At 27.9% G+C, this 229,237-nt stretch overlaps 8 protein-coding genes, 5 long non-coding RNA genes and 2 pseudogenes across 17 annotated transcripts; 6 read left to right on the plus strand and 9 right to left on the minus strand.

The window, feature by feature from the left end:
* Positions 1 to 4,722: 4,722 nt before the first annotated feature.
* LOC107169947 (uncharacterized) lies at positions 4,723 to 8,073 on the plus strand. The gene is made up of 12 exons (XM_089229134.1): positions 4,723 to 4,968; positions 5,046 to 5,132; positions 5,193 to 5,394; positions 5,494 to 5,597; positions 5,656 to 5,830; positions 6,748 to 6,959; positions 7,031 to 7,129; positions 7,190 to 7,290; positions 7,369 to 7,423; positions 7,485 to 7,580; positions 7,647 to 7,798; positions 7,860 to 8,073. The coding sequence occupies exons 1-12, from the start codon at positions 4,843 to 4,845 to the stop codon at positions 7,993 to 7,995; spliced, it is 1,545 nt and encodes a 514-aa protein (XP_089085260.1). The 5' UTR covers positions 4,723 to 4,842; the 3' UTR covers positions 7,996 to 8,073.
* Positions 8,074 to 23,593: 15,520 nt separating this feature from the next.
* LOC107167406 (uncharacterized) lies at positions 23,594 to 30,895 on the plus strand (annotated as a pseudogene). The gene is made up of 6 exons (XR_016191849.1): positions 23,594 to 28,105; positions 29,248 to 29,526; positions 29,587 to 29,763; positions 29,825 to 29,929; positions 29,995 to 30,489; positions 30,553 to 30,895. The product of XR_016191849.1 is annotated as an uncharacterized LOC107167406 (transcript).
* Positions 30,829 to 36,268, minus strand: LOC149054911 (uncharacterized). Of its 2 annotated transcripts, XR_016191848.1 has the most exons (6): positions 35,030 to 36,268; positions 32,012 to 34,941; positions 31,873 to 31,953; positions 31,721 to 31,807; positions 31,510 to 31,663; positions 30,829 to 31,403 (listed from the first exon to the last, which is right to left on the minus strand). XR_016191848.1 is itself a non-coding variant. In XM_089228071.1 (5 exons), exons 2-5 carry the CDS (start codon positions 32,735 to 32,737, stop codon positions 31,574 to 31,576), a joined length of 984 nt encoding a protein of 327 aa, XP_089084197.1. In that variant the 5' UTR covers positions 32,738 to 34,941; positions 35,030 to 36,088; the 3' UTR covers positions 30,829 to 31,573. The 2 variants fall into 2 exon arrangements, 1 of the variants encoding a protein (XP_089084197.1); XM_089228071.1 differs by having other exon boundaries at positions 30,829 to 31,663; positions 35,030 to 36,088.
* Positions 36,269 to 41,688: 5,420 nt separating this feature from the next.
* On the minus strand, positions 41,689 to 42,385 carry LOC149054912 (uncharacterized). Its single transcript, XR_016192010.1, has 3 exons — positions 42,228 to 42,385; positions 42,037 to 42,158; positions 41,689 to 41,961 (listed from the first exon to the last, which is right to left on the minus strand). It is a non-coding gene; the product is annotated as an uncharacterized LOC149054912 (long non-coding RNA).
* A 33,259-nt stretch (positions 42,386 to 75,644) lies between these two features.
* On the plus strand, positions 75,645 to 80,861 carry LOC149054913 (uncharacterized). The gene is made up of 7 exons (XM_089229161.1): positions 75,645 to 75,737; positions 78,808 to 79,046; positions 79,110 to 79,334; positions 79,432 to 79,848; positions 79,937 to 80,265; positions 80,429 to 80,588; positions 80,654 to 80,861. Coding segments are annotated over exons 1-7 (1,479 nt in total). The 5' UTR covers positions 75,645 to 75,735; the 3' UTR covers positions 80,761 to 80,861.
* An 11,535-nt stretch (positions 80,862 to 92,396) lies between these two features.
* On the minus strand, positions 92,397 to 94,606 carry LOC149054914 (zinc finger MYM-type protein 1-like). Its single transcript, XM_089229471.1, has 5 exons — positions 93,682 to 94,606; positions 93,286 to 93,474; positions 92,899 to 93,169; positions 92,614 to 92,812; positions 92,397 to 92,526 (listed from the first exon to the last, which is right to left on the minus strand). Exons 1-5 carry the CDS (start codon positions 93,934 to 93,936, stop codon positions 92,397 to 92,399), a joined length of 1,044 nt encoding a protein of 347 aa, XP_089085597.1. The 5' UTR covers positions 93,937 to 94,606.
* Positions 94,607 to 106,240: 11,634 nt separating this feature from the next.
* LOC149054915 (uncharacterized) lies at positions 106,241 to 184,582 on the minus strand. The gene is made up of 3 exons (XR_016192223.1): positions 184,002 to 184,582; positions 106,916 to 107,039; positions 106,241 to 106,840 (listed from the first exon to the last, which is right to left on the minus strand). It is a non-coding gene; the product is annotated as an uncharacterized LOC149054915 (long non-coding RNA).
* On the plus strand, positions 109,124 to 114,771 carry LOC149054916 (uncharacterized). The gene is made up of 4 exons (XR_016192224.1): positions 109,124 to 109,263; positions 110,124 to 110,221; positions 111,660 to 111,775; positions 114,651 to 114,771. It is a non-coding gene; the product is annotated as an uncharacterized LOC149054916 (long non-coding RNA).
* Positions 176,273 to 178,358, minus strand: LOC107171938 (uncharacterized; annotated as a pseudogene).
* On the plus strand, positions 179,041 to 180,188 carry LOC149054917 (peroxynitrite isomerase THAP4-like). The gene is made up of 3 exons (XM_089229586.1): positions 179,041 to 179,193; positions 179,561 to 179,591; positions 179,660 to 180,188. Exons 1-2 carry the CDS (start codon positions 179,041 to 179,043, stop codon positions 179,573 to 179,575), a joined length of 168 nt encoding a protein of 55 aa, XP_089085712.1. The 3' UTR covers positions 179,576 to 179,591; positions 179,660 to 180,188.
* LOC107171937 (uncharacterized) lies at positions 180,615 to 183,987 on the minus strand. The gene is made up of 6 exons (XM_089229922.1): positions 182,690 to 183,987; positions 182,238 to 182,324; positions 181,571 to 181,612; positions 181,395 to 181,472; positions 181,219 to 181,296; positions 180,615 to 181,055 (listed from the first exon to the last, which is right to left on the minus strand). The coding sequence occupies exons 1-6, from the start codon at positions 182,877 to 182,879 to the stop codon at positions 180,883 to 180,885; spliced, it is 648 nt and encodes a 215-aa protein (XP_089086048.1). The 5' UTR covers positions 182,880 to 183,987; the 3' UTR covers positions 180,615 to 180,882.
* Positions 184,583 to 189,886: 5,304 nt separating the features above from the next.
* LOC149054918 (uncharacterized) lies at positions 189,887 to 190,619 on the minus strand. The gene is made up of 3 exons (XR_016191884.1): positions 190,417 to 190,619; positions 190,225 to 190,347; positions 189,887 to 190,142 (listed from the first exon to the last, which is right to left on the minus strand). It is a non-coding gene; the product is annotated as an uncharacterized LOC149054918 (long non-coding RNA).
* A 1,002-nt stretch (positions 190,620 to 191,621) lies between these two features.
* On the plus strand, positions 191,622 to 211,294 carry LOC149054919 (uncharacterized). Its single transcript, XR_016192222.1, has 4 exons — positions 191,622 to 191,895; positions 194,041 to 194,156; positions 207,896 to 210,734; positions 210,822 to 211,294. It is a non-coding gene; the product is annotated as an uncharacterized LOC149054919 (long non-coding RNA).
* A 198-nt stretch (positions 211,295 to 211,492) lies between these two features.
* On the minus strand, positions 211,493 to 220,102 carry LOC107163572 (heterogeneous nuclear ribonucleoprotein A1, A2/B1 homolog). Of its 2 annotated transcripts, XR_001506025.2 has the most exons (11): positions 219,850 to 220,102; positions 219,572 to 219,705; positions 219,379 to 219,499; positions 219,058 to 219,265; positions 218,805 to 218,987; positions 218,063 to 218,287; positions 217,902 to 218,003; positions 217,739 to 217,820; positions 215,374 to 215,454; positions 212,978 to 213,068; positions 211,493 to 211,595 (listed from the first exon to the last, which is right to left on the minus strand). XR_001506025.2 is itself a non-coding variant. In XM_015511037.2 (9 exons), the coding sequence occupies exons 1-8, from the start codon at positions 219,859 to 219,861 to the stop codon at positions 217,759 to 217,761; spliced, it is 1,047 nt and encodes a 348-aa protein (XP_015366523.2). In that variant the 5' UTR covers positions 219,862 to 220,102; the 3' UTR covers positions 217,389 to 217,625; positions 217,739 to 217,758. The 2 variants fall into 2 exon arrangements, 1 of the variants encoding a protein (XP_015366523.2); XM_015511037.2 differs by lacking the exons at positions 211,493 to 211,595; positions 212,978 to 213,068; positions 215,374 to 215,454 and adding an exon at positions 217,389 to 217,625.
* Positions 220,103 to 221,170: 1,068 nt separating this feature from the next.
* LOC107163568 (zinc finger HIT domain-containing protein 2) lies at positions 221,171 to 226,016 on the minus strand. 2 transcript variants are annotated; one of them, XM_015511031.2, is made up of 7 exons: positions 225,705 to 226,016; positions 225,417 to 225,631; positions 223,566 to 223,749; positions 223,401 to 223,497; positions 222,283 to 222,492; positions 222,028 to 222,199; positions 221,171 to 221,957 (listed from the first exon to the last, which is right to left on the minus strand). In XM_015511031.2, the coding sequence occupies exons 2-7, from the start codon at positions 225,460 to 225,462 to the stop codon at positions 221,815 to 221,817; spliced, it is 852 nt and encodes a 283-aa protein (XP_015366517.2). In that variant the 5' UTR covers positions 225,463 to 225,631; positions 225,705 to 226,016; the 3' UTR covers positions 221,171 to 221,814. The 2 variants fall into 2 exon arrangements, with proteins under 2 accessions (XP_015366517.2, XP_015366516.2); XM_015511030.2 differs by having other exon boundaries at positions 225,698 to 226,015.
* Between the last annotated feature and the right edge of the window lie 3,221 nt (positions 226,017 to 229,237).

Here is a 229,237-nt window from a genome sequence, read left to right on the forward strand (position 1 = left end):
AGCTATTGTAACAATAATATATCAGGAGCCTTGTATTAAATTTTTAAGCTTTTTGATCCAACGAAAAAAAATTTATTGATATTTAGAGAAAAAAAAACTAAACAATTTTTAAACAGAATATGTTTACGGACTTTAAAATTTTGACTTTAAAACTAGTCAAAATATTTTAAAAATTGTATTAAGTATATGAATTGATAAAATAAGCATATGATATAAATTTCAAGTATCTACAGCTATTCGTTTTTGAATTACACCAAAATAATAAAAATCGCTGTATGAGATTGTTATTAGTATTATTACCTATTTTTCATACACACATTTTGAATTTTAAATATCCAAATGAAATTTAAGCCAAAATTTTGATTTTGGTATTTTTAAATGTATGTAAGAACTATAAATATGAGAGACCTTGTATGAAGTATTCTGCAGTCCTTGTAGACATTAAAATTGAAAACTGGATGTATTTTTAACTATAGGTAATAATAATTGGCCCATTATTGTGATTGCGAAGATTTTCATATATTTTTAATCGTTTTATTGAACTTAAAACTAATAAAATGAAAATTGTTATTCTGAAGAAGAAAATATTTGGCAATATTAGTTTATTATTAAAAGAATATGAATTATACTCAATATTCGATTGTTACATAATACAGACGAGAGACGGCGGCAAATTTGATTTCAATTCAAATATATTGTTCGGTCGAACGAGTGTGTTTCGTATACCGATCGTTTCCAGCCATAAATACCATATATTGTAATATCAGCCTCGGAAATCTGCGGAAAAAATTTAAAAAAAAAAAGCTGCAGATTGATAAATACTATAGTTCATAATGTAATATGCCCGGTTCACTTAATTTTCCACCGAATCAAGATTGGTGGCGCTTTTCGGTTACTGAGTTACTCTGATGTGGTAAAAAAAATATCTATATATTTATACTAAATGGGCTGGATCTGTGTAATCTCCCTGAAATGTATAATATGGAAAATATTTTTGTGTGAGGTACAAATTGGTGGATAACGACTGAGTAATATCCTTGTGATATTAATCTTTGCCAAATTTAAATAAAATACTCGGTTGATATCTAGAGCAGAGGTTCTCCAGCTTTTCATATCCACGTACCTACCGGCTACCACTTAAACAGTTTGAAAATATTTATGTAAGTACCTACCACTTGACCAAAATTTATCGATACCTATTCGATTTAAATTGTATTATAGACTATATTAGTCTATAGATTAATATGTACAGTTTTAACGTATGTTACATCATTACTTACGTGTATTTTATTAACATCATAATATGCACAATAGGCATATTATGCGCTGACTATAATTATAGTAATAATATTATGATGTTTATATTAAGCCCCTGCTCTGGTTTAGGTATTAGGTGCCACTTATATATTTTATTACTATAAGGCTCCGGCCAATATAGATATGTAAGAGAAAGACAGTTCCCCGTGATTACCATCACGCGCACCTGAACTCCGTATACAATCCCACATTTTTGGTAACTTTGTTCGTAAACCGTAAGTAATAATAAATTTGTTTGTATTAATAATAATTTAGAGTCTAAATTTTAGACCAATCGTTATTTACTTATAATATTAAGATTCTAATACCATTCATGCTCCATTGCTCCCCAGCTACGGTGAAAATATATTCAAAAGAACTAATTTCTTCCCTGAATTTAGGTCGCCACACACTGCAGCGGTAGCGGTGGCGGTGGCGGTTACGGCAAAATGAAGCCGGACTCAATTTTACCGGCACCGCCAAGACAAAAGAATTTTACCGCCACCGCTGCAGTGTGTGGCGACCTTATCTTATATTTAACGGGTCATACCCGACCACAGTGACGGGGCGAACTAAAAATGTTCCAGAGGCAAGTTAGAAATATCCCAAATATTAATACATACTATTGTCTTAATTTAATATAACTAATTATATTTCAAATCGTTATTGACTACCTATTGAGTATATAATATTACATCTACTATAGGGGACTCACTGGTTACCACCCACCCCTTTATTTTAAAAAAATCTCAGAGGCAATTGCCTCTGAAGTTCCAGTACACCACGCCACTGAGTATGTATAGTATACAGATTAATAGATTATCATTATCTTAAATATCGCTACGATTTTAAATGATCTCCAAGTAGTCAATATATTTAAAACTTGTTAATATCAAATAAATTAAATGGCGAATAACATCTAATGTGAATAAAGATTAATTAATTTTTTTTTTTTTTATAAAGAGAATTGTTTCGCGTACCTCAGTTTGAGAAACGCTGATCTCAAATCTTCATCTTCTTTTTTTTTCCTTGAGCATATTGAAATTTACAATAGTTGCCAATATATTTAATTTTCTTAAAAAAGTGTGTAAAATAATCCTGCAGTGGATAATTGAAAAAAACATTTTTAATGCCATTATAGATAAAAAATACTAAATATATTTATATAAGTAGGTATGAGCAAGCAAAAGAGCGCTTCTTGGCACTGTGGCAAACAGTAAGATGCTGTACGCCTCGCCGACCTAGGCCGTCCGCGGGACAAAAACGGCTAAGAATCGCGCAGAATTGGCAAGAGCGCAGAGGGCCGTCGCACTCCGCATAACACGTGCCTACAGGACAGTCTCGGCCGACGCTTCGTCAGTATTGGCCTCAATGCTACCTGCAGACCTGCTAGCAACAGAAAGGGCTAGAGTTCGGGTTCGCCTGGACGACCAGACTGACGTCGTCCCGAACACCGTTAAAAACCAAGAGAGAATAATCAGCATTGCAGCTTGGCAAGCTCGGTGGGATCGGTCTGATAAAGACAGATGGACATACCGGCTCCTCCCTGACGTTGGGCGCTGGTTAACAAAGCCACCGCTAACCCTGACTTTCCGATTGACGCAGGTGCTTTCGGAGCACGGTTGCTTCCGGAGCTACCTGAAGAGGTTTAGTCGGGCGGACGACAGTTATTGCGTATACTGCGTCAACCCCGACGACACTGCTGAGCACACGGTTTTTACCTGCCCGACATGGATTGACGACCGCGTTCGAATGACTGAGATTATGAGGCGACCTCCGAACGCGGGTGACGTTGAGGAAATCCTGTGTGGTCCCCTGTCACATGACTTGCCAGAAGACGACCAAGCCCGAAGGAGAATTATCAAACAGTTCGAAACTATAATCGCCTGGAGTTCATCCGCATGGTGGAGAGGATAAAGGTGATTCTGTCGACCAAGGAAAAAGATAAACGCGAGGAAGAGGCCTTGCGAAGGGCACAGGGGAACGTGTGACCGCCCTGATGGAGAACGAAACATCCAGAGTGGTGGACTCCGGTCGGCTCGCCAATCGGATGACAGGCACGTGAATTCAAGGGCGGCGGACTCCGGTCGGCCCGAGAAGGACAGGAAGAAGTCAAGTAAAATTTGTAATGCATAAAATTCAGGTTGACCTTTGTTAATGTAAAATTTAATTGTTAAAGCAAAACTTTGAAATGCTTGAACGAGGTAAGTCGGGGAACTGTCCCGTCTGCCTCCCACGTATGTATTAATATTTGATACTGTCAATAAACGATGGCGGCGCCGCGGAAGCAATGCGAAAGCAGATCCCGCGGCGTCGTCGGTTAAAACGGGGGGGGGGAAGTAGGTATGAGCATAAATAATTTATGCAGCTGCGTGCCCAGGCAGGAAGTTAGGGGTTATAGGTATCCTCTCCATTGACCAATAAATCCCTTTATTTGTTTCTTTGGTACTACCCCCAAATTGCATTTAAATATATTATTATTACTCATGACCTCCTCCCTCCATTGAAATGTCCTGGGCACGTCACTGTTGTTTTAATTGTTGTTTTTGTGGAGTGAGAAGGTACTAAGTAAAATACTGAATAGCATTGTATGAATAAGCCCTCCTTGAGATTACCTAGCCGTAAGCACAAATCTGCACAATATATCATCTCAATACCCTAAACAGTTATACCTCAATACCTTATAACTTAAGTTTAAAGTGTAAGGTTTATGCATAAATAAAAAATGCAATTCAAATGTTTTTCCATGCATTAATTATTATTAATATATTAAATTTTTCATTGTCAATTATTATACATTATTTTCTAAGTTTCTAACCTAAATTGTTATTACAATATTTTTATACTGTACTACTGCAGCGTCATGGCATGCATCGTGCGGGATCCATGTACTTGCTAGCATCATTATTATATTATAATTAATTCCTTTTTTCTTTTACATGTACAATATCGTATGTTTGTGTGTCGCGAGGGATAAGAGATAAAACACAAGCCTACATAAATTGTTTATTTGATCATGTCTTAACACTTTACAAAAATCTCACAAATGACGTAAAAATAACTAAAAAAAGTACAGATATATACCTTGAAGACTGAAGTTAAATAATAAGTCAATTCACTCTAATAGTCTAATATTAAATCCAACCCTTCAAAAATTGGTTCTACTGAACATAAAATTACTATGTATAGTATCTATGTTTTTAAAAATAAGATATCACAATTATATCAATCATTTCGAGTAAAATTTACAAATGAGACAATTAAACCAATATTAAAAATAATAATACCTAAACGAGTCTATTATTATTTAATATATTTATACTAAAGTCTATAGTTTATTTTGTTTGTTAGTCGTTACCTAGGAACAGCAATGTTTATTTATTGACTATAATATTATAGATTATATTATAATATATTTTATTTTGTTATTGTTACATCATATTTACTTATTGTACATTGTGTATAGATAAATTTTCAATAAACTTCAAATAAAAAAAAGATTATAGATAATTATATTTATATATCTATCATTGCATTTGAAATATTATGGAGAGTATAAAAACATGTTTTGTGGAGAATGTGAAGTCTGTTGGAGGCAAGCTCAAAAAACCAATGAATCAAATATATGAATCAAATGTTCATACAATTTCTAGTAAGACTTTGGACAAAAAGGCAAGTTACATCATAGTAAAAGAAAGTACAAACATTTATATTGTTAAAAATTAAATTATAAACTGTTTATTATCTAGAATGAGATGACCGTCCAATCATATTCTGAGTCTATAGACATGATGAGCATTGAAGACACAAATAAGCATTTTTTACATAAAATAAAAGTAAGATAATGTAGTTATAAATATTTTAAACATATTTCTTTCATAGACATATTTAATTAGAGCTTAGAAGAAGAAAACGATCGTTTGTCATCAATAATTAAAAGAAAAAATATAATAAACAAGCAAGATAGTTTAAAATCTAATTGTAATACCACGCTGGAATTAGCAAACAAAAAAATATCACAGCTAACAGACAGGGTACATGAACTTATGACAGAATTACAATTAATCAAATCGTCAACATCTGAAGTCGATTTTGCAAGTATGCTCTGTTTGTGAATAACACATCATAATATTATGTTATCGCATTATAGTATTCATCATCAATTTGTTTAATTAACATTCTATTAAATTTTTACAGAAATAAAACAATTGAATGATAAGTGTAATTCATCGAATAACAAGATTTGCAATTACCGTAACCAAATAATACAATTGAAAAATGAATTGAAAATTGCTCAAAATGTAAGAATGGTTTATAATTCATTTGTAATAATTAGTATTAATTATTCACAATATATAGGCATTAGCTAATGAAATCGGCGATCCAGCAGTGATGCAAAAAGTTATGAAGAGTACAGGATCTTCAAATTACATTGGACGAGGACAAAAAATATTGGTATTGCAGCAAAAGGTGAATGAGCTACAAGCGAAACAGAGTGAAAATAATTTGACAAAAAAACTGCATAATTCAACTGGTACTATAGTAGTCATAATTAATATAATATACCTAAATATATATACGTATACACTATACATCCATTTAATGTTGTCTATAGGAAAATATTACTGGATTAGTATTGATAGTTTTGTTTATAGTTGTATATTCTGTTTGATCACCAATTATATTTATAACAATTTTTAATTATAATACAGTGAAACCTCTTTTAACGGACACCTCCAAATAATGGACGGAATTTCGGGAATGGTGAAATGTGTACTCACTGTATTTTCCCTCTTAATAGCGGACAACATTTAAGCGACTGAGAGTGTCCGGTATTTAGATTTTTCACTGTAATTGTTTATACCTATAGTAAGAGTATCGAATATACATACAGAAGTTTGCTAAATAAGAAATTAACTAAACCAACTTAATTTTTTTGGCGTATATTTTTTTTAAGGCTAGATTTATTTAAAAATATACATATAATTTCAATTGTTTTCTACGGAATCTCGCAGTGATATTATAGATACATTGTGCCGGTCTATGTCAATACCAATAAATTTAATGTATTTGGTAGGTAAATGATACAGAAATAAATTCAACACCTTGATTGTATATGAACCATGAATAACATAATTTGAACAAAATGGTTCAATAATACGTTACATTTTATATAAATCTGTTCTAACCAGCAGTGTAGTTTGTTCCTTGACAGTTAGACAAGGCTGTAAATATCTGAATGCACCTTACCTTAATATTATATTTATTGTCATACAGTTGACAGGCTATTGTCGAGATTCGTGAATATGTCATTTTTGTATTATGTGTATCTTTTGTATTTTATTAAATATTAATATAACCTTATGTTTTTACGCGTTAGTTGAGTCTATTTAATTAAATATATATGTATCATTTTCCTACAAACATAACATAACCAATATAATTCTTTAGTAAACACAAGAAAAATGGAGAAAGCAAGTACAGAAATTAATGACCGTAAATTAAAAGATTCTCAATCAAAGGTAGAAGAGTTGACTAAATCAGTGGAAATTTGGAAAGGACGAAGTAAAGCATTGGATGTAGAAATTACTGCTTTAAGAGTTCATGTGCAAAATTTATTGTTGAAGTCTGAATCTGATCACCAGCTTATTGATAAATTAAAAGTATTGTCAATGTGTTATTTTACTGACATAATAATTAGATAATTATAATAATGTTTTTAATTTATTTGTAGACTGAGTTAAGTGACACTAACATACAAAAACTTAAAAATAAAGTATCTGTTACAAAATTAGAAAAATCTATAATATCCCTTCAGTCAAAATATGAAAAAGTATGTTTAAGTATACATTAATAGTTAACATGATTTATAAAATTTTAAAAATGATTACAGGCGTCAAAAATAATTGAACAACAAACATCCGATTTGAAGGAAAGAGATATGAGAATATCTGATTTAGAATTTAAAATACATACCACTAATGAAAAAATTCAGTAAGTAATAATAGTAGTAGATATATTTGAATGATGATGCATAAAGTACCAAATTCTAATACGACTAATACTTTACAGAGATGGTAATATGTGTTCAATTGATTTTTCGGATCCTAAGGATATTTTTATAAAGGTAATTAACTAATAAAATTAATAATATCATCAAAGGGTTATAATATAGTTTTATTAAATAGAAATTGAATGGACTTGAAAATCGACAACTCGTGGACCTATTAAGCATAGCTCACAATAAAATTTGTGAGCATGTTCTAATCGCTGTTGATTTTAAAGTAAGTACATTATAATTATTCATTATTAATTATTTTATGATATTAACTGAAAAATTTATTTAAAAGAATAAATACTTAATGGAAACACGAGTGTCACAGAACTTGAAATCAAAGATGGAATACTTCAATTCAACATTTAAAAAAATATCAAAAAATGACTCACGTCAATTAAAAAAAGAATTAAATCTAAATGAAAAACTAATAGAATTACAAAATAAGTAAATAATAAATTTAATACGTTAATCGAGATCATAATAAATAATATTTTATAACATTCAGATTAGGACTGGTTGAAGAAGAACGGACCGCCTTTAAAGAAAGATTGGATACGATTATAATGTTGAATAAAGAAAATGTTCGGACGTTTACCCGATCATTAAACGATATAAAACAGCAGTTAATACATGAAAAGTAATTTACTGAACTGAATCTTTAATATAGAGCCATTTTATCCACCACATATTTCAAAATGTACGTTTTAAAGGGCATGATAAAAATAATCCTAATTAAAATTATTAATTTATATTAATTTTTATTACGTTTTTATTTTTAGTTGAAAGAAACAGATAATAAGTCTATATCTATGATATATATTTTAATTAAATAAAAGTTGTAAGTTGTGAAGAGATTTTAAATCTAGAAGTCATAAGAGAAAATGTATTATAACCATGTTTGTGTTCAGTATTTAATTTTGCACTAAGAAACATGGTTTCGAAATCTTTTTTTTGAGCTCCTCAACTTTTTTCAATTTGAGCACTTGTTTTAACTGCATTCTTATGTTATTTAAAGATCGGGTAAACATATTTAAATTTTCTTCATTTTTGTAAATTATCATTTTTGAATGGTAAATAGCCCCCCCCCCCCCCCAAATACATTTTTTATGTAGACATTTTCCACTGATTATTTTTTTTAATCTACCTACAACTTAATAATATTTTATTTATCATCAAATATGAAATATATTGGTTAGTGTATAGACAGTTGTCAGCACTGTGTATAAACTGTTTTTTTATACTAGGGTATTAACGTACCCGGGTATTCGGGTAAACGTATGTGTACTCGCTATACACAAATCAATATATTAAACTTTATGCAGTAGATTTAAAAAAAAAATCAGGGGAAAATGTCTGCCTAAAAATGATCCGGGGGGTTTAACCATTTAAAAATGATAATTTACAAAAATAAAGAAAATGTACATACGTTTACCTGATCATTAAATAATATAAAAAAGCAGTTAATACATAGAGCTCAAATTTGGAAAAATTAAGTAGAGGAGCTCGAAAAAACGATTTAAAAACCGGGGTTTTATCGATTCCGCCGTTTTAATATCAATTCCGCCGGCTATCGACTCCGCCGAGCTTTTTTATTTATTGATTCCGCCGGCTATCGATTCCGCCGAACTTTTTTATTTATTGATTCCGCCGGCTATCGATTCCGCCGACTATGTATTTTTAAATCAATTTTTTTAAAGTTTAAATATAAATATTTCAAAAAATAATTCAAACATTTTTGTAAGTAAAATGTATTAAAATAGTAAAATAATGATATAAAATTTATTTAGTTAACGCCAAAAAAGCAAAAATAATATAATTTAGTACAAATAAAATAAATAGGTAATAGTAAATAATAATCAAATGTTCTACAATTTATTTTAAAAACGCCAAAAATGCAAAAATAATATAATTTAGTACAAATAAAATAAATAGGTAATAGTACGCTTTGTTATAAAATTTAAAACTTTTATATGATATTAATTGATTTTTTCTTTCACTAATAACGATTTCAAAATTCATTTTTAACACGAGGTGTCGAGGTATCTGGTATATGTATAATGCAACACGCGAACAAGACTACAACTGTCACTAAATGTTGATCATTTGGACACAAAACATATTGTACAATATTTACTTTTATTTCTAATAATACCGATGTACCTACGTGTAATGAAATATGTCTCTTTTCGATACAATTTTATAGATTATATTGATTAAGATAAAACCGACACGATAATATGCGATAGCTATACGTATATTATTATAGAATATGTTAGGGGAGATTAAGACGTTTAGTATAGTTGGAGAATTCAAAATTCAAGTTATATATTTAGGTAATGCTCTAAGACTACGAGTGTTTTTACTAGTGAATTGAAAATTAATTGTATATTAATTTAAGCCTTTTATATTTTGTTTTCATTAAAATAAATAATTTACAAATATTAACCGGCGGAATCAAAAAAAAGAAAACTTTGGCGGAGTCGATAGCCGGCGGAATCAATAGATTTTTCACAGGTAAAAAGGTCATTTCGGCGCAATCGATATACGCCCTAAAAACCGTGTTCCAAGTGCACAATTTAATACTGAACACAAACATTATGGTTATAATAAATTTTCTCTTATGACTTCTAGATTTAAAATCTCTTGACAACTTACGACTTTTATTTAATCAAAATATATATCATAGATATAGACTTATCATCTGCTTCTTTTAACTAAAATTAAAAACGAAATGAAAATTAATATATCACTTATCATTTTTAATTAGTAATTTTTATGTGGAGGATAAAATCACTATATAAAATGCTGCATCTGAGTTCCATCCCAAGAACCTTTTTTGCACCAATTCTACCCCAGTTGAAAAAGGGTAGTATTATTAATTTGTATAATAATTTTTGTTATAAAATACATTTATAAAAATATAAGTAGGTATAAACATTTTCATAAGTTATTCGTAATAATATAATAGGTATAATATATTATGTTATAATAATAAAAAAATGTTAGTATAATATACTATATACTAAATATAATAAATAATTTGTATAAATATGGTCATCTTAAAATGCATTCAAAAAATTTAAGTATAAGTCGAACTTATTTTTAATAAGTAAAATTTTACCCTTTTCACTGTACATATTTTATTGTACACTATTCATTTTTAATATACAGGGTGATTCAAAATTTATTTTACAGCCATTTTATCATATAAATATTCAAAATACTGAAAAATGTATGATACAAAAGTGTATTTATTTAAAAACATCTATTATGATTTCACAATTTAATAAATGTTTACAAAATTTTAGGGGGGTTTTGAGTGGTCAACTTTAAAAATTCAAATGGAAGCTTATACTTTTTTTGCAATCATAATGTAAAGGATATTTTTAAATACATTTTAGAGAATGAATAACATTAATTAATGCAAAACTCTATGCTTGAGAGCTATTCAAAATTTTTAGAAATTGCATTTTCAATTTTTAACCACACGACGCGCGCCGACATGTAGCTAAGCTTATGGTTCGCTTATCAGTTATCACGTGATAATGTTTCCGTCACAATGCTTCCGCGCACCAGTAGGTACAAGAGATTATAATATACCTGTTGTATGTTATCCGCAATTCTAATAATACATTTTAATGTTTGTAGTGTGTTTACCGTTAAACCTTCATAATGATACTAACACTATCATAGTCTTATACCACGAACATAAAATAATTTTATACCCGGTTTATACCATTTTCTATATCACTATCACATTCAAACCCATAGATAAGAGGTATATTAATTAATCTATTTACTATAATAAGTAATAATAACATCATTCATCATCATCATGCACAAACGCTGAAATGCACAACTGCCGAATTATTCAAGCTCAAGAGACAAGACAAATTTGTCAGAAATTCAATTTTGGAAGTTTGGAGTTAGATGTTGCTTGATTTGAATGTATGTAATGCGTGTTAAATTGTTTTTATTGTGCTAAAATTATTACTGTGCGTCTAAATTTATGTCATATATTATTAAGGTTAAAATTAGGGCTCGGATTTGTATGTAAGTAGGGAATAAGAAATTATCTGAATGACAGGTGTTGAACACGTTTCAAAAGGTTCTAAAATATATGCAATTACTAATTATTTGCCAAAGTTTATACTACATTTTTGCAAAATCTTTTTTATACTAATTTATAAATATGTACCTAATTGATTTTCATGTGATTACATTAATATAAACATGGCTGTTGAATTTTTAGTGAATATTCGTAATAGGTAGATACTTCACTTCAACATAGTATTATACATATAGCCCATTGCATTATTATAATAAATATAGTACCATAATTGTTATCATTGTACTTATTATTGATAGTATTATTGTTCTTAAACCTTAACAATTTTGTATTTTTGAATTCAGAAACTTGTAATACTTCTACATATAATTTACTATTTAAATTTTATATACATATGTATAGTTATATAATTTAGGGATATTAAATAGGTACCTACATAAAATCAATTATCCGAGTGACCGAGTCATAGTTTTGATAATTTATTGATAACATATGGAAATATATTTAATTATTTTTTGTTTCTTATTATTTTATAACATATTATATTTATAAGAATATTAGGTATATACATAGCCAATCAGTTATTTAAACATAATTTTCATGTTTTTGTGCATTTTATTTTCAATTCACCAAGATACACATTTGTATTATCATTCCAAAAATACTTGTATTTTATTCATATTTTTCAATAATTTATCAATGGATTAAGTAAGGAATTTCTATGAGTAATATTATATTTCTTTCTATATAGTATACACACATGCATGTATTGTATACAATTTGTTAATACATCATTCATTACTTATTCATACAATTTTTAAACTTGGTTAATTTGATGTGGTAAATGGTAGTAATGTGATACATTTTATGATATATTATTATAAATTAATTAACATTGAACCTCTACCATGGCATAGTGTTCTGCAAGTTCAAAATGATTAATTATAATATAATAATTGATGCACAAATTAGCATTAACAACCTTCAAGTTAATAAGTCCAAGTAGGTACCTTATTGGCTGCTAGAAAAATTGAGACTTAAAATTAACATTAGTGTTTGCTTAAGTATACAATACATAATGTTGTGTAGAAAAATGTATAGTAATTTATTTAAAAAATGCAATGACTTTAAGTTGTGAAAAAATTTATATTTTAAGATTATTTAATTATAATTATATTATAATTTTGGTTACTTATCAAGAATTTTTTGTAGTGCCATCAATAATTGAAACAATTCAACACATTTTGTTACTTAAAATGTCTTTATATACCTTCATTTAATGTTAGAATACCCACCGATATAAATACTAATTACTAAGCCTATCTAGTGAATTTCACTTTGGATTGAAAAAACATTCAAAATGTAATATTATTCTTAAATTTCAATTTTAACTACCTAACTAATTCCTTTTAGAAAATACAAAACTAAGTGTAATCTTATTGTCTAACTAATATTTAAGTATTTTCAGTAATATTAGCAAGCATTAATTTTTAATTTTTTAACTGTCAAAACTACATATTCTATTATAAATTAAAATATTTCCTAGTGTTCACAATAGTTATCAACTTAGCAATATTAGATGTAAAATATCAGGTGTATAAATTAATTTTTATTGAAATATTTTTTTTTTTTTAAACAAAGATCCGAAACATTATTATGGCTGGGTTTACTGATGAGTACCCCACGTCAACCCTGCCACTTCTGCATAAATATTTAGTATTTGGGGATAAACGGTGACAAACAAGTTATAATTAATTTTATTCTGATACGGGTTCGCAGAAGCATTGTGACGGAAACATTATCACATGATAACTGATAAGCGAACCATTAGCTTAGCTACCTGTCGGCGCACGTCGTGTGGTTAAAAATTGAAAATGCAATTTCTAAAAATTTTGAATAGCTCTCAAGCATAGAGTTTTGCATTAATTAATGTTGTTCATTCACTAAAATGTATTTAAAAATATCCTTTACATTATGATTGCAAAAAAAGTATAGGCTTTCATTTGAATTTTTAAAGTTGACCACTCAAAACCCCCCTAAAACTTTGTAAACATTTATTAAATTGTGAAATCATAATAGATGTTTTTAAATAAATAAACTTTTGTATCATACATTTTTCAGTATTTTGAATATTTATATAATAAAATGGCTGTAAAATAAATTTTGAATCACCCTGTATATTGAAAATGAATAGAGTACAATAAAATATCTACAGTGAAAAGGGTAAAATTTTACTTATTAAAAATAATAAGTTCGCCTTATACTTAAATTTTTTGAATGCATTTTATGACGACCATATTTATACAAATTATTAATTATATTTAGTATATAGTATAATATACTAACATTTTTTTATTATTATGACATAAAGATATAAAAAACCCGGGACGGAACTAGTGTATTTTAAATCACACTTATACAATACTATATTAAATCGTTTATTAGATACTAGATTTAAAAATAAAAATGATAATACGAGAAACGAGGGCTAGGGTTTCAGCCAGTTTTACCCCCTGCATAGGCCCCTGGAAACCCGTAGGTTTCTACCATGCCCATGTGGGAGGCGGCAGCTTCTTTTCCAGACAGTGTAAACCAGAGGGCTTTTGGTGCACTGCACTACCAATGTTAGGGGGATGGGTGGTCTTGGTTGAGCATATGCTGACCGCAATGTTTAATTAAATAAAAAAAAAAAATCAACATTTGATAAATGATAATCGTGGCTGAAACGCCTGAAACTGTTGAAAGCGTCAAGTTAAGAATATAAAAACTATAAATTTATAAAAAAATGTTTATTTGTTATTTCTATGAGGGGGGGGGGTGTCTATATATTATCTTGCACCAATTAGCATAATACATTCAAACGTAATTCAATGTATGGTATAAATAATTTTATGAGGGGTAGTGGCAGAGAGAGAGGATTAGGTTAGGTGGGGGGGGGGTAGGGGAATAGTTAGGTAGAATAGTTATGTTAACAATTCTGAATATGTAGGAAAGGATCTTAAATTGCAAAGGTCACTCGACCCTTTGAGTGATACTACCAGGTTAGGTAAGGTTTACAACCTTCGACTATGGGATAGAATAAAAAGAGAAGGTTGGTTAGGCCGATGAAGAGGATGTCAGTGGAATTTTTTTTCTCCGACTCATGCGCAATATATCAATATTTTTGTTCACAATAATCTTAATAATTTCTAAAATTAGAGAAAAATTAATGGTTAGATTTTTATCTAGGGCATATCATAGGCTTATTAAAATTTAATTATTAATTGAGTTATGAGTATTTTAAAGTATTCATATCTCTCAAATATAGCCTTTAAGATGCTCTAGGTATTAATAATAAGTATCTTAAAATTTTAAAAGAGGCCATTTCACTCTAGTTTTAGAAATTATTATGATCATAGTGAACGTAATATTTGGTATGTTGTGTGTGGGTCAGAGAGAAAAAAAAGAAATTCACTGACATCCTCTTAAGTGTTATCAAGTTAAAAAAGCTCTTGATTGTTGATTGTTTATATTATTATAAGTCTTGTAAAAAGTATGACTGTCATTACATATTTTGTTAAAATATCACATCCATCAAATGAATATTGTCTTTAAAATAACAAATTTTGTTTTTATATACAAATTTACAATTTCATTAAACATAATATTATAGTTAATAGTCTTATTATGAAAAGTATTGTAATGCTCAATAAAAAAAAGTATTAAAGTTGTTGCTTGATAAGTAAAAAAATGTATATATTATAATTTCTCATTCTCAAAATATTCACTTTAGGACTTCAATTTCAAAATATAATATTTGTATACTTTTGTTTAACATTACAAGATTGTACTATGATAGCGATTAAAAAAATAAACTTGAAAGTAGACGCATGATTGGAAGTAAAAGTTATAATTAATAACTGTAGAGCCAGGACTTTTATGTACTTACTAAAAATTCATTAAATATACGCAGTTAAATATGCCTTAAAAAAAATTACATTCTTTTATATTTATTACACTATAAAAATTACTTAATTAAATATTTTATGCATTTATCATATGTTTATATATATATACCGTGTGTCCCACAAAACAGGTTAGGTACACTTTATCACTCATTACCCTTAAATTATACCCTGTAATCAATCATAAATTCCTATATGACTTAAAATTCTTTTAACTGATATATTTTAGTGGTATCCATACAACTTGGTTTTGTTGTTTTTGTGATTGGCGTAGACTTCTACTTTTTGTTTCCCATGAGTATTTTTTTTAAAATTTTTTTGTTTAATTTGTGCCCTTTTTTTTGCTATTTGTGGAATTTCGTTCCTTATTTCGTTTAGTTCCTTATTCCTTTAATAATTTTTATATGTTGTAAGGCATGCTTTTTCTGGTATTAGTATAATATCTATTGGAAAATAAGGTTCAAAATCATGCATTAGGAAAAAAAATTCTATAATTGGTATAATATGGTGTGCATTGTTGATAATATGATGTTATTTATTAGGACAAATTTTCGTGATTTCCTTAATATATATTTATTTATATTTTTTTTAAATAGATCATTGGAATTTGATGGATTTATGTCGTACATTCGTACATAATTAAGTGATTTGTCGATTCAAATGTTTTTATCGTTTGTATTTATGTTATTGTATTATAGCCCGTCTGATACTCTGTTTTCTTTACCATTTTTATGTGATACATCAAAGGTGAAAACTTATAGTTCAATATTATTTTTGAAAATGAAACATTTGTTTGATATTATTGAAAAATTCATTTTGCCCATGATTATGAACACTTATGTTAAGTAAGCTTTGTTGTTTGTTTCAGTTATTTGATCATTGTCGTTATCTCTGGACATTTTTGACAGAGACATTATGTGTTAATCATTGGATTATATTTTATTTATGATTAGTCGTCGTTTGGTCTATAACTTTAATTTTATTTGAATCTAAGCATCTCTATATTTAATTAATTTAAAAAAAATGTTTTAATCTTCTTTGGATTATATTTTATTTATTATTAGTCATCATTTGGACTATAATATTGTTATAATATATTTTTATTTTATTTGAATCTAAACGTCTCTGTGTTTAATTATTTTATATACAATGTATTAATCTTCTTTGAATTATATTATATTTATTATTAGTCATTGGATTATAATTTTAAATTGATTTGAATCTAAAAATCTCTGTGTTTAATTAATCTAAAAAAAAATTTTAATCTTCTTTGGATTATATTTTATTTATTATTAGTCATCATTTGGACTATAATATAGTTATAATATATTTTTATTTTATTTGAATCTAAACGTCTCTGTGTTTAATTCTTTTATATACCTACAATGTATTAATCTTCTTTGGATTAAATTTTATTTATTATTAGTCATTGGATTATAATTTTAAATTGATTTGAATCCTAACAAATCAGTGTTTAAATCTTTTATAAAATGGATTTTATTTTATTTTTTATTAGTCATCGTTTGGACTATAATTTTAATTTTATTTGAATCTAAACATCTCTGTGTTTAATTCTTTTGTAAAAAATGTGTTAATCTTTGGATTATATTTTATTTATTATTATTCAACGCTTGGGCTATAATTTATATATCGGTGATGTTATTATAATTTCTTGCCTGGTTGATGTCACTTGATTTGAATGAAGATGGAATTTAGGATGGAAATAATATGAATTAAATTTATTTTAATATTTTCACGAATGTTTTGAAATGAACAAGTCAAATTAATTACTGCTATATAATTATAGTATCAAAATAAGAAGGTGTATGTGTTAGTTTTGGCTAGTATGAGCAGACTGTTCTGAATATCGAAATGGGGGTTTTACTTATAGAACCTTTGATGCCTTGTTGTTCCATATTAAATTGTTGTTGTTTATTTTATATATAGATGAATAAATAGATTCAATAGATTTGTTTATGACATTAATTACTTTTATACATGCATATATATATATATATATATAGTTTAATAGTTATTACCTATTAATAGTTTTGTACATTTTGAATAATATAATATACAGTTATTTTTTGTGTTTCCTTGGTAATGCCATATTTAAGATTATTATGATGATATTGAATCATGATGCTGTGTGGGCGTAAGCGTAATGATATCTACATCATTACATTCACTCCAGTTTTATTGATATTATGTCCTCATAATATCATGTTATTAATTTGATTTATTTCTATGAATAATTATTGGTTGTAAACCTAATTTTGAATAATAATAAAAAAAATAATGTTATAAAGTGAATAAATTGGTTAAATATTTTTATTTAAATCTTATAAAAATTATAGTTATAATTGTTTAGTATAACAATGTTGATTACAAATTTTGTTTTATTATTAAATAGTTTTTTGGTTAATATAAGTATAATTGATTAAATAATTTTTTGTAAATGATTTATATTTTATGTATACTTCTTAGTTTTTTGGTTTGGTCTCCAGTAAATTTGGTTTTTTTTTATAGTGTATAATGGCAGTATTTATTTTGTAAAGTATTGAAAATTAAATAATTTTTTTTGTAGTCCGACATACTAGATTGGTATGAGCCCTTTTCCTTGTATGCGAATTTCATGATATCAAAAAAATGATATTTAATATAGGGATTTCCATTTAAAAAGAATGAAGAAATACATGACTTAAAATAATTTTAAGTGATATAGGAATTTATGATTGATTTGTCTAGTTTAATGTCCAACAAACATAATTTAAAGATATTTAAAGGTTAATGAGCAATAAAGTGTACCCTGTTATTTGAGACACATGATATATTGTATAAACTAAAAAAAAAAAAAAATTAAAAAGCTAATAAAAATTTCATTTTTCTTTAATATTTAATATAATTATATTTTGATCCATAAAAATATTTACCTAAGTGCTTGATTCTCGATAAACTATCATAAGATGCACTAAAAAAATTTAGAATTTTATCACATAAGTTTTTAAATATGCTGTGTACTACTAGAAACCTAGAAATAAGCATACAATAAAGCTTACAAAAAAGAAAAAATATATAAATTAATGCATAAAAAGTCTTTGCTCTAGAAAACATAAAATGTTTTAAAATAAAAATTTGTAATAGTAATTTGTCCAGATAAAAGAAAAACAACTTTTGAAGGTGATTAAGAGTTAAAAGAATTTCATTATGAAATTGAAAGCAACTTATATTACTAGTTTTTTAAAATTAATCCAAATCTCTAATACTGGAAAGAAGAAATAGGATCTGGTGATAGTTAATTTTTCTGAGACATACAATCATTATTAAATTATTATTTTAGTTGAGTGTTGGAATCTATACTAGTGTTAATCGTACCTATACTTTTTCGACTAGTCTAATGGAATTTTTAAAATTAATATTTTAGAAATAAAAAAAAAATGTTTGTTGTTCACGAATGTATTTATTACCTAGGTAGGTATTCAATATTTTAAGTGACATACGTGTTGTTGTTATTATTAGCTATAAAAACAAAAAAAATTTTTAGTATTCCTTATGGGTCCCACGCGACACCATGATTTTGCACAGTGAGACCATCGTTCTGTTAAATTAAAAAATCGTACTTTTTAATGCTAAAAATAAAAAACAAAATGTTACTGTATATAAACAAAATATATTTTATTGAAAAATTTAATGAAAAATTTAGTGAACATAACAAATGTGTGCTTTAATATTTTGAACAGATTATGTCGAAAAGATGAAGTATAATATATAATACAATGCAAATTGAAAAAAAACAATAACTAATAATTTTAACAAAAACAAAAAAAAGGCATCAGAGAAGACGTGGCGATTTGAGTGGTACGTAATGGCGATTGAGTGATAATCGCAGAAGATGCTAGTAAGGCTACTGGTCACCTCTACAACGTTATTCGGTCGGTCCTGAGGGGCGTTCGAGAATCGTTGGCGCGTTTGCCCGGGCCGCGAAGACGACCATGGCAGCGGATGGAGCCCGACCACGACGGTTGCGAGACGAACAACGATTGACGACAAGTGGCTAGTGCGCGATGTTGTGCGCTTGACGATACTGCAGATGTTTAATACGATGATCGTTGTGCCGGTGACGACGGTTACCTAAGCTCCCGGAGCGAGCGACGAAGACTATAAAATATGATGGGTACTGTGGAATGGGCGGTGACCTAACCGAGGCGTCGTGACTAGGCCGACAGTGTCAGACCACTAGGCGAAAAGGGGAGAGAATCAGTAGTGAGACTCTCCGTGATTTTCGCCATGGCCACATCCGTCGGCGCCGTGCAGTCTGCCGCTGCCAATGGTCCCGCCGTGGAGTCGCGCACCGCCGTAACTCTGAAACGTTTAGTTTCTTCGAGTCCATCAGCGCTATACTGACATCCGTGTTCCTATCTACCCTACATAAATTATAATCATCTACTACCCGAGCACTTTGAGCTCTACGGAAATCCGTCGTCACCGTCGCAACGAGTCGTATTCGTGCATTGCAGTCGTTATTGGTATCGACGGGGCGGCGTCGATATGGCTAGCCTCACCGTCGTCTTGTCGTCGTCGTCGATCGCAACCGAAGCAGCTAGGCGTCCACCGCGCCGTCAGAGGGTCTCGCGTGTCGGCGATCCCGAGCACCCGACGTCTGCGATCCCGTTGCGCCACAGCTGGTGGCCGAATAACACGTATTGGCGACTTACCGCCGATCACCCTGTAGTGCTCTGTCACGTACCTTCCTCGTCCTCACATCGCCACGCCTTTGTCTGCTGCCCTCAACCAGGGGGGGAACTTTCGTACGGTTTCACTTCGGGAAAAAACTCAATAAAAAACAACGAATTCCGCGTACGGCTCTTGTTACGCCTCTCCACACCGCGCTAATGATTCTCATCAAGATGCCCGGGCGTGGAGGTGCGCGTATCGCTGGAGTGTTTCCCGGGTCCAGCCAGACGAACAAGCCCCAAAAAGTGAATGTGACCTCCTTTCCCCTGGTCGGCGTGACGTCCAACGCATCGTCATTTTGCTTAATATGTTCTTCTACGGCCGCGACCTGCTTGGTTGACGACGTCGCAATCACGTCGTCTGCAATAATGTTTATCTCAGCCGGTCCAATGTTGGAGGATTCATCCGGTTGAGCGATTGTGGCAGTCGACGCGTCGTCGCCTGTGAACTGCTTTGCATAACTCAGTAGACCCGCCAAATCGTCATAAGTTATTTCCTCGTTGTAGTTATCGAATCTGTGTAGCTTGGTTTCCATTTCATCGTATTCGGTGTTGCTATTTGTTTTGTCGATAACTTTTCTTATGGTGGTCTTTCAATGTGGTCGGATTTCTCGATATTATAAGATGCAGCCATTTTGCAGGTGTATTATGCGCGTGTAGGTAGACAGAAAAAAATAAAATGAACCATTTCCGGATTTCGTCGTAGACCAAAGCCGATAATTTCAAACAAACCGTTGTTTATTAGTGGCCAGCTAGTACGCAATAATATTATTATAATTGGCCAGCATCAGTTGGATTTTGAGACCGTTTATTTTTTCAAACATAATTATTATTATTATCTATTAATATACCAACTACACTTGTGTAAAGATATACTATTGTATATTTGTATTATAACAATTTTATTATACCCATAACCCGTTATAACAGTTTTCGTTTGGAACGCCAAAGTTGTTCAATGTTCTTAATTATCTAATAATTATTACTGGAATTAAGAAAAACAGTTGAGTATTATTTCAAATTATTAATTATGATCAATGATCAAAAAGTACGAGTATATCCATTGTCAAAACAATAAAAATACATTTAAAACTAAATTAAAAACATATGCATCCTATTATTTTTTTAGATTCTGAGCGGAGCGATGAATGTATTGATTTTACCATGATGTGTATTTTTTTTTTTTTTTTTTTTTTTGTGTCTGTCATCACAGACACAGGGGCAGTAAAAATGCTTCGAGTTTTGACTTCAGTACCTCTTTCGATCAGAAAGTGAATCTAGTTGGTACTTTGGGGGGTCAAAAGTAAAAAATTCTTAATACTTTTCTAAATAATTGAGAAAAACGGGAAATTTTACGCACACTCATTTTTCGACAAAATCGATTTTGGTTTTTGATGTAACTTTAAAACAAAAGACCATAGATACATGAAATTTTCACCTAATGTTTATATAAGTATATTCTATCCACCATGCAATTTTCAAAAAATTTCGACTTAAGTTGAACTATTCATAGGCATTTCAAATTTTCGATCATTATTAGTTTTTTTAAAATTAATATCGATAAAAATTTATTTGTTAGGCAGAAAAGCTTGAAAATTTAATACAAGGCTCTTAACATAGTGTTACAATAGCAGTTGAAAAATAAAAGAAATTCATAGTCACAATTTTTTTATAAGCATTCAAAGTTTGAATTTTGACAAAATACGTAAAAATCACGAAAATTCACAAATTATTTTAAGCTAGAAATTCATAAAAAATTTTCTTTTTAAATCTAAGATTTTAAAATTTAATACAAGATTCCTTACTAGTTTTTCAATGTTTATCACAAATAAAAATTCCACCGGAAATTCAAATTAAATTTTTATGAGGATTTGAAATTTAAATTTTTACAACATTGGATTTTCACTTTTAGCGATTTCCTTATTTTGGTGTAACTCTAAAACAAATTACCGCAAATACTTGAAATTTTGACTGAATGTTTATATAGGCGTTTTATATATTTGATAAAATTTTCAAAATATTTAGATTTGTTTTGAGCTGTTTACTGACATTTTAATTTTTCAACTTTTTTAGTTTTTTTTTCTATAAATATCGATAAAAATTTATTTGTTCGGTAGACAAGCTTGAAAATTTAATACAAGGCTTCTAACACATTGTAACAATAGAAGTTAAAAAATATTAAAAATTCGTAGGCACGATTTTTTTTTATAAGCATTTAAAGTTCAAATTTTGACTAAATAAGTAAAAATTACGGCAATATTCAAATTATCTTAGATAGAAATTCATAAAAGTTTTCCTTTTTAATTCTAAGATTTGAAAATTTAATACAAGGCTCCTAACATATTTTTACAATAGCAGTTGCAAAATAAAAGGAATACATAGTCACAATTTTTTTTTTAAGCATTCAAAGTTTGAGTTTTGACAACATATTATGTAAAAATCATAAGCGAAAAATAAGCGAGACAGGTATGTTTACCTGGAAACCGTTATCACTCGAGATTTTAGAACTTAGGGGCATATATTGCCGTTGGTGATCGAATTGAAAGTAATTTTAACTTTTTTTGAGCCGACTGTTTTAATATTGGTAATGCCAGTGAAGTTGGTAGAAAAGAATTTTGCTATTTTAAACGGATGCAAATTCCCTAAATTTTTGTTTTGATCGGTGCATTCAGTAGGAAGCAGTTGCACAGAAGTCCTAAAAATCTAGTAGGGAGAAAAATATTTCAAGAGGCTCAACATCTTAATAATAACAGCTATTTCTAAGAGGTTAACAATCAATAGAACAACTTGATAAGTAAACACTTATATCGGAAATCAACTAAGGATCTTTTTATTCAAAGTGTCCCAGTTAACCATCCGTTTGTCACGCGTTACCCAAATAGCATTTATTTTTCTACGATCATTTAGATTGATACTTATTAAACCCAGTGTCGTAGTCAGCCTTCCAGAGGGGTATTGGGTGTATAGTACTGTATACACTTTTTCCCTTCCCAAATCCTAACCCTGGCTACGGCACTGCCTTCCCCGCGGACATGCAGATGGTTAATTAAGTCATAAGGAGGTTTGTTTAGGTTAGGTACCTATAGAGAATGGTAAGTTGAGCTCGAGTGATGATAGATGACTATCATCACTGGTCGTCACCTTTGCAAAGATCTTTTCCTACTAACTAACAAGGTATTCAGAATTGCAAACATAACAATGAAAAATATTTAAAAATTAACGAGGAAAATATTAACACTAAAATATAATATTATACTTATATATTAGTGAATTAAACATACTTTTTTTTTAGCTTTTATAATAAATTCTTAATACTCAAAATATTATATATACCTGATTAATATTGTCATAATTTGGATCACGGGTTTAAAGCCATACGAGTAATAATGTTATACCAGTATTTCAAATGAACTAATATCAATCACAATAAATATTAAGTCCTCTGATCATAATTTGTTCATTATACAATAAAAAAACTAGTTTATTTTTGTGTTCACAATTTTAAAACTTTATAGCTACTTGCAACTAAAAAATATGATTTTATCATGACATAGCTAACCATCATTAATTTTTCTTGAGAATACATAGTTAAGTCTTAATTGTGTATTCTAAGACCATAATTTTTTCCAAATTTGTTTTTTGATCCTTAAAATTAATTTGCCTGCGGGCGCCAATACCCCCTTTCCATTTTTATTTTCAAAATATAGCTGTATTTTATTTTTGTGTACACAATTTTTAGAATTTATTAGACACCTGCCACTAAAAAACATAATTATATCATGATTTAATTATCCTTCATATTTTATTTCATTAATTTTTCTTGAGAATACATAGTGCAGTCTTCATTGTGTATTCTATGATTATAATTTTTCCAAATTGCTTTTTTGATCCTTAAAATTCATTTGCCTGCGGGCGCCAATACCCCCTTTCCAATTTTATATTCAAAATATAGCTCTAGATTATTTTTGTGTACACAAATCTCAAACTTTATAACCACTTGAGCCTAAAAAATATAATTTTATCATGAATTAGTTATCCTTCATTTGTTTTTCTTGAGAATACATAATGCAGTCATCGTTATGTATTTTAAGACCATAATTTTCTCCAAATTTCTTTTTCGTGTCTTAAAAATCAATTGCCTGCGTGCGCCAATACCCCCTTTCCATTTTTATTTTCGAAATATAGCTGTAGTTTATTTTTGTGTACACAATTTTTAAACATTATTAGCCACTTGTCTAAAAAAAAAAAAAATTATATCATGATTGACTTGTCCCCCATATTTTATTATTTCATAAATTTTTCTTGAGAATACATAGTGCTGTTATAATTGTGTATTCAAAGATTATAATTTTTTTCAAATTTCTTTTTGATCCTTAAAAATCATTTGCCTGCGGGCGCCAATACCCCCTTTCCATTTTTATTTTCAAAATATAGCTCTAGATTATTTTTGTGAACACAAATCTCAAACTTTATAACCACTTGAGACTAAAAAATATAATTTTATCATGAGTTAGTCATCCTTCATTTGTTTTTCTTGAGAATACATAGTGCAGTTATCATTTTGAATTCAAAGATTATAATTTTTTCAAATTTCTTTTTTGATCCATAAAAATCATTTGCCTGCGGGCGCTAATACCCCCTTTCCATTTTTATTTTCGAAATATAGCTGTAGTTTATTTTTGTGTACACAATTTTTAAACATTATTAGCCACTAGTCTAAAAAAAAAACATAATTATATCATGATTTACTTGTCCCCCATATTTTAGTATTTCATACATTTTTCTTGAGAATGCATAGTGCTGTTATAATTGTGTATTCAAAGATTATAATTTTTTCAAATTTCTTTTTTGATCCTTAAAAATCATTTGCCTGCGGGCGCCAATACCCCCTTTCCATTTTTATTTTCAAAATATAGCTCTAGTTTATTTTTGTGAACACAAATCTCAAACTTTATAACCACTTGAGACTAAAAAATATAATTTTATCATGAGTTAGTCATCCTTCATTTGTTTTTCTTGAGAATACATAGTGCAGTTATCATTTTGTATTCAAAGATTATAATTTTTTCAAATTTCTTTTTTGATCCTTAAAAATCATTTGCCTGCGGCGCCAATACCCCCTTTCCATTTTTATTTTCAAAATATAGCTCTAGATTATTTTTGTGAACACAAATCTCAAACTTTATAACCACTTGAGACTAAAAAATATAATTTTATCATGAGTTAGTCATCCTTCATTTGTTTTTCTTGAGAATACATAATGCAGTCATCGTTATGTATTTTAAGACCATAATTTTCTCCAAATTTCTTTTTCGTGTCTTAAAAATCAATTGCCTGCGTGCGCCAATACCCCCTTTCCATTTTTATTTTCGAAATATAGCTGTAGTTTATTTTTATGTACACAATTTTTAAACATTATTAGCCACTTGTCTAAAAAAAAAAAAAATTATATCATGATTTACTTGTCCCCCATATTTTATTATTTCATAAATTTTTCTTGAGAATACATAGTGCTGTTATAATTGTGTATTCAAAGATTATAATTTTTTTCAAATTTCTTTTTTGATCCTTAAAAATCATTTGCCTGCGGGCGCCAATACCCCCTTTCCATTTTTATTTTCAAAATATAGCTCTAGTTTATTTTTGTGTACACAAATTTCAAACTTTATAACCACTTGAGCCTAAAAAATATAATTTTATCATGAATTAGTTATCCTTCATTTGTTTTTCTTGAGAATACATAATGCAGTCATCGTTATGTATTTTAAGACCATAATTTTCTCCAAATTTCTTTTTCGTGTCTTAAAAATCAATTGCCTGCGTGCGCCAATACCCCCTTTCCATTTTTATTTTCGAAATATAGCTGTAGTTTATTTTTGTGGACACAATTTTTAAACTTTATTAACCACTTGCCACATAAAATACATAATTATATCATGATTTAGTTATCCTTCATATTTTATTTCTTTTCTTTTTCTTGAGAATGCATAGTGCAGTTATCATTGTGTATTCCAAGACAATAATTTTACCCAAATTTCTTTTTTGATTCTTAAAAATCATTTGCCTGCGGGCGCCAATACCCTATTTCCATTTTTATTTTAGAAATATAGCTATAGTTTATTTTTGTGGACACAATTTTTAAACTTTATTAACCACTTGCCACTAAAAAAACATAATTTTATCATGAGTTTGTTTTCCTTCATTTATTTTTCTTGAGAATACATATACTACATTTTGTATTTTAAGACTACAATTTTATCCAAAAATATTTTTTGATCCTTAAAAATCATTTGCCTACGGGTGCTAATACTCCCTTTTAATTTTAATTTTCAAAATACAGCTCTAATTTATTTTTTTGTACACAGTTTTTTATCTTTATTAGCCACTTCCCGCTAAAAAACATAATTTTATTATGATTTAATTTTCCTGCTTTTATTCTCCTTGAGTTTATATACTACAGTCTCTAGTGTTTATTCATATATAATAACTTATCCTAATTTTTTTTTTTTTTGGTTCTTGAAAAACACCATGCGCTACACACCCCTTCCCATTTTTTTTTTTTCATTTATCAACTCTAGTTTATTTTTGTGTGCTCAAATTTATGTTTAAAAAAACTTTCGCCCTATACTTATAAGTAATCATCAAATTATAATTGTATTGCTATTAATATTTTTATTTACTTATTTTCTTCGAGATTACATATTGTAGTCTCCAGTGTGTATTATTATATTATAGCTTAACCAAATTTTGTTTTTGCTACTTGAAAAACACTCAACTGCATGCACCACACCATCCTTCTCATTTTTTTTTCATATTTCAACTCTAAATTATTTTGTACACAAATTTAAACTTTTATAACCATTTGCCCTATAAGTAATCATTAAATAATGATTTTATTACTATAAATATGTTTAGTTAGTTATGCTCCTTGAGATTACATACTGCAATCTCCAGTGACCCAGTGTGCATTCTTATATTATAACTTATCCAAATTTTTTTTTTTTTGCTACTTGAAAAACACTTGCCTGCGGGCTCCTCTATCCCCATTCCCATTTTTTTTTCACAATTAAACTAATTTATTTTTTCGTACACAAATTTAAATTTTTACAACCTTTTGCCCTTTAAGTAATCATTAAATCATAATCTTATTACTATAAATATTTTTATTGATATATTTACCTGGAGATTACATACTTTTAGTCTCCAGTGTGTGTACCTATTCTTATATTATATATTTTCTAAATATTTCATTCCTTTATAGTTAATTTCATTTTATTTTCCTCGAGATTTTTTACTGCATACTACAAGTTGTATTCTTATTTCATAGTTACATCAAATTTAGGTTTAATTTTTTTTTTCGCTTCTTGTAATGCGTTTGCCTGCGGGCGCCAATCTACCTACCCCTTGCGAGTAACACGAGTTTGTTGTTCGTTATGTTTCGCTTGACGATGATGACTTAGGACAACTGACAATCAAATCCATGAGTTTTGTGTGACTTGTCGTAGGTGAAAAAACGTATAATTCCAAATGGGTAAAGATAATTGCATTTGCGATAACGTCGTAATATCGGGATAAATGCGAATTGGTTATACGTTACTTTTCGCGGTACGATGGCGGTGTCGGACCGCTGACAATCTAAACCAGAGATGGCGAACCTATGACACGCGCACACTATTTTAGTGACACACTCAACTGTGTAAAAAGTTTGTCATCAAAAACCACTGGTCATAGGACGTAGACTAAAATATATTGAGATTACAAAAATGAAATATTAAGTTTATGGTATTATACCTAAACGCATTGAATTGAATATCTACACTGCTCAACAACTATCAATTTTATTACTTTTCGATAAAAAATCGTATTCGATAAGAACTTGATTAGCTATATATATATTTTACATAACGGATATAACGTGTAGCTGTCCCACAACTAGCGTTAGTCATTACTCATTCGTCGAGTCGAATGTGTTTCATGTGTTAAATTTGTGCAGTTTTCATTATTGGTGAGTGTTATTTTTATAGTAATTCAAAGGTTATATTTGTAGAATTAATGATGTCAAAAAGTAAAAGTGGGAGATCATTTCACGAACAATGGACCTTAGATTATGGGGTAGTTCAAAAAAATAATAAAGCGTTGTTTTTTATGTAATGAAACAGTAGTTAGTCGCAGTTTTAATGTAAATAGACTTTTTGAAACAATTCATACGGACATATTTTCTTTATCAACTGAAGAAAAGTTGAAATTAATTTCGCAAAGATTGAAACGTTTTAAAAATCAATCAAATAATTTCAAAGCTGCGTTTAAACCAAATAATAATTTAACAGCTGCTAATTTTTCTGTATCCCACTCAGTGATGTAAAAATACCGTATTATATTTTTCATTTGTATAATACGTGTATTATACAGTATTAAAAAAAAAAATTGTTTGATGTTTACATTATGGTTAAATATAGTTATTCAAGTATAGTAAAATCAGAACTATTGAAGTTTATTGATGAATAATGTTCCATTTTAAATATTAAATTCAATAATGGTAGTTATGAGTTAGGTAATTATAAATAAATAAAAATATATTGTTTCTAAGTTTAGAATATTAGATTTTAATATTTTTAGTAATTAGAATTAGTATTTAATTAATTAATTTGTGAGTGTTTACAGTAATTACACAACTATTTAGACCCCTCAACACTATAGTGTTAATAAATAAGAACTTTTAACAAAAAAAGAAACACACTTTATTATAATTATTATAAAAACAGAACATAAATGAATAACTTTATTTTAAATTACCTATACAAAATTAACTATTATAATAAATAAATTATATCTTTATACCTAAGGTAGTTAAAAATATTAAAATTCAACTAATTAATAGGTAACTGCCTTTTCATCATAATTAGGTATCTTTATTAGCATTCAGTTATCTAGAATTTATTCTACTAAAGTAAACAATATTAGTTATTACCTGTTCTTGTATATTAATGAGGCGATCGACATATCCATCCAAAGTTCTAGTATTTGATTCTCTTGAAATCTTACTTGAAAAAGTTGTTAGTTTAGTTGCATTTGAATCATTCTTAAAAATATTTGTGTTTGATGAAGATGTAGTAATAGTTTTTTCGATTTGTCTTGATGTAAGTACAGATGTACGTTCGAAAAGAAAAAGAATTATATAGTACATTATAGGAGCCTGCAGCAAGCGATTAAGAATGGATTGATAGTTGAAAAAGTAAATATTTATATTTTATAATATTTTTTAACAGACTTTTAACACTTTTTCTTATATAGGTACATATAGGGTTATACAGTTTAGCCAGTCAGACTGGTTAGCGAAATATATTAATTTGAATACAGAGATGAGGAAAAGAGCGAAAAACGACTTTGAGAAAGACTTCTTCAAACTCATGAACAACGCTGTATTTGGTATTTTACTTTATTTTTTTATACTATTTAAACATTTTTACTAACATTTTTATTTTTCAGTTAAAACAATGCAGTCAAAACGCAAGGAAATGAAAATGGAGTTAGTATTGTGTGAGAGACGACTGTAGAAGTTGATAAATAAAAATACATTCCAGCATTGTACTAATTACAACGAGAATCTGAACGCTGTTGCTCTAGAAAATAAGATTATCAAATTCCATAAACCTATATATATTGGTAAATACATTTTTAAATTACACTTTTATCATACATTTATTAACACACTTATTATTTACAGGGTTCGCTGTTCTGGACATATCCAAAACCAAAATGTATGACTATCATTACAACATTATGAAGAAACATTATAAAGATAAAATTAAGCTAATGTACACTGACACAGGTATACAAATATACTTAACTAATCTCATATACCTATATAATATATTAATATATCATTTTTTCTAGATTCACTAGTGTATCATATCAATACCGATGATTTCTACAAAGACTTGGCGGGTAAAAGTAGCTTGTTGGACCAGATGGAACCGCCAACCTTCCTCAGGACCATCCGTGCTATGTGGCGGAAAGGAAAAAGTCACCGGGATACTTTTCCGATGAAGTCGATGGAAATGCTATTACCGAGTTTTGTGCGCTTAGGGCAAAGTCATACGCCTTTAATGTGTATACTGGACCGGAGGACAGAGTTGGACGTGAAAACATCAAGGCGAAGGGTATAAGAGGTCATGTGGTTAAAAACCACATGACTCTTGAGGATCACAGGAAGTGCCTGTTTGGGGAAATTGGGTTCGAGTTATACAAGGAGAACGTATCAATAAGGTCATTCAATCACCAGCTCGTAACTTTAAAAACAAAGAAATTAACCTACAATAACTTTGACGACAAGAGAGTTATTCTAGAGGACCAAATTCGTACATTAGCTCATGGACATTATAGTTTAGAGTAAGTTATTACAAATATATAATATTTAAATTATTTTACGAACATTTTTTCTTATTTTTACAGAGAAGATGATTGGCCGGAATTAGATGAAGAAGGACAGAACTGGAACGAGGAAGAGAAAGGTTTAATGAGGCACCTTCTACACAATCTACACTGCATAACATAATTTATAAACTGTATAGAGTTTTGTTTTATTGTACATATTACCATGTTATATATTATAAATATTATACTTGATATAGATTATTGTATATATTTTGTAAATACCATGTATATATTTGTATTATTCTATATATTATGATAAATGCTAGGTTACCTAGGTAAAATAAAAAAAATCAATGTTAAAATATTATTATTATTATGTTTATTATAGACAAATACATTTTTTTTAAGAATTGTTTATAAACCATTTTCTTATAGCAAATATTTTATAAAATGTACATTGTTTAGGATTAAATCTCATATGAAAAATACAACAAGGTAGAGTTTCATCATCACATATTTGATCCAAACGAGGACAGCCCAGGTCTTCAATGTTGATGAGTGCGACGTGCGGTATATACTCCATAAGAACTTGTTTTTTTTGATTACCTTTGACGTATATGCAACTGAACTTTAATGAATTCAATATTCTTCCGACTTCTTCATATTCGATATCACCGTATTCTATAGCTAGTTGATGATAATTACGTTCTAGCCACTTGTTGGTTTTACGACTTTTGTTATCCTCCATGGATTTTGAATGTTTAAAAATCCAATGTTGAGTCGCCCATGTTTCTGTGTCTACAATAGACATTTCTTTAATCATGTATTTATTGTTGACGCTAAGAACGCATTGCATGTCCAAGATGGCTGAAGACATTATGGCTTATCTTTATAATAAGTTTCTATAGTGTTAAGACGGCTCAGTATAGCTGGTATTATTTTTTCAATATCATGAAAAAAAAACTTGTTTTTAAATATCACGCTTGTTTTTATTTTACACAAAATTATTTTAAAAATATTATTCAATCAGTTTACGTTTTACACTCCGTTTATTTATTTTTTTCGTGGGCTCGCCACCTGTAAAGTTGATAATAGATGTTCAGTGATTGAAAAACGTCGGACCGTCGTTCTCATCAATTGCTTGGCTCATGAGTGATGTTAATGGCAGACTGCTAACCCCGTCGTCAGGCTAGAAAATAAAATAATATATAATGTATTCATAATAATTATATGACGTGTATGTTACCTTCAATTTCTTAGTTGGTGCCCATGTCGCCTGTGTGAGGTTGATTTGTCTTAAAAAATCATCTATACCATGATCCTCGTCAGCTGCCTATAAAATTAAAATTGTTAATACTTAAATTATTTCAATATATTAATATATAAGTTGTAAATTACCCGTGACTGTGAAGGATCATCCTCATTATAGCACGGAGACATACTCGAGTATCTTGGTGGTGATAAGGGTGAAATGAATAACTAAAAATAATAAAATACATTAAATATTTTTACGAGTGAATAAAATATAAAGACTTACATCTGATGAGTTTCCACCGCTCCAACGTTGCGCGCAATGTTTGGCTAATTGACTAATGGCATTTATTTTGATCTGGCTTTTGAAATTCATATCTACTTCTTTAGGAGTGTATCCAATAATTTTATCACCCCTTAAATTTTTGATAAAAATGAACATTTCTTCATTTGATTTCGGTGGTGATTTGACATTGGTAAATTCCTGGTCTAAATAATTACCAATAGTATCAAACTGCTTTAAGACGACTGGTCGTATGATGGTTGACTTTCGAACGACTGTTTCGATAATACTCCATTCTAAATATTGCAATTTCATTAAATCTGAACGATTTAGCAATACTCGGCATCCGGCTTGTGTTTTCGATTCGATGACCAGTACATTTTCACCTTGGTAAACCATACTCGATAGTGAAATACTATCTGTTTCCCAAAACAGATTTCGTTTATATTTTTGAGGTAGTTCGAGTATAAAAGATAAAATATTCCCCATGAGTGAAAATATTCGTCTTAGAAAGTCGGCTGGCATATTAATAAACTGCGATGGTGTTATTATTTGGACTATGGTATTGAATTCGTCAGTAGGATCAAGTCCTACATTTAAAAACTTACGGCCGGTGAAGTCGAGTATAAAATTGCTGCAGTCAATCATATCCGCGGGTGGTGCTGGAGGTAAATATGTAAAATTTTTCTTCTTCCAAATATCAGCCATATTTGCGACTGGTCCAGCCATACTTATTTTAAACACTGAAAACGAGACGAAGGCACGAATACTCTGGTGGATGCAGAGTGACTGAATTCATTTTATGGTATGAAACGTGAACATTGAATATTATTGGGGGGGGGGACATCTGCATGTCCTTGCAGGGGTATTGCATGTTACTACATGTCCGTTAACGTATACAATTGTCTGATTATAGAAGGGGTAGCATGCTCACTATGATTCTTTGAAAAAAAGCCGCCTCTAAGAAAGCGGTCACACACCACAAAACAATAAATTATCAATGACAATAATACGCCCTATGAAAACGGTATAACGGTAAAAGAGTGTTATATAAAAGGAAGGGTATCTGCCACCAAAGCACGAGTCATTGTCACGATAATCCTTTGAAAAAGCCGCCTCCATTTTTCGAGTGATATTTTATATTATATTGGATACTATACATAATATTTTTGATTAAAATAACGTAGGAAGGTTATTCACTATTTATCAGATGAGGGAAAATAAGAGTATGTGGCCAGTGGGCTAAAGCGTAAATGATATAAGTATCCCGATCAGTTATTTTGTACTTTTGTAGTCTTTTCCCGTCATATATCAATATATGCATGGATATATATGATAAGTGATAACGGTAATAATGATAAGTGATAACTGATAACAAAATGATAAGTGATAACGGTAATATCACGGACTAAGATAGTATGGACTGGTATCGACTACCTTATCAGTGGCCCTCAAATGTTTCTAAAGCCGCCGTAAGGTACAACTAGGGGTAAAAGCGCCATCTACACGTGTGTTATAAAAACACAATAATTTTAATTAGACAACACAATGAATCAAATTTTCAAAATAATAAATATTAATAATATTATACTGCACAAATAATATTATAATTTATAATGTACTCAATACTGACTGACTACGCAAAATTGAAATGTTTACAATTTTTTAAGTAATAACTTCTAATAAATAATAAAAATGTATTTATTGTTATTAATTAAATAAAAAATACACTTGAAAAAATAAAAATAATTAATATCAAATTAAGTAGGAACAAGTTTGGCTAATTTTTTTTTTTTGCATTACCCTTTGGTGTATTCTTATTTGTTATTAACGAATATTGTCTCATTCGCATGATTATGAAGTTGGATATTATAGTTGTTATTATTATTCTATGTTGTTATTAGAAGTATTAATTACTGATGGATCAAATATTGATGGAATTGCACCTTTTTTCAGCTTAATTTGTGTCCTTTGACCCAATACCTGAAGGTATACAATCAAAATATTTTAATACCTAGTAGGAATATATTATATGTTATAGAGATATAAATAACCTATCTGGTGTTCTTACTTTTTCTATTTTTTCTTTATCTTCAGATAAACATTTAGGTACAGGCTAATTTGTAATAAAATCGTCATTGAAAAATGTTCAGCACATACATAAGTAACCTGACGCAAATAATTTCCATTCACTTTAGAAATAATTTTGTTCCAAGCATCAAAGTCAGAATCGTATACTTTAAATAATGGAACATTGGATGTTTTGTTAAAACTAGTGCACTTAACAACAGAACAACGTCGAGGCATTTTAAAAACTGTATCAACATTTATTAAAAGAGCAACTACGGACAATATTAAAATTTAATATTCATAATGTCGGTGAATTTCGGTGACCAAAATTTGTTCAAAATGACAAAATATAAACATCTAAAATCTAAATATACAATATTAGTAACTTTATTTGACACTAGGAGCGCTTTTACCCCTAGTTGTACCTTTCGGCGGCCACTTAGGACGGGGGAGTGGCGGTGTCGAAACATTTGAGGACCGTTCCTCTACTACTCCCCAACCATGTCGATACCAGTCCATACTATCTTAGTCCGTGGGTAATATATATCTCGCGCCGCCCGGGGGTTCAGGGTTCAGGGTGCGTGTGGTGGTGGTGGTGAAGGGGTTAAATATACGTCACACACGTACGCTACCGGAGGGCTAGGGTGAGGGTGAGGTTTCAGAACATACCTTTTCATACTACTTATAATATATCGCAGACGGCTCGGCGAGGGTGATTCCGTTGACCTCGTGACTGCTGCAACGTACGTGCTTCACGCACTAGACATACGCACGCTCCACGACTTAGTACGGACGCGCACGAAAGTGCGGGCACGTGTAAATACGTGCGGCGGGTGGCGATGAGAATCACACCCGCACACAAACTATTATAATAACAGATCGACGATCGACGCAATTTTAATATAATAATAAAATATATAATATCGTAGACATGCGGCACAATATACAGACTTGATTGGTCGATCGTCCCACAACGACAACGTGGTACAACAAATTTGAGACGACACCCACGGTCACAGCAAAGTATACCGGGCGACGGTGGTGAACAGACAGGATGGCCTGAAGATGGCCGGACCGCTGGAGAACCGGTGGTCAGCGATGCCGGTCGCCAAAAGTTCGAGCAAGCGCAGCACTTCGGCGTCGGACAGCCAGCGGGGGGTGGCCAGATAGGTGTCAAACGGTCACACTGCGCTAGTCACGGGCGCGAAAAACGGCTCAGGTTCAAACAGTGAGTAACACGAATTTGTTGTTCGTTACTTTTCGCGTGAAGATGACGACGTTGGACCGCCGACAATCCAAACCATGTTTTAACGCCGTTTTGTTGTGAGTAACACGAAATTGTTGTTCATAACTTTAAGCGTGTAAACTCGTAAAAGTACCTACGTCGTGCGCTTTGAGATTAATTATGTCATCGGTCTGACGTCGTCATGGTTATCACGAAAAGTAACTTATAACGAGTTCGAGTAACTCGTTATGGTACTATCACAGATTATATAATACTGATAATTTATATAATCTGTGGTACTATGTGCGCTTTGAGATTAATTATGTGGTTGGTCTGACGTCGTCGTCGTCATAAGAAAAGTAACATATATCAAACTCTAAGAGCGCTTTCAGTCGAGACACTTTGTAGCCGGCTACTTATGTCTGAAAAGAATCGCGCGACTAAGATAACATTGCTATAAATATACTCGTACACACGAGACACAGACACGGACTGTGTGTCGCGCCACCGAATCGGCTTGTTTTGTCCCCGTCAGCCACCAGACACTGATTGTAGTGGCCGGCTACAAAGTGTCTCGTCTGAAAGCGCTCTAATAACTCACAATAGAACGGCGTGCGCATTGAAATTAATATTGTCGGCGGTCCGACGTCGTCGTCGTTACGAGAAATGTAACTTATATTAACTTCGAGTTACTCGTAATAAGTTGATGTGTGCGCTGAGTTTAATTATGCCGTCGGTCCGACGTAGTCATGGTTTACTCGAAAATTAACGTATAACAATATTTTGAGTTACTCGTAATATTACGGCGTGCGCATTGTGAGTGATATTATCGGCGTGCCGATGCGACGTCGTCATCGTTACGAGAAAAGTAACGTATAACAAACTCGAATAACTCGCAATAGAACGGCGTGCGTGTTGAGACTTGAGATTAATAATGTCGGCGGTCTGACGTCGTCATGGTTATCACGAAAAGTAACTTATAACGAGTTCAAGTAACTCGTTATGGTAGTATGTGTGAGATTCATTATGTCGGCGGTCCAATGTCGTCGTCGTCACGAGAAAAGTAACGTATAACAAATTCGAGTAACTCGCAATAGAACGGCGTGCGCATTGAAATTAATATTGTCGGCGGTCCGACGTCGTCGTCGTTACGAGAAGTGTAACTTGTAATAATTTCGAGTTACTCGTAATAAGTTGATGTGTGCGCTGAGTTTAATTATGTTGGCGGTCTGAAAAAAGTAATGTATAAGTATAATAAGTTCTTGTAACTCGCAATAGAACGGCGTGCGTGTTGAGATTAATAATGTCGGCGGTCCAACTTCGTTGTCGTCACGAGAAAAGTAACGTATGTTGTATAATGCATAATATACAAAACATATTATAATTAAATCTATAAACCAGGTTAAGTAAACAATCATAATATGTAACAGAAAATATTAACAATAACAATTAGTATAATTTTAAGCATAGGTATTCAGTAAGTATAATGTAACTAGGTCAAACTTAATATCTATATTACCGATAGTGTTTCGATTGTAAAATGTATATTTAAAGAATATGTGAAGACAGAAAATGGGTCAGTTGGTGAGAGTTGTGTGACTCGATTACCACTGACCATCAGTGTCAGAGACAGGTGGCGATCGTGTGACTCGCCACTGGACGTCAAAGTGTTTAATAAAAGTGCTTATAATTAATTTGTTCGTTTATTTGTGTACGTCGGTGATCGGCGTATATGACAAAGTGGCGCCCAACTCGTGGCTCGTGATTCTACGACCTGTGTGTGTGTGTACAGTATACACGGATTTTTTTTCCGAGAATTTTTGCGCGACTTGGTACCTCAACCTTGGCACTGCTTGTGTGTGTGTTATTTTTGATTCAAGATTTTTGTACCTATATGTGTGTACACGGATTTTTGAATTTACGTGAATTTATGCGTGATTTGGTTCCTCAACCTTTCCACAGCTTGTGGAATCTATATATACCTAGACGATATTTTTGACTCAACCATTATGTGTGTGTTCACTAAATTTTGCTTTTTTCGTGCATATATTCATGTTTCGGTACCTCAAGACTCAAGTATTTATTTTTTTTTACGTGTATTTATTTGGGTATATTGTCCCTTAGCACAATTTTCGCGAATACGAATTTTTATGTAAAGTGTAAATTCGATATTTTGACTTGATATGTACCTATTATATATTTATGCGATATTTTGACTTAGCGTGTATGTGCATTCATACAGCATTATTGCGTATTTTTGAGATTAGGTACCTACATTAATGTTCACATGTGTGAGTGACATAACTTTAAAGGTTCGTATTTAATATTTTTTTTTTTTTTTTTTTAATACCTATTTGATTAATAATAATTAATTATATATTCCTCATGCAAAATATAAATCTAGAGTTGCTAAAGTTATTTTTGTAGCTTAGTCGTAGAAAAAAAAATTCAAATTTAATAGTTTAAATATTTTAATTTTCATCAGCCATTAGATAGAAAAAAAAATTATAATGTCGTAATATAAATGAGGAACAATTTTTATTTTACAATAGAAACAAAAAATCTTAGAAAAAAATTCTGCGCATGAGAGATATTTTGATTTTGAGCTCAAATTTATTGCATTGCATTTTAATAATATCTTATTATATTCATTTAACAAATAATAAAAAATATTACTCAAAAATTGTCTTAATATATTATGAATAAAAATAAAAAAAGTGTGAATAAAAATAATATCTTCTATTTATTTTATCTTTTTAATGCATAATATACCTTATTATCTTTAATTCAATGATGTATTAGTATTAACTATGTTTTTTTTTCTGTCTATAATAATTATTAGGTTTTTAGAAATGTATAAGTTATATTTAGCTCATCAATTTACCAAAATATATTATCTAATGGAACTTTTAACATACCTATATCATAAATAATTACATAATAACACATACGTAACAATCAATATTGTAAGATTATAGCTCAATAATTTTATTATTGATCTAATATTTAATAATCAAAACTGCATTTTTCTCTAAAATGCTACATTTGTTTTTTTCCTTTCCTGTGTTAATTGTTTTATTATTGATGTTTATATTTTTGTAATTTTTAAATAAAACAAAAATGTTATTATCATACCTTTAGGTATGTTATTGGCTTATTGCAACATATTTCTCATTTCAATATGAAACTATCAGTTCAACAAATTGTTAAATTTTTGCCGTGTAAGCAAATTGCTATAATTACATATTTATAAGTAGGTAGGTATTATTATGTCATATAACTTTTAAATGACACCTTTATTTTACATCTTTAACAACATTTTATTATTTGTATACAAGAATAATGTAAAATTTAACTTCTATTGAAAATTTATATACCTATATTTTTTTTATTTTATCATTTGTAATTACTAATTATGTTGACACATATTTACTTTTACCTGATTGTTGACTTGGGTTTTATACTTTTATTTATCAATTACGTGTAGAATTGAATAGGTTTGCATATTTTTTTACCATGACATTGATAATTGTAATATGATTAAATGCATGTGACGAAGTAATAAACCAAGCGATTCAAACAAAAATCATCGTCCATCGCCGAAACACCAATACACAACAATGTTCGACCAATCTAAGGACTAGAACGAAGACTACTACATATATATTCAACGACCACTTCTTTGGTAGAAGACCATCAACTTCTATTTAATTGTATGTACAAAACCCATATGATGTAAATTTCATTCGCAACTGAAATAATTATTTAAAAATATGAGGACATATTTTATGTTACAAAGGGGTGTGTTATTGTATAATGCATAATATACAAAACATATTATAATTAAATCTATAAACCAGCTAGGTTAAGTAAACAATCATATGTAACAGGAAATTTTAACAATAACAATTAGTATAATTTTGAACATAGTCAGTAAGTATAATCTAACTAGGTCAAACTTAATATCGATATTACCGATAGTGTTTCGATTGTAAAATTTATATTTAAGGAATATGTGAAGACAGAAAAGGGGTCAGTTGACGAGAGTCGTGTGACTCGATTACCACTGATCACCAGTGTCAGAGCCAGGTGGCGATCGTGTGACTCGCCACTGGACGTCAAAGTGTTTAATAAAAGTGCTTATAATTAATTTGTTCGTTTATTTATGTATGTCGGTGATCGGCGTATACGACACGTATAACAAACTCGAGTAACTCGCAATAGAACGGCGTGTGCGTTGAGAATAATTATGTCTTTGGTATTATATCGTCGTCGTCAAGTGAAAAGTAACATATAAATTTCGAGTTACTCGTAATTAGTTGATGAGTGCGCCGAGTTTAATTATGGCGGCAGTCCGATGTCGTCATGTTTTTTTCGAGAAGAAACATAAAACAAGTTAGAGTTACTCGTAATAGTACATTAGTACGGCGTGCGCGCAGAGTTTAATTATATCGGCGGTTCGACGTCTTCTATGTCACGAGAAAAGTAACGTCTAACAAATTCAAGTAACTCGTCGCGTGACGATGACGACGAAGCCAAGAAGCATTGCTGACATAATTAATAACATTGCGCACGCCATATTATTGGGTGTAACGCGAATATATTATACGTTACTTTTCGTGTGACGATGATTACGTCGGACCGCTGGCAATCGAAATAATGTGTTTTGCATGCGACTTGTCGAAAGGGGAAAGACGTATCATTCGAGCCGATACAAATAAATTACCAATGCGATGACGCCGTAATATTATGAGTAACACTAACTTTTAATACGTTACTTTTCGCGGGACGTTAACGACGTCAGACCGCTTATATTAAGTTATGCATTATTTCGGTATAGTTATCTCATTTCATTATTGCCCGATGCCCTGCAATGAACAGATTGTATACAATGGCATCGTTGATATAAAAGTAGTATTATAATATATAGCTAGGAGGTATCTATGGATTTCTCTTATTGATTTAGTACAATATAATCCATGGCGATTGTCAAAGTCGTCGCGGAAGACGCAGTCGATTAAAGATTCTAACATTTCATTATTTCAGTTAGATAGCAAAGTAGACATGAACGAAAAACATCCTGTTTTCCGTTTAATCTTTTTTTTTTCATAAATCACATTATTTTTAGACTTCAATTCAGCAGTATCTGATGCGTTTCCATTTCAGCGTCGGAGTGCATACACGTCGCGGACTCTAACAAAGCCCAACATTATTGATATTTAAGGTAAATTTGTTTTAATACCAATTCTTTTGCGGCTTAATATTATAAAAGAATTGAGGTACACGTTCGTACACTTTTACAATGGTGATGTTTGCAAAGAGTTCTTCACCTATGCATTTGAAACTAAAAAAACTACAATAGGTACTTTAAACATACTTTATATTGTGAATTTTTCAAATATAATAAAATATTCCCTTGAACCCAAAACGTCAGACTTATTATGGTCTTTTACAATTTTTTAAGTAAATGCAAGACTGTCATATTTTGATATGTGGCTGTATTGCATACAGAAATTGATTTTCAGACATGCCAAAATATGACAGTATTGAATTTAAGCTATGTTTATTTTTATGTCATATATCCAATAATGTCAGTATTGAACTTTAAATTATTAATGAATAATAAAATATTATTAACTGTTAGTTTTTTTGAAATTTGATTAAAATTGTTGTGTAATAATTTATAATTGTACAGGTAATATACATGTATAAAGATTAAAATTAATCATTTAATAATTGTAGGTATTTAATCAATATCTTTAAAAATAATTTACTACAAACACAAAATTAAAATTAAATAATCTTTGTCCTTAAATCAATAAGCTTCTTTTTATGTATCAAAGTAACAAATAATATGACAAATTAAAAAAAATATTCTAAACTGATAATGACTATAAAATTATAAAATGCTTTTGAACAACAAGAGTAGGTACAAGACTATAGCATTATGTACAAATTTGAATAATTTATTATTATTTTAATAATATAGGTAATACTTGTTTGAAATACAATGTAAAAAAAATAGTTTACTCATTATAATTATCATGGCCTTATGTTTAATAATATTATGCTACCTATGGCTTTGAAAATAAATAAATAATAAGTCTAATTTATTATATAAATTAATCACCATCTCCATAGTTTTTTATAGTTCATTTTTATAGTTTCATAGTTAGTTATAAGTATTATCAATTTCAGATATTTTTAAGTTTTTATAAAAATTATAATAAGTATCTGGAATAAGTTTTGCTTTGCGCGATAAAATTAAATCTTTTTTATTTGTAAGATTCCAGGCTGTTCAATAAATGCAAATTTCATATGTAATGTATGTTTGATAATTTTATTTTTGAATTTCTATTTTTCTTTAAAACTATAATTTCTTGATAATTTGCTTGCTCATAAGTTGTTTAAATTTGTGTAAAAACAATTTATCAGGAAATTCTTTTTTAAATTTAATTAATTTAATATCTCTCTATAAAACCATTTGACCGATATTATTTTTATTAAAGTTGTTACAAAAATCTTTATTATGGCACCTTGCTCTAGTTAAAATGTCATCAAATTCTGATTTTAGACCTTTCTTATGATGTTCCTGAGCTTTTATTTTCCTTCCAGTCCTTGTCTTTAATACTATCATCAAAATCTTCGTTATCTATATCTGTAAACAGAATACAAACTGTGTTATAACATAAAGTTCATATAAACACGAGATCAAGATAAAATTATTATTTACTATTAGAGTCAGTTATTTTATCACACTAAGTTTCCATTGGCACCTACTAGCTCAATGAAATTTTGTGAACTTTCATTTGATTTGTTTGAATGTGTTATGTGTGGTTTTCAATGGTAAATCGTCTGAAAAAATATTATAATAATATAGCTTGTAAAAAATTGCAACTGTGTAGCTGCTAAGTACCTACTTACTGTTCTCATATTCTTGTACTTATCACTGACGGTGTAGTATTTAACCATCCAATATTACTTTATTTGTAATATTAAATCCTGCATTTATAATAGCTATTAATATTTTCATAGAACAATAACACAATTAAATTACAATTTATGGTTGATAAGGTTTTGTACATTAGAAATTATCAGAAAATGATTAATAGAATGAATTACATTCGGTATTTATTATGGTATATAATATTATACAAAATATATACAATAAGCCAACAACTGGCATAGATTAATATATTATTATCTATTTATACATTATATTTATAAATCATATTGCTTAAAAGTTAAACCATTTAAAATTAAATTAAATTTTTACAGATTTATAGGTAAACAATTTTATAATTATTTTATATATTTCTTTTTTTTATTGAGCATAATCACATCGACAACAAAGGCCATTAGTTACACTTATTTACAATAATGATATAATATAATATAGTACTGATACAATGTTAAGTTATTTAATTAGTATAAAACATTTTTTTTTTATATAGAGATTGAAGAATTTTGTTTTTCTTAAAAAACTAATTATCTCTAGGTTTTTTTCATGAATAGGTTATTTTATATTTTACGTAGGTACCTAATTCAATAATTTATTAAAATTGCATTTATTATTTATTTTCTAAAAAAAACACAATATATAAAAAAATCATAAATAATAAATTGGAATAATATTTTTAAATTATCGAAGTAAAATAAATAAACATTAATACAAGTAATTATAATTAATCTTTACGTTATTAAAATAAAAATGAACCGGTACCTAGGTATCCGAATTCTAGTAGTTAACTTGTTGTGGTCAGTGAACTAGTGAAGAAATAATAAGATCTTGAAAAAAATATTTAAAACATAAATTAACACATTATAACTAGGAAGGGAAGATAAAAATTAAACATTAATCGGATTATTTTAGATATATAATACCTGTAATGCATAAAAGAAGCATGAATGCATGATCGTAATCAATAATCAAACAAAAATAGGCTAAGAAAAATAATATATTATATTATAATTTAAATTTAAAATTACAAATATTTTTTGATTATTGTTATATCACTTTTAATTATTTAAATGAACATTATTCATAAACGTGAACCTCCTTGGTAATAGAAGTTTTATTGAAATATTACCTAAATGGTAATTTGTTCCAAATCCAACGTTAGAAGTCAGGAATTTAGAATAAAATATATTTTATTTTGATAAATTATGTATATTATAGATATTTATAGTTATTTATAACCTTTATTCTTTATCTCATATCTAATATCATAGGTACTTATTAAGTTATTACATTGTAGGTACACCTATAAAGCCTTATGACCTAAATAAATAGATTAATATGGATAAATCGTTATCATTACGCGATTTCATAAAAATTTAAAACTCAAACGCTCAAAAAAATTTTCCTATAATGACTCATCAAATTTTCTCTATAGCTATTTGAAACAAAACTTATGAAAAACTTAGTGTTAAATTTTATAACCTTAGATATAAATACAAACAATATCATGAATTTTGAACTACAAAATAATTTGCAAATATTCATGGTTTTGACGAATTTTTGTTAATATTTGAAATTTAAATGCTAATAAAAATTAAATTTGAATTTCCGGAAGAATACAATTTTAATTTTAATTTCCATTAGACATTTTTTTTTTGGTGATAAAGATTGACAAATTTGTATGGAATCTTGTATTAAATTTTCAAATCTAAGATTTAAAAAAAATTTTTTATGAATTTCTAGCTTTAAACAATTTGCGAATTTTTTTGATTTTTACGTATTTTGTCCAAATTCAAAATTTGAATGTTTAGAAAAAAAAATTGTGACAATGAATTTATTTTATTTTTCAACTGATATTGTAACAATATGTTAAGAGCCTTATATTAAATTTTCAAGCTTTTTTACCCAAAAATAAATTTTTATCGATATTAATTTAAAAAAAACTAATGATCGAAAATTGCATATACCTATGAATAGTTCAACTTAAGTAAAACATTTTTGAAAATTTTATGTTATTTTATTTTATTTTTTAATCACTATAAGAATAACATATGAAAAAATAAAATTTCAAGTATTTTGATAGGGCTAAAAAAATTTTCACAAAAATTGAAAATTTCAGTTGTCTATAAATAACTCAATTGAAAATTTAACTGTATTTACAGTGATTAGTTTTTGAATTACAACCATATAAAAAATCGATTTGGTCGAAAACTGGTTTTGCGTAGAAATTCCCGTTTTTCCATCTTTTTTTTTGTTGTTTTTCTTGATTTTTTTGAAAACTGTTGGAAAATGCTTACTATTGACCTATAATGCACCAAGGATATTCACTTTTACATTGGAAACCACCCCCAAAGTTTGAAATTGAAGCATTATTTCGACTAGTTAGGTATGTTGTACAGACGCAAAAAAAAACACACACACATCATTGTAAAATCAATACATTCATCACTTCGTTCAGAATCTAAAATGAATAGGTCAGAAAATATTATTGAATATTTTATTGAAATTTCAGAGATGGTATTCGTCAGTGAAAATTTGCCAACTAAGTATCATATTCGTTGTGAAGCCTGTGTGAAATGTATTAACAATGTTACGAAGATGAAGTTTTATAATAGATTCAGATATTGGGTAAGTAATTTTCTATTTTTCAGTAGGTTTATTTTAATTTTATTAATTTATTAATTGATCAGGGGATAGATTACTTGCAATTTTTAAATTATTCGTTTTGTAACCACTGGTATAACACTATTCAAGTTATCAATAAAATCGTGATAAAAATTAGGATATTGGTCAGGTATAATATTTAAAAATTTTTTTTTTTAATAATTTCCTCAATAATATTTAAATATTTTTACAAATTATCAGGTACGATGACCTGTAGGTACTATAGGGACTGGGAGTGTGAGAGTGGGGGCAGGGAAGGATTAAGAGATGGGAGAGAGAGATAGTGAGAAGTAGCGTAGAGAGATGGTAGAGAAGCAGAAGAAAAATCGAGAGAGAAAAAGGGTGAGAAAGAAAAGGAGGGATAGTAAGAGAGATTAGATAGTGTGAGAGGGAGTGAGAGAGGTAGAGAGGATGAAGGATAAGGAGATATAGTGAATGTGAGAGTGCAAGTGGGAGAAAAACGGGTATAGGGGGAATTTAAGACGAGTGAGTGTGAGAGAGATAGGTGAGGGGGATGGTTTGAAAGTGATAGGGTGAGAGAGAGGTAGTGTCAAAGGGAGATGATAAGGTTAGGTGGGGGAACAGAACAAAAAGGGAGAGAGAATTGTGAGAGGTTGTGAGAGACAGTGCGATAGGTGAAGGGGAGGGTGTGATTGGGATAGGAAGAAAGAGGGGTAGTGGCAGAGAGAGAGAGTTAGGTTAGGTGGGGGTAGGGGAATAGTTAGGTAGAATAGTTATGTTAACAATTCTGAATATGTAGGAAAGGATCTTAAATTGCAAAGGTCACTCGACCCTTTGAGTGATACTACCAGGTTAGGTAAGGTTTACAACCTTCGACTATGGGATAGAATAAAAAGAGAAGGTTGGTTAGGCCGATGAAGAGGATGTCAGTGGAATTTTCAGAGAAAAAAAAGAAATGCACTGACATCCTCTTAAGTGTTATCAAGTCAAAAAAGCTATTGATTGTTAATTGTTTACATTATTATAAGTCTTGTAAAAAGTATGACTTTGTCATTACATATTTTGTTAAAATATAACATCAATCAAATGCATATTTTCTTTAAAATAACAAATTTTGTCCTGTGTTTAGTATGATGATGTTTCATTGAATGTTTTTGATTTTAGTTTTATCGAGGCATTTTGTTGTTGTTGCGATTGAATGTTGAAATGTTACGTCTTTTTAAAATTTATTACTTTTAGTGTTTTTTTATTAAAATTCATTTTCATGCTGTATATGCGAGATAAATTGAGTAAGATTTGTGAAGATGCCTTTTAATATTTGTATAATATATTAGCTTACATTCATTTATTTTTATAAATTAAAAATTTTTATTTTTATTTTTATTTTACTAACCTAACATTGATTTGTAATTAGATATTTTAGTATTATTTTTAGGTACCTATAGTCTTGTAGAAATCTGTAAATTATGACATTTTAATTGGTTATTATGTTAAATTTGTATTTTTGTTGTATGGTTAACTTGTAATAATATGATTTTATTCTTCTAACATGAATGATGTTTTCAGTTAGTTTATTATCAAAGATTAATTTTACTTTATAATTTAATTCTGATGTTTATTTATTATTTTTAAATTATTTTAAATTGGCCTCTGTATTTTTGTGCTAATTTAGGCGTTTTGCCTATTTGTGAAAATGGAAATTTTATTAATTCTTGGTCACCTGGATTAAAGCTTACTATTCCGTGACTTTTGTCTAAATAATTTTTTTGTTTAATTTGTGCCATTTTTTTTTTACTATTTGTGGAATTTCGATCCTTATTTCGTTTAGTTCCTTTAATAATTTTTATATGTTGTAAGGCATGCTTTTTCTGGTATTAGTATAATATTTATTGGAAAATAAGGTTCAAAAACATGCATTAGGAAAAAAAATGCTATAATTGGTATATTATTGTGTGCATTGTTGATAATATAATATGTTATTTATCACGACAAATTGTCGTGATTTCCTTAATATATTTTTATTTATATTTCATTAGAGTTTATTAATCGCTTTTGTTGTAAATCCAAAATTGATCTTTGGAATTTTATGGATTTATGTCATATATTCTTACCTAATTAATATCGTTTGTATTTATGTTATTGTATTATAGCCCGTCTCATACTCTGTTTTCTTTACCATTTTTATGTGATATATCAAAGTTGATATCTTATAGTTCGATATTATTTTTGAAAAAGAAACATTTGTTTGATATTATTGAAAAATTCATTTTTCCCATGATTATGAATACTTATGTTAAGTAAACTTTTGTTGTTTGTTTCAGTTATTTGATCATTGTTGTTATCTCTGGACATTTATTATTTTTTCTTTTGTATTTAAATCAGAATTATTTGTTAAAAGTGGGCTATGAATTATATTCCCGATAATCTGATATGGATTATGTTTTATTTATTATTAGTCATCATTTGAACTATATATTTTTATTTTATTTGAATCTAAACATCTCTGTGTTTAATTCTTTTATAAAAAATATTTTAATCTTCTTTGGATTATATTTTATTTGTCATAGTATGGACTATATATTTTAATTTTCTTTGAATCTAAACATCTCTGTGTTTAATTCTTTTATAAAAAATGTTTTAATCTTCTTTGGATTATATTTAATTATTTTATTTGTCATAGTTTGGACTATATATTTTAATTTTCTTTGAATCTTAACAACGTGTGTTTAATTATTTTATAAAAAATGTATTAATCTTCTTTGGATTATATTTTATTTACTATTAGTCATCGTTTGGACTATAATGTAGTTATAATATATTCTTATTTTATTTGAATTTACACATCTCTGTGTTTAATTCATTTATAAAATATGTTTTAATCTTCTCTGGATTATATTTTATTTATCATTAGTCATCATTTGGACTATAATATAGTTATAATATTTTTTTATTTTATTTGAATCTATACATATTCTCTGTGTTTAATTTTTTTATAAGAAGTGTTTTAATCTTCTTTGGATTATATTTTATGTATTATTAGTCGTCATATGGACTATAAATTTAATATTATTTGAATCTAAACATCTCTGTGTTGAATTCTTTTATAAAAAATGTATAATTAATCTTCTTTGGGTTATATTTTATTTATCATTAGTCATCATTTGGACTATAATATAGTTATAATATTTTTTTATTTTATTTGAATCTAAACGTTTCTGTGTTTAATTCTTTTATATACAATGCATTAATCTTCTTTAGATTATATTTTATATATTATTAGTCGTCATATGGTCTATAAATTTAATTTAATTGGAATCTAAACGTCTCTGTGTTTAATTCATTTATTAAAAATGTATAATCAATCTTCTTTGGATTATATTTTATTTATCATTAGTCATCATTTGGACTATAATATAGTTATAATATTTTTTATTTTATTTGAATCTAAACGTTTCTGTGTTTAATTCTTTTATATACAATGTATTAATCTTCTTTGGATTATATTTTATGTATTATTAGTCGTCATATGGTCTATAGTATAGTCTAATGTATAATCAATCTTCTTTGGATTATATTTTATTTATTATTATTCAACGCTTTGACTATAATTTTAATTTTATTTGTTATTATATTAATATATTTATTTGATCTTTATTTATTATTAGTCATCATTTGGACTATAATATATTTTTTCTTTATTTGAATCTAAACATCTCTGTGTTTTATTCATTTATAAAATATGTGTTAATCTTTTTTTGGATTTTATTTTATTTATTATTAGTCATCAATTGGACTATAATATAGTTATAATATTTTTTTATTTTATTTGAATCTAAACATCTCTGTGTTTAATTCTTTTATAAAAAAATGTATAATTAATCTCCTTTGGATTATATTTTATTTATTATTAGTCATCATTTGGACTATAATATAGTTATATTATTTTTTTATTTTATTTGAATTTCAACATCTCTGTGTTTAATTCTTTTATAAAAAAATGTATAATTAATCTCCTTTGGATTATATTTTATTTATTATTAGTCGTCGTTTAGACAATAACTTTAATTTAATTTGAATCTAAACATCTTTGTGTTCAATTCTTTTATAAAAAATGTATTAACCTTCTTTGGATTATATTTTATTTATTATTAGTCATTGGATTATAATTTCAAATTTATTTGAATCCTAACAACCCTGTGTTTAATTCTTCGTTTAAAATATTCTTTTTAAAAATAATCTGATCAGGGTTATTTTAGTGAAATGTATATGTTTATTTAAATCTTTTATGAATAAGAGTTACTTTTTTTGGACGCCACTTTGTGATGAATTAAATCCTTACATTTTAATAATATGTTAATTGGTATGCTATAGTTTGCTATTTTAATTGATAATAATCAAAAGTATTTTGAATGTCGGCTTTCTTTATCCTACCTTTTATTATTAATTAAAGCATATATTTATTATGATTGAATAGGAACGTGAGTATAGATATATAAAATTTAGTAATTTTATGTTACACCTGAGTCTGTGTTTCTTTATTAATTTGTCATTAATGATAATTTTGTTGTTGAAGTTGTATGAATATATATATTATATATGTTAATTTAATTTCTTGCCTGTTCATAAGTGAATAAATTGGTTAAATATTTTTATTTAAATCATATAAAAATTATAGTTATAATTGTTTAGTATAACAATGTTGATTACAAATTTTGTTTTTTGATTAAATAATTTTTTGTTGACCGTTTAAATGGTGATTTTTTTTATTATTTAAACTTCTTAGTTTTTTGGTTTGGTCTCCAGTAAATTTGGTTTTTTTATACTGTATAATGGCAGTATTTATTTTGTAAATTATTGAAGATTAAATTTTTTATTTTTTGTAGCCCGACATACTAGGTTGGTATGATCAGATGAGCCCTTCCTTCTATGAGAATTTCTTGATTTCCAAAAATGATATTTACAATAGGGATTTTCATTTAAAAAGAATTATTAGGATTGATTTATCTAGTTTGATGTCCAACAAACAGAATTGAAAGATATTTACAGGTTAATGAGCAATAAAGTGTACCCTGTTATTAGAGACACATGATAATATATTGTATATAGGTATTAAAAAAAAAAATCAAACATTTCATTTTTCTTTCATATTTAATATAATTATATTTTTATCCATACAAATATTTACCTAAGTGCTTGATTTTCGGTAAATAATCAAAAGATGCACTAAAAACATTTAGAATTTTATCACATAAGTTTTTAAATATGCTGTGTACTACTAGAAACCTAGAAATTAGCATACAATAAAGCTTACAAAAAAGAAAAAATATATAAAATGCATAAAAAGTCTTTGCTCTAGAAAACATAAAATGTTTTAAAATAAAAATTTGTAATAGTTATTTGTCCAGATAAAAGAAAAACAACTTTTGATGGTGATTAAGAGTTAAAAGAATTTTATTATGAAATTGAAAGCAACTTATATTACTAGTTTTTTAAAAGTAATCCAAATCTCTAATACTGGAAAGAAGAAATAAGATCTGGTGATAGTTAATTTTTCTGTGACATACAATCATTATTAAATTATTATTTTAGTTGAGTGTTGGAATCTATACTAGTGTTAATCGTACCTATACTTTTTCGACTAGTCTAATAGAATTTTTAAATTTAATATTTTAGAAATAAAAAAAAAAATTTTTGTTGTTCACGAATGTATTTATTACCTAGGTATTCAATATTTTAAGTGACATACGTGTTGTTGTTATTATTAGCTATAAAAAAAAAAATATTCTTGAACTTGATGAAAAATAGACGAACAATTACTAATTATCTTATATAATAGATATGGTTTCTATATGTTAAAAAAATAAATTTTGGACCTAAAGGACAACACATCGACTGTCGTTGCTAGCTCTTGGATGGGCAACCACCTGGGTTCTTAGCGACGAATTCTTGTCTTATTTACATGTGTTTAAACCAAACAGTAAAATCAGGTTATGCAGTTGATATCTTGAAAACAAAAAAATTGCCTCTGGCCTGGTATGTGCATTGTACAATAATCGTATACTGTATTTTGGGGTATGGTGTGGCGCGGTGGTTTGCCGTGGTCAAACATCGCCTGGCGTCACTAGCTTCTGGATGGGTGACCACCTGGGTTCTTAGTGACGAATCCTTACCCCACAAATTCACGTGTTTCTAAACAAACACACGCAATATGGATATATAATTGCCGAAGGATTTGTTTAAAAAAAAAACGTATATTATGTAATCATAAAAATAATAAGAAAACAATTGTACATTGTTTAAGTCTATATGAGATATTATACTTCATTCTATTACATTTTAATAATAATGATTAACAATAAGTATGTAATTTGAGATATTTTAGATGATTAAATTTTCTTCTGGACAATTGATCTTTGTCACAAAAAATGTACAAACACACTGATGTAAAGATTACCAATCACACAGCAAAATGTTATGTTGAAATAATAATATTTTATTGTAGAAAAGATTGTGTAAAAAATTTTTTAGATCGTTTCATTTAAAAAATATTCAAAATCGTAATATTTCAATTTCTGGTGTCTAGGGTCCTTTTTATTAGGCACCAAATAAAAATAAAAATAAAATTACCATTATGGTATCACCTGACGTTTTTGGGCCCAGAAAAGCATGATAACTATAATTTTAGTGTGTTGGAAGGGGAAATAATTTAGATATTACACCATTATTGTAATAATATTACAAAAGTTGTTTTGCTTTAATGAGGATGTCGCACTCTCATTCACACATAAATCTTTAATAATTATTAGTTATTATTTGTACAATTTACATCCAAACATACTTGCGAGTTTAGATGACAATTTTTGATTAGGACTTGATAGAATGTACTAAGGATGTGTTAACAACAGTTCCCCTCCCGTATACTCATTTATGAACTCATCGCGGCCAGACACTCGTGGTCATATAAATATGTGCTTAAAGTTATGTACACCAAAAAAAATGGGAATGGCTCTATCCATAATATATTATCTAAAAAGCAGTTGCACCGAAGTCCTAAAAATCTAGTAGGGAGAAAAATATTTCAAGAGGCTCAACATCTTAATAATAAGGGCTATTTCTAAGAGGTTAACAATCAATAGAACAACTTGATAAGTAAACACTTATATCGGAAATCAACTAAGGATCTTTTTATTCAAAGTGTCCCAGTTAACCATCCGTTTGTCACGCGTTACCCAAATAGCATTTATTTTTCTACGATCATTTAGATTGATACTTATTAAACCCAGTGTCGTAGTCAGCCTTCCGAGGGGTATTGGGTGTATAGTACTGTATACACTTTTTCCCTCCCGAAATCCTAACCCTGGCTACGGCACTGCCTTCCCCGCGGACATGCAGATGGTTAATTAAGTCATTAGGAGGTTTGTTTAGGTTAGGTACCTATAGAGAATGGTAAGTTGAGCTCGAGTGATGATAGATGACTATCATCACTGGTCGTCACCTTTGCAAAGATTTTTTCCTACTAACTAACAAGGTATTCAGAATTGTCAACATAACAATGAAAAATATTTAAAAATTAACGAGGAAAATATTAATACTAAAATATAATATTATACTTATATGTTATATATTAGTGAATTAAACATACTTTTTTTTTAGCTTTTATAATAAATTCTTCATACTCAAAATATTATATATACCTGATTAATATAGTCATAATTTGGATCACGGTTTTAAAGCCATACGAGTATTAGTGTTATACCAGTATTTCATATGAACTAATGTCAATCACAATAAATAATGCGTCCTCTGATCATAGTTTGTTCATCTAGTTTATTTTCGTGGACACAATTTTTAAACATTATAAAACACTTGCCACAAAATAAACATAATTATATCATGATTTAGTTATTAATCATTTATAGCTATTTTATACTTTTTAACCACTTGCAACCAAAAAATATAATTTTATCATGATTTATTTATCCTTCTTTTATTTTTCTTGAAAATACATAATGCAGTCTTCATTATGTATTTTAAGACCATAATTTTCTCCAAATTTCTTTTTTGATCCATAAAAATCATTTGCCTGCGGGCGCTAAATACCACCTTCGATTTTTATTTTCAAAATATAGCTCTAGTTTATTTTTGTGGACACAATTTTTAAACATTATAAGCCACATCCCACTAAAATACATAATCATCCTTCATTTATTTTTCTTGAGAATACATAGTGCAGTCTTCATTGTGTATTCAAAGACTATTTTTTTCCAAATTTCTTTTTTGATCCTTGAAAATCATTTGCCTACGGGCGCAAATACCCCACTTCCTTTTTTATTTTCAAAATATAGCTCTAGTTTATTTTTGTGGACACAATATTTAAACTTTTTTAGCAACTTGCCACTAAAAATATTATTATATCATGATTTAATTATCCTTCATATTATATTTCATTAATTTTGCTAGAGAATACATAGTGCAGTCTTCATTGTGTATTCAAAGACTATAACTGTTTACAAATTTCTTTTTTGATCCTTGAAAATCATTTGCCTGCGGGCGCCAATACCCCCCTTCCAATTTTATTTTCAAAATATAGCTCTAGATTATTTTTGTGGACACAATTTTTAAACATTATAAGCCACATCCCACTAAAATACATAATTATCCTTCATTTATTTTTCTTGAGAATACATGGTGCAGTCTTCATTGTGTATTCTAAGACCATAATTTTATCCAAATTTCTTTTTTGATTCTTTAAAATCATTTGCCTACGGGCGCCAATACCCCCCTTCCATTTTTATTTTCAAAATATAGCTCTAGTTTATTTTTGTGGACACAATATTTAAACTTTTTTAGCAACTTGCCACTAAAAATATTATTATATCATGATTTAATTATCCTTCATATTATATTTCATTAATTTTGCTAGAGAATACATAGTGCAGTCTTCATTGTGTATTCAAAGACTATAACTGTTTACAAATTTCTTTTTTGATCCTTGAAAAACATTTGCCTGCGGGCGCCAATACCCCCCTTTCAATTTTATTTTCAAAATATAGCTCTAGATTATTTTTGTGGACACAATATTTAAACTTTTTTAGCAACTTGCCACTAAAAATATTATTATATCATGATTTAATTATCCTTCATATTTTATTTCATTAATTTTGTTAGAGAATACATAGTGCAGTCTTCATTGTGTATTCAAAGATTATAACTGTTTACAAATTTCTTTTTTGATCCTTGAAAATCATTTGCCTGCGGGCGCAAATACCCCCCTTCCAATTTTATTTTCAAAATATAGCTCTAGATTATTTTTGTGGACACAATTTTTAAACTTTATTAGCTATATCCCACTAAAAAACATTATAATCCTTCATTTATTTTTCTTGAGAATACATAGTGCAGTCTTCATTGTGTATTCTAAGACCATAATTTTATCCAAATTTCTTTTTTGATTCTTTAAAATCATTTGCCTACGGGCGACAATACCCCCCTTCCATTTTTATTTTCAAAATATAGCTCTAGTTTATTTTTGTGGACACAATATTTAAACTTTTTTAGCAACTTGCCACTAAAAATATTATTATATCATGATTTAATTATCCTTCATATTATATTTCATTAATTTTGCTAGAGAATACATAGTGCAGTCTTCATTGTGTATTCAAAGACTATAACTGTTTACAAATTTCTTTTTTGATCCTTGAAAATCATTTGCCTGCGGGCGCCAATACCCCCCTTCCAATTTTATTTTCAAAATATAGCTCTAGATTATTTTTGTGGACACAATTTTTAAACATTATAAGCCACATCCCACTAAAATACATAATTATCCTTCATTTATTTTTCTTGAGAATACATGGTGCAGTCTTCATTGTGTATTCTAAGACCATAATTTTATCCAAATTTCTTTTTTGATTCTTTAAAATCATTTGCCTACGGGCGCCAATACCCCCCTTCCATTTTTATTTTCAAAATATAGCTCTAGTTTATTTTTGTGGACACAATATTTAAACTTTTTTAGCAACTTGCCACTAAAAATATTATTATATCATGATTTAATTATCCTTCATATTATATTTCATTAATTTTGCTAGAGAATACATAGTGCAGTCTTCATTGTGTATTCAAAGACTATAACTGTTTACAAATTTCTTTTTTGATCCTTGAAAAACATTTGCCTGCGGGCGCCAATACCCCCCTTTCAATTTTATTTTCAAAATATAGCTCTAGATTATTTTTGTGGACACAATATTTAAACTTTTTTAGCAACTTGCCACTAAAAATATTATTATATCATGATTTAATTATCCTTCATATTTTATTTCATTAATTTTGTTAGAGAATACATAGTGCAGTCTTCATTGTGTATTCAAAGATTATAACTGTTTACAAATTTCTTTTTTGATCCTTGAAAATCATTTGCCTGCGGGCGCAAATACCCCCCTTCCAATTTTATTTTCAAAATATAGCTCTAGATTATTTTTGTGGACACAATTTTTAAACTTTATTAGCTATATCCCACTAAAAAACATTATAATCCTTCATTTATTTTTCTTGAGAATACATAGTGCAGTCTTCATTGTGTATTCTAAGACCATAATTTTATCCAAATTTCTTTTTTGATTCTTTAAAATCATTTGCCTACGGGCGACAATACCCCCCTTCCATTTTTATTTTCAAAATATAGCTCTAGTTTATTTTTGTGGACACAATATTTAAACTTTTTTAGCAACTTGCCACTAAAAATATTATTATATCATGATTTAATTATCCTTCATATTATATTTCATTAATTTTGCTAGAGAATACATAGTGCAGTCTTCATTGTGTATTCAAAGACTATAACTGTTTACAAATTTCTTTTTTGATCCTTGAAAATAATTTGCCTGCGGGCGCCAATACCCCCCTTTCAATTTTATTTTCAAAATATAGCTCTAGATTATTTTTGTGGACACAATATTTAAACTTTTTTAGCAACTTGCCACTAAATATATTATTATATCATGATTTAATTATCCTTCATATTATATTTCATTAATTTTGCTAGAGAATACATAGTGCAGTCTTCATTGTGTATTCAAAGACTATAACTGTTTACAAATTTCTTTTTTGATCCTTGAAAATCATTTGCCTGCGAGCGCCAATACCCCCCTTCCAATTTTATTTTCAAAATATAGCTCTAGATTATTTTTGTGGACACAATTTTTAAACTTTATTAGCCACTTACCACTAAAAATATAATTATATCATGATTTAATTATCTTTCATATTTTATTTCATTAATATTGCTTGAAAATACATAGTGCAGTCTTCATTGTGTATTCAAAGACTATAATTGTTTACAAATTTCTTTTTTGATCCTTGAAAATCATTTGCCTGTGGGCGCCAATACCCTCTTCCATTTTTATTTTCAAAATATAGCTCTAGTTTATTTTTGTGGACACAATTTTTAAACATTATTAGCCACATCCCACTAAAAAACATAATCATCCTTCATTTATTTTTCTTGAGAATGCATAGTGCAGTTTTCATTGTGTATTCAAAGACTATAATTGTTTACAAATTTCTTGTTTGATCCTTAAAAATCATTTGCCTGTGGGCGCCAATACCCCCTTCCATTCTTATTTTAAAAATATAGCTCTAGTTTATTTTTGTGGACACAATATTTAAACTTTTTTAGCAACTTGCCACTAAAAATATTATTATATCATGATTTAATTATCCTTCATATTATATTTCATTAATTTTGCTAGAGAATACATAGTGCAGTCTTCATTGTGTATTCAAAGACTATAACTGTTTACAAATTTCTTTTTTGATCCTTGAAAATCATTTGCCTGCGGGCGCCAATACCCCCCTTCCAATTTTATTTTCAAAATATAGCTCTAGATTATTTTTGTGGACACAATTTTTAAACATTATAAGCCACATCCCACTAAAATACATAATTATCCTTCATTTATTTTTCTTGAGAATACATGGTGCAGTCTTCATTGTGTATTCTAAGACCATAATTTTATCCAAATTTCTTTTTTGATTCTTTAAAATCATTTGCCTACGGGCGCCAATACCCCCCTTCCATTTTTATTTTCAAAATATAGCTCTAGTTTATTTTTGTGGACACAATATTTAAACTTTTTTAGCAACTTGCCACTAAAAATATTATTATATCATGATTTAATTATCCTTCATATTATATTTCATTAATTTTGCTAGAGAATACATAGTGCAGTCTTCATTGTGTATTCAAAGACTATAACTGTTTACAAATTTCTTTTTTGATCCTTGAAAAACATTTGCCTGCGGGCGCCAATACCCCCCTTTCAATTTTATTTTCAAAATATAGCTCTAGATTATTTTTGTGGACACAATATTTAAACTTTTTTAGCAACTTGCCACTAAAAATATTATTATATCATGATTTAATTATCCTTCATATTTTATTTCATTAATTTTGTTAGAGAATACATAGTGCAGTCTTCATTGTGTATTCAAAGATTATAACTGTTTACAAATTTCTTTTTTGATCCTTGAAAATCATTTGCCTGCGGGCGCAAATACCCCCCTTCCAATTTTATTTTCAAAATATAGCTCTAGATTATTTTTGTGGACACAATTTTTAAACTTTATTAGCTATATCCCACTAAAAAACATTATAATCCTTCATTTATTTTTCTTGAGAATACATAGTGCAGTCTTCATTGTGTATTCTAAGACCATAATTTTATCCAAATTTCTTTTTTGATTCTTTAAAATCATTTGCCTACGGGCGACAATACCCCCCTTCCATTTTTATTTTCAAAATATAGCTCTAGTTTATTTTTGTGGACACAATATTTAAACTTTTTTAGCAACTTGCCACTAAAAATATTATTATATCATGATTTAATTATCCTTCATATTATATTTCATTAATTTTGCTAGAGAATACATAGTGCAGTCTTCATTGTGTATTCAAAGACTATAACTGTTTACAAATTTCTTTTTTGATCCTTGAAAATAATTTGCCTGCGGGCGCCAATACCCCCCTTTCAATTTTATTTTCAAAATATAGCTCTAGATTATTTTTGTGGACACAATATTTAAACTTTTTTAGCAACTTGCCACTAAATATATTATTATATCATGATTTAATTATCCTTCATATTATATTTCATTAATTTTGCTAGAGAATACATAGTGCAGTCTTCATTGTGTATTCAAAGACTATAACTGTTTACAAATTTCTTTTTTGATCCTTGAAAATCATTTGCCTGCGAGCGCCAATACCCCCCTTCCAATTTTATTTTCAAAATATAGCTCTAGATTATTTTTGTGGACACAATTTTTAAACTTTATTAGCCACTTACCACTAAAAATATAATTATATCATGATTTAATTATCTTTCATATTTTATTTCATTAATATTGCTTGAAAATACATAGTGCAGTCTTCATTGTGTATTCAAAGACTATAATTGTTTACAAATTTCTTTTTTGATCCTTGAAAATCATTTGCCTGTGGGCGCCAATACCCTCTTCCATTTTTATTTTCAAAATATAGCTCTAGTTTATTTTTGTGGACACAATTTTTAAACATTATTAGCCACATCCCACTAAAAAACATAATCATCCTTCATTTATTTTTCTTGAGAATGCATAGTGCAGTTTTCATTGTGTATTCAAAGACTATAATTGTTTACAAATTTCTTGTTTGATCCTTAAAAATCATTTGCCTGTGGGCGCCAATACCCCCTTCCATTCTTATTTTAAAAATATAGCTCTAGTTTATTTTTGTGGACACAATTTTTAAACATTATTAGCCATATCCCACTAAAAAACATAATCATCCTTCATTTATTTTACTTGAGAATACATAGTGCAGTCTTCATTGTGTATTCTAAGACCATAATTTTATCCAAATTTCTTTTTTGATTCTTAAAAATTATTTTCCTGCGGGCGCCAATACCCTCCTTCCATTCTTAATTTCAAAATATAGCTCTAGTTTTTTTTTGTGGACACAATTTTTAAACATTATTAGCCACATCCCACTAAAAAACATAATCATCCTTTATTTATTTTTCTTGAGAATACATAGTGCAGTCTTCATTGTGTATTCTAAGACTATAACTGTTTACAAATTTCTTTTTTGATCCTTGAAAATCATTTGCCTGCGGGCGCAAATACCCCCCTTCCAATTTTATTTTCAAAATATAGCTCTAGATTATTTTTGTGGACACAATTTTTAAACTTTATTAGCTATATCCCACTAAAAAACATTATAATCCTTCATTTATTTTTCTTGAGAATACATAGTGCAGTCTTCATTGTGTATTCTAAGACCATAATTTTATCCAAATTTCTTTTTTGATTCTTTAAAATCATTTGCCTACGGGCGCCAATACCCCCCTTCCATTTTTATTTTCAAAATATAGCTCTAGTTTATTTTTGTGGACACAATATTTAAACTTTTTTAGCAACTTGCCACTAAAAATATTATTATATCATGATTTAATTATCCTTCATATTATATTTCATTAATTTTGCTAGAGAATACATAGTGCAGTCTTCATTGTGTATTCAAAGACTATAACTGTTTACAAATTTCTTTTTTGATCCTTGAAAATCATTTGCCTGCGGGCGCCAATACCCCCCTTTCAATTTTATTTTCAAAATATAGCTCTAGATTATTTTTGTGGACACAATATTTAAACTTTTTTAGCAACTTGCCACTAAAAATATTATTATATCATGATTTAATTATCCTTCATATTATATTTCATTAATTTTGCTAGAGAATACATAGTGCAGTCTTCATTGTGTATTCAAAGACTATAACTGTTTACAAATTTCTTTTTTGATCCTTGAAAATCATTTGCCTGCGGGCGCCAATACCCCCCTTCCAATTTTATTTTAAAAATATAGCTCTAGATTATTTTTGTGGACACAATTTTTAAACTTTTTTAGCAACTTGCCACTAAAAATATTATTATATCATGATTTAATTATCCTTCATATTATATTTCATTATTTTTGCTAGAGAATACATAGTGCAGTCTTCATTGTGTATTCAAAGACTATAATTGTTTACAAATTTCTTTTTTGATCCTTGAAAATCATTTGCCTGTGGGCGCCAATACCCTCTTCCATTCTTATTTTCAAAATATAGCTCTAGTTTATTTTTGTGGACACAATATTTAAACATTATTAGCCACATCCCACTAAAAAACATAATCATCCTTCATTTATTTTTCTTGAGAATGCATAGTGCAGTTTTCATTGTGTATTCAAAGACTATAATTGTTTACAAATTTCTTTTTTGATCCTTAAAAATCATTTGCCTGTGGGCGCCAATACCCCCATCCATTCTTATTTTAAAAATATAGCTCTAGTTTATTTTTGTGGACACAATTTTTAAACATTATTAGCCACATCCCACTAAAAAACATAATCATCCTTTATTTATTTTTCTTGAGAATACATAGTGCAGTCTTCATTGTGTATTCTAAGACTATAACTATTTACAAATTTCTTTTTTGATCCTTGAAAATCATTTGTCTGCGGGCGCCAATACCCCCTTCGATTTTTATTTTCAAAATATAGCTCTAGTTTATTTTTGTGGACACAATTTTTAAACATTATAAGCCACATCCCACTAAAATACATAATTATCCTTCATTTATTTTTCTTGAGAATACATGGTGCAGTCTTCATTGTGTATTCTAAGACCATAATTTTATCCAAATTTCTTTTTTGATTCTTTAAAATCATTTGCCTACGGGCGCCAATACCCCCCTTCCATTTTTATTTTCAAAATATAGCTCTAGTTTATTTTTGTGGACACAATATTTAAACTTTTTTAGCAACTTGCCACTAAAAATATTATTATATCATGATTTAATTATCCTTCATATTATATTTCATTAATTTTGCTAGAGAATACATAGTGCAGTCTTCATTGTGTATTCAAAGACTATAACTGTTTACAAATTTCTTTTTTGATCCTTGAAAATCATTTGCCTGCGGGCGCCAATACCCCCCTTCCAATTTTATTTTCAAAATATAGCTCTAGATTATTTTTGTGGACACAATTTTTAAACTTTTTTAGCAACTTGCCACTAAAAATATTATTATATCATGATTTAATTATCCTTCATATTATATTTCATTATTTTTGCTAGAGAATACATAGTGCAGTCTTCATTGTGTATTCAAAGACTATAATTGTTTACAAATTTCTTTTTTGATCCTTGAAAATCATTTGCCTGTGGGCGCCAATACCCTCTTCCATTCTTATTTTCAAAATATAGCTCTAGTTTATTTTTGTGGACACAATATTTAAACATTATTAGCCACATCCCACTAAAAAACATAATCATCCTTCATTTATTTTTCTTGAGAATGCATAGTGCAGTTTTCATTGTGTATTCAAAGACTATAATTGTTTACAAATTTCTTTTTTGATCCTTAAAAATCATTTGCCTGTGGGCGCCAATACCCCCTTCCATTCTTATTTTAAAAATATAGCTCTAGTTTATTTTTGTGGACACAATTTTTAAACATTATTAGCCACATCCCACTAAAAAACATAATCATCCTTTATTTATTTTTCTTGAGAATACATAGTGCAGTCTTCATTGTGTATTCTAAGACTATAACTATTTACAAATTTCTTTTTTGATCCTTGAAAATCATTTGCCTGCGGGCGCCAATACCCCCTTCGATTTTTATTTTCAAAATATAGCTCTAGTTTATTTTTGTGGACAATTTTTAAACATTATAAGCCACATCCCACTAAAATACATAATTATCCTTCATTTATTTTTCTTGAGAATACATGGTGCAGTCTTCATTGTGTATTCTAAGACCATAATTTTATCCAAATTTCTTTTTAGATTCTTTAAAATCATTAGCCTACGGGTGCCAATACCCCCCTTCCATTTTTATTTTCAAAATATAGCTCTAGTTTATTTTTGTGGACACAATATTTAAACTTTTTTAGCAACTTGCCACTAAAAATATTATTATATCATGATTTAATTATCCTTCATATTATATTTCATTAATTTTGCTAGAGAATACATAGTGCAGTCTTCATTGTGTATTCAAACAATATAACTGTTTACAAATTTCTTTTTTGATCCTTGAAAATCATTTGCCTGCGGGCGCCAATACCCCCTTCGATTTTTATTTTCAAAATATAGCTCTAGTTTATTTTTGTGGACACAATTTTTAAACATTTTAAGCCACATCCCACTAAAATACATAATTATCCTTCATTTATTTTTCTTGAGAATACATGGTGCAGTCTTCATTGTGTATTCTAAGACCATAATTTTATCCAAATTTCTTTTTTGATTCTTTAAAATCATTTTCCTACGGGCGCCAATACCCCCCTTCCAATTTTATTTTCAAAATATAGCTCTAGATTATTTTTGTGGAGACAATTTTTAAACTTTATTAGCCACTTACCACTAAAAATATAATTATATCATGATTTAATTATCTTTCATATTTTATTTCATTAATATTGCTTGAAAATACATAGTGCAGTCTTCATTGTGTATTCAAAGACTATAATTGTTTACAAATTTCTTTTTTGATCCTTAAAAATCATTTGCCTGTGGGCGCCAATACCCCCTTCCATTATTATTTTAAAAATATAGCTCTAGTTTATTTTTGTGGACACAATTTTTAAACATTATTAGCCATATCCCACTAAAAAACATAATCATCCTTCATTTATTTTACTTGAGAATACATAGTGCAGTCTTCATTGTGTATTCTAAGACCATAATTTTATCCAAATTTCTTTTTTGATTCTTAAAAATTATTTTCCTGCGGGCGCCAATACCCTCCTTCCATTCTTAATTTCAAAATATAGCTCTAGTTTTTTTTTGTGGACACAATTTTTAAACATTATTAGCCACATCCCACTAAAAAACATAATCATCCTTTATTTATTTTTCTTGAGAATACATAGTGCAGTCTTCATTGTGTATTCTAAGACTATAACTGTTTACAAATTTCTTTTTTGATCCTTGAAAATCATTTGCCTGCGGGCGCAAATACCCCCCTTCCAATTTTATTTTCAAAATATAGCTCTAGATTATTTTTGTGGACACAATTTTTAAACTTTATTAGCTATATCCCACTAAAAAACATTATAATCCTTCATTTATTTTTCTTGAGAATACATAGTGCAGTCTTCATTGTGTATTCTAAGACCATAATTTTATCCAAATTTCTTTTTTGATTCTTTAAAATCATTTGCCTACGGGCGCCAATACCCTCCTTCCATTTTTATTTTCAAAATATAGCTCTAGTTTATTTTTGTGGACACAATATTTAAACTTTTTTAGCAACTTGCCACTAAAAATATTATTATATCATGATTTAATTATCCTTCATATTATATTTCATTAATTTTGCTAGAGAATACATAGTGTAGTCTTCATTGTGTATTCAAAGACTATAACTGTTTACAAATTTCTTTTTTGATCCTTGAAAATCATTTGCCTGCGGGCTTCAATACCCCCCTTTCAATTTTATTTTCAAAATATAGCTCTAGATTATTTTTGTGGACACAATATTTAAACTTTTTTAGCAACTTGCCACTAAAAATATTATTATATCATGATTTAATTATCCTTCATATTATATTTCATTAATTTTGCTAGAGAATACATAGTGCAGTCTTCATTGTGTATTCAAAGACTATAACTGTTTACAAATTTCTTTTTTGATCCTTGAAAATCATTTGCCTGCGGGCGCCAATACCCCCCTTCCAATTTTATTTTCAAAATATAGCTCTAGATTATTTTTGTGGACACAATTTTTAAACTTTTTTAGCAACTTGCCACTAAAAATATTATTATATCATGATTTAATTATCCTTCATATTATATTTCATTATTTTTGCTAGAGAATACATAGTGCAGTCTTCATTGTGTATTCAAAGACTATAATTGTTTACAAATTTCTTTTTTGATCCTTGAAAATCATTTGCCTGTGGGCGCCAATACCCTCTTCCATTCTTATTTTCAAAATATAGCTCTAGTTTATTTTTGTGGACACAATATTTAAACATTATTAGCCACATCCCACTAAAAAACATAATCATCCTTCATTTATTTTTCTTGAGAATGCATAGTGCAGTTTTCATTGTGTATTCAAAGACTATAATTGTTTACAAATTTCTTTTTTGATCCTTGAAAATCATTTGTCTGCGGGCGCCAATACCCCCTTCGATTTTTATTTTCAAAATATAGCTCTAGTTTATTTTTGTGGACACAATTTTTAAACATTATAAGCCACATCCCACTAAAATACATAATTATCCTTCATTTATTTTTCTTGAGAATACATGGTGCAGTCTTCATTGTGTATTCTAAGACCATAATTTTATCCAAATTTCTTTTTAGATTCTTTAAAATCATTAGTCTACGGGCGCCAATACCCCCCTTCCATTTTTATTTTCAAAATATAGCTCTAGTTCATTTTTGTGGACACAATATTTAAACTTTTTTAGCAACTTGCCACTAAAAATATTATTATATCATGATTTAATTATCCTTCATATTATATTTCATTAATTTTGCTAGAGAATACATAGTGCAGTCTTCATTGTGTATTCAAACAATATAACTGTTTACAAATTTCTTTTTTGATCCTTGAAAATCATTTGCCTGCGGGCGCCAATACCCCCTTCGATTTTTATTTTCAAAATATAGCTCTAGTTTATTTTTGTGGACACAATTTTTAAACATTTTAAGCCACATCCCACTAAAATACATAATTATCCTTCATTTATTTTTCTTGAGAATACATGGTGCAGTCTTCATTGTGTATTCTAAGACCATAATTTTATCCAAATTTCTTTTTTGATTCTTTAAAATCATTTTCCTACGGGCGCCAATACCCCCCTTCCATTTTTATTTTCAAAATATAGCTCTAGTTTATTTTTGTGGACACAATATTTAAACTTTTTTAGCAACTTGCCACTAAAAATATTATTATATCATGATTTAATTATCCTTCATATTATATTTCATTAATTTTGCTAGAGAATACATAGTGCAGTCTTCATTGTGTATTCAAAGACTATAACTGTTTACAAATTTCTTTTTTGATCCTTGAAAATCATTTGCCTGCGGGCGCCAATACCCCCTTTCAATTTTATTTTCAAAATATAGCTCTAGATTATTTTTGTGGACACAATTTTTAAACTTTATTAGCTATATCCCACTAAAAAACATTATAATCCTTCATTTATTTTTCTTGAGAATACATAGTGCAGTCTTCATTGTGTATTCTAAGACCATAATTTTATCCAAATTTCTTTTTTGATTCTTTAAAATCATTTGCCTACGGGCGCCAATACCCCCCTTCGATTTTTATTTTCAAAATATAGCTCTAGTTTATTTTTGTGGACACAATTTTTAAACATTATTAGCCACATCCCACTAAAAAACATAATCATCCTTCATTTATTTTTCTTGAGAATGCATAGTGCAGTTTTCATTGTGTATTCAAAGACTATAATTGTTTACAAATTTCTTTTTTGATCCTTGAAAATCATTTGTCTGCGGGCGCCAATACCCCCTTCGATTTTTATTTTCAAAATATAGCTCTAGTTTATTTTTGTGGACACAATTTTTAAACATTATAAGCCACATCCCACTAAAATACATAATTATCCTTCATTTATTTTTCTTGAGAATACATGGTGCAGTCTTCATTGTGTATTCTAAGACCATAATTTTATCCAAATTTCTTTTTAGATTCTTTAAAATCATTAGTCTACGGGCGCCAATACCCCCCTTCCATTTTTATTTTCAAAATATAGCTCTAGTTCATTTTTGTGGACACAATATTTAAACTTTTTTAGCAACTTGCCACTAAAAATATTATTATATCATGATTTAATTATCCTTCATATTATATTTCATTAATTTTGCTAGAGAATACATAGTGCAGTCTTCATTGTGTATTCAAACAATATAACTGTTTACAAATTTCTTTTTTGATCCTTGAAAATCATTTGCCTGCGGGCGCCAATACCCCCTTCGATTTTTATTTTCAAAATATAGCTCTAGTTTATTTTTGTGGACACAATTTTTAAACATTTTAAGCCACATCCCACTAAAATACATAATTATCCTTCATTTATTTTTCTTGAGAATACATGGTGCAGTCTTCATTGTGTATTCTAAGACCATAATTTTATCCAAATTTCTTTTTTGATTCTTTAAAATCATTTTCCTACGGGCGCCAATACCCCCCTTCCATTTTTATTTTCAAAATATAGCTCTAGTTTATTTTTGTGGACACAATATTTAAACTTTTTTAGCAACTTGCCACTAAAAATATTATTATATCATGATTTAATTATCCTTCATATTATATTTCATTAATTTTGCTAGAGAATACATAGTGCAGTCTTCATTGTGTATTCAAAGACTATAACTGTTTACAAATTTCTTTTTTGATCCTTGAAAATCATTTGCCTGCGGGCGCCAATACCCCCTTTCAATTTTATTTTCAAAATATAGCTCTAGATTATTTTTGTGGACACAATTTTTAAACTTTATTAGCTATATCCCACTAAAAAACATTATAATCCTTCATTTATTTTTCTTGAGAATACATAGTGCAGTCTTCATTGTGTATTCTAAGACCATAATTTTATCCAAATTTCTTTTTTGATTCTTTAAAATCATTTGCCTACGGGCGCCAATACCCCCCTTCGATTTTTATTTTCAAAATATAGCTCTAGTTTATTTTTGTGGACACAATTTTTAAACATTATTAGCCACATCCCACTAAAAAACATAATCATCCTTCATTTATTTTTCTTGAGAATGCATAGTGCAGTTTTCATTGTGTATTCAAAGACTATAATTGTTTACAAATTTCTTTTTTGATCCTTGAAAATCATTTGTCTGCGGGCGCCAATACCCCCTTCGATTTTTATTTTCAAAATATAGCTCTAGTTTATTTTTGTGGACACAATTTTTAAACATTATAAGCCACATCCCACTAAAATACATAATTATCCTTCATTTATTTTTCTTGAGAATACATGGTGCAGTCTTCATTGTGTATTCTAAGACCATAATTTTATCCAAATTTCTTTTTAGATTCTTTAAAATCATTAGTCTACGGGCGCCAATACCCCCCTTCCATTTTTATTTTCAAAATATAGCTCTAGTTCATTTTTGTGGACACAATATTTAAACTTTTTTAGCAACTTGCCACTAAAAATATTATTATATCATGATTTAATTATCCTTCATATTATATTTCATTAATTTTGCTAGAGAATACATAGTGCAGTCTTCATTGTGTATTCAAACAATATAACTGTTTACAAATTTCTTTTTTGATCCTTGAAAATCATTTGCCTGCGGGCGCCAATACCCCCTTCGATTTTTATTTTCAAAATATAGCTCTAGTTTATTTTTGTGGACACAATTTTTAAACATTTTAAGCCACATCCCACTAAAATACATAATTATCCTTCATTTATTTTTCTTGAGAATACATGGTGCAGTCTTCATTGTGTATTCTAAGACCATAATTTTATCCAAATTTCTTTTTTGATTCTTTAAAATCATTTTCCTACGGGCGCCAATACCCCCCTTCCATTTTTATTTTCAAAATATAGCTCTAGTTTATTTTTGTGGACACAATATTTAAACTTTTTTAGCAACTTGCCACTAAAAATATTATTATATCATGATTTAATTATCCTTCATATTATATTTCATTAATTTTGCTAGAGAATACAAAGTGCAGTCTTCATTGTGTATTCAAAGACTATAACTGTTTACAAATTTCTTTTTTGATCCTTGAAAATCATTTGCCTGCGGGCGCCAATACCCCCTTTCAATTTTATTTTCAAAATATAGCTCTAGATTATTTTTGTGGACACAATTTTTAAACTTTATTAGCTATATCCCACTAAAAAACATTATAATCCTTCATTTATTTTTCTTGAGAATACATAGTGCAGTCTTCATTGTGTATTCTAAGACCATAATTTTATCCAAATTTCTTTTTTGATTCTTTAAAATCATTTGCCTACGGGCGCCAATACCCCCCTTCGATTTTTATTTTCAAAATATAGCTCTAGTTTATTTTTGTGGACACAATTTTTAAACATTATTAGCCACATCCCACTAAAAAACATAATCATCCTTCATTTATTTTTCTTGAGAATGCATAGTGCAGTTTTCATTGTGTATTCAAAGACTATAATTGTTTACAAATTTCTTTTTTGATCCTTAAAAATCATTTGCCTGCGGGCGCTACAACCCCCTTTCCATCTTTATTTTCGAAATATAGCTGTAATTTATTTTTGTGTAAACAATTAATAAACTTTATTACCCACATGCCGCAAAAAAAAGATAATTATATCATGATTTAATTATTCTTCATATTTTATTTCATAAATTTTTCTTCAGAATACATAGTGCAGTATTCATTGTGTATTCAAAGACTATAATTGTTTACAAATTTCTTTTTTGGTCCTTGAAAATCATTTGCCTGTGGGCGCCAATACCCCCTTCCATTCTTATTTTCAAAATATAGCTCTAGTTTATTTTTGTGGACACAATTTTTAAACATTATTAGCCACATCCCACTAAAAAACATAATCATCCTTCATTTATTTTACTTGAGAATACATAGTGCAGTCTTCATTGTGTATTCTAAGACCATAATTTTATCCAAATTTCTTTTTTGATTCTTAAAAACCATTTTCCTGTGGGCGCCAATACCCTCCTTCCATTCTTATTTTCAAAATATAGCTCTAGTTTTTTTTTGTGGACACAATTTTTAAACATTATTAGCCACATCCCACTAAAAAACATAATCATCCTTTATTTATTTTTCTTGAGAATACATAGTGCAGTCTTCATTGTGTATTCTAAGACTATAACTGTTTACAAATTTCTTTCTTGATCCTTGAAAATCATTTGCCTGCGGGCGCCAATATCCCCCTTCCAATTTTATTTTCAAAATATAGCTCTAGATTATTTTTGTGGACACAATATTTAAACTTTTTTAGCAACTTGCCACTTGAAATATTATTATATCATGATTTAATTATCCTTCATATTATATTTCATTAATTTCGCTAAAGAATACATAGTGCAGTCTTCATTGTGTATTCAAACACTATAATTGTTTATAAATTTCTTTTTTGATCCTTAAAAATCATTTGCCTGCGGGCGCTACAACCCCCTTTCCATCTTTATTTTCGAAATATAGCTCTAGTTTAATATTTGTGGACAAAATTTTTAAACTTTATTAGCAACTTGCTACTAAAAATATTATTATATCATGATTTAATTATCCTTCATATTTTATTTCATTAATTTTGTTAGAGAATACATAGTGCAGTCTTCATTGTGTATTCAAAGACTATAACTGTTTACAAATTTCTTCTTTGATTCTTAAAAATCATTTGCCTGCGGGCGCCAATACCCCCTTCGATTTTTATTTTCAAAATATAGCTCTAGTTTATTTTTGTGGACACAATTTTTAAACATTATAAGCCACATCCCACTAAAATACATAATTATCCTTCATTTAATTTTCTTGAGAATACATAGTGCAGTCTTCATTGTGTATTCAAAGACTATAATTGTTTACAAATTTCTTTTTTGATTCTTAAAAATCATTTGCCTTCGGGCGCCAATACCCCCTTCGATTTTTATTTCAAAATATAGCTCTAGTTTATTTTTGTGGACACAATTTTTAAACATTATAAGCCACATCCCACTAAAATACATAATTATCCTTCATTTATTTTTCTTGAGAATACATAGTGCAGTCTTCATTGTGTATTCAAAGACTATAATTGTTTACAAATTTCTTTTTTGATCCTTGAAAATCATTTGCCTGCGGGCCCCAATACCCCCCTTCCAATTTTATTTTCAAAATATAGCTCTAGTTTATTTTTGTGGACACAATTTTTAAACATTATTACCCACATGCCGCAAAAAAAACATAATTATATCATGATTTAATTATTCATCATATTTTATTTCATAAATTTTTCTTCAGAATACATAGTGCAGTATTCATTGTGTATTCAAAGACTATAATTGTTTACAAATTTCTTTTTTGGTCCTTGAAAATCATTTGCCTGTGGGCGCCAATACCTCCTTCCATTCTTATTTTCAAAATATAGCTCTAGTTTATTTTTGTGGACACAATTTTTAAACATTATTAGCCACATCCCACTAAAAAACATAATCATCCTTCATTTATTTTTCTTGAGAATACATTGTGCAGTCTTCATTGTGTATTCAAAGACTATAACTGTTTACAAATTTCTTTTTTGATCCTTGAAAATCATTTGCCTGCGGGCGCCAATACCCCCTTCGATTTTTATTTTCAAAATATAGATCTAGTTTATTTTTGTGGACACAATTTTTAAACATTATGAGCCACATCCCACTAAAATACATAATTATCCTTCATTTATTTTTCTTGAGAATACATAGTGCAGTCTTCATTGTGTATTCAAAGACTATAATTGTTTACAAATTTCTTTTTTGATCCTTGAAAATCATTTGCCTGCGGGCCCCAATACCCCCCTTCCAATTTTATTTTCAAAATATAGCTCTAGATTATTTTTGTGGACACAATTTTTAAACTTTAGTAGCCATATCCCACTAAAAAACATTATTATTATTCATTTATTTTTCTTGAGAATACATAGTGCAGTTTTCATTGTGTATTCAAAGACTATTTTTTTCCAAATTTCTTTTTGATCCTTAAAAATCATTTGCCTGCGGGCGCCACAAACCCCTTTCCATTTTTATTTTCAAAATATATCTCTAGTTTATTTTTGTGGACACAATTTTTAAACTTTATTAGCCACTTGCCACTAAAAATATAATTATATCATGATTTAATTATCCTTCATATTTTATTTCATAAATTTTTCTTCAGAATACATAGTGCAGTCTTCATTGTGTATTCAAAGACTATAATTGTTTACAAATTTCTTTTTTGATCCTTGAAAATCATTTGCCTGCGGGCGCCCATTCCCCCCTTCCATTTTTATTTTCAAAATATAGCTCAAATTTATTTTTGTGTAAACAATTTATAAACTTTATTACCCACATGCCGCAAAAAAAACATAATTATATCATGATTTAATTATTCATCATATTTTATTTCATACATTTTTCTTCAGAATACATAGTGCAGTCTTCATTGTGTATTCTAAGACCATAATTTTATCCAAATTTCTTTTTTGATCCTTGAAAATCATTTGCCTGCGGGCGCCAATACCCCCCTTCCATTTTTATTTTCAAAATATAGCTCTAGTTTATTTTTGTGGACACAATTTTTAAACTTTATTAGCAACTTGCTACTAAAAATATTATTATATCATGATTTAATTATCCTTCATATTTTATTTCATTAATTTTGCTAGAGAATACATAGTGCAGTCTTCATTGTGTATTCAAAGACTATAATTTTTTCCAAATTTCTTTTTTGATCCTTAAAAATCATATGCCTGTGGTTGCCAATACCCCCCTTCCATTTTTATTTTCAAAATATAGCTATAGTTTATTTTTGTGGCCACAATTTTTAAATATTATTAGCCACATCCCACTAAAAAACATTATTATCCTTCATTTATTTTTCTTGAGAATACATAGTGCAGTTTTCATTGTGTATTCAAAGACTATTTTTTTCCAAATTTCTTTTTTGATCCTTGAAAATCATTTGCCTGCGGGCGCCACAAACCCTTTTCCATTTTTATTTTCAAAATATAGCTCTAATTTATTTTTGTGTAAACAATTTATAAACTTTATTACCCACATTCCGCTAAAAAATATAATTTTATCTTGAGTTAGGTATCCTTTATTTATTATTCTTGAGATTACATATTGAAGTCTTCATTTTGTATTTTAAGACCATAATTTTTTCCAAATTTCTCATATAGTTTATTAGATTCCTTTTTATTGTAAATACATACTGCAGTCTTCCGTGTGTATTATTATGTTATAATTTTTATAATTTTAGATTCTTTTAGAAACATACTTAAAATTAAGAAAAATCGGGAAATTTTAAGCAAAATCAGTTTTCGACATAATCAATTTTGGTTTTTGATGTTACTTGAAAACAATTGACTATAGATATATACAATTTTCACCATATGTATACTTTAGTATATTCTATCCACTATGCAATTTTCAAAAATGTCTACTTAAGTTGAACTACTTATAGGTATTTTCAATTTTCAATCATTATTATGTTTTTAAATTAATATCGATAAAAATATATTTATTGGGTAGAAATGTTTGAAAATTTAACACAAGGCTCTTAACATTTGTAACAATGGCAGCTGAAAAATTAATGAAATCATAGTTTTTTTTTAAAAGCATTAAAAGTTCATTTTTTAACTCAACATCGTAAAAATTACGGCAATGTTCAAATTATCTTAGATAGAAATTCATAGAAGTTTTTCTTTTTAGATTTAAGATTTGAAAATTAAATACAAGGCTCCTAATATAGTTTTACTATAGCAGTTTAAAAATAAATGAAATTTATAATCACAATTTATTTATATGCATTTAAAGTTTGAATTTTGGCTACAAACGTAAAAATCATGATATTTGTACGAATTGATGTAAGCCATAGGCGAATAAAAGTATCGTTTGAACCGGGTCAAACTAATTACCACTGTGATGAAGCCCTACAATTGAAAGATTTTTTTTTAAATTTATTTATTTGACGAAACATTATATTTACAATCTGTATGTATAGTGATACAATAAGTAAATGTGATGGTGATTGATTGGCAGGAAGGGGAAGTCACCCAGTGACGGCACACCGTGGAAAGTGAATTAAGGAGAGAGTAGGTCCCTACACCAGTTCCTTTTCAGACGCCTAGGTGGATTACCTGGAATTTGATTGGATGAATGTTTGATGATTATAGGATTAGAGTGAGTACTGAATGTTTTATGTGTTTTTTTGTAGGTGATATTGGCATGGCTGTTTAAGATTGGAATGCAGATGTCTTTATGAAGTGACTCATTGGTAATATACCAAGGAGCACCTGATATTAGACGTAGACTAATAGACTGAAATGCCTGAATTGTTCTAGTATTTGAGGGTTTGGCTGATCCCCAAAGTTGTATGCCATAGTACCACATGGGTCTTAAAAGAGTCATGTACCTATATTGTTCTTTTGGTTTTTAATGAGAGCTTTGAGCCTAGTAAGTGTCTAAGAAGGTGGAGTGTTGTATTGAGAGCTTTACGCTTGTTTTTTAAGTGGGGACCCCATGTAAGGCATTTGTCAAGAATTAAACCTAAATAATTAGTTTTCGTGGAAGATGGAATTTGAGCATTAACAATAAAAGTTGAGGGACATTCTAAAGAACGAAGTGTGAAGGTAATCTGAGGGGATTTATATGAATTAACTTGGATTTTCCAGTCGTGAAACCCGGTGTTTAGCACAGTTAGTTGGTTTTGGATTTTTTGGGCAGCTTGGACGGGAATGTTGTCAATAGCAAGAATAGCAGTGGCATCCGCAAACGTACCAAGAAGTGTGTTTTCGTTTAGAGGTAGGTCACTGGTAAAGACGTTGAATAGGAAGGGAGCTAAGTCACTACCTTGGGGAACACCAGCAGTTGCTATTTGAGAGTTGGATAAGGCGCCGTTGATTTTTGTAACAAAAGTTCGTTGGTTTAGATAAGATTCTATTAGTCAAACACAATTGAAAGATATGCGAATTTTTTGTACATTACTTTTCGCGTGATCAAGACAGCGTCCGACCACTGACATAATCAATCACACCTCACATGCCGAACTACTGCGAGTAACACAAAATTTTTGTGCATTACTTTTTGCGTTACGATGACGACGTCGGACCGCTGACAATCCAAACCATGCGATTGACGTCGTACTATTGCCAGTAATGCAAATTTGTTATAAGTTATTACTTTATGTGTGACGATGGCGACTTCGGGAGGTACTAATGGGAGTAAATATAAACGCGAATTTTTTGTACATTACTTTTCGCGTGATCATGACGACGTCCTACCACTTACATGATCATTAATCACAGTGCGCACGCCGAACTAGTGCGTGTAACGCGAATTTGTTATACGTTACTGCAGTTCGCGTGTCCATAACAACGTCCGACCGCTGACATAATCAATCACACCTCGTACGCCAAACTATTAAGAGTAACGCGAAATTGTTGTACCTACATTAATTTTCGAGTAATCATGACGACGTCGGACAATTTACATAATTAAACCTACCGTACACGCCGAACTATTGTGAGTAATGCGAGTTTGTTGAACGTTACTTTTCACGTGACAATAACGACGTCGGACCTCTGACATAATTAAACTCAAAGTGCACGCCGAAAGATTGCGAGTAACGCGAATTTGTTGAATATCTGTGGATTTATCTAACTGATTTAATGTAATAATCTATAACGATTGCCAAAGTCGATTAAAGATTCTAACATTTCAATTAGATAGCAAAACAATAATGAACGAAAAACATCCTGGTTTTTGTAAACTTTTAGTTTTTCATAGATCACATAATATCAAGACTTTAATACAGTAGTATCTGATGCGTTTCCGTGTCACACGTAGCAGTCTCCAACAAAGCCCGAAATAATTGATATTTAAGGTAAGTTTGTTTTCATACCTACCCGAGTAACAATTTTAAGGTTTAGTGTCGGTTCTGGAGTACCGTGCATGTAACACAGTGCACACACTGTCCTAGAGTGCAGGATAAATTGTTTATGGTGCACATTCGGTGCTCAAGGGATTTTATATACGGTTAAAAAAAAAACCGTGTCTACTATGCGCAGCCGTGCAAACCATGTACTGCGCACCAAGGGTACAACCATGCATAACTCTACGGTGCAGTTAATGTGTATTGGTGTCTGTTTGAAACCATTCTTATTTTGCGTACATGCCATTATGATGCTACGGTGCACAAAAATCTCTGTACATCAAAAGTGTGACGGTGTGTAAAATTACCGTGTTGTCACCGTTCAGCAGTGTCTATAAATATTGTTAATGTATATCGTCGGTGATAATGCAAATACTCCGCAACTCCAAAAATACCAAAAATGAGTTATATACATCAATCTTTTCAGAAAAAAATAACCTGTATTTTGTTGTAAGGTATAAATACTAAATATCGTGTAAAAACTTTAATTTCCAAAGAGGTTATAAACTGTGAAGTAAGAGCACGTAAATCCGTTATCATTTTTTTTGATGAAAATACTCCACTGTATATCCGTTATATTAAATATGTGTATCAAACACAGACAACACGGTATAGGAAAAAAAAAGAAATAAGAAATCAAAGCGATCTTTAATAACTATAGAATTCATTGGTTAATTAATTAATTAATTAAATTCTGTATAATATACCCTAATATAATTGCCCTAAATATATTTTTGTGTCTCCTGAAAAGTTGACTTTTTGGTGTTATAAATGTATCCGTATTTATAGCGTTATACAATAATCATATAGTATAATAATATAATTTTTTTCAATAAATATCATAGCTGTTATCACTTATAATCTTTAATAGTTTAAACTATGCGAGTATGCGACTTGTCTAGTTGTCTATAATTATTGAGACGTGAAAAGTCATGTTGTACCAAGATACTCAATAAGATAATCATCACGGCGTACCTAGCTCTCGATCGTCGATATATAGTGAGTGCTATACACATATGTTTTCACAATTAATACTCATTGATGAAGTATAAAGATTAATTAATCTAAATTATATTATTACAGTCTATACCATCAAAATAATCAAGATCACGTACGAGTTTTCTGGCTATAGTACCTATCATGTAAGTTCCTTATATTTATATTTATAATAGAATACTAAATAGGTAAAATATATATATCTTATTAAGATATTATAATAATATATTTCACCCATTCTGTGCTTATATTTTATTGCTCCAAATATAAATTTGTGGTGTCACTTTATAATTTATATAATAAGTACCTATAACAGATTGTATATTTATCAAATAGTATGAGAATAGAAATTAATAACCATAAATGTATGACATATAGTTAAATTGTGTGTATATAGTTATTATATGATTATTATGTTATGTTGAGTTTTATTAGAGGTATAGTATATTATATTCATTAAATTATATTATTATAATTATTGCAATTCAAATTGTTTGATATATTGTTTTAAAATATTAAGTACCTATATTATTAAGTAAGATTAGGTAAATTGAATTATATCAGTTAAGTAACCTAAACATATACTGCAACTGCTACACAACTGCTTATGTATATTACCTATGTTAAATATTTAGGTATATAAGGTACTTAAATGGCTAAATGTATCAAATATAAATTGTACAAATTATAATATAAAATTACTAATGTACATTTTTGTATCGTTCATTGTTTTAAATAGTATTAAAACTATCAAGTTGTAACTATAAAATGTCATACTTGAAGAAACAAAGCAAGTCCTGCCGTTATCTACAGCGTAAACGAGCAGCAACTCAAGCAGTAGCTTTGTTGATGTCCTCGAGTGAAGATGAAGATAATGTGACTATTCAGACTCAGACTCCGCCATTAATAGAAGAACATCAATGCAATAATACTAATAATAGTTCTTTACCGGAAAACATCAACAGAGAAAACCTACTCTTCTCTGATGATTTTGAGACTAACAATATTTTTGATGATTATTCACAGAATACTGATAGTAGTGGTGAATCTTTAAGTTCATCTATTGATCCTGTTAAGGATATTCCAAGTCTTAGATTAGTATTAGCACAGTGGGCTTTACGATGTAACGTTCAACATAGTACTTTAAACGATTTATTACAGAGTGTTTCTATTTTTCCTGAATTTCAAGGATTACCTAAAACTGCACGGACATTATTAAATACGCCCACTATGGTTTCCATCAAACATATTAAAGGTGGTATTTACCATCATTTTAATATCAAAAATGAATTGGAGGATTTAATAAGGACTTATGATAATCTGCCTTCTTTATTATATTTGATGGTTGGAATCGATGGATTGCCTATTACAAATAATCCTGTAAATCAATTATGGCCAATTTTAGGTTATTTTAGTAATATTGGATATAAACGGCCACAAGTGTTTATTATTGGTGCTTACTGTGGAAAGACAAAGCCTTTAGATTCAAATGAATTCCTTACAGATTTTGTCAATGAATTAAAAGATCTGTCTGTGAATGGTTTTGTTTATAATGGAAAGTGTGTGAAAATTATTTTGAAAGGACTTATCTGTGATGCGCCTGCAAAATCATTTGTACTCAACATAAAAGGCCACAATGGCAAACATTCATGCCTTAGATGTTTAAATGTAGGTCACTGGATAAATAACAGAGTTTTTTTTCCTGAATTAGAATCTACTTTAAGAACTCATGATGACTTTATAACATATTCTGACCAACTTTTTCATACTGGTGTAACCATACTATCAGAAATTCCAAGTTTTGATGTAGTTCTATCCACTCCATTTGACTACATGCATTCTGTATGTATTGGGTTGATGAAAAAATTATTATTGTTTTGGACTGGAATTCACAAACATCATCAGTCACTACCATCAAATTTAATTTCAGTGTTGGATGAAAAATTAACTTCATTGAGTTCATATATACCACAAGAATTCCAAAGGAAACCAAATTCAAATAGTCGTAGACATCCTTTGCGTGATGCAAACAGATGGAAAGCCACAGAGTTAAGGGAATGTCTTTTATACACAGGAATAGTGATTTTTCGCGAAATTCTTAGTAAAGAAGTATATGAACATTTTTTAGAATTATCTTTTGCTATAAGAATATTATTAGCTTCCAATATAAACGAAACTTATGTAATTTATGCTGAAAAGTTGCTTAAACATTTTGTTAGCACATTCGCTTGTTTATATGGTGAAATGTATATGTCCCATAATGTTCATTCGGTTCTCCACTTAGTTGGAGATGTAAAAAAATATGGATCATTGAACAATTTTTCCGCTTTTCCTTTCGAGAGTTTTATGCAACCATTAAAAAAAAAAATTAGGTCTGGTATGAAACCTTTGCAGCAATTGGCTAACCGTTTTGCTGAAAACCGTATTAATCATATACATTTTAAAAATAAATCATCACAATCAAATGGTCCGATAAATGCTTATTGTAAATTAAAGGAAAGATCTTTTACCACAAATTCCTGTTTACCACAATATACTGGATGGAAAACCAACAAGTTTACAATAAAGATTAACAATTCTGATAATTGTGTGAAAATTAAAAATGGTTCTTTAGTACTTCTAGAAAATATTGCAACATCAAAAACAGATAATAATAAAATATTAGTTATAGGACGATGCTATGAAAAGATACAAGATTTTCTTACCACACCATGTTCATCACAATTGTTGGATATTCACGAGGTGCACCAATTGGGTAGTTTACAATCATGGTCATTAGAAGATGTTGTAAATAAATTAGTTAGATTACCTTTAAATGGTGATAAATTTGTTCTTATTCCATTTGCCCATGATACTTAGTAGAAACTAGAAATGTTGATACTTTTTTTTTTTTTTGTAATTAAGGGAATTTTAGTTTATAAATTAAATATTATTATATTATTACCTAGACATTATTTATAATATCTTTTGGTGTTGTATGCCATTTATAGTATCTAACCACTCACAATATTTTTACTAAAACCATTTAAATAGTTTTTGTTATTGTTATTTTCAAATAAAACAAATGCTTTAACGATAAAAAAGTCTGTTAAACTGGTAAAATTGGTTTATATTTTAAATCCATATTAAATTATATAAATTAAAATTGAAAATTTATATCTTTAATCTTTATAAAAGTACATGCATATAGATTCATTAATCATTATATTTGTATAGGGCTTGGTCTGTTGTTGAATTTCTTGAGTCAAATGAAATTCAGCATGTGCCAAGCAGTTGGATACATATCAACAAAATGCATTTAAATTATGGTACTTGTTGGTTTCCTAATACTAAAAGTAGTAAAATAAATCCAAAATTTACCTCTACCCAAATTTCAAAAATGATTATAAACTGCATGGATCCAAATGAATGTGATGGTGTGTACTATGAAATAAAAATAATTGCTGGTCCTTTTGGTAAGTGATAAATTATTTTTGTAACATTTTTTTTTTGTATCTGGAAAATCAAAATGTTTACAGATAATGAAATGCAAGCCAGAAGAGTTCTTAAAGCTTTATCTGGCCCTGATGATAATGATGATAGTGATAAAGAAAGTGAAAAAAGTCCAAATACAAATTCAAATTTTATCAAGAAACTAAAAATGAGTGTCGATCAAGTGTCAACAAATGTTAAAGTTCCACATAAATTGCCTAGTCCACCATTAATTAAAATGAAAAAAATGAATCATGAAATTTCTGAAATTGGTACCTATATATAGTATGATTATTTATTGGTATTTATAAATTAACATTATTACAATTTTTACTATTCATATTTTGTTTTACTGTGTTATTTTAAAAGCGTTTACATCTACACCAGTTAGCATTGAAACTACTACGATTTTATCTGACAATGATCTTAAAGCCAATAAAACCACTCATACAGAATCTGATGAAATCTGCAGTGATGAAAAGACAAATAATGAGAATGATATTGTCATCTTATCATCATTTTTAAATTCTACTGATGGAAATTATGAATTTTCTATTGATGATGACGATGAAGAATTAAAAAACATCATGAACATGTCTATACCTGCATCATCCACATCTAAAAAGAGAAATTTATTTGATATTACACCTTCACCTAGAATCCAAACAGAAGAATCACCTAATGACAGTGATATGTCGTATGATGATAAAATAGAAGATTGTGATACAAATGAGAGTAACTTAACAAAAAAAGTGTGTGATCGTTTTACATATCAGTCAACTAAAGGTAATGAATAAAACCAAAATTATACTTGTAATCATTACTCTAATAATATTTACATTTATTATGGTATGTTATTTTAATTTTATATTAGATTGTTGTTGCTCAAAATTAGAAGAAGTACTTAAGTGTTTTGAAAGGCAGGAGGATAAACAAAAAAAAAGAGATGAAAAGATTTTGACTCATCTGCTCATGATTAATGGAGTAAACGCTAGGTTGAGTTCTGCTCTTCAAAATAATTGCAAAAAGTTGGACGCAATATTAGCAGCAGACAGTAGAGTACGAGCGTTGGCAATGCCTACACCAAAATTGCCATCACCATTCATGGATCTCCTTCCAATAAACACTATTGAAAATCTTGAAACAGTAGAATCATTAATATGTCAAAGTTCACCTGATATGTTAACTTCTAGAGAAGAATTGGTAACAATGATCTTTATGTTTTTTAAATCAATATTGTATATAAATTTAAATAATTAATATCTGTATTATATAGTATTGTATATAGTATTATAATATAAATTAAATAAAAAATATGTAGGTATAGTTAGGTACTTATATTTATTTTATGATTTACATTTATTAGAAATCATTCATTCTTTTGAAAGTTGGAAAATTGTCACTTAGTGGAAGTATACGTGGTGCCATAGATATTTTGTTTCTACCAAATGTTCTATCGCAATATAGCTACAAAGGTAAAACCAAAAAAAATTTCATGAAACTGAATCTCTTTTCATTGATTTATGGTAAATATATTATTCTACATTATAAAATAAAATTTTAAATTAATTAATTATTTTACTTGTTGCAGAGACATTGTCTGGATTTATTTTAACTTCGGACGATGAAGCAACTTTTCATAAAGTGTGTGACAATTATCTCCGCCATTCGTTGAAACGTGTTGAAAAAATAATATAGCCCAGTTTCTATTTGTTACATATAGGTACATAGGTAATATATTATGTTATATATTAAAATGCTAATATTGTTATAATAATGTACCTATTGTTTTTATTACAAGTTGGTTTTTCTATTTTTATTTAAAAATATTTTCTATATACAATGAAATATATCTAGTTTATAATATTATGTTATTTTTATTAAATATAATAATATACCTATGTTTAATGTAAATATTTACATTTTTTATTACAAGTTGGTTTTCTATTTTTATTCAAAAATATTTTCTATGTATGATGAAATATTTCAAGTTTATAATATTATGTATGTTTTTTTTATTAACTTTAATAATATACCTATGTTTAATGTTAATATTTACATTTTTTATTACAAGTTGGTTTTCTATTTTTATTCAAAAATATTTTCTATATACAATGAAATATATCTAGTTTATAATATTATGTTATTTTTATTAAATATAATAATATACCTAGGTTTAATGTAAATATTTACATTTTTTATTACAAGTTGGTTTTCTATTTTTATTCAAAAATATTTTCTATGTATGATGAAATATTTCAAGTTTACAATATTAGGTATGTTCTTTTTATTAAATATAATAATATATGTTTAATGTTTATACTATTTTTTCTTACATAATATAATAACATGTTCTATATCAAAATTTAAATATTGTTATAATAATGTACCTACCTATTTTTCTTATTACAAGTTTTCTATTTTTATTCAAAAATATTTTCCAGATATACCTAGGTGTGGTATATGAGTTTTAAGGAATTTATATTTAAATTTCCTTTTATAGTTATATATAATATATATTATGTATAAACTGTACAATGTTATTTAAATAACAACAATCAAAAATATTTAAATACTATAAAATCGCCTAAGAATTCTATCTAAGATAGTGGCCCGATAGGTAAGAATTAGGATTTAAAGCATAGGATGACAGGGTGTTTCAGGTTCGAAACCGTCACACTCCCTAAAAGAGTTTGCGTTTTTTTTTTGTTTTTTTATCACTGTATGTGCACGGTATTTTTCAACACTTGTACACGGCTACGACACTGTACTTTTATTCACTCTAGCACGGTTGTAACACCGACTCTAGTCTAACAAATGAACAATAGTTATAGTTGCACACTAAAACGGTTCTTGAACCGACTATTGAGTTTTACCAGCACGGTGCTTCCCATGTAATAAATTGGTATTAATTTTGATCAAAAACACAGTGCTGTGAACCGTTATAGCATGGTAACAAAAACCTAAAAATTGATGTAGGGCACCCAATGTACACCAACATTGTTACTCGGGTATTCTTTTGCGGCTTATTAAATTGTAAAAAAATTATGTACACGTTCATACACTTTTACAATGGTGATTTTTGCAGCGTTATTCACCTATGCATTTGATACTAAAAACTTAAATACTCGCAAAGATTATGACTTTTTTAAATATTTTTTTTTATTTTAAAAACACATAATCTGTAAATTAAGTTTACAATAACGATGTCAAACCACTGATAATCAAAACTATACGGTTTGTGTGAATTTTCGCAGGCAAAAAGAGTGTCGGTTGAACAGAATGAAACTAATTATCACTGTGATGAAGCCGTACTATTGCAAGTAACGCGAATATTTTGTACATTCCTTTTCGCGTGATCATGCGACGTCCTACGGCATACACAATGAATCACCCCTCCACGCCGAACTATTGAGAGTAACGCGAAATTGATTTACATCACTTTTTGCATGACGATGACGACATCGGACAACTGACATAATAAAACACACCGCGCACGCCGAACTATCGTGAGTAACCCTAATTTGTTATATGTTTCATTTCGCGAGACAATGATGACGACGAACAGCTCACAATCCAAACCATGCTATTGACGCCGAACTATTGCGAGTAACGTGAATTTTTTGTACGTTACTCAAAAAAGAGTGATGTCAAACTAATTTCCACTGTGATGACGCCGAACAATTGCGAAAATTGCTAATTTAGTGTACAAGTATTTAATCATTAGAAATAATAAAGAAGGGGGGATTGAAGCCCGCAGGCAAATATTTTTCAAGAATAAAAAAAAAAAAGTGGGTAAGTGGATGTTGCTCTGCTGTACATTAGGGAGTGGGGTGGACCTCTGACAAGGGTAGGTTAAATTTGAATGCAATGATAGGTATAATTGTATATACGAAAAACGATTCTGAAAGGAGATGATATGTCAGTCTAGGATATATTATACTTAAATATTGTCATATGTTCTATTTTGAAACAAATATTTTATTTTTTAATTAGGACTCATTTTGCATAAAGCATGGTTAATCAATTTTTCCAAAAACATTGCATGTAGTTATCATAATTCGTAACACCTTATATTATCCATAGATATTCATATACCTGGTTTGAGAATAAATCGTTAACATTACCCGATTTCATAAAAATTTAAAACTCAAACGCTCAAAACATTTTTCCTATAATGACGCTTCAAATTTTCTCTATAGCTATTTGAAACAAAACTTATGGAAAACTTAGTAGTGTATCCATGCCACAATAAACTCATGCATATGAATTTACAATTTTAAAAAGAGCTGAAAACATTTCTTTCAAAATGTTGTAGGGTACTAGGTAGATAGGTAGGTAGCTAAATACCTACATACCTAACTAAATGTTTTCAAAAAGATTAAAGATTAAAAAAATAGTTATTGACTTTAACACGATTTAATATATTATACAAGTGAATATACTATATTGATACCTACCTACTGAATTTGTAATGATTTAAATGTATTTATCATCATCATCCTTATTAGTTATTAGTTATTACCTAATGTTTTGTTAATAGCCAATGGGCCCCTAAAGATATTTATTTTTTTGGCTTGTGCTCTCCATCGCTACTTGGGGGGAACTTTCCCTTCCGGTAATCCTACCCCCAAGATATGAGTGTTGAACACTTTAATTAGTATTTTAGAAGTAGAAAATCTATATTCTATATATTAGAGAAATAGCATTCGTAAAGCATATTAGCATAATCTTTATAATGACTAATTTAATATTCATATTGATAATACATAACACATTTACACTAATCAGTAGGTAATGAGGTTTATCAAAATATACTAGTATAGCTATATAAACTATTGGATATTTGATTATGAATAGGTACATAACTAAAACTAAATAATTTAAAATAAACTAATTAATAATTTATTGTTGTATGGAAAAGTATAGATAAAAACATCCATTATTGAGTCCAGGAATACCTATAATATAAGACTGAGTGAGCACCTTCCGACTTTCAAACTTCAATCCTTTTCATCACTTCTAAAATGTTTTTAATTATTAAACCTACCTTTTTTACGATTATACCTTTATAATTTTATATCATCTGAAAATATGTAAGTATAATAATATATTTATCAAAATAAGTATAGGTACCTATTATAGGTAGGTATGTATTGTAATTATTATTTAAATCTATGTATATTGTACACGTGTGAAAATGAGATCTTTGATAACTACCAAAGATGTTAGGAACCACTCCGCATTTGATAGTCGTGCGGTTTTTTTTTTAATAGATATAGTACCTTAGAGAGCCTATATAGAGTAGGTACCTATAAACCAAAATAAATAACCGGTGAGGCCTGATGCGTATCTTATCATACCGACTATATCTTTATGTAGCCAATACCATAATGTAGAAAACATACGACTTATAATTTATATTTTAAGTCTATGGTTGAAAAGGATGTTTTAGTACATAAAAGTGCTACTGCTACTGCTCTGACGAGTATAGTGGTGGCGAATCATATAATAAATTTATATCACATCAGTAAATCATCCAAGGATCATTAAAGATTTACCCAATGGACTGAACAAAGCATAATAGAAAAATTTGATAAATGAAATAACTTTTGTGCTAATTAATATTTTTTTTCTATAATTTGTTGATGCTGCGCCTGCACTTATCATAGAACTTTTTTTAAATTTATAATTCTGAAAATATGTTATTAAACTATACCTATACGTGTAAAAAATTTAAAAATATTGATCAGAACATAAGTTATTTCGTTTGTCAGATCTTCTGTTGCATTGTATGACGTATTGACATATGTTGTTAAGACTATACAATCAGAACTTGTGGCGATTACGCTCTTATAGTATAGTGAACCGATTTTTTTATCATGGGCCTACGTGAATTATAAATACATGACAATTCAATTCACATAGTGTATTAAACCACGTGTGGTTATTTTAATAGTAATATTTCAGAAGTATAATTCATATACCATCAAATATATTACTATTTATATGTTTATACTTTGTTACTTTATATTACACCTAATTTTTTTTTTTAAAAAGCACCAGTGAACTCAATTAGAAATCACTTCGTTCGGAATCTAAAACAGTGACCAAATATTATTAGGTATATACCATACCTATACAAAAGAATACATTATAATATCAATTTCTATGATATTATAGATTGTTAAAAACAATAATTAAATAATAAGATGGATTTGTATTATAATAGTTTATAATATTATATTTTCTGATATAATGCAATGCATTTTACATTATCCCTAATTAGATAGGTACCTACATGGTAAGTTGTGTAACTGTTGATATTAAAATTAAAATTGTGAACAATGTATTAACATCATTAATAGCAGGCATCGAACAAATAGGTACCGAGTACTAGTATACCTATAGTAGTAATTTAATACCTTTTTATAGATTTTGGTATTAATCATTCATAATGTAATATGTAAGTAAGTAGTTATATAGGTACCTATATAAAAGGTATGTTAAATATTCAAAATTACATTTATGTTACTTATACAATATGTAAAACTCAAATCACAATTAGTAACACCCTGACTACATTTGTACATTTATTGTAGTATTATCTAATAAGTTTACTCTGACATTCAAAATATGTGATTTAAGGTTTTTTATACATTGATAAACAGAAGTACTTATTTATTATATTTTGTGGTATTTATTTCCATGGTTTTATGTCATTCTTTGAGTAGGTACCCACACTTATTTTTATATAAATTGCATATAGTTTACTATTATAACTTTGAATCATGTTTGGTGAAACATTTAGGGGTTGGTAAGTACACTGGATGTCAAATTTGAGAGCAAAGAAAAATTAAAATCCTCCCAAGTGATTAAAATCTATTTATCAGTGATTGTCACTAGTTAAGTATTTTTTTGGTGTTGATAGCATACTAAACAATTTATTGTTTAAAATAATAATATTTAAAACATTAATATGTCAGCAACATGGACATATAATTTATACTATTTAGGTATATATACATTATACATATATGATTTGCACTTTGCAGTTAGGCATAAAAGTTACAGACAAGAAATACTAACAGTATAGCTTTGCATTAATTATACATATTTAACCTTTTTATTCTTTATTATTATAGAAAATAATAATTTTGGGTGGCATATTTTATTAAACTGGCAGTTACATTTAAAATTCTCCATTTGCATATATATAAATGCTCAAGTTAACAAAAAACAAAAATTAAATTGCTGTTTCTTATACTTTCATGTGTTAATTTTTTCAAGGAAAAAACAATTTTTTTTTTAAAATTAATTATCAATACAAATTATCTATACAATGTTTATGAGAATAAAAGCTCTTTTAAGCAAACTTGTGATAGAGATAGAGAGTAAAACAATATTGATTATTCTAAAATAAACGAATAAGAAAAACTATAGATAGCAGTGTCGGCCTGGCCAGGGCAGCGAGGCAGCGAACGCTGCCGAGGCCCTCACCTTTTTTTTTTTATTCTAGCATAGGCACCTCAAATAGTGACTGATGGGGACTTAATAGCCCAGGGTGCTAAGTATTGTTAAAGGCTCTTTAGGTCATTTACATACATGTGCGATTAAATTTTGGTAATTGGGTCTCGCACAAATATATACAATTAATGAGCAAAAAGAGTTTAAAAGATAAAAACTTATTAACATTGAAATATTGAATATTTGAATACTTTCGGTTTATTGGAATACCATTTTGTTTTTAAAATACAAGTATTCTCTAGGTGTTTTGTTGTCATGCAAGTATGCAACATTAAATTCTCTTACCGCATCATAATGGTTTAAAAATACGAGTATTTTTTTTTTTTTTTTTTAATTTAAAATTTCAGGTAATTCTAGTGTTACAAGTGATTCAGTTTTAAATATAACTGAAAATAATTCATCAGATTTTGAAAATGATTTGATATATGCAAATGGTAATAATAGTAAAAATTAAAAGCTATGCAATGTGGATATTATTTTATTCAATAAATAATCAAAATTGTCTTTTTTAGATAATTCTAGCACAGGTTGTGATATAGTTTTGAGTACAACTAGTAATACAGCAAATATAGAAAGATGCATAACTAATAATACTGGTAAGTGGTGATACATATTATATAAATATATTATGTAACTATTAAATATAACTTAACCTTATTAGTTATTGCTTATATTAAAACAAAATATATACCTATTGAAATATTATGTACACATTTGTTATAATAATAAAATAATAGTTTAATTTTAAATATATATTTTCTATAATATGTTGTGTATGTATGAAGTCAAGTTAGTTTGTATTTAACAATAATACATTAATTAATATGCTACAAAAATATTCATGTATAATGTATATATTTTATATGTATGTAAGATATCACAAAACATGACTTTCACAATTTCAACCCAATCTTAGATAAATTTTGATAAAAAAATTGAGGCCCTAAAAAAAAACCCTGCCTAGGCCTTTCATAGCCCAGGCCGACACTGATAGAATAGGTACACTCAAATAAAATATAAGGACAGATATTATTGATTAAAAATTGAAAACAATATGCTCAGTACCTACATATTATTGACAGATATTGATATAGCATATTACTATACTTATATAACTTTTAGTTTAAATAAATGCAAGCGTAGAGGACCATGCACGCTCTGGAACAGGCTGTAGTCAATTTGCACCAAAATTGATCCAAAATATTTACAACATGTGTAATTTGCACCATTTTTTTAAAATGCGTTTGTAATTTGCACCAAAATAAAGATATGTAATTTTCACCATCCTCAGGTAGTAAGAAATGGAATTGTAATTTGCACCAAAATTAAAATCGATTATTTTTTCGATAGTATTTCGATAGTACTAACTTATAAGTATTTATATCCTAATATAAATTTAGCTTAGTTTTTATTTATAAAATAGCTGAGCTTATACACTATTATTGATGTAAGTACTAAGTTTATATAAAATTGTATAATTATGAATGTAAAAAAAGTTGGCCAATTAAAAAAATTATAATATGTTATTAAATCGTATTATTATTATTATTAAAATTATTATTGCCATTCGTATCAATCTAGTCTCGACGTCTACGAAGATACCGAGGAAATATCGAATATTTCAAAATCGAATATTCGATAATCGAACAAATAAATAATCATTTTGGTGCAAATTACAAATTCTATTTTCGACTACCTGAGGGTGGTGCAAATTACATACCCTTATTTTGGTGCAAATTACAAACACTATTTTTGGCTACCTGCAGTGGTGCAAATTACATATCTTTAATTTGGTGCAAATTACAAATTCACCTGGAGCATTGTAAGTCTTAACTCTTAAGCTTTTAGAGCTGTCTAGGTTTTAGCAACAATTATATACCTAAAAAATAAACCTTTTTTTTGCTTTGTAATTTGTATCATAACTTATAAGTATTCCTTAATTTGTTCTTGATAGTTGATAAAAAAATGTCAGTTTTCTGTGTGGTCATTATAATTATTAGTACTTCCATCAAGTATTATTAATAACGCCAGTGCAGCGTTTTTATTTTCAAAAAGGTTGTTGAAGTGTTGAACATAATACTCGTATATTTATATCTAATTATATTATACCTGTTAGGGCCGGGAGCATATAATGATAATATGCGCACTCCGGACACCTTTGTTGCTCACCACTAACACATAGGTCTTAAATATGCGAGGACTAGCTGGGTGTGTAGTGGTGTACCTAATAGCTCGAACAGCAGTGGTCGGGATTGCCGGGCAAATACCTACTGTCTAGCTATGTAATGCATGTTGTTGTGTATTTACGTATATTATTTGTGTGTTATGTGTGTATACAGGGTGATTTTTTAAGCATGCTCGCCCCATTTTTATGCTTAAATTATGCATATATTCAAATTTTGATTTTTGGAATATTTAAGTGTAGGTAGTTAAAGGCGATATTTTTGAGTACTTAGATTTTTCACAACTTTTAAGGAGTATCCTGTAGCGATACCAACTTTGGTTTTTCAAATGACAACCTATATGCTTTAAAGCAAAATGTGATTCAGATAATTTTTCTGAAAATTTTGACATATTGCAATCAAAATTCGAACGAAAACTTCCAGAGTTATTCTACTTGAAATACTAAGGAATAAGGATAAAAGTCTAATACTTAAATGCCTACGTTGTAAATGGATACGATAATTATAATTCGGTATACAATATAAAATGTGCTATTGTACACTATTGTTCGGTATTTTATTATAAGTAGGTATACCTATGCTATACAAATATTAACGTTGCCTATAAGGTATAGGTAACATGGATAAAATAAAAAGGATATTATTTTATTCATATTTTCTTTTCTTTTGAAAATTGTCAGATGCAATATTTGGCCATTTAGTAATAAGTAGTGATTATTAACAAATATTTTATTTTTATATTGTATACCGAATTATAATTATCGTATCCATTTACAACGTAGGCATTTAAGTATTAGACTTTTATCCTTATTCCTTAGTATTTCAAGTAGAATAACTCTGGAAGTTTTCGTTCGAATTTTGATTGCAATATGTCAAAATTTTCAGAAAAATTATCTGAATCACATTTTGCTTTAAAACATATAGGTTGTCATTTGAAAAACCAAAGTTGGTATCGCTACAGGATACTTCTTAAAAGTTGTGAAAAATCTAAGTACTCAAAAATATCGCCTTTAACTACACTTAAATGTTCCAAAAATCAAAATTTGAATATATGCATAATTTAAGCATAAAAATGGGGCGAGCATGCTTAAAAAATCACCCTGTATATATGGGGTATGTGCACAATGAATTAAAATTAAAGAAATGGTAACACGATTGCTGGTAGATAATAATAGTTGCTGTATAATACGCAAATTAATAATGGTACAAATATATAATAAAAATCACAGCAACACAATAAGTATAATTTACGGTAAAATTAATAGATGATAAAATAAAAGTATAACTCACGGTAGCTATTAGAGCCACGTGAAAATATAAAAATGTTAGCCCTTCTGGCTCAACAGAATAATATTAATATTTAAATTAGCCCTTCTGGCTCAACAGAGTAGTATAAATATTTAAATTAGCCCTTCTAGCTCAACAGAATAATATTAATATTTAAATTAGCCCTTCTGGCTCAACGGAGTAGTATAAATATTTAAATTAGCCCTTCTGGCTCAACAGGATAATATTAATATAAAACAATCCGTTCAAATTAATCTGCGGTCCTTATGTCCAAACTAATATAATACTTTGCAAATTTGCCGTGGCCCGTGACTATTATAAATATAGAAATAATATGAGGTCCTTATGACCAAGAATAATATTATAATAATACTATGTGCTCTTCTGGCACGACAGAATATAATAATAATCGTAACAAAAATATAATAAATATAATATAATAACTCCCAGTAGTTTGTGGAGCGCAGACTGGCCAGCTGGTCCTGAGCTATAGGTATTATAATACAAAAAAAAACACATAGGTACGACAAAAGAATACAATTCTTTAAAGTGTTACAAAAAATAGGTAGCTGCTAAAAGAGTATAATATAAAACTGACGATTGCGCTTATTACGTCAGTAATAACTAATAATACTGTAATGTTACATTGAGAATTTAATATAATAATTTAATTTGTTACAATTTAATAAAGCCCTTCTGGCGCTAATAATTATAATAAAAAACAATATTTGCACTAACTTATTTTACAATTATTGGAAATAATAAATATATTTTTTATTTGCACACACCGTGCTAACGAGACGACGTTTTATACGAGACGGACAAAGAAGACAGTGTCACGGCGGCCATGTTAATTAAAAATTCGCATAGCCGTTGCTGCGCCATACGATAACGAGTCTTAATTATCTATGTTATATAATTCACAAGGCACATTTAATTAGGTACATACAAAAATAAATATTATGGCAACAGGTGATAGTGTGTGTGTGTGTGTGTGTGCGACCAGCTATTCTCCGTGCCCGATATATTAGTTTACGTTTATTTATAATTATGTTGGGGCGGCAATAATATCTGCAATAAAATATTATTATATACCTACTAATAAATATATTAATATATTATGTATAATTTGTTCTAGGGTATAATGTATGTAAAATAATATATAATATTGTCTATCGCAGTATCACTATATTGTAATGAATTTAAAAAAATTGATTATTATAACGCTCGTCGGTATAAATTCGGCTTTATAATAGGTTTGGGCTGAAATACTGTCGGCTAAAATACGGTTCTGCTAGTAATTGTTATTGTTAAAATGTCCTGTTACATATGATTGTTTGCTTAACCTGGTTTATAGATTTAATTATAATATGTTTTGTATATTATGCATTATACAACATACGTTACTTTTCTCGTGACGACGACGACGTCGGACCGACGGCATAATTAAACTCAGCGCGCACATCGTACTATTACGAGTAACTCGAAATTGATATAAGTTACTTTTCACGTGACGACGACGACGTTGAACGACCGGTATAATTAATCTCAACTCGCACGCCGTACTATTACGAGTAACTCTAACTTGTTATACGTTACTTTTCTCGTGCCATCAAAGATATCGGACTGCCGACACAATGAATTTTAAAGCACACGCTGTTCTATTACGAGTCAGTAGTCACTCAAAATTGATATAAGTTACTTTTCTCGTGACGACGACGACGTCGATCCAACCTTCGACCATATAAGCTAATATAGACACGGCATACGGTAAATATCTTGACGCCAGCATCATGTAGCGTGTGACGTCACGTTTGGGCAATAACACCGGCCGGCGCCCGGACTATAGATAGTATTCTAATTTCTAGCTATCCCAATAAAATATGATTGATTAATGGCTTAACTTACAAATTTTAATTCTTAATTTCTTATTTCCTTATACTATAACACTAATTACTATTTATCTATCTATCTGTGTATCTCGGGGTTTTTCCTATTTTACGAGTTATTTATTAATTAAAATATAATTATTAAATTAAATTTACCAAAATGATATATTTAGAACTAGTATATATTGTATTGTTACCTCATTGTCATAGGCGCAATTAGAGTAAAAATATTGGGGGAGCTTCAGCCCCTCACATAAATTTTTCAATCTCTGCCTCTCAGAAGCTTTTTTCTACCCTTAAACCTAACCCTCTATAAAAATGTGCTCATTGGATGGCAAGTAAAATTTAAAAAATAAAAAATAAAACAATAATTCACTTTTAACTTTTAAGTATAGGTAACAGATTTAATTAGTTTTTAACATTTTATAATCTTATTTTTCTATTTTTATTAGCAAATGTATTTAAAATAATTTGCAGTTTGCTTTTCTGATACGTCAACAAATCCTAAGAATCGTTCACAGATGTCCATTCCATGGGGATATCTTACACAAATACTTAATTGCTCTTGTTTGTGAGACCTAGTAAGAATAGAAAACTTATTAAATATACAAAAACGTAGTATTAAAAATTCAATTTTTACTTCCAAGGTTGTATTTATTATTTACCGAGCCTCATCGCACGAGATACTGAACATTCCACAATCTATAATTTCTTGTATAATGGTAGATTTAACATTTTCAGCACACGTCTCTATCAGTTCATTTTGTATACTCCAAATTGTATGGTTCAATAAGGTATTTTTATATACATTGCAAAACTCTGGATTATGTTTTGATAAAAATTCACACATTTCTTTAAAATTACCTAGAACAAAAATAAAACAAACAAATTTTAACAATGAAATTCAATTAAATAATTTTAAGGTACATTTTAAATAATATAATAAGTACCCTTATTAACTGATGTCTCATCTTCACGGTGTCCTCTAAACGCTATTCCTTGTCTGCCAAGATATAAAACAATATCAATTAAACATTTAATGTACATTCTATTTGTTTGTATTTCTTTTTGAAGAGCAGTAGACATCTTTGAAATAACATCACCATTTTTCACTGAGTTTTTATAAGCTGACCATCTTAAATTGGCAGTCAAGTGGTGGTCAGAAATTTCATGCAATTTTAATTTTGTTTTTCCTGTTTTTGCATCTCTAGTTCCACTCAACTTTAATAATAGAAATAGGTACATATTATTAATAATACATTTTAAAGATAATATTAAACAATTATGATATATTAATGTAATTTGTAAATCAGTGTATTTAAAATGGTTAAGCTTGCCTTTTTCCAATTATTAAAACCTGTTGTTACGAAAACATCTTCTACATGACCAGAACTTGTTGAAAACATTCTGCAAGGAAAGCAAAAAATAGCATCTTTCTCTATGCTATATTCAAGCCAGTTATACTCCTTGAAATATTTGGAACCAAAAGATCTATTTTGTGATCCAAATGCTGTTTTAGGATAAACCTATATACAATAAATTTATTATTTTACATTTGTTATTAAATATTGAAGAAGAAAAAATATTATAGATTAATATTATTATTATATTATAGAGAGAGGAGTGGTATTGGGTACAAAAAAAAACAGAAAAGGCTAAAAAATGATGGCCCCTTAAAGAAAAATGTCTGGCTATGTGCCTGAGCTAGTACTCTTAAAATTAATATAACTTACCTTTAAAATAGGTTGCACAGGGCCAGAATCTAAGTTACCTAGATCGACAATATCCAACTTATTTCCTTCTTTAGGACTTAATAATGTCGATTGACTTGTCTCATATTCAACTAAAGAATTATTCACATCAGGAGACATAGAAACATCATTATTAGAAGTTGAAATAGTTGTTTCTGAATGACTTGAATTATTTTTTCCTTCATTGATTAGTATACAATCTGATTTTTTTTTTTTTAAATTAAATATCGAAAACATTTTTAGTTTACTAACTTTGAATTTTTTTTTAAAAAAAAAGAAGAAAATTAGGTACCTAATAATGATAGGTAGCCAGGTAGGTAATAACTTTTTTGTTCACTAAATAGCAAATGCCAAAATATTATCACAATCACAAAGCACGATGCACGAATGAACGGAATGAACAAATAATGTGAGTACGTCTGTAGGAATGCAATCGTAATTGAATGGTCAATCTCATATATGGTGGTATATAACTATATAATTGTAATGCTTGTCTGCTAAGGACGGTTTGGTCGTTTGGTATGATCAAATGTTTAATAGCATCAATACAGTTTTGTACTTTCCGTAAATGAGCTATTTATAAATCTACATAATAATATGACGTGACTGTATATTCACACTGGGCGAATGTTCGCGCGTGTTTCCCGTGAAACGAACCCACACGCATGCGTGTCCTGCACGCGAACTATTCGCCTAGTGTACCTTATGGTTATGGCTTATCGTAATTGTCATTAATTGTCAATTGCAGCCACTCGCAAAACGTCCGAGAATGGAAGCTATAAATATAGTCGGGGATAATATTTTGGTTATTGATAATGATATACAGCGGTGCGCTATAATAAGCACGGTCTAGACTATAGAAATAATAGATTTATTATTTAAGACCACGATTATAATATTGTTACTAAAAAAAAATTTATTTTATTCATTTTTTCAGTAGTAATCACATATTTTTTTTATTTATCAATATAATAATATAAAGTTCTGTATGGTTTTTGGGGGGGCTTTGAATGTTTTTGAGGGGGCTTAGCCCCTCCAGCCCCTCTAATTGCGCCTATGCTCATTGTAAACTCTCAGATTAATATACACTTGAAATCATAAAATAGCAAGGCTGGGCAAGTTAACTATTTTTTTTAATTCGTTAAGATGAGTTAATAAAGAAAAAAGTTAAGTTTAAAGTTAAAGTTACCTCTATTTTTTTTAACTTGCAACAGTTACAAGTTACTTAGAAAATAAAAGTAACTTAACTTAGTTAAAAATAAGTTACTTTTTTTACTATAAAATTAATATTTATACTGCCTACCTTTTTTAAGCTAACAAATAACATAATAATTCAATAAATGTCTTAAATATTTTAAATAAATGTATGTAATAAATTTATTTACTGTAGTACTTATATTTGTATATTATACTTTAATCAATGATGAAATCCAATAAAATAATAAAATAATTGTTATGTATTTGTTAACGTAAATGATCCACAACTATACTAAATATTATCTATTAGAATATAATTACTTGATTACACAATATATAAATATATTATATAAAATATTATTTAATTAATAGTAAGAATACAATATTTAATCAAACCATTATTGTATTTTACCATTTTAGTAGACATGCAGTAGTTACCTTAAACCTATTTCTAGTGAGTTGTATTTGCCATTTGGTATATCATATATTCATATGAATATCAAAAGTAAAATAATGCAACCATAAACACTAAGCTTTTCAACATTCATCCTTTAACTATCATTATAATAAAACCATGATTATCAAACATTTCAAAACACAATACTTTCAAGTTTCAAAGAAAGCAGTTTAAAACTATGAAAGCTAGAATGTGAAAAATAATTTTCGACGACAAGGGACAGACTCGGGACATACAATACGACAGTAAAAAATGTGTTCCAAACGGCAAACGCTGTGAGCCTGTCAACGAGTGAACACCAAATAAACAAATAAATAATAACTCGAAATTGTTTTGCCCAAACGTGATGTCATATCATTAAACATGATGGCTACATAATTGTGCCTATACAAGTATAAGATAAGGCGCGTCTACTAGCTTATAAGGTCGAAGGGTCCAACGACATTATTATTCTCAACGTGCACACCGTTCTATTGCGAGTTACTCGAATTTGTTATACGTTACATTTCTCGTGACTTCAATGAAGTTGGACCGCCGACATAATTAATCTCAGCTTCTCAGCGCGCACATCGTATTATTACGAGTTACTGAAACTTGTAATATGTTACTTTTCTCGTGACGACGACGACGACGTCGGACCAAAGTCATAATTAAACTCAGCGCGCACATCAACTTATTACGAGTAACTCGAAATTGATATAAGTTACTTTTCACGTGACGACGACGACGTTGGACGACTGGTATAATTAATCTCAACTCGCACGCCATACTATTACGAGTAACTCTAACTTGTTATACGTTACTTTTCTCGTGATGACAACAAAGTTGGACCGCCGTCATAATTAATCTCAGCGCGCACATCGTACTATTACGAGTTACTGAAACTTGTAATACGTTACTTTTCACGTGACGATGACGACGTTGGATCGCCGACGTAATAAATTTTATAGAGCACGATGTTCTATTGCGAGTTTTTTTTTTTTTTATAAGAAATTTACAATCTGTTCTTAACTAGAACAACAAGCAAATGTACATAGTGAATTTCTATATGAATTTTTTGAGAGAAGCTACCCATTGGTGACACTACCTATTTTTTGTTCTTAAATTTTTAAGTTAAGCTAATTTTAATTTTGAGACAGAAGGTCCCGACACCATCTTCGCTTAAGCCGTCTGGGTGGATTACCTGGAATGGACAAGGTAGATAGTTTTTTAATAAGAGTAGGATTAGGATGAAGAGGTAGTTTGGTGTGAAATCTTTTGTAGTAGCATTTTGCTTCGTCAAGTACTGTTGTTATTCTTAGATCGTTATGGAGCGTAACATTGCAGGATATAAATGTAGGGGCATTTGTGATTTTTCTTAGGGCAATATTTTGAAAAGCTTGAATTTTTTGTATATTTGATTTTTTTGCACTACCCCAGAGCAGGAGCCCGTAGGTCCAGATGGGTTTTAGAAGAGCTTTATATATTATTAATTTGACATTTAGGTTAGTGTGTTTAATCGATTGTTTAATTGTAGCCTTTTTGATTTTATGTGTGGAACCCATGTAAGTCGCCGGTCTAAAAGGAGTCCTAGATATTTTACTGTTTGGGAAGGGGGAATTTGGATTCCGTAAAGATTAACGTTTGGGCATGGAACCTGTTTTAGAGTGAATGTCGTCTGAAGCGATTTATCTTGGTTTACTTTGACTCTCCAATTAGTATACCATTTTTCTATAAGATGTAGGCGATTTTCTAGATTTTCTAGAAGCTATCAGAGGATCTAATTATGATGAATTCTGATGATGAATGATGAAAATTATTGCTTTATCGTCTGCATATTATGCAATTATCGTTTAAGGTGTAGTAGGTTGATCTGATGCATAAATGTTATATAGTATCGGGGAAAGTATGCCTCCTTGAGAAACACCTATTACCAGATTACACGCGAAAAGTTACGAACAACAAATTCGTGTTGCTCGAATGGGGGGGGTGGGTTGATTGGCGCCCGCAGGCAAACGCATTATAAGAAAAAAAAAATTAAACCTTATTTTGAAAAGTTTAATATAAGAATCTGGAGTCTAGTCTAATCTCAAGGAGAATAAATAACTAAACATATGTACCTATATGTCGACGCCAAGATGTAATATAATTTGGTACCTATGTAAAGCGTAGGTACATGAATATCTCGCCGCCGACCAACACACACACACACACACACACACGCAAACAGTCACCATAAAATTGTAGTTTATTTTCGTAGTGTATATTTTTGTATTAATTGTGTGGTTGTGAATTATTATATAATATGTAGATTATAAGAAAATTATCGCCGCCGCCGCCGCACTGGCTGCGCGAATAGTAGATATAGTTAGCACGGCCGCCCAACCAAGCTAGTCTAGTTCCAGTGTGTAAACGATAAGCACAACAGTTTTTCTTATGCTACGCGCGAAAATCGCCGGAAAATTATTATATTTTTTGTGTCGGCGCGAATCGCCACATTTTTTTAAATATATTTTTATATTGTGTAAGGCGCTAATCGCCACTTTATTATAATTTTGTGGGCGCGAATCGCCACTTGTATTATTATAATTGTGTGGGCGCGAATCGCCACATTTATTAATTATTATTATATTTATTTTCCAGTTTCTGTGTGTGTGTGTGCAATCATTTATATAGGCTAGGTTAGGTAGCAGCTGGCCAGCCGAGCACCGACAAAATTGTGAGTTTTTTACTTATATTACTATTATTTATATTTAATAATTTATACGAGCTCATATAGCAGCGTTATATTATATTTTTACCTGTTGGGCCAGGAGGGCCATATTATTATACTTTTTATATACCTTTCTGTTGCTGTGATTTTTATATTATATTGTGGATTTTAAATTATTTGTATATTACAGCAACTTAGTTACCAAAAACCGTGTTACCTTTTATTTTTATTTTAAGTATACACACCACAAACGTACACTAGCACTCTTTAGTTTTGATCGGTGATCCCGTCCACTTCTATCGAGTCGCTATACACACATATACACGCATACACACGGTCGGTCGGTGTCTGAGTGCGCCGCGCGAAGTATTTGGTGACCGGGCGTCACGGCCTATTATTGTGTCGTTCCCGGCCCGTACATATTGGTGACCTCGACGTGATTATATTAATTCGATTTTGTAATTAATATTTTAATATTATCTTATAAACTATTTTACCATAGTTGTTATACTCTTAATTATTTTGCTTATAATAATATTAGCCGTCTTTGATATCAGTGTAACGTATTATTAAGACTGCCGGGCAAGGGGAGTGTAGAGTGTATAAAGCTTCAGCCACAATATTATTATTTACTGCTGAGAAAGAAATATATAAGAGAATATATATATTTATTATTTTTAGTACAGGTTTGCAAAATAGGTATCAAAATTAACTAATTAAATTATCGCTAGCATGTCGTCAGACGAGGCACTGTTGGTTCAGCTAAAAGAGCTTAAGAAGAAGCGAGGCATAGTTAAGGCAGCGCTCACTCGCATGAAAACTTTCGTTCAGAGTTTTGATCCGACGGTAGAAGCTATTTCTCTCTTAGAATTTAGGCAGGAGGAGCTTCCTAAGATAAATCAAAAATTTGACGATATCCAAACTCAGATCGAGCTGATCACAGTTGATGACTTGGATAAGGAGGAGGACGAGCGTGGGAGATTTGAAGTTGAGTTTTTTAGGATTAGATCTACAATACAGGAAATAATCAATACAAAAAACGTTTTCAATAGCAGCGCGCACAGCTCCACCCTTAATATGTCAGCTACTCAAGCGCGTGTACAACTGCCCTCCATAAAACTGCCAGAGTTCCATGGTAATATTCAAGATTGGGAATCGTATTATGATTGCTTCAGGTCTATGGTGCATGAGGACGACAATATCGCACCAGCTCATAAATTTTATTACCTGAGAGCGTCCGTCTTCGGTGCAGCTCTGGACCTCATCAAGACAGTCCCGATGACTGACGCGAATTATGAGGTAGCGATGATGCGACTGAAACAGAGATATGACAATAGGAGTCTAACCATACAATCACACGTTAGGTCGTTATTAGAGTCACCATATGTGGAAAAAGCAACAGCAGCACAACTTCAACAGCTGCATTCGCACGTATGTACCCACGTCGCCGCTCTTAAGGCACTAGATCAGCCAGTTGAGAAATGGGACGCATGGCTAATTACGATAGTCTGTATGCGTTTAGACAAGGACACGTTGCATGGATGGCAGCTCCACCAAAGGAACACACAGCTTCCCAGGTATATTGATCTCGAAGAGTTCCTAGCGAGTCGCTGTGTCGCGATGCAAAATTCTTATACATATCTCCCCTAACCTAAGGAAGTGGAAGAGAACAATGTAGCGACAAAACAGCCAGGGCTGAAGAAGAACATTGGAGCGACGGTGGGAAAAAGAGCACTGGCTGCAACTACAAAGGCATGTGCAGAAGAAGCATGTGCTTGTTGCCTTGAGCCTCATAGATTGTATCAATGCAATAAATTCAAAGATATGTCCCCTTACAAAAGAATAACGCTCGTGCGTGAAAAAAGCCTTTGTTTTAACTGCCTTTCTCCATATCATAGAGTAGATTCATGCAGATCAAAGTTCGGTTGCCAGAAGTGTAAAAGGAGACATAATACTAAACATATGTACCTATAGTAAAAACATCATGATTTAATGATTACTTATAGAGCAAATGATTACAAAAGTTTAAATTTCTGTTCAATAAAATAAATTAGAGTTTAATTATGAAAAAAAAATGGGAATGGAGGTGTGGCGCCCGCAGGCAAGTCTTTTTCAAGAAGCTAAAATAAAAATTTTAAACGTTATAATTTATAATATTAGAATACACACTGTAGTCTGCAGTATGTAATCTCAAGGTAAATATATATGAATAAAAATATTTATATAGTAATATGATCATGATTTAATGATTACTTTTATAGAGCAAATGTTTTTTAAAGTTTAAATATGTGTATTGTGTACACATAAATAAACTAGTTGAATTATAAAATCTAAAGATTATAAATAAATAAATAAAAATATTTATAATACCTAATAACATCATGATTTAATTATTACTTATAGAGCAAATGGTTATAAAAGTATAAATTTGTGTAGAAAAAAATAAATTAGAGTTTAATTATGAAAAAAAAAATTGGGAATGGGAGTGTGGCGCCCGCAGGCAAGTGTTTTTCAAGTAGCAAAAAAAAAAATTTGGATAATAATATAAGAATACACACTAGAGACTGCAGTATGTAATCTCAAGAAGAATAAATAACTTAACATATTTATAGTAATAAGATCATGGTTTAATGATTACTTATAGGGCAAATAGTTATAAAGGTTAAATTCGTGTACACAAAAATAAATTAGTTTAATTATGAAAAAAAAAATGGGAATGGGAGTGTGGCACCCGCAGGCAAGTGTTTTTCAAGTATCAAAAAAAAATTAGAAAATTTATGATATAAGAATACACACTGGAGTCAGCAGTATGTAATCTATCTCAAGGTAAATATATCAATAAAAATTTATAGTAATAAAATCTTGATTTAATGATTACTTATAGGGCAAATATGAAATAGTTGATAAAGTTTAAATTTGTATACACAAAAATAAACTTGAGTTGAATTATTAAAATATGTAAAAATACATTTTGTAACCAAACCAATGACTTCCATCCACAATCTCTAAACTCCCAAAACCAAAAAATTGATGTACAATTATTTGTTCATTGAGAACTTTTTGACAGTACTTGGTTAGACTCTGTTATATATTAAATTTAATCGTTATTCACTGACAATCTTATAATTGAGATAAATTTTATTATTAAATCAACTCCTTTTTATTTAATTAAAAGTTTATTTTGGGAGGCAACGTGAATCAATGCTATAAAATCTCTTTGAAATTGCAAACAATTCTTAAAAATGAGGAAATGAGGCTCTTTATTATGGACTACAGTCATTTTTTTGTTACATTTCAAATTCTATTGTATACATTAATATTATAAAATAAATTATGATCAGGGGACGCTTATTTTACTGTAATAGGTAGTATAGTTAGTCTGTATGAAATACAGGTATAACACTAATATGTTATATACGAGGATTCGTCACTAAGAACCCAGGTGGTCGCCCATCCGAGAACTAGTGACGCCGGTTGATGCGTTAACCTCAGAACAAGTAAGTCACTGCGGTTAACCACCGTCCAAATTTAATTTTTAACCATAGCATATTGTATTATATGAGATATTTAGTACTTGTATATGTCTAATTTTCATAAAGTTCAAGTACGTTTTTTGTTTTTTTATTTAGATAAAAATAATTAATAACAATATGTATGCCACTTAAAATATTGAATAGTTTAGGTTATCAATTAAAATTTTTTTTTAATTTAAAAATGCCTGTATTTCTAAAAAAAATCACCTATCACCTGCAGATCATATTTTTTTCTTTTGTATGGAGATTTGGATTAATTTTTAAAAACTAGTGATAGAAATTGCTTTCAACTTCGTAAAGTAATTCTTATAATTCTCAACTCGATTAAAAAAATTATTTTGTTTTATCTGGACAAATTACTATTAAACGACTTTTTATTTTATGCCATTTTATGTCTACTATAGAACAAGGACTTATTATGCATTGTGCTTATTTTTTTTTTTTTGGAAGCTTCATACTTAAAAAAATTTGATTTGCAAATCATACATTTTAGTTCACTGGTTAATTTACTTCGGTACCCTAAACATTATAATAAACTGATGTATTAATTGCTCTAGAAATACAATTATTTTATTGTAATCTATTAATACATTTATTATTAAATTAAGAGTACCATAGTAAATAAACAAGTGAATCAAATTGTATAATCCACTATAAAATTCCATTTAAAAGTATAGTTGTCATTTTTGAAAAAAATGTTGATTTTGATGCTAGTAAACCGCTTGCTGAGAAATTTTAAAATTGTCCCTCAAAAATTTGCCATTTAAAATTGAAAAAAATGTCTGTGTTATAATTTGTTAAATTTTTACTGACTGTTTGATTTTTTTTTATCATATTTGTACACATAATTTGATAAATTTCTAACAATCTGAATCAATTGTTATTTTCATAAAATTATATAATAAAGGATCGAATGATATTTTTCAAAAATAGAATTAAATAAGGAAAACATAAAACAATTACTCTTCTCTTTAGGTGTGCCCATCTATACTACGATTTCATATTTAGCATTTCGTTAATTAAATTTAACGATGCCGTCACTATGATTTTATCTCGGGTTTCATATTTAACATCTCGTAGAATTAAACTTGACGATGCCGAATTTCCGAGAAGTCTAGGAGTTTGGCCTTCGACAAGTTCGACACAGCTATTGAGATCCTACACAACATAACTGGTTGGCGAAATCGTACGCCCCAGGGACACTTATTACGTACATCTACGTGTATATGCGGTTTTATGTGTTTTAGCGGGACGTCAGTACATAGCAGAACATCATTGTTCGGTATATCAGATTTTGGTTCATTCGCCATATAATTACTGCGTGAGCGCTGTGTTTAATCATTTCGAAACCCATTCGAAAGTTATGTATTTGAGCCAACGACGAGACGCACAAAAAAATAGTTTCGATTGTCAGCGGTCTGACGTCGTTAACGTCCCGCGAAAAGTAACGTATTAAAAGTTAGTGTTATTCACAATATTACGGCCTCATCGCAGTGGTAATTTATTTGTCTCGGTTCGAATGATATACGTCTTTTCCCTTTCGACAAGTCGCACGCAAAACACATTTTTTCGATTGCCAGCGGTCCGACGTAATCATCGTAACACGAAAAGTAACGTATAATATATATGCGTTACACACAATAATATGGCGTGCGCAATGCTATTAATTATATCAGCAATGCTTCTTGGCTTCATCGTCATGTCACGCGACGAGTTACTCGAATATTATGTTATACGTTACTTTTCTCGTGACATAGAAGACGTTGAACCGCCGACATAATGCATCTCAAAGCGCACACCGTACTATTACTACTTTACGAGTTATTTGAATTTGTTATACGTTACTTTTCATGATAACCATAAAGACGTCGGACCGATGACATAATTGAACTCAGCGCACACATAAACTTATTACGAGTAACTCGAAATTGTTATACGTTACTTTTCTTGTGACGACAACGAAGTTGGACTGCCGACATTATTAATCTCAACACTCACGCCGTTCTATTGCGAGTTACTCGAGTTTGTTATACGTGTCGTATACGCCGATCACCTCCATACACAAATAAAAGAACAAATTAATTATAAGCATTTTTATTGAACACTTTGACGTCCAGTGGCGATCGAGTCACACGATCGCCACCTGACTCTGACACTGGTGGTCAGTGGTAATCGAGTCACACGACTCTCGCTAACTGACCCCTTTTCTGTCTTCACATATTATTCCTTAAATATAAATTTTACAATCGAAACAGTATCGGTAATATCGATATTAAGTTTGACCTAGTTAGATTATACTTACTGACTATGCTTAAAGTTATACTAATTTATTTACTTGTAACATTTTCGGCTACGATACGTGCTCCCCGTTTTTCTGTCACTTTTTTTTTGTTTTTCTCGATTTGTTTGAAAACTGTTGGAAAATGTTTATATTGCACCAAGGATATTCACTTTTACATCGGAAACCACCCCCAAAGTTTGAAATTGAAGCATTAGTTCAACTAGATATGCTGTACACAGACACAAAAAAAAAAAAACAAAAAAAAATAAAAACACACATCATTGTAAAATCAATAAATTCATCATTTCGTTCAGAATCTAAAAGGATTCACTACCATACTATATTTGGCAAGATTTCAGTAGTGAAACTGACTATTGCAACAGACATGTCTGACATGAAATTTTTATACATATAAAAACCTATACAATAACATTTAGTCCACAATACGTATTCCGGATTTTCTTATCACTTAAATTAAAATTTTTTTATTACTATAATAAACATAATATACAAATAAATTCGACATCTAAAATAACTGAAAGAAACAAAAAAAAGCCAAAATAAATTGGTTTATTTGGAATAAGAATGGCGTGAATCTAACTTATATATATAAACATTAAATTTCTATCTCGTACCTATATTTAAAAAGAAGTATTTGCTTTAAAACCCTAGCCCTACTTATTATAATTGTCATGACCTTATGATTAACAATATTATTATGCTACGAAGATGTGTTTAATGAGATTGTGGTGGCACATGAATGGCATATTGGTGGCTTTTGCCGTAGATAATTAATTTATGATAATAAATAACAGATTTGTAATTAATTAGGTATTAGTTTCGTATTCGGAGAAAACTTTTGACTTGGAATTTTACAAACTAGCTGTCGATCGACATGGGTGGTACGGAACATTAATGTGTACACTGTATAACTTAATTTTAACTTTAAAAATCAGTACCTAATCAAATGTATTTAAATCAACATTTTTATTTAATAGTTCATAAAGAAATATATTTTAGTAAAAATACGCATGTACTTCTAACATTTAAACACTATCTTGATCGATAATCAAATAAATAAATTTAAAAAAAAAATAATTAAAATAATACCAAGGTACTTTATTTTGTTATACATAATATTAATTTAAAGTTATGCATTATTTCGGTATAGTTATCTCATTTCATTATTGCCCGATGCCCTGCAATGAACAGATTGTATACAAGGGCATCGTTGATATAAAATTAGTATTATAATATAAACCTAGGTATCTATGGATTTCTCTTATTGATTTAGTACAATATATTCCATGGCGATTGTCAAAGTCGTCGCGGAAGACGCAGTCGATTAAATATTCTAACATTTCAATTAGATAGCAAAGTAGAAATGAACGGAAAACATCCTGCTTTCCGTTTAATCTTTTTTTTTTCATAAATCACATTATTTTTAGACTACAATTCAGAAGTAACTGATGCGTTTCCATTTCAGCGTCGGAGTGCATACACGTCGCGGACTCTAACAAAGCCCAAAATAATTGATATTTAAGGTAAGTTTGTTTTAATACCAATTTTTTTGCGGCTCAATATTATAAAAGAATTGAGGTACACGTTCGTACACTTTTACAATGGTGATGTTTGCAAAGAGTTCTTCATCTATGCATTGAAACTAAAAACTACAATAGGTACTTTAAACGTTTAAACATACTTTATATTGTGACTTTTTCAAATATAATAAAATATTCCCTTGAACCCAAAAAGTCAGACTTATTATAGTATTTTACAATTTTTTAAGTAAATTCAAGATTGTCATATTTTGATATGTTATTGCGTTCAGAAATTGATTTTCAGACATACCAAAATATGGCAGTATTGAATTTAAGCTATGTTTATTTTTGTGTCATATTTCCAATTATGGCAGTATTGAACTTTAAATTATTAATGAATAATAAAATATTATTAACTGTTAGTTTTTTTGAAATTTGATTAAAATTGTTGTGTTATAATTTATAATTGTACAGGTAATATATATAAGGATGAAAATTAATCATTTAATAGTTGTAGGTATGTAATCAATATCCTTAAAAATAATTTTCTATAAAACACCAAATAAAAAATAAAATACTACTTGTCTTTAAGCCAATAGGCTTTATTTTTATGTATCAAAGTAACAAATAATATGACAAATTAAAAAAAAATATATATTCTAAACTGAAAATGACTATAAAATTATCAAATGCTTTTGAACAACAAGAGTACACAAGACTATACGATAACATTATGTACGAATTTGAATAATTTATTATTATTTTAATAATATAGGTAATACTTGTTTGAAATACAATGTAAAAAAAAAAGTTACTCATTATAATTATCATGGCCCAATGTTTAATAATATTATGGTACCTATGGCTTTGAAAATAAATAAACAATTAGTCTAATTTTATTATATAAATTAATCACAATCTTCATAGTTTTTTATTATTATTATTATTTTATTAGTATTTGTTATAAGTATTATAAATTTCAGATATTTTTAAGTTTTTATAAAAATGATAAGTATCTGGAATAAGTTTTGCTTTGCGCGATAAAATTAAATCTTTTTTATTTATAAGATTCCAGGCTTTTCAATAAATGCAAATTTCATATGTAATGTATGTTTGATAATTTTATTTTTGAATTTCTATTTTTCTTTAAAACTATAATTTCTTGATAATTTGCTTGCCCATAAGTTGTTTAAATTGTTGTAAAAACAATTTATCAGAGAATTCTTTTTTAACTTTAATTAATTTAATATCTCTCTATAAAACCATTTGACCGATAGTATTTTTATTAATGTTGTTACAAAAATATTTAGTATGACACCTTGTTCTAGTTAAAATGTTATTAAATTCTGATTTTAGACCTTTCTTATGATGTTCCTGAGCTTTTATTTTCCTTCCAGTCCTTGTCCTTAATACTATCATCAAAATCTTCATTATCTAAATCTGTAAACAGAATACAAACTGTGTTATAACATAAAGTTCATATAAACACGAGATCAAGATAAAATTATTATTTACTATTAGAGTCAGTTATTTTATCACACTAAGTTTCCATTAGCACCTATACTAGCTCAATGAAATTTCGTGAACTTTAATTTGATTTGTTTGAATGTGTCATGCGTGGTTTTCAATGGTAAATCGTCTAAAAAAATATTATAATAATATAGCTTGTAAAAAATTACAACTGTGTAGCTGCTAAGTAGTTATTAATTAAATACCTAATTAATAGAATTAATAGATTAATAGAATTAATTACATTCGGTATTTATTAGGGTATATAATATTATATACAATATATACAATAAGCCAACAACTGAAAATTAAATAAAATTTTTACAGATTTATAGGTAAACAATTTTATAATTATTTTATATATTTCTTTTAGATTCTGAGCGGAGCGATGAATGTATTGATTTTACCATGATGTGTGTTTTTTTTTTTTTTTGTGTCTGTCATCAAGTTTTGGGGCAGTAAAAATGCTTCGATTTTTGACTTCAGTACCTCGTTCGATCAGAAAGTGAATCTAGTTGGTACTTTGGGGGGTCAAAATTTTACGCACACTCATTTTTCGACAAAATCGATTTTGGTTTTTGATGTAACATTAAAACAAATGACCATAGATACATGAAATTTTCACCTAATGTTTATATAAGTATATTCTATCCACCATGCAATTTTCAAAAAATTTTGACTTAAGTTGAACTATTCATAGGCATTTCAAATTTTCGATCATTATTAGTTTTTTTTAAATTAATATCGATAAAAATTTATTTGTTAGGCAGAAAAGCTTGAAAATTTAATACAAGGCTCTTAACATATTGTTACAATAGCAGTTGAAAAATAAAAGAAATTCATAGTCACAATTTTTTTTTATAAGCATTCAAAGTTTGAATTTTGACAAATTACGTAAAAATCACGAAAATTCACAAATTATTTTAAGCTAGAAATTCATAAAAAATTTTCTTTTTAAATCTAAGATTTAAAATTTAATACAAGATTCCTTACAAGTTTTTCAATCTTTATCATAAATAAAAATTTCACCGGAAATTCAAATTAAATTTTTATGAGCATTTGAAATTTAAATTTTTACAACATTGGATTTTCACTTTTAGCGATTTCCTTATTTTGGTGTAACTGTAAAACAAATTACCGCAGATACTTGAAATTTTGACTGAATGTTTATATAGGCGTTTTATATATTTGATAAAATTTTCAAAATATTTAGATTTGTTTTGAGCTGTTTACTGACATTTTAATTTTTCAACTTTTTTAGTTTTTTTTTCTATAAATATCGATAAAAATTTATTTGTTCGGTAGAAAAGTTTGAAAATTTAATACAAGGCTTCTAACACATTGTAACAATAGCAGTTAAAAAATATTAAAAATTCGTAGGCACGATTTTTTTTTATAAGCATTTAAAGTTCAAATTTTGACTAAATACGTAAAAATTACGGCAATGTTCAAATTATCTTAGATAGAAATTCATAAAAGTTTTTCTTTTTAATTCTAAGATTTGAAAATTTAATACAAGGCTCCTAACATATTTTTACAATAGAAGTTGAAAAATAAAAGAAATACATAGTCACAATTTTTTTTATAAGCATTCAAAGTTTGAATTTTTACAACATATTATGTAAAAATCACGAAAATTCGTAAATTATTTTATGCTAGAAATTCATAAAAAATGTTCCTTTTATATCTAAGATTTCAAAATTTAATACAAGGCTCATTATATATTTTTACAATAGAAATTGAAAAATAAAAGAAATGCGTAGTCATAATTTTTTTTTGACAAGCATTCAAAGTTTGAATTTCGACAACATATGTAAAAATCACGAAAATTCGCAAATTATTTCAAACTAGAAATTCATAAAAAATTTTCTTTTTAAATGTAAGATTTGAAAATTTTTTCATAATCTATAATATATCCTAGACAGATAAACCGTCTTCGCTCAGAATCGTTTTTTGTATACAATGATATAATATCATTGGATTCAAATTTAATTCCATCCATTACAGTAACCCACTTGTAACCTACTGTACAGCAGAGCGACATACACGACTTACCCGCTTTTTTTTTTTTTTATTGAGCATATTTTTTTTATTTTTTTTATTTTTTTATGGTATCGAGGACCGGAGAAGGAACTATGTTGCCAATACTTCTCCTTCAGCCCCCATCGTTTATTGAATAATCAATACAAAACCTTATTAACAGTGGTGGGCCAGTCTCCCACTCACTACTATCACATTATACACATCATATTTTTATATTGTATTATTGAGCATATTCACATTGACAACAAAGGCCATTAGTTACACTTGTTTACAATAATGATATAATATAATATGTAGGTACTGATACAATGGTAAGTTATTTAATTAGGATAAAACATTTTTTTTTTTATATAAGATTGAACAATTTTGTTTTTCTTAAAAAATGAATTATGTCTAGGTTTTTTTCATGAATAGGTTATTTTATATTTTACGTAGGTACCTAATTCAATAATTTATTACAATTGCATTTATTATTCATTTTCTAAAAAAAACACAATATAATATCAATAATTCATAAATGATAAATTGGAATAATATTTTTAAATTATCGAAGTAAAATAAATAAACATTAATACAAGTAATTATAATTAATCTTTACGTTATTAAAATAAAAACGAACCGGTAGGTATCCGAGTTCAAGTAGTTAACTTGTTGTGGTTAGTGAACTAGTGAAGAAATAATAAGATCTTAAATAAAATATTTAAAACATAAATTAACAATTAACACATTATAACTAGGTAGGGAAGATAAAAATTAAACATTAATCGGATTATTTTAGATATATAATACCTGTAATGCATAAAAGAAGCATGATCGTAATCAATAATCAAACAAAAATAGGCTAAGAAAAATAATATATTATATTATAATTTAAATTTAAAATTACAAATATTTTTTGGTTATTTTTATATCACATTTAATTATTTAAATGAAATTATTCATAAACGTGAACCTCCTTGGTAAAATAAGTTTTATTGAAATATTATATATCCTTGGATTTATCCTATTAGTGTAACATAATATAATCTGTGGCAATTGTCTTTTCAGAATCAAAAGTGGCAGTCGATTAAAGATTCTAAAATTATAATTTCAATGAGCACTAGAGCAAACATGAACTAAAAATATTCTGTATTCCGTATAATTTTAATTTCATAATTAATAATATTTTCAGACTTCAATTAAGTATCTGATGCGTTCTTACGTCGGTATCGGAGTGAACCTACACGTCTCGGATTTCACCAAAATCCCGAAAAAGAGTTGATGTTTGAGGTAAGTTTATTTTCATATTCTTTTGAGGCTTGAATCTTATGTTAGGCTTTAAATAAATATTTAACGTCACAAAAATTTATTCCCAAGTTCCAAGTATCGTTGACGCATATTTTATTTCTAAGCGCGAAATCAAGAAATACACGAGATCGAATAATATAAACGCGCTGCGTCGTTTTTCAGGTTGCCAGACGTATAATAATTATAATTTTATAATTATAACCTAGGTATTTGTTTCTAATCGACATTTTTCAATTTTTGTTTAGTTAGTTAATTGTAATATTCGCTTTAACGGATAACTCCAGTCTCCAAAACTCATAGGGAGCAATTTTAATTCGTAAATGGTAATTTGTTTAAAATCCAACGTTAGAAATCAGGAATTTAGAATAAAATATATTTTATTTCGATAAATTATGTATATTATAGATATTTATAGTTATTTATAACCTTTATTCTTTATCTTATATCTAATATCATAGGTACTTAATAAATTATTACATTGCAGGTACACCTATAAAGCCCTATGACCTAAAGGCTAAAAGAATTGATCACTCAGTAGTGAACTAAGCGGTTATGAAAAATGTATTATAACTTAGTTATCTTACATATAATAAATATGTGTTGAAATAGTGTATCTACCTAATACATACACACAGGAGTTATTATTTTCTTCAAACTTGTACAGTTATTATTTTTTATGAAGTTGCGTAAGGTTAGGTAGGTAAATAAGTAATAACCAAACTCTAATTTATTGCAATCGAATTTTTATTCATTTTCCAAAACTCAATCTTTCAAAAATTATTATAGAATAATAATTATAATATTCATGAATTCTTGAAATAAAATAAATAAACAAACTATAATACACAATAATAATTAAAGTTTGTATAAAAAATTATTAAAATAAAAATGAATCGGTACTAGAGTTTTAGTAGCCATACAGTAGGTATAATGTTTTTATAGCCATATAAAATTAATAAGTTCTTGAATAAAAAATTAACAAAACACATATAATAACATTAAACGGATTGTTTAGCTATATATATTAACGATTCTGAACGGAGATGATTTGTCAGTCTAGGATATATTATATTTAAATATTGTCATATATTCTATACTTTATATTATCATAGATATACCTACATATACCTGATTTGAGGATAAATCGTTATCGTTACGCTATTTCGTAAAAATTTAAAATTCAAACGCACTTAAAATGTTTACTTTTGACCTCTATAATGCACCAAGGATATTCACTTTTACATCGGAAACCACCCTCAAAGTTAGAAATTGAAGCATTATTTTGAATAGTTATGCTGTACACAGACACAAAAAAAAACACACACACACATCATTGTAAAATCAATATACATTCATCACATCGTTCAGAATCTAAAATGAATAGGTCAGAATATTGTTGAATATTTTATTGAAATTTCAGAGATGGTATTCGTCAGTGAAGATTTGCCAACTAAATATCATATTCGTTGTGAAGCCTGTGTGAAATGTATTAACAATGTTTCGAAGATGAAGTTCTATAGTAGATTCAGATATTGGGTAAGTGATTTTCTATTTTTCAGTAGGTTTATTTTTATTTTATTAATTTATTAATTGATCAGGGGATAGATTACTTGCAATTTTTAAATTATTCATTTCTAACCACTGGTATAACACTATTCAAGTTATCAATAAAATCGTGATAAAAATTAGGAAATTGATCAGGTATAATAATTAAAATTTTTTTTTTAATAGTTTCCTCAATGATATTTAAATATTTTTCCAATTATCAGGTACGATGACCTGTAGGTACTATAGGGACTGGGAGTGTGAGAGTGGGGGCATAGAAGGATAAAGAGATGGGGGGGGGAGAGAGAGAGAGAGTGAGAGAGAGAGAGAGAGAGAGAGAGAGAGAGTGAGAGAGAGAGAGAGAGAGAGAGAGAGAGAGTGAGATAGTGTGAGGTAAGGTTAGATTAGGTTAGGTAGGGCAGGGTAGGTACTATAGTGACTTGTAAAGAGAGGGCGAGAGAAGGATAGTGTGAGAGGAAGTGAGCGAGGTAGATAGGATGAAGGATAAGGAGATAAAGTGAATGAGAGGGTGCAAGTGTGAGAAAAACGGGTAGAGGGGGAATGTAAGACGAATGAGTGTGAGACAGATTGGTGAGGGGGATGATGTGAAAGTGATAGGGTGAGAGAGAGGTAGTGTCAAAGGGAGATGATAAGGTTAGGTGGGGGAACAGAACAAAAAGCGAGAGAGAATTGTGAGAGGTTGTGAGAGACATTGAGATAGGTGAAGGGGAGGGCGTGATAGGGATAGGAAGAAAGAGGGGTAATGGCAGAGAGAGAGGATTAGGTTAGGTGGGGGGAAGGGGGATAGTTAGGTAGAATAGTTATGTTAACAATTCTGAATATGTAGGAAAGGATCTTAAATTGCAAAGGTCACTCGACCCTTTGAGTGATACTACCAGGTTAGGTAAGGTTTACAACCTTCGACTTATGGGATAGAATAAAAAGAGAAGGTTGGTTAGGCCGATTAAGAGGATGCCAGTGGAATTTTTTTTCTCCGACTCATGTGCAATATATCAAATTTTTTGTTCACAATAATCTTAATAATTTCTAAAATTAGAGAAAAATGAATGGTTAGATTTTTATCTAGGGCATATCATAGGCTTATTATACTTTAATTATTAAGTGAGTTATGAGTATTTTAAAGTATTCATAGCTCGCTTAAAATATAGCCATAAGATGCTCTAGATATTAATAATAAGTATCTTAAAATTTTAAAAGAGGCCATTTCACTCTAATTTTAGAAATTATTATGATTATAGTGAACATAATATTTGCTATGTTGTGCGTGGGTCAGAGAGAAAATAAAGAAATGCACTGACATCCTCTTAAGTGTTATCAAGTCAAAAAAGCTCTTGATTGTTGATTGTTTACATTATTATAAGACTTGTAAAAAGTATGACTTATACATATTTTGTTAAAATCAATCAAATTAATATCATCTTTAAAAAAACAAATTTCATTTTTATACATGAATTTGCTATTTCGTTTAACATATTATAGTTAATAGTCTAATTATGAAAAGTTATAAGGCACATGATTGGAAGTAAAAGTTATAATTAATAAAAAACTGTAGAGCTAGGACTTTTATGTACTTATTAATTATTCATTAAATATACCCAGTTTAATATGCCTTAAAAAAAATTACATTCTTTTATTATACTATAAAAATCACTTAATTAAATATTTTATGCATTTATCATATGTTTATATATATATATATATCGTGTGTCCCACAAAACAGGGTAGGTACACTTTATCACTCATTACCCTTTAATTATACCCTGTAATCAATCATAAATTTCTATATGACTTAAAATTCTTTTAACTCAAATATTTTAGAGGTATCCATACAACTTGGTTTTGTTGTTTTTGTGATTGGAGTAGACTTCCACTTTTTGTTTCCCATGAGTATTTTTTTTTTTGAAATTTTTTTTATTTAATTCGTGCCCTTTTTTTACTATTTGTGGAATTTCATTCCTTATTTCAATTAGTTCCTTTAATAATTTTTATATGTTGTAAGGCTTGCTTAATTTGTATTTTTATAATATGATTATATTATATTATTATGTATGATTATATTATAATATGATTTTATTCTTCTAACATGAATGATGTTTTCAGTTAGTTTATTACCAAAGATTAATTTTACTTTATAATTTAATTCTGATATTTATTTATTATTTTTAAATTATTTTAAATTGGCCTCTGTATTTTTGTGCTAATTTAGGCGTTTTGCCTATTTGTGAAAATTAAAGCTTACTATTCCGTGACTTTTGTCTAAATAATTTTTTTGATTAATTTGTGCCCTTTTTTACTATTTGTGGAATTTCATTTCTTATTTCGTTTAGTTCCTTTAATAATTTTTATATGTTATAAGGCATGCTTTTTCTGGTATTACTATAATATCTATTGGAAAATAAGGTTCAAAATCATGCATTAGGAAAAAAAAAATGCTATATTTGGTATAATATGGTGTGCATTGTTGATGATATAATATGTTATTTATTATGACATATTGTCGTGATTTCCTTAATATGTTTTTATTTATATTTTCTTTGAGTTCATTAATAGCTTTTGTTGTAAATGCTAAATTGATCTTTGGAATTTGATGGATTTATGTCGTACATTCGTACCTAATTAAATGATTTGTCAATTCCAATGTTTTTATAGTTTATATTTATGTTATTGTTTTATAGCCCGCCTGATACTCTGTTTTCTTTACCATTTTTGTGTGATATATCAAAGGTGAAATCTTATAGTTCCCTATTATTTTTGAAAAAGAAACATTTGTTTGATATTATTGAAAAATTCATTTTGCCCATGATTATGAACAATTATGTTAAGTAAACTTTGTTGTTTGTTTCAGTTATTTGATCATTGTTGTTATCTCTGGACCTTTATTTTTTTATCATTATTTTTTTTCTTTTGTATTTAAATCAGAATCATTTGTTAAAAGTCGGCTATGAATTATATTCCCGATAATCTGCTATGGATTATGTTTTTTTTTATTATTAGTCATCGTTTGGACTATAATTTTAATTTTACTTAAATCTAAACATCTCTGTGTTTAATTATTTTATAAAAAATTTACTAATCATCTTTGGATTATATTTTATTTATTATTAGTCATCATTTGGACTATAATATAGTTATAATATATTTTTATTTTATTTGAATCTAAACATCTCTATGTTTAATTCTTTTATTAAAATTGTATTAATCTTCTTTGGATTATATTTTATTTATTATTAGTCATCATTTGGACTATAATATAGTTATAATATATTTTTATTTTATTAGAATCTAAACATCTCTATGTTTAATTCTTTTATTAAAATTGTATTAATCTTCTTTAGATTATATTTTATTTATTTTTAGTTATTGGATTATAATTTTAAATTGATTTGAATCCTAACAACTCAGTGTTTAAATCTTTTGTAAAAAATGTGTTAAACATTTCTGGATTTTATTTTATTTAATATTAGTTATCGTTGGACTACAATTTTAATTTTATTTGAATCTAAACATCTCTGTGTTTAATTCTTTTATAAAAAATGTTTAAATTCTTCTTTGGAATATATTTTATTTATTTTATATGTCATAGTATGGACTATATATTTTAATTTTCTTTGAATCTTAACAACTGTGTGTAGTGTGTTTAATTATTTTATAAAAAATGTATTAATCTTCTTTGGATTATATTTTATTTATTATAAGTCATTATTTGGACTATATATTTTTATTTTATTTGAATTTAAACATCTCTGTGTTTAATTCTTTTATAAAAAATATGTTAATATTTGGATTATATTTTATTTATTATAAGTCATCATTTGGACTATATTATACCTAGTTATAATATATTTTTATTTTATTTGAATCTAAACATCTCTGTGTTTAATTAATTTATAAAAAATATTTTATTTTTTTTTGAATTATATTTTATTTATTATTAGTCATCATTTGGACTATAATATAGTTATAATATATTTTTATTTTATTTGAATCTAAACATCTCTGTGTTTAATTCTTTAATAAAAAATATGTTAATATTTGGATTATATTTTATTTATTATTAGTCATCATTTGGACTATATTATAGTTATAATATATTTTTATTTTATTTGAATCTAAACATCTCTGTGTTTAATTCATTTATAAAAAATATTTTAATTTTCTTTGGATTATGTTTTATTTATTATTAGGCGTCGTTTGGACTATAATTTTAATTTTATTTGAATCTTAACAACTCAGTGTTTAAATCTTTTATATAAAGTGTGTTAAAGATTTCTGGATTTTATTTTCTTCATTATTAATCATCGTTTGGACTATAATTTTAATTTTCTTTGAATCGTAATCACTTTGTATTTAATTCTTTTATAATAAATTTTCTAATCTTCTTTGGATTATATTTCATTTATTATTAGTCATCGTTTGTACTATAACATTAATTTTATTTAATTCTAAACATCTCTGTGTTTAATTCTTTAATATACAATGTATTAATCTTCTTTAGATTATATTTTATTTATTTTTAGTTATTGGATTATAATTTTAAATTGATTTGAATCCTAACAACTCAGTGTTTAAATCTTTTGTAAAAAATGTGTTAAACATTTCTGGATTTTATTTTATTTAATATTAGTTATCGTTGGACTACAATTTTAATTTTATTTGAATCTAAACATCTCTGTGTTTAATTCTTTTATAAAAAATGTTTAAATTCTTCTTTGGAATATATTTTATTTATTTTATATGTCATAGTATGGACTATATATTTTAATTTTCTTTGAATCTTAACAACTGTGTGTAGTGTGTTTAATTATTTTATAAAAAATGTATTAATCTTCTTTGGATTATATTTTATTTATTATAAGTCATTATTTGGACTATATATTTTTATTTTATTTGAATCTAAACGTCTCTGTGCTTAATTCTTTTATATACAATGTATTAATCTTCTTTAGATTATATTTTATTTATTATTAGTCATTGGATTATAATTTTAAATTGATTTGAATGCTAACAACTCAGTGTTTAAATCTCTTGTAAAAAATGTGTTAAACATTTCTGGATTATATTTTATTTATTATTATTCCACGTTTAGACTATAATTTTAAATTTATTTGAATCTTAACAACTCTGTGTTTAAAATATTCTTTTTAAAAATAATCTGATCAGGGTTATTTTAGTGAAATGTATATGTTCATTTAAATCTTTTATGAATAACAGTCACATTTTTTTGGACGCCACTTTGTGATGAATTAAATCCTTTCATTTTAATAATATGTTAATTTGTAAGCTATAGTTTGATATTTTGATTGATAATAATCGAAAGGTTTTTGAATGTCGGTTTTCTTTATCCTACATTTTATTATTAATTAAAGCATATATTTTTTATGATTGAATAGGAACGTGAGTATAGATATATAAAATTCAGTTAATTTATGTTAAACCTGAGTCTGTGTTTCTTTATTAATTTGTCATTAATGATAATTTTGTTTTTGAAGTTGTATGAATATTGTATATTATATATGTTAATATAATTTCTTGCCTGTTCATAAGTGACTAAATTGGTTAAATATTTTTATTTAAATCTGATAAAAATTATAGTTATAATTGTTAAGTATAATAATGTTGATTACAAATTATGTTTTTTGATTACCTAAATAGTTTTTTTGTTAATAAAAGTATAGTTGATTAAATCATTTTTTGTAGATGATTTAAATGGTGATTATTTATATTTTATTTATACTTCTTAGTTTTTTGATTTGATCTCCAGTAAATTTGGGTTTTTTTATAGTGTATAATGGCATTATTTATTTTGTAAATTATTGAAAATTAAATTTTTTTGTTTTGTAACCCGACATACTAGATTGGTATGATCAGATGAGCCCTTCTTTGTATGAGAATTTCATGATATCCATAAATGATATTTAAAATAGGGATTTGCATTTAAAAAGATAGAAGAAATAGATGAGTTAAAAGAATTTTAAGTGATATAGGAATTTATGATTGATTTGTCTAGTTTGAAGTCCAACAAACAGAATTGAAAGATATTTACAGGTTAATGAGCAATAAAGTGTACCCTGTTATTTGAGACACATGATATATTGTATAAATTTAAAAAAAAAATTAAAAAGCTAGTAAAAATTTCATTTTTCTTTCATTTAATATAATTTTATTTTGATCCATAAAAATATTACCTAAGTGCTTGAATTTCGATAAACTATCAAAAGATGCACTAAAAACATTCAGAATTTTATCACATAAGTTTTTAAATATGCTTTGTACTATTACTAACCTAGAAATAAGCATACAATAAAGCTTACAAAAAAGTAAAAAATATATAAAATGCATAAAAAGTCTTTGCTCTAGAAAACATAAAATGTATTAAAATAAAAATTTGTAATAGTAATTTGTCCAGATAAAAGAAAAACAACTTTTGAAGGTGATTAAAAAAATTTAACTTATATTACTAGTTTTTTAAAATTAATCCAAATCTCTAATACTGGAAAGAAGAAATAAGATCTGGTGATAGTTCATTTTTCTGAGATCATTATTAAATTATTATTTTAGTTGAGTGTTGGAATCTATACTAGTGTTAATCGTACCTATACTTTTTCGACTAGTCTAATGGAATTTTTGAATTTAAGATTTTAGAAATAAAAAAAAAAATTTTGTTGTTCACGAATGTATTTATTACCTAGGTATTCAATATTTTAAGTGACATACGTGTTGTTGTTATTATTAGCTATAAAAATAAAAAAACATTCTTGAAATTGATGAAAAATAGAAGAACAAGTACTAATTATCTAATATAATAGATATGGTTTCTATATTATGTTAAAAAAGTAAATTTTGGACCTAAAGGTCAACACATCGACTGTCGTTGCTAGCTCCCGGATGGGCAACCACCTGGGTTCTTAGTGACGAATCCTCGTCATATTTACATGTGTTTAAAACCAAACAGTAAAATCAGGTTATGCAGTTGATATTTTGAAAACAAAAAAATTGCCTCTGGCCTGGTATGTGCAATGCACACTAGTCATATACTGTATTTTGGGGTATGGTGTGGCGCGGTGGTTTGCCGTGGTCAAACATCGCCTGGCGTCACTAGCTCCTGGATGGGTGACCACCTGGGTTCTTAGTGACGAATCCTTACCCCACAAACTCACGTGTTTCTAAACAAACACACGCAATATGGATATATAATTGCCGAAGGATTTGTTTAAAAAAAAGACGTATATTATGTAATAATAAAAATAATAAGAAACCAATTGTACATTGTTTAAGTCTATATGAGATATTATACTTCATACTATAACTTTTTAATAATAATAATTAACAATAAGTATGTAATTTGAGATATTTTAGATTATTAAATTTTCTTCTGGACAATTGGTCTTTGTCACAAAAAATGTACAGACACAGTGATGTAAAGATTACCAATCACACAGCAAAATGTTATGTTGAAATAATAAATAATAATAATTTATTGCAGAACAGATTGTGTACACTTTTTTTAGATCGTTTTATTTAAAAAATATTCAAAATCGTAATAATTCAATTTCTGGTGTCTAGGGTCGTTTTTATTAGGTACCATATAAAAATAAAAATAAAATTACCATTATGGTATCACCTGACGTTTTTGGGCCCAGAAAAGCATGATAACTATAATTTTAGTGTGTTGGAAGGGGAAATATTTTAGATATTACACCATTATTGTAATAATATGACAAATGTTGTTTTGCTTTATAGAGGATGTCGCACTTTCATTCTCTTCAACAGGACTTTTGTAAGTCGGAGACAATAAAAACACATAAATCTTTAATAATTATTAGTTATTACTTGTACTATTTACATCCAATCATACTTGCGAGTTTCGATGACAATTTTTGATTAGGACTTCATACAATGTTCTATGGATGTGTTAACAATAGTTCCCCTCACGTATACTCATTAATGCACTCATCGCGGCCAGACACTCGTGGTCATATAAATATGTGCTTAAAGAAATGTACACCAAAAAAATGGGCATGGCTCTTTCCATAATATATTATCTAAGAAGCAGTTGCACCGAAGTCCTAAAAATCTAGTAGGGAGAAATATATTTCAAGAGGCACAACATCTTAATAATAAGAGCTATTTCTAAGAGGTTAACAATCAAGAGAACAACTTGATAAGTAAACACTTATATTGGAAATCAACTAAGGATCTTTTTATTCAAAGTGTCCCAGTTAACCATCCGTTTGTCACGCGTTACCCAAATAGCATTTATTTTTCTACGATCATTTAGATTGATACTTATTAAACCCAGTGTCGTAGTCAGCCTTCCGAGGGGTATTGGGTGTATAGTACTGTATACACTTTTTCCCTCCCGAAATCCTAACCCTGGCTACGGCACTGCCTTCCCCGCGGACATGCAGATGGTTAATTAAGTCATTAGGAGGTTTGTTTAGGTTAGGTACCTACAGAGAATGGTAAGTTGAGCTCGAGTGATGATAGATGACTATCATCACTGGTCGTGACCTTTGCATAGATCTTTTCTTACTAACTAACAAGGTATTCGAAATTGTCAACATAACAATGAAAAATATTTAAAAATTAATGAGGAAAATATTAATACTACATTCATATTAAAATATAATATTTAACTTATCTATTTATTAATAATATATATTTTTTTTTTAGCTTTTATAATTAATACTTAATACTTAAAATATTATGTATATCTGATTAATATTGTCATAATTTGGATCACGGTTTTAAAGCCATACGAGTATTAGTGTTATACCAGTATTTGATATGACCTAGTGACAATCACAGTAAATAATGCGTCCTCTGATCATAATTTGTTTTTTCTTCAGAATACAGAGCTGTATTCATTGTGTATTTTAAGACCATAATTTTTTCCACATTTCTATTTTGATTCTTAAAAATAATTTGCCTGCGGGCGCCAATACCCCCTTTCCAATTTTTTTTTCAAAATGTAGCTCTAGTTTATTTTTGTGTACACAATTTTTAAACTTTAGCAGCAAATTGCCACTAAAAAACTTAATTAAATCATGATTTAATTATCCTTCTCTTATTTTTCTTCAGAATACAGAGTGTAGTTTTTATTGTGTATTCCAAGACCATAATTTTTTCCAAATTTCTATTTTGATTCTTAAAAATAATTTGCCTGCGGGCGCAAAATACCCCCTTTCCATTTTTTTTTTTCAAAATATAGCTCTAGTTTATTTTTGTGTACACAATTTTTAAACTTTAGTAGCCAATTGCCACTAAAACTTTAATTAAATCATGATTTAATTATCCTTCTCTTATTTTTCTTCAGAATACAGAGTGCAGTTTTTATTGTGTATTCCAAGACCATAATTTTTTCCAAATTTTTATTTTGATTCTTAAAAATAATTTGCCTGCGGGCGCCAATACCCCCTTTCCATTTTTTTTTTTCAAAATATAGCTCTAGTTTATTTTTGTGTACAGAATTATTAAACTTTATTAGTCACTTGCCACTAAAAAACATAATTTTATCATGATTTAATTATCCGTCATATTTTATTTCATTAATTTTTCTTGGGAATACATAGTGTAGTCTTCATTGTGTATTCTAAGATCATAATTTTTTCCAAATTTCTATTTTGATTCTTAAAAATAATTAGCCTGCGGGCGCCAATACCCCCTTTCCAATTTTTCTTTTCAAAATGTAGCTCTAGTTTATTTTTGTGTACACAATTTTTAAACTTTAGTAGCCAATTGCCACTAAAACTTTAATTAAATCATGATTTAATTATCCTTCTCTTATTTTTCTTCAGAATACAGAGTGTAGTTTTTATTGTGTATTCCAAGACCATAATTTTTTCCAAATTTCTATTTTGATTCTTAAAAATAATTTGCCTGCGGGCGCCAATACCCCCTTTCCATTTTTTTTTTCAAAATATAGCTCTAGTTTATTTTTGTGTACACAATTTTTAAACTTTAGTAGCCAATTGCCACTAAAAAACTTAATTAAATCATGATTTAATTATCCTTCTCTTATTTTTCTTCAGAATACAGAGTGCAGTTTTATTGTGTATTCCAAGACCATAATTTTTTCCAAATTTCTATTTTGATTCTTAAAAATAATTTGCCTGCGGGCGCCAATACCCCCTTTCCATTTTTTTTTTTCAAAATATAGCTCTAGTTTATTTTTGTGTACAGAATTATTAAACTTTATTAGTCACTTGCCACTAAAAAACATAATTTTATCATGATTTAATTATCCGTCATATTTTATTTCATTAATTTTTCTTGGGAATACATAGTGTAGTCTTCATTGTGTATTCTAAGATCATAATTTTTTCCAAATTTCTATTTTGATTCTTAAAAATAATTAGCCTGCGGGCGCCAATACCCCCTTTCCAATTTTTCTTTTCAAAATGTAGCTCTAGTTTATTTTTGTGTACACAATTTTTAAACTTTAGTAGCCAATTGCCACTAAAACTTTAATTAAATCATGATTTAATTATCCTTCTCTTATTTTTCTTCAGAATACAGAGTGTAGTTTTTATTGTGTATTCCAAGACCATAATTTTTTCCAAATTTCTATTTTGATTCTTAAAAATAATTTGCCTGCGGGCGCCAATACCCCCTTTCCATTTTTTTTTTCAAAATATAGCTCTAGTTTATTTTTGTGTACACAATTTTTAAACTTTAGTAGCCAATTGCCACTAAAAAACTTAATTAAATCATGATTTAATTATCCTTCTCTTATTTTTCTTCAGAATACAGAGTGCAGTTTTATTGTGTATTCCAAGACCATAATTTTTTCCAAATTTCTATTTTGATTCTTAAAAATAATTTGCCTGCGGGCGCCAATACCCCCTTTCCATTTTTTTTTTCAAAATATAGCTCTAGTTTATTTTTGTGTACAGAATTATTAAACTTTATTAGCCACTTGCCACTAAAAAGCATAATTTTATCATGGTTTAATTATCCGTCATATTTTATTTCATTAATTTTTCTTGGGAATACATAGTGTAGTCTTCATTGTGTATTCTAAGATCATAATTTTTTCCAAATTTCTATTTTGATTCTTAAAAATAATTAGCCTGCGGGCGCCAATACCCCCTTTCCAATTTTTCTTTTCAAAATGTAGCTCTAGTTTATTTTTGTGTACACAATTTTTAAACTTTAGTAGCCAATTGCCACTAAAACTTTAATTAAATCATGATTTAATTATCCTTCTCTTATTTTTCTTCAGAATACAGAGTGTAGTTTTTATTGTGTATTCCAAGACCATAATTTTTTCCAAATTTCTATTTTGATTCTTAAAAATAATTTGCCTGCGGGCGCCAATACCCCCTTTCCATTTTTTTTTTCAAAATATAGCTCTAGTTTATTTTTGTGTACACAATTTTTAAACTTTAGTAGCCAATTGCCACTAAAAAACTTAATTAAATCATGATTTAATTATCCTTCTCTTATTTTTCTTCAGAATACAGAGTGCAGTTTTATTGTGTATTCCAAGACCATAATTTTTTCCAAATTTCTATTTTGATTCTTAAAAATAATTTGCCTGCGGGCGCCAATACCCCCTTTCCATTTTTTTTTTTCAAAATATAGCTCTAGTTTATTTTTGTGTACAGAATTATTAAACTTTATTAGTCACTTGCCACTAAAAAACATAATTTTATCATGATTTAATTATCCGTCATATTTTATTTCATTAATTTTTCTTGGGAATACATAGTGTAGTCTTCATTGTGTATTCTAAGATCATAATTTTTTCCAAATTTCTATTTTGATTCTTAAAAATAATTAGCCTGCGGGCGCCAATACCCCCTTTCCAATTTTTCTTTTCAAAATGTAGCTCTAGTTTATTTTTGTGTACACAATTTTTAAACTTTAGTAGCCAATTGCCACTAAAACTTTAATTAAATCATGATTTAATTATCCTTCTCTTATTTTTCTTCAGAATACAGAGTGTAGTTTTTATTGTGTATTCCAAGACCATAATTTTTTCCAAATTTCTATTTTGATTCTTAAAAATAATTTGCCTGCGGGCGCCAATACCCCCTTTCCATTTTTTTTTTCAAAATATAGCTCTAGTTTATTTTTGTGTACACAATTTTTAAACTTTAGTAGCCAATTGCCACTAAAAAACTTAATTAAATCATGATTTAATTATCCTTCTCTTATTTTTCTTCAGAATACAGAGTGCAGTTTTATTGTGTATTCCAAGACCATAATTTTTTCCAAATTTCTATTTTGATTCTTAAAAATAATTTGCCTGCGGGCGCCAATACCCCCTTTCCATTTTTTTTTTCAAAATATAGCTCTAGTTTATTTTTGTGTACAGAATTATTAAACTTTATTAGCCACTTGCCACTAAAAAGCATAATTTTATCATGGTTTAATTATCCGTCATATTTTATTTCATTAATTTTTCTTGGGAATACATAGTGTAGTCTTCATTGTGTATTCTAAGATCATAATTTTTTCCAAATTTCTATTTTGATTCTTAAAAATAATTAGCCTGCGGGCGCCAATACCCCCTTTCCAATTTTTCTTTTCAAAATGTAGCTCTAGTTTATTTTTGTGTACACAATTTTTAAACTTTAGTAGCCAATTGCCACTAAAACTTTAATTAAATCATGATTTAATTATCCTTCTCTTATTTTTCTTCAGAATACAGAGTGTAGTTTTTATTGTGTATTCCAAGACCATAATTTTTTCCAAATTTCTATTTTGATTCTTAAAAATAATTTGCCTGCGGGCGCCAATACCCCCTTTCCATTTTTTTTTTCAAAATATAGCTCTAGTTTATTTTTGTGTACACAATTTTTAAACTTTAGTAGCCAATTGCCACTAAAAAACTTAATTAAATCATGATTTAATTATCCTTCTCTTATTTTTCTTCAGAATACAGAGTGCAGTTTTATTGTGTATTCCAAGACCATAATTTTTTCCAAATTTCTATTTTGATTCTTAAAAATAATTTGCCTGCGGGCGCCAATACCCCCTTTCCATTTTTTTTTTTCAAAATATAGCTCTAGTTTATTTTTGTGTACAGAATTATTAAACTTTATTAGTCACTTGCCACTAAAAAACATAATTTTATCATGATTTAATTATCCGTCATATTTTATTTCATTAATTTTTCTTGGGAATACATAGTGTAGTCTTCATTGTGTATTCTAAGATCATAATTTTTTCCAAATTTCTATTTTGATTCTTAAAAATAATTAGCCTGCGGGCGCCAATACCCCCTTTCCAATTTTTCTTTTCAAAATGTAGCTCTAGTTTATTTTTGTGTACACAATTTTTAAACTTTAGTAGCCAATTGCCACTAAAACTTTAATTAAATCATGATTTAATTATCCTTCTCTTATTTTTCTTCAGAATACAGAGTGTAGTTTTTATTGTGTATTCCAAGACCATAATTTTTTCCAAATTTCTATTTTGATTCTTAAAAATAATTTGCCTGCGGGCGCCAATACCCCCTTTCCATTTTTTTTTTCAAAATATAGCTCTAGTTTATTTTTGTGTACACAATTTTTAAACTTTAGTAGCCAATTGCCACTAAAAAACTTAATTAAATCATGATTTAATTATCCTTCTCTTATTTTTCTTCAGAATACAGAGTGCAGTTTTATTGTGTATTCCAAGACCATAATTTTTTCCAAATTTCTATTTTGATTCTTAAAAATAATTTGCCTGCAGGCGCCAATACCCCCTTTCCATTTTTTTTTTCAAAATATAGCTCTAGTTTATTTTTGTGTACAGAATTATTAAACTTTATTAGCCACTTGCCACTAAAAAGCATAATTTTATCATGGTTTAATTATCCGTCATATTTTATTTCATTAATTTTTCTTGGGAATACATAGTGTAGTCTTCATTGTGTATTTAAAGACCATATTTTTTCAAATTTCTTTTTGATGCTTAAAAATCATTTGCCTGCGGGCGCCAATACCCCCTTTCCATTTTTCTTTTCAAAATGTAACTCTAGTTTATTATTGTGGACACAATTTCTATATTTTATTAGCCAACTACCACTAAAAAAAAAATTTTATCATGAGTTAATTATCCTTCATTTATTTTTCTTCAGAATACAGAGCTGTATTCATTGTGTATTTTAAGACCATAATATGTTTTTCCAAATTTCTATTTTGATTCTTAAAAATAATTAGCCTGCGGGCGCCAATACCTCCTTTCCAATTTTTTTTTCAAAATGTAGCTCTAGTTTATTTTTGTGTACACAATTTTTAAACTTTAGCAGCAAATTGCCACTAAAAAACTTAATTCAATCATGATTTAATTATCCTTCTCTTATTTTTCTTCAGAATACAGAGTGTAGTTTTTATTGTGTATTCCAAGACCATAATTTTTTCCAAATTTCTATTTTGATTCTTAAAAATAATTTGCCTGCGGGCGCAAAATACCCCCTTTCCATTTTTTTTTTTCAAAATATAGCTCTAGTTTATTTTTGTGTACACAATTTTTAAACTTTAGTAGCCAATTGCCACTAAAACTTTAATTAAATCATGATTTAATTATCCTTCTCTTATTTTTCTTCAGAATACAGAGTGCAGTTTTTATTGTGTATTCCAAGACCATAATTTTTTCCAAATTTTTATTTTGATTCTTAAAAATAATTTGCCTGCGGGCGCCAATACCCCCTTTCCATTTTTTTTTTTCAAAATATAGCTCTAGTTTATTTTTGTGTACAGAATTATTAAACTTTATTAGTCACTTGCCACTAAAAAACATAATTTTATCATGATTTAATTATCCGTCATATTTTATTTCATTAATTTTTCTTGGGAATACATAGTGTAGTCTTCATTGTGTATTCTAAGATCATAATTTTTTCCAAATTTCTATTTTGATTCTTAAAAATAATTAGCCTGCGGGCGCCAATACCCCCTTTCCAATTTTTCTTTTCAAAATGTAGCTCTAGTTTATTTTTGTGTACACAATTTTTAAACTTTAGTAGCCAATTGCCACTAAAACTTTAATTAAATCATGAGTTAATTATCCTTCATTTATTTTTCTTGAGAATACATAGTGCAGTCTTCATTGTGTATTCAAAGACCATAATTTTTTCCAAATTTCTATTTTGATTCTTAAAAATAATTAGCCTGCGGGCGCCAATACCCCCTTTCCAATTTTTTTTTCAAAATGTAGCTCTAGTTTATTTTTGTGTACACAATTTTTAAACTTTAGTAGCCAATTGCCACTAAAACTTTAATTAAATCATGATTTAATTATCCTTCTCTTATTTTTCTTCAGAATACAGAGTGTAGTTTTTATTGTGTATTCCAAGACCATAATTTTTTCCAAATTTCTATTTTGATTATTAAAAATAATTTGCCTGCGGGCGCCAATACCCCCTTTCCATTTTTTTTTTCAAAATATAGCTCTAGTTTATTTTTGTGTACACAATTTTTAAACTTTAGTAGCCAATTGCAACTAAAAAACTTAATTAAATCATGATTTAATTATCCTTCTCTTATTTTTCTTCAGAATACAGAGTGCAGTTTTATTGTGTATTCCAAGACCATAATTTTTTCCAAATTTCTATTTTGATTCTTAAAAATAATTTGCCTGCGGGCGCCAATACCCCCTTTCCATTTTTTTTTTTCAAAATATAGCTCTAGTTTATTTTTGTGTACAGAATTATTAAACTTTATTAGCCACTTGCCACTAAAAAGCATAATTTTATCATGGTTTAATTATCCGTCATATTTTATTTCATTAATTTTTCTTGGGAATACATAGTGTAGTCTTCATTGTGTATTTAAAGACCATATTTTTTCAAATTTCTTTTTGATGCTTAAAAATCATTTGCCTGCGGGCGCCAATACCCCCTTTCCATTTTTCTTTTCAAAATGTAACTCTAGTTTATTATTGTGGATACAATTTCTATATTTTATTAGCCAACTACCACTAAAAAAAAAATTTTATCATGAGTTAATTATCCTTCATTTATTTTTCTTCAGAATACAGAGCTGTATTCATTGTGTATTTTAAGACCATAATATGTTTTTCCAAATTTCTATTTTGATTCTTAAAAATAATTAGCCTGCGGGCGCCAATACCCCCTTTCCAATTTTTTTTTCAAAATGTAGCTCTAGTTTATTTTTGTGTACACAATTTTTAAACTTTAGCAGCAAATTGCCACTAAAAAACTTAATTAAATCATGATTTAATTATCCTTCTCTTATTTTTCTTCAGAATACAGAGTGTAGTTTTTATTGTGTATTCCAAGACCATAATTTTTTCCAAATTTCTATTTTGATTCTTAAAAATAATTTGCCTGCGGGCGCAAAATACCCCCTTTCCATTTTTTTTTTCAAAATATAGCTCTAGTTTATTTTTGAGTACACAATTTTTAAACTTTAGTAGCCAATTGCCACTAAAACTTTAATTAAATCATGATTTAATTATCCTTCTCTTATTTTTCTTCAGAATACAGAGTGCAGTTTTTATTGTGTATTCCAAGACCATAATTTTTTCCAAATTTTTATTTTGATTCTTAAAAATAATTTGCCTGCGGGCGCCAATACCCCCTTTCCATTTTTTTTTTCAAAATATAGCTCTAGTTTATTTTTGTGTACAGAATTATTAAACTTTATTAGTCACTTGCCACTAAAAAACATAATTTTATCATGATTTAATTATCCGTCATATTTTATTTCATTAATTTTTCTTGGGAATACATAGTGTAGTCTTCATTGTGTATTCTAAGATCATAATTTTTTCCAAATTTCTATTTTGATTCTTAAAAGTAATTTGCCTGCGGGCGCCAATACCCCCTTTCCAATTTTTTTTTTCAAAATATAGCTCTTGTTAATTTTTGTGGACACAATTTTCAAACTTTATAACCACTTGCAACTAAAAAATATAATTTTATCATGAGTTTGTTGTCCTTCATTTATTTTTTCTGGAGAATACTTAGAGCCGTATTCATTGTGTATTTTAAGACCATATGTTTTTCCAAATTCTATTTTGATTCTTAAAAATAATTTGCCTGCGGGCGCAAATACCCCCTTTCCATTTTTATTTTCAAAATATAGCTCTAGTTTATTTTTGTGTACACAAATATTAAACATTATGAGCCACTTGCCACTAAAAAACATAATTTTATCATGAGTTTGTTGTCCTTCATTTATTTTTTCTGGAGAATACATAGAGCCGTATTCATTGTGTATTTAAAGACCATATTTTTTCAAATTTCTTTTTGATCCTTAAAAATCATTTGCCTGCGGGCGCCAATACCCCCTTTCCATTTTTCTTTTCAAAATGTAACTCTAGTTTATTATTGTGGACACAATTTCTATATTTTATTAGCCAACTACCACTAAAAAAAAAAATTTTATCATGAGTTAATTATCCTTCATTTATTTTTCTTGAGAATACATAGTGCAGTCTTCATTGTGTATTCAAAGACCATAATTTTTTCCAAATTTCTATTTTGATTCTTAAAAATAATTAGCCTGCGGGCGCCAATACCCCCTTTCCAATTTTTTTTTCAAAATGTAGCTCTAGTTTATTTTTGTGTACACAATTTTTAAACTTTAGTAGCCAATTGCCACTAAAACTTTAATTAAATCATGATTTAATTATCCTTCTCTTATTTTTCTTCAGAATACAGAGTGTAGTTTTTATTGTGTATTCCAAGACCATAATTTTTTCCAAATTACTATTTTGATTCTTAAAAATAATTTGCCTGCGGGCGCCAATACCCCCTTTCCATTTTTTTTTTCAAAATATAGCTCTAGTTTATTTTTGTGTACAGAATTATTAAACTTTATTAGCCACTTGCCACTAAAAAGCATAATTTTATCATGGTTTAATTATCCGTCATTTATTTTTCTTCAGAATACAGAGCTGTATTCATTGTTTATTTTAAGACCATAATATGTTTTTCCAAATTTCTATTTTGATTCTTAAAAATAATTAGCCTGCGGGCGCCAATACCCCCTTTCCAATTTTTTTTTCAAAATGTAGCTCTAGTTTATTTTTGTGTACACAATTTTTAAACTTTAGCAGCAAATTGCCACTAAAAAACTTAATTAAATCATGATTTAATTATCCTTCTCTTATTTTTCTTCAGAATACAGAGTGTAGTTTTTATTTTGTATTCCAAGACCATAATTTTTTCCAAATTTCTATTTTGATTCTTAAAAATAATTTGCCTGCGGGCGCCAATACCCCCTTTCTAATTTTTTTTTCAAAATGTAGCTCTAGTTTATTTTTGTGTACACAATTTTTAAACTTTAGTAGCCAATTGCCACTAAAACTTTAATTAAATCATGATTTAATTATCCTTCTCTTATTTTTCTTCAGAATACAGAGTGTAGTTTTTATTGTGTATTCCAAGACCATAATTTTTTCCAAATTACTATTTTGATTCTTAAAAATAATTTGCCTGCGGGCGCCAATACCCCCTTTCCATTTTTTTTTTCAAAATATAGCTCTAGTTTATTTTTGTGTACAGAATTATTAAACTTTATTAGTCACTTGCCACTAAAAAACATAATTTTATCATGATTTAATTATCCGTCATATTTTATTTCATTAATTTTTCTTGGGAATACATAGTGTAGTCTTCATTGTGTATTCTAAGATCATAATTTTTTCCAAATTTCTATTTTGATTCTTAAAAATAATTAGCCTGCGGGCGCCAATACCCCCTTTCCAATTTTTCTTTTCAAAATGTAGCTCTAGTTTATTTTTGTGTACACAATTTTTAAACTTTAGTAGCCAATTGCCACTAAAACTTTAATTAAATCATGATTTAATTATCCTTCTCTTATTTTTCTTCAGAATACAGAGTGTAGTTTTTATTGTGTATTCCAAGACCATAATTTTTTCCAAATTTCTATTTTGATTCTTAAAAATAATTTGCCTGCGGGCGCCAATACCCCCTTTCCATTTTTTTTTTCAAAATATAGCTCTAGTTTATTTTTGTGTACACAATTTTTAAACTTTAGTAGCCAATTGCCACTAAAAAACTTAATTAAATCATGATTTAATTATCCTTCTCTTATTTTTCTTCAGAATACAGAGTGCAGTTTTATTGTGTATTCCAAGACCATAATTTTTTCCAAATTTCTATTTTGATTCTTAAAAATAATTTGCCTGCAGGCGCCAATACCCCCTTTCCATTTTTTTTTTCAAAATATAGCTCTAGTTTATTTTTGTGTACAGAATTATTAAACTTTATTAGCCACTTGCCACTAAAAAGCATAATTTTATCATGGTTTAATTATCCGTCATATTTTATTTCATTAATTTTTCTTGGGAATACATAGTGTAGTCTTCATTGTGTATTTAAAGACCATATTTTTTCAAATTTCTTTTTGATGCTTAAAAATCATTTGCCTGCGGGCGCCAATACCCCCTTTCCATTTTTCTTTTCAAAATGTAACTCTAGTTTATTATTGTGGACACAATTTCTATATTTTATTAGCCAACTACCACTAAAAAAAAAATTTTATCATGAGTTAATTATCCTTCATTTATTTTTCTTCAGAATACAGAGCTGTATTCATTGTGTATTTTAAGACCATAATATGTTTTTCCAAATTTCTATTTTGATTCTTAAAAATAATTAGCCTGCGGGCGCCAATACCTCCTTTCCAATTTTTTTTTCAAAATGTAGCTCTAGTTTATTTTTGTGTACACAATTTTTAAACTTTAGCAGCAAATTGCCACTAAAAAACTTAATTCAATCATGATTTAATTATCCTTCTCTTATTTTTCTTCAGAATACAGAGTGTAGTTTTTATTGTGTATTCCAAGACCATAATTTTTTCCAAATTTCTATTTTGATTCTTAAAAATAATTTGCCTGCGGGCGCAAAATACCCCCTTTCCATTTTTTTTTTTCAAAATATAGCTCTAGTTTATTTTTGTGTACACAATTTTTAAACTTTAGTAGCCAATTGCCACTAAAACTTTAATTAAATCATGATTTAATTATCCTTCTCTTATTTTTCTTCAGAATACAGAGTGCAGTTTTTATTGTGTATTCCAAGACCATAATTTTTTCCAAATTTTTATTTTGATTCTTAAAAATAATTTGCCTGCGGGCGCCAATACCCCCTTTCCATTTTTTTTTTTCAAAATATAGCTCTAGTTTATTTTTGTGTACAGAATTATTAAACTTTATTAGTCACTTGCCACTAAAAAACATAATTTTATCATGATTTAATTATCCGTCATATTTTATTTCATTAATTTTTCTTGGGAATACATAGTGTAGTCTTCATTGTGTATTCTAAGATCATAATTTTTTCCAAATTTCTATTTTGATTCTTAAAAATAATTAGCCTGCGGGCGCCAATACCCCCTTTCCAATTTTTCTTTTCAAAATGTAGCTCTAGTTTATTTTTGTGTACACAATTTTTAAACTTTAGTAGCCAATTGCCACTAAAACTTTAATTAAATCATGAGTTAATTATCCTTCATTTATTTTTCTTGAGAATACATAGTGCAGTCTTCATTGTGTATTCAAAGACCATAATTTTTTCCAAATTTCTATTTTGATTCTTAAAAATAATTAGCCTGCGGGCGCCAATACCCCCTTTCCAATTTTTTTTTCAAAATGTAGCTCTAGTTTATTTTTGTGTACACAATTTTTAAACTTTAGTAGCCAATTGCCACTAAAACTTTAATTAAATCATGATTTAATTATCCTTCTCTTATTTTTCTTCAGAATACAGAGTGTAGTTTTTATTGTGTATTCCAAGACCATAATTTTTTCCAAATTTCTATTTTGATTATTAAAAATAATTTGCCTGCGGGCGCCAATACCCCCTTTCCATTTTTTTTTTCAAAATATAGCTCTAGTTTATTTTTGTGTACACAATTTTTAAACTTTAGTAGCCAATTGCAACTAAAAAACTTAATTAAATCATGATTTAATTATCCTTCTCTTATTTTTCTTCAGAATACAGAGTGCAGTTTTATTGTGTATTCCAAGACCATAATTTTTTCCAAATTTCTATTTTGATTCTTAAAAATAATTTGCCTGCGGGCGCCAATACCCCCTTTCCATTTTTTTTTTTCAAAATATAGCTCTAGTTTATTTTTGTGTACAGAATTATTAAACTTTATTAGCCACTTGCCACTAAAAAGCATAATTTTATCATGGTTTAATTATCCGTCATATTTTATTTCATTAATTTTTCTTGGGAATACATAGTGTAGTCTTCATTGTGTATTTAAAGACCATATTTTTTCAAATTTCTTTTTGATGCTTAAAAATCATTTGCCTGCGGGCGCCAATACCCCCTTTCCATTTTTCTTTTCAAAATGTAACTCTAGTTTATTATTGTGGATACAATTTCTATATTTTATTAGCCAACTACCACTAAAAAAAAAATTTTATCATGAGTTAATTATCCTTCATTTATTTTTCTTCAGAATACAGAGCTGTATTCATTGTGTATTTTAAGACCATAATATGTTTTTCCAAATTTCTATTTTGATTCTTAAAAATAATTAGCCTGCGGGCGCCAATACCCCCTTTCCAATTTTTTTTTCAAAATGTAGCTCTAGTTTATTTTTGTGTACACAATTTTTAAACTTTAGCAGCAAATTGCCACTAAAAAACTTAATTAAATCATGATTTAATTATCCTTCTCTTATTTTTCTTCAGAATACAGAGTGTAGTTTTTATTGTGTATTCCAAGACCATAATTTTTTCCAAATTTCTATTTTGATTCTTAAAAATAATTTGCCTGCGGGCGCAAAATACCCCCTTTCCATTTTTTTTTTCAAAATATAGCTCTAGTTTATTTTTGAGTACACAATTTTTAAACTTTAGTAGCCAATTGCCACTAAAACTTTAATTAAATCATGATTTAATTATCCTTCTCTTATTTTTCTTCAGAATACAGAGTGCAGTTTTTATTGTGTATTCCAAGACCATAATTTTTTCCAAATTTTTATTTTGATTCTTAAAAATAATTTGCCTGCGGGCGCCAATACCCCCTTTCCATTTTTTTTTTCAAAATATAGCTCTAGTTTATTTTTGTGTACAGAATTATTAAACTTTATTAGTCACTTGCCACTAAAAAACATAATTTTATCATGATTTAATTATCCGTCATATTTTATTTCATTAATTTTTCTTGGGAATACATAGTGTAGTCTTCATTGTGTATTCTAAGATCATAATTTTTTCCAAATTTCTATTTTGATTCTTAAAAGTAATTTGCCTGCGGGCGCCAATACCCCCTTTCCAATTTTTTTTTTCAAAATATAGCTCTTGTTAATTTTTGTGGACACAATTTTCAAACTTTATAACCACTTGCAACTAAAAAATATAATTTTATCATGAGTTTGTTGTCCTTCATTTATTTTTTCTGGAGAATACTTAGAGCCGTATTCATTGTGTATTTTAAGACCATATGTTTTTCCAAATTCTATTTTGATTCTTAAAAATAATTTGCCTGCGGGCGCAAATACCCCCTTTCCATTTTTATTTTCAAAATATAGCTCTAGTTTATTTTTGTGTACACAAATATTAAACATTATGAGCCACTTGCCACTAAAAAACATAATTTTATCATGAGTTTGTTGTCCTTCATTTATTTTTTCTGGAGAATACATAGAGCCGTATTCATTGTGTATTTAAAGACCATATTTTTTCAAATTTCTTTTTGATCCTTAAAAATCATTTGCCTGCGGGCGCCAATACCCCCTTTCCATTTTTCTTTTCAAAATGTAACTCTAGTTTATTATTGTGGACACAATTTCTATATTTTATTAGCCAACTACCACTAAAAAAAAAAATTTTATCATGAGTTAATTATCCTTCATTTATTTTTCTTGAGAATACATAGTGCAGTCTTCATTGTGTATTCAAAGACCATAATTTTTTCCAAATTTCTATTTTGATTCTTAAAAATAATTAGCCTGCGGGCGCCAATACCCCCTTTCCAATTTTTTTTTCAAAATGTAGCTCTAGTTTATTTTTGTGTACACAATTTTTAAACTTTAGTAGCCAATTGCCACTAAAACTTTAATTAAATCATGATTTAATTATCCTTCTCTTATTTTTCTTCAGAATACAGAGTGTAGTTTTTATTGTGTATTCCAAGACCATAATTTTTTCCAAATTACTATTTTGATTCTTAAAAATAATTTGCCTGCGGGCGCCAATACCCCCTTTCCATTTTTTTTTTCAAAATATAGCTCTAGTTTATTTTTGTGTACAGAATTATTAAACTTTATTAGCCACTTGCCACTAAAAAGCATAATTTTATCATGGTTTAATTATCCGTCATTTATTTTTCTTCAGAATACAGAGCTGTATTCATTGTTTATTTTAAGACCATAATATGTTTTTCCAAATTTCTATTTTGATTCTTAAAAATAATTAGCCTGCGGGCGCCAATACCCCCTTTCCAATTTTTTTTTCAAAATGTAGCTCTAGTTTATTTTTGTGTACACAATTTTTAAACTTTAGCAGCAAATTGCCACTAAAAAACTTAATTAAATCATGATTTAATTATCCTTCTCTTATTTTTCTTCAGAATACAGAGTGTAGTTTTTATTTTGTATTCCAAGACCATAATTTTTTCCAAATTTCTATTTTGATTCTTAAAAATAATTTGCCTGCGGGCGCCAATACCCCCTTTCTAATTTTTTTTTCAAAATGTAGCTCTAGTTTATTTTTGTGTACACAATTTTTAAACTTTAGTAGCCAATTGCCACTAAAACTTTAATTAAATCATGATTTAATTATCCTTCTCTTATTTTTCTTCAGAATACAGAGTGTAGTTTTTATTGTGTATTCCAAGACCATAATTTTTTCCAAATTACTATTTTGATTCTTAAAAATAATTTGCCTGCGGGCGCCAATACCCCCTTTCCATTTTTTTTTTCAAAATATAGCTCTAGTTTATTTTTGTGTACAGAATTATTAAACTTTATTAGCCACTTGCCACTAAAAAGCATAATTTTATCATGGTTTAATTATCCGTCATTTATTTTTCTTCAGAATACAGAGCTGTATTCATTGTGTATTTTAAGACCATAATATGTTTTTCCAAATTTCTATTTTGATTCTTAAAAATAATTAGCCTGCGGGCGCCAATACCCCCTTTCCAATTTTTTTTTCAAAATGTAGCTCTAGTTTATTTTTGTGTACACAATTTTTAAACTTTAGCAGCAAATTGCCACTAAAAAACTTAATTAAATCATGATTTAATTATCCTTCTCTTATTTTTCTTCAGAATACAGAGTGTAGTTTTTATTTTGTATTCCAAGACCATAATTTTTTCCAAATTTCTATTTTGATTCTTAAAAATAATTTGCCTGCGGGCGCAAAATACCCCCTTTCCATTTTTTTTTTTCAAAATATAGCTCTAGTTTATTTTTGTGTACACAATTTTTAAACTTTAGTAGCCAATTGCCACTAAAACTTTAATTAAATCATGATTTAATTATCCTTCTCTTATTTTTCTTCAGAATACAGAGTGCAGTTTTTTTTGTGTATTCCAAGACCATAATTTTTTCCAAATTTTTATTTTGATTCTTAAAAATAATTTGCCTGCGGGCGCCAATACCCCCTTTCCATTTTTTTTTTTCAAAATATAGCTCTAGTTTATTTTTGTGTACAGAATTATTAAACTTTATTAGTCACTTGCCACTAAAAAACATAATTTTATCATGATTTAATTATCCGTCATATTTTATTTCATTAATTTTTCTTGGGAATACATAGTGTAGTCTTCATTGTGTATTCTAAGATCATAATTTTTTCCAAATTTCTATTTTGATTCTTAAAAGTAATTTGCCTGCGGGTGCCAATACCCCCTTTCCAATTTTTTTTTTCAAAATATAGCTCTTGTTAATTTTTGTGGACACAATTTTCAAACTTTATAACCACTTGCAACTAAAAAATATAATTTTATCATGAGTTTGTTGTCCTTCATTTATTTTTTCTGGAGAATACTTAGAGCCGTATTCATTGTGTATTTTAAGACCATATGTTTTTCCAAATTCTATTTTGATTCTTAAAAATAATTTGCCTGCGGGCGCAAATACCCCCTTTCCATTTTTATTTTCAAAATATAGCTCTAGTTTATTTTTGTGTACACAAATATTAAACATTATGAGCCACTTGCCACTAAAAAACATAATTTTATCATGAGTTTGTTGTCCTTCATTTATTTTTTCTGGAGAATACATAGAGCCGTATTCATTGTGTATTTAAAGACCATATTTTTTCAAATTTCTTTTTGATCCTTAAAAATCATTTGCCTGCGGGCGCCAATACCCCCTTTCCATTTTTCTTTTCAAAATGTAACTCTAGTTTATTATTGTGGACACAATTTCTATATTTTATTAGCCAACTACCACTAAAAAAAAAATTTTATCATGAGTTAATTATCCTTCATTTATTTTTCTTCAGAATACAGAGCTGTATTCATTGTGTATTTTAAGACCATAATATGTTTTTCCAAATTTCTATTTTGATTCTTAAAAATAATTAGCCTGCGGGCGCCAATACCTCCTTTCCAATTTTTTTTTCAAAATGTAGCTCTAGTTTATTTTTGTGTACACAATTTTTAAACTTTAGCAGCAAATTGCCACTAAAAAACTTAATTCAATCATGATTTAATTATCCTTCTCTTATTTTTCTTCAGAATACAGAGTGTAGTTTTTATTGTGTATTCCAAGACCATAATTTTTTCCAAATTTCTATTTTGATTCTTAAAAATAATTTGCCTGCGGGCGCAAAATACCCCCTTTCCATTTTTTTTTTTCAAAATATAGCTCTAGTTTATTTTTGTGTACACAATTTTTAAACTTTAGTAGCCAATTGCCACTAAAACTTTAATTAAATCATGATTTAATTATCCTTCTCTTATTTTTCTTCAGAATACAGAGTGCAGTTTTTATTGTGTATTCCAAGACCATAATTTTTTCCAAATTTTTATTTTGATTCTTAAAAATAATTTGCCTGCGGGCGCCAATACCCCCTTTCCATTTTTTTTTTTCAAAATATAGCTCTAGTTTATTTTTGTGTACAGAATTATTAAACTTTATTAGTCACTTGCCACTAAAAAACATAATTTTATCATGATTTAATTATCCGTCATATTTTATTTCATTAATTTTTCTTGGGAATACATAGTGTAGTCTTCATTGTGTATACTAAGATCATAATTTTTTCCAAATTTCTATTTTGATTCTTAAAAATAATTAGCCTGCGGGCGCCAATACCCCCTTTCCAATTTTTCTTTTCAAAATGTAGCTCTAGTTTATTTTTGTGTACACAATTTTTAAACTTTAGTAGCCAATTGCCACTAAAACTTTAATTAAATCATGAGTTAATTATCCTTCATTTATTTTTCTTGAGAATACATAGTGCAGTCTTCATTGTGTATTCAAAGACCATAATTTTTTCCAAATTTCTATTTTGATTCTTAAAAATAATTAGCCTGCGGGCGCCAATACCCCCTTTCCAATTTTTTTTTCAAAATGTAGCTCTAGTTTATTTTTGTGTACACAATTTTTAAACTTTAGTAGCCAATTGCCACTAAAACTTTAATTAAATCATGATTTAATTATCCTTCTCTTATTTTTCTTCAGAATACAGAGTGTAGTTTTTATTGTGTATTCCAAGACCATAATTTTTTCCAAATTTCTATTTTGATTATTAAAAATAATTTGCCTGCGGGCGCCAATACCCCCTTTCCATTTTTTTTTTCAAAATATAGCTCTAGTTTATTTTTGTGTACACAATTTTTAAACTTTAGTAGCCAATTGCAACTAAAAAACTTAATTAAATCATGATTTAATTATCCTTCTCTTATTTTTCTTCAGAATACAGAGTGCAGTTTTATTGTGTATTCCAAGACCATAATTTTTTCCAAATTTCTATTTTGATTCTTAAAAATAATTTGCCTGCGGGCGCCAATACCCCCTTTCCATTTTTTTTTTTCAAAATATAGCTCTAGTTTATTTTTGTGTACAGAATTATTAAACTTTATTAGCCACTTGCCACTAAAAAGCATAATTTTATCATGGTTTAATTATCCGTCATATTTTATTTCATTAATTTTTCTTGGGAATACATAGTGTAGTCTTCATTGTGTATTTAAAGACCATATTTTTTCAAATTTCTTTTTGATGCTTAAAAATCATTTGCCTGCGGGCGCCAATACCCCCTTTCCATTTTTCTTTTCAAAATGTAACTCTAGTTTATTATTGTGGACACAATTTCTATATTTTATTAGCCAACTACCACTAAAAAAAAAATTTTATCATGAGTTAATTATCCTTCATTTATTTTTCTTCAGAATACAGAGCTGTATTCATTGTGTATTTTAAGACCATAATATGTTTTTCCAAATTTCTATTTTGATTCTTAAAAATAATTAGCCTGCGGGCGCCAATACCCCCTTTCCAATTTTTTTTTCAAAATGTAGCTCTAGTTTATTTTTGTGTACACAATTTTTAAACTTTAGCAGCAAATTGCCACTAAAAAACTTAATTAAATCATGATTTAATTATCCTTCTCTTATTTTTCTTCAGAATACAGAGTGTAGTTTTTATTGTGTATTCCAAGACCATAATTTTTTCCAAATTTCTATTTTGATTCTTAAAAATAATTTGCCTGCGGGCGCAAAATACCCCCTTTCCATTTTTTTTTTCAAAATATAGCTCTAGTTTATTTTTGAGTACACAATTTTTAAACTTTAGTAGCCAATTGCCACTAAAACTTTAATTAAATCATGATTTAATTATCCTTCTCTTATTTTTCTTCAGAATACAGAGTGCAGTTTTTATTGTGTATTCCAAGACCATAATTTTTTCCAAATTTTTATTTTGATTCTTAAAAATAATTTGCCTGCGGGCGCCAATACCCCCTTTCCATTTTTTTTTTCAAAATATAGCTCTAGTTTATTTTTGTGTACAGAATTATTAAACTTTATTAGTCACTTGCCACTAAAAAACATAATTTTATCATGATTTAATTATCCGTCATATTTTATTTCATTAATTTTTCTTGGGAATACATAGTGTAGTCTTCATTGTGTATTCTAAGATCATAATTTTTTCCAAATTTCTATTTTGATTCTTAAAAGTAATTTGCCTGCGGGCGCCAATACCCCCTTTCCAATTTTTTTTTTCAAAATATAGCTCTTGTTAATTTTTGTGGACACAATTTTCAAACTTTATAACCACTTGCAACTAAAAAATATAATTTTATCATGAGTTTGTTGTCCTTCATTTATTTTTTCTGGAGAATACTTAGAGCCGTATTCATTGTGTATTTTAAGACCATATGTTTTTCCAAATTCTATTTTGATTCTTAAAAATAATTTGCCTGCGGGCGCAAATACCCCCTTTCCATTTTTATTTTCAAAATATAGCTCTAGTTTATTTTTGTGTACACAAATATTAAACATTATGAGCCACTTGCCACTAAAAAACATAATTTTATCATGAGTTTGTTGTCCTTCATTTATTTTTTCTGGAGAATACATAGAGCCGTATTCATTGTGTATTTAAAGACCATATTTTTTCAAATTTCTTTTTGATCCTTAAAAATCATTTGCCTGCGGGCGCCAATACCCCCTTTCCATTTTTCTTTTCAAAATGTAACTCTAGTTTATTATTGTGGACACAATTTCTATATTTTATTAGCCAACTACCACTAAAAAAAAAAATTTTATCATGAGTTAATTATCCTTCATTTATTTTTCTTGAGAATACATAGTGCAGTCTTCATTGTGTATTCAAAGACCATAATTTTTTCCAAATTTTTATTTTGATTCTTAAAAATAATTTGCCTGCGGGCGCCAATACCCCCTTTCCATTTTTTTTTTTCAAAATATAGCTCTAGTTTATTTTTGTGTACAGAATTATTAAACTTTATTAGTCACTTGCCACTAAAAAACATAATTTTATCATGATTTAATTATCCGTCATATTTTATTTCATTAATTTTTCTTGGGAATACATAGTGTAGTCTTCATTGTGTATACTAAGATCATAATTTTTTCCAAATTTCTATTTTGATTCTTAAAAATAATTAGCCTGCGGGCGCCAATACCCCCTTTCCAATTTTTCTTTTCAAAATGTAGCTCTAGTTTATTTTTGTGTACACAATTTTTAAACTTTAGTAGCCAATTGCCACTAAAACTTTAATTAAATCATGAGTTAATTATCCTTCATTTATTTTTCTTGAGAATACATAGTGCAGTCTTCATTGTGTATTCAAAGACCATAATTTTTTCCAAATTTCTATTTTGATTCTTAAAAATAATTAGCCTGCGGGCGCCAATACCCCCTTTCCAATTTTTTTTTCAAAATGTAGCTCTAGTTTATTTTTGTGTACACAATTTTTAAACTTTAGTAGCCAATTGCCACTAAAACTTTAATTAAATCATGATTTAATTATCCTTCTCTTATTTTTCTTCAGAATACAGAGTGTAGTTTTTATTGTGTATTCCAAGACCATAATTTTTTCCAAATTTCTATTTTGATTATTAAAAATAATTTGCCTGCGGGCGCCAATACCCCCTTTCCATTTTTTTTTTCAAAATATAGCTCTAGTTTATTTTTGTGTACACAATTTTTAAACTTTAGTAGCCAATTGCAACTAAAAAACTTAATTAAATCATGATTTAATTATCCTTCTCTTATTTTTCTTCAGAATACAGAGTGCAGTTTTATTGTGTATTCCAAGACCATAATTTTTTCCAAATTTCTATTTTGATTCTTAAAAATAATTTGCCTGCGGGCGCCAATACCCCCTTTCCATTTTTTTTTTTCAAAATATAGCTCTAGTTTATTTTTGTGTACAGAATTATTAAACTTTATTAGCCACTTGCCACTAAAAAGCATAATTTTATCATGGTTTAATTATCCGTCATATTTTATTTCATTAATTTTTCTTGGGAATACATAGTGTAGTCTTCATTGTGTATTTAAAGACCATATTTTTTCAAATTTCTTTTTGATGCTTAAAAATCATTTGCCTGCGGGCGCCAATACCCCCTTTCCATTTTTCTTTTCAAAATGTAACTCTAGTTTATTATTGTGGACACAATTTCTATATTTTATTAGCCAACTACCACTAAAAAAAAAATTTTATCATGAGTTAATTATCCTTCATTTATTTTTCTTCAGAATACAGAGCTGTATTCATTGTGTATTTTAAGACCATAATATGTTTTTCCAAATTTCTATTTTGATTCTTAAAAATAATTAGCCTGCGGGCGCCAATACCCCCTTTCCAATTTTTTTTTCAAAATGTAGCTCTAGTTTATTTTTGTGTACACAATTTTTAAACTTTAGCAGCAAATTGCCACTAAAAAACTTAATTAAATCATGATTTAATTATCCTTCTCTTATTTTTCTTCAGAATACAGAGTGTAGTTTTTATTGTGTATTCCAAGACCATAATTTTTTCCAAATTTCTATTTTGATTCTTAAAAATAATTTGCCTGCGGGCGCAAAATACCCCCTTTCCATTTTTTTTTTCAAAATATAGCTCTAGTTTATTTTTGAGTACACAATTTTTAAACTTTAGTAGCCAATTGCCACTAAAACTTTAATTAAATCATGATTTAATTATCCTTCTCTTATTTTTCTTCAGAATACAGAGTGCAGTTTTTATTGTGTATTCCAAGACCATAATTTTTTCCAAATTTTTATTTTGATTCTTAAAAATAATTTGCCTGCGGGCGCCAATACCCCCTTTCCATTTTTTTTTTCAAAATATAGCTCTAGTTTATTTTTGTGTACAGAATTATTAAACTTTATTAGTCACTTGCCACTAAAAAACATAATTTTATCATGATTTAATTATCCGTCATATTTTATTTCATTAATTTTTCTTGGGAATACATAGTGTAGTCTTCATTGTGTATTCTAAGATCATAATTTTTTCCAAATTTCTATTTTGATTCTTAAAAGTAATTTGCCTGCGGGCGCCAATACCCCCTTTCCAATTTTTTTTTTCAAAATATAGCTCTTGTTAATTTTTGTGGACACAATTTTCAAACTTTATAACCACTTGCAACTAAAAAATATAATTTTATCATGAGTTTGTTGTCCTTCATTTATTTTTTCTGGAGAATACTTAGAGCCGTATTCATTGTGTATTTTAAGACCATATGTTTTTCCAAATTCTATTTTGATTCTTAAAAATAATTTGCCTGCAGGCGCAAATACCCCCTTTCCATTTTTATTTTCAAAATATAGCTCTAGTTTATTTTTGTGTACACAAATATTAAACATTATGAGCCACTTGCCACTAAAAAACATAATTTTATCATGAGTTTGTTGTCCTTCATTTATTTTTTCTGAAGAATACATAGAGCCGTATTCATTGTGTATTTAAAGACCATATTTTTTCAAATTTCTTTTTGATCCTTAAAAATCATTTGCCTGCGGGCGCCAATACCCCCTTTCCATTTTTCTTTTCAAAATGTAACTCTAGTTTATTATTGTGGACACAATTTCTATATTTTATTAGCCAACTACCACTAAAAAAAAAAATTTTATCATGAGTTAATTATCCTTCATTTATTTTTCTTGAGAATACATAGTGCAGTCTTCATTGTGTATTCAAAGACCATAATTTTTTCCGAATTTCTATTTTGATTCTTAAAAATAATTAGCCTGCGGGCGCCAATACCCCCTTTCCAATTTTTTTTTCAAAATGTAGCTCTAGTTTATTTTTGTGTACACAATTTTTAAACTTTAGTAGCCAATTGCCACTAAAACTTTAATTAAATCATGATTTAATTATCCTTCTCTTATTTTTCTTCAGAATACAGAGTGTAGTTTTTATTGTGTATTCCAAGACCATAATTTTTTCCAAATTACTATTTTGATTCTTAAAAATAATTTGCCTGCGGGCGCCAATACCCCCTTTCCATTTTTTTTTTCAAAATATAGCTCTAGTTTATTTTTGTGTACAGAATTATTAAACTTTATTAGCCACTTGCCACTAAAAAGCATAATTTTATCATGGTTTAATTATCCGTCATTTATTTTTCTTCAGAATACAGAGCTGTATTCATTGTGTATTTTAAGACCATAATATGTTTTTCCAAATTTCTATTTTGATTCTTAAAAATAATTAGCCTGCGGGCGCCAATACCCCCTTTCCAATTTTTTTTTCAAAATGTAGCTCTAGTTTATTTTTGTGTACACAATTTTTAAACTTTAGCAGCAAATTGCCACTAAAAAACTTAATTAAATCATGATTTAATTATCCTTCTCTTATTTTTCTTCAGAATACAGAGTGTAGTTTTTATTTTGTATTCCAAGACCATAATTTTTTCCAAATTTCTATTTTGATTCTTAAAAATAATTTGCCTGCGGGCGCCAATACCCCCTTTCTAATTTTTTTTTCAAAATGTAGCTCTAGTTTATTTTTGTGTACACAATTTTTAAACTTTAGTAGCCAATTGCCACTAAAACTTTAATTAAATCATGATTTAATTATCCTTCTCTTATTTTTCTTCAGAATACAGAGTGTAGTTTTTATTGTGTATTCCAAGACCATAATTTTTTCCAAATTACTATTTTGATTCTTAAAAATAATTTGCCTGCGGGCGCCAATACCCCCTTTCCATTTTTTTTTTCAAAATATAGCTCTAGTTTATTTTTGTGTACAGAATTATTAAACTTTATTAGCCACTTGCCACTAAAAAGCATAATTTTATCATGGTTTAATTATCCGTCATTTATTTTTCTTCAGAATACAGAGCTGTATTCATTGTGTATTTTAAGACCATAATATGTTTTTCCAAATTTCTATTTTGATTCTTAAAAATAATTAGCCTGCGGGCGCCAATACCCCCTTTCCAATTTTTTTTTCAAAATGTAGCTCTAGTTTATTTTTGTGTACACAATTTTTAAACTTTAGCAGCAAATTGCCACTAAAAAACTTAATTAAATCATGATTTAATTATCCTTCTCTTATTTTTCTTCAGAATACAGAGTGTAGTTTTTATTTTGTATTCCAAGACCATAATTTTTTCCAAATTTCTATTTTGATTCTTAAAAATAATTTGCCTGCGGGCGCAAAATACCCCCTTTCCATTTTTTTTTTTCAAAATATAGCTCTAGTTTATTTTTGTGTACACAATTTTTAAACTTTAGTAGCCAATTGCCACTAAAACTTTAATTAAATCATGATTTAATTATCCTTCTCTTATTTTTCTTCAGAATACAGAGTGCAGTTTTTATTGTGTATTCCAAGACCATAATTTTTTCCAAATTTTTATTTTGATTCTTAAAAATAATTTGCCTGCGGGCGCCAATACCCCCTTTCCATTTTTTTTTTTCAAAATATAGCTCTAGTTTATTTTTGTGTACAGAATTATTAAACTTTATTAGTCACTTGCCACTAAAAAACATAATTTTATCATGATTTAATTATCCGTCTTATTTTATTTCATTAATTTTTCTTGGGAATACATAGTGTAGTCTTCATTGTGTATTCTAAGATCATAATTTTTTCCAAATTTCTATTTTGATTCTTAAAAGTAATTTGCCTGCGGGCGCCAATACCCCCTTTCCAATTTTTTTTTTCAAAATATAGCTCTTGTTAATTTTTGTGGACACAATTTTCAAACTTTATAACCACTTGCAACTAAAAAATATAATTTTATCATGAGTTTGTTGTCCTTCATTTATTTTTTCTGGAGAATACTTAGAGCCGTATTCATTGTGTATTTTAAGACCATATGTTTTTCCAAATTCTATTTTGATTCTTAAAAATAATTTGCCTGCGGGCGCAAATACCCCCTTTCCATTTTTATTTTCAAAATATAGCTCTAGTTTATTTTTGTGTACACAAATATTAAACATTATGAGCCACTTGCCACTAAAAAACATAATTTTATCATGAGTTTGTTGTCCTTCATTTATTTTTTCTGGAGAATACATAGAGCCGTATTCATTGTGTATTTAAAGACCATATTTTTTCAAATTTCTTTTTGATCCTTAAAAATCATTTGCCTGCGGGCGCCAATACCCCCTTTCCATTTTTCTTTTCAAAATGTAACTCTAGTTTATTATTGTGGACACAATTTCTATATTTTATTAGCCAACTACCACTAAAAAAAAAAATTTTATCATGAGTTAATTATCCTTCATTTATTTTTCTTGAGAATACATAGTGCAGTCTTCATTGTGTATTCAAAGACCATAATTTTTTCCAAATTTCTATTTTGATTCTTAAAAATAATTAGCCTGCGGGCGCCAATACCCCCTTTCCAATTTTTTTTTCAAAATGTAGCTCTAGTTTATTTTTGTGTACACAATTTTTAAACTTTAGTAGCCAATTGCCACTAAAACTTTAATTAAATCATGATTTAATTATCCTTCTCTTATTTTTCTTCAGAATACAGAGTGCAGTTTTTATTGTGTATTCCAAGACCATAATTTTTTCCAAATTTTTATTTTGATTCTTAAAAATAATTTGCCTGCGGGCGCCAATACCCCCTTTCCATTTTTTTTTTTCAAAATATAGCTCTAGTTTATTTTTGTGTACAGAATTATTAAACTTTATTAGTCACTTGCCACTAAAAAACATAATTTTATCATGATTTAATTATCCGTCATATTTTATTTCATTAATTTTTCTTGGGAATACATAGTGTAGTCTTCATTGTGTATTCTAAGATCATAATTTTTTCCAAATTTCTATTTTGATTCTTAAAAGTAATTTGCCTGCGGGCGCCAATACCCCCTTTCCAATTTTTTTTTTCAAAATATAGCTCTTGTTAATTTTTGTGGACACAATTTTCAAACTTTATAACCACTTGCAACTAAAAAATATAATTTTATCATGAGTTTGTTGTCCTTCATTTATTTTTTCTGGAGAATACTTAGAGCCGTATTCATTGTGTATTTTAAGACCATATGTTTTTCCAAATTCTATTTTGATTCTTAAAAATAATTTGCCTGCGGGCGCAAATACCCCCTTTCCATTTTTATTTTCAAAATATAGCTCTAGTTTATTTTTGTGTACACAAATATTAAACATTATGAGCCACTTGCCACTAAAAAACATAATTTTATCATGAGTTTGTTGTCCTTCATTTATTTTTTCTGGAGAATACATAGAGCCGTATTCATTGTGTATTTAAAGACCATATTTTTTCAAATTTCTTTTTGATCCTTAAAAATCATTTGCCTGCGGGCGCCAATACCCCCTTTCCATTTTTCTTTTCAAAATGTAACTCTAGTTTATTATTGTGGACACAATTTCTATATTTTATTAGCCAACTACCACTAAAAAAAAAAATTTTATCATGAGTTAATTATCCTTCATTTATTTTTCTTGAGAATACATAGTGCAGTCTTCATTGTGTATTCAAAGACCATAATTTTTTCCAAATTTCTATTTTGATTCTTAAAAATAATTAGCCTGCGGGCGCCAATACCCCCTTTCCAATTTTTTTTTCAAAATGTAGCTCTAGTTTATTTTTGTGTACACAATTTTTAAACTTTAGTAGCCAATTGCCACTAAAAAACTTAATTAAATCATGATTTAATTATCCTTCTCTTATTTTTCTTCAGAATACAGAGTGTAGTTTTTATTGTGTATTCCAAGACCATAATTTTTTCCAAATTTCTATTTTGATTCTTAAAAATAATTTGCCTGCGGGCGCAAAATACCCCCTTTCCATTTTTTTTTTTCAAAATATAGCTCTAGTTTATTTTTGTGTACACAATTTTTAAACTTTAGTAGCCAATTGCCACTAAAACTTTAATTAAATCATGATTTAATTATCCTTCTCTTATTTTTCTTCAGAATACAGAGTGCAGTTTTTATTGTGTATTCCAAAACCATAATTTTTTCCAAATTTTTATTTTGATTCTTAAAAATAATTTGCCTGCGGGCGCCAATACCCCCTTTCCATTTTTTTTTTTCAAAATATAGCTCTAGTTTATTTTTGTGTACAGAATTATTAAACTTTATTAGTCACTTGCCACTAAAAAACATAATTTTATCATGATTTAATTATCCGTCATATTTTATTTCATTAATTTTTCTTGGGAATACATAGTGTAGTCTTCATTGTGTATTCTAAGATCATAATTTTTTCCAAATTTCTATTTTGATTCTTAAAAGTAATTTGCCTGCGGGCGCCAATACCCCCATTCCAATTTTTTATTTCAAAATATAGCTCTTGTTAATTTTTGTGGACACAATTTTCAAACTTTATAACCACTTGCAACTAAAAAATATAATTTTATCATGAGTTTGTTGTCCTTCATTTATTTTTTCTGGAGAATACTTAGAGCCGTATTCATTGTGTATTTTAAGACCATATGTTTTTCCAAATTCTATTTTGATTCTTAAAAATAATTTGCCTGCGGGCGCAAATACCCCCTTTCCATTTTTATTTTCAAAATATAGCTCTAGTTTATTTTTGTGTACACAAATATTAAACATTATGAGCCACTTGCCACTAAAAAACATAATTTTATCATGGTTTAATTATCCGTCATTTATTTTTCTTCAGAATACAGAGCTGTATTCATTGTGTATTTTAAGACCATAATATGTTTTTCCAAATTTCTATTTTGATTCTTAAAAATAATTAGCCTGCGGGCGCCAATACCCCCTTTCCAATTTTTTTTTCAAAATGTAGCTCTAGTTTATTTTTGTGTACACAATTTTTAAACTTTAGCAGCAAATTGCCACTAAAAAACTTAATTAAATCATGATTTAATTATCCTTCTCTTATTTTTCTTCAGAATACAGAATGTAGTTTTTATTGTGTATTCCAAGACCATAATTTTTTCCAAATTTCTATTTTGATTCTTAAAAATAATTTGCCTGCGGGCGCAAAATACCCCCTTTCCATTTTTTTTTTTCAAAATATAGCTCTAGTTTATTTTTGTGTACACAATTTTTAAACTTTAGCAGCAAATTGCCACTAAAAAACTTAATTAAATCATGATTTAATTATCCTTCTCTTATTTTTCTTCAGAATACAGAGTGTAGTTTTTATTGTGTATTCCAAGACCATAATTTTTTCCAAATTTTTATTTTGATTCTTAAAAATAATTTGCCTGCGGGCGCCAATACCCCCTTTCCATTTTTTTTTTCAAAATGTAGCTCTAGTTTATTTTTGTGTACACAATTTTTAAACTTTAGTAGCCAATTGCCACTAAAACTTTAATTAAATCATGATTTAATTATCCTTCTCTTATTTTTCTTCAGAATACAGAGTGTAGTTTTTATTGTGTATTCCAAGACCATAATTTTTTCCAAATTACTATTTTGATTCTTAAAAATAATTTGCCTGCGGGCGCCAATACCCCCTTTCCATTTTTTTTTTCAAAATATAGCTCTAGTTTATTTTTGTGTACAGAATTATTAAACTTTATTAGCCACTTGCCACTAAAAAGCATAATTTTATCATGGTTTAATTATCCGTCATTTATTTTTCTTCAGAATACAGAGCTGTATTCATTGTGTATTTTAAGACCATAATTTTTTCCAAATTACTATTTTGATTCTTAAAAATAATTTGCCTGCGGGCGCCAATACCCCCTTTCCATTTTTCTTTTCAAAATGTAACTCTAGTTTATTATTGTGGACACAATTTCTATATTTTATTAGCCAACTACCACTAAAAAAAAAAATTTTATCATGAGTTAATTATCCTTCATTTATTTTTCTTGAGAATACATAGTGCAGTCTTCATTGTGTATTCAAAGACCATAATTTTTTCCAAATTTCTATTTTGATTCTTAAAAATAATTAGCCTGCGGGCGCCAATACCCCCTTTCCAATTTTTTTTTCAAAATATAGCTCTAGTTTATTTTTGTGTACAGAATTATTAAACTTTATTAGTCACTTGCCACTAAAAAACATAATTTTATCATGATTTAATTATCCGTCATATTTTATTTCATTAATTTTTCTTGGGAATACATAGTGTAGTCTTCATTGTGTATTCTAAGATCATAATTTTTTCCAAATTTCTATTTTGATTCTTAAAAGTAATTTGCCTGCGGGCGCCAATACCCCCTTTCCAATTTTTTTTTTCAAAATATAGCTCTTGTTAATTTTTGTGGACACAATTTTCAAACTTTATAACCACTTGCAACTAAAAAATATAATTTTATCATGAGTTTGTTGTCCTTCATTTATTTTTTCTGGAGAATACTTAGAGCCGTATTCATTGTGTATTTTAAGACCATATGTTTTTCCAAATTCTATTTTGATTCTTAAAAATAATTTGCCTGCGGGCGCAAATACCCCCTTTCCATTTTTATTTTCAAAATATAGCTCTAGTTTATTTTTGTGTACACAAATATTAAACATTATGAGCCACTTGCCACTAAAAAACATAATTTTATCATGAGTTTGTTGTCCTTCATTTATTTTTTCTGGAGAATACATAGAGCCGTATTCATTGTGTATTTAAAGACCATATTTTTTCAAATTTCTTTTTGATCCTTAAAAATCATTTGCCTGCGGGCGCCAATACCCCCTTTCCATTTTTCTTTTCAAAATGTAACTCTAGTTTATTATTGTGGACACAATTTCTATATTTTATTAGCCAACTACCACTAAAAAAAAAAATTTTATCATGAGTTAATTATCCTTCATTTATTTTTCTTGAGAATACATAGTGCAGTCTTCATTGTGTATTCAAAGACCATAATTTTTTCCAAATTTCTATTTTGATTCTTAAAAATAATTAGCCTGCGGGCGCCAATACCCCCTTTCCAATTTTTTTTTCAAAATGTAGCTCTAGTTTATTTTTGTGTACACAATTTTTAAACTTTAGTAGCCAATTGCCACTAAAAAACTTAATTAAATCATGATTTAATTATCCTTCTCTTATTTTTCTTCAGAATACAGAGTGTAGTTTTTATTGTGTATTCCAAGACCATAATTTTTTCCAAATTTCTATTTTGATTCTTAAAAATAATTTGCCTGCGGGCGCAAAATACCCCCTTTCCATTTTTTTTTTTCAAAATATAGCTCTAGTTTATTTTTGTGTACACAATTTTTAAACTTTAGTAGCCAATTGCCACTAAAACTTTAATTAAATCATGATTTAATTATCCTTCTCTTATTTTTCTTCAGAATACAGAGTGCAGTTTTTATTGTGTATTCCAAAACCATAATTTTTTCCAAATTTTTATTTTGATTCTTAAAAATAATTTGCCTGCGGGCGCCAATACCCCCTTTCCATTTTTTTTTTTCAAAATATAGCTCTAGTTTATTTTTGTGTACAGAATTATTAAACTTTATTAGTCACTTGCCACTAAAAAACATAATTTTATCATGATTTAATTATCCGTCATATTTTATTTCATTAATTTTTCTTGGGAATACATAGTGTAGTCTTCATTGTGTATTCTAAGATCATAATTTTTTCCAAATTTCTATTTTGATTCTTAAAAGTAATTTGCCTGCGGGCGCCAATACCCCCATTCCAATTTTTTATTTCAAAATATAGCTCTTGTTAATTTTTGTGGACACAATTTTCAAACTTTATAACCACTTGCAACTAAAAAATATAATTTTATCATGAGTTTGTTGTCCTTCATTTATTTTTTCTGGAGAATACTTAGAGCCGTATTCATTGTGTATTTTAAGACCATATGTTTTTCCAAATTCTATTTTGATTCTTAAAAATAATTTGCCTGCGGGCGCAAATACCCCCTTTCCATTTTTATTTTCAAAATATAGCTCTAGTTTATTTTTGTGTACACAAATATTAAACATTATGAGCCACTTGCCACTAAAAAACATAATTTTATCATGGTTTAATTATCCGTCATTTATTTTTCTTCAGAATACAGAGCTGTATTCATTGTGTATTTTAAGACCATAATATGTTTTTCCAAATTTCTATTTTGATTCTTAAAAATAATTAGCCTGCGGGCGCCAATACCCCCTTTCCAATTTTTTTTTCAAAATGTAGCTCTAGTTTATTTTTGTGTACACAATTTTTAAACTTTAGCAGCAAATTGCCACTAAAAAACTTAATTAAATCATGATTTAATTATCCTTCTCTTATTTTTCTTCAGAATACAGAATGTAGTTTTTATTGTGTATTCCAAGACCATAATTTTTTCCAAATTTCTATTTTGATTCTTAAAAATAATTTGCCTGCGGGCGCAAAATACCCCCTTTCCATTTTTTTTTTTCAAAATATAGCTCTAGTTTATTTTTGTGTACACAATTTTTAAACTTTAGCAGCAAATTGCCACTAAAAAACTTAATTAAATCATGATTTAATTATCCTTCTCTTATTTTTCTTCAGAATACAGAGTGTAGTTTTTATTGTGTATTCCAAGACCATAATTTTTTCCAAATTTTTATTTTGATTCTTAAAAATAATTTGCCTGCGGGCGCCAATACCCCCTTTCCATTATTTTTTTCAAAATGTAGCTCTAGTTTATTTTTGTGTACACAATTTTTAAACTTTAGTAGCCAATTGCCACTAAAACTTTAATTAAATCATGATTTAATTATCCTTCTCTTATTTTTCTTCAGAATACAGAGTGTAGTTTTTATTGTGTATTCCAAGACCATAATTTTTTCCAAATTACTATTTTGATTCTTAAAAATAATTTGCCTGCGGGCGCCAATACCCCCTTTCCATTTTTTTTTTCAAAATATAGCTCTAGTTTATTTTTGTGTACAGAATTATTAAACTTTATTAGCCACTTGCCACTAAAAAGCATAATTTTATCATGGTTTAATTATCCGTCATTTATTTTTCTTCAGAATACAGAGCTGTATTCATTGTGTATTTTAAGACCATAATTTTTTCCAAATTACTATTTTGATTCTTAAAAATAATTTGCCTGCGGGCGCCAATACCCCCTTTCCATTTTTCTTTTCAAAATGTAACTCTAGTTTATTATTGTGGACACAATTTCTATATTTTATTAGCCAACTACCACTAAAAAAAAAAATTTTATCATGAGTTAATTATCCTTCATTTATTTTTCTTGAGAATACATAGTGCAGTCTTCATTGTGTATTCAAAGACCATAATTTTTTCCAAATTTCTATTTTGATTCTTAAAAATAATTAGCCTGCGGGCGCCAATACCCCCTTTCCAATTTTTTTTTCAAAATGTAGCTCTAGTTTATTTTTGTGTACACAATTTTTAAACTTTAGTAGCCAATTGCCACTAAAACTTTAATTAAATCATGATTTAATTATCCTTCTCTTATTTTTCTTCAGAATACAGAGTGCAGTTTTTATTGTGTATTCCAAGACCATAATTTTTTCCAAATTTTTATTTTGATTCTTAAAAATAATTTGCCTGCGGGCGCCAATACCCCCTTTCCATTTTTTTTTTTCAAAATATAGCTCTAGTTTATTTTTGTGTACAGAATTATTAAACTTTATTAGTCACTTGCCACTAAAAAACATAATTTTATCATGATTTAATTATCCGTCATATTTTATTTCATTAATTTTTCTTGGGAATACATAGTGTAGTCTTCATTGTGTATTCTAAGATCATAATTTTTTCCAAATTTCTATTTTGATTCTTAAAAGTAATTTGCCTGCGGGCGCCAATACCCCCTTTCCAATTTTTTTTTTCAAAATATAGCTCTTGTTAATTTTTGTGGACACAATTTTCAAACTTTATAACCACTTGCAACTAAAAAATATAATTTTATCATGAGTTTGTTGTCCTTCATTTATTTTTTCTGGAGAATACTTAGAGCCGTATTCATTGTGTATTTTAAGACCATATGTTTTTCCAAATTCTATTTTGATTCTTAAAAATAATTTGCCTGCGGGCGCAAATACCCCCTTTCCATTTTTATTTTCAAAATATAGCTCTAGTTTATTTTTGTGTACACAAATATTAAACATTATGAGCCACTTGCCACTAAAAAACATAATTTTATCATGAGTTTGTTGTCCTTCATTTATTTTTTCTGGAGAATACATAGAGCCGTATTCATTGTGTATTTAAAGACCATATTTTTTCAAATTTCTTTTTGATCCTTAAAAATCATTTGCCTGCGGGCGCCAATACCCCCTTTCCATTTTTCTTTTCAAAATGTAACTCTAGTTTATTATTGTGGACACAATTTCTATATTTTATTAGCCAACTACCACTAAAAAAAAAAATTTTATCATGAGTTAATTATCCTTCATTTATTTTTCTTGAGAATACATAGTGCAGTCTTCATTGTGTATTCAAAGACCATAATTTTTTCCAAATTTCTATTTTGATTCTTAAAAATAATTAGCCTGCGGGCGCCAATACCCCCTTTCCAATTTTTTTTTCAAAATGTAGCTCTAGTTTATTTTTGTGTACACAATTTTTAAACTTTAGTAGCCAATTGCCACTAAAAAACTTAATTAAATCATGATTTAATTATCCTTCTCTTATTTTTCTTCAGAATACAGAGTGTAGTTTTTATTGTGTATTCCAAGACCATAATTTTTTCCAAATTTCTATTTTGATTCTTAAAAATAATTTGCCTGCGGGCGCAAAATACCCCCTTTCCATTTTTTTTTTTCAAAATATAGCTCTAGTTTATTTTTGTGTACACAATTTTTAAACTTTAGTAGCCAATTGCCACTAAAACTTTAATTAAATCATGATTTAATTATCCTTCTCTTATTTTTCTTCAGAATACAGAGTGCAGTTTTTATTGTGTATTCCAAAACCATAATTTTTTCCAAATTTTTATTTTGATTCTTAAAAATAATTTGCCTGCGGGCGCCAATACCCCCTTTCCATTTTTTTTTTTCAAAATATAGCTCTAGTTTATTTTTGTGTACAGAATTATTAAACTTTATTAGTCACTTGCCACTAAAAAACATAATTTTATCATGATTTAATTATCCGTCATATTTTATTTCATTAATTTTTCTTGGGAATACATAGTGTAGTCTTCATTGTGTATTCTAAGATCATAATTTTTTCCAAATTTCTATTTTGATTCTTAAAAGTAATTTGCCTGCGGGCGCCAATACCCCCATTCCAATTTTTTATTTCAAAATATAGCTCTTGTTAATTTTTGTGGACACAATTTTCAAACTTTATAACCACTTGCAACTAAAAAATATAATTTTATCATGAGTTTGTTGTCCTTCATTTATTTTTTCTGGAGAATACTTAGAGCCGTATTCATTGTGTATTTTAAGACCATATGTTTTTCCAAATTCTATTTTGATTCTTAAAAATAATTTGCCTGCGGGCGCAAATACCCCCTTTCCATTTTTATTTTCAAAATATAGCTCTAGTTTATTTTTGTGTACAGAATTATTAAACTTTATTAGCCACTTGCCACTAAAAAACATAATTTTATCATGGTTTAATTATCCGTCATTTATTTTTCTTCAGAATACAGAGCTGTATTCATTGTGTATTTTAAGACCATAATATGTTTTTCCAAATTTCTATTTTGATTCTTAAAAATAATTAGCCTGCGGGCGCCAATACCCCCTTTCCAATTTTTTTTTCAAAATGTAGCTCTAGTTTATTTTTGTGTACACAATTTTTAAACTTTAGCAGCAAATTGCCACTAAAAAACTTAATTAAATCATGATTTAATTATCCTTCTCTTATTTTTCTTCAGAATACAGAATGTAGTTTTTATTGTGTATTCCAAGACCATAATTTTTTCCAAATTTCTATTTTGATTCTTAAAAATAATTTGCCTGCGGGCGCAAAATACCCCCTTTCCATTTTTTTTTTTCAAAATATAGCTCTAGTTTATTTTTGTGTACACAATTTTTAAACTTTAGTAGCCAATTGCCACTAAAACTTTAATTAAATCATGATTTAATTATCCTTCTCTTATTTTTCTTCAGAATACAGAGTGCAGTTTTTATTGTGTATTCCAAGACCATAATTTTTTCCAAATTTTTATTTTGATTCTTAAAAATAATTTGCCTGCGGGCGCCAATACCCCCTTTCCATTTTTTTTTTTCAAAATATAGCTCTAGTTTATTTTTGTGTACAGAATTATTAAACTTTATTAGTCACTTGCCACTAAAAAACATAATTTTATCATGATTTAATTATCCGTCATATTTTATTTCATTAATTTTTCTTGGGAATACATAGTGTAGTCTTCATTGTGTATTCTAAGATCATAATTTTTTCCAAATTTCTATTTTGATTCTTAAAAGTAATTTGCCTGCGGGCGTCAATACCCCCTTTCCATTTTTCTTTTCAAAATGTAACTCTAGTTTATTATTGTGGACACAATTTTCAAACTTTATAACCACTTGCAACTAAAAAATATAATTTTATCATGAGTTTGTTGTCCTTCATTTATTTTTTCTGGAGAATACTTAGAGCCGTATTCATTGTGTATTTTAAGACCATATGTTTTTCCAAATTCTATTTTGATTCTTAAAAATAATTTGCCTGCGGGCGCAAATACCCCCTTTCCATTTTTATTTTCAAAATATAGCTCTAGTTTATTTTTGTGTACACAAATATTAAACATTATGAGCCACTTGCCACTAAAAAACATAATTTTATCATGGTTTAATTATCCGTCATTTATTTTTCTTCAGAATACAGAGCTGTATTCATTGTGTATTTTAAGACCATAATATGTTTTTCCAAATTTCTATTTTGATTCTTAAAAATAATTAGCCTGCGGGCGCCAATACCCCCTTTCCAATTTTTTTTTCAAAATGTAGCTCTAGTTTATTTTTGTGTACACAATTTTTAAACTTTAGCAGCAAATTGCCACTAAAAAACTTAATTAAATCATGATTTAATTATCCTTCTCTTATTTTTCTTCAGAATACAGAATGTAGTTTTTATTGTGTATTCCAAGACCATAATTTTTTCCAAATTTCTATTTTGATTCTTAAAAATAATTTGCCTGCGGGCGCAAAATACCCCCTTTCCATTTTTTTTTTTCAAAATATAGCTCTAGTTTATTTTTGTGTACACAATTTTTAAACTTTAGTAGCCAATTGCCACTAAAACTTTAATTAAATCATGATTTAATTATCCTTCTCTTATTTTTCTTCAGAATACAGAGTGCAGTTTTTATTGTGTATTCCAAGACCATAATTTTTTCCAAATTTTTATTTTGATTCTTAAAAATAATTTGCCTGCGGGCGCCAATACCCCCTTTCCATTTTTTTTTTTCAAAATATAGCTCTAGTTTATTTTTGTGTACAGAATTATTAAACTTTATTAGTCACTTGCCACTAAAAAACATAATTTTATCATGATTTAATTATCCGTCATATTTTATTTCATTAATTTTTCTTGGGAATACATAGTGTAGTCTTCATTGTGTATTTAAAGACCATATTTTTTCAAATTTCTTTTTGATGCTTAAAAATCATTTGCCTGCGGGCGCCAATACCCCCTTTCCATTTTTCTTTTCAAAATGTAACTCTAGTTTATTATTGTGGACACAATTTTCAAACTTTATAACCACTTGCAACTAAAAAATATAATTTTATCATGAGTTTGTTGTCCTTCATTTATTTTTTCTGGAGAATACTTAGAGCCGTATTCATTGTGTATTTTAAGACCATATGTTTTTCCAAATTCTATTTTGATTCTTAAAAATAATTTGCCTGCGGGCGCAAATACCCCCTTTCCATTTTTATTTTCAAAATATAGCTCTAGTTTATTTTTGTGTACACAAATATTAAACATTATGAGCCACTTGCCACTAAAAAACATAATTTTATCATGGTTTAATTATCCGTCATTTATTTTTCTTCAGAATACAGAGCTGTATTCATTGTGTATTTTAAGACCATAATATGTTTTTCCAAATTTCTATTTTGATTCTTAAAAATAATTAGCCTGCGGGCGCCAATACCCCCTTTCCAATTTTTTTTTCAAAATGTAGCTCTAGTTTATTTTTGCGTACACAATTTTTAAACTTTAGCAGCAAATTGCCACTAAAAAACTTAATTAAATCATGATTTAATTATCCTTCTCTTATTTTTCTTCAGAATACAGAATGTAGTTTTTATTGTGTATTCCAAGACCATAATTTTTTCCAAATTTTTATTTTGATTCTTAAAAATAATTTGCCTGCGGGCGCCAATACCCCCTTTCCATTATTTTTTTCAAAATGTAGCTCTAGTTTATTTTTGTGTACACAATTTTTAAACTTTAGTAGCCAATTGCCACTAAAACTTTAATTAAATCATGATTTAATTATCCTTCTCTTATTTTTCTTCAGAATACAGAGTGTAGTTTTTATTGTGTATTCCAAGACCATAATTTTTTCCAAATTACTATTTTGATTCTTAAAAATAATTTGCCTGCGGGCGCCAATACCCCCTTTCCATTTTTTTTTTCAAAATATAGCTCTAGTTTATTTTTGTGTACAGAATTATTAAACTTTATTAGCCACTTGCCACTAAAAAGCATAATTTTATCATGGTTTAATTATCCGTCATTTATTTTTCTTCAGAATACAGAGCTGTATTCATTGTGTATTTTAAGACCATAATTTTTTCCAAATTACTATTTTGATTCTTAAAAATAATTTGCCTGCGGGCGCCAATACCCCCTTTCCATTTTTCTTTTCAAAATGTAACTCTAGTTTATTATTGTGGACACAATTTCTATATTTTATTAGCCAACTACCACTAAAAAAAAAAATTTTATCATGAGTTAATTATCCTTCATTTATTTTTCTTGAGAATACATAGTGCAGTCTTCATTGTGTATTCAAAGACCATAATTTTTTCCAAATTTCTATTTTGATTCTTAAAAATAATTAGCCTGCGGGCGCCAATACCCCCTTTCCAATTTTTTTTTCAAAATGTAGCTCTAGTTTATTTTTGTGTACACAATTTTTAAACTTTAGTAGCCAATTGCCACTAAAACTTTAATTAAATCATGATTTAATTATCCTTCTCTTATTTTTCTTCAGAATACAGAGTGCAGTTTTTATTGTGTATTCCAAGACCATAATTTTTTCCAAATTTTTATTTTGATTCTTAAAAATAATTTGCCTGCGGGCGCCAATACCCCCTTTCCATTTTTTTTTTTCAAAATATAGCTCTAGTTTATTTTTGTGTACAGAATTATTAAACTTTATTAGTCACTTGCCACTAAAAAACATAATTTTATCATGATTTAATTATCCGTCATATTTTATTTCATTAATTTTTCTTGGGAATACATAGTGTAGTCTTCATTGTGTATTCTAAGATCATAATTTTTTCCAAATTTCTATTTTGATTCTTAAAAGTAATTTGCCTGCGGGCGCCAATACCCCCTTTCCAATTTTTTTTTTCAAAATATAGCTCTTGTTAATTTTTGTGGACACAATTTTCAAACTTTATAACCACTTGCAACTAAAAAATATAATTTTATCATGAGTTTGTTGTCCTTCATTTATTTTTTCTGGAGAATACTTAGAGCCGTATTCATTGTGTATTTTAAGACCATATGTTTTTCCAAATTCTATTTTGATTCTTAAAAATAATTTGCCTGCGGGCGCAAATACCCCCTTTCCATTTTTATTTTCAAAATATAGCTCTAGTTTATTTTTGTGTACACAAATATTAAACATTATGAGCCACTTGCCACTAAAAAACATAATTTTATCATGAGTTTGTTGTCCTTCATTTATTTTTTCTGGAGAATACATAGAGCCGTATTCATTGTGTATTTAAAGACCATATTTTTTCAAATTTCTTTTTGATCCTTAAAAATCATTTGCCTGCGGGCGCCAATACCCCCTTTCCATTTTTCTTTTCAAAATGTAACTCTAGTTTATTATTGTGGACACAATTTCTATATTTTATTAGCCAACTACCACTAAAAAAAAAAATTTTATCATGAGTTAATTATCCTTCATTTATTTTTCTTGAGAATACATAGTGCAGTCTTCATTGTGTATTCAAAGACCATAATTTTTTCCAAATTTCTATTTTGATTCTTAAAAATAATTAGCCTGCGGGCGCCAATACCCCCTTTCCAATTTTTTTTTCAAAATGTAGCTCTAGTTTATTTTTGTGTACACAATTTTTAAACTTTAGTAGCCAATTGCCACTAAAAAACTTAATTAAATCATGATTTAATTATCCTTCTCTTATTTTTCTTCAGAATACAGAGTGTAGTTTTTATTGTGTATTCCAAGACCATAATTTTTTCCAAATTTCTATTTTGATTCTTAAAAATAATTTGCCTGCGGGCGCAAAATACCCCCTTTCCATTTTTTTTTTTCAAAATATAGCTCTAGTTTATTTTTGTGTACACAATTTTTAAACTTTAGTAGCCAATTGCCACTAAAACTTTAATTAAATCATGATTTAATTATCCTTCTCTTATTTTTCTTCAGAATACAGAGTGCAGTTTTTATTGTGTATTCCAAAACCATAATTTTTTCCAAATTTTTATTTTGATTCTTAAAAATAATTTGCCTGCGGGCGCCAATACCCCCTTTCCATTTTTTTTTTTCAAAATATAGCTCTAGTTTATTTTTGTGTACAGAATTATTAAACTTTATTAGTCACTTGCCACTAAAAAACATAATTTTATCATGATTTAATTATCCGTCATATTTTATTTCATTAATTTTTCTTGGGAATACATAGTGTAGTCTTCATTGTGTATTCTAAGATCATAATTTTTTCCAAATTTCTATTTTGATTCTTAAAAGTAATTTGCCTGCGGGCGCCAATACCCCCATTCCAATTTTTTATTTCAAAATATAGCTCTTGTTAATTTTTGTGGACACAATTTTCAAACTTTATAACCACTTGCAACTAAAAAATATAATTTTATCATGAGTTTGTTGTCCTTCATTTATTTTTTCTGGAGAATACTTAGAGCCGTATTCATTGTGTATTTTAAGACCATATGTTTTTCCAAATTCTATTTTGATTCTTAAAAATAATTTGCCTGCGGGCGCAAATACCCCCTTTCCATTTTTATTTTCAAAATATAGCTCTAGTTTATTTTTGTGTACAGAATTATTAAACTTTATTAGCCACTTGCCACTAAAAAACATAATTTTATCATGGTTTAATTATCCGTCATTTATTTTTCTTCAGAATACAGAGCTGTATTCATTGTGTATTTTAAGACCATAATATGTTTTTCCAAATTTCTATTTTGATTCTTAAAAATAATTAGCCTGCGGGCGCCAATACCCCCTTTCCAATTTTTTTTTCAAAATGTAGCTCTAGTTTATTTTTGTGTACACAATTTTTAAACTTTAGCAGCAAATTGCCACTAAAAAACTTAATTAAATCATGATTTAATTATCCTTCTCTTATTTTTCTTCAGAATACAGAATGTAGTTTTTATTGTGTATTCCAAGACCATAATTTTTTCCAAATTTCTATTTTGATTCTTAAAAATAATTTGCCTGCGGGCGCAAAATACCCCCTTTCCATTTTTTTTTTTCAAAATATAGCTCTAGTTTATTTTTGTGTACACAATTTTTAAACTTTAGTAGCCAATTGCCACTAAAACTTTAATTAAATCATGATTTAATTATCCTTCTCTTATTTTTCTTCAGAATACAGAGTGCAGTTTTTATTGTGTATTCCAAGACCATAATTTTTTCCAAATTTTTATTTTGATTCTTAAAAATAATTTGCCTGCGGGCGCCAATACCCCCTTTCCATTTTTTTTTTTCAAAATATAGCTCTAGTTTATTTTTGTGTACAGAATTATTAAACTTTATTAGTCACTTGCCACTAAAAAACATAATTTTATCATGATTTAATTATCCGTCATATTTTATTTCATTAATTTTTCTTGGGAATACATAGTGTAGTCTTCATTGTGTATTCTAAGATCATAATTTTTTCCAAATTTCTATTTTGATTCTTAAAAGTAATTTGCCTGCGGGCGTCAATACCCCCTTTCCATTTTTCTTTTCAAAATGTAACTCTAGTTTATTATTGTGGACACAATTTTCAAACTTTATAACCACTTGCAACTAAAAAATATAATTTTATCATGAGTTTGTTGTCCTTCATTTATTTTTTCTGGAGAATACTTAGAGCCGTATTCATTGTGTATTTTAAGACCATATGTTTTTCCAAATTCTATTTTGATTCTTAAAAATAATTTGCCTGCGGGCGCAAATACCCCCTTTCCATTTTTATTTTCAAAATATAGCTCTAGTTTATTTTTGTGTACACAAATATTAAACATTATGAGCCACTTGCCACTAAAAAACATAATTTTATCATGGTTTAATTATCCGTCATTTATTTTTCTTCAGAATACAGAGCTGTATTCATTGTGTATTTTAAGACCATAATATGTTTTTCCAAATTTCTATTTTGATTCTTAAAAATAATTAGCCTGCGGGCGCCAATACCCCCTTTCCAATTTTTTTTTCAAAATGTAGCTCTAGTTTATTTTTGTGTACACAATTTTTAAACTTTAGCAGCAAATTGCCACTAAAAAACTTAATTAAATCATGATTTAATTATCCTTCTCTTATTTTTCTTCAGAATACAGAATGTAGTTTTTATTGTGTATTCCAAGACCATAATTTTTTCCAAATTTCTATTTTGATTCTTAAAAATAATTTGCCTGCGGGCGCAAAATACCCCCTTTCCATTTTTTTTTTTCAAAATATAGCTCTAGTTTATTTTTGTGTACACAATTTTTAAACTTTAGTAGCCAATTGCCACTAAAACTTTAATTAAATCATGATTTAATTATCCTTCTCTTATTTTTCTTCAGAATACAGAGTGCAGTTTTTATTGTGTATTCCAAGACCATAATTTTTTCCAAATTTTTATTTTGATTCTTAAAAATAATTTGCCTGCGGGCGCCAATACCCCCTTTCCATTTTTTTTTTTCAAAATATAGCTCTAGTTTATTTTTGTGTACAGAATTATTAAACTTTATTAGTCACTTGCCACTAAAAAACATAATTTTATCATGATTTAATTATCCGTCATATTTTATTTCATTAATTTTTCTTGGGAATACATAGTGTAGTCTTCATTGTGTATTTAAAGACCATATTTTTTCAAATTTCTTTTTGATGCTTAAAAATCATTTGCCTGCGGGCGCCAATACCCCCTTTCCATTTTTCTTTTCAAAATGTAACTCTAGTTTATTATTGTGGACACAATTTTCAAACTTTATAACCACTTGCAACTAAAAAATATAATTTTATCATGAGTTTGTTGTCCTTCATTTATTTTTTCTGGAGAATACTTAGAGCCGTATTCATTGTGTATTTTAAGACCATATGTTTTTCCAAATTCTATTTTGATTCTTAAAAATAATTTGCCTGCGGGCGCAAATACCCCCTTTCCATTTTTATTTTCAAAATATAGCTCTAGTTTATTTTTGTGTACACAAATATTAAACATTATGAGCCACTTGCCACTAAAAAACATAATTTTATCATGGTTTAATTATCCGTCATTTATTTTTCTTCAGAATACAGAGCTGTATTCATTGTGTATTTTAAGACCATAATATGTTTTTCCAAATTTCTATTTTGATTCTTAAAAATAATTAGCCTGCGGGCGCCAATACCCCCTTTCCAATTTTTTTTTCAAAATGTAGCTCTAGTTTATTTTTGCGTACACAATTTTTAAACTTTAGCAGCAAATTGCCACTAAAAAACTTAATTAAATCATGATTTAATTATCCTTCTCTTATTTTTCTTCAGAATACAGAATGTAGTTTTTATTGTGTATTCCAAGACCATAATTTTTTCCAAATTTCTATTTTGATTCTTAAAAATAATTTGCCTGCGGGCGCAAAATACCCCCTTTCCATTTTTTTTTTTCAAAATATAGCTCTAGTTTATTTTTGTGTACTTAATTTTTAAACTTTAGTAGCCAATTGCCACTAAAACTTTAATTAAATCATGATTTAATTATCCTTCTCTTATTTTTCTTCAGAATACAGAGTGCAGTTTTTATTGTGTATTCCAAGACCATAATTTTTTCCAAATTTTTATTTTGATTCTTAAAAATAATTTGCCTGCGGGCGCCAATACCCCCTTTCCATTTTTTTTTTTCAAAATATAGCTCTAGTTTATTTTTGTGTACAGAATTATTAAACTTTATTAGTCACTTGCCACTAAAAAACATAATTTTATCATGATTTAATTATCCGTCATATTTTATTTCATTAATTTTTCTTGGGAATACATAGTGTAGTCTTCATTGTGTATTTAAAGACCATATTTTTTCAAATTTCTTTTTGATGCTTAAAAATCATTTGCCTGCGGGCGCCAATACCCCCTTTCCATTTTTCTTTTCAAAATGTAACTCTAGTTTATTATTGTGGACACAATTTCTATATTTTATTAGCCAACTACCACTAAAAAAAAAATTTTATCATGAGTTAATTATCCTTCATTTATTTTTCTTCAGAATACAGAGTGCTGTTTTCATTGTGAATTCCAAGACCATAATTTTTTCCAAATTTCTATTTTGATTCTTAAAAATAATTTGCCTGCGGGCGCCAATACCCCCTTTCCATTTTTTTTTTCAAAATATAGCTCTAGTTTATTTTTGTGTACAGAATTATTAAACTTTATTAGCCACTTGCCACTAAAAAACTTAATTAAATCATGATTTAATTATCCTTCTCTTATTTTTCTTCAGAATACAGAGTGTAGTTTTTATTGTGTATTCCAAGACCATAATTTTTTCCAAATTTCTATTTTGATTCTTAAAAATAATTTGCCTGCGGGCGCAAAATACCCCCTTTCCATTTTTTTTTTTCAAAATTTAGCTCTAGTTTGTTTTTGTGTACACAATTTTTAAACTTTAGCAGCAAATTGCCACTAAAAAACTTAATTAAATCATGATTTAATTATCCTTCTCTTATTTTTCTTCAGAATACAGAATGTAGTTTTTATTGTGTATTCCAAGACCATAATTTTTTCCAAATTTCTATTTTGATTCTTAAAAATAATTTGCCTGCGGGCGCAAAATACCCCCTTTCCATTTTTTTTTTTCAAAATATAGCTCTAGTTTATTTTTGTGTACACAATTTTTAAACTTTAGTAGCCAATTGCCACTAAAACTTTAATTAAATCATGATTTAATTATCCTTCTCTTATTTTTCTTCAGAATACAGAGTGCAGTTTTTATTGTGTATTCCAAGACCATAATTTTTTCCAAATTTTTATTTTGATTCTTAAAAATAATTTGCCTGCGGGCGCCAATACCCCCTTTCCATTTTTTTTTTTCAAAATATAGCTCTAGTTTATTTTTGTGTACAGAATTATTAAACTTTATTAGTCACTTGCCACTAAAAAACATAATTTTATCATGATTTAATTATCCGTCATATTTTATTTCATTAATTTTTCTTGGGAATACATAGTGTAGTCTTCATTGTGTATTCTAAGATCATAATTTTTTCCAAATTTCTATTTTGATTCTTAAAAGTAATTTGCCTGCGGGCGTCAATACCCCCTTTCCATTTTTCTTTTCAAAATGTAACTCTAGTTTATTATTGTGGACACAATTTCTATATTTTATTAGCCAACTACCACTAAAAAAAAAAATTTTATCATGAGTTAAGTATCATTCATTTATTTTTCTTGAGAATACATAGTGCAGTCTTCATTGTGTATTCGAAGACCATAATTTTTTCCAAATTTCTATTTTGATTCTTAAAAATAATTAGCCTGCGGGCGCCAATACCCCCTTTCTAATTTTTTTTTCAAAATGTAGCTCTAGTTTATTTTTGTGTACACAATTTTTAAACTTTAGTAGCCAATTGCCACTAAAACTTTAATTAAATCATGATTTAATTATCCTTCTCTTATTTTTCTTCAGAATACAGAGTGTAGTTTTTATTGTGTATTCCAAGACCATAATTTTTTCCAAATTTCTATTTTGATTCTTAAAAATAATTTGCCTGCGGGCGCCAATACCCCCTTTCCATTTTTTTTTTCAAAATATAGCTCTAGTTTATTTTTGTGTACACAATTTTTAAACTTTAGTAGCCAATTGCCACTAAAAAACTTAATTAAATCATGATTTAATTATCCTTCTCTTATTTTTCTTCAGAATACAGAGTGCAGTTTTATTGTGTATTCCAAGACCATAATTTTTTCCAAATTTCTATTTTGATTCTTAAAAATAATTTGCCTGCAGGCGCCAATACCCCCTTTCCATTTTTTTTTTCAAAATATAGCTCTAGTTTATTTTTGTGTACAGAATTATTAAACTTTATTAGCCACTTGCCACTAAAAAGCATAATTTTATCATGGTTTAATTATCCGTCATATTTTATTTCATTAATTTTTCTTGGGAATACATAGTGTAGTCTTCATTGTGTATTTAAAGACCATATTTTTTCAAATTTCTTTTTGATGCTTAAAAATCATTTGCCTGCGGGCGCCAATACCCCCTTTCCATTTTTCTTTTCAAAATGTAACTCTAGTTTATTATTGTGGACACAATTTCTATATTTTATTAGCCAACTACCACTAAAAAAAAAATTTTATCATGAGTTAATTATCCTTCATTTATTTTTCTTCAGAATACAGAGTGCTGTTTTCATTGTGAATTCCAAGACCATAATTTTTTCCAAATTTCTATTTTGATTCTTAAAAATAATTTGCCTGCGGGCGCAAAATACCCCCTTTCCATTTTTTTTTTTCAAAATTTAGCTCTAGTTTATTTTTGTGTACACAATTTTTAAACTTTAGCAGCAAATTGCCACTAAAAAACTTAATTAAATCATGATTTAATTATCCTTCTCTTATTTTTCTTCAGAATACAGAGTGTAGTTTTTATTGTGTATTCCAAGACCATAATTTTTTCCAAATTTCTATTTTGATTCTTAAAAATAATTTGCCTGCGGGCGCAAAATACCCCCTTTCCATTTTTTTTTTTCAAAATATAGCTCTAGTTTATTTTTTTGTGTACACAATTTTTAAACTTTAGTAGCCAATTGCCACTAAAAAAACAATAATTTTAGCATGATTTAATTTTTCTACTTTTATTTTTCTTCAGAATACAGAGCTGTATTCATTGTGTATTTTAAGACCATATGTTTTTCCAAATTTCTATTTTGATTCTTAAAAATAATTTGCCTGCGGGCGCCAATACCCCCTTTCCATTTTTTTTTTCAAACTATAGCTCTAGTTTATTTTTGTTTACACAATTATTAAACATTATTACCATTTTGCCACTAAAAAAACAGTAATTTTAGCATGATTTAATTATCCTTCTTTTATTTTTCTTCAGAATACAGAGCTGTATTCATTGTGTATTTTAAGACCATATTTTTTTCAAATTTCTTTTTGATCCTTAAAAATCATTTGCCTGCGGGCGCCAATACCCCCTTTCCAATTTTTTTTTCAAAATATTGCTCTAGTTTATTGTTGTGTACACAATTTTTTAACTTTAGTAGCCAATTGCCACTAAAAAACTTAATTAAATCATGATTTAATTATCCTTCTTTTATTTTTCTTTAGAATACAGAGTGCTGTTTTCATTGTGAATTCCAAGACCATATTTTTTTCCAAATTTCTTTTTTGATCCTTAAAAATCATTTGCCTGCGGGCGCCAATACCTCCTTTCCAATTTTTATTTTCAAAATGTAGCTCTAGTTTATTATTGTGGACACAATTTCTAAACTTTATAACCACTTGCAACTAAAAACATAATTTGATAATGATTTAATTATCCTTTTTTATTTTTATTTAGAATACAGAGTGCTGTTTTCATTGTGTATTCTAAGACCATAATTTTTTCCAAATTTCTATTTTGATTCTTATAAATAATTTGACTGCAAGCGCCATTACCCCCTTTCCATTTTTATTTCCAAAATACAGATCTAGTTTATTTTTGTTTACACAATTATTAAACTTTATTAGCCACTTGCCACTAAAAAACATAATTTTATCATGATTTAATTACCCTTCTTTTATTTTTCTTTAGAATACAGAGTGCTGTTTTCATTGTGAATTCCAAGACCATATTTTTTTCCAAATTTCTATTTTGATTCTTAAAAATAATTTGCCTGCGGGCGCCAATACCCCCTTTCCATTTTTTTTTTCAAAATGTTCCTTTAGTTGATTTTGGTGTATACAATTTTTGAACTTTATTAGCCACTTGCCACTAAAAAACATAATTTAATCATGATTTAATTATCCTTTTTTATTTTTCTTCAGAATACAGAGCTGTATTCATTGTGTATTTTAAGACCATATTTTTTTCAAATTTCTTTTTGATCCTTAAAAATCATTTGCCTGCGGGCGCCAATACCCCCTTTCCAATTTTTTTTTCAAAATATTGCTCTAGTTTATTGTTGTGTACACAATTTTTTAACTTTAGTAGCCAATTGCCACTAAAAAACTTAATTAAATCATGATTTAATTATCCTTCTTTTATTTTTCTTTAGAATACAGAGTGCTGTTTTCATTGTGTATTCTAAGACCATAATTTTTTCCAAATTTTTATTTTGATTCTTAAAAATAATTTGCCTGCGGGCGCCAATACCCTCTTTCCATTTTTATTTCCAAAATATAGGTCTAGTTTATTTTTGTGTGCACAATTATTAAATTGTATAACCACTTGCAACTAAAAACATAATTTGATCATGATTTAATTATACTTTTTTATTTTTCTTCAGAATACAGAGTGTAGTTTTCATTGTGTATTCAAAGACCATAATTTTTTCCAAATTTCTATTTTGATTCTTAAAAATAATTTGCCTGCGGGCGCCAATCCCCCTTTTCCATTTTTTTTTTCAAAATGTTCCTTTAGTTGATTTTGGTGTATACAATTTTTGAACTTTATTAGCCACTTGCCACTAAAAAACATAATTTAATCATGATTTAATTATCCTTTTTTATTTTTCTTCAGAATACAGAGCTGTATTCATTGTGTATTATTATGTTATATTTTTATAATTTTATATTCTGAGCGGAGTGATGAATGCATTGTTTTTGTGTCTGTCATCAGTCATCACGTTTTATGGCAGTAAAAATTCTTCGATTTTTGACTTCAGTACCTCAATCAATCAGAAAGTGAATCTAGTTACTTTGGGGGTTCAAAAAAAAATATATTCTTAATATATATATTTAAATATATATAAAAAGCATTCTTAATATTTTTCTAAATAATTGATAAAAACAAACTAAAAATTAAGGGAAAAACTGGAAATTATAAGCACAATCAGTTTTTGACAAAATCAATTTTCTTTTTTGATGTAACTTTAAGACAATTGATCATAGATATATACAATTTTCACCGTATGTATATATAAGTATATTCTATCCACTGTGCAATTTTCAAAAAATTTCTTCTTAATTTGAACTATTCATAGGTATTTTGAATTTTCGATAATTACTATTTTTTTTAAATTAATATTGATAAAAATGAATTTATTGGGTAGAAATGTTTGAAAATTTAACACAAGGCTCTTAACATTTGTTACAATGGCAGCTGAAAAATAAATGAAATTCATAGTTTTTTTTAAAAATAATTTTCATCATCTTTCAATTTTAGATTTGAAAATTTAATACATGATTCCTTACAATTTTTTCAATCTTTATCACAATGAAAATGTCCACTGGAAATTCATATTACATTTTCATAAGCATTTGAAATTTAAATTCTTACAACATTGGATTTTCACTGGATTTCATATTTAGTGATTTTGGTGTTACTTTAAAAAAACGGCCGCAGATACTAGAAATTTTCACTGAATGTTTATATCTCGATTTTCTATATTAGTTACTATTTTTAAAATATGTAGATTTGTTTTGAGCTATTTACTGATATTTTAATTTTTTAACTTTTTCAGTTTCACAAAATGTATTTGTTGGGTAGAAAAGCTTGAAAATTTAATACATTGTAACAATAGCAGTTAAAAAATATTTAAAATACATAGGTATGATTTTTTTTTTATAAGCATTAAAAGTTCAAATTTTGACTAAACACGTAAAAATTACGGCAACGTTCAAATTATTTTAGATAGAAATTCATAGATGTTTTTCTTTTTAGATCTAAAATTTGCAAATTAAATACAAGGCTCCTAATATATTTTTAAAATAGCAGTTTAAAAATAAATCAAATTTATAATCACAATTTTTTTATATGCATTAAAAGTTTGAATTTAGACTACAAACGTAAAAATCACGAAAATTCTTAAATTATTTTATGCTAGAAATTCATAAAAAAATTCCTTTTAAATCTAAGATTTGAAAATTTTTAATAATTTATAATATATCCTAGACCAGAGGTATTCAAACTTTTTTAGCACACGGCTCCTTTGGGTGTTCACAATATTTTTACTGCTCCAAAATTATTATGAACAAATTGAAACTACACACGGATGCAATATGGGAAATATGTTATATGTGTGATATTAATAGTAAATTTAGTATTAGAAATAAAACTTTAAATGTTCGAATCGTAAGGTGTGACGTTTTCATTTCCATAATGATTGCAAATAATATTTATAATAATTATACAAGACCTAGGTATGATGTTGGTTTTCTGTGCTTTGACGCGGCTCCCTTTTCAAACTTTAGCGACGCCCTTGGGAGCCGCGATGACGCACAGTTTGAATACCTCCGTCCTAGACAGATAAACCATCTCCGCTCAGAATCGTTTTTCATATACAATGATATAGTATCATTGGATTCAAATTTAATTCCATCAATTATTTTAACCCATTTGTAACCTACTGTACAGTGGAGCGACATCCACGGTTTACCTGCTTTTTTTATTACTTCTTGAAAAACATACGCTTGTGGGCACCGATCCCCCATTCCCATTTTTTTTTCCTAATTTAACACAAGTTTATTTTTGTGTACACGATTTTTAAACATTAATATTCAAGTGGTCTCTTAGTAATCATTAGTTGATAACGTTTGACGATCATTATTATACATTCTTAAGTAGGTAAGCGTAGAAGGCAGAGGGTAGGTACTAAGTTCAATTTAATACACTTAAGCAACTTATCGTTCGAACTCAAGCAGAATGAGTACATTACAAGGACAAACTGCAAAAAAAAGCATATCTGTTGTGACAAAAACTTTATATATTATTGTTGTGATACGACCAGGGACGGCCTGGGAGAAAAATTCAGGCCGGGAAAATGTATTACCCAGGCCACTTATTAATGTTTAGGCGTTACTATAGTGGTGGAGGGGGGTAAGGGATTGCTGAGCTTATATTCTACTCCCACACTACCAATTTATTTATTATCTTATCTTTTAGTTTTTATTATATTATTAATTAATTATGTAAGAGGACATAAATAAAATAGACTTTCAACCTTCAATCAGTATCAATATTTTAGTGAAACTGTACATCTCAATTAAATTTCGAAACATGACATTCTAGTTTCTAGTTACACCTATCTCTATGACTATAGATTTTCTTTAAAGAAATGAACAAAAAGTTCAATTAGCCACTATATGCTTGAATTTTTTATAAACAATAAAATACAATTATTATTATAGCTGGTGTGTAAAATGTAAATACGTTTCATAGAATAATATTATTGTAATAATTTCTATCGGTTATCAATATAGTTGGATCGGACTAAAAATAGAGTAGGTGGTATGGGCTGTGAATATTATTACTATTTACTATTTAGATAGCAATCCCGGCCCGCGTTCGTGTGCGCTAGCCGCGAAGTACCTAATCTCTCCAAACTCCGACGAAACATACACAATAATAACAATGCTTTTATGCATTCCAAAATACCCATGAGCAACTCTAGTTATTACTTATTATATAGTAATAAGCACTAATAACTTATTATATTACAATTTACTGGCAACGGGTGTTCTAATTTGGATTTTTATACTGTATAGTATACAAGTTTACTAATATTAAATATGTAATTTTAGTTTAAAGAAATTAAAAACTACCTAATTATTTTAAAAAATAATGCGATACAGCCGTCAGGCCAATGAAAAATCCCAATAGGCAGGCCACCGGGAATCTCCCGGTATCCCGGTGGGCCAAGCCGTCCCTGGATACGACTACTCCTACAGTTGTCGGCAACGACTTGCAGTCTGATGGAAAAAAGGTTAATCACTGGTTGGTGTAAATATTGACAATTTACAGCGCCATGCACACAGTTATAATAAGAAAATAATTATAGTTATATATACAATGAATAATAATAATTAATATTTTAAATATTGTCATATATTCTATTTTGAAACAAATATTTTATTTTTCAATTAGGACGCATTTTGCATGGCATGGTTAATCAATTTTTCAAAAAACATTGCATGTAGTTATCATAATACCTTATATTATCATAGATATACATATACCTGGTTTGAGGATAAATCGTTATTATTAAGCGATTTCATAAAAATTTAAAACTCAAACGCTCAAAACATTTTTTCTATAATGACGCTTCAAATTTTCTCTATAGCTATTTGAAACAAAACATATGGAAAACATAGTAGTGTATACAATAAATTCATGCATAATATGAATTTACAATTTTAAAAAGAGCTGAAAACAGTTCTTTCAAAATGTTGTAGGGTACTAGGTAGATAGGTAGGTAGGTACTTACATAGCTAAATGTTTTTAAAAAGATTAAAAATTAAAAAAATAGTTATTGACTTTGACACGATTTAATATATTATACAAGTGAATACTGAATATACTATATTGGTATCTAGGTACCTACTGAATTTGTAATTATTTAAATGTATTTATCATTATCCTTATTAGTTATTACTAATTTAATTAAACTTATTAGTTATTACCTAATGTTTTGTTAATAGCCAATGGGTCCCTAAAGATATTAATTTTTTTGGCTTGTGCTCTCCATCGCTACTTGGGGGGAACTTTTCCTTCCGGTAATCCTACCCCCAAGATATGAGTGTTGAATACTTTAATTAGTATTTTAGAAGTAGAAAATCTATATTCTATATATTACAGAAATAGCATTTGTAAAGCATATTAGAATAATCTTTATAATGACTAATTTAAAGACATTTTAATATTCATATTGATAATACATTACACATTTACACTAATCAGTAGGTAATGAGGTTTATCTATAGATACTAGTATAGCTATATAAACTATTGGATATTTGATTATGAATAGGTACATAACTAAAACTAAATAATTTAAAATAAACTAATTAATAATTTGTTGTTGTATGGAAAAGTATAGATAAAAACATCCATTATTAGGTCCAGGAATATAATATAAGACTGAGTGAGCACCTTCCGACTTTCAAACTTCAATCCTTTTCCTCACTTCTAAAATGTTTTTAATTATTATACTTACCTTTTTTTCGATTATTTATAATTTTATATCATCTGAAAATATGTAAGTATATTAATATATTTATCAAAATAAGTAGGTACCTAGGTAATGTAATGATTATTTAAATCTATGTATATTGTACATGTGTGAAAATGAGATCTTTGATAATTACCAAAGATGTTAGGAATCACTCCGCATTTGATAGTCATGCGGTTTTTTTTAAAAATAGATATAGTACCTTAGAGAGCCTATATAGAGTAGGTACCTATAAACCAAAATAAATAACCGGTGAGGCCTGATGGGTATATTATCATACCGACTATATCTTTATGTAGCCAATACCATAATGTAGAAAACATAGACTTATAATTTATATTTTAAGTCTATGGTAGAAAAGGATGTTTTAGTACAAAAAAGTGCTACTGCCTACTGCTCTGACAAGTATAGTGGTGGCGAATCATATAATAAATTTATATCACATCAGAAAATCATCCAAGGATCATTAAAGATTTACCCAATGGACTGAACAAAGCATAATAGAAAAATTTGATAAATGAAATAACTTTTGTGCTAATTAATATTTTTTTTCTATAATTTGTTGATGCTGCGCCTGCACTTATCATAGAACTTTTTTTAAATTTATAATTCTGAAAATATGTTATTAAACTATACCTATACGTGTAAAAAATTTAAAAATATTGATCAGAACATAAGTTATTTCGTTTGTCAGATCTTCTGTTGCATTGTATGACGTATTGACATATGTTGTTAAGACTATACAATCAGAACTTGTGGCGATTACGCTCTTATAGTATAGTGAACCGATTTTTTTATCATGGGCCTACGTGAATTATAAATACATGACAATTCAATTCACATAGTGTATTAAACCACGTGTGGTTATTTTAATAGTAATATTTCAGAAGTATAATTCATATACCATCAAATATATTACTATTTATATGTTTATACTTTGTTACTTTATATTACACCTAATTTTTTTTTTTTAAAAGCACCAGTGAACTCAATTAGAAATCACTTCATTCGGAATCTAAAACAGTGACCAAATATTATTAGGTATATACCATACCTATACAAAAGAATACATTATAATATCAATTTCTATGATATTATAGATTGTTAAAAACAATAATTAAATAATAAGATGGATTTGTATTATAATAGTTTATAATATTATATTTTCTGATATAATGCAATGCATTTTACATTATCCCTAATTAGATAGGTACCTACATGGTAAGTTGTGTAACTGTTGATATTAAAATTAAAATTGTGAACAATGTATTAACATCATTAATAGCAGGCATCGAACAAATAGGTACCGAGTACTTGTATACCTATAGTAGTAATTTAATACCTTTTTATAGATTTTGGTATTAATCATTCATAATGTAATATGTAAGTAAGTAGTTATATAGGTACCTATATAAAAGGTATGTTAAATATTCAAAATTACATTTATGTTACTTATTCAATATGTAAAACTCAAATCACAATTAGTAACACCCTGACTACATTTGTACATTTATTGTAGTATTATCTAATAAGTTTACTCTGACATTCAAAATATGTGATTTAAGGTTTTTTATACATTGATAAACAGAAGTACTTATTTATTATATTTTGTGGTATTTATTTCCATGGTTTTATGTCATTCTTTGAGTAGGTACCCACACTTATTTTTATATAAATTGCATATAGTTTACTATTATAACTTTGAATCATGGTCGGTGAAACATTTAGGGGTTGGTGAGTACACTGGATGTCAAATTAGAGAGCAAAGAAAAATTAAAATCCTCCCAAGTGATTAAAATCTATTTATCAGTGATTGTTACTAGTTAAGTATTTTTTTGGTGTTGATAGCATACTAAATAATTATTTAAAACAGTGTTTCACAACCTGGGGGTCGCGACCCCTTTGGGGGTCGCCAACTTATTATTTAGGGTCGCAATCGAATGATTTAAATCAATGCGAAAATTAAAAGCTCAAATAATAAAAAAATAAAATATATTTATATAATAAAATGAAATATTTAATGTACGTTTTTTTTAATTTTAAATAAATATAATATTATAATATGTATCTTTTATATTTCTCGTGTACAGTACTTGTAGTAACTATAGACTCTAGATTATTTATAATGATAATCTAAGCGAGTATGTAAAAATATATATGTAGGGGTCGCTAAAAAATTTAAATTTAAAAAAGGGGTCGCCACAGTAAAAAGGTTGAGAAACACTGATTTAAAACATTAATATGTCAGCAACATGGACATATAATTTATACTATTTAGGTATACACATTATACATATTATATGATTTGCACCTTGCAGTTAGGCATAAAAGTGACAGACAAGAAATACTAACAGTATAGCTTTGCATTAATTATACATTTATACATACCTATTTAACCTTTTTATTCTTTATTATTATTGAAAATAATAATTTTGGGTGGCATATTTTATTCAACTGGCAGTTAATTTAAAATTCTTCATTTGCATATATATAAATGCTCAAGTTAACAAAAAACAAAAATTAAATTGCTGTTTCTTACCAGCTTATATTTGTGTTAATTTTTTCTAGAAAAAAAACAATTTTTTTTTTAAATTAATTATCAATACAAATTATTTATACAATGTTTATGAGTATAAAAAATAGAGAGTAAAACAATATTGATTATCCTAAAATAAACGAATAAGAAAAACTATAGATAGGTACATTCAAATAAAATACAAGGACAGATATTATTGATTAAAAATTGAAAACAATATATTTTTGCAAAGGTGAATTGTTGGATCCCTGCCTCAGTATCTACATATTATTGACAGAGATTGATATAGCATATTACTACCTATACTTATATAACTTTTAGTTTAAATAAATGCAAGCGTAGAGGACCATGCACGCTCTGAAGCATTGTTAGTCTTAACTCTTAAGCTTTTAGAGCTGTCTAGTTTTAGCAACAATTATATACCTACAAAATATACCTTTTTTTGCTTTGTAATTCTTATGACCAAGCAGAATAATAATACGAGATAATAGCACTATGCGCTCTTCTGGCACGACAGAATATAATAATAATTGTAACAAAAATATAATAAATATAATATAATAACTCACAGTAGTTTGTGGAGTGCAGACTGGCCAGCTGGTCCTGAGCTATAGGTATTATAATACAAAAAAAAACACATACAACAAAAGAATACAATTCTTTAAAGTGTTACAAAAAATAGGTAGCTGCTAATGAGTATAATATAAAACTGACGATTGCGCTTATTACGTCAGTAATAACTAATAATACTATAATGTCACACTGAGAATTTAATATAATAATTTAATTTGGTACAATTTAATTAAGCCTTTCTGGCGCTAATAATTATAATAAAAAACAATATTTGCACAAACTTATTTTACAATTATTAGAAATAATAAATATATTTTTTCTTTGCATACACCGTGTTAACGAGACAACGTTTTATACGAGACGGACAAAGAAGACAGTGTCACGGCGGCCGTGTTAATTAAAAATTTGCATAGCCGTTGCTGCGCCATACGATAATGAGTCTTAATTATCTATGTTATATAATTCACAAGGCACATTTAAATAGGGTACATACAAAAATAAATATTATGGCAACAGGTGATAGTGTGTGTGTGTGAGTGTGAGCAACCAGCTATTCTCTGTGGCCCAGTGGCGGCTATCAAACAAAAAAAAGGTGTAATAAATTTTGAATTTAGTTACCCACCCACCAACCCTGGTATACAATTTAGTGCCAATTTAGTGCCTAACCAATAATTTACATTATTATTCTACCCTCCTATTAATAGAAGAAAAAATAGTTTAAGATTTTTTTTATTCAATTTAGTAATTTGTACAATATTAATTTTAAGTAACTAAACTTAAGTTTAAGTAACTGGTTAGTTTTTCATAATAATAATAATAACAATATATTAATTGAATAATTCACACCGAATGTTTAGTTAGTACAGAACTTTCTTCAGCAAAACTTTTTAATATATTATCATGATCAATAACTTCTGAAATATCTCTTTCACAACTTATTATCAGTAAGTCTTCAAGTCTATTTTCTGTCATGGTTGTCCTTAATCTAGACTTAATGATTTTGAGTTTTGAAAAACCCCTATCTGTTGATGCAATAGAAACTGGGAGAATCAGTGCAATTTTCAGAGCTGTATGTAGCACTGAAAATACTGAAGCCAAATTATTGTCGTGGAGTACTTTGTATACATTTTTCATACTACATGCATTTATTACAGTTATTGGATTCCGTTTGGGTAGAACTATTTCTTCTTCACTACTGTCTGATTCAACGCTATCATAATTCTGCACATCTTTGTGAAACGATGTAGGTAATGCTGTTGTTTCTTCAAACATTTTGTAAATTTGACAAAATTTTAAATATTCACTCTTTAAGATATCAATGATTATGAATTTATTGTAAATTTTACAAAATTCAACAAATGCGTCATCAGGTATTCTATTTGAATTATTTTTAATCTCATTCATTCTTTTAATGGAAAATAGTGACAAGTCTTTGTAAATGCCCACAGCTGAATTGTTGAAATGCCCAACCGAATGGTCATCTGGACCTTCGATCTTTCTAACATTATCCAAAGTATCTATTACAGAGTCATAGGTTTCAAGAACAGCTTGCAGTGCTCTATCTTGTGACATCCATCTAGTTGTACTGACGTGTTTTAGACAACGACCTTTTTTTGTCCCTGAATATTTAATTTGCACTTCTTCAAAATAGGCAACTCTTTTTTTACTATTACAAATGAAATTATATACTGTTTCCATATTTCCAAATAGGTCTACAGCATCTAAGCTGCATCCTACTGTCTTTGCTTCAACAAGATTTAATCGGTGAGCTGAACACCAGATAAAAGTCGCAGTGGGGCACTTTTCTTTAATGAATGACTGTAGGCCATTATATTCTCCTCTCGTGTTCTGTGCTCCGTCATAGGACTACCCTACTAAGTAATTTTTCCAATCAAGGCACAAAGATGAACATATATCTTCAAAAAGTTTAAATAATCGAACACCAGTAGTTATGGATGATTCTTTTAAAGCAAGTAAACGCTCACATATTTGCCCATTCATTTGAAGATAACGTACAACAAATGATACTTGTTCTCTTCTAGAATAATCAAAGGTTGAATCAATTGATACACTAAAGAATTTTGAATGCTGTAGTTCATTTTTGATCAATGATTTTATACTGTTAGAAATGCTTGAAATTAGTTGATTCTGACGATTTTTTGTTAAAAAATTAACTTCATGTTTTTTTGTTGACATTTCTAATTGAGTAATGTATGAAGCGAGACATGGAGAGTATTTTGACATCATGTCAATCAGATTTAAGAAATTTCCATGATTACCAGGTTTTCTTAAAGATTCTCGATGTCCACGAAATGCTTAACAGTTTCTACTCAAAAACATTGTTGCGTCGATTAGTACTTTAATTATTTCTCTGTTAATTGCTTTTTCTTGCTTATTTTTTTCTTCAAGTAATTACAATATAGGCAAGGCAGTCAATCTCATTTTAAATTTTAATGATGCTTCAATATGAAAATCTGAACACTCGTGTAATTGTATACTGGAAATAGCTCTAGACTAGAGTGCCTTGATAGAGAGAGTGTGGCCATACGGAGTATTGCTCTGATTGGACGAAATATTTTACCGCCATTAGTTGGCTACTTTTATTTTTGATAAGATGCTTTTACATACACAATCATAAGTTTTTTAAATTAAAAACAATTTACTATATGTATTTAATTGTTATTATTTGTTAAATCGTTTGAGTATAATAATTTTCGAAGTTTGCTTTAATTTTTGTAAGTATAATTTTCAGTATACCTGTATGTTAAGCATAAATTATCAACTACAGGCAATCAACCTATCTGATACCGTGTAATATGTAGGTATTTATAAAATAAAATAATAATATATATAATAACATTATTTAGTGTATTAAATAAAATAATATACACTTTATAATATGCACTATAGTTTAATTACAATTCGAAAAATGCCTGGGTGTGCAGACGTTGGATGCACAAATTCAAATAAAAAAGGATTTCTAATGAAACATTTTCCTAAAGATGCTGCCAGAAGGAAAATGTGGCTGGTAAAAATGAAGAGGGATAATTGGGTACCAACAAATTACTCATGCTTGTGTGAAGTAAGTAGACTACCTAGGTATATTTAAATAACTAATTATAGTTAATTTTAAAAAGTTTAATATAGGTAGGTATACCTATGTATTTATTATTCAATGTGTATTTACCAGAATATATTTTGTGCATAGCAAGTAGGTACCAGGTACCTACTAAATTTTAGCAATTATTTTATATTTCATTTAATCATTTAACTTGCCATGTTTCAAAATATATTTATTTTAACCAAAATAAATAAATAAAATAAATACCTACTAAACTTACAAAAAATTTAGTTACAAAAAAAAAAATAGGTAGTTTACATATTAAGTAGGCTGTAAAAAATATTGATTGTCTGTTTAACTTAATATTTATTGATGTTTTATTTTGCAGTTACCTATCTCATAAGTAATACATATATTAGGTATGTATAATTTGATAATATAATTTATATACATTGGTTTGGGTATAAAGTATTATTTTAATTTTCAGATGTCCAATTACTGAATAATGTTATTACAGTGCCTTGAAAGAATCTATCAATCCAGAAGTCTCCAATTATAGTTTTTAATTTTTAGTAAATAAATAACTAATCCTACACATATTTTGAGTGAAAAAGATTGGCTATTTTCATCTATTCAACCGGGCTACAGAAAAATAAATTAAGAAATTATTTTAAATCTATATGAAATTTAACAATATATTGTAAAATCAATTACTAATGCAGGGTTGCATGAAACATCACTAAATTTTTAACGAATCAATAGTGAGCTAATGGTTCCTTTAACATGATTTAGTGGCTTATTAATTGTCCATTAAATGTTATTACTTATTGAACCATTAAATAATTACATTTTTTATGCAACTAGGCATAATTAGTTTATTTGAAATGTGGCATTATAGCAAGATGCCACTGCAGCTACCAATTTTCTAAAAGAAAAAACATTTGTAAAACTCAAATATATATTTCCATGTATACTAATTTGTCTATTTTTTTTATTAAAATGGTAAACATTTAACACTATCAATAATTATTTTTATTTACCTATTTATTTACCTTACTACAATAATATGTAACATTGCAAGTATAAAATAAACAAATTATAAATTAGATCACCAAGAATAATCTATTTTTATTTTACATAATTATTATGGTAAAACCATATTTACCATTTACCAGTATAGTTATTATTTTTAAAATATAATTTAACAGAGAATATTTTTTAGATATTATATTACTAGGTAATTTGTAACTGTTTTATTTAAAATAAATATTCTATACTTTTAGAATAGGTATAATAAAAAGTAGGTACGTGTCCTATAACATGTTATTAATTAAGATTATATTATAAATCTTAAATTAATATTTGAGTCTGAGAAGAAATGAGAAATTGAGAACAATTTGAATGAAAAGTTTTCATTGAAAACTACAAAATAATACGTAAAATCTTATAATATTAATAACTGATATACACCGAAATATTTGTTTAGCCAACTAATGGCGGCCTAATCTCTTATCGTTTGTTATCGATCCGTATGGCCACACTCTCTCTATCAAGGCACTCTACTCTAGACCATGCCGAAAAACTTTCCCATGTCCAACACTTCTGACCTTTCCTGCCAAATAAAATACAATGAAGGCAGAATGCTTTGTTTCTAATTTTTGAGTAGCTTAACCAATCTCTTCGTATCAGTGTGTTTTCTGGTAATTTCTTCTAATACCAAGCTTCTTGAAAACTACGACCACTTTTATCCTTTGGAAATTCTTTTGAAGAAATATCTTCATGAGTTGGTTGAGCTGGACCATTTATCAGAAGAAAATCGATGAATGCTGGTGGTAGTCTGTTTAACATACAGAAGCCATCAGGGTCATTATCAATAAGTACGCCTAAAAATTGAAAAATAGTGATAAATATAATTTAATTATGAAAAAAATAACTATTTTATAAATGAGCATAATTATTATAATATAATTAGATATGCAAAAATATAATTGAATAATAAAATATCATTGAATGATAAAACATATTATTAAATTAATAATTAATTACCTGTGCTAGTAAAGTTGGTATCCAAATCAACAAGACTTTCAACTGAATTTACAAAAGTGGTAGGTGTACTGGGATTACCTATGTATGACAATACAAATAAATAAAGTAGTATTTTTTTTAAGTTGTAAATAAAATTAAAATGATTTAGGTAGGTACTTCAAAAATATATTAATTACCTCTATTAGTAAAGTTGGTATCCAAATCAACAAGACTTTCAACTGAATTTACAAAAGTGGTAGGTGTACTGGGATTACCTATGTATGACAATACAAATAAATAAAGTAGTATTTTTTTTAAGTTGTAAATAAAATTAAAATGATTTAGGTAGGTACCTCAAAAATATATTAATTACCTGTACTAGAAAAGTTGCTATCCAAATCAACAGGACTTTCAGCTGAATCATAAATTATAGAAGTATAAAAATTAAATTTCATGTCATAGCCGCTAGGCATAAAAAAAAATGTTAGGTATAATTTATTAATAATTAGTATTTCCATTTTTACAAATAAAAACTTTTAATATTGTATTCAAAATAAAATCTATCAAAATATTATTATACCGGGACTATAAATTATAATAATTAATATAATCTAATTTAAAATAATTTGACTGTACATAGCTGATGCAGCCAATGGCCTTAGTAGCCGAGGCTTAAATTAATAATAATAATAAAAAAAAATTAATATTAGTTACTATAAGACTAAATAAACATTAAACATATTATAATAAGTAGGTAGTAGTTTGTAGCTAGGTATAAGAACTATATTTTTTATTAAATACATTCAGTTTAGAATTAGGTAATTAGATGTTTTATTACATATTTTTGCTAAAACATGCATAGTTTATTTACAATTACCTAAACATTAATTAATTTTAATATAAAAATAATTAATTTAAATTAAATTAATACAAATTAGGTACTAAAATGTACATGTTTATTTTATATTTGTAGTCCTTGATGTTAAGGATGCTTAACTAAAAACTAAGAAACTCTTATATTTAGAGCTATTTTTACTAACCAGAGGTAGAAGAATGAGGTACCAAATTGTTAGGTGTATGACATACTTCCATTGAAATTGGAATATCATGGAGAATATCTTGTTTGACTAAAAATTATAAATTCACAATTATTATTATTTTTATTAAGAATTACCTACCCGTCCTAGTCGTCCTACCCTATCTCAGGCTATCCATATTCTTTGGTACGCATGTTAAGAAGAAGTAAAATTTTACAATTATTGTATACTACATAATAAGTCATTAGGTGATCTGGTGATAGGTGTATACTATACATTAGTACATGACTTATATTAATATTACAATGATGTATTTTTTTTACTATTCTTTCAATACAAATTTAAAATAAAATAAGCAAGTAGGTACAGACTAGAGTAGGTAGGACGTTCAGACGTTAAACTATGTCCTGCAGTACTTATTTTATTTTATAATTATTATTATTATAGGTAATTACCTTTTTTCGGCAAATCTTGTACTTTATCAATTTCACGTTTTTTTATGAAAAAACTGGAAACATCGTTCACGATATTAGATTTTTTTAATTTTGAAACACTACAAAAGGTTACATGTCTTTTCCAATTCGTTTCATTAAGTTTTAATTTTTTTTTACCACATAAACAAATTGAACTATTATAATCAGACATAACTTTGTGTTTTAAAATGCAATTGTAAATATAATCGTACTTAATAGTCAATATAATAAATCATCAAATAAATAAAATAAAGAATAAGTGAAATGTGAATAACGATAGTACGACAAAGAATCACTTAGAATAATACATATATTTTTTTTTTTAGTCAATATTCAATAGTCATTACTCATTACTGGAATACTGGATAACTACTACTAATTAGTAATTACTATTATTATTATACTAATCGACAATTTATTGTTGGCCGTTGTGACACTCGTAATAGGTAGGGGAAAAATTATTTGATTATATTTCTGTTTACAAAAATAGATTTTTATTGAAAATTCCGCCCGCTATTATATCAATTATCAGCAAGCCACTGTTGGACAAGTGACGTCGTTGTGTACCTATTTATACTTATCTATAATGTCGCCAAGACTATAGAATAGATTGTATATTATAATAATAATAATATGTTTGTATACTGTGGTCGTATACTCGTATACGTCTTGTATAGTTGTATCTACTATAATACTATTGTTAATACGTATAATACGTATACCAAGCCGATGTAATTTCACTATACATACTTAAATTGTTTAATGTTGGCTGCCTTAATACTTACATTTTGATTATTTTGAATACAGCATATTAAGGTAGCCATCGGTTGGTTTATTAAATTATTAATATATTTTTCTTATTCAGTTAGGAATACCCGCCATGGCCTATGACCACCCGCCCAATTATAAGGTGTATCGACGGATACACCTCTTGAGCATAGGCTAGCCGCCACAGAGTCTGTGCTCGATATATTAGTTTACGTTTATTTATAATTATGTTGGGGCGGCAACAATATCTACAATAAAATATTATTATATACCTACTAATTAATATATTATGTATAATTTGTTCTAGGGTATAATGTATGTAAAATAATATATAATATCGTCTATCGCAGTATCACTATGTAATGAATTTTAAAAAAATGATTATTATAACGCTCATCGGTATAAATTCGGCTTTATTAATTGTTATTGTTAAAATTTCCTGTTACATATGATTGTTTACTTGACCTGGTTTATAGATTTAATTATAATATGTTTTGTATATTATGCATTATACAACGTACATTACTTTTCTCGTGACGACAACGAAGTTGGACCGCCGACATTATTTGTCTCAACACGCACGCCGTTCTATTGCGAGTTATTCGAGTTTGTTATACGTTACTTTTCTCGTAACGATGACGACGTCGCATCGGCACGCCGATAATATTAATCGCAATGCGCACGCCGTAATATTACGAGTAACTCTAAATATTGGTATACGTTACTATTCGAGTAAACCATGACTACGTCGAACCGACGGCACGCGGCATAATTAAACTCAGCGCGCACATCAACTTATTACGAGTAACTCGAAATTGTTATACGTTCTCATGACGACGAAGACGTCGGACGGCCGACGTCAATTATTCTCAACGCGCACACCATTCTATTGCGAGGAACTCTAACTTGTTATACGTTACTTTTCTCGTAACGACGATGACGTCGGACCGCCGACATAATTAATCTCAACGCGTACGCCGTTCTATTGCGAGTTACTCGAGTTTGTTATAGGTACGTTACTTTTCTCGTGACGACGACGACGTCGGTCCAACCTTCGACACGGCATACGGTAAATATCTTGACGCCAACATCATGTAGCGTGTGACGTCACGTTTGGGCAATAACACCGGCCGGCGGCCGGACTATAGATAGTATTCTAGCCATCCCGATAAAATATGATTGATTAATGGCTTACTTACAAATTTTAATTCCTAATTTCTTATTTCCTTACTATAACACTAATTACTATTTATCTATCTATCTGTGTATCTCGGTTTTTCTCCTATTTTACGAGTTATTTATTAATTATTAAATTAAATTTACCAAAATGATATATTTAGAACTAGTATATGTATTGTTACCTCATTGTAAACTCTCAGATTAATATACACTTGAAATCATAAAATTGCAAGGCTGGGCAAGCTAACTATTTTTTTAATTCGTTAAGATAAGTTAATAAAGAAAAAAGTAAGTTAAGTTTAAAGTTAAAAGTTACCTCTATTTTTTTTTAACTTGCAACAGTTACAAGTTACTTAGAAAATAAAAGTAACTTAACTTAGTTAAAAATAAGTTACTTTTTTTTTACTATACAATTAATATTTATACTGCCTACCTTTTTTTAAGCTAACAAATAACATAATAATTCAATAAATGTCTTAAACATTTTAAATAAATGTATGTAATAAATTTATTTACTGTAGTACTTATATTTGTATATTATATTTTAATCAATGATGAAATCCAATAAAATAATTGTTATGTATTTGTTAACGTAAATGATCCACAACTATACTAAATATTATTTATTAGAATATAATTACTTGGTTACACAATATATAGATATATTATACAAAATATTATTCAATTAATAGTAAGAATACAATATTTAATCAAACCATTATTGTATTTTACCATTTTAGTAGACAGTAGTCATCACCTAGTCCTAGTGAGTTGTATTTGCCATTTGGTATATCATATGAATATCAAAAGTAAAATAATGCAACCAAAAACTAAGCTTTTCAATATTCATGCTTTAACTATCATTATAATAAAATCATGATTATCAAACATTTCAAAACACAATACTTTCAAGTTTCAAAGAAAGCAGTTTAAAACTATGAAAGCTAGAATGTGAAAAATAATTTTCGACGACAAGGGACACACTCGGGACATACAAAATACAATACGACAATAAAAAATGTGTTCCAAACGGCAAACGCTGTGAGCCTGTCAACGAGTGAACAACAAATAAACAAATTAATAATAACTCGAAATTGTTTTGCCCAAACGTGACGTCATATCATTAAACATGATGGCTACATAATATTGTGCCTATACAAGCATAAGATAAGGCGCGTCTACTAGCTTATATGGTCGAAGGGTCCAACGACATAATTATTCTCAACGTGCACACCGTTCTATTGCGAGTTACTCGAATTTGTTGTACGTTACTTTTCTCGTGACTTCAATGAAGTTGGACCGCCGACATAATTAAACTCAACACGCACGCGGTCCTATTGGGAGTTAGGTACTCTAAATTGTTATACGTTACTTTTCTCGTGACGACGACGACGTCGGACCACCGACATAATTAAACTCAACGCACATCAACTTATTACGAATAACTCGAAATTGTTATACGTTACTTTTCTCGTGACGTCAACGAAGTTGGACCGCCGACATTATAAATCTCAACGTGCACACCGTTCTATTGCGAGTTACTCGAATTTGTTGTACGTTACTTTTCTCGTGATGACAATGAAGTTGGACCGCCGACACAATTAACCTCAACGCTCACGCCGTACGTCTTTTGCGAGTAACTCTAACTTGTTATACGTTTCTTCTCAAGAAAACCATTACGACGTCGGACCGCCGACAATATTAATCTCATTGCGCACGCCGTTCTATAGCGAGTTACTCGAGTTTGTTATACGTTACTTTTCTCGTGACGACGACGACGTCGGACTGCCAACATACTAGGTAATCAAAGTGTCCACTCCGTACTGTTACGAATAACTCTAACTTGTTATATTCGTTACTTTTCTCGTGACGACGAAGACGTAGGACCGCCGACATAATTAATCTCAGCGCGCACATCAACTATTACGAGTCACTCGAAATTGATATTAGTTACTTTTCTCGAGACGACGACGACGTCGGACCACCGACATAATTAAACTCAACGCACATCAACTTATTACGAGTAACTCGAAATTGTTATACGTTACTTTTCTCGTGACGTCAACGAAGTTGGACCGCCGACATAATTAAACTAAGCGCGCACGCCTTTCTATTGCGAGTTACTCGAACTATAGTTATACATTACTTATCTCGTGACGTCGACTCTTATTAATATCTGCAATTATATTAATTATTGGCAGGTCCGTAGCTTCGGAGGGAAAGAAAGTGCGTTGCCAGGGACGTATTTACACTAGGGCTAACCAGGACTGTAGCCCTGGGCGGCAAAATGTTAAGTAATTTAGGGATAAAAAAAAAATTATTTGATTTTATTATAATTTTTTTATACATAAAATGTATACCATAAAATAGATCACTTTTATTTGCTTTATCAAATACAATAAGAAATAATAATTATTTTTGTACTGAATGCGTATCCAAAATAAATAATGTAAAAGAAGTAATAATAGCCTGCAGGGACGGCTCTAGACAAAATGTATACATAGGCAAGATCAAAATTTTCTGCCCTTTCTTTTTTTAGTCTAAGTATCAAAATGTCACCCTAAATACGCACTGCCTACTATTACTATTAATATCTATTGGAATTTAAAATTAAAAATATTTATTTTATACATAATATATATATATATATATATATATTAATTTTATTATTTAATTAAGTAAAAATGGAAACTTGGTATAACTTTAATACTTTAGAGTTAAATCATACACGTACTTACAAACAGCACCAGGTCCGCGATCTACCGCAGGTAGATTTCCTACATGATAATATTATACTTCTGAAAATCAGAATTTTTATTCCAGGTAACGGAAAAGTTAAGAAAAGTTTTGAACACCATACACCGATTATTAAATTACGAATTGAACAAAGTTTGAGTCATATAAATTTAGTACATTTAACGGGCAACGAAGTGCACGGGATCAGCTGGTAAATAAGTATTAAATAATAATACTATTAACTCGGATAGCGGCCGCCGACCGAGAAAACTTTTGACTTGGAATTTTACAAACTAGCTGTCGCCTGACATGGTCGGTACGGAAAATTAATGTGTACACTGTATAACTTAATTTTAACTTTAAAAAGCAGTAATAACATTTATTTAATAGTTCATAATAAATATATTTTAGTAAAAATATGCATGTGCTTCTAACATTTCAACACCATCTTAAATATTCTTAATCGATAATAAATAAATAAATTTAAAAAAAATAATTAAAATAATACCAAGGTACTTTATTTTGTTATACATAATGTTATAGATAATGCCCTGCAATAAACAGTGTACCTATACAAGGGCATCGTTGATATAAAAGTAGTATTATAATATATACCTAGGTATCTATGGATTTCTCTTATTGATTTAGTACTATATAATCCATGGCGATTGTCAAAGTCGTTGCGGAGGACGCAGTCTATTAAAGATTCTAACATTTCAATTAGATAGCAAAGTAAACATGAACGAAAAACATCTCGTTTTCCGTTTAATCTTTTTTTTCATAAATCACATTATTTTTAGACTTCAATTCAGCAGTATCTGATGCGTTTCCATTTCACCGTCGGAGTGCATACACGTCGCGGACTCTAACAAAGCCCAAAATAATTGATATTTAAGGTAAGTTTGTTTTAATAACAGTTCTTTTGCGAATTAATATTATAAAAGAATTGAGGTACACGTTCGTACACTTTTACAATGGTGATGTTTGCAAAAATTCTCCACCTATGCATTTGAAACTAAAAATTACAATAGGCACTTTAAACATACTTTATATTGTGACTTTTTCAAATATAATAAAATATTCCCTTGAACCCAAAAAGTCAGACTTATTATGGCCTTTTACAAATTTTTAAGTAAATGCAAGACTATCATATTTTGATATGTGGCTGTATAGCATACAGAAATTGATTTTCAGACATACCAAAATATGGCAGTATTGAATTTAAGCTATGTTTATTTTTGTGTCATATATCCAATTATGGCAGTATTGAACTTTAAATTAGTAATGAATAATAAAATATTATTAACTATTAGTTTTTTTGAAATTTAATTAAAAATATTGTTGTGTTATAATTTATAATTGTACAGGTAATATATACATATAAGGATGAAAATTAATCATTTAATAGTTGTAGGTATGTAATCAATATCTTTAAAAATAATTTACTATAAAACACAAAATAAAAAATAAAATACTACTTGTCTTTAAGTCAATAAGCTTATTTGTATGTATCAAAGTAACAAATAATATGACAAATTAAAAAAATATATATATTCTAAACTGATATTGACTATAAAATTATCAAATGTTTTTGAACATCAAGAGTACAAGACTATAACATTATGTAATTTGAATAATTTATTATTATTATTTTTTTTTTATTGATCTGAAATATACATCGACAAATAGGCCATTAGTACACGAATTTTTGATTAAATTCTTAGTATTTTAGTATTAACATGATCAGTGGCGGCTCGAAGGGAGTATATTTGAATCACGTGATTCACAAAAATATTAATGGGTGGTTGGGTGGGTAGGTCTTATAGTTGGAAAAGGTAGATTGGACCATTTTTGCAGGTTGGTATTTAAATATTAAATTATAAATAATAAATATAATTTGTGTACTCAGCAGATAATGTACAATAATAAGTAATAACTAATAACTATATTTTAGGGTGGGTGGTGTAAAAATATTAAACGTGATTCGAGGGAAAAAAAGTTCAAGCCGCCACTGAACATGATTACATTAAATTAATTTGTACAATTCTGTTTTAAATAATTTATTATTATTTTAATAATATAGGTAATACTTGTTTGAAATACAATGTAAAAAAAAAGTTACTCATTATACTTATCATGGCCTTATGTTTAATAATATTATGCTACCTATGGCTTTGAAAATAAATAAATAATAAGTCTAATTTTATTATATAAATTAATCACCATCTTCATAGTTTTTTATTATTATTATTATTTTATTAGTATTTGTTATAAGTATTATTAATTTCAGATATTTTTAAGTTTTTATAAAAATAATATTAAGTATCTGGAATAAGTTTTGCTTTGCGCGATAAAATTAAATATTTTTTATTTGTTAGATTCCAGGCTTTTCAATAAATGCAAATTTCATATGTAATGTATGTTTGATAATTTTATTTTTGAATTTCTATTTTTCTTTAAAACTATAATTTCTTGATAATTTGCTTGCCCATAAGTGGTTTAAATTTGTGTAAAAACAATTTATCAGGAAATTCTTTTTTAACTTTAATTAATTTAATATCTCTCTATAAAACCATTTGACCGATATTATTTTTATTAAAGTTGTTACAAAAATCTTTATTATGGCACCTTGCTCTAGTTAAAATGTCATCAAATTCTGATTTTAGACCTTTCTTATGATGTTCCTGAGCTTTTATTTTCCTTCCAGTCCTTGTCTTTAATACTATCATCAAAATCTTCATATTATCTAAATCTGTAAACAGAATACAAACTGTGTTATAAGTTATAACATAAAGTTCACATAAACACGAAATCAAGATAAAATTATTATTTACTATTAGAGTCAGTTATTTTATCACACTAAGTTCCCATTGGCACCTACTATGGCTCAATGAAATTTTGTGAACTTTCATTTGATTTGTTTGAATGTGTTATGTGTGGTTGCAATGGTAAATTGTCTGAAAAAATATTATAATAATATAGCTTGTAAAAAATTGCAACTGTGTAGCTGCTAAGTACCTACTTACTGTTCTCATATTCATATACTTATCACTGAAGGTGTAGTATTTAACCATCCAATATTAATTTATTTGTAATATTAAATTCTGCATTTTTAATAGCTGTTAATATTTTCATAGAACAATAACACAATTCAATTAAAATTTATGGTTGATAAGGTTTTGTACCTACATTAGAAATTATCAGAAAATGATTAATAGAATAAATTACATTCGGTAGGTATTTATTAGGGTATATAATATTATACAAAATATATACAATAAGCCAACAATTGGCATAGATTAATATATTATTACCTATTTATACATTATATTTATAATTCATATTGCTTAAAAGTTAAACCATTTAAAATTAAATTAAATTTTTACAGATTTATAGGTAAACAATTTTATAATTATTTTATATATTTCTTTTTTTTATTGAGCATAATCACATCGACAACAAAGGCCATTAGTTACACTTATTTACAATAATGATATAATATAATATGTAGGTACTGATACAATGGTAGGTTATTTAATCAGTATAAAACATTTTTTTTTTTTATATAGAGATTGAACAATTTTGTTTTTCTTAAAAAACTAATTATGTCTAGGTTTTTTTCATGAATAGGTTATTTTATATTTTACGTAGGTATCTAATTCAATAATTTATTAAAATTGCATTTATTATTTATTTTCTAAAAAAAACACAATATATAAAAAAATCATAAATAATAAATTGGAATAATATTTTTAAATTATCGAAGTAAAATAAATAAACATTAATACAAGTAATTATAATTAATCTTTACGTTATTAAAATAAAAATGAACCGGTACCTAGGTATCCGAATTCTAGTAGTTAACTTGTTGTGGTCAGTGAACTAGTGAAGAAATAATAAGATCTTGAATAAAATATTTAAAACATAAATTAACACATTATAACTAGGAAGGGAAGATAAAAATTAAACATTAATCGGATTATTTTAGATATATAATACCTGTAATGCATAAAAGAAGCATGAATGCATGATCGTAATCAATAATCAAACAAAAATAGGCTAAGAAAAATAATATATTATATTATAATTTAAATTTAAAATTACAAATATTTTTTGGTTATTGTTATATCACATTTAAAATATGATTTATTTAAATGAACATTATTCATAAACGTGAACCTCCTTGGTAATAGAAGTTTTATTGAAATATAACATATCTTTGGATTTATCCTATTAGCGTAACATAATATCATCTGTGGCAATTGTCTTTTCAGAATTAGAAGTGACATTCGATTATAGATTCTAAAATTATAATTTCAATGAGCACTAACTAGATCAAACGCGAACTAAAAATATTCTGAATTCCGTATAATTTTAATTTCATAATTAATAATATTTCCAGATTTCAATTAAGTATCTGATGCGTTCTTACGTCGGTATCGGAGTGTACCCATAATACGAGTCTCGGATTTCACCAAAACCCCGAAAAAGAGTCGATGTTTGAGGTAAGTTTATTTTCATATTCTTTTGAGGCTAGAATCTTATGTTAGGCTTTAAATAAATATTTAACGTCACGAAAAATATATTCCCAAGTTCCAAGTATCGTTGACGCATATTTTATTTCTAAGCGCGAAATTAAGAAATACGCGAGATCGATTAATATAAAAGCACTACGTCGTTTTTCAGGTTGCCAGACGTATAATAATTATAAATTTATAACCTAGGTATGTGTTTGTAATCGACATTTTTCAATTTTTGTTTAGTTAGTTAATTGTAATATCCGTTTTAACTGATAACCCTGCAGTCTCCAAAACTCATAAGGAGCAATTTTAATTCGTAAATGGTAATTTGTTCCAAATCCAACGTTAGAAGTCAAGAATTTAGAATAAAATATATTTAATTTGATAAATTATTTATATTATAGATATTTATAGTTATTTATAACCTTTATTTTTTATCTCATATCTAATATCATAAGTACTTATTATGTTATTACATTGTAGGTATACCTATAAAGCCCTATGTCCTAAAGGCTAAAATAATTGGTCACTGAATGGTGAACTAAGCGGCTATGAAAAATATATTATAACTTAGTTATCATACATATAATAAATATCAGTTAAAATAGTGTATCTACCTAATACATACACACAGGAGTAATTATTTTCTTCAAAATTGTACAGTTATTATTTAATATGAAGTTGCGTAAGGTTAGATAAATAACCAAACTCTAATTTATTGCAATAGAATTTTTGTTCATTTTCTAAAACTCAATCTTTCAAAAATTAATATAGAATAATAATTATAATATTCATGAATTCTTGAAATAAAATAAATAAACAAACTATAATACGCAATCGATACTAGAGTTTTAGTAGCCATACAGTAGGTATAATGTTTTTATAGCCATATAAAATTAATAAGTTCTTGAATAAAATAATCAAAAAACATAATAACATTAAACGGATTGTTTAGCTATATATTATCTGTAATGATAAAAAAAAGCGGGTAAGTGGATGTCGCTGTGCTGTACATTAGGGGGTGGGTTGGACCTCTGACAAGGGTAGGTTAAATTTGAATGCATATGATAGGTATCATTGTATACGAAAAACGATTCTGAACGGAAATGATTTGTCAGTGTAGAATATATTATATTTAAATATTGTCATATATTCTATTTTGAAACAAATATTTTATTTTTAAATTAAGACGCATTTTGCATAAGGCATGGTTAATCAATTTTTCCAAAAACATTGCATGTAGTTATCATAATTCATAATACCTTATATTATCATAGATATACATATAGGTACCTGGTTTGAGGATAAATCGTTATCATTACGCGATTTCATAAAAATTTAAAACTCAAACGCTCAAAACATTTTTCCTATAATGACACATCAAATTTTCTCTATAGCTATTTGAAACAAAACTTAGTGTTAAATTTTATAACCTTAAATATAAATCCAAACTATATTATGAATTTTGAACAACAAAATAATTTGCAAATATTCATGGTTTTGACGAATTTTTGTCAATATTTGAACTTCAAATGCAAATAAAAAAAAATTGTACTTAGGTATGCTAATAATTTTCACTATAAGAATAACCTATTAGAAAGTTTTTATTAAAATTTCAAGTATTTTGATAGGGCCAAAAAAATTTCATCAACACTTCAAAAAAAAATGTTCAGTAAAATTGAAAATTTCAGTTGTCTATAAATAACTCAATTGAAAATTAAACTGTATATAGATATCACTAACATAAACATTTGGTGAAAATTCCTAGTATTTACAGTGATTAGTTTTTGAATTACAACCATATAAAAAAATGTATTTGGTCGAAAACTGGTTTTGTGTACAAATTCCCGTTTTGCCGTCACTTTTTTTCTTGTTTTTCTCGAATTTTTTGAAAACTGTTGGAAAATGCTTACTTTTGACCTCTATAATGCACCAAGGATATTCACTTTTACATCAGAAACCACCCTCAAAATTAGAAATTGAAGCATTATTTTGAATAGTTATGCTGTACACAGACACAAAAAAAAACACACACACACATCATTGTAAAATCAATATACATTCATCACATCGTTCAGAATCTAAAATGAATAGGTCAGAATATTGTTGAATATTTTATTGAAATTTCAGAGATGGTATTCGTCAGTGAAGATTTGCCAACTAAATATCATATTCGTTGTGAAGCCTGTGTGAAATGTATTAACAATGTTTCGAAGATGAAGTTCTATAGTAGATTCAGATATTGGGTAAGTGATTTTCTATTTTTCAGTAGGTTTATTTTTATTTTATTAATTTATTAATTGATCAGGGGATAGATTACTTGCAATTTTTAAATTATTCATTTCTAACCACTGGTATAACACTATTCAAGTTATCAATAAAATCGTGATAAAAATTAGGAAATTGATCAGGTATAATAATTAAATTTTTTTTTTTAATAGTTTCCTCAATGATATTTAAATATTTTTCCAATTATCAGGTACGATGACCTGTAGGTACTATAGGGACTGGGAGTGTGAGAGTGGGGGCATAGAAGGATAAAGAGATAGGGGGGGGGGAGAGAGAGAGAGAGAGAGAGTGTGAGTTAGTGTGAGGTAAGGTTAGATTAGGTTAGGTAGGGCAGGGTAGGTACTATAGTGACTTGTAAAGAGAGGGCGAGAGAAGGATAGTGTGAGAGGAAGTGAGCGAGGTAGATAGGATGAAGGATAAGGAGATAAAGTGAATGAGAGGGTGCAAGTGTGAGAAAAACGGGTAGAGGGGGAATGTAAGACGAATGAGTGTGAGAGAGATTGGTGAGGGGGATGATGTGAAAGTGATAGGGTGAGAGAGAGGTAGTGTCAAAGGGAGATGATAAGGTTAGGTGGGGGAACAGAACAAAAAGCGAGAGAGAATTGTGAGAGGTTGTGAGAGACATTGAGATAGGTGAAGGGGAGGGCGTGATAGGGATAGGAAGAAAGAGGGGTAATGGCAGAGAGTGAGGATTAGGTTAGGTGGGGGGAAGGGGGATAGTTAGGTAGAATAGTTATGTTAACAATTCTGAATATGTAGGAAAGGATCTTAAATTGCAAAGGTCACTCGACCCTTTGAGTGATACTACCAGGTTAGGTAAGGTTTACAACCTTCGACTTATGGGATAGAATAAAAAGAGAAGGTTGGTTAGGCCGATTAAGAGGATGCCAGTGGAATTTTTTTTCTCCGACTCATGTGCAATATATCAAATTTTTTGTTCACAATAATCTTAATAATTTCTAAAATTAGAGAAAAATGAATGGTTAGATTTTTATCTAGGGCATATTATACTTTAATTATTAAGTGAGTTATGAGTATTTTAAAGTATTCATAGCTCGCTTAAAATATAGCCATAAGATGCTCTAGATATTAATAATAAGTATCTTAAAATTTTAAAAGAGGCCATTTCACTCTAATTTTAGAAATTATTATGATTATAGTGAACATAATATTTGCTATGTTGTGCGTGGGTCAGAGAGAAAATAAAGAAATGCACTGACATCCTCTTAAGTGTTATCAAGTCAAAAAAGCTCTTGATTGTTGATTGTTTACATTATTATAAGACTTGTAAAAAGTATGACTTATACATATTTTGTTAAAATCAATCAAATTAATATCATCTTTAAAAAAACAAATTTCATTTTTATACATGAATTTGCTATTTCGTTTAACATATTATAGTTAATAGTCTAATTATGAAAAGTTATAAGGCACATGATTGGAAGTAAAAGTTATAATTAATAAAAAACTGTAGAGCTAGGACTTTTATGTACTTATTAATTATTCATTAAATATACCCAGTTTAATATGCCTTAAAAAAAATTACATTCTTTTATTATACTATAAAAATCACTTAATTAAATATTTTATGCATTTATCATATGTTTATATATATATATATATCGTGTGTCCCACAAAACAGGGTAGGTACACTTTATCACTCATTACCCTTTAATTATACCCTGTAATCAATCATAAATTTCTATATGACTTAAAATTCTTTTAACTCAAATATTTTAGAGGTATCCATACAACTTGGTTTTGTTGTTTTTGTGATTGGAGTAGACTTCCACTTTTTGTTTCCCATGAGTATTTTTTTTTTTGAAATTTTTTTTTATTTAATTTGTGCCCTTTTTTTACTATTTGTGGAATTTCATTCCTTATTTCAATTAGTTCCTTTAATAATTTTTATATGTTGTAAGGCTTGCTTAATTTGTATTTTTATAATATGATTATATTATATTATTATGTATGATTATATTATAATATGATTTTATTCTTCTAACATGAATGATGTTTTCAGTTAGTTTATTACCAAAGATTAATTTTACTTTATAATTTAATTCTGATATTTATTTATTATTTTTAAATTATTTTAAATTGGCCTCTGTATTTTTGTGCTAATTTAGGCGTTTTGCCTATTTGTGAAAATGGATATTTTATTAATTCTTGGTCACCTGGATTAAAGCTTACTATTCCGTGACTTTTGTCTAAATAATTTTTTTGATTAATTTGTGCCCTTTTTTACTATTTGTGGAATTTCATTCCTTATTTCGTTTAGTTCCTTTAATAATTTTTATATGTTATAAGGCATGCTTTTTCTGGTATTACTATAATATCTATTGGAAAATAAGGTTCAAAATCATGCATTAGGAAAAAAAAAATGCTATATTTGGTATAATATGGTGTGCATTGTTGATGATATAATATGTTATTTATTATGACATATTGTCGTGATTTCCTTAATATGTTTTTATTTATATTTTCTTTGAGTTCATTAATAGCTTTTGTTGTAAATGCTAAATTGATCTTTGGAATTTGATGGATTTATGTCGTACATTCGTACCTAATTAAATGATTTGTCAATTCCAATGTTTTTATAGTTTATATTTATGTTATTGTTTTATAGCCCGCCTGATACTCTGTTTTCTTTACCATTTTTGTGTGATATATCAAAGGTGAAATCTTATAGTTCCCTATTATTTTTGAAAAAGAAACATTTGTTTGATATTATTGAAAAATTCATTTTGCCCATGATTATGAACAATTATGTTAAGTAAACTTTGTTGTTTGTTTCAGTTATTTGATCATTGTTGTTATCTCTGGACCTTTATTTTTTTATCATTATTTTTTTTCTTTTGTATTTAAATCAGAATCATTTGTTAAAAGTCGACTATGAATTATATTCCCGATAATCTGCTATGGATTATGTTTTTTTTTATTATTAGTCATCGTTTGGACTATAATTTTAATTTTACTTAAATCTAAACATCTCTGTGTTTAATTATTTTATAAAAAATTTACTAATCATCTTTGGATTATATTTTATTTATTATTAGTCATCATTTGGACTATAATATAGTTATAATATATTTTTATTTTATTTGAATCTAAACATCTCTATGTTTAATTCTTTTATTAAAATTGTATTAATCTTCTTTGGATTATATTTTATTTATTATTAGTCATCATTTGGACTATAATATAGTTATAATATATTTTTATTTTATTTGAATCTAAACATCTCTATGTTTAATTCTTTTATTAAAATTGTATTAATCTTCTTTAGATTATATTTTATTTATTTTTAGTTATTGGATTATAATTTTAAATTGATTTGAATCCTAACAACTCAGTGTTTAAATCTTTTGTAAAAAATGTGTTAAACATTTCTGGATTTTATTTTATTTAATATTAGTTATCGTTGGACTACAATTTTAATTTATTTGAATCTAAACATCTCTGTGTTTAATTCTTTTATAAAAAATGTTTAAATTCTTCTTTGGAATATATTTTATTTATTTTATATGTCATAGTATGGACTATATATTTTAATTTTCTTTGAATCTTAACAACTGTGTGTAGTGTGTTTAATTATTTTATAAAAAATGTATTAATCTTCTTTGGATTATATTTTATTTATTATAAGTCATTATTTGGACTATATATTTTTATTTTATTTGAATTTAAACATCTCTGTGTTTAATTCTTTTATAAAAAATATGTTAATATTTGGATTATATTTTATTTATTATTAGTCATTGGATTATAATTTTAAATTGATTTGAATGCTAACAACTCAGTGTTTAAATCTCTTGTAAAAAATGTGTTAAACATTTCTGGATTATATTTTATTTATTATTATTCCACGTTTAGACTATAATTTTAAATTTATTTGAATCTTAACAACTCTGTGTTTAAAATATTCTTTTTAAAAATAATCTGATCAGGGTTATTTTAGTGAAATGTATATGTTCATTTAAATCTTTTATGAATAACAGTCACATTTTTTTGGACGCCACTTTGTGATGAATTAAATCCTTACATTTTAATAATATGTTAATTTGTAAGCTATAGTTTGATATTTTGATTGATAATAATCGAAAGGTTTTTGAATGTCGGTTTTCTTTATCCTACATTTTATTATTAATTAAAGCATATATTTTTTATGATTGAATAGGAACGTGAGTATAGATATATAAAATTCAGTTAATTTATGTTAAACCTGAGTCTGTGTTTCTTTATTAATTTGTCATTAATGATAATTTTGTTTTTGAAGTTGTATGAATATTGTATATTATATATGTTAATATAATTTCTTGCCTGTTCATAAGTGACTAAATTGGTTAAATATTTTTATTTAAATCTGATAAAAATTATAGTTATAATTGTTAAGTATAACGATGTTGATTACAAATTATGTTTTTTGATTACCTAAATAGTTTTTTTGTTAATAAAAGTATAGTTGATTAAATCATTTTTTGTAGATGATTTAAATGGTGATTATTTATATTTTATTTATACTTCTTAGTTTTTTGATTTGATCTCCAGTAAATTTGGGTTTTTTTATAGTGTATAATGGCATTATTTATTTTGTAAATTATTGAAAATTAAATTTTTTTGTTTTGTAACCCGACATACTAGGTTGGTATGATCAGATGAGCCCTTCTTTGTATGAGAATTTCATGATATCCATAAATGATATTTAAAATAGGGATTTGCATTTAAAAAGATAGAAGAAATAGATGAGTTAAAAGAATTTTAAGTGATATAGGAATTTATGATTGATTTGTCTAGTTTGAAGTCCAACAAACAGAATTGAAAGATATTTACAGGTTAATGAGCAATAAAGTGTACCCTGTTATTTGAGACACATGATATATTGTATAAATTTAAAAAAAAAATTAAAAAGCTAGTAAAAATTTCATTTTTCTTTCATTTAATATAATTTTATTTTGATCCATAAAAATATTACCTAAGTGCTTGAATTTCGATAAACTATCAAAAGATGCACTAAAAACATTCAGAATTTTATCACATAAGTTTTTAAATATGCTTTGTACTATTACTAACCTAGAAATAAGCATACAATAAAGCTTACAAAAAAGTAAAAAATATATAAAATGCATAAAAAGTCTTTGCTCTAGAAAACATAAAATGTATTAAAATAAAAATTTGTAATAGTAATTTGTCCAGATAAAAGAAAAACAACTTTTGAAGGTGATTAAAAAAATTTAACTTATATTACTAGTTTTTTAAAATTAATCCAAATCTCTAATACTGGAAAGAAGAAATAAGATCTGGTGATAGTTCATTTTTCTGAGATCATTATTAAATTATTATTTTAGTTGAGTGTTGGAATCTATACTAGTGTTAATCGTACCTATACTTTTTCGACTAGTCTAATGGAATTTTTGAATTTAAGATTTTAGAAATAAAAAAAAAAATTTTGTTGTTCACGAATGTATTTATTACCTAGGTATTCAATATTTTAAGTGACATACGTGTTGTTGTTATTATTAGCTATAAAAATAAAAAAAACATTCTTGAAATTGATGAAAAATAGAAGAACAAGTACTAATTATCTAATATAATAGATATGGTTTCTATATTATGTTAAAAAAGTAAATTTTGGACCTAAAGGTCAACACATCGACTGTCGTTGCTAGCTCCCGGATGGGCAACCACCTGGGTTCTTAGTGACGAATCCTCGTCATATTTACATGTGTTTAAAACCAAACAGTAAAATCAGGTTATGCAGTTGATATTTTGAAAACAAAAAAATTGCCTCTGGCCTGGTATGTGCAATGCACACTAGTCGTATACTGTATTTTGGGGTATGGTGTGGCGCGGTGGTTTGCCGTGGTCAAACATCGCCTGGCGTCACTAGCTCCTGGATGGGTGACCACCTGGGTTCTTAGTGACGAATCCTTACCCCACAAACTCACGTGTTTCTAAACAAACACACGCAATATGGATATATAATTGCCGAAGGATTTGTTTAAAAAAAAGACGTATATTATGTAATAATAAAAATAATAAGAAACCAATTGTACATTGTTTAAGTCTATATGAGATATTATACTTCATACTATAACTTTTTAATAATAATAATTAACAATAAGTATGTAATTTGAGATATTTTAGATGATTAAATTTTCTTCTGGACAATTGGTCTTTGTCACAAAAAATGTACAGACACAGTGATGTAAAGATTACCAATCACACAGCAAAATGTTATGTTGAAATAATAAATAATAATAATTTATTGCAGAACAGATTGTGTACACTTTTTTTAGATCGTTTCATTTAAAAAATATTCAAAATTATAATTATTCAATTTCTGGTGTCTAGGGTCGTTTTTATTAGGTACCATATAAAAATAAAAATAAAATTACCATTATGGTATCACCCGACGTTTTTGGGCCCAGAAAAGCATGATAACTATAAATTTAGTGTGTTGGAAGGGGAAATAATTTAGATATTACACCAATATTGTAATAATATGACAAAAGTTGTTTTGCTTTATAGAGGATGTCGCACTTTCATTCTCTTCAACAGGACTTTTGTAAGTCGGAGACAATAAAAACACATAAATCTTTAATAATTATTAGTTATTACTTGTACTATTTACATCCAATCATACTTGCGAGTTTCGATGACAATTTTTGATTAGGACTTCATACAATGTACTATGGATGTGTTAACAATAGTTCCCCTCACGTATACTCATTAATACACTCATCGCGGCCAGACACTCGTGGTCATATAAATATGTGCTTAAAGTTATGTACACCAAAAAAATGGGCATGGCTCTTTCCATAATATATTATCTAAGAAGCAGTTGCACCGAAGTCCTAAAAATCTAGTAGTGAGAAATATATTTCAAGAGGCACAACATCTTAATAATAAGAGCTATTTCTAAGAGGTTAACAATCAAGAGAACAACTTGATAAGTAAACACTTATATTGGAAATCAACTAAGGATCTTTTTATTCAAAGTGTCCTAGTTAACCATCCGTTTGTCACGCGTTACCCAAATAGCATTTATTTTTCTACGATCATTTAGATTGATACTTATTAAACCCAGTGTCGTAGTCAGCCTTCCGAGGGGTATTGGGTGTATAGTACTGTATACACTTTTTCCCTCCCGAAATCCTAACCCTGGCTACGGCACTGCCTTCCCCGCGGACATGCAGATGGTTAATTAAGTCATTAGGAGGTTTGTTTAGGTTAGGTACCTAAAGAGAATGGTAAGTTGAGCTCGAGTGATGATAGATGACTATCATCATTGGTCGTCACCTTTGCATAGATCTTTTCCTACTAACTAACAAGGTATTCAAAATTGTCAACATAACACTGAAAAATATTTAAAAATTAATGAGGAAAATATTAATACTAAAATATAATTTTATACTTATATGTTAGTGAATAATACATCCTTTTTAGCTTTTATAATTAATACTTAATACTTAAAATATTATATATACCTGATTAATATTGTCATAATTTGGATCACGGTTTTAAAGCCATACGAGTATTAGTGTTATACCAGTATTTCATATGAACTAATGTCAATCACAATAAATAATGCGTCCTCTGATCATAGTTTGTTCATCTAGTTTATTATTGTGGACACAATTTTTAAACATTATTAGCCACTTGCCACAAAATAAACATAATTATATCATGATTTAGTTATCTATTATTTATTTTTCTTGAGAATACATAATGCAGTCTTAATTATGTATTTTAAGACCATAATTTTCTCCAAATTTCTTTTTTGATCCTTAAAAATCATTTGCCTGCGGGCGCCAATACCCTATTTCCATTTTTATTTTAGAAATATAGATCTAGTTTATTTTTGTGGACACAATTTTTAAACTTTATTAGTCACTTGCCACAAAAAAAAACATAATTATATCATTATTTAGTAACCCTTATATTTTATTTAATACTTTTTTCTTAAGAATACATAGTACAGTTATCATTGTGTATTCCAAGACAGTAATTTTACCCAAATTTCTTTTTTGATTCTTAAAAATCATTTGCCTGCGGGCGCCAATACCCTATTTCCATTTTTATTTTAGAAATATAGATCTAGTTTATTTTTGTGGACACAATTTTTAAACTTGATTAGCCACTTGCCACTAAAAAACATAATTATATTATGATTTAGTTATTCTTCATTTATTTTTTTTGAGAATACATAGTGCAGTCATCATTATGTATTTTAAGACCATAGTTTTATCCAAATTTCTCTTTTGATTCTTAAAAATCATTTGCCTGCGGGCGCCAATACCCCCTTTCCATTTTTATCTTCGAAATATAGCTCTAGTTTATTGTTATGAACACAAATTTCAAACTTTATAACCACTAGAGACAAAAAATATAATTTTATCATGAGTTAGTTATCCTTCATTTATTTTTCATCAGAATACATAATGCAGACTTCATTATGTATTTTAAGACCATAATTTTGTCCAAATTTCTTTTTTGATTTTTAAAAATCATTTGCCTGCCGGCGCCAATTCCCCCTTTCCATTTTTATTATAGAAATATAGCTATAGTTTATTTTTTTGGACACATTTTTTAAACTTGATTAGCCACTTGCCACATAAAATACATAATTATATCATGATTTAGTTATCCTTCATATTTTATTTCATTTCTTTTTCTTGAGAATGCATAGTGCAGTTATCATTGTGTATTCCAAGACAATAATTTTACCCAAATATCTTTTTTGATTCTTAAAAATCATTTGCCTGTGGGCGCCAATACCCCCTTTCCATTTTTATTTTCGAAATATAGCTCTTGTTTATTGATGTGAAACCAAATTTCAAACTTTATAACCACTTGAGACTAAAAAATATAATTTTATCATGAGTTAGTTATCCTTCATTTATTTTTCTTCAGAATACATAATGCAGTCTTCATTATGTATATTAAGACCATAATTTTCTCCAAATTTCTTTTTTGATTCTTAAAAATCATTTGCCTGCGGGCGCCAATACCCTATTTCCATTTTTATTTTAGAAATATAGATCTAGTTTATTTTTGTGGACACAATTTTTAAACTTGATTAGCCACTTGCCACTAAAAAACATAATTATATCATGTGTTAGTTATCCTTCATTTATTTTTCTTGAGAATACATAATGCAGACTTCATTATGTATTTTAAGACCATAATTTTGTCCAAATTTCTTTTTTGATTTTTAAAAATCATTTGCCTGCGGGCGCCAATACCCCCTTTCCACTTTTATTTTAGAAATATAGCTATAGTTTATTTTTGTGGACACAATTTTTAAACTTTATTAACCACTTGCCACATAAAATACATAATTATATCATGATTTAGTTATCCTTCATATTTTATTTCATTTCTTTTTCTTGAGAATGCATAATGCAGTCTTCATTATGTATATTAAGACCATTATTTCACCCAAATTTCTTTTTTGATTCTTAAAAATCATTTGCCTGCGGGCGCCAATACCCCCTTTCCATTTTTATTTTCGAAATATAGATCTAGTTTATTTTTGGGGACACAATTTTTAAACTTTATTAGTCACTTGCCACAAAAAAAAACATAATTATATCATGATTTAGTTATCCTTCATATTTTGTTTCATTTATTTTTCTTGAGAATACATAATTCAGACTTCATCATGTATTTTATAAAGACCATAATTTTATCTAAATTTCTTTTTTGATTCTTAAAAATCATTTGCCTGTGGGCGCCAATACCCCCTTTCCATTTTTATTTTCGAAATATAGCTCTAGTTTATTGTTATGAACACAATTTTTAAACTTTATTAACCACTTGCCACTAAAAAACATAATTATATCATGTGTTAGTTATCCTTCATTTATTTTTCTTGAGAATACATAATGCAGACTTCATTATGTATTTTAAGACCATAATTTTGTCCAAATTTCTTTTTTGATTTTTAAAAATCATTTGCCTGCGGGCGCCAATACCCCCTTTCCACTTTTATTTTAGAAATATAGCTATAGTTTATTTTTGTGGACACAATTTTTAAACTTTATTAACCACTTGCCACATAAAATACATAATTATATCATATTATTTAGTAATCCTTATATTTTATTTAATACTTTTTTCTTAAGAATACATAGTACAGTTATCATTATGTATTTTAAGACCATAATTTTATCCAAATTTCTTTTTTGATTCTTAAAAATCATTTGCCTGCATGTGCCAATGCCCCCTTTCCATTTTTATTTTAGAAATATAGATCTAGTTTATTTTTGTGGACACAATTTTTAAACTTGATTAGCAAATTGCCACTAAAAAACATAATTATATCATGTGTTAGTTATCCTTCATTTATTTTTCTTGAGAAAACATAATGCAGACTTCATTATGTATTTTAAGACCATAATTTTATCCAAATTTCTTTTTTGATTCTTAAAAATCATTTGCCTGCGGGCGCCAATACCCTATTTCCATTTTTATTTTAGAAATATAGCTATAGTTTATTTTTGTGGACACAATTTATAAACTTTATAAGCCACTCGCCACTAAAAAACATAATTATATCATGATTTAGTTATCCTTCATTTATTTTTCTTGAGAATACATAATGCAGACTTCATTATGTATTTTAATACCATAATTTTCTCCAAATTTCATTTTTGATCCTTAAAAATCATTTGCCTGCGGACGCCAATACCCCCTTTCCATTTTTATTTTCGAAATATAACTCTAGTTTATTTTTGGGGACACAATTTTTAAACTTTATTAACCACTTGCCACATAAAATACATAATTATATCATATTATTTAGTAATCCTTATATTTTATTTAATACTTTTTTCTTAAGAATACATAGTACAGTTATCATTATGTATTTTAAGACCATAATTTTATCCAAATTTCTTTTTTGATTCTTAAAAATCATTTGCCTGCATGTGCCAATGCCCCCTTTCCATTTTTATTTTAGAAATATAGCTCTAGTTTATTTTTGTGAACACAATTTTTAAACTTTGTTAACCACTTGCCACATAAAAAACATAATTATATCATGATTTAGTTATCCTTCATATTTTGTTTCATTTATTTTTCTTGAGAATACATAATTCAGACTTCATCATGTATTTTATAAAGACCATAATTTTATCTAAATTTCTTTTTTGATTCTTAAAAATCATTTGCCTGTGGACGCCAATACCCCCTTTCCATTTTTATTTTCGAAATATAGCTCTAGTTTATTGTTATGAACACAAATTTCAAACTTTATAACCACTAGAGACAAAAAATATAATTTTATCATGAGTTAGTTATCCTTCATTTATTTTTCTTGAGAATACATAATGCAGACTTAATTATGTATTTTAAGACCATAATTTTGTCCAAATTTCTTTTTTGATTTTTAAAAATCATTTGCCTGCGGGCGCCAATACCCCCTTTCCATTTTTATTATAGAAATATAGCTATAGTTTATTTTTGTGGACACAATTTTTAAACTTGATTAGCCACTTGCCACATAAAATACATAATTATATCATGATTTAGTTATCCTTCATATTTTATTTCATTTCTTTTTCTTGAGAATGCATAGTGCAGTTATCATTGTGTATTCCAAGACAATAATTTTACCCAAATTTCTTTTTTGATTCTTAAAAATCATTTGCCTGCGGGTGCCAATGCCCCCTTTCCATTTTTATTTTAGAAATATAGCTCTAGTTTATTTTTGTGGACACAATTTTTAAACTTTGTTAACCACTTGCCACATAAAAAACATAATTATATCATGATTTAGTTATCCTTCATATTTTGTTTCATTTATTTTTCTTGAGAATACATAATTCAGACTTCATCATGTATTTTATAAAGACCATAATTTTATCTAAATTTCTTTTTTGATTCTTAAAAATCATTTGCCTGTGGGCGCCAATACCCCCTTTCCATTTTTATTTTCGAAATATAGCTCTAGTTTATTGTTATGAACACAATTTTTAAACTTTATTAACCACTTGCCACTAAAAAACATAATTATATCATGTGTTAGTTATCCTTCATTTATTTTTCTTGAGAATACATAATGCAGACTTAATTATGTATTTTAAGACCATAATTTTGTCCAAATTTCTTTTTTGATTTTTAAAAATCATTTGCCTGCGGGCGCCAATACCCCCTTTCCATTTTTATTATAGAAATATAGCTATAGTTTATTTTTGTGGACACAATTTTTAAACTTGATTAGCCACTTGCCACATAAAATACATAATTATATCATGATTTAGTTATCCTTCATATTTTGTTTCATTTATTTTTCTTGAGAATACATAATTCAGACTTCATCATGTATTTTATAAAGACCATAATTTTATCTAAATTTCTTTTTTGATTCTTAAAAATCATTTGCCTGTGGGCGCCAATACCCCCTTTCCATTTTTATTTTCGAAATATAGCTCTAGTTTATTGTTATGAACACAAATTTCAAACTTTATAACCACTAGAGACAAAAAATATAATTTTATCATGAGTTAGTTATCCTTCATTTATTTTTCTTGAGAATGCATAATGCAGACTTCATTATGTATTTTAAGACCATAATTTTGTCCAAAATTTTTTTTTGATCCTTAAAAATCATTTGCCTGCGGGTGCCAATACCCCCTTTCCATTTTTATTTTCGAAATATAGCTCTAGTATATCTTTGTGTACATAATTTTTAAACTTTATTAGTCACTTGCCACTAAAAAACATAATTATATCATGTGTTAGTTATCCTTCATTTATTTTTCTTGAGAATACATAATGCAGACTTAATTATGTATTTTAAGACCATAATTTTGTCCAAATTTCTTTTTTGATTTTTAAAAATCATTTGCCTGCGGGCGCCAATACCCCCTTTCCATTTTTATTATAGAAATATAGCTATAGTTTATTTTTGTGGACACAATTTTTAAACTTGATTAGCCACTTGCCACATAAAATACATAATTATATCATGATTTAGTTATCCTTCATATTTTGTTTCATTTATTTTTCTTGAGAATACATAATGCAGACTTCATTATGTATTTTAAGACCATACTTTTATCCAAATTTCTTTTTTAATTCTTAAAAATCATTTGCCTGCGGGTGCCAATGCTCCCTTTCCATTTTTATTTTAGAAATATAGCTCTAGTTTATTTTTGTGGACACAATTTTTAAACTTTATTAGTCACTTGCCACATAAAAAAACCTTATTATATCATTATTTAGTTGCCCTTATATTTTATTTAATACTTTTTTCTTAAGAATACATAGTACAGTTATCATTGTTTATTCCAAGACAATAATTTTACCCAAATTTCTATTTTGTTTCTTAAAAATCATTTGCCTGCGGGCGCCAATCCCTATTTCCATTTTTATTTCCCAAGTTATTTCGTTTGTCAGATCTTTCTGTTGCATTGTATGACGTATTGACATATGTTGTTTAGACTATACAATCAGAACTTGTGGCGGTTACGCTCTTATATTATAGTAAACCGATATTTTTATCATGGGCCCACGTGAATTATAAATACATGACAATTCAATTCACATAGTGTATTAAACCACGTGTGGTTATTTTAATAGTAATAATTCAGTAGTATAATTCATATACCATCAAATACATTACTATTTATATGTTTATACTTTATTACTTTATTTTACACCAATTTTTTTTTTTTTTTTTTAATAGCACCAGTGAACTCAATTAGAAATCACTTCGTTCGGAATCTAAAACAGTGACCAAATATTATTAGGTATATACCTATACAAAAGAATACATTTTAATATCAATTTCTATGATATTACAGATTGTTAAAAACAATAATTAAATAAGATGGATTTGTATTATAATAGTTTATAATATTATATTTTCTGATATACTGCAATGTATGTTACATTATTTCTAATTAAATACCTACATGGTAATTTGTGTAACTTTTGATATTAAAATTAAAATTTTGAACAATATATTAACATCATTACCAGGTACCGAGAATAATACCTATAGTAGTAATTTAATACCTTTTTATAGATTTTGGTATTAATCATTCATAATGTAATATGTAAATAAGTAGTTATATATATAGGTACCAACGTTTTGCATTTTATTATCTTTAGATTACACACTATACAGTCCTCAATATGTATTCTTATATCTTAATTTTTTGTGAATTTCTTTTTTTGATTCTTGAAAAACATTTGCATGCGGGCGCCAATCTCCCCCTTTGTATTTTTTTTCCGAAATGCCACCCTTTAAGATTTTTGGGTTCAGGATTTTTTAACATTAGCAACTTTGGGCCCTCCAAATAATCATTTAATTACGATTTCATTGTTCTTAATAATTTATTACAATTCGTTTTCTGGAGATAACATACTGTGGTCTTCATTGTGTATATTATTACAATATAATTTTTAGTGAAATTTTTTTTTGCTTCTTGAAAAACATTTGCCTACGGGCGCCAATCTCCCCCTTCCCATTTTTTTTTTCAAAATGTAACTTTAAGATTTTTGTGTACTCATTTTCTAATCATTAGTAATTTTGTGCCCACTCTATAATTATTGTTCTACAATATATTGTTACTTTTGAATACGTTTTGCATTTTATTATCTTTAGATTACCTACACATTACAAAGTCCTCAATATGTATTCTTATATCATAAATATAATTTTTTTGCAAATTTATTTTTTTTGCTACTTGAAAAACATTTGCCTGCGGGTGCCAATCTCCCCCATCCATTTTGTTTTCCAAAATGTCACCCTTTTTGAATTTTGGTTCACAATTTTTAAACGTTTATATTATTTTTTACGATTTCATTGCTCTAAATAATTTATTACAATTCATTTACTGGAGATTTTCCAAACAGCGTTTAAACGCCACGACCGTTCCAAATGTTTTACAAATATTCAATCAAAAAATAACCAATACCAAATTTCATGTCAATTTTTTTTCTAAATTGTTAAAAAACTTTTACAAATCGAAAACAGGAAATAAGAAAGCGTCACTAATCAGTCGATCTTTATAGGACTATAGGTCGATCGCAATAAAATTGTAGTATACACGATACATTATATTGTATAATCTTCATGTTCTAGTATAAAAAAAATGCAAATAAATAAATTTATGACGATCATCAGTTTTAAAATTAAGAATACTTATTTTTGGGATGAGAACAACCGTATAAAACTTTGTTTTAACAAAATCTATCAACATCTCGTCTTCAGAGGAAATTATAAACTTTTTTGACATCCTTACACTGGTGGTTGACGCGATGCATTGGTCCCGACCGGTGTTGACGCTCACTGCCGCGTCAAACGCACATAGGAAAATGGACGCAGAAACGCATTAGACCAGAGACGCTGCAAGTAAAACGTACCTTAAGAAAAGTATTGAATTTTCGATTCCTAGAAATAATTCATTTCAAATAAGTGTTAATGATAGATAATGTTTTGGTTGATTTAATGAAATCAGAATTGGCCAAAAAAACTGATCATGAAAAAATGGTAAGTACTGGAAGAAAAAGCAAATCTCGGATGTAACTTTAAATAACTTTGAGAACAACTAATTAAGATCATTAAAGAAATGGAATTAAGTCTAGAAATGTGAAGATTTGGCTACAATTGTTTGTTTTAGTTATTGAAATAAAGGATGCAATTTCAGTTAAACGAAATTTAGTGTCTTATTTGAATGACGCTGAACATGGAATACTCAAGTCTAGAGACATCTGTGAAAATCTGAAATTAGAGTTAGTATGGTATGCAAAGAGAATACTAATTTTTTTGCACTTTGCTATGAATCGAACCGATGACTGTGTGATTCGTAGTCAACTACGTGACCACTGCGCCACTCAGGCCCCAAATAGTATCTCTAATGGAATTAGTTAGCATCCACAATAAAATCAAACAGATGCAAGAAGGCATAAAAAAGGGAAAGAGTGGCAAGAACAGATTGAAAGTGATTCATTATTATGACGATAGTGAAAAACTAAGCCTTGAACTTGATAATCCAAAATTTCAAAATCAAAACTTCCGTAGTAGTGAATTAAATATTAAAGCACTGACGGAAAAAGTTATTCTAGAAGCAGACAATTTGTATTTTGATTACTTAGTACTGAAATAGAAAATCGAAGCACTTTAATTGCCCCAAAACGTGATAACATACACAAAAAAAATTAATTAAAAAATTAACAAAAAACACATCAAGGTAAAATCAATACATTCTTCGCTCCGCTCAGAACCTAAAAAGCCAAGAGATTAGGTAACCATTTTTCATTACAAATTTTATTTGTATTATAATTTATGTCTGCAACAGTATTATTGAGAGAAAAATAAGATATTTACGTTAATATTTGATTTCTGATTAAAACTAACACGTTTCAAGTTGAATTGGATTTTTTTTTTACTGTGAAAAATTACGCGACACTAAGCAATTCCTACATAAATTTAATATTATTCTATTTATACTTGTATTGAACCATAGATTGCGCACCGAATTACAGCATTTGAACAAAACTTAGTGAATAGTACTATGGTAAGTACTAAGTTTAAACAACTTTTATTGCTATTGTATAAATCATTACTGTTTAAAAACATGCTAATTATTGAAATATATATTTAGTTACCCAACCAGACGGCAAATATGTATTATCGACAAATTAAACTTGAGAACAATAGTAAAATGATCAAAATGATCAAAATGATGATACATAAAAAATCTAAAATCGAAGAATTTGAAATGCAGCTCAATTAAATAATTAGTAAATTATGATTATAAATCTAAAAATTAATTATGAGGTTAAATATTTATAATTTATTTTTATAAGGTACGAAAAGTGATAAGTATCTCAATATGTATTTGTATAGTAATTGAATTAAATTTTAAAACAGCTCTCAGTGATGTTTAGTATGTGGTTTACAATTATAATTAAACAAAAATTATTCTGACCTTTTATTCAACTAAATTTTTCTTTTTTATTAGTCTTGATATTTTTTATAATTTTTGCGTCGACATCAAAGGCCAATAGCATTTATAATTTATCATAGTATTATTATATATAAACATATTTAATGTCATACTAAAAAAAATAGCATATTTTATGTCTGTTACATAGCAAAAAAATTTGTCTAATTTTTATCCATTAAAATGAAAATTAGTAAGAATTTTAAACTATTCATTAATCTGAACTCTTTAAGATCATTGTATATTTTTTTAGAATAAATGAAAATTCATGTTTGATAATATTTTCAGATTTAACACTGAATAAATAATCAGGTACAAACTCAAGAGAATTAAAAAGGAAGTATTTTATTTTATTATAAACTATAATTAACAAGTCAAATTGTATTCTTTTTTTATTTATATCCACTTCATGAAAATTTTCAAATCACCCATCTGAAAAAAAAATTTAAAAATTTAATGATATCAGAACCAGAGACATGAAATTAATTTTTAAGATTGATCGTAAACATAAAAATAAAAAGGAGTAACATCCCAATCCGTAGTGTTATGAAATTTAAATAAATTATAATATTAAGTTGTTTTAGTTATAACATATTGTTATAATTACCAAGCAGATGTTTAGGTTTTTAACTTTTATGTGTTAATTAACTTTTTGCAGCTTAGCAGGAGTGGAAAAATGAGGACGACTTGTCTAGCATAAAATTAATTATGGGCCTATATTATTCCATGTCTAGAGGATGCCATATGTGTTGTTGTCATACAAACCTACATGGCAAATTTTACAAATTAGAGTGAATTATAAAATATAAAGGTGAGATTAATATAGGGCATCATAGAGATTTTCATTAATAAGCAAGTTTTAATCTTTTTTAAACTGAATGTTTTAAAATGATTATAACTTACTTTCTTGAGAATAATTTTTACAAGGATCAATTTATTCTAGTTTAAAACATAACATTGTAAAACGAATTATTGCTATAATGATATAAATATATGAAATTTGATATGTTTATATGTTTATAAACTCAAGTTTATAAAACAGAGGCAACACATGTGGCGTCTTCTTTAGAATATTTTGTATTATTTATTTTGTTAATTTCTTAAGTTAAAAATATTTTGAATAAAAAAATAATAGAAATTTTTCAATAACTAATTTATAATAAAATTGGAAACTGTTTAGTAGTTTCAAGTAATTTAATTTAATAATTTATGAAATAAAAATTATACAATTAATTATTTTTTTCTACTTTATTTCATTAAATATTTATTAATAATAGTTTCAAATGTTACTGGTGTTTAAATAATTTACCAAATGTCTTTAATAACTATTTTGAGTTTAAGGATATAATTACTTAATGTGCAACAATCAACGGATGGTAAATATAAATAATGAATATTAACAATTAATTAAGTTTAATGTAATATAATTATTAATTATTATATTATGTTAAACATAATAACATGCTTCTATTATGTATATTATTGCTGATTGTATATACCAATACTTCAGTACTATTATCTTAAGCGGGCTCCCATCTGTCAATATTAAAATAAAATAAAAACTGGTATATTTTTTATCTTTTAAAAACCTAAAAATCTGATATAATAATAAAACTAAAATAAGTAATTAATCTAACATCATTTAATGAGTTTTCATTATGTTTACGACCTAAAATAATCAGTCAACACAACTTTGTAGTAAATATAATTTTTGTAAACATCAATATTTCTTTTGGTTTTCTTTGCTTAATCTCGCGAAGAAACTAATTTTCATGATTTGACTAGAATATAAATTAGGGTGTAGCAATACATACCAACAGGTATCAGACTTAGACTTCAATACGAGTCCAGACGTAACTATTCAGTATCAATTTTATTTTTTATAAATCTTGCACTAGAGTAAATCTGAAAAATATAAAACACAAATAATTCATTACATTCATCACTATAATTAAATTTTAGGAAAATAAACACAAGATGGACTCTCATTTTATATTTTTTTAATTGTAAATACTAAACTCAGTGTTTGGAAAGAATGTCGTTCATGAACGCACAATTCACTCGTTCACATTCATAATTAGTGAACATACAATATGCAAACATCTCTCGTTTTTTCAAATAGAAAGTAGACATGATCAACATTTATATTTTTAATGAATTTGAACAATTTTTAAAACATTAAATTTATTTACTATTTATCAAATATATAATACTTAATGTGTACAATATTTATAATATAAATTATTTTATTTAATATAAAACTTTTATGTTATATATTTTATTTAATAACATATATAAAAATAAAATATGCGAAATTCCAGCGAGCCTGATTTGGCATGGAACAATAATTTAATTATATTGTCTCTTGGCAGTTGGGTTTGAGCCTAGTGTCCTAGTACTTGCTTAATTTTAACATTTTAAAATCTTTATGAAAATGTAACTCAAATAAGTATCAGATATTAAAAGTATAATTCATATAGGTATTTTAGAAAATATATATATACTTTTTCATGAAAAAGGAAATTAAATGAACGACCTATTGAATGCGTTCATTTAATCAAAGAACATGAACGTTTTTGTCTGAAAAAAATAATTAACATGAACAAATTCATTTTTTTAGTTTTGTTCCGAACACTGACTAAACTACAGACAAGATAAAAGTGAAGAAATGGGGCAGTGACATAAATGCTTATGAGGACGTTGTACCCTCATGTGTTGTCTACATCTTGCAAATGTGTAAGACAGCAAATTTTATACTCAGCTAGAGTGAATTTACATATTAAACAATTTAAAGGTAAAATTATTTAAACCAGAAGTTCTCAAAATATGGGGTACAACACTCCAGGTGGATTCAAAAACTTTAAAGGGGGGGGGGGGGGTGGCAAAAAAAAATTTTAAAATTTAACGTTCTATTGGCAGAATAGAAAGATTTATGAAATTTGCATAATAATAATCGCTGTTAAAATTATTTTTTGAGGGGGTTCACGTCTTGAGTTGTTCAAAGTGGGGAGGGCCTAGCCTGAAGTTTGAGAACTTCTGATTTAGACAATCTCGTGGGCTATTTATAATACTTTAATTTTGAGGCAAGTTATAATTATTTTAAAATTGTAAATTGTTTGTACGTCTTAAAATACTCATAACTCGCTTCAAAATTAAAATATGATAAGAAGTCATCGAGATTTTCTAGATAATAATCTTATCTTTAAATTTTGTTAGAAGCCAATTCACTCTAAATTTTAAACTAACAAAGTTACATATTGTGTTCTGCTGAGGAATGCTTAAAATTTGTTATGTTATGCACTTGTAAGACGGAGACAACACATGCAGATATCATGTTCTCTTAATAATAGAATAAATTAAGAATATTTAAGGAATTTTAGATTTTTTTTTTTATAGTTAGTTTTTTAAAATATGCAAGCAGCTGATGTCATCTAAATATTTCTAGTTATCTAATTATCTTAAAAAAATATTGAACAAATTACTTTTAATATAAATTGAAAAAAATAAATAACAATAACATCAAATCTAGAGAGAGCTGAGCAAAATAATTATCTAGCACAATACCAGTTTATATTACATATTATGACTATTCTCCGTCCAGCGAGAAACCACGCCGATTTTGCAACCCCTTTCACGTCACCCTGCTAACAAAATTGGTACACCCATAGCTGGATTTTGAGAGGAAATGAGTAAAAAAAACCCAAAATTTAGTCGGCATGTGACACGTTTTCTCATTGGACAGAGTATAGGAAAATAATACTGCTATATATTATCACAGAGATAAATACCACAAAAATCTAAACGCATTAATGTATGTACAGTTTATGATACAGTAAAATTAAACGAGTGTTTTTAATCTCTTGCATATGTATATGAAAATTAAAATATTAAAAAGCACTCATAGTAAAGTGTAATAAAATGTGGATTAATTTCATTATTGAAAAGAGAATTAGGTGCTCATAGCTTAAAGAGTTATCTAATCAAAGTTCATCCGGTTCAGATCACACCTTTTCCATTAAATTGACCTTTTTTCAAGTATTCCCTCAGCACATATAATATCTAGGCTATTATCTATGTTAGAATTAGAATAAACCATTGATTTTAGTAAAACTAAAATGCCATAATAAAATTTAATTGTTGACAATATTTAACTTTAACTTTAGTTTTCAAATTAAATACACTATGATGAATAAACAAATTCAATCCTTACTTCCTTTCAGTACAGCACTCAACATCAAAAATATTAAAAAACCATTCATGGTAAAATTTCATCATTGGTCATCTTTCTTTCCTGATAAAAAGAAAAGAAAAACATTTTAGTATAAACAAAAAATGTGATTCACAATACTTTAATAAAAATAGATCATAATATCCTTAGATCCCTAATATGCAACAAATTTTGGTGTTTAAAGTCGTCATTGATATAATTATTAATTTTAAATATAAAATTTATATTTATGAATAACTACCTAGTATAATTAATCTTAAAAGATTTTTTTGAACTAGAAAATTCAAAATCCCAAAATTTGTTGCTAAATACGAATCCGTTTGGGTAAGAAACATTAGCGTTTAAATAACAAAACCTACAGGAAAATAAACAGTTTACCTTTAGTACTCGGATGACCTACCTACGATTGACAATCGAGGTTTGCTGCCCTAAATTGGATCACCTATGTGGATTGATGAAACCCTTAAATGCATTTGCTGACAGCTTAAGCCCTAACAGGCTAACATTCCTATGGATCATTTCTAATAAACCTAATTAAAATTCAATTTTGTTGTTTTTCAATCACTTGCACATAAAATATGTTAACATTTACACCAATAGATAGCATTAATTATATTCAAATCAAAATGCTTACCGGTGAATTATATACTTAGATTAACAATAGCTTGGCTATGAAACTAATAACTTATTTAGCTAACATGTTCCAGGAAAAAAAAAATTAACAGGTAAAAACATTCAATTCTGAAAAAGTAATGCTATATTATGTTTCTATGTTTTAAAAATGTATAGTAGAATAGAAAAAAAAACAAAAATAATTTATCTTCATGTTCTTAACTGTCAAAAAAAATCTCACAATACTCAATATAAAGAATTATAAAACTTACATAAACAACATTTTGGCTATGAATAAGTATAAAATTGTAAATATACTGTCTCAAAAGAGAATAAACAGTCAGCTGAAAGATTTATGTCAATGCTACACATCTCCCACAAATAACAAGCTCTTGATAAAGCTTGATCATATTTTGATTCTCTACACAACAATCACGATGTGCAATAATTAAAAAGTGATTTTTCTCTTTTGAGACCAGAGTATATCATTTAGAGGCTTAAATCTAAATAACTTAAATTGCTTGATATTTTATGCAATTCTTCTTTAACCATAATACTATAGAATACTACTTTGGAGTTTTTTTTTTTGCTTAGCCTACTAGATACCAACCTTCTAACTAAAATGATAAAATATCAAGCCAATGTATTTTAAAAATGGACACCGAAGAAAAATGTTTAAAATATATAAAATAAACATTTACACAGTTTATGTATACATTATCATTTACTAACTAATAGATATTTAAAATTCATACCTTACCTATGTAGTATAAAATATAGAAACAGACAAAATGTTGTTACCTATATGCTTTGTTTTTTCAAAAATTGTCTATACCTTTATGAGCTAAATAACTGGAAGCAATATAGGAGTTTTAAATATTTCAAGGTATATGCACAGATTGTGTATTTAAAGCACAAAACAGTTAACTAAAAGTTAAATAAACCATAAAACACAAAATGAAATTATTAAAATTTAATGTTAAACATAATATACAAATGCCCAGATTAATAATATAATTGCATAAATAAATATTTGTATAGTTCATTTTTATGAAGATTGTTATCTTTATTGCAAGACAAAATATAACAATGCTATTGAATAAGTCCATTTAAAATAATTAAGTATAAATAAAAATACTAATAACCTTTTAATTTGCATGAATCAAAAGACTAGTTAAAAACCAAATCAATCATTCTGAATATTATTCTACATATTAATAAGACTAACAGTAATGAAATTATTTATAATATTAAGTAACCTAGATTATCCTAATTTACTGTCATAATAAAAAAATTGTGAAAACACAATTTTCTCATATACAAAATTGTTGAAAATATGTCAAATACTTAGGTAAGCTTCAATTAAAAAATACAAAAGAAAGATATAGTTGAGAAATATAAAAAGTATATTACCAATACAAAACACGTCATTATTGTACTTAATAGATAAATTTAATAAACTGAATGTGCAGTAGACGAGGATGAGAATGTATTTCAAATGACTGGCTCTTGTGTCATTATTACCCAATTCATGAACGGTTTTAAATAATACATAGAAATAACCGGTACGAGTTTCCTATTTTTGTTTATACTGCCTAACAGACTGCCTCCTCGGATCCTGCCTAACAATTTTCAAAAAATAAAAAACCATTTTAAATTAAAATCCTAAAAATATATCAATATAACAATATAAATTGGGGTGCAATTTTTGAAATATAGTTTCAACTTTGTTTACCTTTAGTTGAAAGTGATGTGTTAGTACCGTCGACCAGGATTTTGACCATAGCCAGCATTACCTGCATTTACATTACCAGCTCCTAAATAAAGAAAATATGGTACAATTAAACTTTGTAATTATACTATTAATTAATTAAAATATTCAAGGAATTAAATACAACTACCTGGGTTTCCATAAGGTGTAGAACGATTATTAGAGGTATAATTAGACCTCATCGGGCCACCACCGCCGCCATAACTTTGATTTGGACCCCAGTTGTTACCTTAATATTCGTAGAAATTAATATAAATATAAAAAAAAATTACTTATCAAATAACTTACTGGGTTGTTGCGAACCTCCCCAACTATCACCACCACCTCCTTGGTTGCCCCATGCAGGATTGTTGTTACCCCAACTTTGAGGAGCACCACCGCCACCTTGCCAGGCTCCACCAGAATTGGAATTGTATCCACCTGCACTACCACCATACCCACCTCCGCCACCGCCAGAGCCATATCCTCCTCCCATTCCAGAATTTCCATATCCTCCACCTCCACCATTTGATCCTAAAAGAAAAAAGATATAAGATAAATAATATACATATTTACTAAAGACAATAAATTAACTTTAATGATTAGCTTGATATTTTATCAACAGAACATATAAACATAGGAGAGACATTTCTTAAGTACAGTTGATTCAATAATTTCAAAGTGGATGGGACTTTAAAATTGTTATGTATTAACATTGTTGTCTAATTTTTCATAAAATTTTACTACAAATGCCCAAAAGTGCTTAAATGCATCTTTTATTTTATTTTAATTAACAAAAGATTTTATAGGAAAAAAGTGATTATTTTGAATAACTGAATGTGTCAAATTATCAACTGTATTTAGTTATTTACCAACAAAAAATATTTAGACATTTAACAATCTAAAGGATAATTATTTATAATCAGTGTTGAAGTTAAAAACTTCATGTATTTGAAATTCATGAATACAAATAAATATCTGACGTAAGGAAAATATAGTTGTAACCTTGTAACTAGTAAAATTTATATTATATATATAGATTCATAATTACTGTTATGATGTCCTCCCCATTGTTCATTTCGAGGATTTCCTCCCCAGCTACTTCTATTACCACCCCCTCCACCTCCACCGCCACGACCACCACGTCCACCTCGGCCACCACCGCCGCCGTCACTACGACTAATAGCTTTTTTCACATCCAATTTTCCTCCAGCAACTTGATGACTTTTGATCACTATATTTAAACAATCATATATTAGTTAAAAGTTTAAGAAAACATTTGAGTGAGTATATATGATACTCACAAACAGCTTTGTCAACGGAATCGGTATCATCATACTCAATAAATCCAAATCCTTTTCGTTGACCAGAATCTTTATCAGTTACTATTGTTACATTAGTGATATTGCCAAATTTTCCAAAATATTCAAGTAGATCATTTTCTGATTGTTCTTTTATACCAGAAACGAACATTTTTTTCACAGTAGCTGCAATATCTGGTTTATCAATATCCTAAAATCATGAAAATAAACATACTTAATACTCTTTGTTAAATTAAAAAAAAAAAAAAATTGACTATAAAGAAAAAAATGCATGATACAATATATAAAATGTTAATCGCATACATCACGTGGTACAGCTCGTTTAGTTTCAACTTCACGACCATCAATTTTATGAGGTCTGTTTGACATGGCTTGATCAACCATAGATGATTGAGAATAAGTAATAAATCCAAATCCTCTAGATCTAAATGTTTGGGACATTAAAATGATTAATGAATAGTTGCGATATTAATCAAAACAAAAAATATATAGTTACCTTTTGGTTTGAGGGTCTTTCATGACGACAACATCTACAATTTCACCCCATTGCTCAAAAAATTCTTTAAGTGAATCATTAGTTGTGGTGTAGTTTAAACCTCCAATGAATAATTTTCTGTATTGTTCTGGTTCCTATTGTAATTAAAATATTTGGGTTATGGTTAACATACAAAAGTTTCGTGTGAGCGATTTTAAATGTATTAGTCAGGTACAAGTATATGAATAATAAAACAACTTGAGCTATTTATTCGAATAAGGTAGGTTAGCTTTACTTACGTCAGATCCCATGATTGATGAGGAAACTCGTAATACGAACAAAATCAGAAAAAAAGTAATGCAAATATAACGCTAATATAGTCAACTGAAATCAACAATCAAATTCTAGTGTTTCTAAGATTTATCTATGACAATAATGATTAATGTTATAAAGAAAGAAATTCACAAACAAAAACGGAAATCAGATTTCGCCAGACGCTACAACAGTAAAACGAGTCAATAACTCGGAATCGGAACGGAGGCGTCTGTGTGCGTTCGGTACAGCAAAATGGTGGCCGGTTGATGTTGTATGACGCGGACGCTTGTAACAGTGTGAACAACTTAATTTTAAAACATGCAAACATTTTTCTTTTCCAATGGCGCGAAATATAAACCATTTAATTATTAGGTACCTATTACAAATTGATACAATTTATTATACTATTATGGTATACGCGTCGAAGGCCATTTATTTTAGCAAGTTTTCTGTGCCAAAATGGACACACAGTAAAGTGTCATGAATTTGTTTGTTATACAAATCCACGATTTTGTAAGATGGTGATTTGAAGAACGTAATTATAAATTTACCTACGTGTTTTTTATTAGAAATACGCCTCAGCAGCGAATGCCATTATTTCCATTGGCTGACGTATTAAAACGTTAAACAAAAAATTTCACTTAATCAATTTTAGTAGATTTATTGTAATTTAAAAGATATTAGATTTAAATGCTCATCCATTTTTTTCAACAGGTATATATGACTTATGAATAACGCAATCTTCAATAATTACAGACCAATTTTGAACTATTTAAACTTTGAACCTATTTACACCTTTCTATGTAAGTACTTACATCTTTACTGACTATTATTTAGTTCAGTTATAATTTAATAACTACAATTGTCTTGAAGAATATATGGTTATTAAAATGTTGATGTTAAAAGTGGGATAAGAAGTTTATTGTTGAGGTTTGTTTTTCTATAACTTAGGAGAATGTGTATAATCACTAAATAACGGCCTGATATGACAAATGTATTATTTGCATAGAGTATAAATATAAATAATAAATAAGTATAAATATAAATAATTAAATAAATGATTTATAAATAATAAGAAAGTATTTACTCTTTAACTGACCTAATAAATTGGTTGTATTATTACAATTTAAAAATGCATTAAGTAAGATATAATAATATACCTTTGAAGAAATAATATTTATTTTTTTCAGTTGTATTGCTTGTACTTGTAGTACTATTATATAATGTACTATCATGCTAACAAAAAAAAAATGGAAAAAACATGTTTTTGTAGATGAGGATGGCCATAAAAGTAAATAAACAAAATTATTTTTGAAAATGTAACTGACTTTATTAACTATTAAACATTTAGATTTTAGATCTTGGCTAATACATTTTAAATTACAACGAAATGTTAAGTAAAACTTCATAGTTCTGTATGTTATACATGCTGCATGTTAGTCTGGATAATAAATTAAAACATTTTTAAAGAGCCTTACATTGATTATACAAACCAAAGCTTTACATTTGATTCAGTAGGTATATAATTAATAGGTACGATGTTCAGGTTATAAAATAAACAAATATAATTCCATGGCAAATACAATTAATTTATCTATCGTATGAAATACTTCAATAATTCAACATAAGAATATAACATATTTAATTATGTTTTAATCAATAATATACAAACTACAAAAAATGTAATTTATCTTCAGCAAATATTATCATATTTTAAAAAAGAATGAACAAAATAAAAATGAATATGCATGTACCAGCATATTAAATTTAAATTAAACTTAATCAGTATACACAACCTGTTTTTTAATTTAAAAATAATTTATTTAAAACATTATTAACAATAAAAAACACAATGTTTCACCAATCAGTTTACATAGTCTTCTAATGTATTATATGAACTACACTTTAATTAATGAATGACAAAAATAATAGTTATTAATAATTAATTCTTATAATTTTTTTTCATCCGCCCATGATAAAAAATATTCAATCTTTTTCAATAACAAACGTACTTTCTTAATGTCTACATGTATGAAATAAGAGGCTTTAGCATCAGGAAACTTTCTATTAAATTCTCCTTGTTCAGTTTTTTCTAGAAACAAAATAATTAAAATATAGAACACAAAATACAATTCTGTTACCTAAATTATTTTTTAACATACTCAACGGAATATTTTTTTGCTCATTTTTATACATTGTCAGTAAATTATGTATATCAGATAAAGCTAATTTTATGTTATGATTGCAGTTGGAATCAAAACCATTACTAAATATTGTTTCTAAGTCATTATTTATAAGTTTAAAACCTTCTTGAAATCCTTTGAACATTTCATGCTGAAAACCAAAATAATACAAAACATAATAATTATTTCCATATTCAATGTTGACATAATTAATGAAATAAACTTATTTATTACCTCTTGAATACAAAGCTCAACAGATTTTACTGCCATGTCATAAGATTCAAAATTCTGATTAAAAGAAAGATTTTTTGACAAATTATAGAGTCCATTGATAAATTCTGATAGATATGATTTATGTTTTCCGTTATAATACCGTATCAAAAACACATATGAAGTAATCATATTGACTAAATTCCATTGGATGCAGTCTGATGGTGATTTTTTCTAAATAAAAATCTTAATTACATAATAAGAACATAATAGGTTGATATTTAATCAATAGGTATTAATCTTTTGAGAAGAAAATTAAGAATGTACAAATGTTACTCAGGAAGCTGATTAAGAATGGAAAGTTGAATTTTTTTTATTAATTTTTGAGCGATGCCATACTCTGTAAATAAGTGTATAATATGTAATAAAAGTTATAATTTATAATATTATACAATGGTTTATAAAATAAAACCGTTTGATTGTAGACAATGGATTGAGCCTATTGCCCATCTCAATTTATTAAAATAATATAAAATAAATAATATTAAAAATATTTTTAGGAATTAAGCCATGTTTTATTAAAATTAATCAATTAATAATAAAAATACAATATATTTGTTTGTTTATACATTTACACCAGAAAATCAGTTTAAATTTCAGAATTTTCACACACTTATTTTTTATTACTTAAATTATTTACATATTTATTCCAAGCAGTCTTAAATGATTAATATTTTAGTATTTAAAATAATACAATGTAAGTTTTACAGAATTTCTAATCGAAATTGAAGATATTATTTCTTCTATCTTTGATAATTTATTGAAGTTAACATGTTTAAAAATGATTAACAAGTACCTACAAACAAAGGAGATTTTGGCAGCAACTCTATTCAATATAAATAATTTTTGCTAGCTTATAGATAGAAGATATGATGGGAAATAAAATAATTTGTGATAATTTAGTTGCTAAATCAAAGTTATTAATTCTGACTTAATATCCTGGCTTATAGGCTGAACAATTTTAATAAAATGTTTTATAAAAATTATAAACCAAATAAATGTATTTAAAAATTTAAATGCAAATAAAATTAGTTTAACAAAAATTATTCAATTAAATATTTATTCATAAGATAGGCACTTACTGAAAGTATAGACAATTTTGGAATGTTTGTTACCAAAGGCGGAATCTCACTTTCTTCAATATTCTCACCAACTTCAGTTACTATTTGTTTTTCAATCCTATAATATGATATAATAATTGACTTTTGAGAGTTATATTGAATTTATTTATTTATAAGTTCGCTTACGGTAAACACCACCAAGGAGTAAACTGAGGTAGAATTTTAGAGATATCGCCAGACTTAACAAGATGTTCAAATTCCGCTTTTTCTGAATCAGTTAAATAACTCCATACTACCTCAGCATCATTTAGATCAATACCATTCAATCGGTCATTGATATCTGTGAATTCTTCATCATCTGAATCATTTTCTATATCAAATAGGTGTATATTTAAATAATAATTAATATCAAGTTAATTAATTTTATAATTATTTAAAATTATATAATACATTATATTAATATACTAGATATTCTTAGTATTCTTCAATATTAAATAAAGTAAAAGAATACAGTGGCGTGGCTACTATTTAAAAATAGGAGGAAGGGCAAAACTAAAATATTTTAGAAAATGCTCAACAATTAATGATAATATTTATACCCACATTTAAATCAATAGAAAGGTTATTCAGTAATAATCACAATATTTAATGGCCTTAATTAAATTTAAAAATATGTATGTTATAAACTAAATATTTCTTAATTTCCTATATAATGTATAGGTAGTCACTAGTATTATTATTTACTAATTCTTTTGGTTAAATTATTTAATAATATAGCGAAATCATTGTTTATTATGTTAAAATGGTATTACAAATTACAAATTACATAAGTAGTAAGTAGGTGAGTGGCGTACACACGTCGTAGGGAGGGTGGTTTGGGTTGGATCCCCCCCCCCAGGACAAAAAAATAAGATATTATTGATGAATTGTATATATTTGTAGTTTCATTGTTACGCTCTGAACAGTATACAACTAAACAAATATTTTAATAATTAAATAATTAAATAATTATTTTAATAGGTGTTTGAAAAGTTTTGTTAACTGTACTGTTTTTATATTCCTAGCTACTAGTTTACTTTAGTGTAAAATAAAACTATAAATTGTTTCAAAAAGTTGTATAAAATCATATTAATTATCCATGTGTACTGTACTCAGACAAACATCACAACATATAGTATTGACTTTTGAGTATACCCTATAGTTCTATACTATACCAACGAAAAAAATAGATAACAAAGTTATGGTTGCCGTATACAATACAACATTGTTTAGTAATCGTTCAATTTTGAGTAAACGGCAATAATACAGTGAAATGGATTCTATTTTTTTGGCACTATAGTTAATGGCCATTGACAATGTTAAAAATTTTGTTCATAATAATAATATTTTTTTTTTTTTTTTAATTGTTTGAGGCATCAACTGCATGGTTATTAGCCAGCGTTACAACAATATTATTCATAATCTAACCTGTTCTATTCTACCGTAGGACAAGTTTATGTCAAAAGTCAAAAACTTTAAACAATTCATTGAACTCCATAAGTAAGTCTTTAGATAAGAGTTCATAAAATAACTTAAGTTCAGTGTTGGGTAAATTACTTTTAAAAAGTAATGAATATATGTTACTCGTTACTTCAAATTTTTTGTATAACATTACATTAATTTTATATAGGTAACGTTGTAAAAATAAATACAAAATACATTACTTTTTCACTAATAAGTAGTGCGGCACAAATTATGTGAGTTATGTAAACCTTTGCATTAGTTTTGTTATTTTATATATTTATATGTGTTTGATTGTTAGGAAAATGGGTAGTTTTAAAAGGAAGGTTTTTATAATGGTTTTTTTAAGCCCGTCCCCCCGCCCTACAGCAAGTTTGAATTTGAACTTAGTAGGTGCCACAAAATTGAAATGATTGTAGGATATTGGTTGGTACGATTAAAATAATTAGATTAGATTATTTTTAAATTTTGGATAGGAACTCTTTCTTTTATTCAATGTTAAAATATTAAAAAATCAACATTATAAGAAATATTTACCAGAATCTTCATTTTCTCCATACACTCTTTTAAGAATGTCTATCATTTCTCTCTTGCCTACATCGTCTGAATCTTGAATGTCTAACTCTTCTTGAATGCATTCTTTGTAAAATTGTTCTGTACACTCTAAATGAATAGACGATTTGTAACACGTTAAAGAGCAGTAAGGTGCTCCGCATTTTGGACAAACATATCTGCTTTGATTCCCTGTACAACTTAATAAAACAAATATTGATATAAATAAATAACTAGTTTGAAATTCATCAAATGTTTTTACTTACAACTTACAAAGAGTGTCCGTATTCATATTCAATGGGTACTTAAAAAATTAACTGTTGAGATTACAAACAAATATTGAATAATATGTTTTTAAATTGGTAAAACTAGTACAAATTAAATTATGTATTATCAATAATATGCTATTAATACAATTTACAAGTATTGAGGTAATCTGTATGAGAAAGCTAAAGAAAAGATTTAAAATTTAATCACAGTATAATATATAATATTATACTTTTCTATGAACTGACGAACTGTGTAAAATAAATATCGGAATTCGGAATTTAAGATCAAACGTGTTGCCGATTCTCTTAGTTGTATCAGGGCCCTGACACAGGATAATGATATCAAATGCTATCAAACATATTATCTAAAAAAGTACGAATTGCCACCAAAAATATTTAGTTTAAATTTTGGATATAATATAATATATTTATAATTTATATAGTATCCACTATCCTAATCAAATTAATCAATTATCAATGATGAATCTCAATATTCAATAACATTGACACATTGTATACTTATTGTATTGTTTGGAATCTACATTGTCTTATATAGTTTGATTTTGATATGTTCCCCATGATATTTAAACAACTCCCCAGTTTATCTTAAACGACTTAAACCCTATTTATCTATCTAAGTACCTATCTAATATATCCTGAGTGGAATTCAGACAATTTTTTTCACTGATTATACATTATTACATTAACTATTATCATCCTTTTACTACATGATATGACGAATTTGCACGTTTAAGCGATCTCTATAACTCAATAGTCTCAATATTTTGTTCACAATACTTTTATACTTCAATTGAATAATAAAACTCTGTGCAAAACTAATCAATCAAAACTATTTACTAACTACTGTTTGAAAGTTGACTGATGAACGATGAACGGTATACTTATAGTAATAACTAATAAGGTGTATTATAGACATTATAGTACACTCATATCTTTTGATGGTCACCTAACGAACTACAGAATATTATCTATAGTGCATAAGTATAACCATATAATGTATTGAAACAATGTATCCCCCCCAAATCATTTTCTAAATTCGACACTGACTAAATGGCATAGTAGTAATAACCAGAATAACCTACCTAACATAATGTAATAACTTATTTACCATAATTTATACTGGGGACCACAAACGGCATCTATTCTACTGTTCCTCCATATAGGTAGGTACTTGGTTTTCGTAGTTGTCATAATATAATATAGGTTAATAATATATATTATCTATGGTTATATCCGTTATATAGTAGGTTTGTGTGTGATTGCGTGAATAGTAAAAAACTCGAAAATCTTAGAATTCGATCTACACGATATATGTATAGATACTACTGGATGTCAGAGCCGTGTCGGTGCCGCTAAGATTTTGCACTCATGGCAAAATTAAAAATATTTACCTAACTTAACCTCTTAAAGTTTAAAATATTATAAAAAAACATTTTTAGCACCCCTTAAAACCATGCGCACGAGGCGTATGCCCGCTAGGCCCAACCACGGCATGGCTCTGTTGAGTGTTACGAGTTATAAACGTATAGGTACCTAACAGAAAGACCTGACAGATATTACTAAATATAAATATAAAAGCGCTACATCGGATTTCATAAATTATGAGATAAACAAATCAAAAACCAAATATACGATAATATCAAGACGAGAAAATCATGAGAAATATTTATATGGAAATTAAGAATTACAAATTTCAAAGAGTATATATAGTTTTAAATATCTGAGCGTAACAATACAAATATATTATTACAAACATGATAGAAATAACTAGTTATTTCTATCATGATTACAAATACCAAAATTAATAATCACGGAGAAATTAAAATTAGAACAACTGCAGCGAATAAAATGAATGCTATTATGGATTAACTAGTAATTAGTATCTTCAAATCAAAGCAAGTACCTATATCAGTCAAATCGAAAATATTACACTGTACAAATTATTTATAAAGGAAACAAAAATGCTGAAATAATCAAATAACACATTACAATCTCAAGTGTGGCAATTTATTATATAGCCCATAAGTAGCTATATTATTATTTTTGGATGTATAGCTTTTAGTGTATCTATATATAGCTAATCGAGTCTCGAGTTACGTTATCCATGGTCACATTCTTTTATTGAATATTATATTAATAAGTGTAATACACTAATACATATTGATTTTATACAAAAAAATTGTATTTTTATATTTATATTCTAATTAAGTATTCTATTTAATAATATGATTAGGTATCTATTGTTATTTGTAAATTACTTACCTTAAAAAAAATACCTATACCTATATAGATAGGCTAGGCACATACGTCCATCGTACAAAGGTAATATTGATTAGAACGAAGTTTATATTTATATTTATAGTCAAGTTTATTTATTGGTTATTTCTGTTTAACTTTGCTTAGTCTAAATTTTGTGGTCTGTTAACTAAATTAGGTAGTATATATCTATTGACTACTCTTGTAGGTATAGTAGGTACCTGAAATGTCCTATGATGCTTACGGTCATAATCATAATAAATTATAATCACCTTTACGTTTATCACGGTTTACAGCATGTTAGTTAGTGGCTACTGGGTAATAAATTATGATAATGACAAGTCAATACAATAGAATATTTTCCCGATTTTATAATATATTATATGATATATTGAAATTATAATTATTGGATAACAATAACTAATAAGATCATCGACCGACGACCTCGTTGCAATTTCATTGATTTAATTTATATCGTAAAATATCGATAACCAATGCCTATCAGACATCAGTATAGTCACTAAATTACTCAATAATATACCTACTACCGCCAAGATATTTGGTAAGAATTCGTAGGAGTGAACTACGTTTGCCTCGAATTATATTATTGAAAACCAAAACGCGAAACGCTTATACCACAGACTCAGAAGTCAACTATAACAACCAAATGAACATGAACCAATTTAAAAAAAAATATTAGAAATATAACGATATATATGTTTCCTTTGATTAGTTCAAAATTTATTTAATATGTAAATATTAATAATTGTAAATTAGATTGGAACAAATTATTTAAAATTTAATATTATTGATATTAAAAAATATATATAGAATATTATGTTTAGTATAGGTATTGTTAATATACTATATAAGATAATCTTATTAAGATTTAACATATTATAATGTCTGTTAAATTTGATTTTAATTATAAGTTATGAGATAAGTAACATAATTACTAATAACATTTACTATTTATTTTATTTGTTGAATTTTTTTTTTTTTTTTTAATGAAATAATAGCAATATTATGTATGTTTGATGTAATAATTGTCGAGGTGTCTGGTATAATGAAGTATGTTGAAATTGTTTATGTTAAGTCTATATAACATGTATAGAAAAAAACTTTAAATTATTATGACTTAAATTTATTTAGATTTTTACTATAGTTTGTTATATAATTATCAATTATAATTTTCGTGTTATCCCATTACTTTTATATTCTATAAATTAATATCTATGTATTTATATTACATATAGTATA

This window comes from Diuraphis noxia, unplaced genomic scaffold, assembly GCF_037042655.1.
Source record: "Diuraphis noxia isolate RWA-SAM2 unplaced genomic scaffold, SU_Dnox_SAM2 contig0005, whole genome shotgun sequence".
NCBI lineage: Eukaryota > Metazoa > Arthropoda > Insecta > Hemiptera > Aphididae > Diuraphis > Diuraphis noxia.

Bases quoted from the DNA above. Each gene is read 5' to 3' on its own strand.
- LOC107169947 (XM_089229134.1), top strand. From the start codon at position 4,843: ATGGAGAGTATAAAAACATGTTTTGTGGAGAATGTGAAGTCTGTTGGA. The intron at 7,130-7,189 runs GTATGTTTAAGT...AAATGATTACAG, and splicing joins TTCAGTCAAAATATGAAAAA to GCGTCAAAAATAATTGAACA. The intron at 7,581-7,646 runs GTAAGTACATTA...TTTATTTAAAAG, and splicing joins TAATCGCTGTTGATTTTAAA to AATAAATACTTAATGGAAAC.
- LOC149054911 (XM_089228071.1), bottom strand. From the start codon at position 32,737: ATGGCTGGACCAGTCGCAAATATGGCTGATATTTGGAAGAAGAAAAAT. The intron at 31,954-32,011 runs GTAAGTCTTTAT...TATTATTTTTAG, and splicing joins GCGGTGGAAACTCATCAGAT to TTATTCATTTCACCCTTATC. The intron at 31,664-31,720 runs GTAACATACACG...TTTATTTTCTAG, and splicing joins CACCAACTAAGAAATTGAAG to CCTGACGACGGGGTTAGCAG.
- LOC149054913 (XM_089229161.1), top strand. The intron at 79,047-79,109 runs GTAAGTGATAAA...AAATGTTTACAG, and splicing joins AATAATTGCTGGTCCTTTTG to ATAATGAAATGCAAGCCAGA. The intron at 79,849-79,936 runs GTAATGAATAAA...ATTTTATATTAG, and splicing joins TACATATCAGTCAACTAAAG to ATTGTTGTTGCTCAAAATTA.
- LOC149054914 (XM_089229471.1), bottom strand. From the start codon at position 93,936: ATGTTTTCGATATTTAATTTAAAAAAAAAAAAATCAGATTGTATACTA. The intron at 93,475-93,681 runs GTAAGTTATATT...TATTGTATATAG, and splicing joins CTGTGCAACCTATTTTAAAG to GTTTATCCTAAAACAGCATT. The intron at 92,813-92,898 runs GTACTTATTATA...TTTTTGTTCTAG, and splicing joins TGAGACATCAGTTAATAAGG to GTAATTTTAAAGAAATGTGT.
- LOC149054917 (XM_089229586.1), top strand. From the start codon at position 179,041: ATGCCTGGGTGTGCAGACGTTGGATGCACAAATTCAAATAAAAAAGGA.
- LOC107171937 (XM_089229922.1), bottom strand. From the start codon at position 182,879: ATGTCTGATTATAATAGTTCAATTTGTTTATGTGGTAAAAAAAAATTA. The intron at 181,613-182,237 runs GTTAGTAAAAAT...TTTATGATTCAG, and splicing joins ACCTCATTCTTCTACCTCTG to CTGAAAGTCCTGTTGATTTG. The intron at 181,056-181,218 runs GTAATTAATTAT...TTCAATTTTTAG, and splicing joins TACCAACTTTACTAGCACAG to GCGTACTTATTGATAATGAC.
- LOC107163572 (XM_015511037.2), bottom strand. The intron at 218,988-219,057 runs GTGAGTATCATA...GTTTAAATATAG, and splicing joins TTCCGTTGACAAAGCTGTTT to TGATCAAAAGTCATCAAGTT. The intron at 218,004-218,062 runs GTAAGTTATTTG...ACGAATATTAAG, and splicing joins GGGAGGTTCGCAACAACCCA to GTAACAACTGGGGTCCAAAT.
- LOC107163568 (XM_015511030.2), bottom strand. From the start codon at position 225,723: ATGAATACGGACACTCTTTGTAAGTT. The intron at 225,632-225,697 runs GTAAGTAAAAAC...TGTTTTATTAAG, and splicing joins ACGGACACTCTTTGTAAGTT to TTGTACAGGGAATCAAAGCA. The intron at 223,498-223,565 runs GTAAGCGAACTT...ATCATATTATAG, and splicing joins ACTCCTTGGTGGTGTTTACC to GATTGAAAAACAAATAGTAA.